Source organism: Patagioenas fasciata, chromosome 6 (genome assembly GCF_037038585.1).
Source record: "Patagioenas fasciata isolate bPatFas1 chromosome 6, bPatFas1.hap1, whole genome shotgun sequence".
Classification (NCBI taxonomy): domain Eukaryota; kingdom Metazoa; phylum Chordata; class Aves; order Columbiformes; family Columbidae; genus Patagioenas; species Patagioenas fasciata.
Window position 1 is genome coordinate 26,609,566 of NC_092525.1, and position 247,904 is coordinate 26,857,469.

General features: G+C 39.3%; 1 protein-coding gene and 7 long non-coding RNA genes across 11 annotated transcripts; 1 reads left to right on the forward strand and 7 right to left on the reverse strand.

Annotated features, from left to right (window-relative positions):
• Positions 1–4,894: 4,894 nt before the first annotated feature.
• LOC139828298 (uncharacterized) lies at positions 4,895–14,697 on the reverse strand. Its single transcript, XR_011739764.1, has 4 exons — positions 14,345–14,697; positions 10,718–10,789; positions 10,122–10,213; positions 4,895–5,358 (listed from the first exon to the last, which is right to left on the reverse strand). It is a non-coding gene; the product is annotated as an uncharacterized lncRNA (long non-coding RNA).
• A 32,010-nt stretch (positions 14,698–46,707) lies between these two features.
• On the reverse strand, positions 46,708–52,261 carry LOC139828217 (uncharacterized). Its single transcript, XR_011739592.1, has 3 exons — positions 52,135–52,261; positions 47,276–47,403; positions 46,708–46,866 (listed from the first exon to the last, which is right to left on the reverse strand). It is a non-coding gene; the product is annotated as an uncharacterized lncRNA (long non-coding RNA).
• Positions 52,262–103,672: 51,411 nt separating this feature from the next.
• NR5A2 (nuclear receptor subfamily 5 group A member 2) lies at positions 103,673–197,594 on the forward strand. Of its 3 annotated transcripts, none has more exons than XM_065842605.2 (8): positions 103,673–103,956; positions 114,389–114,526; positions 116,889–117,007; positions 118,295–118,436; positions 121,107–121,753; positions 156,779–156,898; positions 170,202–170,349; positions 194,306–197,594. In XM_065842605.2, the coding sequence occupies exons 1-8, from the start codon at positions 103,893–103,895 to the stop codon at positions 194,551–194,553; spliced, it is 1,626 nt and encodes a 541-aa protein (XP_065698677.1). In that variant the 5' UTR covers positions 103,673–103,892; the 3' UTR covers positions 194,554–197,594. The 3 variants fall into 3 exon arrangements, with proteins under 3 accessions (XP_065698677.1, XP_071666424.1, XP_065698679.1); XM_071810323.1 differs by lacking the exon at positions 103,673–103,956 and adding an exon at positions 113,376–113,395; XM_065842607.2 differs by lacking the exon at positions 103,673–103,956 and adding an exon at positions 114,109–114,282.
• LOC139828218 (uncharacterized) lies at positions 143,880–148,000 on the reverse strand. Its single transcript, XR_011739593.1, has 3 exons — positions 147,941–148,000; positions 145,957–146,272; positions 143,880–143,925 (listed from the first exon to the last, which is right to left on the reverse strand). It is a non-coding gene; the product is annotated as an uncharacterized lncRNA (long non-coding RNA).
• LOC139828300 (uncharacterized) lies at positions 161,314–164,801 on the reverse strand. The gene is made up of 4 exons (XR_011739767.1): positions 164,273–164,801; positions 163,618–163,673; positions 162,843–162,936; positions 161,314–162,528 (listed from the first exon to the last, which is right to left on the reverse strand). It is a non-coding gene; the product is annotated as an uncharacterized lncRNA (long non-coding RNA).
• LOC139828299 (uncharacterized) lies at positions 165,845–180,547 on the reverse strand. 2 transcript variants are annotated; one of them, XR_011739766.1, is made up of 6 exons: positions 179,462–180,547; positions 173,717–173,851; positions 169,685–169,836; positions 169,109–169,213; positions 168,676–168,765; positions 165,845–166,414 (listed from the first exon to the last, which is right to left on the reverse strand). It is a non-coding gene; the product is annotated as an uncharacterized lncRNA (long non-coding RNA). The 2 variants fall into 2 exon arrangements; XR_011739765.1 differs by having other exon boundaries at positions 165,845–168,765.
• A 4,392-nt stretch (positions 197,595–201,986) lies between the features above and the next one.
• LOC139828219 (uncharacterized) lies at positions 201,987–209,916 on the reverse strand. The gene is made up of 4 exons (XR_011739594.1): positions 209,725–209,916; positions 208,645–208,724; positions 206,781–206,897; positions 201,987–202,171 (listed from the first exon to the last, which is right to left on the reverse strand). It is a non-coding gene; the product is annotated as an uncharacterized lncRNA (long non-coding RNA).
• Positions 209,917–222,106: 12,190 nt separating this feature from the next.
• On the reverse strand, positions 222,107–225,528 carry LOC139828220 (uncharacterized). The gene is made up of 3 exons (XR_011739595.1): positions 225,433–225,528; positions 222,408–222,489; positions 222,107–222,170 (listed from the first exon to the last, which is right to left on the reverse strand). It is a non-coding gene; the product is annotated as an uncharacterized lncRNA (long non-coding RNA).
• Between the last annotated feature and the right edge of the window lie 22,376 nt (positions 225,529–247,904).

Here is a 247,904-nt window from a genome sequence, read left to right on the forward strand (position 1 = left end):
GCTAGCTAAGTCCTCATGGAGTCTGCTTAAAGGCACAATAAAGGTTTAGTGTAAATGTATATCATTAAATAGCCTCTTTAAATATGAAAAGCAGTTATGTCAAAAGGGCAGAGAACATGGTTATCAGGAGTAAAAAGCCACCCTTCAAAAAGTCAGTCAGTTCTAATGGAGAAAATAAACAAAAGAATAAACTTGGAGATGTTCATGAAAACCACGAAAAATAGGTCACCATCATTTTGAAGAGTGACTTACTAAACATTCAAACCTAATTAAACTGTCTTTGGTTACCTCAGACTCTAGAAGGCTGCTGGTGAACTGGTGCTTCCAGCACATGATAGAGGTGCAGAAGGAGCAGTTTTGGAAGAGAAAGCAGGAAACACAGATGTGTTATTTGCACCAGTAATCAGCAAAAGAAGACTGGGAGGTTCCCATACTAGACCAAAAGCGTCTCCAGGACTGCATCAGATTTAAGTGTCAAACAAGTACGACACTTGGAGCAGAGGGTATTCACTCAAAATTTCCAAACAAACTCAGATAAGAAATTGCCAGTAATGACTCTTCGTAATCATATATTTGCACTGAGCTCAGAACCACAGGTAGGGAAAAGGAAGATTAAAACCTGTGAGAAAGGCTCCAGAGGAACTCTGAGAACTAGAAACTGGTGAAGCTGACCTCTGCAGCAAACTGGTACAAGTTGTAAAGAAAAATCAAATTCGCCAACATAGGGAAAAATACATCCCTCAGAGAGGGGTCCACCTGATTTTTGTAGAAGCCAGACATGCCTCCCAAACCTACTAGAGCTCTGTAGAGAAATCGGCATGTTGTGCTTTATGAAGAAAACCCAGCAGCCCAGTTAAATGTGCACACTCTGCAACACAACTGTGTACTCGCTACCTTACCAAGAGAACTAGCTGTGTTAGAGTCAAAAAAATCTATTGCAATTATAGCTAATATTACAGGGCTTGCTTTTCTTGCTGGATGGAGCAGAATTCTCTATACTTCTGGCTTTTTCTGAAAGCTGCAAGCCAAATCTCATATGCATCAATTAGACTGTGAAAATGTACTGCTGGAGCTGCCTGTGGAATGTAACTTAATGATAAATCGCATGCATGCTGTAGAGAGACATAATAGAATGTTATTGCTGTTGTTCATCTTTTGGTATTTTGTCTGCAGAATCTGAGCTTGTTAATCAGCATTTCGTCCTGCTTTTACTCGAGTGCGTTCAACGCCAAGAGTGAATTTCCTCTCTGTGCTTTTCCACAGTAAGCTTTGCCAAAGCTCTTTTGTTCGGTATGTCAGTCAGCTGTGCTCTTGCTTTAATTGTGCCGGTAACTCATGTCTGGAGATTATTCATTCTGGTCTGGTGCAACTAGCACTGTGTCAGTCTGAAGCTGATGGAGACATCGCTCAGGTCTGGGGGCAGCAAGTGTGATTCTGGACCCTTCTTCAGGTGCCCTGCAGCCCTGAAAAAGGCAATTTTGAAAGTGTGCTGGGTAAAAGACCAAAAATACTAATTTCTGTCTTGTGTACAGGGAATAGAGAGTACAACAGTTTATGTAGTCCAAGTGCTCCTTTTGGGAAAGATTTGATTTCACTGTTTGTGAGATCTGTTCCAAGAGATTTGTTTGAAGTCGTTACCAAGAAAATAAGTAAAATTACTTCAGGAAAAATATTTTGAGTAATATCTATCACAAAGCACTAGCTACAGCAATACTAATGCTGGTTCTAACACTAGTATTCTTTCCCTCTCTCTGTTTCTGGCAGGGTATATTATGGCTGTACGTAACTTTGCAAAATCAGTTGTATATCACAGGCTGAATCTTTTAAAGAAAAGATCAGCTGAAAGAGATCAGCCAGAGAGAATATATTGATTATTTGATAAAAGATTTAAAATTGATTCATACATTATTGTCTACAACTTTGAATTTCACTAAGCACTGATCAGGAGAGATGGTAGGTCCATCCTCTCCAGTGAACTGAGTCAGTAATCTTCACATGTTTAGAGATGAACCATTAAAAAAAACACAGATTGACTCTCTTGGTTTACTCCCTTTCTCAGACAGAAAATAGAAAAAGCATGAAAGAAAACTCATGAAGACACAATTCCTACAATTTAGGAAAAAAATTCAAATCATAGAATCATGGAATAGTTCAGGTTGGAAGGGACCTTTGAAGGTCACCTAGTCCAACGCCCCCTGCAATGAGCAGGGACATCTTCAACTAGATAAATTGCTCAGAGCCCTGTCCAGCCTGGCCTTGGTGAATCCAGATCTCCAGGTATGTGTTTGAAATATTGTTCACCCTTCCCTTGTCTGCCCAGCTCACTACAAAGTCCTGCAAAAGAAAAGATCACTCAGTGGAGATCCCCAGTAAAAATATATCCACACTGAGGTTCTTCATCTCCTAAAGTATTGTTGTGTCATGTCACAACAAAAGTTTAAAGCAAGATAAGGTTATTTTCATTATCTTTTGAAATTTAGGATGAAAACATGTTTCTTTGTGGCACTCTCCCCTCTTTTCTCTCTTTTCCTTTCTAATATTTTTCTTTTTTTTTTTTTAAGCTACTTTTGAAATAGTCTCCTGTTGGCATATACACTGTTCCAACTCTCATCTTTGATAAAAACTTCAATAACTAGAGGGAAAACCTTACAAAGTAGCTCGTGAGTAAATGGAATTTAGTGGGGTCAATTATCCCCACATGCTGTGTGCAGGTTTCATTAATATTAATAGGTTGTAGACATGTGTATTGAGTTGAAGAGCAGGCTATTACTGGCCTCTACATTCTGGTTTTGTGTGTGCGCTGATTTAAAATTATTCAAGAGAACATGTTAATTTTCAAACACCTTGCATGTTAGTGGCAGAAAAAAAACACATTTGTCTATTACACCTGCCAGCTACAGAAAGCTTAAAAAAAATAGATTAAACATGACTGAAACAGTGCAGATTCTGTTTGTGCCTTTTCCATAATTTAGAATCACATTACATGTATGTCTCTCCATAAATATTTAATGAAATGGAAATGAATATGTAGCAGGCTCAGTTCTTCCCTCTAAGGGTTAAGTTCCATTTCTGAAAATTGGTTTGTGCCCTAGTTCTGTTCCTGTGTCTCTGTGCATCTAGACATTTTCTTGGCATCTCTAACTCTTCTGAGGTTTCAGGAGATCTTCGGAGATTTGCTGGTAATTGACCTGTTTGGATTGCACATGACTGGCATTTGCTGAAAGACAATACAGTCCTGCATTTTGTTGTTAAGTGCTGCTTGTGTTATTAACTTGTGGCCAAACCAGAATAAAGGCTCAGGAGACAACATTTTCCCTTAGACAACTTCATTTGGTTCTTACCGTAATCTCCATTATGAATGAAGCACTTTGGTCTTAGCTTAAGAGAGTCACATATTCTTTAACTTGTCAGCTGCGTTTGTCCAGTAATGAATACACCCACTCTGCTTCAGTTTTTTAAGATGTTACTGTATGCTAAGGGTAAACAATGAACTTAACATTGAAGTCAGATGATTTAACCTTCTGCCACTTCTCTAACCACTAAACAGTTCTTGCCACTGCTAAATGAGCATTGGAACTTGTGTAAATGTTTTCTGAGAAAACAGAATAATCAAATGAAGGAAACCTGATGTTTGCTCCTTAGAAAACAGGAATAATTAATAAGCTTAGGTTTGCCCTATCCCAAAGGAGTCTGAATAAGCCCTATTTGTTTTAGGTTTATCATGTAACAGAAACAAATCTTGCCCCCAGCTACGATACCATAATTCTGAGGAAGCTTCAGGTTTAGTTGTGTTGTCATTTAAACTGGTACTATCTCAGTGTAACATATCTGATTTCAGCAAAGTTTCTCATGTTTAGCACCATCTTGAATAGTCAAGAAAATAAAAAATGAAATTAGAGCCTAGAAACAATGAATTAACAGTGTCCACATAAGCAAATGCAATCTACTTTGTGTAACACAAGAATTAAATACTGCTGATCTTTGCAAGTAGCAATGACAACACAAATACAGTGCCTTGGGGCCTGCAATAACCTGGAGGCTAATTAACTGCAGAAAGGGCTTTTTATATGATACTTTGTGTTAAATAAAGTCAGCACAAATCCATAGAGACCAATAAGCATTTTTAGGTGGTCTTGCTAAATTTTACCCCAAAAGTGACCAAGTTACGTAGGAACCTGGCTTGTGAGATGTCTGATGAATACATTGTCCTCCAATAATGCAGTTGCTTAAGATTAAAATAAGAGCAAATAAGAGATGGAGTACAAGTTTCATGAGTTTGTGTCTTTCTTTGGACATAGTACAAGTAGAAATACGTTTTACCTCAGCATTTTGTAATGCTGCCCTAAAATACATCATCATTTTAAAACCAGCAGCTGATGTGATCCAGTAAAAAAGCTAAAGAAAGAAGGCCTGGTGCTCTACATCTTCAAAACTTACCCAAGTATCCCCCTATCTCATAATCTCTCGGTGACACCCAAAGATATACACTAACAGTATGCAAGCAAAATGCTGCATGGCCAAAAGTGCTGAGTGTGGTAGGGATATTAGCAAGGAATCTCGAGGGGAGAATGGAGGTGCAAGTAAAATAAAATCCTGTTTGGTTCATAGAAGGTCTGATCACAGTCAACAATAGGGGTGCACACAGATCTGTGGCCAAAAAAAGACAGCAGTCACCAAAAAAGGTCTATGCCTTGGCTGATAAGGCAGATGAAATTGCATATAGTAAATTCTCGGTGATCCTACTATCACAATACTGCAGAATATAGAACATATTTCAATAGATTTCTTTTTAATCAAATAATACACTGTGAACAAGCAATACGCTAGGAATTAAACATCTCTTTAAGGCAAAATAATTCTGTATATTATAACTCTTAAAATATTATAATTCTGGTGTGATGATTCAGCTGATGGGGCATTCAGCCTTCCCAGGACAAGTCTAATGGGTTCTTTGTTGCTATTCTCTGGAGATGGGAAATTGCTTGGTAACTTACAGTACTACAGGGCATCTGACTCTTTTCCTGCTTCAGCAGGAATCTGAAGTCTTTGTAACTGAACTGGATACAAAAACATTATTCTTCACTTGAAAAAGCTATGTCCCTTTATGTATACAAAACTCAGTAATATGTAAGTAAGTTTGGGTTTACTTCTGTTACATGAAGTTCTATAAGAACTTGTTAAAAGATCCTTTACCTGGACTCCTGCTGGTCGTTTTTAGAACCACCAACTTGTTTTTCTTGGACAGTATCTTCCCCTTGGCCCGGTTGTGAGAATGGCACAGCTTACCGCAAAGGTTGATGAGAAAGGGCAAACGCACGTGCAAACCTTGCAAGTCCACAGTAGAAGCTTTTCTGTGTACTAGTGGAGAATAGAAGAGGATATCTGTAATAACGTCTCTCTGTTCTTGGAAATCTAAAAACTTGGAAAAGTGAGGAATGACAGCATCAAGTAAGCGACTGGAAAATGCACACTTAGAGTATATCATCTCTGTTCTGGTCACAAAGAGATATTCCACTCCTCTTTGTAGATGTCTTTAGGTTGTGCTGACCACTGACAGCATCCTACACATCACCACTGGCAAGTTTTTGTCAGAGTCGACTGTACAAAAATCAACAGATTAAACCAGTATTTCAAATATTTTAAAAATTTTAAATATTACAAAGTATTTTTCAAAATAAGAGCTGAATCTCGTTAATAAATGAATGGTTTTCCAGACAAAGAAGAGAGAGTAGTCAAGGAACTTCATTAATGAGATCCAGACAGATTCACATTTTTAAAAAGCAAAAGATTTTGGGGCTTTGCCATTTAAATCATCAACTACTATATAAATTACATTCATAAGACGCATTGGCTCCATCCAAAGGGTATTTAAGACTCCGTCTTACTGTCTGAGTTATAAAAGGACCAGGTAAGAGGAAGTGGAAAAAAGGACAAGCTATAGAATATCCATCAAGTAAGATGACTAATATTACTACAAACCTGAGTTCCCCTTTCTTTGGCTTCTTGCATGGAGATTTAAAGATAATTGTAGCAAAGGTTCAGGAAAAAAAAACTAAAAGAGAGACAAATCCTGCAATGGGAGGTCATATTTACAAATGTTCGATATCCCTTCAGGTTTATTGTAAATGATTTATGAGGTGCTTTTAATATTAAAGTTCTTCATGAGTTCATTGGAGAGATGGTTAACATCAGTAATGAACTAATTGTCATAGAAAAAAAATTATTGCTAGCAGTCTCCAAAAATCTAGCAGTTTGGCTTCTGTGAGTAAAAATGAGGTAATGTACCAAAGCCTTGACCATGAGGAAATTTATACAGTTTTTCAGATTCTAGACAAAGAAGATTAATGTTGTATCCCACACTATGCTGAAAAGGATATCTTGCCTGGTTAAAAAAAAAAAAAAATGTTTTTAAAACCTTCTCATTTCCTTGGTTTTTCCTATGTTTTACATTTTTTTATAGAAATGTTTCCTGTTCCCATAATATAACTTTACCCTGTCACATAGCATGCAGTCCCCTCAGCTTCAGTAGTGATAGTAAATTAGTTAACTAAACTTCCATTTAAAGCCAATTTCTCATTTTGATTTCCCTTCAGCATCAGATAATTATATTAGCACTGAACTTAGAGCTGGAAGTGAGGAGGTTGAGGACAAAATCAGATTTTTTTTTTTCCTCTGATTGATGGAAATATTTCTACTGCTTTTCTGCTTTTCAAAATCTTGGTAAATTTTGTCCTTGAATTGATCTAACAAATTGGTTTAAATTGAACTTATATCAAAAGGAAACATTCCATTTTACTATATTTTTCTCTCCATTTTGCTGGTTTGGACAAATATGCATTGATCTCTTAATCATCATCTGATATGGAGAGATCTGTGTAAAGCAAGAACCTTCATTCACTGCTTTCTCTCCCTTCCCCTCAGCTTTTGAAAAACTTTTACAACAAATTTCAGCCCAAAATCCAATTCCAAAGCATTACCAAAAGGTTTAATTAATCACTTAGGATGGTTTGTATGTGGATTCTTTTTAAGCTAGTTGTTTTTCATCTGGTCACAAACGCTAGTGTCTTTATTCATGTTTTAAACATGAGAAATTCAGCAGAAATTAGAATGCATATCCAGTTGGAAATTTTTATATTTGTCATCCATTATTTCAGACTCAGAAGACTTAAATAGCCTTATGAAAGCTTGATGGCCTCAACTTACTCCTGTGATTCACTCATTTTGGACATCAGAGAGCACCAAGTCAAGAGATTCAAATAGAAAATACTACTGGATAATCCGTTATAAATAAGACTTCCCAGTGACACAGAAGGATGATATATTGTAGACAGGGCAAGTAGGAGGGACTTTAGCACAAGTGAAAAATGAATCACTAAAAATGCATTCTGTGGAGGTACATACTTATGTAAAGAGAGCCTCCAAAACTTTCCATGTTAGTTTCAAATTATCTATAAATGCCATGAAACTCCAAGCAATCTAGAGTTACTATTTTTCAACCTATCTATGTCTGTTAAAAAAAAGAACGGGGGGCCATACAGTCTTCTCTGGTGGCCTACAGCATTGCAGTAAATATCTTTTTATATAGCAGTGTGATGTCTTTCATTAATAATTATTTCAATTTTAACAGATCAAGTTAGTTTTCAAAATAAAAGATTATGTTGGTTACCTCCTGCTAGAGCTTTGTGTTTTGTCTTCAGTGTGAAACAGTCACACTGTGACACCAGCCAAGCTGCACCCAAGCTGACCTACTTGCCTAAAAATGCACTTCTCTTCTGCTTGTTCCACGCATGTTTTCAGAGCAATTCTGTCTAATGCCACCAATTTTTGTAATCAGGACTGCTTTTTGTTAGCGAAAGGAGATTTTTATCCCTCAAGCCCCACACTAACGTTGTCTGTGATGTCACAGCTGTCGTGCCATTAACTCAGCTTCCAGGACACCGACTGCTGCTACAGTGAGAAGGCAATTGCTGCACTCCCTCAGAGCAACCAAGAGAATCAGAAAGGTCTGCTTCAATATATTGCCTTATGGCAAATTCAGAGGATCTGAATCTCTCTTATGTTCACAGGACCTAACTACTTCCCCATACTATAGCAACCTCTTTAGCATTTGGAGAAAATTAAACTAAACACATCTCGCCAACAGCAAATACTCAAGGGACAACTTTTATTTTAATTACTCTAGACATAGAAAAAGAAGTTCTCTAAGGAAGTCTGTCAAGTAGGAGCTATATATAACTCTTGAGGAATTCTTTAGTGATTTTCCTGGTTAAACAAATTTCCCTAAAAATACATTTGTTTGCTGCACAGGATGGAATTATTGTAAAATCAAATACTTGTTTTTCAAAAGTCTGATCTGACTTGTAATGCTAACACAGCAGATAGTGAACATACATCCATTGCACAATCTAGGTTTGTCGTATTGATCTTAAAAAAATGACTAGGCATTACAGAGCCAATGTTTGTATCTATTGAGAAAAGGGCCAGAGTGAAGTGTTAACTGTTGGATTTAAAGCTCTTTCTCTCATTGATTTCAGTAAGCATTTTTCCAGATCCAAAGCCTCTCTGTTAAGTTCAGTGCTCTTTCAGTCAGGGCTGTGATATCCACTGAAGCCAAAGAACAGCAAAGCTTGTCTGATCTTTTTTGAGACTCCAGTTTCACTTAAGCAACCCAGCGGACCATTCCCTGAGTTAGCGTTGCAGAAGGAACTACTAAGCTGCGAGCTCTCGGAGAGGACCTCCAGAACAAGGAAAGCAACAGACCATGAAAACTGCATAGGGTCCTAATTTGGTGTTATTATGAAGGAAAGCATCTTTTTAACCTTTTATTTCTTTCCAGACTTGGATAAATTTATGTTTTTCATAGCTTTACATTCTCTTTACTTATTTCTGAATTTCTATATTAAAATGAAAAAGCTTTAGCTATTTTATTACTAAATTTTGTAGAGCTGCCTAATATACTTTTATAATGGTGACATTACTTTAATTTAATGACACACTGCAAATCTGCACTGTTGTGAGGATTAGCAAAGGACCTGTCAATAGACATTCCTAGGGACGAATTCAGAAATGATGAGTAACATGAACTGAGGAAACAGAGCCACACAGAGTATGTGTTAAGGTAAATCATAAAAAAAGGGAACAGAAGAGGAAAAGCAGTTAAGTGAATGGTATGTAACACGTAATCTAAAGCACATTTATCTCTCCTTCAGCACACACAAAACTTTTACTTGTTTCTTTTTATGGTTAGTAAATACCCGCACTATCTGAAGCTAGAATTTACTGTGCTGGGCATTAAACCCTGACTAAAACCTTTAAAATAGGCTTCATAATAAAAATATTTATTAATCTGTAACCTACACCAAATTACACTCCAACTAAATTCATCCCATTGTCTCCCAAGCAGAATATCATGAATGTATGTCAGCCACAGAAATACATTTGATGCACTTAAACTGCTATAACGGTGTCTGACTATCTTCTATTTCTTAATATTTTGGCTCTATTTTAATACAGCTTCTGAAACACCCAAAAAAATAGATTTACTAATTTCTACAACTGTGAAAAGATTTCTGGAATATGGAAAAATCTCAACAGCTCGTTCATTCAATCACTTTCTTAATGAAAACAGCTCAGGATTAAGGAAATCCGTGAAAGAAGAAAAGATTAACCCAGAAAAGGCAAATAGGCAAGCCAAGTGAATAAAGCTGGGGTAGATTATTGCTTCCCACCTCAACAGAGGAGGCCTGCAAGAACAGGACCACAGCGCCACAGTTCTCACGCATGGCAAGGGTGGGCACAGCTCCCCTGCACACACCTCAGCTCATGTGACATTGATCAGGGCCACAGCGCCATTGTTTCAAGGAGGAGGAATATGCAGTCCCTGGCACAGAACTGCATTTTCTGTCTGGTTTCATGCAGTTAACGCACAGAGCGCCAGAGTCAGAGAGATGCTGTGCCACCATAATAGAAATAAATGACTTTGCAGACCCGTGAAGGGAGGTGGGAGTGAAAAAGCACCTCCAGCCCTCATGGCTCTGTAAATTTGTCCCCGCCAGGCAAGCTCCGGGAGGTGTTCAGCACCTGCCACCTCCCCGGGAGTCAGTGAGAGTTCAGGTGCTTACCGTGTCATCAGGCTTGACCTTCAGACGCAGCACCACCAGGACGTTTGTTTTCTCACAGCAGCGATTGCTTCAGTCAATTATTATTGCCCATCCTAGAGTGCAAACACATAAGGACTTGATTTACAGTACAACATATACATCTTGAATTTACTTCCTCTTTTGTTTTTGGGCTGTTGTAGCATCTCCAGCTTAAAGAGATGACAGCAAATTACTTCATAGGTAAATATATCTATGTGTAGGGAAGGATAAATATCAGTCATTCAGGTCATCCTGAGATGAACATTCAGTACAGCTTTGGATGTGTTGTGTCAGACATGACAATATATTTAAAGTTTTTTGCTTTTTGTTTTAGAAGTGGTATTTTTTTCTGCTCCTCGCTGAAAAAAAAAAAAAATCATTAGCAAATTTGTTGATTTGGCAGTCTAGCCATTAAATCCAGTTTAACGCAGATTTAAGATTGTACATTCAGTTCTTTAAGCAATGTTTAGGTATTACCAATATACTGAAAGATAGATGAGACAGCCTCATGGTAATACAGCTTTTAACCTTTCCTCTCCTCTACCATGACGGGGAGAATTACAGTAAATGATGGTTACCTTGTCTGCAGTATGGACAATTGATTTGACCTCACTGCATCTGATGCTCTAATGGACTTCGTGGCTGAATCCCTGGAGATATAAAATATGTCCAAGTGAATTGGGGCAGGTTAAAGAACGGACCCGCTTTTCATGGCTGACTCAAGCTATAATAGATCTCCCGGTTGTTCTGAGAAGAAGATTAAAAATGATCAATATCCAAATAATTAAAAAAAAGTGGTGGCTTCTGTAAATCTACCTTAGCTTTTTTTTTTTCCCCTGCTGAACACTGTGAGGGGAGTCTATGTCAATGACATGAGTTTCTATTACACGTTTGCTTCTGTTTACTCTCTTGTAATGTGTTCCCTTTTATATTAAGAATCAGACACTCAGGTGGCATGAATCAGCTTTGCTTTCTGAAAGTCATGCTTGTTACACCATAAGGAATGTAGCCTTAAGTTTATTTAATATAAATTTAAAAAACAATATTACAATGTTTTCTGGAGCAGAAAATAAAATCAAGGACAGATTTCAGAGAATGATGGCAACTATGATAACTGAATGTCCTTACAGCTCTGCTAGCCACAGTGCCTAAGACAAAAATAAAGGTCTAATTTAGTGAGGGGAAAACAAAAAGGTTTTCCTTGGCTGCTCTGAGCTCTTCGTTTGGCAAAAAGTGCAACTCAATACATTGTTCATCCTTGCCTGCCCTCTCACAAACATGCCTGTGCCCTTTTCCTACCAGCACACAACTGAACTCATGGTGAGACTCAGGCCCTTGATGCTGCCAGAAGAAAAGCTTGTCACAACCCCCAGCTCAGGCACCTTCCTCTCTACACAGAGCAGTAACAGGCCAGGTAACTTCCATGGGATTATATACATATGTTTACTTAATTTCCTGGAAAATCCAAGCCTTAAGAAGACAGCTGTACAACTGTTCCACAGGTGGTACATGTATATTAGATGCTTGTTTAGTAAACTTGAAATCTAGAGGAGCCCAAATATTTAACCTGCAAAGTCTGATATTGTTTGGATCTGAAATTTCCATTTGTTTAATGACAGAAAGTCCCAAAGCCTGTATTTGAAGATGCATGTACATTTTCCTAGTTTTGAGAGGTGTCAGGATATAGGAATTGGACTGCCCAACTCAACTCTATTAGATTGAGTGAATATGGAGAGGTTCTAAAAAGTCAGGACAATTCCACATAAAATTATGATTTGCATCTACATTAAGTGTTGTGTAAACAAATTAATGGAAATGTCCAACAAACTGAAAATATTTATTTTTAGCATTGTTTATTGAACAATATTTACCTTTTGTCTTTCACACATTGTTTAAAAATAAGGATCTGTAACAAACAGCCTCTGAAAGGAATATTTATTTATCCTAATGTCCTGTTTCTATATGTAGAAGAGTAAAGACATTTTACAAGCTCTTTGCTCAACTCTCTGGGACTGTCTATACTCCATGCTTGGGCTGAGCTGAATGCCTAGCATCCATGGGTGGAAGAGGGAACAACTGCTGACCCTCCAATCCAGCTATTCTTGTATCTGGAAACATTGTCAGGTGCTGCAAGCATCACGCCATCTGAAAGGCCAAAGTTGAGCAGTCCATTATTGGAGGAGATGACACCTTATTCTTATTCTTCAACAATTCTAACAACTTCAAGTCCCTTGCCGTCCCTTTATGAACACAGATGTCATTTTGATGGGGGGGGGGGACAGCCAAAATGACAAGAAGGTGACCTATCGGTGAACTCAGGAGCAGGTGAGGCCTGTCAGCTTCTAATTTGAAACTGGTGTCAGTCCTGAGGAATGGCTGGTATAATCACATTTGTAACTGATATCCCATAAACACTGCAAACATTCACAGTGCGCCTGTTATGAGTGATATGAAATTAACAATTTGTGTTTATGACATGAGACACCAACTGAATCAAGACAGTTTCAGTAACTGGATCAGCTCCGTCTGTCTTCCAGAACAGAACATCAAACTGCCTCAATCAAAGCCAAATGACTGCGTGCTTATGTTACAGTAGGCATTGTATTTATTTTTAAGACAAACTTTTGTAACTAGGTGTAAAGTGAGGACCTAAGAATTAATTTTGAATTGAAATTATTCCTTTAAAATTTCTCTCATTTGAGCCCAGTCCTTAAGACATTTGTGATCTTTAAGTTGGAGGTTGAAACTTTACAAATCGCATACTGTATCTCAGATCTTCTGAATAACTGAAGGGAAGGCTCTGTGTAAATCTCTCTCAGATACATAAATTACCAGCTGCATGAATACTGCCATTAAGACATGCAGACAAGTGCAAGGGGTGGGGATAGGGCAGGATGCCCAAAAGAGGTGGAGTCACAGAGAAAACAAGACATATGCTCACTGAGTAATTTATCCCTAATCTGCCATCAAGAGTAGCTGAGCAATAATGAACACTGTGAGTTAACCTGTCAGGTTCCCTCACTTCTCTAGCATCAGGGCATTTTTTTTCTGCAAAGTAGGCCTTTTCTTCCTGTTTCTGTGTTGTTTTACCTCTATTTTTTTATTAGAAAAAGGCAAAATTGCAGTATGTGAAGCTAAGATTTTAATTAAATTCAGGTTCAAGTACAAATTTAGGCTAAACTGCATTTCTAATCTGAAGACGGTAACAAATCTCACAATCTCTTCCACACATATTTCAGCCCAAATTGGCAGAAATTAGTCCCTATCCTGATGGAAGTGCTGCCAAGCTTGGAACATATATAAGAAGAAAGTTCCTTTCCACAGATTTGCCAAGTTAAAGAAGGACCTGAAAAAAAGGTTCTGTTGCAGTTGTTGAAGTGGAATTTAATTAGTGGCAATAGATAAACTTAGGTCCAAAAACCATTTAGGTAGTGGAGCCTGCTGAGAAGTTTAGTACCTTTTGACACATACAATCCACTTGAGCTACTAGCCTATTGTAATACTGCTCTGTGGTAGGAAACAACACTTATTCCCATTTTCCACAAGAGAAATGTCCCTTTGTCCCACAGAGCTTCAGTAATGTAATCAAGGCCAGGTACAGCACTATAGCTGTGAGCCCAACACAGGCATCCTTCACACTCTGGCCCGGCACAAGCACACCACACTTCTCATGCTGCTTAGGACACGTCTCTAGCTGTGATGGCCAGCTAATTAACAGAAGACAGGTACAACTGCAAACAGTCATTTTGGGAGAATGTCAGCCCAAATTCCATCACCAAGACCAGCTTGCAAACTCACATTAACCTCAGCACTGCTACCCAAATCTCAAGAGCTTATCCTGAGAAGCTTTAAAACTCACTAGAAATAGTCCATCATACCTCTGAAAAAATCAAATGTTCAGGTCTAATCTTAGCAATCCTTCTCCCCGACCCAAAAATTCATCTCTGAGCATCAGCCTTGAATCCTAAGACAGTGGCTACAGACTGTAAGGTTTCCATTGAGGTAGTCACCTCTAGACATGTAATATAACAGCTCACTTTAAATCTGACAGAGCAGCACAATTGTTTGGTGTTTGGATAGGGCACATAAAACTTTGATAAAATGACATCCATTCAGAGATTTTCTAGAACCCAGTGAATTACGTTTTAGTCTTCTTCCTACTTACACAGTTATAATTCAACATATGGTTTAAACAGAATGCCTACCTGTGTGGAGCACAGCCCAGCAGAATAGCATGTGGTCCTGCTGCTTCGAGTCAATGCAGAAGAATGGCTGCACCGTCTCTGGTCACAGCGAGTTAGGCAGGGCACAACATTCTTATGAAAAGAAGGCCTTGAGCACAAGGGCTGGAGGCAGGACAGGCTAACCTGTCGGATTCTTCTGAAGCTCAATTGTATAGTACTTCTCTATCAACAGATAAATCAGTTACATTTTTTATTACCAGTTATGAACATGCATTATCTTCTGTTTTCCTAGTCAATCAAGTTTATGTATACACCCTCTGCAATGTTCATTAGCGTAATGCTAAGCTCTGGCACAAGCCCAGAACAGCATAACTTAAAATTACTGCTAAAAACTGATCTTAACTCCCCCTTCCTCACTGAGCCACCCACAGAGTCCAGCAGATGAACTACAGCTAGCAGGAGCCTGGGAGGTGCCTCCATCCGTAGTGCTCCTGAGGCTGAAGGAAAACTGCCACCTTTTAGCTCAGGCTGTCACCTGAAAGGCTGACATCGAACATGTCACAGTGCCCCTCAGGAAGTGCTGATGGCAGCTGTGTGACAGGCAATACCGAGCTGCTTGTCTCAGCGTTGTTCCCTCCTGTGTGGGAGCTGCTCTCAACAGTCCCACGGCACAGGGCAGAGCCAGCCGCTGCTCTCTGCCCCAAGCCAAAGCTTCATGCCACGTACCACAGGCTGCGCTGGCTGCTGTGGCACAGTAAGGCACTCACCACAGGCTCACCTGGGGCCTCCAGCAGTTTAGGATGAGGTTGTCCTTTTTTTTTTTTCCCCCTTTCTTTCTTTTTCTTTTTTTTTCAAGCCAGGAAGCATTTCTGTAGAATAATTTCTGCAGGTTTTTTGCAGTGACAATAAAACCAAGGCGGGGGGGGGGAGGGAGAATAAAAGTTAGGATCCCTTCTGAAAAGGGATAAAAACCTTTGTCATGCTGTTCAGTGTAAACCCAATCTTGAGACTATTCCCCATATGCAGAAAGGAGTAACAGAGCACATCTGGTTTTATGACGTAGCTGATGGTATTTTGAGCGCTCAGGTCCTGCACTTCCCCTTGACCTCGCATCACCACCTTCTGTTAATACAATTACTTTTGGGGCATCCTCAGTTCCCACCAGCTTTAGTTTTGAAGATAAACAAAATTAGTCCTTTCAGGGCACTTCTGAAACTGCCAGAAATGCACAGTGGAGCATTTTAAAGCAAGAGAGATGTAGGAGGAAAAGATGAGACTATAAATAGACATCTGAATTCTTAACTCTACTTCCCTCTATTCCATTAGGGTAGGTAGAAACAAGAAAGTCTGCATCACAAAAAAAGAGTTGAGGCATTTGGGTTTGCCTTCATGTCATGCTGAACAGAGAGTAATATCACCCCTAAGCTCATTGCATGGGAGATACCTGTGGACAAATCTTTCCCTGATCAGCTTGAATCAAGGGTTTAAGTTAGGCTGGTCCCAGCTGCAGTAACTGTTGGCTTAGGGGCATTTTCTCCCTGACTTACTGAATTTTTAATTAGCTCTACAAGGTGGGTTGGCACTAGCAAGATATACTGAGACCATGAACCCCTGATCAGGAAACTAGTCTGCAAAGTAGGTTCAAATCCTTGCCCTGCTCAATGCCGTCTCAGGCTCAGCGACTATTATTTCACAACTCACTGCGCTTTGCTGACTACAGGGCTCTCAGATGCGAGTCCTCTAATCACTGAAGAATTCTTTTTTTTTTTTTTCAATATACACAGAAAGTCCACCCTGTTTGGAAAACTTTCCCCTCAAAATCAACACATTTACAAGGTAACTTTAAGTTTTGGTGACTCAGTGTTAAGAAAAGAAAGCAAAGCAAAGCACCAAAAAAACCCCACAAACTAAAAAACAAACAAACAAATGTGTTTCATCAAAACCTGCAATCAGCTTAAACTGAAAGGGCATGGTTTTCCCTGCCCTTGGCTGCATGGTAATGTGTGTGTGCAGCCCCAGGGAAAGCTCCAACACCAATGCAGTGACCCAGTGAAAATCCTAGAAGCAGGAAGATGGCATTAAAGACATCCATTAAGTAGTGTTTACACACACCACTGAGGTGAATTACTAAATTCCCCAGAAGCATTTGCAGTGTTCCCACCTGGGAATTGTACCTCAGATACAAGATGTTACACAAGTAACAAAACTCTCTTAACCCCTGGAGCTCATCTTCTCTTCATAAATGCCCAGGAACCAGTGCTGCAGGGGTGGAGGGGGGTGGCGGTGGGGCACATCCTTTCCCATTTCCTCTCATTGGTACAAGTCTGCAGAATGACGACATCAATTTATTCAAAGGAGACAACATGGAAGCAGACCTGGATGCGTGTGACAGAGCGGGAGGCATCTCACTGTAATTAATGAGTAGTGAAACAAGAAGTTATTTATGTTGCACATGTCTAATGAATAGGAATTAGTCATATCTCTGATTCTTGGGCAACTATTTATGCTGCTTATCTGATATTTTTAAGGAAACTGCACTGGCTATTTTCTAGTCCAAAGAGGGATGGGTGGGTAAAACAAGAGCTGACTTATGCCTTTCACTAAATATTAGGAAACTAATTTCAAAGCTTGGAAGTGTCTGGATGTATTTTTCCATATTTTTTTTTCTTTCTTTGAGCTTTCCTGCCTTCAGTCAGGAGACGAAATGCCAGAAATACCCAGAGACAACCTGTCTACCCAGACAGCTCCCCCACGGGCATTGCAGCCCGACGGGTGTTTTTCCAAACCACCACTGAACTCTGAACCTTCAAATCATTTGCAGATCTCTTCCGCTCAGAGGCAAAACCACATCCCTGCATGACTTCTGAGAACAAGAGTGTAGTGGAGGGCCTGGCTTGGCAAAGCTCCTGTGCATGGTCCAGCTGCTTTGCAAAGGCAGCTGGAGTGCCTGTGAAGGCTGCTGCGGCCTCAGTTGCCTTCCAGGGCTGGGAACAGAGGAGCAGTGGATGTGATCACTGCATCTGACTCTGTGCTGGATGCTGGTTATGTCTGGGGGGCAAAGCACAAGCTGGGTACCCATTAGCTCTGTAATCACCCAAAGTAAACCTTCACCTCTCTGCTCAGGCTGGATTCTGAACAGAACTTAACAAGCCAAAGGCAACTAGGAGACCCTAAATTTCCAGTTACAAGCACTGTCTGATCTGGTGGTATTTTTTGGAAGAAACTAAAGCCTCCTGTCCCTGGTGATAAGCTGGTTTTTATTATGAAATATAACAGTTCTATCGTACATGACTGTTCCATACAATGCAATTTACAGAGTTGCTCTGGTGACTGCTGTCATTGACAGGGTGCCCTTTACAACAGGACTTGTATCTCATCAAAATTTTCATGATTCTTAGGGAGAGGAAAAAGAAATAATTCCATGGTTGAAAACTCCTGTTAGGTAACTATTACTGAAGAGTGTACAAGATTGCACGTCAAAACATTTCTATTGTTAGCTGGTGGGAATTACATTGACTGACAGCAGCAGTTTAACAACTGAGACCCAGTGTAGTTTTTTTATTTTACTTAGTTTTTCATAGATCAGCTCTGTATTTTAGGACACTATCATTTTAAAGTTATGAAGCCTGTCTTTAGAAATGCATAGTCCATTCCTCCCATTTTCAATATGTTTATCAAGTTAGTACAAGACAATTGAGTAGTGAAAGAGATTTTAAGATAATGTTTTAATTTTTTTCTTTCTGTATGGTGTCAGAGTGTCATGGCCTCTCAATAACACAACCAATGTGACTACAGGAAATACAGTTGGAATGAAAAGGAGCAACAGTTGGGGATGTAACTTAGGGCCCAATTCTGATTCTTTAATTATGCAGTTAACCAAGATACTTCAAACTTGGTAGAAACCAAATTAAGTTTTACATCAAACAGATATTAAAGGAAAAGTCAGTTGACAAAAGCAAGGTAACAGGCAGTAGTGGGTTTTTCCAGTAAAAAGTCACTCTTAAAAGCCACCTGGCATTACTTGTGTGCACTACTTATGCCATACTCTAAACCCTCTTCCCTCGCCTATGTACAAACAAATTCCCAGCCCATGGAGCGCGGCCCAGCTCTCACCCGGGGATCCCAGCTCTCACCTGGGGATCCCAGCTCTCACCTGGGGATCCCAGCTCTCACCCGGGAGTCCCGGCTCTCTCCCACTCGGGGGTCTCAGCGCGGCCGCGCCGCGGTCGGGCCGCTAGGTGGCGGTGGAGGCGCTGCCATGGCGCGCGGCCACGCGCCCCCCGCCGCAGCTCCCGGCGCCGCAGCCGCTGCCCGGGGTTCGGGGAACCGGGGCTTTGTCGCTACCAAACCCGACAAATGCCAACAATTACCTGTCCCTTTTCCCCGCTGCTGTGAGTTCCCATTGCTTGGATTTGAGAGGCTACAGCAACATAGCCTGTTCTTTGGAACTTTTGCTCTACTAGAGGAGGAAAACCGTTCCCTCAGAACTTACTATCGTTATCGCCACTTCAAAGTATTACTTATTGTCACACAATCATCCTGAAAAATCCCCAGGTCTTTTTACTCGAGCCTTTGCCAGCCACGTGTATGGCTACTTACCAAAAAGTCTTTCATATCACCATATTCAGAAGAAATCCGCTGCACCAGGCTGTGATGACATCTTCTTCCACGCCTCGGTTTTCCACCTTTATTTTACCTCTCTTCTCTATTTTAATCCCAGGAAACTATTTCTTCAATGTTTTTGCAGCTTGCCTTAGCATAAAGACCACAACCGTAAAAAAGCATGTTTGAAAGCTGCAGAAATGTTTGGGACAGGAATCTTCTAACAAGATTGATGTGTTTGTCAGTGTACACAGTGTTATATCAAGGATGTTAACGACATTGCCAACATCACATTAATGTTTCTTGCTTCCTGTCTGTTCACATTACTAGCCTAAGTAGCTGTGTAATGCTTGTGTGACAACGTCACAAAAACTGACTTAAATGCATGTCAGAGATGCTGAGGTAGTCGAGCTCATCTGAATTTGTGTTTCTGCTCTCATGAGACTCCCACACTTCAGTACAAAAATCATACTTTTTACCTGACCTCCCACATCTGACACGTTCTTAATATTCTTCCAGAGTATGTCTCAGTTGCCATATACAGAATAAATGATAATAACAGCCTAACTTTGGACCTAATTGGGCCAAAATGACTTAAACGTAATGGAGTTTGCAGGCTTGTGCCGTTGTCTCCAACACCACAAAAAGCAGTGCTAGTGCTCGGTGTCAGGAGGTACTGGAAATGAAAGCAGTTTGGGATGGCAGTTAACCGTGGATTCACAATATCAGGGCAATTAGCACTATGAAATGCTAGCAGAGAAGGCATACATATAAAGGAAAGGGAAAAGGAAGAAAGGAAGATAAGAAGAAACAACTATTTGAGAGTAACATATAGGGGAGTTATAACGTACTGGTCTTCATTTTTTGAGCCTATTCATGTGTGCGCGTTAGCACACACATGTGCATGTTACCCCAGCACATGACCGTAGTAGCTGCTGCTGGAGATGGTGAAAAGGAAATGTGGAAAGAGATGTTGAATAGAAAAGGAAAGTGATCTAGAATAAGGAAGCCTGTGATTTTTTATTTGCCTTTGAAGACTGATGGACTTACATAAACTTGCTTAGCTTCCCCATGGAAGAACGGATTGTTCTGAAAAAAAATGCAAAAATTCACTCCCGGGTAGAGCTATTTCGAAGCAGTAACACAGCTGGCTCTTTAAAACGCTTTTGAACAGTAACACTGGAAAATTCTTAATGGTAGCAGCACGAAAAAGGCAGCATTAATTAATTCGGTCCTTGCTGGTAAAACACTGCCGTGCTTTTGAACTAAAAATTTCAAACTGCTTTTGTTTGTTTGCTAGGAGTTCAGTTCCCTTCTTCACTTTCTTTTAATCAAATGGGATCTTGGTTCTGTCTGCCAGTTTGAAGTAAACTGGAGAGAAAGGCCCCTGTGAGAAATGAATTTAACAACCAAACACTGTCCCAGAGAAACCAGAGTGGTTCCTCTGTGTTGGGGGGCACCAGCACAGAACAGGGGGGCTATACGCTGCTCACAGACTCAGTGTTGCCCAGGTCCCATTTGGACTTCAAAGACCATTGGCAAAATCTTTTAAAATGTTCTGAAATCGTAGAGATTTGAAAGTCTATCCACAAACATCATGAGGAGCTCTGAGTAGTGGAGCTATAAGCTGTCCCTTATTTCATTTAGGTGCCTAAGGAAAAGTTAGCAGTCAGTACAAATCTTGCATCAGTGCCATGTTGTCAAGTTCTGGTTGATTTCCTAAGTTCTGTTGATCCCTTAGAATAACTGAAACTAAATCCTGTACTTTGAGTATTGTCAACACACATAAGTCTCAGTTTTAACTCAATCAAGATCATTAAGATCTTTTTAACATTAGTTTGGCTCTGGCTCTGCCTGAGTTGCCGGGATGCCTTCTTTTATATGGAGACAAAGTTTGGGGTTTGGTTTTTTTCATGGTCGATCATGGTTTCTTTGGTAAAAAAAGCTGTCCCCAAGGGCCACTACCCAGGATTGCAAAGGTCACCCTGCTTGCTCCCAAGGGCAAATCATAGAGAAATACACCACTCACTCAGACATTTGTTATCTCCACATCCAGCATATTGTTTCCTTATCAGGAGACACCAGTTTTGGAAGAACTTGATTTCTGAGCATGAAACAGTTCCACAAACCACTTGGGCTTGACCTTCAAATAAATGCCTTAGATAGATACAAGCCTTGAAAATGACCCTCTGTGCTCAGGGAACTTTTGTGGGGGGAAAAAAAATAAGTGCCCTGGGGGTATTTTCTCGACTGCGCTGCTGAGTCAATGATTTGCAGTGCTCTAAATCCACTGAAGATTACGTTAACTGTGAATAGGTTTTCTTAATCTAGGAAGAGAATAATAGTACTAAGGCTGATAGTTTGTGAATGTGGAGGTTAAATATATGCATGCCCCTATATGACAGGAAGTGAAAAGGAGTCTAGAGCTGGAAGAGCAATTTTGTATTCCAGTGTTTGTTATCTGGGAAGAGTGACGAGCTAAGAACATACCCAGGAGCAGACCCATGGCTAGTCCAGTGTTGCACAGAGTCCCAGCAGTACAAGGGGCCCATTGCCACACAGACAATCCAGTGCAGCCTGAGAGGCTGCAAGGAACCTGGCAGGGGAAGCAGCTGGAGCAGCTAGAAAGCCCATCAGCTCTCAGCAGCAGCATTTGCAGTATTGCAAACACTTGTCTACCTGAACTTGCACGATCGATACTTCAGTGTGACACACTCAGAAACAAGGAGAGGTTTTGCCAGACCTTCCAAGCAGCACAGAAGTGGGATATGGGAGAAGTGTGATTTTTGAGCTGATCTCAACTCTATGCAGGCAAATACCCTTTACAAGAGATGAGGACAATACATTCCGTGGTTTTGTTTAGGCATTGACATTTGGGTATTTGGAGCCACATGTTTCACAGAAGCGAATTTATCTTTTCCTACATCTTTATATTTTTATTTCAAAACATGGCTTTTCCATGAACTATCTATGATACTCATTGCAAACCTGAACAGTTCTTGTAGTTCAGCTATTGTACATGTGTTTGCAGATCACACTGTTGTGTGATCTGCTTTTGCAGCATTTAGAATGTGCAGCTGCAAATGAGAATGTAGGAGGGGTCAGCATTGAGGGGTTTGCATATAGCATCGCCTACTGGAATCCCAGAACTCAAAACGAGCCAGAGGAAAACAACAGTGTTCTGCTTTGCATGCACATATGGCCAATGAGCTACTCCAAGGATCCAGGTCTGATATCACAATTCTGCACATGCACCCCTGCAAAACTTTTCAAAATCTGCAGCCATAAATGTGTAGGCATCTGAGAGTTGGATTCAGATCTGAAATTAATGTTTACTGCTATCAATTAGGAGTAGACAAATGCTTTATGATCACTACCCTAACAAAAACAAAACTTTAGCTGTGGATTTGAAGAGAACAATCACAAGATCTGTAAGTATATTTAAGTTCCTCTAAATCCCACTGATTTCAGTACAGGCACCTAAATTGAAGTTAAATATGTAAATACTTGTCACTATTGTATTGGGTCAGACAGAATTTTGTTCCTGTTAAAATAATTGCTACTGTGGCATTAAACTATATGACATGAAACCGTGTGACATAAAGTAAATTAGTATAGCAAGGAAGTCAAAATGTCCATGAAAAATACATTCACATACCTGCTCTATCTTCATAGGCTCTTCTTTCTTTCCTGATTTGTTGTGCTTCTTCCTATTATCTGGCTTGGTCACTCTCAACAGGAAAACTTCATTGCAGTAGCTTTTCTTCTAATTGATGCTAGCTTTGAATCTTGTTAGGACTGGCTAGTTCTTGCAGCTTTTCTGATCTGAGCTCCAGACACTAATATGAGGGAAATATTTAACAGTACTTGGTAAATTGACTTAGTAGTGGGAACATGAATTTGAGACCAACACAATAAACTTATGTAAAGCCTACAGCAACTTCATGATCATGAGTATTTACACAGTTAGCTAATCCAGAGAGTTTTCATCAGTCAGCGAGGCACAGAGACAGGTCACCCAGCTGCTGTGGACAGTTCACTCAGAGTTTATCTTGAGAACGTGGAATACTTGCCACAACACTCCAGTAATCACCTTAGCAATAATTCCTTGGACAAATTGTTCATGAGACGATAGCCTCAAACCACAAAAGAAGCTTCAATCTTTTAGTCAAAAAGCACTAACTTTCTTTTTTTCTAAGGGCTAAGTACTCTGTGCAAGTTCTTGACTACGAATAGCTCACCGTGCCTCCTAACCCACGGGCTGCGGCAGAGCCTTGAGCCGGCCCCACAAAACCGTCCCCACCCAGCTCTACCACTTCCTCACCTGCCCCAGGCACTCCCTGCTCTTCCACCCATGTGCCACTGTTATCCCAGCCCTACTCACATATTAGGCAAATTCTTTTTTATTTTTATATATATATATTTTTTTTTTTTTTCCCTGTCACAGTTATAGTCTCTTTTATTTAGGTGGTGAATAGCAGACACGTTTACAGGCACATAACTGTCTGTAAAATTTCTGAACACCTCAGCACCCCTCAGGATCATACTTATGCCACTTTGTCAAAATTTGTGGAAAATCTCTCAGCATCATTTCACTGCCACTGTCCGATCTTTATGTTTGTTTTCTTTTGTAGGTGCAACTGAGCCATGGTGAAGTCCTGTTGCATTCAGAAGAGCCAGATTGGAATGGGTGTAATCCAGCATCAATTCACAGAAAGGTGAGCAGGTTAGACTGTAGGTTAAGTGTGATGCCGCTTTCCGTACACCCCACACAATGTGTCCATCTGCACAGAAGTCACCCAAATTGTTCAGAGCTGCTCATGCCAGCTTTATTTTGGGATCCAGCTGAGAAGACTGGATGTAGCTCCTCTTAGGAACTGGATCCAAACTTGCATTTTATATCGAAGTATGTGACCCTATAGCACTTCTGCCATTCATGCAGGTCGTGTGAATTTCTATTTGCCCAGAACAAATAAATGTAGTCATATAAGTATGAAAAGACATACACAAACCCAAACAAACAAAACACCACCACCATAACTAGACTTCTGTTTCACCTTCACTGGAAAAGCTAATCTTATGACTGTGCTCGTAAATGTTCTTGATCATTTTACAAGGCTGTAGTGTAGAATATGGGGTTTAGAATTCCAGTCACAGGGTTCATTCACAATTTAACATTTAACAATAAAATGGCATTTGTCAGTCACATCTATTGTAAGTTTACACAGCCATATTTCCCCCAGCTATCTACGTGAAGTAGACAGATACTGTATTAACAGCTCAACATGTCTCGATGTATTTTTAATTCCTTTCCTCCCATTCTGTTCTTCTATCAGGCAATCAGCTTAGGTCAGACTCACCTCAGCAGCCCAGCACAGCAGTCTGCATTTAGAGGCAGAAAATCTGAATCTTCGCACTGCTGACCTTATTGTTTTACAGACTATTGATTGCAAGTCATGAGGTTTCATCAGTTCAGAGGGATCAATCTCTGGAAAAGAAAAACAGAAAGAAAGAATGAACCCATATACAGAATGAGGGCACTATTGCAACTGAACTGACAAGCAGCATTAGACTGATTTCAAGTAATGTGGATAAATAGTAATTAAAAGAGGTTCTCTTATCTCCTCTCTGCAGCATGGGAATGCAGCCAGCCAGAAGTTTGTGGAACACCAGTGTGCCCACATAGCCTGCAGAGACAGAAGTGCTGATGAGGACCATAGTGAGGGCTGGCTGAGACAGGTGTCCCCTTTCTAGGGACTCCAAATGGAGCAAAAGCTGCATGTTTCTCTCCATGGGCCCATGCCCAGCTTGTTCTTTGATCCAGACAGGGCAAAATGCACCACCTAAACCAGAGACGACATGGGATGGGTAACAGGGTTAGTAACGAGCCCCTAGCCCTGTTCAGGCAGTTCCAGGCAGGGAAAACAGTGGCAGCAGCTGGCAGTGCCCAGGTGAGGGCTGGGGGCTGTGAGCAGGTGCTGTTTGCCTGTTGAAAGGCAGTGGGACAGGAAGGGCAACAGGAATTGCTGGATCAGAGAGTCTGAGCAGGCTGGAGGCAGGGTGAAGCCACCCCTGACAGACTCTGTCCAAATCTCCCACCCCTAAATGCCCCTAAGTGCCCATCACTCCATCTCTGGTGCTGGACAGAGGGAGCTGTTCTAAACATCTAAAACAAAAGTGGAAAAATCACGTTTGCCTGGAACAAGGATCTTGCAAAACTTCATAAACTCATCATAAGGATTTATTTAAATACTAGGTTTCAAACCTTGCATAACAAACAGATGCAGATAATTTTTATGCATCTCACCAACACTACAAAAAAGACCCATTTTTCTGACACTCAATCATAATATTGAAAATATGCTTCCTCCCTTGAGATACTGATAGCTAAGATTGTCAAAAGGGGAGTTGTTTTAAATTCCTCCAACTGGGAATATTTAAAACAGCTTTGAGAAGATCTTTGTCTACATTTTGGTTTCCTACGTCTCCTTTCATAAATATACTTAGTGCAATTCATGCAAGACAAATCAGACTGCTTGTTTCCCAGCCATAGTCACCTACTGCAATGAGCGTACACTCTGCATTGCTCAGTATAATAGTCAGTATAACTGTATTAGTAAATGGGTCTATGTAGACTATTTAGGTCTGCTGAGAAGCAGCATATATTAATCAGATGGTCAGCTGAGCTATAGCTTTGTGGTAACAAACTTTTGCTATATAATCACATCCACAGCCATGTCCATAATAGTCTCGTGCAATAACTCAGAAATATGGCAAATTTTATACTCTCTTAAGAGCATTGCAGGCTTTGTTTGCCCTTTGTTCCCTTTATTGTATTGTATTTATAAAAGCCATGGCATCGAATATCTGAATTATTACAGCCTGAAAGAGATTAAAGGTAACAACCATAAACACAAATGTGCAAAAATTCCAGTTTTGAGTCCTGTTATACTTGAACCTGCTGTTCGTCTCTGCCTGGAAAACTTTTTCAAAAGGAAGCAGCATAATCTCAGCCAAAACCAGGAAAATCGCTGTGATAACCAGCAGAGAGTGTGTGATCACATACTCCAGGTTCCTCATTCAGAGCTGTCACTTTTCTCATCTCACAAACAGAAAAGCCCCTTGGAAGATACCTAGCAAGGAGTTCTCTCCACCTCACCAGAAGCCGTCTGCTCTCCACATGAGCCACTGTTTAATGCAGTTGCATTTCTACCTTTCTACCAGCTTTTCTTTAAATTATCTGTTTTTCACTGGCTTGTCTTCTTTTTGATGTTGCTATACTTACAGAATGAAATGAACCTGGAGATCCTACCTTTCATTCAAACAGAGATGGAATTTCCCTAGAAAATGGTTTCACTTTCCATAGAAATGTTTTCATTTTCACAAAAGAGTCAATGAAGCTGATTTCTAAAGTGACATACAATTTACTGAAGTTCAGACTAACAACAGAAATAGTTTGTAAAAGTATACCTTTGTAGCTTTATTAACAACTGCTTTTCTTCTACTATTCTTAATATTTTGTGATATTGCATGCAGTAAGAAGAACTTTAAGGCATCAGCATTACAACCTGGCATTAATTCAGGATGCACCATTTGATATTAGACTCATCAGGCCTTTAGGACACAAGTTAGGCTGCAAATTTCAAGTGTATTTTTGGATAAACTATTTGCAAATGAGATGTATTTAAAATATTTGCTCATTTAATTAGAACATAAAAGGTTTTTCTCTTTGACTGGACCTTGCTTCTGACCCTTCTTGCCTGTGTGTGGTGCGTATTGTTCTTGGCTAATGAGATATAGAATATGTACTAAACATTTACACATTAAAGCCGTCCTTCATTCAGCATGAAGGTGTTGATACATCAAGGATACTTCAAACATGCTGAGATTCCAACAACTTGTCAGACAAATTAGCACCTTACCAATCAGGGGTAAAATTGAGTTTTACATTTCTCCCTGGTGGGAAGAAAAAAAAATCAAAAATCACTGTTGTTTAATGGTTTCTTTGTAAATATGAGCACAAAAAGCTTTATCACCTCTGTAGTGTAAATTATAGCCCTCACTGACTATCTGATTTTTAATTCATTGGTTTTAAATAACCCCAGACAGCTCAGAGCAAATCCATTGTATCATGCCTCTCTTAGGGCAGAGATGTCCCCTCTTCTAAGCTTATTTATTTCACAATTATTTAAAATCTACACCTATATATTAAAATGGAAGAAAAACAAATCTCAGATCTGTATGTTCCACTCGCATATAACTACCAGGGCTTTTTAACCCAAATTCTTCGTATAGAAATCTGGAGAAGATAAAAGATTTGTATTTTTCATAGTACATGTTTGTATGGAACTTCAGAGCAACACTCCTGCTCAGTAACATATATTACATATATAAAAACACTCGTGCACGTTTTTGCCTTGAGGGAAAAAAAATCCCAAAGAAAAAGACATAGAAAGTTTAAACCCTTAAAAGAGAAATTTTGGTTCCCATACATATAGTGGCATGATTTATAAATATGTAATTAAAAGGAACAGATTTACTGACAGGATCATAAATCTGTAGGTAAGTGTTGGTATTTGACTAAAACAATAATGGCAAGCATTAATTGTATGTAGTCTGTTGTATGGCTACTGGAATCAAGTAGTGAAGAGGATCACAGTTCCTTATTAGTTAGGACCACCTAGAGTGATGGCAAGCTTGAATGATCAAAGAGAAGACAGTTTTATGCTGCAGATGTTGATATACTCTTGAGCTTTCTAGCACAATTTCAGAGCCAGTATGAACACTTGACATACTAACTACTGAAGAGGGAAACAAATGTAGTATCAGACTACAAAAGTTTTGTTTGCATCAAAGATAAACAAATATTGTTCAGTGTTTCTATTCCCTATTGGATAGTTTTGTATTAGTGCCAGAACTCAACAACTTACTTTTGCCTACCTTAATCAAGAATAAATTAACCTTACTTCCTGATACCAAAGCATGAGAGATCCTATCCTGCCTTCTCTGAATATCCACAGTAATCACCCTTAAATTATGACTCAGTAAGAATAGCGATCGCCTCTGGGAAGGCTTTTGTTTACCATAACTGAGTGACATAAGCAGGAGAAAAATACAATCAAATAACAATTTGATGTTTCCAGTAAGGGTGAGCTTTACTAAACAGTTTTACTCTCCATACACATCGGTTTAACATTTCTTTTTGAAAGCTCTTCACAACTCTTGGCCAGACTACCTCTAATTTCTCTAATATCACTAGAATCTTAAGGGGTTAAATACTTTGTTATAGCGGGTGTAATTGCTATATTTAATATATTGTTGTTTATATTTATACTATTATATACACAGGGAACATATTAAATGTTTCCTCACTAAATAAGCAACGTACACTTGTTGTAAAAATATTCATGGGTATTACATTTCAGTCCTTTGAAGTCTTGAATCAAGGAAATAAATCTTAATATAAAACAGACAACTGCCTAACTAGAAAAGTTACCACCACCTCCTTGCCAGTAGCTAAAATCCACTTTCTCAGCCCTAAAATGTCAGGATGCATTTTGTTGCAGCAGTTTGACAAAAGCTCAAGAGAAGAATAAACCAGTGCACATGATCATGTGCTCCACTACAAAGTCAGCATCCACTCACAGAGACCTCCAGCTTGATATAGAGATGCCCAATCTCACTTGAGTTTGCTTTCTCAGACCATTGTGCAACATTACTACAGAATCAGGAATGAGCCTAACTACTAGATTCTGCCTATTTGAATGCATCATGACAACCCTGGTTTAGAGTTCAAATAGAAAACAAAATATCCATGTTCAGACTTGGAGAATCCATTTAAACTTTTAGAAGAAATGAGAGGCTGGGGCTGTCAACTTTGAACCATCCCCATGTTTAAGGTTCAGACTTCATTAGTTTTGGCTAGGAATACTCTCTAATTCCTAACAGAGTTTCCTCAAGTTGCACTTGAGAAATTCGTCTTTTTTTTGTACACTGTAAAGTATTCATAAAAAGCTAAAAACTGTGGGAAAATTAGCATTGATGGATGTTTTCTTATCCTCCATCAGGAAATTATGTACTTGAAACTCATTACAGATCTTCGTAGAAACTCTGCTGAATGTGCCTTGGGCTTTGTGCTGATCAGCACACAGAGTTTACTGCATAATTCATCTCTCTTGTGTCACATTTAATGTATAACATGTATTTCCTGTTAATTATGAAAATGAAAATGTGTCCTTTCTTTTAGAAACATAATCATGAAATTACTACAGATATTAAAAAACATGGAGTTGTATTTTACCCATTTTAGACAAAACTTCAGATTTAAGTCAGTATTTCCTCCTCCACAGAAATAAGAGGAAAGCATCACATTGAGAACTCACCAAACATGCTTTGCTTCTCCTTTGTGCACCAGACACAGCCTCTCCCCTGTGGCCACACAAGGAGAGGTGCATGGGATCCCTGCTGTCCCACTGACTGCCAGGGTCATCCTCCTCATTGGAGCCATGGGTTGGTGGTCCCCTTAGCTTTCTACCTCAGAGAGAGGTTTGGATGCTTTCATGTCTCTTTTCACAGATGTCAACAAAACACTGGCATCCTGTATCTCATTTTCTTCATTCAAGGTTGAAGATTATTCAGTAATATTCTACTTCACTTCGCACATCCATCTGTATGAGTCTGTTCAGCTTCCCTTATCAAAAGAACGAAGAAAAAAAAATCCATCATATCCACACCAATGTATCTTATGAGGTTATATTGTCTACCACCCTGAAAGAGGGAAAGATTAAAGTGATGGAGCAAGAAAAGGAAAAGAGCAACACCATAAATCTGAAAATATGCCATTCTTACTGGGAATAAGAAGGAGAAAGAGGGAGTTTATCAATACACAATGGTACATTTGGTCCCCATATTCTTATTAATACACTGACTATTCCCCTTTGGAGAAACAATCCTGTACTGGGATTATTTGCTCTGTGGTTGGTGAGGCAACTGGGTTAGTATTTCTTTCATTGTTCACATCAGCATCATGTCAGTATCAGGTTTTAGAGGGCTTTACTAACTACCAGATCAAAGTTGATAGTCCAATAGATGTTGTAGACCTATTCTAACCATTCTTATTGCTTGCCTGGAGTACATTCAAGCGTACAGTGTCCAGTTCCCAGAGGAAATCATCTCTATTTTGTGATCATAGGTATGTGCATCACATTCGGAAATGCAACCACATGTAGCTTGAAGCCTACCTCAGATGCTACAGCTCTGTACCAGCTGTGAGACACAGGGGAGCCACAGGGTAATCTGAACAGGAGGAAGCAACGCAGCTGCCCTTGGATCCAGCCAAACCTTGTTGCTCAGGAAAGTGTGATGGGGCCCTTGCAGACAGAGTATTATCTCTCACTTATGAGGCAGGGCCCCATAGTTCTCTCTTTTCACAAACTTTCAGGAGATATTCCCTTTTAACTCTTGCCCTCATGAAAATTTCATTCATAATGGCTAAGGTCAGTATAGTTGATTAGCTGCCTAGAGCAACATGAGGTTGTGTATCGGCAAATATTGGTGGTGGCCTCTGGAAAATCAGGTGAGTCTGGATAAAAAGCCTTATTTATCAGTAGTGGTGTCCAGGAACAAGGATAAATTTCCATTTCCCCAGCTGTGGAAAGACCTGAGCAGAACCCCACCAAAACATCTCTGATGGATGAGAGCACAATTTTGGTGGCTTCTCTGGGAGGTTTCAACTCCACTATTCCTTCTAGAGATGGGAAAAATAAATTTAACTGCCACAGCTGATGGTTACAGGGATAAGGGTGTAAAAAAAAAAATAAATGAATGAATAAATAAAACTGGGGGAAGATTTCATTTTTACTCAGCTGATCTCTGTGAGAAACAAAAGCAGCCTTGGCAGAAAGAATGTAGGCATTTTTAACCTCTTCTTCCAGGTTAGCAAACAGTACACCACCACCAGTTACTGTAGCATCTGAATTTCTTATGCCATACTTAAGCATCAACTTCTGGAGTCGCATGCCTGAGTAAAATCACCCAGTGCTCTTTTTTTCTCTTAAACCCTCTATTCATGATTGTACAGAAAAGTTTGGAAGTGACTTCTAAAACCACAAGGCCTGGAAGGCTAGACATGTCAAATATATTCACTTAACTTCAAACTCATGGCTTTGAAGACAATCTCATGATTTCTAGATGCTTAGGTCATATTTTATTGAAGCATGGGATAACAATGCTGCAAGTGTTGGAACACAACTTTTATCACTCTGAAACCAAAAATACCTCTTAAAAATCACTGGTATAAGCAGTCACTCCTGCCGTTACGGATAACTGAACAACGCTGCTTCAGCTTATTTAGAAGGTGAAGAAGTAGAACATTTCTGAATAATGTAAGCGAACATGAAAAAACCTGTAAAGAAAAAGGATAATGAAATATTCTTTTATGAAATGCAGGTATTTTACATAGTCATCTTACAATAAAAGCTTTTCCTATAACATTAGCATTTCACCTCAGGGCAAATTCGTACTTTTTTTCAAGGTATTGATTCTTTTCTATATCCTAAATGAGATTTAAGTAATAATTCTATTTATTTTTGTTTTCGTCTCTAGCTCTCAGTTTTGGAGTGCCTTGCCTTGGAACAGACTATTTCATCATTACACACTGCACCTATTTTACACTTCTTGCAAAGTTACGGGTATTTTGCCATTAAAAGGTTTTTTGGCACTTTTTATCAGTTGAAAGTTGGTTTAAAACATTACCAAAAAAATGATTAAGATGCATTCCATGCTAGAAGTCCAACACCTCCAAATGTTCTTCATTTTTCCTTCCAAGCCCACATATTTCATGAAACCTTGTATTGTTTTATTTTTCACCCTCAGGTTTCTTTCACTCTTCACTGGCACAAACAGAGAGACTGATATTCTTTGAAAATATATCTGTGCAGATCACTTGTCCTTGAAGTACAATATCTTATTTACAAGAATATTTTATTTGAGAGCTGAATTATTGATAGCCTTGACATAATGTTTGGGACAACATATTGTTGCTATGTTAAACTATATTGTATTACTTTCAGCTCAACAGATGGAATAGTTTGATTTTTGTAGTTTTGATCACAGAAATTCAGAAATTTGACAAAGTGCATTTAATCTGGCAGATCAAAACATACTCCTTAGTTTTACTGAAGAAAGGCTTCACCAATATCTAAATTTAAGAGGGAAAAAAGTCTATTCTCTCTGTAGAAATAGGCAGCTCTTCACACTCCAGTCTTGAAGCTAAGAATTCCTGGCCAACATAATTACCTTTTTCTAAAAGTAATTTGTCTGTTGTAAAGCTCCTACATAATGTAAGCATGAGGGAATTTAAAATACAATATTGCATGAATGCTTCTCAAAACAACAATTTTTCAACATTCTCTGAAATTTTTGTCAGCACACTTAGCAGTGTGACTGAATCACACAGCCAGAAGACACCCAAACCCCAAACAGTACCTTACTAATAGCACTTCACAAACCTGCTGTCTCAGGTCTCTAAAGCCCCCACGTGCTCTTCTAGCTCTAATTTAGATTTTCCATTGATAATCATTGTTGAGAAAACAAAAAAACCCATCTTGTTCTGAAGCCATGCAAGGTTTAACTCCTACCTTTTCACTGGAACAAAAGTCCGTAGGCATAATGCTGCAGGGTCAGACGAGAGGGGTAGCTAGCTCAGTGTCCTGGATCCAGCTGTGGTCAACAGTTTAGCACTATGGAAATACCTATGAAAAGACCATTTTTTTGGTCAGTTGATAAGAGTCAAAATTATCCCTAGCACCAAAGACAGTAATTTGCCTTACCCACCCTTAAAGCCTTGCTAAGATTAGTCACACAAATGTTTTCTTCTCAAGTTGTCTTATAGACTACTCAAAACCAATCTTTTCTCTGCCACTATTATGAACAGAATTTTGCCAAATTTTATTGACTTATCAAAGGGCACTTCTCCTGAATATGCTTCGGGGCTTTTATATAACACTGTCAGGTTTTGGTGCAACTGCTTCATAGAACATACAGTAAAGCAAATCTTCTCCTACGTTCTTAGAACCTCACCTCGAATCTAGAGACTCCTCAAACCAAAGCTCCTCCAAAGTCAATTTAGTCATTTTGCCTCTGTGTTACAGTTACATTGTCTATACATTTCTCTTTGAAGAATAAGAAAACAATGTGGAGGAAGCCAACCACTGATACCTGAAAAGGCTGCCTCAGCAGGGATGGGAGTTATTTCCTCAGCAAACAGTTTGGCAGTCATAGGACCATTAAGCAACTCTTTCAGTCCTTTACTCAGTGGAGGAGTATCACCAGAGGGTGATTAAGGAGAGTTGGATTAGAGGAATCCCAGTTTCAGTATGGTAATATATAACCAGAAACTAATGTCTCTTGTGCCAGACTTGTTCTTCCTCTTAGAATAGCACGTCACTCTGCATCATGGAAATGAAACAGCAGATGTTTCCAAATATAGAGCAAGATTCACTGTGCTCGTCAGCTGTCTTCCTGGACTGCAAACGCGCATTATAACTATAGTGGCAGAAAGCCACTTCTACAATACCTTACAAAATTGGGAAGACATCAACAGTTTGAAATAAAGAGCATATCCATAATGGTTCTGCCGCTATTTGAAAGCTGCAGAGTGGAGGAGGTGGAACTGTTAGTAACATCATTCCTCCAGCAAGCCTTTACAGCTAAATCCCTGTAGAGAGTCCAGCTGGACGTCTGCAGGAGAATTTGACACTAACATCTACAGTAGCCATTCAGTGGGTGCTAGCTGATGAAAGATATGGAGCTCTTAGAATAAGAATCCTGTTGAAAACCTGTGGCAGCTTTAAAAACAAAAGCAGGTACTGGTTTCCAAAAAGGAACAAAGTATATTGTGAACTTGATACTCCTCTCAATTTACAGTTGATCTTTAATCTGTGAACCCACCCACAAAACAAGTGCTAGTTGTTTTTGATTTTACATCTTGTTGAAACAGAGAAGGCAATTGGTGATATGACGCAGTTTCACGGTGTTAGAAATAGCTGTGCAATTTGGAAGTGGTAGAGGGCAGGTATGAGCTGGTCGTTTGGCGTCTTCTGTCTTCAACATCCATCATATAAGATTATTTTTTATTTAGTTAGGAAGATTTTTTAATCAAAGGTAGGTATACGTCATGTATATCTGTATTGTCGGGAGATACATGGAAGATAATAACTGATTTAAGATTCATGGTGGCAGTAACTACAGTGAGAAAGAAAAAATGGAATTACAAACTGACCCAACCTCAGAATTTGCATGGATATAAAATTCAGTATTCCTAGGATTCCCAAAACATATAGATCTCTGTGGCTGATTGAGCTGTTATTTTCACCAGCTTTGAAGTCAGATGAAAGTCTCATTATTCCAATCCAATGAATGTAATCTCCTCACTTTTTTCAGTAGGACAAGAGCCACTAGCAGATACCTTTTACTGAATGACAGAGCATATTGAGAAACAGTCAAATATTGGGAATAAACTCCAGGGTGGTCTTGTATAGGACATGAAAAGACAAGATAAGTCCAGAGCAATTCTAACTGCAAAACTGGAATGTCTTAATAGCGTTTGGTCATTTCTAAGACATAGTATGCTGGGGAAAAAAAAAAAAAATAGGTCTGTGGAATGCTCAGGATTACAAAATTTCACTTAAATGAGAAGACAACACTCGCTACGGTGTGAAGGACCATAATCTCTTGCATTTATGTCTACACCTGCTCAAGCAGTCCTCTTTTACAAAAATTAGATCTATTTCTTTTGTAACTGTATTTGTTGATTTTAACTGAAATTTCAGAAACAGGAAAGCCTTTCGCCATTCTTGTTTTTCTTGTTTTAGTTGTGCTCATTCCACAACAAAGATTTAGCTTTTCTTCAAACTGGATGACCCGATATATTCAGTTCAGCTGCTAGATTGACTGTCACTGAGTTGTCAAATGCCTGTTATGAATAGTATACAGAAGGAGAACAAGTTGACCTTGAACTTGCTAAATGTTTTATGAATACTATCCATTTCCAGAAAAATATGAATATGTTTTCCAGATTTGCTCTTTTTGCTTTCCTTAAGCTGTTCTCGGTAACAAATGCCTTTCATCTTACTGAGATGCTTGTTACATGGAAGGTTTGGGAGGGGGCAAACATTTTAATGATGAATTTAATGCTTGTGGATTGTAGAGGATTGATTGTATTGTAGGCTGGACTTCACTAAAGGCTATGACTAATACTGTTGCTATAATGTTAACTTTGCTTCCTAGGACCTGTCGAATCCTGTTTTATTATTTTCCATTACTGGGATGATTTGGTCTTGGTGACTATTCTTTCCTCTTAACGGGCATTTTTAGGCAAAATTAGAGTAGAGGACACTGTTTAAATAGAAGAAATAATGCAATCATAGTTTGGATCTCCCCAGCTCATACAAGCCCGTGCATTATTTCCAAACATAAGACTGCAACCTCAGCACCTCCAGATGGTGTTGGAAATGTGTAATTCTCATGCATATGCCAGAGACCTCAGCAGGAAAGGGGGGCAGTTAGTACTACAGGATCCAGGTCATAGGATCCTGGTTGTAACCAATGGAGAAGTATGCTAAATAGAATTTAAGACACTTGTGCTCAGCACTGGATTTTGATCAAACACTTCAAAAGTAAAAAATAGCAGCTAATTTACTCTGCCATGAAATATATTGGTTCCTTTTCAAATACATTGGTTCCTTTTCAAAAGCCACTTTCAGCTCTTTCAGAATTTGTGGACAAAGTGGTTTCTAGCTAGTATATAATTTTAAATGCTTTTCGAAAGCTTCTTGCATGATAGAGTTCATAGCAACAGCTTCTGCTACTGCCTTAAGAGCACAATAAGGTTTAATAAGAAGGATGCACTTCAGTTCATAGATCGCTTGTTTTCTGCTTTACTTTATTCATCATAATCCTTACCTCTTCTTAGAGGAAAAAAAAAAAAAAAAAAAGGCAGCCAGGGACCAGTATTGATCTTCTCTATCCCAAAGCAGGTTCCCTTGATCTGGATCGAACCTGTCTCTGTCAGTAACAGCTTTTCCAGGAGACAGTTCTATTTAAAATGTTTCACAGGGCATCTAGTTATTTGTTCATTTGTCAGGAATGGTGGGAGAGACTATAATAGACAAGCAGCCTCAGCTGGCTGCTGGATGTAAGACTAGATCCAGTCATATCACAAAGACAGAATAAGAATATATTTTCCGCGCACTGTGGAAAATAGTTTTATGATACATCTTGACCCAAGACTTATTAAAAAAACCATTATCAATATTAATTGAAATTTAAAATGCGCTTAGGAATTTCACTGCAAAATTTTTACTCTAATATTGGGTTTGATGTCACAAATGAGAGGTGAGTGGCAGGAGCTGCCATCTGGTACACATGGCAGCTATCAATTCCACACTGCAAGATCTATTTTCAAGTTGAACGTACAAGGAAATATGTTTTCCCGCAGAGCACATTCCCCATCGTCTGTACCATATACTCATATAAATGTGGGGAGAGGACAGAGACTCTCATTATAATCTTGTTTATCTAATTGAAACTAATCTCAGTCTTGTGGTTTTTAAAGAGCTTCATCTGAAGAATACCTTCAAATGAACACTGATGTGCACAAATAGTAGAAATGAATGGGAGGTGCAAGCATGGCCCAAACTGTCCTGTGTCACTTGTAATATCAAAGACCACTAATGTCACTTAGAGAGGCAGTTGGAGTGACCATTCTACATTAGAAATGGTGACAAGAAACCCGAGACCCGTTCCTTTTCTTCTGACACACTTACAAGACAAACACATGCTCCATTAAAAATAACACAGCCCTGCTCTGGTATATTTCCCTCCCATGTGTCTGACTTAAAAATATGCCTTAGTTCACAGTGTTATGCTTATTAAGATATAATATTACTGTTCTGCAATGAGCCACTTCAGAGAATGCAGCAGGGAAGCTGGCTCCCATTGTGCTAAAGAGAGCAGCCCCTTCCAACTCAGCACTGGAGCAAAACATTCTCCTCTTGCAACACACTCTTCCTGCACCCAGAGTTTATTTTTTTTAATTTTTTGTTCTCTTTTTCTTGTTTTGTTATTTTCTCAGGCCATACAGGTTCCACTTCTGAAAAGCTTTAGTGACATAATTGACACTACAGCAGCTAGGGCTGGGAGCACTGAAAAGCAGCTAACTGCATTTTATTTTCTTTGCACAGGTCACTGAGCTTCCAGTAGATTTTACCACATCTTGTTGTGGAGAGCTTTTAATGCTAATTTGTTACTATTATTTAAGAACAGTTTGCTGATAGGGAGACTACTAGCATGCTGTCTAAACATCAGATATTATATTTTGACCTTGCTTTATTCCTGCAATAAAATCTGGTCGCAGGTTGCAAATGCATGCTGTTATTCATACATTTACCAACAATAGGGGTAGCCTACATCATAACTGTAAGTGTATGGAAATGATGTAGGGTTTTGTTTTCTTCTTCTTCTTTGGTTCACCTATATAAAGGAATTCGTGTGTGTCACTGATATTTTGCATTAAAAACGCTCCATAAAAATGTTAGGTATAAATAATGCAGAATACCAGTGCACATGTGAGGCTCTATGCAAAGCTTGCAGTTGAAATGATAAAAAGATCGAAGGGATTAGAAATATGATTCCAAAAGAAGCAGATTAGAAAAGTATTCTGCTCTGTATCTTAGTAGTAAAGACAAGTTTAGCTGCGTTTGTTGCACAGATTTTTTGAATGAGCATGTACACGAGCACAGTGTATCCTGGTTTAGGAATGAAGGGGCACCAGATTTTCCCCAGCAGGTTCACTAGCCCAGAGATTCCTCACATTGAAATTACCAGTGAACAGCCTGACCCCAGGGACAGGTTCACTGTCATGTGGCAGCGGCTGTGAATGTTTCAAATACTTAGTACTTATGCAGACACTAGCTCTTCTTAATTGTTTTTCCTTCAAAATATCTGCGGAAAAGCAATTCAGTGAGTCTGGTTAAAGTGTTACAGGGTTTTGTGACTTTTTTTAAAAGACACTGTGCTTCTGCAAATTTAAGTATCAGTATAAACTTCATTTTTCAGAGCAGAAAGTTTGTCACAAATTGAGAACATTTATAAGCTTTCTCTTTTTTAGTATAATTTGATCAGCATCACTCTTCCTGCTCCAAGTCTAAATTATTGAGAACCTCTGTTTATGAAGAAGGAATCTTCCATTATGAGTTAGAGCAGCTGAGGATTGGCATGGGTATTTACTCACTCCTTCCCAGATTCAACTTCCCATCTCAGCTGAGCAGGGGCTTCAGTTTCAGCCTCTGCTTGAGCCACATTTTTGAACGGAAGTTTTTTCAAAAACTGTTGTCCACTCCATTTAGCTCTCCATAACCACTAGTAACATGATGCAGTTCTCAAGTATCCATTTCTCTCTCTCACCCAGAAAAAAAAAAAAAAAAAAAAAGCAGCTGTCTAACCCAATATCGACATATTGATGCTTCATGTCATATATTTCAAACCTTTACTACAAATTTTCATATCTTCATCAAGTCCTTTAGTCTTGGACATACAAATAAGGGGGGCTTGAGGCTGCTGTAGTAAGAATTCACACAAGGAAACTTTACATGAACTCACGTGCTGAGGCTGGTAAATAGGTTCACAAGCTGGGGTTGGACATCCCAAGGAACTTCATATCTGAGGATAAATTAGGAATGGTTCGACTCTGCCAAGAAAATATTAATTCTTGAGACCAGACCATAGTAGGCAAGCAAAAAGGTAAGTCTTTCCCCAGGATAACGAGGGAATCACTTAAGCAAGTCCAAAACAGAAGACATCCTTCATCCGCACAGAGCTGGGACTACAGCACTACATAGTAGTGCTGCTCTGGGGCCTGTCACCATGTGACTGTCTCTACAAAATAAAGTGCTAGTGTCATATGACACAAAATGTTGACCCTGTGAGCCAAGAGGAAAAGGAACGCTTCCACACAAGACTTAAGGACAAATTAAAAGAGTCAGAGCCCTCTTGGAATAACAAGAGAAAACGATGTGATGTGGATGGTACAGACATGCAAGCAGACAGAAGAGCTGGAAAACTGTGATGAACCTGAAAAGGTGTCTCAGTGCCTTTAAAAAAAAAAATAAGCTGGAAGTTCTATTAAAAATACAACAAAAGAGAAGAGATGCATAATAAGTAGCTCAGACTCAGAGAAAATAGCTGGAACTCTGTAGGCTGACATGTAGAAAAAAAGACGTTTAGGAAATCCAAGGGGGTGAAATTATGTCTGTCATGAAAGGAAGCAGTAAGGATAGTAAGGATATGACTGAAAATTTGAAGAAAGGCAAGGGCTAAGTGTGAGAGACATGTATCAGCAATACCTGGGAGATCCTGCTCTGCAGGTGTTCAGGCAAGAAAGGAGCAAAAGCAAACATGAAGACTACTGCAAGGTGGCTAGTCTGACAAGGCATTTCAGATTATCTTTATGAATATCATAATGGCTAAATAAGACTCGAGGAGGAGCTCTTCAGTATTCTCTCAGTAATCACAAGGACCATACTGCTTTATAATTATTTTAAAATTCGGTATTTCAGATTAATTTATTAAGGGAAAGGTAAAGTAATTTTTTACTGGATATTTGTACATCTAGGTAAATCTTTTCTCTGGGAAGGCTGCAAGTCCCACAAAATACCTTAAACATTTCTCTGCCTGCAAATCCTCTCAAATATTCAATCAGTAGGTTGATCAATAAGTAACTTTCCTAAAGCTCTTCAAATACTGGAATAGTCTTTGCCCAACACTCTACTTTTTTTTAGCCTAGAAATATATGTAGATGATCGGCTCAAATTAAATCTCATTATTTGGGATCTATTATCGAAACCAGACATTTAATTTTGTGTTTAAATACACGTAACATTTGTTTTATTAAAATCTTGTTTTATAAAGGATTACAATGTCCCCAGTATGTATGCAGACACATTAGCATATACACATTCCTTAATTTTTTTCAGAGTGATAAAATAGCTATATAGCAGATACCAATCATACAAGCATATACAGACCCAAGACTGTGGAACTGCTCTTCCCACTTACGTTAATAATTCCAACAGTTCTTAATTGTTCTTCATTTAAATGTGCCTAGAAAATCTTAAAATTAGAAAATACATAAAGATTGAGCATAGCCTAAAGAATTAGAGGGATAATGGAGGGCATAGGGTAACAAAAAATGTTATTTTCTATTTCTCAGTGATAGAAGTCCTGATAAGGCAGATGTTTGTTTACATTCCTCAAACATGCCCTCCACCTAACATTGTGAGTCTTCAGCAAACATAAGCATTGATATGACAGGCATCTATTCAGCTTTCAAATTATGTAAGTACAAATATCTACAATTTGGATTTTAGCAATTTCAAACAGTAGAAACGAATCTGACAAGAAAGGGAAAAGGTGAATTTTTATATTGTAATTCTCTCAGGAGACAGGGAAGGAGAATTAAGTAGAAGTATTTGTGACCTTAAATCCACATTGGATGACATTTTGAACGATATCTATAAAAGCAAGATAGTGATTAATAGAGATGGCAGTGAATTTTTCCTCAGAATAATTAAAGTTTCTGTTTTTCTTTTTTGTTTTTCACTCATCTGTCATTCAAATCATTCACAGACAGTAAGAAAAACTTCATGTTAAAGATTCTGCTTTCATATCATTGAAATGAATGTCTGAGACAACTACTAGGGGAGATCCAGGGGAGCATGAAGAGCATTTTCCAGCCAAAAATAAGGCAAAATGAAACCAGGATCTTGGCATGTTGTCTTCCCTCTCACGTTGATGGTTACTTGGCACACTGATATACGTGCACCCACAGCTGCCCAACCTAGTTCGCCCACAATGGCTGCCTTGACACAAAGATTCACTTGGCAGATGTTTACTCGCCTCACCTCCAGGACCCCAGTAAGTTACCTTGACTGAAAGTCAAGCCAAAAAGATTCAGTGTTTGCCCCCTTCAGGTCCTGTTCTGTCTCCTCAGCAGCAAACTACTCCACTCAGATCAAAAATCAATTTAGTTGCAAGGTCATATGGAAATACCTCACAGCATGAAAAACTTGACTCTGTCTAAGAAGATGCCTTTGGATTAACCAGGCAATTGACCAGCTAAAAGCTTTGGCCATACTTCACATGCAAAGAACTTTGTGTCCATCTCCTATACAGCCAGAGCATAAAACTTCAAAAACTCTGTCGTAAACAATCAAACTCAGCAGAACACGTCCAGTGTTGGAACTCTAGCTGGTTTCACTCTATTTGCATTTGCTGCAGATCACTAGTAAAATATGGTGGTTTATATGGAAAAATTGCTGAATGAAAAACTGTCTTTGCATATGCACAAAATAGTCCAGATGATGCCATGAGTAAAGGAAAAATAAAAGGAGGGTTTTTATCATTTGTATTACTTGCATTTGTTGGAAAGTTGATTTGAGAGTTTGTTTCCTGCCCTACCCCCCCAAATGGTCAGTTGTTTTGTTTCTTGTTTATTACTTGTGTTTTCCAAGTAATTTATGAATAATTGTGGGGCCTTGTGAAGCTGATCTGTTGTGATGATTTGTCAAAACATAATCACATAATGCAACACAGGCCAAGTTTTAATTGTGCTCTAATTGGAGCCCTTATAGCCTTAAAAAAAATAAAGCAGAGGGGATTGTTTCACTTGCAACCATGGGCTGCAGACACAAGTGGCCCTGTGATGACCCATCATTGGGGAAGGCCTACCACATGGGAGGCATGAAACAAAAATGTTGTTTATTTCTGCAATCAAGCCAAAGTGAGCTGAAAATTCTAGATGAAAAACTTTCTACAGAACTTTTGTGCAAAGATCAGAGACTTTTTCTTGGGACGTACCACTTGGGAATTTGTGATCCTCATTCCTACCACAGTTGTATAATTTTAACATCCCACAGAGCTGACAGACTTTGACACTAACAACTGTGCAGGGAGTAAAACAGATTTACAAGTGGCAGTGACCTTTTCATCAAGGGAAGTAAAGTAGACTTGAATCCATCGTACCCCCGACTCACAATCCTGACAACATCATTCAACATACAGTAGGAAAAGCACTTCAGCAAAAGTTTATGAAAGTGACATTGACACAGCACAGTACATTAAATTGATCCCACCAATATGCCATGAGTCTTAAGTAGCATCTCTCTTTTTTTTTTTTTCAGTGAGACTTGAAGTGTTTGCTGTTTAAATAATTTAGTATCATCTGTTACTCAGAGAAGATAATTAAAACATTGTGGTACCAGCGCCTTTGTAATTATGAGCATATATCTATTTTGATCATATTTCTTGTGGTAAAAGATACATTTAAAATAAATAAATAAAAACAATCTATAATTGAATGCTCCTGCCAGCATTTCTTTCTTATCTTAGACCCCTGTAACATTGTGCTGCCTGGAGAGGTCCTATTCACTATCTCGGATCTTGTTACCTTAGCAACTAATAACCAAGTTGGCTTCAAAAAAACATAATAGAGGTGGTCTTTCTGATTTTTTAAAAGAAGTTGGCTACTTTAAATCTGCGAACGCCTGTTTTAATGGCACTGTTCATGGTTGAGAATCTCTCCCTTAGCACTTTTTTCGCAGCTAATAACAGTTTTATTCATCTATGCGGTTTGCTGTGCAGAAGCAATAAAGCAAAACTTCTCCTGCCAGAACATTCAAGCATAGTTGATTAATTTTTAGGGACCTAAAAGCCAAAAATTAGGTCCACGTATGCTTACGTAGAATCTTCAGAATTTCATTATGATTCAAAATAAGGCTATTACATGAAGAGTAAGAATAGTTAATAAGAAGCATTATACAAGTACACTTAATAAAGAGACTCCATCTTCAGAATAAATAAAATTGTTGGATGAATTTATGGTAAATTTTCCCTATCGATCAAGCCCTAGATGGGCATTAACAACACTTAAAGGAACAAACTGCAGAAGACGGTATAACTGACACACAGAAAAGTCAGCAAGAGAGCTGAGCAGAGCAGGGAGGAAATGGAACACTTTAACATTACATCCCAGTCATACCAAGGTCCATTGACCCTGTAGTCATTCCAGATAATTAATTTACAACACATTAAACCTCTGTGTGAAGAACGATGTTATGCATCAATTGCATAGGAATAAAAAGTGTTATTGATTTAAGATTTCTACTGCATCATGCACTGACAGAAAGAAACAATCTAGTGGTGTTTTAAAGCCAAAAAAACCCTTTTCTGAAGGACAAGTGTGCTAAATAAGTGCACTTTACACTACATTTAACTGAAGTACTGTTGACACCCTAAAATAAATGCTGTTAGGAAAGAAACCCTCAGCATAATTAGGAGAATATGGCGTGACTGGATAGTATTGGCAGTCACTCTAGAAACCAAATGCTTTGGGGTGATGATGCTCTCTTTTACAGTAAGAGTTTAAAATAGAAAAACACATTGACAAATATTATTAAATGAATAAAATATGAGTGATCCAGTGGCATTAGTACAGTACAACATCTAATGAGAGTCAAACCCATTTTTCTCATGGAAGCATCATGCACTTAACACATAAAAGAAGAAAATCATCGTAGACTGGCAAAGTTTTAAGATTCATAAACATCAGAACCAGCTTCATTTACAGAGTCTTTTTTCTTTACTTAAATTTCAATTTTCAGATCACAGTTCTGAAAATTCAGATCAAGTCCTTAGCAGCTTAGCATTTCTCACTGCAGTTTACCTTCCTAAGAACACAGGATGCTAAAGAAATTCTGCCATGTATCACTCACAACTTTCAGCAAATACCTAAACTTCATTTAAGACTTGCAGTGGTTAGAAAGTGATTTGAATTAGTCTGTGTGCAATATGCTCCTCATGTCAAAAGATCCAAGGAATTCAGTTTCAAGCAAGCAGCACAAGAGGAGAGAGAAAACACCAGAGGTGTCTCTAGTTGATCTCAGGCTAAACTACAATTGATCTCACAATATAGAGGAAAGGGTCAACGTCCTGGTAGAAAGCCAGATGGCGTTTGGGATTGCATATAAAACACTCAGAAAGAGTGTATGGAAGATCTAAAATGGCACTTGGAATTTTGCAAGCAAGGGAAGCTAAATTGAAACCAATATCAGAGTATCCCAAACGTAACAGAGAAGTCAGAGCATTACAGGAGTCAAATAGAGAAGCGTGAAGAATCTGAGCTATAAAAGCAGGAAAGCACACAAATATCTCCAGATGAACTCACACACAGTGGCAGATAGTGTGAATGAAGACAGTCCCTAGTGTTTAGAAGATTTAAGAACAATTCACATTTCTCTGCAAGAGTTTGCGAGCACCCACAAATACATACAGTATAAGCAAAGTGGATGACAGCAGCGATATTAGATCCAGGACTCCTTTGTAAAAGCGTACCACATAACCCCAGGACATAAAGAAATGATAGTTTGAAAGCCAACCATGAGCTCACAAACAGTATAAGGGCAGCAACAGGGACACCAGTGCTCCAGGAAAGGCTGCACACATCAGGAGGTAAGCAACTTAAACTCAGCAAAGAAGCAATTAATTTAAAAGAAAAATAAACTTTACTTCAGCATTAAAGTTGGCTATTTATGGACATCGCCAAGAAAGACGTGGTAGTTTCTCTCAATAGCACAGTCAAAACAGAAGTGCATTATTCATCATCAGTACTAATAAAAAAACTTAATGTCAGTGCTCTCAAAGAGGGAAGGGAGCCTTCAGCCTTAGTCTACATGTGTAAAAAGTTATGTATCTTATTTATGGAAAGCTTATGTTAACTGAGACTGGCTATAAACTACTTTCTGCCATCCCCAAAAGGAATCTGATAAGCACCTTTATCTCACCCACTCCTGAAACCGCATAGATTATTTCTCAACTACAAATGGTTGATTTACAAACCAAATATAAATCTAAGTGAGATCTGTTGCCTACCGATGTGTATACTGGAGCCTTTGATACAATCACAATGGAGCAATGTACTACCCCTCAAATGACATGGATATCCATCTGATATTTATATGCCCTCTTTAACCATTTCTGGTCTCAGACAAGGGACTGCAAATAGCAGAGAAAAATCACAGTATTTTCTTATGTTGCTGTGCTCCTCATTTTCCTGAGATGCTCATCCTCCAATTAGGCTGCAGGGCACTTGTCAGTCCCTTTTCATTAAGGACAATTGCCACAGCTCTGCAATACCTCATATGTGTGAGTGGTTTGCCACAGGTTTTGCCTGCTCTGCCAGAGACTTTACACAATAAACTGTAATTTTCCCCAGTCTTAATCCCATACCATCAATCAAAACAACGACAGCAACCACAAACCAGCCGTGGCAGTTCCCTGATGGGGAAAATCATATTCTAGTACCAGCATTATGATCAGCTGTACACACAGTAGTAAAATGGAAACTCTGACAGTCATAGGAATAGATGAGGGTGCCCCTCTATAACATCCCTGCATTTTCTTAAAATTTGTATTTGTCTGTGAAACTGATACAGGCTAAAGGGGAGAAAAGCTCTTGCTTTACAACAACCACTGTTCTAGTCTTGATTCTAACTCAGCAACACAGAAACATCCTCTCCCAAAAGTCTCGCTGACCTGTCATAGTAGTTTCTCAAGTAGGTGCAGTCATCACATTTTCCCTTCCATGTACACTGAGACATCCCAGCATTTCTATCCTCTAAAAACCAAATTACTATCCACCCAGAGCAAACAAATTACTATCCACCCAAAGCGTGGGAGACAATACATTTTTAATGGATTTTTATTTCAGTTAGATATTTTACTGAAATCACTGATTTTTCATTTAAAAATTGAATTCTTTGGTGTTAGAGTTTGAAATGTAACAGCCAAATATAGTTATCATCTAGTAAAGTAATTCAAACACAATTTAAAATATCTCACATCCCTCCTTAAAATTGTAATGAAATGATGGCCACACCTATGTTTGGTACTGAATCAGAATTAAAAAAAAAAAAAATTAATCTTTTGAGGTCTCATCAGTTCATGTAACTACACTACAATATTATGGACTTCAGTATGTAACATAGTTCTGATACAGACTGAGGAAACAGTATTGTAACCAAAAAAAAAAAAACCAAACAAACAAAAAAAGCCACAAAAATAAAAACAAAACAAACAAACAAAAACCAACCAAACACACACAAACACATAAAATCCCACCTTAACTATCTGCAGCTGAAATTGACAAACTGGATGAAAGACACTAAGGAAAAGCAAATTAAACTGATTTCCTGGGGGTACGTGATAGTGCTACCATTAGGGAGTGTAAGTGAAGAGTGCAGGTTCCCTTACAATTTACCTTTTTCCTCAATCTGTATCAGAGCTGTATGTTACTTAATAGCCTGTTCAACTACGAGATAGTGTTAATAAGTAACCTCGATGTCTTCATCCTTCGCTAAATTATAATCAACAGTTAATTCTGTGTTTTACGTTTGTTTTTCTCTCCTTACGTGACAAAGATAAGGATTTCACATGAGTACACTTGTATGGATAACCCCACTACTATGTTACTCCTATTACCACAACTAGGGCACAGTTCTTTTCTGCATGACCTATAATGCAGGACATGGTCTCATGCAGTATTATTTCATTATTTTAAAAACTTTTATCAAATAATGTGATACTGTCAGTCTAATAAGAATGTTGAGATTTCCTTCGGTAAGCACGACAACGTGTTGAGGAACGCTACTGAACAGGTCGCCTACCTGCTGTTGGGGGCCTGTGCTCTCTCCTGTTTGCGCTCCTTTGTTCACTGTTTGCCATGGTGACCATGGCACATCCCATAATATACACTTCCACCACATTCAGCTGTCTCACAGCAGTTAGATGACTGCACATGCCTCACACAAAAAGAAGTCCAGCTGAGAATCCTAGTCCAGTGGAACAAACAGAGGCTCAAGTTGTTAATCAGGTGAGACAGCGCAACCATGGAAAAAATAAGCAGTAATAATGATGGCTAAAAACAGTCTGAAAAGGAAACTTTTTAGTTAAATATACCAATGTTTCATTTTTGCTTATTCCTTAAGTTACTTTTTTTTCACTTTTAATTCAGAACAAAAAATATCTGTGTTACAATATTAGTATTTCTTATGGGATCAAATGTCAGCTTTGCCATCCTTGATTGTTTCATGCCATGCACATTACCGTGGATTGTGAGCACCTAACTGATCAGACTAGTGCCCTGCATATTAGCAGTGTACAGCTGATGTGAAAATTGGCACATTTGCTATAACGGGTTTAAAGGAACACCCAGTTATGAATCCATAATATACTACTCACTGATTCCTTGAGATCCGGCTGGTGGCAAAATTCCATGTAGAGTATAGTGTTTATCCTGGAATTGTTGAGGTAGCACAGGGGTTTGGGCTGCTTTTTGGTTCCAGTGATCATTATGAGCAAATGATTTCCTGCACAACAGAGGGTTTCTCTACTTAGATTTATTTATTAATTGCAAAGTGATTATTTGCAATTGCAAAGAGATAAACCAGATCCCCATTAGGTGCACACTGCTAGAATTATTTTATCCTACGGATGCATGTTTTGTACATGAACTTTGTACCTTTGAAAGACGGTTACATGAATCAGCGTATCACACGCATACATCTAGGGCAATATTATTTTTATATTGTGTTAATTTCATAGAAATCAACGTCTTGCTGCCCCTTCAAAAAACACATTCTTAATGGAGTATCACGTGTAATAACTGCAGCATCAGATCAAGGAAGTCAAACTTTCAAACTAGATGAAAGAATGCAAAGTGCAGGTAGATAATAGGGTTTTTTTAATTATTCACCCACACTCACTGTGTCCCTTTCTAGAATTCATGGGTCATTATTCTTTGTAACTCTTTTTTCTTCAGTATAAAATTGTGGGATGAAGTCCACATTCTGAAATTACACACAAATATGTTAGAAAAATGGAGTGTTTGAAATCAATTCTAATGTTAAATGCAAAGGACATTCTGGGCTCATTAAGTAAAAATATCTCATTTAATGAGCAGGAAAGCACTGGAGCACACTGAACCCTGACACAAAGCAAATTATTTAAGTGATAAATTATATTTTATGGGGAATGTAAAAGTTAATAATACTCAGGGGTAAGGTAATAAATGCAGAGGTGTAACTAACTTCATTGACTGCTTTACTTACAAACATGCCATATGTACCTGGTTACTTGAAATAGTAATAAAAAGAATTCACAGAAACTCCTAGAACCAAAGATTCACAGAGACCTTTGTAGCATTCTTTTCCACTAAACAATCTGTGTTTTACTCTCTTCAAACTCATTATTCTCCTCCCTCTTTCACTTTACGGTATATACCTCCGGTCTTTGCTTTTCACTTTCTGTCAAATATTTGATCTTGCATTCATTAAAACTGAAACCTTCTTATCTAGCAGAGAGGCTAATAAAATCAGTGCTCATTTACCTGTGATGATGCCCCAGAAATGACCTGAAACTTTACTTGAAGAGAATCAATCTAGACTGAAGAAAAAACAGTGGATCAACTTTTAACCTACTGCTCTCCTAGTGCATGCAAGTTCAGTGGCACTGAATCTCCTCCTGTTGTTGTCCTCGGGGATCAATGCTCACACCAGCTGAGGAGGCAGCTCACAATTACACCTCTGCACCTCAGAGTAAGGGTTGTTACCATCACTTTAGCTGCGTTAAAACCCTTTCTCTATATTTCAGTGGTGTAAAAGAAACAATTAAGATATGTATCAAATAGAAATCAACAGAGAAAGAGTTTTCTCAACCACAACTATTTCCTGTGACTATTTCCTTAATCTTAAAATGGAATTTGCACTACTGACATGGTCCTTTCTTTCCAGTTTTCTTTCGTATTTACCTTTCCAGGTCAACAGCCAGTGCTGTATTCCCAACTCATACATCTGGGAAGTAAATATGAAGCCATTGCACCAGGTGTTACACCCTAAATTGGTACAGTTTGTACATGGACTGGACAGTCTTTCACACATGAGTATCACATTCGTCAAAATCCTTCAGCAGCATTGTTGTACCAAAACAATCACTGCATCAAAAATTATCTACATGTGTGCAATTGTTTTCTAGAACTAAGAGCTGACATTCAATTCTGAATTAAGTCAAGTTAACCTTAGTTTGCTTTTTAGTTTTCATCTTTAAATAGTCTTATAATGGTGGTCAATGGTCTTATGACACCATCTAAGTGAGTTTGGAAAGTGAAAATACATAAAATCAGGAAAGTATTTCTAACCAGACCCAGGACAAAACAAACCTGTTGGAAAAAAAGTCTCATTCAAAAACAATAAACTCATCCAAATTCTTCACTTATGGTTTGACTCAATCTTAAATGTCTTCCCCAAACTAAATGAATTTATGATTCTAGTAAGCATCAATAAAGCTAATACATAAGATACCATTTTCTAGCAGAAGATACATGCCTTTGATAGGTAATGTAACTAGAAACACAGTCTTTGGAGACTTACAATGATTACGCAGCACTATTTGTCAAATGGCCAGTCTGTATGCTTGCAAAAAATAGTAGTAGAAGACTCATGCAGCCAGATTATAAGCCTTCAAGTAAGTGTTTATCCAGTTTATTCTCTCCCTTAAAATACAAAGAAAACTTATTAAGTACTGTTTGTATCTGGACTGGCAGATTCAGATTTACCAGGTATTTTGGGGAATCCAGGAAGCCTGTGTTTTGACCAGAAGCCAGAATTTAGAACTAATCCAATAATCCCAGGAGCAAGGATTTTCAAGAAAAACTTTGCTAATTATAATCATTGTGAGTTGGAAGTACCAAGAATTTCAGATGACATATATACATCTGCTCGTGTGTGCACATATGTATCTGTATACATCAGCACCAAAAAATTGTAGATTCATGGCATTAGAACAGTAATAAAAGCAACGTATTCAACCATTTCAAAAATATTTTAAATTTTAATTCAGTGAAAAGTGAACCTAAAGATTGAAAAATAAATATTGAACAAAAACATGTATGTTTTCATCATTATTGTATTTTTATGGATATATTAAGTAGGTTAAACTACAAATGTCTGGCATCACAATCCAGTGCTCTAAGACATCAGCGATAGTGAGTAAATAAGACATGTACAGCACATAAGACTTGTATTACAGCTCAAGATGAGGTCACTATTGGAGGTCAGACTACTGAAATAGGCAAATATGTCAGTTCTTGTATTCCCTTCAATATAAAGATACAAAAATGTATAAGGGGCCAATATCCAGAATCCTCTGAAATCTTGTAGTAAAAGCCTTTTCACTGATTTAACTGTCTTTTTCATGGTTAATAGCCTTTGTATCTGGGAAATACTTATCCACTAATACTTATCCTCTCTGTTCTTTTGTGTTTCAAACCCCCAGGATACCATATGTCCAATAAAGAGGATATTAAAAACATATATATATAGAATAAATTCATCCCTTAAAAATGTGTTCCTGTTATTTACTTAGCAAATATTTTAGGTTTTTCCAAAGACATTTTTAGAACCAGAGAAGGTTTGGGTCATATGTCATCAAAACAAAAAAAAAAAACCAAAAAAACAAAAAAACCACAAAACAACAAACAACTGCAAAACAAAATACTCAACAAAAACAACACCTTTTTTTTCGCCCCTTGCAAACTGCACATTTTAGGTAGTTAAGGCATGAAAAATCCTCACATTGATTTGTATTATATCTGTCTTCTGATCTGTATCTATCCAGAAGACAGATACAATATTCTGATTCAGAACCAGCTCCCTGATATCTTACATGAGCAGCAAGTAGATTTAAAAAGAGACAGAGTAACTCCCCTTTTCAAAGCATGACTATGCTGCCTATATAAATATTCTTGTGAAGTTCCTAGACCAGATTGTGTTAGGAGACAGATGAACGTTAAGCCTTCCTTTATAAAGTAGATAATACAGCAGTTTTATCTGAAATTTCTTATAACAAAAAAAAAAATGACATTGCAGTTCTTTTTGGTGAACTTCAAAACGGCACAGGGAGTGAGGGGCTACGTAATGCTGGGAAGCTGAGGGACAGAAGGGCTCAGCATGTTCTCCACTGAACTTCCCCATGAACTTGGAACACACTTGATAACAAAAAACATGTTGTCTGCGTCTTTCTAACCAGTAGATGCTGCTATCTCTACTTCTCCAAACATTGGATTTATGTTTTCAGTTATATGTAGAATAACTAATGTACTGGTGCCAGACAGACAATTTATATCACCGAACCCCCACAAGCAAATTTGTTTTACACAGCAGCTGAATAAAAAACATCCTGTAGAGAGTGCAAACGCTAGGGAATGAAAAGAGAAAACAGCATTAGCAACATGATTTAAATTAATTAAGTGAACATTAATACCTCTAAGACACTTCATTATTGCTTCATACATTTAGTGGGAAAAGTTGTAATTCACATGTACAATATTTTTAACATCATCTGTTAATTGGATATCTATGGTTACTCCGTTTAATTAATACTGTAAACAAAAGACTCATTTGAAAATGTATGCTGCGATAATTAAAATGCTATTATGCTGACAATGTCTTTCTTTGAGGAACTTGTAACATCTGTATTAACTGTGATAAGCATTGATTATCTGGAGTGATATAAATATTTGGGGAGCTAATAACAATCAGGTAGGATTTCAGTGCATGCTATAGACAGCAGAGATAAATCACAGGAAACCTAGATCAAAGTTGGTTTGTGAATAAGTTTGTTTTTGTACTTAATGACTCAATATAAAACACACACAGAGAAAACTCTTCAGAGATTTAAAGCACACGGAAATGCCATAAAGAAACATCCCATCCTGTGCAGCATTTCTGTACATCTGTAGAATCTCCCTATGCAGTGAGTAGGATGTCAGCACACAAAGAGGGGAATGAATTCAATCCATCAAGTTCTTACCATGCACATTTACCAACATTAGACATTTCTCTGAATTACTAAAACTTCTTTTAAAGTAGAAAAAAGTATGTAATTCTCATCCTTTCCCCTTGAGGAGGTTAATTTAGTGATGCAATAGGTCAGCTGCAATTTAGTTCCCATTCAGACTAGGTCAACTGTATCTTAGTTCTGAGTCAGATATTTATTTATTCTTTCATTAAATAACCATAAACTGCAGTAAGAGTTTACATCACCTGTTGTGGTCCTTTCTAGGTTCATTTTCTCTTCACACTCTGATGGCCCACTACATAAACCTCCACTTTCTTGGTCCTGCAGTTAACCTCCCAAAGGCTCTCTGGGTTCCTGGAGGTGATGCAGGCTCGAGAGGGTCCTGGTAAAAAAAACAGTGACCTTGAGTTCAGTGGAGCTGAAAGAGCATGACTCAAAGCAGGTTCTGCCCTGTATGTTCATTCATGATGATTTTTATTGCTCCTGTTTCCTCCTCTGTGCATAAGAAAAAAGTACATTCCTATGAGTAAGTGAAAGCACCAAAAAACAGTTTTTTAGGCAAGGAGCGACAGATCCTGACTGCCGTTCCTGTTGAAGCCAAGTGTTGGCAACAGAGCTGGAGCCTGCTGCATTGGTGGGATTCTGGCCTCAGTGATAAAATGGGAGCTTTTTGCTGACAATTATGGGGCCAAGTTTTTACCCTGAATGACTGAATCCAAACATGTGCCTGATTTCAAGTGACTGAGAAGCCCTTTTGAGTACCCATCCCCATAGGACTTCCCACATACTTGTGACCAAGAACGAAGCCCAGTTCATGTAAACCTTTCCCCATGAGTCAGGGTTGAGTAAACAAAGATTTTCCATATTTTCTGCAATCATTCCATTGTTAATACACAGCATGCAACATTTGTTTCTTATTAACTTGTATTTTCATTTCTTTGCTCTTGTAATTCAGGTCTTTTTGACGCTTTTTTTTAAGCATTGCATTAACATGCCATCCTATAACCTCTGTACAGCTTTCTCTGTGATTGTTGTAACAATTTGTACTATTCCAAAGCACAGGGATTAATTGTGTCTCTAGTTATTATCTTGTCCTTGTTTCTTTCAGACTAGTGGCCTCTGAATTTTTTTTTTCAAAACAGCTAGAAGGCTAAAAAGACATCACCTTCACAGTAGCATAAAGTAATGTTCTGTAGACATAACAATGGCTCTTTATTGCACCTGGCATAAACTACTTTAATTACCTTCATATTACTGGTGTTATTCAAAAACATTCATTTACGGTTGAGAGTGTCCATGGACATTTACTGAAAGTCTTTACAACACATAGCATTTTGTCCTAGTTTGCAGTGAAGTGTATAATAGCCTTTGTCTATTCAAAAATAGATTGATTTACACAAAGGAAGCTTCAGATATTCATATAGTTTTGATTATCTTAATGTTATGATTGCTTTTGTTAGTCTAAATTGAATAAAAATTTACCAGTGTAACTCAGTAGTGCAATAGCAGTGTCACCATGAACATAATGCTACATCTAAATCTACGGTGTGGGGAGTGGGGCAGTGCATTTTTGCTCAAAATACGTGAAAAACCACACAGATATATATTATATCATGTCGGCCACATAGTGTATTTTGCTTGAAAGCCAAAAGGATTTTTTTTATTTTCTGCAGGCCTGCTAGCTACAGTGGGGCTATGGCAGCATGGGAATACACATCAGATGGGAGGACAGGAAGCCCAGGAATATGTTTCAAATGACTGGTTTCTTTTTTCTTTTCTCCCCTCTGTCTGTCTCAAGTGCTTCTGAAACAATAATATTAATAGACTCGCACGGGGTACAAGAGAAACTGAAAAGATGATCAATTATCTGTTGCAGAATACTACACAGAGATAGAGCTGAGCTGGGACCTTACTGGAGGTGATGCTGGGAGGGAAGAAAGCATCCTGGTTAGTACAGTCTCTGGTCAATTAAAAGACATCAACTGAGAAGACAGAAAGCAGTAGTAAAATGTGGAAAGCTGATACATTCTGACTTTTTGTGTAATTCACAGTAGAACTACAAAATGAATTTCTGTAATGATACTAGTGCAGTTAATTACTATATCCTCTACTAAGTTAGTTCTTTGGCACATTGTATTTTATAGGAGGCTTCTATTTATTGCTCTATTACCATAAATAGTGCAGGATTGGCTAATTCTACATTTCAATTATGATAATCATATTTTAAATACATCATTCTTTCCACATCTCATTTAGCTCCCCACTACAAAACAAGGTGGTTCTCACTTTTAAGATTTCAAATCTATATAATGAATCTTCACAACAACGTGGAAAGTAATTCAATTAGTACATTATGGGGAGATGGAAATTCATATGTAAGTAGATATTCGCCTTTCATTTCTGTCTCATACAGTTAAAGGGTACATTGAAAGCTTCACAGGTTTTTCAATATGTTGGATAACTCTTATGTGCTACTGTTATGGTAATAACTGCTGTAATCTGAGACTATGCTTTTGTAAGTACTGAAGAAATGTGAATGCATTTGTTTCTAAACGAGAGAGAGTCTGTGACAAACACACACTGAATAGGAAAAGGAGGTAGAGAGACTAGGGGACTGGAAGAAAATATGCACAACAGTTTACCTGAATGACCTTGATATATCATCTTCTCTTTAACTGTATGTAGAGCTTTGGCCATTCATTCTGTTTTAGTTCTTGCTGATAATGCTACCTCAAAGAAAAAAGTTTGGGCAGAAATAACTAAATTTTGTCTGAAATAAAAAACAATTAAAAAGCGACTTAAGAGTTACATTATAAAATCTCATGTGTCTCCTCTGCAAAGGAAAAAATTTGTACACCATTATGAATTTTTTATGTTTCTATCAAACATTGATAATAAAGGTTTTAATATTTATTATTACCCTTGGCCAAACTCAGAGAGTTCCCCCTCCAGTAGGGTACACTCACAGAGGTACACATTGCCTTTGGGTACTGCTGATTGGGACAGTAAGCACATTATGGATTTCCCTTCGGAATGTAGCACTCATACCCAGCTCTTCTTAATCTTCTTAATATTCAATTTTACACATTCCTCTGTAACCAGCTTTATCCTGAATTCTAATGATTTCTGGCTTTACACTGGGAGCTGTGTCTTTTAACAATCAATGTTATTAAAATGACCCTTGATAGCAAATGATGCTACAATGGGGATTTTCAAAGCTATGTACAAAAATGCAGTTCATTACCACTTTAATGTGGAAGTTTAATATCAGAACTTCTCTCTGCCTTGTTCAAAGCAATTTCTCTAGCTTTGAACAGCTACTTGGCAGACCACAGTGAGTATTGCAAGATTTCTGGTCTCTCTCCATGCTAGTCCAACAACTTGGAGCAAAAGAGGAAATATGGTGCTGGGGAATGGATAGCTGGTAGATTTGTGGTCACCAGTCTGAACACAGCTCAGGAAAAGACTGATTAAAGGGCTCCGTGATGCAAGGTGCTCTGTATTGGTTAGATTTTTTTTTTTTTCATTGCATTGTTATAACTTCATGGGAGTTATTTAATGATCTTTTAACTAGTTTTATTGCCTACTGCATAAAAGAACCAGCTAACTGCTGGCAAAGATAAAATATGTTAGGAAATTCGTTTCACCTCACTTGCCCTTCTTTTGAACAAGTGAGTCTCTCCCAAGTTTCTATCATACAGCAAATATGCCCAATACTATAGCCAGTAGATGATACATCACCTTGCCACCAGCATTTGAACAGAGCACTGGTTTCTAGAAGAAGCCTGGCTGGGACTCGGGGAAGGCACCAGGCTGCAGTGCCAGCACTGCATGCATCCCACTGACCAAAAGTGTGAGAGGCAGGTCTATGGTTCACCCGCTTCTCACTAAGGAAGGGAAAACATGTTGGTTTGAGGGTTTTCTTTAATTTATTTTTAAAGCTGAAATCAAATTGCAGAAAGAAAAAGGTGTTTTGAGATAGGAAGAGGAAATAAACAAAATGAAAGTGCACAAGGAAAGTTTTCGTGTGTCTGTCTGTGCTGGTTTTGGCAGGGATAAAGTTAATTTTCTTCACCGTAGCTGGTACAGGACTGTGTTTCAGACTTGTGCTGGAAACAGGATTGATAGCACACGGATGTTTTAGTTACTGCTGAGCAGCATTTACACCACCACACCAGTGAGCAGGCTCGGGGTGCACAAGAAGCTGGGAGGGAACACAGCTGGGGCAGGTGACCCCAACTGACCAAAGGGATGTTCCAGACCTTATGACGTCCTGCTCAGTATGTAAAGCTGGGGAAGAAGGAAGGGAGGACATTTGGAGGGATGGTATTTGTCTCCTGAAGTAACCATTACACGTGATGGAGCCCTGCTGTACTGGAGATAGCTGAAGATCTGCCTGCCCATGCGAAATGGTGCATTAATCCCTCAATTTGCTTTGTTTGTGCTTTTGCTTCACCTGTTAAACTACCTTTATCTCAACCCTATGAGTTTTCTCACTCTTATTCTTCTGATTCTCTCCCCTATCCTGCCATGGGGAGAATAAGTGAGTGGCTGTGTGGGGCTTAATTGCCAGCTGGAGTTAAACCATGACACTGTCAGACTACTTTTTTTTTTGTGGGTTGTTTTAAAAGAGAAAAAAAGGTGTAACGGAAAAGATTAGCAGCTGCTGTGCAGGTAACTATTATTTAGAAGCCTGATACCAATAAAAACACTGTTCAGAATAAGCAGAAAGGGTACTTCGCAATATAAAATGGAGTAGGGTAAATATAAACCTCTGAAAATCAAATAAGGAAACCCTGAAACTCCTTACCCTCCCTTCAGTTTCAGCTCTAATTTGTTCCATCCTGAAACAAAGTTCAAATATTTAAAAAGTATAATATAAAACAGAAATCCCAGGCATCCCGTATTCAACAGCAGTTTCCTTTTCTCCTAAATGTCATGAAAGGAAAGCCTAAGAAATCAAAAGATTGTTTCAAAAACAAAGGAAAAGAATTCTCATACCAGAAGAACATGGTGCCTGCTCAGTGTGAAAAACATTTCCCCTTTGACTTGTTTCCATTATTGAGAGTAAATAACCAAATTAATCCTGGTGGTAGATTTAAAATAAGGCAACACTTCAACTGAGGTAAAAAAAAAAAGGCAACACTTCACTCAAAAAGAGGACAAATATCACAATACTTAACAGGACTAAACAATCCCCAAGTAGAATTTGTGAGCTTGCAGTAGCATTTAGGTAGAAACAGATGTAACTGGGTGATGGCACGAATATCCTTAACATGGAATTGTATCACAAAGGCATGCTTTGAAAGAAACGTGAACTCTACAAATAAAACTTCCAGCATAAAGCAGTAAGAGAAGTTTTCCTACACAATTTAACTATACTTCTCCTTTTGTGCTTATGCAGCTGGATGCTGCTAGCAATGTTGTGATCTTCTGCAGGTTTTTTTCTTCTTTGTCTCAATGACCAGGCAGGACACTGCTCTGGAGATGGACAAGGTTTCTGTGACAGAGGAGAGGACTGTTATCATCATCTCTTTATGTCAGAAAGACAGGCCACAACAGAAGGCAAAATGATGATGTCGTATTTAAAGTAACTTGATGGTGTTGCACTATCCTAAAGTAACATAATTACATCATAGATCAATGCCATTATATTCTACCCCACCTCCCAAGCAGGTTTCCACTCTGCAAACAGCCAGCTTATTTAAGCAAACACACAGGTTTGATCATCACATGTTCCCACCTTTGCCTGTGCCCATGTTTCTGAATGCTCAGCCTCAGGGGTCCAGGGTCTGCTTTGAAGAAAAGCAGCGTGTGCACTCCCAAGAGGGGGCTAGAAGTTCTCTGGACGTGAACTGGAAGATGAGGGGCTAACCTGCCTAGGGCAGCAGCAGCCTGAGCTTCTCAGCTTCTCCCAGCCCCTGTGGTGATGACTGAAGTTGGAGGAGTTTTTAGGACATTTGTCTTTCAGCAGATGTTCAACATATCACAAAATGGAAATCTTGGTCTCATCAGTTAAAGGGCTACATCCTAAAAGATAGATTTGAGGTCATGTCCTGAACAATGAGAAGGGCCTGTAAGCCATTTTAAAATTAAATTCACTGTAGTGGCTTAATGATCTGTAAAGCAAGTCTGGAGGACATTAATACTTCCCCATAACACTCAAAACAGCATAACTTCATGGATGTAAAACTCATTTATACCAGTGTGACATTTCTCAGTCACTCAGCTCTTCACCTAAGAATATTTGCAGTTTAAGAACTCCCTACCAACTTTTTCTCTAATTATAGTTTTACTTAAACAGGGACGAGTTTTCCTTCAGATACACGTTCTGGAAAAAAATGTGACAATTAAGCTAAAATGTCATTGTTGAATAAAACCTGACATTCCTGATCATTTGGAGCTCTCTGTAGAGAACGAGCATTGCTCAGTATAAAAGACAGTATTCTCACGTTTCTTCAGGCTCACCTGGAATAATCCCTCATCATTCCTTTTGCAATCCCTCTCTGAAAAGGAAAAACTGACTGGCAAGTGTCTTAAATACTAGGATGCTTACCAGTCCAGGGCTTCATTAATCAAATTCAAGCTTCAGTATACCCTCTAGACATTAGCTCCCTGGTTGAAGAAATTGATATCATTTTTAATGTTCAGAAAATTATAAAGAGGGGTGTGTTTACTGCCACTTCATATGACTGCAGCATGGTTGATTTACAGCCATTATAAAAATTTAAAAATACCTGTCATTGCCTCATTGATCAGTATTGAAATCCATGGAAATAAGACAGAATGTGGACATCAGCATTTATTATCCTATAAAAACAGGTTTGTTCATCTGTTCATTCTTAGGGAAAATGTCAGGGCACATAAGATTGTGCTCTAGTAGGGACTACTAATGAAAAATATTCAATAATCAGCAATGACTTATGGAGCAGAAAAAACTGAGTGAACTTCACATCTCTAAACCGGTAAGGAAGAACTCATCATATATATTGATTGTCCTTTTTTTTAAAAAAAAAAAAAAAAATCTAACCTCATTTACGCAGTTTAATCTAGAAAATATGTGTAGAAAGTATGTGTAAAATAAAAAAAGATATGAAAAATTATCTTCTTGGAAATCTGGATGCAAGCCCACAATTCAGCAGTTAATAACACTGATGAAATAATTTTGTGTAAAGAATGACGTAAAGATCATGAAAAAAAAAAATCTACATTTCATCTAAGATTACTTAAAGGTTTACTTGAGGCCATATTGCATTTCTTGTTGTCCTGATTAACAAATCATCACTGCACAAGGCAACACAGGTGGTCAGTCCCCTTGGGCTCACATCAAAGGGGCCACCATGAAGCTTTAGATGTTATACAAAAGCAACCTGAAACTTGTCTCTCACTGTTTGTCCCAGCTATTGTATTGCACAGGGTCATCTTTAAAGGACTGTCTAGTTTACAAAAAAAACTTCTTGCAAAAGATGGTTTTAAAAAACCGTTTCATAATTGTTGACTATTTCCTGAATGGTCTATTTTCAGAATACTGACATCATGAATTATGCCATTCTAGAACTCTACTTTTACCTGAAGCAATGTTTACTGACCCTAAACACAAGGAGAAATGGGGCTTTGCTAAGCGATAGCTGTATGTCTGTAGCCATCTCTGTAACAGACATCAGCCACTGTGTTTCTAAAAATTTTTAAAAATAGTAACAATGAGAAAAGTTAAAAAAAAGTGGATTTCAGAACAACCCACCTTTCTCATAGCTCTTACGAGAAATTCCAGAATATATTATTGTAAAGCAGAAAAAAAAGAAAAAAGAAAAAAAAATCAGTTGTATTCTTTAGATAAAGGAAGTTTTATTAAATTTAGTTTTGAGTTTTATTCTGGAATTTAAAAATACGTCAGTGTTTTTTAGAAGAGGCGTTCTCAGAAACACTGCACATGAAATAATGTGTCAGTGTATATCCTACACTCATTAAGGTTTTTTTCTGTGTGGGGTTTTTTTTCTGTTAGCACTTTGAAGACTCTACAACATTGGTCCTTAGTATATGCGAGTTGCTTGAAAACATCAAAGTCTTATGAAGTCTCCAGTTATTCCGTCAGTACCAACAGGATGTTTATAAACCATGATTCATTTTGGGTATACCAAGAAGAGAACACAGACTCACAGTTCTCAGTAATAAACAAAGCCAACAACACTTTTTAGCTATGGAAAACTGATTAAAGAGTTATGGGCAAGCTGTCATAGGAAGGAAAACCCAACAGGGCTTCCCACTTTCAACAGACAGGCAGGAAGCTGACAGCAGAACACTTTCTGAGTTTCTAACTTTATTTTATGCGTGATAAAATGGTCTGATAAACTCTCTAGAGGGAATTTACTAAAACCCATAACTATTCATACAGCATTGAGGAATTTTTTCAGCAAATATGCATTCATGAAATGTGGGTGTCAGCAAAAACTTATTCAATATTTCCAAAGTTACAAATAGTTTAATCTTAAAATAACTGAGGGCTAAAACACTAAAACTGAAAAGGCAGCAGTTCCTGTCTGGATGGTAGAAGCCCAAAGGTGAGGGCATATCTCCGCAGCAAGCAGTGGGTTTGAGCTCCTCTGCTGCTCAAGGTGCCCTCGATCCACATGTCCCGTCTACTCAGAATGTATTTAAGACAGGAAGCTAAAGGAAAGCTTCACCGTCTCTTGAAACGTGCAAAACATTGAAATGTTTAGTGGTCCTACAGTTCACGTTATCTCTTGGGAAGTAAACTCCAACTGAGCTGAGACATTTTAGATAAGGGGAGAATCTGACCACTGTTTTTAATTTCCTGATGACATGCTAACGTTACAAATTGTAGACTTTAAGATCGATGGTTAAACATCAGTGCAATGCAGCCCAACACACATCCTTTCATTTTCAGGTCACTTAAGCTTACTGGGGTTTTATATGTGTGTGTTTAATTATTTATTTATTTATATTTAGGAAAATGTTTGGTGAGGGAAAATTGACAAAGAAATAAACAAACAAAAAACTTTCCTTATGAAAGACCAAAATGAAATTTCCCAGTTTCCAAGTTTGTTTCTAAGGGACTGTGTATGGGAGAAAGTTTGCAACTCTGGGAGAAGGGCACTGCAACACTAGTCCAAAGTCTACTAATGAAGTCATTGATTTCTGACAAAATTCTGCCCTATGTAAGCATGAACAGCTTACAAATATGTTTTCCCTGTAGCTTTAAGAATTGACATCTGTAACTTACACAACAGATGCGGCACATTCCTGCGGAAAAACCCCATGTATAAATGTGAACTGCAGCTTCTGACTCCCTAACTAATATTACATCACCCCTACACTGCAAAATACAGTAAATATATAAGTAGGGTTGTGGAAAATATATGTAATTTATATTATTGAGCTTGTGTTTTGTAGTAAAAAATCATTTCATACTGCACATTGCAAGATTTTATAATTTCAGTACTCTGAAATCTCTTATTTGATCAAAGAGCTTCCGCTTTATGAAAAGTCCATCTACTTCCATTCAAATCAATAGACTTTTTTAATATATTGCTGCTAGGGAAGTGACCATCTCTAGACAGAAAATGACTAATTTAAGAATCATGTTGGAATCAAGGGTAAATCAAGGTAGAGCAGTAAAAAAGCCTGAAAGAATTTTACTCAACCAAATGTCTGTGTGCGGTCAATGCTTACAAATGAAACAGCAGAAAAGTTCTTACATTTACTGTATTTCCTGGAGCACTTAAATTGACCTCTTAGGAGGGTAAACATTGTGTCTATCCAGTTGACTATGTAGTCAATACCAACCGGAGCAAAGGGGTTTTTTCCAACCTAGGAAAGTAACCCCTCAGTGAGACTAATTAATTTACCCGAAAACATCCAGGATATTGATCTGAGATTTGAAAACACTGTTGATGTACAGTAGTCAGCTACATATGAATGGGAACCATTTTTAAGGGAACTTTAAAGAAGTGGGGCAAATAGTACTTTACAGTCTTTCACTGTTATGCAAGGTAGTTCAACTAAAAGTGGAGAATCTAAGAATTTTTCAAACAATTTCAGCTTTACGATTCCTCAGAAAAAAAAATAGGTTTTTCTACAAATCTTAATTAAATTGATTTTTAAGACATTTACTGAAGATTTTGTTATATAGTAAGGAAACATAAAACCTTCTGAACTATCTTGTTTCTCACTCGGATCAGCACAGTGTGTCAGTGTTAAGTGCAGAAGTTCGGTGTGTTATATCCTAGAGGTGCGATGGCCCTACACTGAATGAATATGCTTAAAGCATCAATGTGTGACAGTTCCAACAGCCAAAGTCATCTTTCCTAATTAAGTCTTTCCAAATGCTCGAGTTATGTTCTGCCCTTAGACACATAAGCAACAAGCATCTGTTTAAATCACTAGCGATAAAACATTTCTTGCCACATCAAAAAGTATTGATGTCATTAAGACACAGAATTCAGCTTTTTGCAGAGGATGTGATTAATCCTGGGAGCAAACTCCTTAAGGAAGAGACTGTGAAGCATCTGCAAACACACTGATGTCTCTCCACATTAGCGTAGTTGCTGAGTTTAGTGTAGGATTTGGGATGAGGTTCAGCCCCAGGGCCTGTGCAACAGGGACATCAGGCTGGGCCAGCCCAGCACCCCTTTGGGCATAAGCTCAGTGGATCTGTGCATCACCCTCAGCTCCCTGGCCTGGGACAGAACTAGGTCCTCATCCAACGCGGACATTGCAGCTGCTCTAGAATTCTTCACTGGAAGCTGCAGGGCTTCCGGCCAACATGTGATCTTTGCATGTAAAGTCTGCCCCATGACATAGACAGTCCCAAATCTCCATGAAAGATTCTTCAAGGCAAAAATCACAACAGCCCCACAAAGGTAAATAATGGAGAGAATTCAAAGATGACATGGCAACTGGAAGCCAGACAGACATTATGGACTTTGTCCTTATGATGGTGGTTGGGCAGAGGGGGTCAGCCAGGAAAGCGAGAGATAAAGAGCACTGGGTTTGCAGTTGCTGACACTGGCAGTACTTTGCAGTGGATGTGAAATCATATGCACTTCTAAGGACATGACAGTTCACTTTTTTCAAGCAATAAAACATCTAAACAGAATTAATTTTGAGAATATGGTTAAGGAAGCCCTTTTGTCAAATGCAGCCTGAATGCATTTGTATTTGTGTTGGAATTTCCTGTTAAATCATAGGGGTTTTTAATGGAAATGCTGACAGAACCTAAACCATTGCAGTGTGGAGAAACGAATAACAATATATGTATTCTTCTTGCTAATAAAGTTTTATAGCCCTGAAATTCAGTGTAGGAATAGTGTATTGATTCTAGAGAGAATTTTTGAAAGAAAGGCTTCATGGTGCTTTTCTCATTCCATGATGCGAAAAACAAATTGTTCCAGGATTTGAATTTATTAGCAGGCTTTTAAAGATACCTTTAGATTTTTTCCCCTAAGTTTGTTGTTGTTGTTGTTGTTCTTTCTGCTTATGACAGTACTAAATACATAAGCACAATTTCAAAAGGATTTAATGTCTTTTTCTGACTTGAGAAGGAACAAAATATCCAATTTTTTATTCATTTAACTAGAATCATTGCTCACATCTCAAGTTCATCTTTTTCTTTGATTTTACACCACATTTCCCAAAAGGTTTTCCCATTAATATTAACAGATTTATGAATCTCATTAGTCTGATTTATGTATTTTCAATATATTTAAGGCTATGTCAATATTAAGTTATTTGTCCCTTGTGAGCACCTTCTACAGAGTTTGGATTAGAAATATTTTTAAACATACACTGAGAAGGAGCACTTCAGGCCCAGAGGTAACAGACTTATATAACTAAACTGCTTCTCTAATTGTTTTCTTGAATTAATCTGCTTAAACAACAACAACAAAAATATTCTCCAGCAATGGGACAAAAACTTTTAAGATAATCAAATCATTGTGAGAGAATATCATAACCATTTCTTTTAAGGACATACATGATGCTGTAAAGACACCACACTAAAGGACATACTGTGTCCATTACTTCCACAGAGTTTGAAGTCGCTCTCCAGTTTTCAGAAGGCCATGATAGCCTTGCCTGAACCCTTACGCTGGGCTGGTCAGCTTGACCCCACATGGCCCCACAGCTCTCCTGCTGCCAGTTTAATTCCCAGTCTTGAAGAAACAAAAGTAACCTGCACAGGCTGGAGGAGACAGCTAAACCTGTAGCGTAATGCTTCCCCTCTATGTATTCAGGCACGAGAATACAATTTTGTAAATCTGATTTTTTTTTAAATAGGCCTCATTCTCATCATGAATTTCAGATACACATTCCAGTAGAGTAAGTTAGAACTTGGCCTGTCTTTATGAATATTGGTCAGAACTTGTTTACATAAAACAAGTGCTGTATATTGATACATTATTGATTTTCATATAGTCATATTGCAAAGTTAGCATGAATTCCCAGATAAACTTTCTTAAATGGGTCCTAATGACTAGGCTACACAAGGAAACATAAAAGCTTATTTCTCAGGCAAAGGAATCCATGGTATATAAATGGAACAGTTTATTTTTCTTTGCAGAAGATCTGCATAACACTGGAACTGATTGTTTTGCTAATTACTGTGTTTGCCTCTTCTCTATTACTGTGTCAATAATAAAGACTGAGTTGGTGTCGAAGCATTTCGATATATTTGACATTTTTAACAAAATCTGGATCTACAATATTATTCTTGTAAACCTTTCTATGTATGTACTGAAAATTATCAGAAAATATGTTCAAAGTAACTCCCATGTACAGTGCCAATCAATGCTTGCGAAAGAAAATCCCTCCATGGACACACGCTAGTGAGTCTAACAGTGATTAATGCAAATTGTTTATTAGAGCAATGCATGGACATCATTTAATCTCTTGTTAGCTGAGTTGCAGCTTTGTACTTCTGCTTTCCACTCCAAACTCTCACTGACTGGCCTCTCCAATTTCCAGGGATTAACAAAGAGAATTTCTTCCAGAAGTACCTGTTTGTTCTTGGATGTTGAAACAAAGACAGTACCAAAATTTGTCCCAGTACTGATTTTTTCTTAACGTTTTTGTTTAGCTTTTTGTGATAGAAAATATGATTTCATCTGTTCCTCTGGCTCCATCATCATACACCAGACTTGCAGATTTTAATCACAGAGGAGATCTGTTTTCTACTGTCTGGACTCCAAACATGTCAAGAGAAAATAGTTCCTTTGCCTGCACTTCACATTTATTCTGATAAACTTAGAGACATTTCCAAAATTCATTATAAAACAAAATTATGAGAATCCATGAATTATAAATTCCATATTGCTATTAGGCAGAGCTAGAAAAGACCTTACCCATTCCTTGAATGACAAAATTTATTTTTAAAATAGAGTATAAATATATCTTATTAGAATAATTAAAGAAAAAAAAAAAACACAACACACAGAACAACAAAAAAACATCAGTCAGGAAAAGTACCCGCTAATTTTTGAAAGTTCAAATAGAAACCAATTGCATCAGGAAGTTTCTAGGGAAGATTGCAAGCAGACTTTTTAACTCCATGATTTCCATTGCTTTAAGAGATTTGAGATGTACTGGTCTGTGTTGTTTTTTCCCTCTCTTTCTAGGTTGCATGTCTCTAAGACAAATATCAACAGGCCACAGAGCTCCCTTTTAAAAATAAATTTACCAAGTCATAATCCAAAATATATATCTTTTCTGTACTTTCTAATTATCGATAAAGGCTTGAGAACATATTTTTCATATACATTCTTCTAAATACACCATTTCTATATTTGGAAGCAATAAGCATTGAGCTCCTTAAAGAGGAAGTATCTTTTCCACAATAAAAACTTTATTGTGAAAAAATTTGGCCACAACTAGCATTTCCTATCATTCTGTGGTAATGGTGACACATTTGCTTTATTAAAAGGAAATATATTGGGCAACGCAGCAAGATCTACAAAAAGACGCAAACAGCAGTACACCTTACAATGCACACACTTATAATAAGCAATACCAATCATAACACATTTGCCACTGTTCTGTTTGACAGCTGTTGGCTGTGGAGCCTAAGCTTTCAAATGACCCACATGCACAGATCCTGGGACAGACATATTTAGCTGTCAGGGGACTAACTGGAATGAAGGAATAAAGTAGAGGTTAGCACTACCTTCCCCCACCCCCCCATCCCTCTCCTTATATCATGTGGGCTACAATCCAACTTCCAGTTTGCATCCTGTCTTTTCAAAAGACATCATCTGTCTAGAGAGATCCTTTGGTCATCTCTCAGGGTAAAACCAATCTTACCCTTTGCTGTGAACACTTCTACTGGGTAGAACTCACTTCTCCTGAATGTAACTCCTGTCCTTTCTCATGATATTAGAAAATGACTCACGTGACTTCAAAGAATGATCCCTGCCAGTCTCTTTAGAACCACTCTCTTCTTCACTGCTTATATTTTTAATGCACGGTTTCTGAAACATAAAAGCTAGAAGAAAGCACGATGAACATCTAGTCTGCATTTCCCCACACACAGCACTCAACATAATATAACATCCAGCAACTCCCACACCTTGTTGAACTACAGCAACAGCTCTCTGTGTTAATGTATAGTTATTCTAAAGATCCAATAGGGAAAAAATTACTCTCTGCATCAATTGTATTATTAATGTCAGTTTGAAAGTGGCACTTTTTATAAAGATACTGTAGCAAGCTGAAATCTATTTAGTTCACTAAATTGTGGAGATTTCTCTCAGAATGAGCAGAACTATAACCTGGTCCCCAGAATTAGCTGAAGTGTTGCTCCTGAGGGCCAGGTGGGAGTCTCTGCTACCAAGACCTTGGTGCAGACTGGAGGAAGCAGCACGTGCGACTCCTCACCTCTGCAGCACCGCAGGGAGGTGGAGGAAAAGGAGAAGTCCCAAGACTGGGCTGTGGCAGCACCAAGCCTATGTATGGGCTACCACCACACAGAGAAAAGAAGTGGCAGTGGTAGTTTGAGCTTCCTGAGACAAAGCTGTTCCTTAAGACATTCTCTGGCAGTGCCCAGGTTTTAGCACGGTCTGTGGTGCAGGGAAGGGGAACCAAGCAGAGGAACCTCAGCCCCATAAATGTTATACTGCAAACTGTTGCATTTCTTCAGCCCTCCACCTCCAGCTCTGGTGCTGCTGCAGCAAGGGAGAGGACAGTCCTGCCAGTGAGCCCAAACCAGCATGCTGATGGCTGCAGGAAAAATAAGTTAAATTAAAAGGCAGTAACCATGAAGGAAGCACAGACTTCCAAAGTCTACCTGATCTGTGCAAAACTAATTACATCTACTGAAAGAACTTGTCAGATTCCTTCATAAAGGTTATGGTGGTTGAAATTCTGCTTTCAGGCTATGTAGAAAGTTGTTCTGCATAGTTTAAAACAGTGCTCTGGATAAGCACCAAACTCTGCCTTGAATAATCTCTCATCAAAAGCTTTAGTTCAACAGCAAGATGGAAACATTCAGTCACTGAAACTCAGTCTTAACCCAGCCTATTATCTGAACATGAGCATTTCCATTGGAAAAAGGGGCAGCGTTCTGCTGCTCCAGAAACGTAAGACTGAATTTTATGTTACATAGGCTGAACCCAGGCTACAAAAAGAGATCTATTAAGTCATATACATGATCTATGAAGAATCATTATAAAAAGCCAGATTGACTGAGTGGTCACTCTCATATCTGTAGCTTTATTACTCATTTTTCATTTCCTCTCCAAAACATTTATTAGATTATTTGTACATGGAAATGGTGGCACAGGATACCAACAAACGGAAATTAGTTTGGAGAACTAGACAAATATTTGGAATTATATGAAAACAGACTGCTAAAATCCAGATTCACTTCAGCAATCTAAGATAGCTTGGGTGAAATGCCTGATATCAACCAAACTATTTCAGTAGTCACTAGAGAGACAGAAATCCTGTGTCTCGGTGATTCAGCCCACCTATCTTAGTGAATGACTGAGTTACCATAGCTCATTTACTAAAGGTGCCTCGTGTTTTCCCTTGACGATAGAGAGGGAGTGTAGCTGCTGAGAACAGACCACATGCCCAACTTGAAACTGCTCAAGTTAGGCAAAAACTAATCTGTCTTTTAACCTACTGAATTATCTGTAGGGTAAGCAATAAGAGGTTCGCCAGAGCTGAAGTTCCCTGCTACAGGGAAAGCCAACACCATTTTTCAGATGTATTGCCATTTTGATCTTAACAAGGGTGTGAAGTAGTTGTACTTAGCCTGACAAGCATTAAATAGTAGCACAGACAGTTTAGAACATGCAAAATTTGTCATTGACAGCAGCGAACACATCTTAACAAGTAACTCATAATGGTTGCAGTTTCAACCATAGTAGCAAATATCTAGTAAAACAAAATGAATCCCACCAAAAAGTTTGCCTCATAGTCAGACAGAGTAACTCATGCTACTGTTTCTATCTCATCTTCTCCCTTGCTGTGCTGGAGAGTAATATTTACGTTTTCATAAGTCTAGTGACAAAAAAAAAAAAAAATACAAGGAAAAAAAAAGGAAAAAGTTTGTTTTCAACTTTCTGGTATCAGCAGGGACACAAAGGCTCGATAAAAAGGACAAACAGGAACCCCACACCTGACAACAATAAAGAATCTTGCTTTCAAACATCACACAATTGGCTGACACTATTTTTTTTTTTTTTTTTTTTTATGGGCTAGCAGCTGCGTGACTCATTTATGTATGTTTTGCCTGCCTTAGCACTAAGTGGACTGATGTAAATAGGAAGTGATGAGGAAAATCAATTCAGGGCAAACACATTTTTTTCAAGGCTGTAACAGGAAGAGATAGGAAGCCCAGGAAGATACTTGATAGATATTCAACTCTGTAGAAAAGAGGAAGCAGCATGTTGAAGCACTAAGCTGGTTATTTTGAGTTGTTGAACGGAAACGGGATACAGTGCAGAAAGGATGCAGATAGGATGCATTTTGTTGCGTAGCAACCCAGGGAATAGAAGCTCCTGCATATAACTGGAGACCATCTGCTAGTATGAGAGGGAAAGAAAAAACACATGTTTAAAAGGGAAAAGGAAAAAAAAAAGAGTGCAACACTGAAGAAGGAAGTTTAACTACACTATATGAGTCCTGGCCAAGTCACCCCTGGTAAAAGTTTAAGGGATAGAAGAACTTAAGTAGAAGTCATTGTGTGCACCAAATTTTAATGTCAGCATTTTTTACAATGCTGTAGTATACTGCCTATCCTCAGAGCACCACCCAGTCATCAGCTCGCATGGGAATATTATTCAGTATAACAACTTTGACTCTCCGCACACCACGAATATTTTGCTCATGTGAATAAATGTGATGTATAAATAAAATATTTATATATTCAAATAAAAAAATTCTAGATTGATTTCTTCAGTTTCCTGAGTCAAATTTGATTTAGGATTTCCTCTGATGCATTAAATTGGATGAAAATTTTATAGCAAATGATTTAAGAAAAGGAATTAAAAACAGAAACACATTCTGAAGAAGAGGTCTCTGTTAGTAGATGAGGTTACAAAAGAACACAGAGCAGGACAGAAAAGTGAGGTTCCATTGCAGGAGCATGCCAGTCACCAAAATGCCTTGGTGCACATGCTTAAGAAGTAAGAGTCTCCATGTACTTGGGCAGTCTGGAACACCTCAGTGTCCAGACTTTGCTGCTATATTATGCTCCTCTTTGCACAGACCACAAGCAGAAGGGCTGGTCTCTGCCTTTGTGTGTGGCTGTGGCCATGGGCAATACAAGTCTCACTTCTCCCATCATTGTCTCTCATACGAGTTCATGGTACGCCCTCACATGAGGCTCTCTGATACGCCAGGAGAAGGTGAAATACAAGTAGTCCTCCTTGTTTCCCTCATTCCAATTTCCTTTTTTCTAATATTTTATTATAAAGATATCTTGGATGAGTTCACTGTCATTTTCAGAGTCATACGGTGTGTAATTGTTGAGGAGAAAACTGTTGTAACTTTCATATTAAATTTATGGTCATGTACTGTGCTGCACTGAATAGCTTCTAGTAATACTATAGCGTTCCTTGGATTGTGTTTTTACTTATCTAGTAATCACTCATACTGGACTAGCCGTGGTCATTCATGAAACATGGGCTCTTTCCTGCCTCTCACACACACCATCCCGACCTACTAGAGACTTCCTGTTCTTCAGCTGAGGCAGATTTCCCTGTCCTAGAGGAAAACACCCCCTTCTTGCTGCCAGGCGACTGTAAAGCACAAGGGATCTAGGCAGGAACCTAACCCCGCAGTGAAGAGATGGCAGAGGACCTTAAGTGGCACTAGGCTGGTGTCAGACATTACAAATGGGGAGCATTGCCTCTATTTCCCACCTCACTCTTGGCCTGACTTTCTAACCCATGAGCTCTCTCAAGCAGGGGTGATTTCCCACTACAGTTTTGTCGAGCAGCCCGTGCTTTATATGTTCCTTAATACCTGTGTGTCAGATCTACTTATATCAAGGCATATGAGATTATGCTTCAGCATATGTCCTGGTTTAAATACTGCTGCTCATGTCATCAGCAGAGTTCATCCCTGGGGCTGCACAAGCTGATTATTGTATGCAGGTGGCAGCATAAGCATCTACTTTTAACACACATCAGCACATATAAAAATTGTAAAACAAAAATGATCACGTAAGAGCAATTATGAGAAGTCAGAACAAAAGCAAGTCCTCATTAAATTGGGCATAAAAACTCACACTGATTTAACTTAAAAAATTCTCTATCCATTGCATAAGCATCAGAAAACACAAAACATTTTAAAATGGGTTTATCAGTTTATTTTAGGTAAGAAAATCCTGAAAGTGTCCCAGAGCTGCTTGACATGAAGGACATACAAGCTCTCATCAGATTATTAGATTCCCCTCGAGCCTGTAACTTGAATTGCTTTACTTCACAAAGAGTTTCTCCAATACAGATAAAACAGTAGAAATCTTCTGATGCTTGCAGAGGCAGGAAGATTTCACATCTCCCACCACCTCTGAAATGCCATATGACTCCCAGGTAAGCCAAACCAAACCTACAGTAAGGCTTGCCACAGATGTACAGCCTAGCTGTGTGCAAGCTGATCCCCAGACATACAGCTGCTAGCAAAGAAAGGTAGAAAAGCTGTGATGTGTTTCTATACCATTGGCACATTTGAGCTCCTATTTCCATGAAAAAGTTCACTCCTGAACTCATTCTTTCACTTATTTTTATTATTGCTTTTGCATTGCTGATCAGTTTGTAAAATACTTTTGTCCTTCCCAGTGCTGTCAAACACAGCCACACAGTTGTGAAGCTGAGCTAGCAAGGAAGAAAGTTATACCAAAACACTTGCATTGAAAAAAAAACAAGAGTAATAAACAGATTTATAAACTTGTCCGAAGAAGCATAGGAAAGAGTTGGCAATAGTTCAATGTTTAAAATATCTGGGACTTGTCCACCTACAAATGTTTTTGTCAGGCAGCATTACATGAGAGCATTCACAGAAACCAGCTGGCAGGGCCACAAGCAAGAGACACCTACACAGAGCAAGCCTGGGCACTGTTCTACCAAGTGCTTTCCTCCCTCTTTTCCCTGCTTCACTATACCTCCACTGTGTGCCCGCCCCCCTCCCCGACCCCAATGGAAAAAAAAAATAAATAATTGCATAGCTAGAGGAAATTGTTATAATCCTGATGATGCCCCCAGGGTTCACATTCAGTTGAGAATACCTTTTGGTAGAGTTCAGTAATGACTCTGTAATGCTCAACTGCCCTTGGGCAGTAAAACACTTCCTAAGTAACTTCTGCTGTATGCTAGTTATGTAACACCAGTATATCTTTTTCTTCTCTAGCACACCATTAGACTGCAGATTATTCTAACATGATAGATGGTAGGAGTCACCCTCCTAGCCAACAGCATATGCAAATCCCTAATGGTCCTCAGGAAAAACCTTTACCTTAAGGAGCAGAAACCCATAACTGGCCAGCATAGATTTTCCTGCACTCCTTTGGGAAGCAGTAGGTGTTGGCCACAGGCTGATAGAGGGCTACTGGTCCAGACTGAAAACCAATGAAGTACAACAGCTCCTGGATCAGCTACTCGTTCTCAAAAAACAAAAAAACAACAGCCACCACCAAAAAAAAACCACCAAACAAACAAAAACAAAACAAAACAAAACAAACAAACAAACAAAACAAAAAAAAAAACACACCACAAAACCACACCAACACCACAAACTACCAGCAACAGTGAAGAAAAGACACTGGTCTGTCGTCTGGCATCGAAAACACACAGGATGTAGAACATACACCCGATCAAGCAATGACACAGTCTATCCACGCACACACTCCTGACACTGGGCAGATTACAGAGGTAAGGAAGCCGATCTGGAACAGAAGAATTCATCAGTCCTGGGGCATCACACTGATCCTACAGAAAAATAGCTAGCTTGGCTTGTAAAGAAAATGGTTTTTTCCTCCTTCAGAGCTCACATAAGGATACACAGCATGTTTAGAGAAGCCATTTTTCATCATATGCCACTGTGAGGTAGTCCCTATACTACCAGTACCTATGGCTGTATTGTTGGTCAACAGTGGAGGCACTCAGCTCTTCCACAGACAATGATGAGAACCCTTGCTGTTTGATGTATCAGAATTAATTTTTTACCTGAATAAAGACAATAATGCAAGAAAACACTTACTGAAACTGAAGTCATGTCAAAGCAAGAGTGCTAGGCCATTACCATGGCATGGTGTTTTGATCAGTTTTAATGGTTTTTAATTTAAAGTGTAGGCTCCTTGTACATACGATATCTTGTGATTTTTAATGTTCAGCACAGCCTTTGATATTTTGCTGTATCAGTCATTAAGGAGAATAAAGATAACCTTTTCTATTAGAAACCATATCACAACATGACTAAAGTAGCCACGGGAAAAAGAGTGCCCTAAAGCTATACATTCTTGTTAAGTATTACACCAAACCAGTGCCAGGACAGTCCAAGTAGAACACATTTCTAAATGGAAGAGGATGTTTAAGTGATGAAAAACTATGGGATTAAGTGAAGTTGAAGAGAGAAAAAAAATTCCACGTGAATAGATACAAAGTCTTTTAGCTGATGTGAAAAGGACTGCATTAAAATGACAGCAACGTAGCGCACTAGTGTAGACAGCATGTAAAACACATTTTGAAGAGCTGGCAGAGTTTAAACAAGGTTGAATTCTCATCTCCAATGATCTCAAAGCAAGTCAGTGTAACAAGAACATGCAATTGTTTTTGTAATATAAACATAATAAACTTTGCATGTTTCCAAAATAAGAATCACTTGGAAGTTTTGTGATCATTAGCAAACCCTTTTATAATACCAGCAAAACGAAGCCTTAGCAGAACCTAAGTTATGCCATCAGCTCTGGTCTATCTTGTATCAGGTCTAATTAATCCTTAATAATGTCACAGACTAATGACATCAGGACAAATTTTTGAGAGTGTACATACTTCATTTTGTCCCTCATGGGCAATGATTTGACATTTAACCAGATTTGGGCAAGCCTCCTAGTCCTCTGATATATTTATCTACTAAAAGAATATGCCTTTTTATGTCACAGATGTTCATTACATTTTTCAAAATGTAGTAGAATACCCCATACATTAAGAGAATGCAACTGCAAAATTATTCCTACATTTGGCTTAATGAGAAAATGCATTAAATACTATGATCTACTCAAAGTGCAGTTGCATGGAAAATCTAAAGTAGCATTCACAGAAGAAATGGGGCCTATTGGATGATTGATGTTCCACAGATTATATTACTTTTCCGTGTGTGTAGAATAAATAGGAAAAAACGTAACCAGCAATAGGGTGGTTTGAAATATTTTCTTGCTAGTATAAATCAGTCTTAACTACACTCAAGGTATTTGAATTTCCAGTTGTTTTTTCCTAACTGCTCTCTTGTAAAGAATGTCTGTGAAAAGTTGCATCAGTTGCTCCATGACGGAGCATTGGGTCACATAACAAACAGAGCAAAGTACACATTGCAGGTTTTGGTTGTTTTTAACCAAAAACTGAAGCTCTGCTAATAAAATAGAATTAATTACATCACAGAATAGAAACTTTGGCATCCTGTTGCATGCTTCTAAGGCAAAGCCTGAGCTAATTGTCATGTACATCCATTTGATATCTGAGAACGACATTGCATGGATGCCAGTGAGAATGTTCCAGGATTTTTTTCGTTAGCTTGATATTTTTCCATAGTATTATACTTCATCTGACCGGAAAAATCTACATTGTATATTTCTCCAACAAAATTGAAACATAATGGGAGAGACCACTTCAAACATGTGAATATTAATTAAAGCACACACACACAAAAAATCGGCCATGATTTTTTATGCATCTTGATTCATTACAACAAATTGGTTTTCTGTGTTCCACATAAAACTGCAATTTTCAGACACTGCTTTCTGTAGTCAAGCATATCTTTTCTCCTATGCTATTTCTTGTCCACCCAACTAAAAGAAGGAAGTCAGTTTTATTGGATGGATAAAAATGTGTTTTCTCCCAAAAGACCACTAACAAGAATAAGTGGCTAGACTGTTTGTACATTTTATATACATATAAGTATATAAAAACATATGCATGCTTGTATACATACGTGTTTGCACACATCAGTATTGAACTTCATATGTATTAAATGCATTTTAATAAATACACACACACAGAATGAATATTGTTAGACATTTGGATTTAGTGTCTGTATTTAGCAAAAAATCTTATTAACAAGTTATCTTTCCTGAGTTTCACAGCTACAGAGACTAGGAAAATGAAACAAATAAACTGTTTAATAACAAACAAAAAATCCTGAAAGTTAAAAGTCTACTTAAAACACATTTCAAAGATTCACCCAGTGAGCTAAAAAGAAAGTAGGAGCAGGCCATAAACTTCTTTAGAGACTGTTTTTTTTACAGCTAAAGATATTGCATATTTATCAACTACACTAAGCCTTACCAAGCTATAGCAAGATGAGAACTACTGTTTTTTTCTGTTATCCTGGGGAGATAAATCACATACCTTCATCTTATGAAAACTTCTCAAATATCTAAGAACAAATTCAGCTCCTTTATTAAAACTGCCAACACTGGCCATATCCCCTTTAAAATAACATGTGGCAGAGTTTGTTAGCTGAAATAATTTCTCTTGTACAGGTTTACTTGCATGTTTGGTTTTTTTATTTGGTCTTGAAAATGAGTATTTTGTGTGAATGGTTCTCTTTGGAATTGCCCAGCTTCCTTCCACCTTCTTAATGGCCCCTCCTGCAGCAGGACATCCTGCATTTTAAGAATTTCAGTTTGTTATCTCAGTAGCTTTAAAAGCATTGTCTGAGTCAGGAGTTTTCTTTTTTGTCTTAAGTGTCTGGTATGCAGCTGGCATCCAAGCTCACACCAGTGCGTACTCTCAGATCTGTCTCTTTCAAGCTGACGTTCAACATGGACATAGTGTGCACGAAAGAGCCAAACAGGGCACTGCTCCATGACAAGCGGAACTTCTAGGATGCTTTGTGGATCACTTCTTTTTTTCCTAGCAGTACCATTACAGAGACTTTTCTCCCCTTTCTTGAAGTCCTCTAATGTAGACCCTCATGACGCTAAAAAAGAAACAAACTTGTTTCAAGTATTCTGGGCATTAATAAACATGTGTAATAAAAAGGTTTATACACAAGAACTTAATTTCACACTTTTCCTCATACTTAGCAGCTTCTGTCACCCACAGTTAGCTTTATTAATCAACAGTAACTCTATCTGCTTGATTGCCTCTAAAAAGATCTGTTATCTTAAAAACTGGAGCAGCTCTCCAAATCTGTGACAGAGCTCAGAGATCGCACACAGGGGTTAGTCAACCAAGCACTATTATTTGCATTTTGCCTCAAAGGTATGCGTCACAGATTGCCTGCTGGGGATGTCATGTAATACATCACTTTCATCCCAGTCAGCATTCACTCTCTGCAGTAAATTGTTTTGGATACAGAAGAGTGTCCCTATCTGAAAAATTCTTCCACAAATATCCAAAGCGGGCTAACTGTTGTCACAAGTCATGAAAACAGACGTGTCAAAATGGACTTAAAGCTGGGACTGAAAAGGGAAATGGGAGACACTCTGCCCAGCAATGCCACTTATTTATCTTTAAATATATTGTCAAAAGTTTGTACATATTCCATGTTTCATAAATGTGTGCTATCAAGACTACAGCAGCAGTATTCCAGGAATAGGTCACTGGATCAGGAACAGGTCACTGGATTAGGAACCAGTTTTTGAGTTTTATTTTTGGCTCTGTCATAGGGTCACTGTACTATCTTAGGCAAGTCACTGAAACCCTTTACACCCCATTACACCAGCATGTGACGACCTAGAAACCACAGTAACTTGGGGACTCAGTATGGTAACTGATCCTATTTTACTTGACTGAGAATAAGCATCAAAGTTGTTTTTCTATGTCTTGATTCAGCCACAATAAATATTTTCACCCAATTTGGAATAAATGGTGATTCTTAAAAGCAGTGTAGGTTTACAAGTTGAAATTTCCAGCTATTCATTAATGAGTCTTGACCCTACCTATGTAATATATTTACAGTATTTGGCATGATGACTTAAACTTCTAAGGCTGAAAAAAAAATCTATTAACAGAGTCCATTTTACCTGTTACAGCTACACTTAGAGTAGTAATCAAGCATTTAAGAGCAATTTCATCTTCTCAGATACTAGAAGAGTTGCACATATTTTCTTTTAAAAGTAATATAGCAAATGCTTTAAAATTAACCCCCTTTCACATTACTGCTTACTACTGTCTGTGATTAATATATTGTCCATATCACCACTTTCCAACAGTCAGAGAGTGACATCTTTCTTGCTCATTGAAAGGCACTATGCCTAGGTCACTTCTCCACACCTGTTTAGATTTCATTCCGCATTTCTTGCTGTACAAACTCATGGTTTTGCATTTGCTTTGTGCATGTATTTTGGTTGTAATGCTATAGCTTATATCAAAACCTAGTAATTCTATCAATTGAGTCTTCTGTGTAACAAACTATGGCACCTAAAGATATTCAAATCCTTGTCACTCCAGTAGTGAGGTTCTCAGCACCCACAGGACTGTAAAAAAGTATAACAGAACATTCAGCAGCAGTTGTACTGCACTTCACTTCTCTTCAGAGAATGTAAGAGACAAAGACAATGTCATCACACCAACACCAGTAGCACTCCGCTAGAAAAATGGCATTGGAAGTTTTGCAGTAGTCAGGTTTAGTGTTCTTTCCACTTGAGGAATAGTTGCTCCCTAAGTACACATAATGCTATTAAATTGTAAATTATTCTAGGTAGATAGTTTAGTTGAATGTTTATTAAGATGAGTTAGACTTGAAAAAATTGGTTCTGATCCCTTCCACAGGTCTGCTGAAAAGTGTTTTCTGCAAATTATAACAGCAGTACAGCAAACTATTTGCTATATAAACTGATATTTTTATTCATGAAGTTCTAAGATAACTTTAGACCACAATCACAGCATCCACTGTTGCGTTCAGAGATGTACATGATATTGCACCACTGGCAAATGACTTCTGAAGTCTAGCTACTACTATGTAAGTTGGCACCTTACCCAACTGCTCATAAACATCTCTGTTGAGACAAAAAACTAGGAGATGTTATAGGGATGCTATTTGTATACACTAACGCACACATCAGTTAAAACGGAGATTATTTAAACACAAAAATGCACACTTTATAGGAGACCAAAAGCAGAAGTATTTGGCAATTTGAGAGGTCCTATGATATTATCTGGCTCACTGTTGTACCAACCAACACAAAGGCAAGTTGACAAAGTACATGATTTCAAAGGTTCACAGCAAAAACTAGGTGAAAAATATGTTTTAGGATACCAAGAAATTCCTGTTGATTTTATTTTTTTAAAATGACAAGCCCTGCTTGAGCTCAATGGGTGCTTATGAGTCCACATACGTTTGCTGTTCATTTGGTTTGCCCCAGCCATCATCTGTATACGCTTTACACGACAAGGTCCAAAATTAATGCAAAGCTGGGAAACACTAGATGAACACCCAGACACTTCTTCTTGTATCCTCTCAAACCAGATATGCCATGATGTGTGGCAGCCAAAATAATCCAGAAGCTATAGACTCACTTTTTTGTGTGTGTTTGTTTGTGTTTGTAGTGTGGTTGGTTTGGTTTGGTTTCCACAGGCAGGGGCTGAGGTGCGTTAGGTTTTTTCCTCTCTTTACAGGCTGCCTCATTTGAGTAATAGTAGAATAGTAGTTCTAGTTATTAGATTTCCTCTCTAGTTCCCCATACTATTCTAGTTAAAATTTTGCTGCCATCCTAAATAAGCACTTCTCATCATATGATGACCCATACAGCAAATCTCTCCATACCCTTGTGATCATTATACCTGGGTCACATTTAAGTGCAGAGCTGCTGAGACCCAGCTAATAGAGGTAGGATTGTCAGCACTGTTCTTTGCTACATTCAATACTGTTTCTTTGCAGTCCTTTATTTCTGAGTAAGTATTAAATTTCTTTCCATAGCCTCAAAATAAGACTCCTCTAGCTACTTCCTGTATAACCTCCCTTCCATGTAGCATAACAAGCAAGTGAGGGGAAAAGAAAAAATTAAAGCAAGCATTTTGGCAATACAAGACTACTTTATTTAGAAAGCTCTATCCCAATCCATATTGGACTTTAGAGTCCTGAGCACAGGGATATGCACTTTGAGATAGCAAGAGGAAATACTAATTCATGTGTTAAAATGCAAAAGTTTTGAAAAGGAGGTATGCAGCATTACTGATAGACTCTTCTTTGGAGAATCAGAATGCTACTACTCTCCACTACCCTGACCAGCCATATTCTGCTGCAAATGTTTTGTAATCAGAGCCACATAAAACCAGAGACTGTAAGGCTGCATTCTTTTTTGTTGAACATTATCAGTTTTTCTTAACAAAATACCAGAATTATGGTGGTTGTTAATAAACATGTCTTGGTTCAGAAGGATGCTTTGGAGCTGAATCAAGCACTAGTACATGAGGACCAGAGTGACCCAAGGAAATAACAGAAGGGCATCAGAATAGTTTGTCCACTGGTAGATTCAAGACAAAACACTAGTTTACAAATAGTTAGATAAGATTTTTCATTGCAATGCCTCCCCTGCATAGCATTGAGGAACATACGGTTCTCTTCACTTAACACTGTAGTTTTCCTCAAGGATACAGTTAAAATGGCATTTAATTTTGACTGTAAACTACAGGCTATGAAGCATCCATTACTTCAGTTGTAATGCCTTGGGATTATCTTATCAGTGTAGTTAAGCCTCATCAGTCTAAAGTGTAGTTACAGGTATTTCAATCATATTTTCCTCATGCCCACATCCTGCCCTGATTGCTTACCCGGAAGTGTGATTTTTCTACAGATTTTGAAGGCTTTCACTGCAATTGCCTCACTGGTGACTTTATGTTCTACACTGCCATCAAATGGTAGAGTACCTGGCTCTGGGTATATTTTAATGCATTTACTAGAATCACTAAAGCCCTTCGGATAAATGAGGCTAGAGGTAAGAATGGATTTCCAAGGGCATAACCCTTGGTACCCATTTGCCTCTGAAAGACAGCCCAGTTAGGCTCCAAACCCTTTTCCATGTATCTGAAAAGTCCTCTGGAGGATCTGGATCCCCTGGACAGTTAAAAAAAAAAAAAAAATCTCAGCATCTAATCCTGTCAGGAAAAAATAAAGTCACAGAAACATTCCAGTTGGCATAGATATCAGACCATCTCTGTCCAGGCTCCCACTCGAAGCAGCTTCAGCACTGAACCCAGACCAGGTTTCTCAGGGCTTTTTCAGCTCCAGAAAACCTCCAAGACTGATTGCACAGCTTCCTCCAAATATCTGTTCTGCCACTTCATTATGCTCATAGTGACTTTTTTTCTTTTTATCCACACCAAACCTCCTAATTCAATTTATGACCAGTCTTTAGCTTTCCTGCCATGCACTCCAGTGAGAGCCTGACCCCACCTCCTGCTGGTAGGTCTCTCCAGCATCCTCCCTTCCCTGCAGGCTGAGCAAGCCCTGAATCCTCAGCCTCTCTTCACTGGGCCTCTGCTCCAACCCCAAGGGGCTTGATGGCCTCTGCTGAACTCACTCCAGTTTAATCCATTCTTTCCAGTACTGGGGGACCCAAAACTAGGTGAAGTAATCAGTTGCTCATCAGCATAGAAATATCTGCGATTATACTCAAACATAGCATGCACCGTAATTGCTTACAAGCAAGAACACCATACAAAGATAGCCATGTATCAATATACCATCTGTGGATGAGCATTTATTGCATTCTCGCGACATTTTTTAAACCTTTTCATCTCATTTCAACTGAGTTATAGTAAAGATTTAAAATGCTTCAGAACAAATGAAGCAGGTTAAAACTTAAAATATCTTAGGTGAATATTTCTTGATGCCTAATGGACAATGGCCTAAGTCTCCACTGCACTCAAGTTTATGTGGACTTTTAGATCAGCAGAAAGGGAGAATAGGGTGTCTGTTAAATATTGCCAGTTAGACTTAGTTGTATTTTTACATCCCCCTATTGCAAATGAATCTACAAGGCGACAGTCAATAGCAATTCAGGTTCAGTAACACTATTGTTTTAGAAGCATCTTCAGTTCATTGCATCTGTTCATGTCATCCAGTCTGAATGTTCTCAAAATACACACAGATTTAATCAAACTGCTGATCAGCAGGGTTTGGGGTTTTTTTTTGTTTGTTTTGTTTTTATTTAAAAAAAAATAAAAAATAAAAACAAACATAAAAACAACTGTGTGGTTTGGTCATAAAAACATTATTCAGTGCCCAATATTCTAAAAGTCCCATTAAAAAAGAATTCCTTAGTATAAACCTTGCAAAGCAATATCACTGATATCTATTATCCAGATTTGATTGATTAGCTGCTTACCCCAGCCTCATCTAAGTGCCAATCTATGATGCACAATAGAAGTACATTTGTTTCTAAAAACAGCAATAAAATGAGTTCGCCAGAAAAAACCTGTCACCTTTGTCCTAATAATACCTGACAGCTGAATCAGGAGGTTCTTAAAAAAATAATATGGTAAAAAGCAACTGATTAGTAACATCTATGGCTCCTACCAGCACAAAAAGATGCAAGGAAAACGCATTGCAATTTAGAATTTGAGTAAGTATGAACAAAACAACAATGGTGTTGTTGCAGACATCATCACATGGTTTGTCTACTAATGAGACATTGAGAAATCAGAACTCTCAACTTTTTATCTAGTGTCTGATTAGTAGTTGTATAAATGTTTAATAGTATTTACTTGCACAAATATTGGGAAGGAAGGATTATCCACACATTTGATAATACATTAAGGTCCAAATAGTGCTAAGCCTGGATCATACAAAGTTACGCATGCACTCTCCTTTCATAAATACTGTATTTTATACCTTCTCAATCTCAGCTATAATTCTCAGGGATGAACAGACCAAAATGTGCATTATTCTCTGTTAACTGAAAAGAGACTTCCACCTCAAGCTCTATACTCTTACAAAAAGTAGAAATGTTGTAAGTTTCGATGTGTAAAGATACATCTCTTTCAGTTGCTGCCTACAACTTGCTATAATCTCATGGCGAATTCAGTATCTTGCCACTTTCTAAAATGTAAACTTCATTCTTAAGGGAATACTTGAAGCAGACAAAAGTACAATAGATCTTCAACGAAATTAATACAAACTGCACTTCACGGACAGAACAATATTAGCATCGCTCAGAGGGTCTCAAGTAACATTTCCAGACAAACCTTCTTCAAATCCATTCCCAAAGTTTCAGAAAATAGCCATATTTATGGTGAAATACCTTATAAACACAGAAGGATTTTCACGTGTTTCCTTTCAATTCATACATTATTTCACTGCTGTAGTTTGGAATTTTGCCACATATAATTTTTTGTGATTAAAATAAAATATTAAGGTATTAGGAGGATAAACCATTGTTTCAGAACAGGAATAGCTATATGTCATAGTTCTAGATCTGCTGCCTCGGGGTATTTTTTTCTGTCTTTTAGTTGATCTTCCTACAATAAACTTTTATTTTGAAATACAAGTTAGCTTCAATCAAATTTGAAAGTGTGATGAAAATCTGAAAGATAATGAAGTCCGTATCAAAGGAGCAAAGAAAACAGGCACTACTAGTCAACCTGAGGGGCAAGGAAATAATCAAATTATTGTTGCCAAGGGGAGTAAAACAACAAAAGAAACACTTTTACAGGACTCCATGCTTCAGTTCTTTCATCAAACAGTTTAATTTTTGTTCTAGAGCAAATTTTTTACTTTTGGCTTCTTGCTTCCATAGTCTCACAAGTAGCAATTTTCATTGCTAAGTTACTGCACTGTGTGGTTTCTGTATGGTTAAAGCAAAGTGTGAGCTGTGAGAGGTGAGAGTCTCCCCTTGGTTTTGCTGGGGGGTGGACCAGACCCTTCACTCCCAGGAACCTGGTCCCAAACCTCAAGGGAAAACTTAGCAACCTAGTTCAAACACACGCAAAAGCTATACTCACACTTTTGGGGGATGATATTATGTCTGAAGATAACAAAAACACACCAGAGTAAGTCCATATTTTTATGCTGTTACCTTTACACAAGAAACCTAACCTACACATTCAGCTCTTTACTGATCCGTAACCACATGCCGAATCAGATACAGACAGAAGGACCAGATTTAGATAAGGGCTTTCACGTATCTCCTGCCTATTAAATTTCAGCCAGGATTTTCCATAATTTATTTGGACAAGATTTTGTGCATTCAAAATTCAGAATTTGCAACAAAAATGTTGGAAGACACCTTAAAACACTTACATATTTGATATCGGTTTGAATGAAAGTAAAACAAACAGAACGCATAATACAGCAATTGAAAATAATAGATCATAGAATCAGAATAGTTTGGGTTGGAAAGGACCTTCAAAGCTCATCCAGTCCAACCCCCTACAATGAGCAGGGACATGTTCAACTAGATCAGGTTGCTAGAAGAGCAAGTATTGGGTGGTACCTTTGGGTAGGATGGTTCATCCCACCGGGGAGTTGGTGATGAAAGCTTTTCTTCAAATCTGACCTCAGTTAATAACTTATGACTAGCACATACTCTTTTTCTGAGGCTGAGAGAGATGGAACAGAGTTAGTTCAATTTTTCACTGAATGTAAAACTGACATGGAGTAAAACTGACATCTAGTTTATTTTATAGGTATGTATCAAATATCATAAAAGACCAGTCCTGAGCACAAGGGCCAAAGCACACACTCACAAAATTGGTATTAAATCTTAAAGCCAGAATTAAACAACATTCTAAGGAAGGAGTGAAACTAAAATTTTGCTAACTAATGACAAGTTTAGGATATTTTTTTCCAGGCTAACTTTGTAGAATACCTCAAATTGGAGAAATTGCTGAAAAAAGCCTAATCTTTCTAGAGCATGAGTCATGAAACACCAGTTAAGTGTTTTCAGTCCAGTCTGGTCCTCTGCAGTGGTTAAGATTTGACAATGTGCTTTGGTACAGAATTACAGGAGGTTTTGGCGCCGCCATATACTCAAGTCTGAATAAATCGATGCAATTTATAATTATGCCTAAAATTATGCTAAAGTGATTTCCTTAATAAAGTCACAATGAACAGAATATAATCTATGTGCATTTAAAAGACAGTTCATATTATAAAGTACTATTTTACCTTGTACATAATTCTAATGTTAATATCTTTATGATGTATCGGAAGTATACAATACTTTACCAGCCTTGGTATATCAAAATGCTTTTATAAATTGTAGTAAAATAGCTTTGTTAGGCATTCCTAATATAGTACAATACTGGTAATGCCTAACGATAGTTGATAGCCTGAATCATAAATGCTTTTCTAAACATGTTAGAAATGGTTTTTAGCATTGGATGTTCTGGTCTGACAAGACACTCCTGCACTAGGGTAATCAGAGGAAATTAGCAATTGGCATGAAAATTACTGCACAAGAAAGTCGCTTACGTTTCCTCCCACCTCCTTATCCACATTCTCATTATGCCTTTGTAAACTCTATAAAAACAGATTAAAGTGAAAATTCACAAATATGAGAGACTGAACAGCAGGAAAACATTTTCTAGAGTTAAAGTACTTTTAATTCTGAGAGAGATTTGACACTTCAGAATAATGACATAAAAAAACCTCATCTTTTCAATCTTATTTCCAAACATGTTCAGTTGATATTCCATGCAAGTCACACTTGAACTCACTGAACATACCGTTTGCAACAGATGCAATCTCCGCCAACATCACTTGTGGCACTGAACTTGTTCTGCTATTCCTTTTTTTACAAGATACATGTAAAACTATTTACATATAGGGAAATGTGGAATAAATAATGGTGGGATAAGAAAGAAACCTGGCGGGGGGGTGTTTCTTTTTTAATGAAAGCCAGTTTGGGACTGTTACTTTCAAACAAAGAAACCACATATCCCAAGTAAGTTCTGAGACATTCTACATGTGTCACATGCAGTACCAGAAAGTAATGTTAACACCACCTTGAAGAGATTTATGTTGTTGCTTATTTATTGTTTTCAGCCTTTTGAGGAGTTTGGTTTAATATCCATTTTCTGTTCCACTGTACAAGGTATACAGTCATCTGTACTAAGATGCAGTTTTGAATTAAACTATTTATGCCAAATCTAAAATTTATTTCATTTTTAATTGCCCAATTAAACCCATTGTCCTTTGGGTTTTTTTCTTAGAACAGATGCACAGTGCACTTACTCTGCATGCTGAGAGTTTTTTGGTTGCTTGTAAATTGTGAAAATATTGATCAGTTAAAAATATTCGGATGCTTGCATCCCTCAATTCTGCTTAGCACAGCCTTTCTTCCTGGTCAACTAGGATAGCACCAGCAATTTTGTTATAATGATAAATGACCCTCAAAGACAGGTCACTCTTTTTTACCTAAAGCCACAATTTGCTCCTTCCTTTAGGGTCACAACCTGATTTTTCAGGATGACAGATTTACTACTTTCTTTGTGTGCTAAAAAACAAATCATCAACAATTGCTCAAAATACAGTCCTGTCACAATAACTCTGAGCACTTTCTAGCCAGAATGATGCAATACAAGAGGGTTTTTTTCCTGTTTTCAAAGCAGCAAAACCATTTGTACATTTACCACAGCTGTTGTGAAGAGCCACTTGGCTCACTTCATTATATACAACATGTCCAGGTTACTCCCCAAAGAATAAAATATTTTTAGTATTATTAAAAACACCACTAAGTTTTGCTTAATAAGGGATGCCACTTTTTTTGAGTGTCATGAAAGTGTAACTTCAGTCTGGCCTGACTGGTCATGAAGAGCATACTTTCGGGTAGAAGTAGTAAAAATAATGTTTGCCAGAAAACAAGTGAGCTTTGTGAGCACTTCTATCACATCCCCAATGTATGGATCACTAGTGAAACTCAGTATTATTCTCCAGTATTTTTAGTTTCCTCTCATATCTTCAGGAAGACTTTTTTTCTGAAGGCTCTAGATAACACAATGGTCTCAGGATGCTGGTCCCATGTGATGCTATAGAAACTAAGACCTCTTTTGGACTTCAGTAAAACCCAAATCCTCGGTCCTCAAGACCCTGGGCTGCAGTTCCCCAAATGGGAAACTCATTATGACTAGAACAGGGCAGAAGTACTCAAGCAGAGGAGTTACACAAAGCTTGGTACCTACCTCCCACATCACAGGCTGAGGGATACTGCACTGACTTTCCATGAGCATGGTTGGAAGGCAGGTACCACAGCTGGCAACTCAAGGAACAAAGTCACAAGTGACCGGACCCAGAGCCTCACCAGGGCCTGTCAATATAATCAGCCCATACATAAGATCAAGACATTCAGGATCTCCACTACTCTAGTGCAGAATTGACCAGTGTTCCCACTGTCCACAACGTATCCATCACACTAACAGCATTTAATTTCTTCTCTTCACCCTCAAAATATTAACTCTTGGAATGTTACATATTATGTCGGGGGGAGGAAGGTTTGGTGCAGCACAGAGGCAGGAGGGCATTTTATGTATTTTGTGGGAATTCAGGAATGGCCAGTAAGTAAGCCAGTGGCTGGCCAGGACCAGAAACTTGGCACCAAATACCCCAAGTAGACCAGCTGTGACAAAAAATAATGCTTGTGACAAAAATTGCACCTTTTGTGAGAATCTTGTTTAAAAGCAGTGTGCCACTTACTATGAAAATAGTTATTTTCTGAAGAAAAAGTTCACTTGGAGTTTCACATTTGTAATGGTCTTCCAGATAAAGACATTAGGGTGTAATCAAAATAACTAAGCTTCCTATCTCATTCTCACTTGAGCTTGGTAAAGTACTTAACCACTCTGCACTTAGCCCTATCAAAAAACTAAAGCAATATAACACTTGCTTTTACCTTCACACGCTCAAATCATAAAAACTTCTGAGCAAATACTAATATTCACTGTACAAACTAATAGATCACAGAACAGGGACACAGGTTGGCTTGGATGCCTGGATACTAGTACTGTACAACCAAAACCAAACAATAGGACAGAAGAGGAAGGCACATCTCTATTTTCTGATACAGTTTGCAAATAAATTGTTTCTTCTCTTATTAACCTCTTCATGAATCTGCTACCAATAACAGTTTAATCATATTTCTCAGTGGTCTGCAACCTTTGGTCATAGAAGATTCATCATATGCTTTCAGCACTCCTTTAATGTGATGCTGATAAAGGTGACTGCTTTGTGAAGAGAAGCACTAAAACATTCCTCACATATCAGCAGTTATAAAAATGCTCAAATCGTTCCAAAATACATAATTTTTAACATCTGAAGTTCTATAGTGCTGCAACTAAGCTCCAGCCCTGTAGCCCTCACACAAGCAGAACTCCCACTGAGTCCAAGGTGTTTTCCCATATAAATACTGGGAAGGTAATCTGCACAAGGCTCGTCTATCCAAACTTCTCATTTTACATGGAGTTCCAAATCCTGATTAGTTCAGTTTTTTTTAGTTCATAACAATATACTTTTTACTGAGCTATTGTCCTTATACTATGTGATGTTTGTAATATTATGCCATTAAACACGCACACTGCCGGTTAATGTGTAATTTAATAGAATTGCTTTTGATAACCTGTGAATAGTACTGTAGAATTCATAAGGTGGAAGATACAAGCACAAGGAAACAAATGAAGCAGAACTATTTCATTTAGACACTGGTGTGCATCCTTTGGAATGACTGCCACATAGGATCACTGGAGTGGATAGCACAGCTGAAACTTATGTAAAAAGAGATTCTGCAGGGGCAAGTGATAAGAGTGGGAACATGAGCTTTGAGAAGTGCAGAGACAATTCAGCTGAGGCTGAACTTTACTTGCACATAGTTGGTAATAAATACAAGCAACACCTAGTTGCTTTTAAGGAATTTAAATTGCCCTCCCAGCTGTAATCTTGTACATACTAATACATACGGCTGACTCCAGCTGGCAATCCTCCATTTCAGAAGAGACACATAAAGAACACAAGTTTTTCCATTTCTCCGTGATGGTTCTAATGAGTTTGTCTTCTCTGAGATGCGTTCAATAAAAAAATAAAATCATGCTATCCTAAGACATGCAAGACTTTCACTAACTTCCATAGGAGGTCTGCATAAGAAGAGCATGGGATTGAGACATAAATGCTCAGAAACAGATCCCTCTGTCAAGCTAGCTACACACACCATACATATGCTCTCTATATGAGTATACTAGTGATAAACAGCCTAAAAAAAAATGCTTCTTATCTTTACTGATATGTAGTGAAGAGTATTTTCTCTAAGATGCTTTTTGTATTGTTGAAAGAAATTACTGCCTTCTTAAACCTATCCCCTGAAAGAAAAGAATATAAAGTTGGTGATCATTAGCCAGCTTTATTCTATTTACTGAGATAAGGTTTATGGCTCTGATATGAGACAAAATTCTCTCAAGAAGCCCACACTAAGCGTTTAGCACAGAAAGTATTGAGATACTAAAATATGCTATCCTCTCACAACAGCTGCTGCAGGATAGACTGACTAAACAAGCAAAAAGTAACTGGATTGTGCTCTGTTGTGTCAGTTTATTGTCACCAGACCACAGAATACTTGTCTTGGCAGACAACTGTTTTGCAAGTTGTGAAGTTAAGTACGCTGCTTTAATTTAAATTGTATTGCCTGTATGTGTACAGGTCACGTCCTGTGACTAAATTTCTTTGATTTCTCACATATTTTAAAAATGCTAAAGAAAAGGAAAAAGAAAAAGTTAGTTTATTAAACTTCAGATTTTTTTCTTTCCTTCCTACCAGGCTAACATGTGAACACCTAAGCAAGGTGCTTTAAACTAGTAAGTAAACAAGCCTTCCCATATAGAGTCACCAGAAAGAGAAAAATCTAAGGACTTGCAAGCTAGTTTGAAGAAAAAACTGTAGGGAGCTGCTCACCAGAGGTGTGGACAAGCACCTCAAAAGCTCATCTGCCAGGCCATCTCATTATTACAAGCCAGAACATGCTCATTAGGCTCAGAGCAAACTAAAAAAATCATACTTTTGTACCAATACAGTGTGACATGCTGAATTTTTTTGCATGGGTGCCAACCAGCACAGCTGCTAGAACAAAAGTTAATGTTCAGAACAAAATCACCATGCTGTGATCTCATTCTGAACATAGCCGTTTCCAAGTTGAAGGGATAGACAGAAAAGAGAACAGCCATGGAGGCCTGCCCTGCTTCCACCTTTGCTCCTGGGAAGCAAAACTGTGCCTGCTAATCCAGATTAAAGAAATTAATGCTGCTGCATGTATGGACAAACTTTGAAACAGAATTCCCTCAGCTAAACTTGCTTCTGTAGAATTTCAGGAATAACAAATTAATGTAAGCAGAAATAAGCCTTAGGAATCACCTGTCCACAGGCTTTTCCCACTTTAACTTGCTTAAATGGAAACCTTAGGCATCACTGGCATCAGAAGAGAGAAAAGTGCAACTACAGAAACCCAAAGGCAAGAACAATTCTGTTGGCACAGTTGCATATTTGTTTGCTCCCAATAAGCCTTCCCCGGTGTTTGTGTTTTTTCCTGTTGACTCTAATTGCATTCACTTCCTCCTAAGGGTGACTTTGTGCCTCTTTATGAATCCAAGATAGACAAGGAAGTCGCTGGTTAGAGAAGTCTGGTAGCCAGGATCATGGGCTTCCCTCCCTGACTTGGCTTATACATCATTAAATCGTCAGTAGTCTTGCTCACTGCTTCCCTTCCTATTACAAAGCTCAGTGTGGTTTAATTAAACGTTTAAACTGTTTGCAATCTTCAAATCAAGGCCTAAAGAGCATTACTTAGTTAACAACTCTTGAGACTGGAGATGATAAGGACTTGTCTCAGTTTACCCATTTCAGCCTAAAATCTATATTAGTGAGAAGACAGAAAATTCTACTCACTTCAGTTTAACTACATCAGAATAAGGACCAACACACAAATACCACACATTTCAACAGCATGTTTTCTGACTGCATGTTTTGCTGCACTTAAGTAAAATAGGAAAGTCTGTGTTTGTGCAACAGCCTCTCCAACAAATGTGAGAGATTTTCACCCAGATTCATTATATGCACTGGGCTACCTAATACTTAATTCACAGTTGTAACAATGTCTCCAGACAGCTCAGCTACAGAGAATGAGCCAGAGACATTTGTACCTATGAATATCAGCTGCTACTTGTAGCTAAATCACACATTTCTGGCACTGTCAATCACCAGGAACCAGCAGGACACACACTATTTGATTGCACAAGACACCTACATACGTGGAGCCAGAATGGCGAAATCCTAGAAGGGAGATAACCACCAAATGAAAACAGTAGCAGATTTAAACGTCTTCATGCATAAGATGAAGCAGCTTTATCAGGGAAGACAGAGGTTTTAGCAGGACATTCAAGAGCATACCACTCCCCCTCACTCTTATTTAACTTTTGCATTCCCACCCTTTAAGGGTCTCAGTCAAAAATCACTGATGTCAATAAACTTAGAGACACAGAATCATTTTGCATGAAGGATCAAATCATACCACATCTTGAACCGCCACACATTTGCTGTTGGCTTTGTGCACACATGGTGCAGTTATTACAGATCAGCAGTCACAGTAGCTTATTCCTGAGATGATATAGTCACATATATCAGAAATGAGAGGTTTGCCTTTTACTAAATGGCCTAAAATTTGAGTTCTGTGCACAAAACTTAAGTTTATGTGATGTAGCACAACTAAATCAAGCGAAATATACCTAAGGCACTAGTCTGACACGGGCTCCTTTCACTTGCACTCTTACTAGCTTTCACTGTCTCCCTATGGGTTACTGAAAACGAGCATCCTTTTTCCCAGGCAGCAGTAGTAGGAAATATTTGCCCACCGTGTGCCACCGTTTCAACCTGTTCTTGCTACAGAGTATGTGTCGGTACAGATAATACAGCCAGCCAGCCTCATTGGAATTACCAAACAGATAAAATGCACGTTATTTGACAAAAAAAAAAAAAAAAAAAAAAAAAACATCTAGGATAGCACTTTTCCATACCTTGAATGGCACTAGTTGTTCAGACCATAGTAATACGACATTAGGCTTTATTCTTGGGTCTTTGAACTCCTTCCCACTCTCCACATTGGATCAGTAAGCACTGGAAAACTTCACACTGGGTAGCCCTCTTTTTAATTTTTACCTCCTTAAATCTTCAGTTCTCATCTCTTGGCAAAATCCATTTAAACAGAGCTCACAAGTTAATGGTTAAACTTGTTGTTTGTAGTACCATTAATATAGGTCAAGCAGCACAATAGTTACAACTGCTGAGAGGGAAGGTACATAAAGACACAGTAAGCAGTTCAGGACCTTATTACAACATGTCTATCAAACGCAGGGGTACAAACAATGTGCCTGATTCATCAAAAAGATAACTTCTGCTGACAGTACACACTGTTCCCTAGAGCCTCTTACACATGGCTCAAAATCTAGAATTGGAAATGTAAACTAAACAGACACATTCTTGCAAATGAGACTGTTTCAGCACAGTGAGCATTTCTATGCAAAATACCAGATATAGACAGTGGGATGAATTCAGCTCTTGTTTGCGTCACTGAGCACTGAAGAAATCAGCAACAGCTATGACTTTACTCTGCATTTTCTCTCCTGTAACCAAGGAAAGGATTTCTCTCACCCAGCACAGGGACACGCATTTTTCACTGTGGGATGCTCACACATAACACCTACAAGAGGGATTACCTTATGCTTTATTTAAGAATATTCAAAAGGACAGACCTCTACATCTCAAAACATTAGCATTTGGGGCATACTGACTTCAAGCATTTTTTCAAAACTAATGGCACCTTAAAGCTTCACAACATGGATTACTTATGCTCAGTTCCAGTCATTCACTGTCTGCTAGTTCAAATAGACATCATTCCTGGTTTGACTCCCAAGCTTGCTGGCCAAGGTTCCCAAACTAAAGTAAATTCCCAGATACTCTGCTGGAGTGAAAGCAGAAAGAATAGCCAGGCCCCAAGATTGACAGAGCCTACCGCATGTGTCACCAACACAACACCCTCCTCACACTGATTTGTATCATGATAGCATGTAGAAGCATCAATCAAGTTTGCAATGCGAAGGGCACTTCCCACCCCCACCAAACACAATAAAGTTGGCTTTTCTGATCAAGCATTTTGAAAGTACAAATAGCATTTCAAACAGATTACCCGTTTTAAACTGAAACACATTTAAAATCCTTTTGCCTCAATCTACTCATTAGACAACTCTATTCATGCTCAAGATCTAGCAACTGTAATTCCAAAATGACCACTGTGACTATTGTTAATCTGGAGCAGAGGGATGAAGTTGAATTAAGCAGAATGTTCTACTCTGTATAACAAAATACAGAATTGATACCAGAAAAACAGAAGTCATTGCAGATTAAAGCTACACTGTGCCTAAGAGTGTCTTTCAAACATTTGTGTTTTTCATTTGTAAAAACTGAAGACAGTTTTCTTCCTTTTATCTCAGTGATGTAATATTTTGTATTTCTTATTTCGATGTGCTTTATGAAGCTCAGACTAGATCTTCAGCAGCTGTGAATCAGCATAGCTGATTCAGCATACCCACTTCAGCAAAACTCTTTCGAACCACATTACCTGAAGAGTGATTAACTGACATTGCAGACAGATAAGCAACATGTAACAATAACATGACATTAAAACACAATAGATTTCAGGTGTAATGCTACTAATATTCTATGAGGTGTAGAATCATGATTCTGAACACTGCTTAAAGCTCACCAAAAGCATTCTAAGCCCTTTGTGCATGTTGTACACCGTTACACATGTCTCACGTGGAGTGTTTTCCAGTAAAACAAATCACGTCACACAATTAAAAATGTGCTTTTGACACTTTTCAAATTAACTCCAGTGCATGTTGTATATACTACGTAATAAAAACAGATTGACAGTCTAGTCTGCCTTCTCATTGTACTCATCCTGGTAGAGCAGCCCTTCATGACAGCTTGGGTTATAAAATAGTTTGCTTCAGCACAAATACCAGCATGATGAAGGGGTTTTTTTATGCATTCATCTGGACATTTTTTCTTCTCCGTATTATATGTCCTCTCTAACAGCTTCATATATTGCATTTCCCTCACTAGGATGAGATGTGCTCCACTTCAGCACAGGTGCACAGGAAAACCCACTACAGAATAGTTCCTCCCCATTAACAGAGCTGAAACCTTTTTGTACAGAAGCAGCGTATATTAATGAGAACAGTATTGTCTCACCTCACACTATTGTTTTTCCTGAATATCAACAATTATTTAATTAATTTGATAGCTACAAAGAAGGAGAAACAAAGTAACACAAAACCAAAAAAAAAAAAAAAAAAGAAAGGCCACAGAAAATTCTGAATAAGAAATACAAGAGTCTAGAGAACATTATGTAGTTACCTGTAAAAACACATGACATGGTGGGATAACAGCTGATCTTCAGGTACTAAGGGATCTCTCTGCCCAGCCATCCGGGAAACATGAGGTGGAGGTGTGCCCTGCTGATGTTCATGTTTCTAAGAGAAGAAGGAAAGGGCTTTGTCTTCTCCCACCCATTAGCACTGTTTCACCCTAAGAAGATGGCTACTGAATTTCAACTAACACCACTTCATCCCATCTAAAAATAAGGAGATAACAAGACCAGTTCTATTAGCTTCTAAAAATGTTGTTCTGATTCCAAAGATACTTGTTATTTTTCATTTAATTCCTCCCTCTGTTATTATGGCTGTCCTGTATAAACACAGTTTTAGGATGGATACAACTAAAGTTGTGATGTTGCTAAAGCACTTGTTAAACACTGATCAATCAATACAATTCTGCATCCAGATGTACTTCCTTTGAGTTAGCCAGAGTGACAATAATTCACTATGTTTCTACTAAACTGGAGAAACACATCTGCCAATAGTGTAGCCCTAATTTATTATCATACCTTTGTAAAAATGGTGGAAATTTCTGTGAAGACCATTAGGCCATAATAAAACCATTAATATATCTAACAGGATCTAGTTCCTTATTTGTGAATCTGTATATCCACTTAGGACGCAAGTGGATGGTCCTAGAAATACGACACTTGCTGTGATGAAACATAGACTGTATTAGTGGTGCCTTATCTAAAGGCATGTTCACACTGTGTGGGAAGGGTACCAAGTAGGCTTCGTCTCTCAATTATGTACTTTATTAAGTATTGTCCTCTTGTGTGGCATACTTGAAACATGACAAATCATTAAAACTACAAGTAGCAAACTCTGCTTTACAACACTTCAGTAACCTGGTAGGACAATAGGGCCTTTGTGCTTTAGAGTGACTCTAGGACTGGATCATATCATCACAGTGATTCAAAATTCTCTAAAGGGCTTCTCAGAACAATGGTATAAAAACAATAGAGGATTAAGGAGAAGTACAAAGTACCATACATTGCAGACAGCTTTCACCATTGTGGTTAATGAAATCAAATAAGATAAAGGGGGATCACCTTATTCACTATCCAGTCTATCTGCTTGGAAGATGGCTCTCTTTATCTTCCATAAGCAGAAAGCTGCAGGCTTACAAGTCCAACCTGTGAAACTCTGCCAGGTCTCAGAGTTCCCCTGTGCACACAGAGTTCTTACATGGAAGGCTCAGGTTTCTTGCTGATTTCATTTTAAAATGTTTAACTGTATGTTCTAGTCAGATCATCTCAAAGACAGTTTGGCAGAATCAAAAATATAGCTGTGGAAATTCTTGAATGCTTAAGTTTTGGGTAGGTGGTCAAACTGTAATATCCTGAAGTGGGATCATAGTTGTTTTCATAGCAATCAAAACAGAGAAGATGCTTCACAGATAAGATACGGTAATTTCTCATGAAGATTGTCTAGACCTCAGCTCAACAGGCCACTTCCAGATATGACAAATGTATATTCACTTTTGATGTTATAAGCACAGTTACCTTCCATGTGTGAGGCCGTTAGACATATTGACATGGCTGTCTGAGCTGAAGCTTCTCTCAACAAACAGCCTTTTGCAATAGGATCCGGATTAGCTTGAAATCCCATAATATAAAGCTCCAGATCTAAAGCTTTTCAGCATTTGCTGTGGTGGGTTTGTTGTTTTGGTTTGTTTTTTGCTGTTGTGTTGTTTGTTGGTTGTTTTTTTGTTGTGTTTGTTTGTTGTGGGGGGGAGGGTTGGTGTTTGTGGTGGTTTGGTGGTGGGTGTTTTTTCCCCTGATTTTTGTTTGTTTTAACAGAACAGGGCATTTTCTTATTGCAGAACCACTGAGGCTGTAGCTTCACAAAGTGTTCTGCTCCAAGAAAGTTCCCTGCAAGACACATTTTCTCTGTTCAGCTGCTTTGAGATGGACCAGATCAGGAATGGGGTCCCAACAGCTCCCAGTACCCAATGTAGTCAGAGGGACCTGGGAACTGACACAGCACTGTGGATTGCAGTTTCCCAGCAGAACAAAACCATGGGGATTCAGATGTCATGCTACGATTGAGGTAAACACTATCAAAGGATGTGAAGAAATACAGTACAAGTTCAAAGGTTAGAATCAATCCTTATCCCTCCAAAAACTGTAGTGCAAGAGCACAGCCTCAGGCTATTAGCATTGTCTGCTAGTTTAGTGTTTTATATATCAAATATTTACTGTACCTCTTTTTTATAAAAAGGAATAATTTCTAGTAACAGCAGCAGTGCCATTATTGCAAACAGTATAAAAGCCCAACTTGGGATCATCCTCAAGATGTGCATTTTGGAAGATAGATTCTCAGTACAGGTGCTAAGATTTCAGACATATATGGAAGCAGCAGCCAGCAAAAAGCAATCCATAACAGAAGACGGTGAAGGGCCAGGCAAAGAAAGCAAAATGAGACCTAAAGTCAAAATGGAGGGGGAATAAGATCAGGCAGTAACAGAATGAAGCAGTGAGAGATAAAAATATTTGTGTTTGAAGTAACAAAATGTGCTTTTATTCATGTTGTGGAAACATTTTAAGCTACAACAATTTCACTTGAATTCTACTAGTTTCTTAAGTCCACTGATACTATAGCAGAAATGATACAGAATTGCTTGACTTCCTGCCAAAATCCTAGAGTCTGTTGCAAAATTACAGAATATCTTCCAAACTTTTGAAACTTCAAAACAATAATGTCTCAGCTCTTATCCCTTCCCAACATTTTATACAACTACAGTATCAGTGATTTTACTAAAGCAGCTCTCACCAGGGTAAGTTAGGAAACTATTCTAGTTCATTATTTCTTTTACTAAAGAAAATTATAGAGCTGTTGGGATCTCTACCAGCTCAAGCGTCTCTCTACATTTGCCCAGGTGCTGATCTTGAATAAGAAAGAACTTTTACCCCCATTCCACCCTTCTTCTGTCATTTATCTCAGTATGCTTTGCGTAAATAATTTATTCAGTATGTTTAATTATTTTAAGCTAAATGGATGTTTGCTCTAAGACTGAAAATCATTACAAAATTATGTATATTTTATAGTTTGTAAAACTTTAATACCTTAATGAGAGAATTCCATACAACTTCCTGAGATACAAAGGAAGGATGTAGGGAAGGTAAGAAGAAACTTCTTTTACAGGCAAATAGGAATATCTACACTGGCATCCTACCCTCACTACTGAATTCAGAATTTGCCATCCATTAACATGAAATAGAAAAAATCAATAGCTCTCATTCAGTCTTTACCTCCCATCAACTGACGCATGACTGTCAAACACAGCAGCAAGTTAATGGTAACACGAGGCACAGAGGTTATTTTTCAGAAAAAGGCTTGAGCTGCACATTGTACATGTCCTGGCCTTAACTTCTCACCTGCTCCTAATTTCTCACCTGGACAAGCACCCTGTCCATTCTCAAGGCAATAGTGAACAGATGGGAGGGTCTATGTGCCCACACAGCAACCACCTGATTTGGAGTTGGTGCAAGATTTTCACAAGCAAGACCTTGTGAAGGTCAGTGGTGCCCTGCCCAAACACTGCCAAAGGGAAAGAGCATGTTCTTCTCAGCTTCCCTTTGTTGTCAAAAAAAAAAAAAAAAGAAAAATCTAAAGTTTTATATCTACAGGGAGAATCCCAAGACAATCAGACTATTTGAAAAACCTTCACATTCTGACTGAAAAGCACACACAAGTACCCAGTAAGTTCATGTGCTTCCTTACAGAAGTAATTACTGCCCATTCTTAGGAAAAGGTGAGTAAAGTGCCTACAAAAGCTGTTAGGGAGCAGCGAGTACCAGCTGCACCCTAAGAGGAGGCAAACCAGGAGCTAAGGGCAGCAACAACACAGTCTGGGTAGGGAACTCACCAACAATGCAGTTCCACTGCGCTGGAGCTGATCAAACAGAGCAATAGCACATCCTACAGATCTCCAGTAGTCATTGGTTCAAAAGCAATAAAATCAGCCAGGTCTAAGGTCAAGCTGGGAAATCCAAAAATAATCCAGAAACAAGCCAACATCCAGCACAGCTCGAGAAAGGAGCTAAGTCCCCCATTGGAGCTCAAATGAGCCCCTGGCCCTGTAGGCAGGGAGCCTGGGAGTGGGGGCCCAGGTGAAGCTGATCAGAGTCATTAAGGCCTATGAGTGACATTGGGGCCCTGACAGAAGCTACCTTTCTTATCATCTTTCCACTATTGCTCTATTAAATATCTCTTACTGTATATATATATATATATGTATATATATACACATATATACATATTTGTGATATAGTACTCTCCAGAGGTCATGACCAAGTCTCCATCTTGATTGTACACAGTTGTCCAGGTGGCTGAAAAGCATTTCAGTCTAATAGGAGGGTAGGTATTGTTGGCCAGAGGAAAGAAAGCGCAACAGTTTTAGGATGAGAATAATGTGAGTTTACAGTATCTGAACATCTGTTCGTATTTCCTGATGTGGCTTAAGTACCCAGAAGCCCTAGTCTGAGCTGAAGAAGTTGGTCTAGGCATTATACAAACAGAATGGCTGAAGAGGAGCTAAAGATTTGCATGCCACTGCAGATGCATTAACAGTCTGATTTAAAGCAGTTTCCTGAAAGTCAGGGCTCCTCAGAAAGCCCAGGTGTCCCTGCTTTTCCCAGAAATATAGGCACCCAAATTCCAGGGTCACCTGCATTTTTCACTCTGGTCTAAGCATATAAAATAAAATGAATTTGCTGTCTAACAAACTGTGGACACATTGTATAAAAAGATATAAAAACCTTAATTAACATGTTATACTAATCTATTATTCATGTAACTGCACTAGGGAGACTGTTCTTGAAGGAACGAACCATTTCTCAGATCTTGAGTCTACTTGTTCTGTTTTTTAGAACTGCAGTATTTACCAAGAGGGGTGCCTAGATGACTTGGAAGACAATGAAAAAAAAAAAAAATTCTTCGGTGCTATATAGGCTTATGGAATATATCCATTGGACAGAAAATATATAGTATTTTATTATTAAGCTTACATCTAAAGTAGTTACTGATGTCAGATTTCAGCATATGCCTCCAGAAAACAACCACCTTAAATTTTAAATTGCCGAGAGAAAGACTAGGGTTCTGTTTAATTATTAGTGCCATAAACCAGAGCAATATTTACCTGCCTATAACAGAGCTTAGGAAAATCCACTTATCTCTCCTACCAGGTGCTACATTTCTCACAGTTATTAATAAAATAACCAGGAATCTCTATTTCTGAATGGCCTTTACCCCACTTTTCTCTCCTGTCCCGTGTCCTTCCCAATGAAAGTCGGCTTTGAAATTGGAACAAATTCTGCACTTGCTCATTAGGAAGACAGAAAGAAGTGGAAGCGCTCCTCTGCACCAGATCTGCCCCACTGCTTGAGCACTAGGCCTTGATTCCTCCTCCCTCCAGCTGGAACATGGTCCATCAAGTGTGTTACATGCTGTTCCACAGTTCATCTGTCTCCAATTCCCGATTCAATAAATAAGTTTCAGTAAGAAGACCCCTCTCTGCTTAGACATGAAATGCCACTCTGAACCACTTTCTTTTGCCAGTCTTTCACCTTCCAGAAGCATTCAGCTCGCATTTACCCCATGGTCTCAATCAAAGCCATGTGTGTGCAGCATAGCACAGGGGGCAGCTTCCTTCAGCCGCAGAAATTAGTCAGAAACTCATCAAACCACTCAGAGTCTTTCAGGATTTAGTTTCCTGAAGTAACAGTTGGTATTTCCACCCTGCCTCAAGCTAAGGTGTTGGGTTTTTTGGGGGTTGGAGAGACAGGGATGGTAACTGTGTCATCCCTGCACATATGTATGTATCTTGAAAAAAAACCAAAGAATTTGCTACCACATTCAAAAGATTTTAAGTTCCACTTAAGATCCAGTTTAAGATTCTTTCTCCTATCTTTCTCCTCTCCTCCTTCCAAAGTAATATATTCCTGACATTTTATTAATAGTGCTCTAGGAAGAAACTGTTTTCTGCTCCTGAGTGCTGTGAGATGATAGATGAGTTCACAACACCTGTTACTGTAAGTAGTTTCCCTCTGCCTGTTTCACAGAAATCTGTTCTTTTCTCACAAAACCAAACACTCTGCTCCTATTTCTAGGAAATATCTCCTAGATAAGCTTTGAAAAGGTTCCATGAGTAACTAATTAATATAATTTCTCTTTGTATGCCAATAAGTTAGATCATTGAAGAACAGGAGGTGTGCAAGAAATTAAAATTTAAGCTGCTTACATAGATAGACAGACAGATGAAACTTGCCTATAGATCTGTTCACAGACCAAGAAAAGGTTTTATTTCTCCAGTGCAGAGAGCTAGTGCTAAAGCTGTGTCCCACCAAAACCCATGCTACTCCTTCAGCGGAGGCCAAAGAGGACTGCTGTGACCCACACTGTGTGCTTCCTTCCATGCAGAACTGAGTTTTCCTCCTAAGCAGTCTTAAAGGCTTCCTGATTGCTCCTTTAACCTAAGAAAGTATTTACAAATGTCTGCATTTACCACCTGTCCTACATATTAATGTATTAGCAGAAATATTCACTGAATAACTTCTAGGGAAAAGTCACAGAAGCAATTTGATAATTCCTACAATTCATTATTCATGTCCAATATGGTTTCTATTACATTGTGTTCATCCAAATAGAGAACAGAAACATATAAGAGACTAAAATATTCTAATTAATGTAACCAGGAAAAAAAAGTTTGTATTTTGAACACGCACAAAGAACTTACCATGCTTCTGCTCACCAAAGTTGCATTTGAATATGCTGAAAATCACCAGTAAGGAGTAGCATATGCAGAAATGTATTTTAATGCCATTACATTCTATTGTTGAGGTGATAAACACAGGGTAATCTACATGTATATGTAAGAAAACAAAACTAACATGACACATAATAGTGCAGTCATACTGTAAGATCAAACAGGATCTGAGACTCAACTGATGGAAATAACTTAATAAATTAGACATTTACATTTCAGTACTGTAATTACTTCACTGAAAAACCCCAAAGTTGAAGATCACCAGATACATCAGATTCTCTTAATTTCTTTTACAGAACTGCTAGGGAAAAGGCATGAAACTGTATTTTTAATGCCTTGGTTTTGCACATATAAAATAATATAAAATTCATGAAGGTAGAGAAAACTGAAGCTTCCAAAAGAATTTTAAATGTCTGTGATAGATCAGGAGGAATATTGGAATGGCTGAAATGAAGAAAAGTTTTAAAAGAGTGATTTCCAGATCAAATAACAGAGTTTGTGTATCTCTTTCCACCTAAGCAAACCTCCAGCTGAAACCAACTGGACTACTCTCAGGAGCAGACAACTCATGCCACGTAGGCACCATGCCAGCATCAACACCACATGTGCTCTGGACTTCCAGTAGAAGGGGGCTGATGTTCCTCATTTGATGTGTGCTGTGCTGAACACTTACCTTTTCTGAGATGCATTGATAATAAAGGCGACAATACCTTGAGATGGCATAGAAAGACAATGAGGAGCTTACTGGATTCAGAAGAGCAACATCCAAAATATTACAGGAAAATTGCAAACTCCTAACTGAGCTCTCTAAATTTACACCAACCTATGCAAGTCAGGGATTAAAACTCTGTGAGAAGGTCACTCCTCATTCATCAATCCATTTCCAGAGCTTTTTTCTTAACATCCTTACATGACCAAATGAAATGCCACTGTGAAAACGCCCACAAAAGGAGAAACTCCTTACGACTCCATTTCTGTAGTAAATGGTTGCAAAATAATTTGATGTGCAAGAGTCAGAGGAGGGATTGTTGCCAAGCTTTTGAAATCAGGTACACTTTCTTTGAGGGACATTTGTCTGAGGGACAAACAAGGGACAATTTCGTCATACAAGAACTCGAAAGAAAAAAAAACCACACACACACTAAATGTTTTTCAATTCATTATCTTCCTGAAAGACCTAAGACAAAAAAGCATGTGTGAAAAAAACAAAATTACCTTTCAAAAGTCCTGTCTCCCATCTCAGGATGAAAATAAGGAAAGAGAAAAAAAAAAAAATAATACAGCAGGGATGCAGGTGCAGTCCTGGAAAACACTGAGATACAAAATGAGTTCATGATGCTTCAATCACAGTTAAGAAAAGCTGTTCCCAGTATGGTCAGTGGCTGCTAAACCATATGAAAATGTACAGCTCAAAATTCCTGATCAAGCAAATTATTCAACCATAAACCCAGGTACTTAGCTTCACTGGTATGACTTGTATGCCTCATTATGCACAGCTTTATGTACTTCTAACATATCACTGCTGAACATATAGAGCTGCTGGATCATATGCTGATAGAGATTGTCCTGGAGTTTCCCTACGAGTTTCTTTCCCCCCCCGGACTAGGTATAAAGAAAGGCAAAGTCCGTCTGGTGGTGCACCTGGCATACATTCCTCTATCCATGGAGACAGAGTATCAGAAAGGAAAAAAATAACATTTTTCAGTGACCCTGACATTTGATACTGATGCAAAAAAGGAAAGGAATGACAGCGTTTGAAGCCGAAAGCATGAAGTTTCTTTATATTTCCTATGATTTAGTATCTCTCTCCCCCACATGCAGCAGATTCCTTTATAGAGACTCTTGTATATGGGCCAACAGTGCCCCAGCAATGCCTCTGATGACACAGTGGAAAGTTTCTAACGGCAGTATCATTTCCAGCATTTCTCGTTTATTTTATCCCCAGTCCCCAAAGACATGTTTTTTCTGGTGGAATAAGTAAGGTTTTCATTTTTCATGAATAGAATTGAAAATCTATTTGATGACCAAATGAATTAGAGTAGACAGAGAATCTAATTCTTTAGGTTTGTATGAAATCTGTTATAAAAGCTGGCTTCTAGCTTTCACTCAATCTGAACACAAAAAACAGCAGTGACCCTGAGAAAAACCACTCATGGTATCTGTTTAACCAGACTTGTAAATTATTTTTGCTCCTGTAATAAATAGGAAGATACAGTCACATAGTATGTTTTGCTTTCAAAGCATTTCATACACATTGCAAGCCAGTAATATTCATAGCATTGCTGTGAGATAGCTTGGTACAGTTTCCTCACTTTACAACTATAATTACAAGTAGAAAAAAAAAGAGGAAGAGAAACCTGATTTCTGAAAGTTTTTGGTGCACAATTGTATATGATTTTTCTTGCTACATGTACGATAGACAAAATGAGTATTTATGACTGTGACTTCTTAATTGGGTGAACAAGCGTCTGATTTATACAGTCCAGCATGGTAAATAAAGCATACAAAATATACATGCAGTTTTCTAATAAGAATTTGGAAAATCAAGCCTCCCCTCTACAGCCTGCCATCCTTGCAACAAGGGGCTGTAGAGGGGAGTAGTACTGCACAGACCAAGTGATCACTCAGGGTTCCTGGCTGTAAGGCCTGAGTCACTGCACAGTTTGCCACATCAACCCCATTTTCATACCTGCTCTTTAGCTCTCATCTTGGCTGGGAGAAGCCTGAAAAGCAGCTCAGCTTGAGCACGAACTAACCTGTCTGCCACTTTATCACTGAAGTCTAACCACCATGACAAAGTATATAAAAAAGCATATGCTACTTTACAGCTCTCTGCAAATTTAAAGAGAAAAAACTCCCGCTGACTTCAAGAGGCTTCAGATCTAGCCCACAGTGGAATAACTTCTCTCTCTTTTTCAAGAGACTTGAAATATCAAATATCATCTGATTATTCAGGCTTGAGTCTGATTTCACAAAGTGTATGCAGACTTAATCTATTGGGCTACGGCTGCTGAGGCTGCCGGTGGCACTGCAGGTGAGGAGGATCCACACTGCGCTCTGGCTGCTGTGAAGGCAGCACGGTGACAGCATGATGTCACCTGGGAACCAGCAGCTCCCTGTGTTTCCCCTGGCGGGTCTGAAAGCAGAACCTGACCCATTCATGGCTGAGTTGAAAAATCACTCAGTCATCTGCATAGCTGCCCGCCTTTATCACAACTATTTACAGCAAAAAACCTGACAGCCATTTGACATGCTGTGAATAGGTATTGTACCCCGCAGCCTTAGAGGTGAGTGCAATACTGTCTATGTATCATAATCCTGGGATATCAATGTTTAACCATGCTGTGAAGATCTTTACTGAGAAAATAGTGTATGCTTTCAATGAAACAGCTACAACCTGGGGCTAGTCTCCTGCCTGAGGACTGGGGTAATAAAATGGTTTTGTCTGTCAAACCACCAGCAGAGATTTGCTGGTGCTGTGAGTCAGAGTTTAGAATCCCAAGCGTGTTCAGAAGCCTCCTTTAAGGAATTAATGCTTGCTTGTTTTGCCAGCCAAAGAGCGTTTACAGAAGCCAAAACAACCATGCTTGCTGTTCACTGTGCAAAGAGGTGATGACACCAAGAAGACAGGTCACAAGTCTGAGTTTATAGTCATTACACTTAGGCTGGTATGGCTTTTCATCCACTCAGTATGATCTTACGACCCCACCACTTTACAACCTTCCACTCTCTGGGCTTCATAGCACTTCTCCACTCTAGGTTAATCATTTCTCTGCCATTATCTGCCAAGAGTTCTTATCTCTTTTGCTGTCACTTTATAACAGGGTCCTCTTATCAAGCTGTACAAAATCACGTGACAGTGCCAAACCTATCACAAGTTCCAATTCTTCTGATTAGAGACTATCATGAAATGGGATACATGGTTTACAGCAGGTCACTAGTGGTAGAAAAGGTACAGAGTCCACTCAAAGACATGCCTGTTACTTTCTGAATTCTTGGATAATTTTTTTGTTGTTGTTCATCACACCGACTTTCACTGAAGGCTATTATAGTCTGGGTCTCAAGGCCAGAAAAGTTTACAGGCTGCAACTCTTCTATACTCAATGCTGCACACCTTGCACCCAAGGGTACTGTATATTTACACCTAATAATGTCTTCTGGTTCCCACACAGCCATCATACAGGATTCTATAAAACATGGACCTACATCAGTCGGTAAGTAACAGTTTTCTAACTGTTCTGAACACTCTGCATAAATATATTAGACTTAGTGCTCTTCAAACTGTAAAAATTGTTACAACTGGGTGAGCCAAAAAACTTATTAATTTGTACATGCATTTAGGCAAAAATAGAATTTTATGATACAATATAAAAATGTAAGAAAACAGCTGACGATTCAGTGCATAACACTTTTCTTCAGAGATAATGTGATTATCAAATATATAATCAGATAACTAATGGTATCTTTATCTATTACAATTGCTAATAACTGTGAAATTTTGTGTGTGTGCATGTATAAATATTTGCAAAAAATAGATTTAAATTGCTTCTGGCCTGACTATTATTGTTGAAGAAAACCTCAGGAATGTTGTCAGGTCTTTTCTGTATTGTCATTCCATGGGGTGGGCTGGATAAGAAAAGTCAGTTAAGACTTCAGAGCAGTGAAGAAGTGAACATTTTCAGTAGCATATGGAAATAGCACTCTCTCCTCACCAGAAAGCCGGCAGGCAGGGGTGTCTCTGGCTTGCAGGCATAAGGGACATTGCACAGCCAGCTGCCCCAGCTGCCAGGGCTGCAGTGGTTGTGGCCGAGCCCCAATGGGTGCCTGTCCCCGTCCTTCTCCTTGCACATCCTATCTTGGGTCATTCTGTCTCTCACCAGACACTGGGAGTGAGGTGCCTTTCCCTTGGCAGAGTGATAGTATCCCCCGCCCCATCAGCCTGTGCCAGGGACGAGAGGGACTGCAGAAGGCTTGCCAAAGGAAACCTTTTCTTCATGGAGCAGAAAGCTCTTCTCAAGCTGGCCCAGAAGTGCTGCAGGTTCCATAGCCCAGGGCTTTGCAAGGCTGCACTTTAGCATAGCAGTTTATTGCAAGGATCAAAGAAGAGAGCTTTGGCCCACGTGTGGGAAGCAGGGCTCATTCGCCTCCTCTTGCCCCCAAAGTGCGTCATCACATGGCAGGTAAGGTGCTTGACATGATGCTGGGTGTGATATGGGCACCTTGCCATCAAGGGAGTCTCTGGAACTGTGTAGATGGAGGGTGCAGCAACAGCTGCAGGAAATAGTCTCAAACCTAGCTGAAACCTGATCTTGATCTCCTGGGTGGAGTTGCTGCTTCTGCCAGGGATGTGTGCCCACGGCAAGGGCTCCCACCTCGGACCTAGCTGTCTCCCAGGCAACTGACCCCCAGGGCCTCCCTTCTCAACCTTTTTACCTGCCCTACACCTTCCACACAAGAACCATGTCCAACACCACAGTGAGGTTTACGGGGCTGCAAACGGGTGGCTGGAGGAATAATGCCCTGTGGATCACACCACCAGGCCTGCAACTGCCCGCCTCCTGGCTGGCTGTGCCTGGTGCCAGCCCCACTCCAGGATGGGCTCCTGGTGCCTCTCCTCGGACGGAGCCATGTGGACCCTCCAGCAATACCATCAGGGTATCCTATCCTCAACAGCCAGAGGACAAAGTGTGGTCTCAGGCTGTTGGACATGGTTCTGGTGAGGGTATGTTCACACCAGGCCAGGAGGGCTCATCCCAGCAAAACCACAAAGAAGTCAAAGCCAGGGAGCCTCTGGCACTTTTCTGCAGGTCTGGGGAGCTCGTTCACACAGCTGTGCCCCCAGGAATACAGGGAAAAGAAGAGTGAGTCCAGCCTCCCAGCTGGGACTCACTTTCTTGGGCCTTGCTCTGAATTCTGCTCTTTTTGCCTGCCAGGGAGGGAAAGGTGCTAGGGAAGCCTCGGGTCCTCTCTCTTCAGCCTTCATCACGCAGTAGCAAAATAACAGTATATCTCATGTGTCTGTAGAGTGGTCACTCAGATAAGATTTCTCAAGGTGAAGTGATACAACCCAAGGAGAAGGGAAAACAAGGCACTCCTATCTGTCATGTTTAGACCAACTAAGTGCCATTTTCATGGCTTTCAAAAAAAACTGCCAGGTCTGGGGTTGCTAAATCATGTGGATATGAGGAACAGATTGGTGGGAGACATAAGTTAGCAGAGTTCTGTTGTCATCATACCTCCAAAATGCACCCAAATATGTGTTGTATCACAGACATACCGGGACAGATTTGCATAGCATGTCCCAGAAAAAGTAGGCCTAAATCCTGCAAAACTTTCTGAAATCCTGTGTGCTCTGGGTCAGGAGAGTATTCTGCCCTTGCACAGCACCGCACAGTCAGAGCCCACAGTGGCATCCCTGAAAAGCACATCTAACTCAGCATCATTAGCTGATCGCTGCATACCTGTAAGGTTTAAATATAACTGGCACCACCCTGTGGGCCTCTGCTTGGAGGTGGGGGAACCAAATAGGAAAGAGCTAGATTCTGTTCTAATTTTCTCTTGGAGAGCAGTTCTTCAGAAGAGAAAGCTGCCCTCCCAGGGTATAAGTACAACCAACGGCAGGGCCAGGTCCTCTTAAGAGTAAATCCCATGCCTAGACTTTTACTTCTGTGCAGTCCATCGCAGCGCCTTCTTCACTTTTTCTTGGCTAACCCATGGCAGAGCAGTGGGTGGGTTTGTGAGGGTGTCCCTGCCACCGCCTCCACAGCCCCCCCCGCTGCCAGCCCCTAGGCCATGGGCACTTGCTGCTTCCCACTGCAGAGGTTGAAAGATGCCCTTGTTAGGGAGCTTTGCACCCAATACATTCCTTCAGCCAGCAAGAAGTTAGTTTTTGGTATAAATCAGTGACGTGCCACAGCAAGAATGACCTAGCTCTCTCCCATCCAGCTCCCAGGAAGGCAAATCAGACTCCACCGATTTAAATGGGACTGGATCTGCCCCTCAGAGAGCAAACACAACCAGCCTGGAGCTGCAGTATGAGTTGTTGATACCTGCTTTTAGCTTCACAGTCATATAGTCAAAGAGGTAGCTGGAACTCACAAAATCTTAACAGTACATCCTATCTCGCAGATGAAGAACATCACACACGTCATACGGACTTATGAAAAATGTTATGGAAATTTTTTTTTTTCCCTCCTATCAGATTCCAGGGCAATACAAAGCGACTCAACTAGTTTTATTTGTCCTCCAATCAGACTCTTGCCGAAGTGTCCTCAGGGACACTATGCAATTTTTATAAGCATTAGCTATGATTATTTAACAGAAATAACTGTTTCATTAACTTGAAAAAATGGTTATGTAAGAGGAAAAAATAATCAAGTTGTAGTTTCTTACTGTGATTTTTTTTAGCTTGTATAATACCTTCTTAATTTTAATGTATGTCCTCCAGTAGTTTACAGCATTACAATTAGTGCTCCTGAGTTTGGGAGGGTTTATTTTTCTGTATTATTTTTATTATTAGAATGCATATATAATGACATTTCATATGATTAAGAAAGGCAGAAAATATCTGTAAAAGTTTGGATTAGGATTTTGGCCAGCAACAATACAGGCAAAGCTTCCACAAGACTGAGCAGTTTGGGCTGTGTGAGGACTGCAAGACATGAGTAGTAGGTGATTTTTTTATAACAGTGAACTTTTGCTGTTATTCTTTACTGTTATAAATTTTTCTTCCCATTAAATACTTTTCATGTCATTATACTGCAAATGAGCTTCCTACGAAAGGGGCAGTATTTACATTCACACTAAATTTTTTCCAGTTAGTCTGATTTTAAATACCCAAATACATGAGGCAAAGTAACCCTGATGATGCCTGTGGTCTCCAGAGGGAAACCTCCAATGCTGACAAAACGTCTCCAGCCACTCGTCCATGCGGGTAATTTAAAGGTCAGCTCTCAAACTTGTCTTTATATAGAGTAAAAGGGAAGAATTATCTGCAGCAGGAGTTGTGTTTTGCTGCACTGTGGAGAAAACACTTGTAGGTTCTCGTGCCAGATTATTATTAATGTATAGAATTTACTCACATATTAAGTGAGTACATTTTATATTTTATATAGATATGCAACCTTATATACTAATACCTTGTTATATACAATGAAAAGACATGCATCTGTACACAATCCTTATCCAGATTTCTCAGTATGAACTATGCCTAGTTTATTTTCTCATGGTTTGTTTTACGGTTTTATGCTTACATGTGGAGAAATCTTATATGAGATATAGATATAGATATAGATGATATAGATAGACGAGCTTGAACATTTTTCATTATAGAGACCAGCTATTAAATTATTTTTAAATAAAGTTTTCCAAGCTTCAAAACATAATTGCTGAAGGGGGAAGAAGCAGACCTAAAATATCTTTCTTTTTCCACCAGCAGATCAAGGTCAGTTACCCCAGCGAAAGAAATTTCATTTTTAAGCCTGTCTGTGCAGGATAGAAATCAATTATCTCTTATGATACAGAGACCGGAGCTCAGCCCTGACAGGAGCCTTGCTCTATATACAAATGTATTTGGAGTTCTATTTCCAGACCAAGCTCTAGCTTTTTTAACTAGATGTTCCACTCTCGGCTCCAAAAGGTACAGCGCAGGCAGAAAACAAAAGAGCCTCATGAGAAAAGTAAATAACTGTCAGTGTTGGGAAAGGGGCGGTGGGGTCGCGGCGGACAGGGGCAGTGCCGGGACCGTCCGCATGTCCCTTCGGCCTGGCCCCGCGGCAGCTCCCGCCGGCAGCGCTGCCGCGCGCGCAGCACCGCACAGCACCGCGCCGGCCAGCGGTTCCGCTTCTGGGAGGGCCGGCGCCAAGAGGGGCCCTGCTTTTGGATTCACCTCCTCGCCTCCCGTTCGGGAGGTAGAGCCGCCACCCCCGCAGCACGCAGGAGCGATCAGAGTGCGCACGCTTTCCCGTCGCACCGTTAGCGGCAACAGGTCCATGCAGTGCGGGACTACAACACGTATTCCCTACGAAAGGCATGTAATTTATCGAAGAAAAAAAGAACAAACCGAGCAGAGTTCCTGCTTGCAAAACAGGATCTGTAAGTGTCCTAATGATAAAGGCTGCCGTGTGGACAAGGCTGCGGCTTGCTGCTGCTGCTGGTGTTGATGCAGGGAACCCCTCCTGCGAGCTCTGGGCAGGGCTCGCTGCCTCCCGAAAGGCCCCCAGGGGTGCCTCAGCTTTGCACAGACGCCCCAGAGGCTCAGCCCTTCCACGCCTTCCAGTTTGTTCGGCAAAATCTCCGTCGGAAAGCTGCCCTGCAAGGAGCAGTGACCAACCGTCACCGTGCGCGCCCCGACGCGGGCGATGCGCACCGGGGAGAGCGGGCGGGCAGGAGCAGCGAGCAGCAGGACGAGGTGCAGCCTTACGACACTTCGCTGATGACTCACTTGGCAATAAAAGAAAGGCAATCACAGCCATGCTTTACCACCCGCCTGGCCCAGCTCACTCCTTGCTCCGAAGTCTCCTGTAGTTTTGCATCCCGCCACTGCCAGGTGTTTGTAAGGCAACAGTGCGTTCCAGCGTGCAGCAGTGAGCTCGGTCGGGCTTTAAAAATAGCTTCTCAGTCAATAATTGACTGTTTGGAAATGGTGCTCTATGTCGGATCAGAGAGGATCGACATCTCCGTAAGGCAAGAGTGAATGATTCACAGCAGAGAAAAAGCAGTAGGCTTTGGAAAGCGCTCCTGCATGCTGTTTTTACTACAGAAAGTATTTCAGCCTGAAGCACACACTCCTCTGTTTCGCTGACAGTGGATAAAAAAAAAAAAAAAAAAAAAAAAAAAAAAAAAAAGTATATATTTGTGTTTGGGTTTCTTTTTCAGTTCTCTAGAGGGGGCAGTTTACTACCTAAAGCCTGAGTTGAAGATACTAGCGACTCTGCTTAAATGAATCCCTATTAATTAAAAGCAATATTTCCTCGAGAAAGTGAAGAGAGGAGCCCGTTGTCTGCGGGATTTGGAAGGTCCCTCTCATACTGAAAGGGTGATCTGGTTAAGGGAAATAAAATAAAATAAAATAAAATAAAATAAAATTTTAAAAAAAGAGAGAGATAAAATACTAGTGGAGAGAGAGGGGGAAGAGGGAGAAAGAGGAGAGAGGAGAGAGGAGAGAGGAGAGAGGAGAGAGGAGAGAGGAGAGAGGAGAGAGGAGAGAGGAGAGAGGAGAGGAGAGGAGAGGAGAGGAGAGGAGAGGAGAGGAGAGGAGAGGAGAGGAGAGGAGAGGAGAGGAGAGGAGAGGAGAGGAGAGGAGAGGAGAGGAGAGGAGAGGAGAGGAGAGGAGAGGAGAGGAGAGGAGAGGAGAGGAGAGGAAGAGAAGAGAGAGAAGAGAAGAGAAGAGAAGAGAAGAGAAGAGAAGAGAAGAGAAGAGAAGAGAAGAGAAGAGAAGAGAAGAGAAGAGAAGAGAAGAGAAGAGAAGAGAAGAGAAGAGAAGAGAAGAGAAGAGAAGAGAAGAGAAGAGGAAATAGACCAGAGCCTTTATTGGGTACACTTTCCTGGTGCAAACAGTCTCGTAAAACTGGGCGTGAGAGGTGTGTGAGGTGAAGCAGCAAACTCGCTTTATAAACTTTCCCAGGTGCGGAAGGGTCCTGCGTCTACCGCACTGCCACACGCTGCCTTTTCCGGGGCTTTTCCTGTGGTCGCACCCCTGTGAGCCCGGGGCTGTGCCAGCCTGTGCCCGTGGTTCTGCTGCTCTGTGCCCGAGGCTCTGCCGTTGTCGCTGCGCCCTAGAGCGGCTGCGTGGCGGTGATTCGCCCCGCGCCTCTCTGAAGGCACCGGTTTCCGTGAGGGATTGCTCGGAGCGGCTCTGGGCCGGCGGCAAACGGGAATGCTCAGCGGGAGAGGAAGGAGGGACAGGATGCGGATTTCTCGCCTGAAATACTTCCTTCTAAGGTTTTCTGTTCGGCTTTGGATTCAGATTTCCCAGCAGAAAAGTTTCAGTCCTTCATTTATTTATTTCTTATATTACTTCAGCGAAGTTTGTCTTGAACATTCCCTCAGAAAAGAACTCTTTCGCTAGTTCGCTGGGAAAATAAATTAAACTTTCTCGGGGACACTTTCCGACACAAAGCTAGAAGGGAGCGTGCTATTTGATGCCCATCGAGCAGACCCCCAACATGGGAAATGTCCCTGCTTAGAGAAAAAGGCTTTCAAATTTGTCCAGGTTCCGTGGCCTCTTTGAAGCTCCAAGAAACCGAAGCTTTCCTTTAAATATCATCACACAGAACCTTCTACCTTGAAAACAAAGAAGTGTAAGAAGCTTCCGATTATTTAAAATTAGACCGTGTTTTTTTAATGTATATGTACATACATTTAAACAGGAAAGTATAAAATATTCCAGGTCTTGCTTCTCGTACTAATCAAGGCTGCTGGAGTCTCCCCGAGCCATCATCTTTTATAATTATAATTACACGCGTCAATCAAGACCTTCAGGCAAAGTCAGAACAAGGCAGGTAAACTCAGGAGAGAAATCACATTTTAAAAAGTTTGGAGAACTTAGTAAGGAATGTAGAAGAGATTAGAAGAAAGGGTAATTAAGGTTGCTCAAGGCAATCGTGAGAGCTAGAACTCCATGTTAAATTAAATGTAGGCACAAGGGACCAGGTATCATCTATAATATGCACTGCCCTAAACTGTTACTTCGGAGAAATGTGGATGTGTAATAACCACTCCAAAGTATTTTCACCCAGAGCGATAGTTCGTGGAGTGGCTTTGCGAAGTACAGTGTGAACTCGCTCCAAACGCTTCCCCGGCGTAATGACATTAAGCCCACAAGCAACAACAAAGACCACAGGGACCGGTGCTAGGGCCGTGCCCGAGGGGGAGTGCTGGCCAGGGAGAGCCGGCCCAGGCCAGCTCAGCCGCCGGAGGGGACAGACGGCCGTCCCGGCCGGGCTGCCCGCAGGGGCCGCAGCCCACCTGCCTCGGCTGAGTTCGGGCAGGTTTCGCCTGCCCGATTCGGACGCGGGGTATCTTTCCCTGGCTTACAACTAAAATGCGAGCGCCTTTCCCGAAGCAGCAGTAACGAGAGCAGCGGCACGGGGCGGGAGGGAAGGGATCGGCTCTTTCCCCGACGGAGCCGCGCGGGCTGTAGGAGCCAGATCCGGCCGTGTCCTGCCGTTGTGCTAAACTTCCCACGGTTGCTCTAACTGCAGCCGGACCTTTCTTCTGCGGGAAGGGCTGCGAGGAGGCCGAACTCCTCTGCGAGTCGCCCCCGGAGTCCTTTGACCACCCGTCGGGCCAGCAGCAGGCTGAAGAGGCCCGGCTGCAGGCTTACGAGGACGAAGGACCGAGGCCCCACGGAGACTCCCGGCTCGCATCCCCGAGCCTCTCCCGGCGGGCGCCTGGAGGAGAGGAGCGGAGCCGCCGCTGCGCTTGCGGACGCCATCAGTGCGGAGCCGCCCGGGCTCAGCGAAGGACGATGGCACAAGGCGACGCATGCGAGAGGGGTTCCTTGTAATTCACGTATCTGGGAACAACTTCCCAAGAGCCAAGACGGGGTGTCAGCCCGAGCGACTTCTGCCTAGAAACAAGAACGCTCCTCCGGGATGGTTTTCAGCCGTCCCGCCTTGGCCATCTAGCCACTCCCGCAGCTCGTCGTTTTGCTGTGCTAAAACTTAGTCGCAGGCGAGCTGCTAAACTGTGAAATTATAACTGGAGAAAGAACGTGCTGATATAGCTCAAGAGTTCGCGTGCTTCGCCCTCCCGCCCGAAGGGGAATGGGGAAAAGTTGAGAATGGAAGGAGCCCCAGAGGTCCGAGCTTCTCTGCGCGTCGGGTTTATTCCCAAAAAGTTAAACCCTGCATAGAGAAGGAAAAAGACATTTTCTACTCCAGTGGTGCTAGTGTTTGGCTTGAGATCTTCGCTGAATTTAGCAAAGGTCTCATCTTCCAGTTAGTGGATGCAAAAAGTTTAAACTAAGAAAGTACATTTGAGTCCTTTGTCAGCACGTGGAGGGCTTGCCCCATCGCTACGCACCTTGTGATCATCACAAATATTTAGTAAGTTACAAGAAGGGTCAGTTTTCACAAACTCTCTCCCAACCAATGGGAAACGCTACACTCTGCGCTGGAGACAGTTCCGCGCCTCACTTTCAATCGGAAGCAATTTTCACGGCAAATATTTTCAGCTCTGAATATACACAACGGAGATGAAAGTGTGAGGGTAGTACCGGCAGCCGAGCGCTCGGGCGGCGAGCTCGGATGCTTTCAAAGGTGCAAATATCGCTCGTTCCACTTCGCCAAACCTTCGCGCCGCAGTGGGAGCGGCGCGGAGCCCCCCGAACGCTCCCGGCGTGGAAGGGGCGGGGAAGGCAGCGGGGGCGGGCAGACCCCCGGCCCGGGTCGCGGCGGGGGTCGGCACCCCGCCGTCCCCGGGCCACTCGCCGCGCCGCGGGGCCGCCGGGCTGGGGCATCCTCTTGGGACAAACGAGTTCTTTGGGACAACCTGGAACTGAGTGCACTCGTTGCACCGTGAGACAGAGAAGGGCAGCTCTTGCTCAAGCGGTGGCTCTGCCAGGGTATTGGCTTTTGTGCAAACGACGCAACTGGCACCGATAGATTTCGCAAGAACTTTAAGGGAAGGAGACCCAAAAAAGCAGAATAGGTACAGTGAGCTCTAGCGCGGCTCCCTCCCGCTTTTCTCAGGTTCCAGGGCTGTGCGGCGGCAACGTGACCGCAAGGGCTGGGGTTCTCCAAACGCAGGGGTTACCGCTACCTACCCCCGCCCGCCCGGAGGGAAGGCGAGGGCCGAGCGTCCCGCAGCCCCCGCCGGCCCCAAGGGAACTGGAGCGGGGCTGCCCACCGGCAAGGAGGCACACCACGGGAGAGAGAGTAGGCGCAGCCCTGCTTGGGGGTGCTGGCAGCCCGTCGGGCTCCGCTGGGGCCGGGAGGGTGGCTGCAGCCCAGGCACCCGCCCTACAGCCTGGTTTAACAACCGGGCAGCGGGTGAGCACGCTGGGCAAGTGTGTGCTCTCCTGTTCGTATATGTGTGCGCGGTGGGTGTTGCTCATCCCGCCTCTGCCTTATTGGCTGCAAGGGTGGTGTCGGGGCCCCCTTTGCCGGAGCTCCCTGCACCCTGCAGCCCCCGGGCTCCGGGAGCGCCTCCCCGCGGGCCCGGGGTTAGAGGTCCCGACTCGGCACCTCCGCACTTGTGGCGGGGGAGAGGGAGGAGAAGGAGGAGGAGGGAGGAAGGGAGGAGGGGGACGGGGGTGGGAACCCTGTCCAGCAGCACCAGCAGCGGCAGAGCGTTCCTCGCCACTGTGCCGCTCCGCATGGATCGGGGCGCCGGGCTGCCGCCGCGCTGAGCCCCAGGCGGAGCTGCGGGCTCCGGGGTTCCTCCTTCCTCCCCGGCACCCCCGGTCTTCCTCCTCCTCCTCTCCTCTCCGCCCCCGCCGCTTGCAGCTCGACTACCGCTCCGCGGCTCAGCCAGCCGCGGGCACCCGGCGGTGCTTGCCGGCGGCTGGGGCCACTCGTTGCTCCCGCTGCAGCAGAGTAAGGGCTGGCGTGGAGCAGAGGGAGGGAGGAGGAGGAGGAGGAAGAAGAGGCAGCGGCCGCCGAGCGCCCCTTGCTCCAGCTAAATCTGTGCTGCCGTGTCCAGGTGCCGGTGTCGCGGACGGACACGGAACCCCCAGCCCGGCCCGCAGCCGTCTTGTCATGCTGCCCAAAGTGGAGACGGAAGCCCTGGGACTCGCCCGGTCGAATGGGGAACAGGGACAGATGCCGGAAAACATGCAAGGTAAGGGGGAAAATGTACGGCGCTCCCCCTCCGCGCACGCTCGGGCCCCCTCGGCAAACCGCCCCTTCGCCTTGCCAAAAAAAAAGTTTACGACTGCTGCCTGCGAGCTCCCCCGCCGTCGCTCGCTCCGCGCCCCGCCGAGCCCCTGCTACCGTGGGCCAACTTCTACTGTGACTCGGGGACCGGGGCCACGGCACGGCCCCCGGCAGGAGGTGCAACCGCTGCCGTGGAACTGTCAAGCATCTGGCCGGCCGGAGTCTTTCCCGGGGTGTAGACGCCCCACCGGTCACTGCCAGAAGACACTGGCCCCGCTGCAGATCCGGGGGCTCTCGGTCTCGTCCCTGGTTCGCGCAAAACCGACTCGAAGTCTGTGGCTGGGGAGTTACCCGGGGAAGCCCGGCCGAGCACCCCGTGTGCCACACACCGTCCTGAAACGGGGCCCTGAGGGCTTTGTCCCGTGAGTACGGCTCCCGCAGGCACAGCGCAGGTGGCAGCGGCGCGAAACTTTGCCGCGGAGAGCCCCGACGCCGCGGCAGATTTGCGCCCTTGCGGGGTACCCGGAAAGGCAACGGGATTCCCGAGCTGGAGTGGCGCTGAAAATGCCTCTCTGGAGCGGGACGAAGCCGTTCTCGGTGTCCTGCTCCGGGCTGCAGCGTTGCCGGGAGGGACGCGGCGGAGATCCCGTTTTAGGGCCGCCGCCGGGTGTCTGCTCCCTGCCTCGCCCCACCCTGCCCTCCGCTCTTCTCCCAAGACAGAAATTCCCTTCCCGGCTGCTCTTTCGAAATTATCCCCTCTCCTCCCAGGAGCCTGCAGGGAAGCAGGGGCGAGGTGGCCCAGGGGTCTCGGAGGTGCTGAGGGGGGCTCACCCGCCCCTTTTCTCGCCCGCGAAGGAGGCTCCGTGCCAGGACACAGCGCTCGGAAAACCCCTGCTTTCCCACTTGGCTTTTCCTGCGAGGAGAAGAAACTTCGTCTCAGAGCCGGGCAGAGCCGCGGTCGAGGGAGGAGAGGGGACGGCCTGGCCCTCCTCCTCCCCTGTCTGCGGCCGCCCCGTGTCTGCCCCAGGTCGTGTCGAGGTCGCTCTGGAAACGTTTTCCCGGCTGTGTGCTGGCGGGTTCATGCTGCCCGCGCTCTCCGGCAGCTCTCCCGAGCGCCGGGGCGCAGCCTCCTTGCCGTGGCGCAGGGCGCGCAGCTCCCGCACTCCCAGCAGGGCGTCCGGTCCGCCGGCTTCAGGCGGACTCTGACCACGCTGGTGCCCCAAACTGTCGCAGCGCGGAGTTACCGGCCAAGATGCGACATCCCAAGCGGTGCCGCTGCGATGCCCGGCGTCCCTCGCCTTGCTCAGATGCCCTCTGCCGAACTGATCGGAGTTTTAGCAGCAGGGAAGGAGAAAGAAACCGGCCTCGCGGCGACGTTTCTTTTTGGGAATAACCAGTGAGGCTGACTGGGCTTTTTGTGGGGGGAGCCCGGCTCGAGCGGCGGCACGCTGTGCCTTCCTTCAGCTTGTTGTAACCCGCCTCTCCCCCTCCCGACGGCCGGCTCCTCCCCGCCTTTTCCCCGAGTGACAGAAACTTCGGGTGGCCCCGGCGCGCAGGTTTCCCGCCAGACCCGGTACCCGGGATGCTGGCTGGGCAGACCCCGACTGCATCCCCTGCGAAAAGCGGTCCCGGCCCGCTGTCCCTCTGCCGACCCGCGCCGCCGGGGGCTACGAGCGGCTTCCGCGTCGCCGAGGGACCTGGCTGCGACCCCCGGAGCCCTGGACACTGCGCTCACCCTATCGGCGGGAGCAGGGGGAGGCGAGCTGGCTCGAATGGGTGGCGGTCACCCCGAGACAACTCGGTTGGGAGGGCGCGGAGGGCGTTGTTTTAAGCTAGTTTTGCTATAATAGTAAGTTACTTTTATTTAACGCGGCGCAAAAGTGCTGTGTCTGTAAAAGACAAGTTTAGGCTAAGTAAATATTTGCAGACTGATGTTGAAAGAAAACTTTAAAGAAAACGAACTGAGTTGTTTAAAATACACTAGTGACAATCTTTTCACTCTGTTTTTTAAAGCTTGCCCCTTAACTTTTTCGGATTTAAATGAATTCATTTAGTTTGATTCCACATAAGGACTAGGTTAAGGGCACTCTGTAAATATAAATATTTACAACATGAAACTAAGGAGCTGATAGCTTGTGTTCCAGTTGCTAATATGCAGATTTGCTGTTGATGAAAAGTTGCATTTCTCAATGCAAGCTGCGTTTTGATTTTTTTCCCCCCAGTTTGCAGTGGTGTGTGTGAGCTTTCTCTCTAAATGAGAACAGTTGCAGAAAAATCGAGTTATTAATGTAAATTCTAATTGGATGTGCTATTTGTCCTTTCCACAGTGTCTCAGTTTAAAATGGTGAATTACTCTTATGATGAAGATCTTGAAGAACTGTGTCCAGTCTGTGGAGATAAAGTGTCTGGGTACCATTATGGACTTCTCACCTGTGAAAGCTGCAAGGTTCTGTACTAATTACTTCATACAAACACAAGAACAGCAAAAAAGTTTCAAATATTATCAGAAAAAAAAGATAGTTAAATAAAAGTTGTGTAATAATTTGACTCCGTTCTGATATGTTTCCTGTTACATTCACACGAAAAATTAACCACAAAAAAGCTTTAGGATTTAGAAGTCTCTTGGAGAGATCTCATCTGCACAAATTGAAACAACTTGGACTGTTTTGAATTGTAGTTTTAACATTGCTTTTAAGTATTTTGCTGTTGTGAAGTGATGTAATTCTAAAACAATTGTCATTCCTAACTGTCCTAAATATTGATTTTAGTTGATTTGTATACATTCAGAGTATTTCTGTTGCTGAAGGATAAAGTAGGAAAAGTATCCTCAAAACAGATCAGCTTTGCAAAATCTAATGCAGCTTCCTTAAGATTCTTTTCATCCTTCAGTATTACGATGTAAACTTCTGTGACTATAATGGCCTTTTTCATACAATCTATAACTGTCAGAGTCCACCTGACATACAAAATCAAGTAACTAGTGTATGATTTGTTTTAGATTATTAATTTTGAGAATAAAATATTTGTAAATACAACTTATCATATTGGAAGATAAATATATCTGCATGTTTCTATTATACCAAAGGGTTTAAATACTTAAGAATTTGTGACATATAAAATTTGTCTTGTAATTTTTTAAGTTCTTTACAGTTATTTAAGTAATGCACTGTAAAGGAAACTCCTTTACCAGAACAATGCTATTTAAAATATTTAGCTGTATGGAAAAATTAACTTAGCACATTATATTTTCATTAAAAAATAATCAATGAGAAGTGAACAACAAGCACTTATTATGCCTCTAACATGCACCAGTGGGATGTACAGTAGCCAGAGGTACTCTGTATTTCTGCTATCTCTGCAACAGAGTCCCTGCTTATTTCATGTAAAACTACTTTAAAAGGAAGACTTTAATAATCTTGCTTTCGTTAAAGAATACAAAATAAACTAGTCAGTCTCACTATTTCTGTTACCACTGTTTGGGGCACAGGAGGCTATACCCAGTCTTACCAAGCTTTGACATAAGCCTATAAAACGTAGCTCTAACACAAGAAAAGCTCCTCTGGAGTATGGTGGTTTTCTCCTGGGTACATCTCACTGCAATTTAAAGTAAACTGTGTAACTTCATAAATGCTCAGGTGGTGTCTGAAATGTATGGTACAATGATTTCCATAAAATAAAATGCTGAAACACACTATTCAAGTAAAACAGGCTAACTTTTGTATCTGTCATACAGGGATTCTTTAAGCGAACAGTCCAGAATAACAAAAGGTACACATGTATAGAAAATCAGAATTGCCAGATTGACAAAACACAGAGAAAACGATGCCCTTACTGTCGATTTCAAAAATGTCTAAGCGTTGGAATGAAATTGGAAGGTAAGAGCCATAGTCTTGCTGATATTGTCAACTATGTTACAGATTGATTTTGAAAATGATAGGGTTACATATGTTATTATGGGCTATTTTATTTTTTAAATGCTCCGATTTATCATGTTTTTGAAGTTATAGTGGAAGGTGACTTTGTGTGCTAACTGAAATTGTTGCTTTATAGAAAAATCTAATGAGTAAATGGTAAATCACTAACAACTAGTCAAAATCATAACCCATTTTTTCATATATATATGTGCAATTTGATATTTCAGTATGTTAGAGTTTGTGAATGAATGGATCTAGACAGAATAGTTTTGCAGCTTTGAAAAAAAGACTAAATTTATATTAAACATAAAATATGTAAGAAGTGTCCAGATTAGAAAAAAATGGCTATGGGGAGTGATCTGATTTTATTTATATTTTATCTAGGGTTTTTGCTGTTGTTGTGTGTGTTGTTTTGGTTTGGTTTTTAATATATATTCTTCTGACAATAAAGCAGAAAACAGAGAAACAGATAAAATAAGGGGTTTTAGGACACCAACTTGCTTTTGAGATTAAGGAACCAAATAACCTCTAAAGTTGTGTCCTATATTTTTGTGATGCTAAACCTGAGACACTATTGCAAATGAAAGAGAATAAGGCATTTTGAAGTATACTTTTTGACTGCATTTCACTTTCTCATGTACAGAGAACAATACCCTTTGAGATTACTGAATGCAAAATCACCAGACTTGAATTTGAGAATCATACACAGTTCATTCTAACTTTGATATATAAAACACTAAAATCCAGATCTCACAGCAAATGACATTTCTGCATGACCAAGGACAAGTTCCTAAATTCCTTATTCTTAAAATTGTACTGAAATGGCATTCACCCTAAAAACTTAACCAGGAAAAATCAGGCCAAGGTGAGCAACCATAAAGGATAAGACCCAATCACCTGAGTCTGGCAAAGGAAAGCTGTTGGTATAACTGAAGATAAACAGAAAAATCAGTTTCATGGGTTCAGTACTATTGTGTTTGTCCACAAGACTAGGACTGACACACTGCACTAAACATCCTGAATCACTACATGATCTTCCAAATTCCAGTGGTACAATAAAAGAACATTTGGAATCCTTTTCTCATTGTTGACCTTAAGAATAAGGATAAAATACATTTATCTACTGCTTTTAACTCTTCTCAATTGCTGACAATGACACAGGACCAAATTTTCTTTACTGTGATTACATGTAGTTCACCTTATAGGAGTTACGCAAAAGTATTTGCTAATCAAATTTGGCTCACAGTTTTTAATTGGAGAGTAACTGGGAGGATACTATATGTACAGATTTCAAGTGAATTACATTTAACTTTGTAGTGATTTAATTATTTCAATTTTCTGCATTTTGGTCAAAATCAATATTCAACAGCAATATTAGTAGCAGCATTTTTACTACAAAATTAAGCAAAGTGCCTGTAGTTTTGAAGGTACTCTAGAAAATATACATTAGCTTCCTTATCCACACATCCATACAACTTTTCCTTTGTTTAAAAAATTGGAAAAACAGGTACTTCTATAATTCTAAATACTTGTGACATTTATACGTGTATTTCCCTGATAGCAATATATATAGCCTTAAAGTCGAGTTCATAAACTACCATGGACAAAAAAAAAATCATTAAACGTTAAAGTCCTTATGATAATGTACAGTATTATGCGTATCTAGCATTCATAATAAATTTTTAATGTTCTACTAATCCCTAAGATAAAAAGCTCAAGAACTTAACCTCCAGCAATCTCAGCAGTCTCAACATGTCACCAGGCTGTCAAAGGTTCCTCTTTCAATCTAATTGCTGTTGGGCAAGGTGGGCTTGGTGAGAGCTCCTTGCTAGTCCATTACATATATACCATGGTGACAGACACTGCTGTGACAGAGACCACCAGCATGACTCCCAAGGCAGCTGTTGAGGTGGATTTGTTTTAATTATTTCTAATTCCAGAGATATTACAAGCCAGAACAGCATCAATAGTTTCTGTTTCACTTCTACCTTCTGTGTGGAAGGCAGCAAGCTGACAGCTTTCTCTCTGCACATTCCAACTGCAGCTAAACATTTCTGTAAAGCTGTTAGCTAACTAGAAATCACTTAAAGTTTTACTCCAACCTGAACAGAATCATCAAAAGGAAATATTTACCTTTTGCCAAGAAAAACATATTCCCCTTTGTGACTACTGAACATTTCACAATTTACGTTTCAGATGTTTTGCCGCGGTGGAAGGCAGTAATGGAATGATTATAATGAGACAATGTGGTCAGTTGGATCCGTCTCAGACAAATTCTGGACGTCAGCCCTTGTTTCTTAGTGACACAGTAGCTTGACATAAAACCAAATATACATTGAGATCTCCACATGATCCCATAGCAGGTGTGAAATTCCTGTGGCCAACCATTGTGTTTGTCCCTGTGTCCTAATCAATGTAAAGAGAAGTCCTTCTATGTTAGTAATATATGCATGTGATATTTAAATTACCAGAAAAAAAGTTACATTTGTTAAGTCAAAATTAACCTTTTCCTTTAGGGCTAAAAGTGCTACTTTGAATTTTTACATTTCTGCTCTGTGCTAATGTACGTTTCATTAAAGAACACTGATTCCAAGTTTTAATTATTATTTACTTCCTCCGCTCCCCCAACAGCTGTGCGAGCGGACCGAATGCGTGGTGGTCGAAACAAGTTTGGACCAATGTACAAGAGAGACAGGGCATTGAAGCAGCAGAAGAAAGCTCTTATCCGAGCAAACGGACTTAAACTGGAAGCCATGACTCAGGTGATTCAAGCAATGCCAACTGACCTGACAATATCCTCTGCAATCCAGAACATCCATTCTGCCTCCAAAGGCCTACCTCTGAACCACACTGCCTTGCCTCCTACGGACTATGACAGAAGTCCCTTTGTAACCTCTCCAATTAGTATGACAATGCCACCCCATGGCAGTTTGCAAGGCTACCAAACCTATGGCCATTTTCCAAGCCGTGCTATCAAGTCCGAGTACCCTGACCCTTACACCAGCTCACCAGAGTCAATAATGGGCTACTCATACATGGATAGTTATCAAACAAGCTCACCAGCAAGTATTCCACATCTGATATTGGAACTCCTGAAATGTGAGCCAGACGAGCCACAGGTTCAAGCCAAGATCATGGCATATCTGCAGCAAGAGCAAGCCAACAGAAGCAAACATGAGAAGCTCAACACATTTGGGCTTATGTGTAAAATGGCTGACCAAACCCTCTTCTCCATTGTTGAGTGGGCCAGGAGTAGCATCTTTTTTAGAGAGCTTAAGGTAGGTAACAATCTTACATTATATTATCATCCAATCAAGGAAAAACAAAACAAAACAAAACAAAACAACCTTTTGTTACAATGTTGTATTTCAAACAAGAAAGTATGGGTTTTCTTTTTTTTTGCACACCCCCCCTCCCCCAAGCATCTCATTCTTAATTTATTCATCTTGAAGTAGGCAGACTATTATGAAGAGAAACTTGTAGTTGTATTCCACCTGAGCCTGTAATTAGCTGTAGCAAAGAGATTCAAGTTTCAGTTCTGCTCTTCTGTACTTCGCTATTTATCACAACTGTTATTAACCTGTATAGGGCCTCACATAAGTTTCATTCCTTCCCTGTCAGTATTGCTCACTGTCTGGCTTGTATTCAGAGTTGTAAGGGTGCCTGTTACACCACTCTACATTCATTTCTGTACACTTCTTGTCCATCTCTGTACACTTCTTATATAAGCCCATTTTTTGAATATTCACTTTCCAATTGGGATATTATTTTGTGCATTCTCATGTGTGGAGTTAAGCATGAAGGCTGAATCCTAAGTAGGGTATACACAGAACAGAACAGAAAACAAGGAGGAAGAAAATACTTTCAGGACTCCTTTTGGTTCTCATCACCACTGATACATGGGGGTTTCCTTTAATCTAGGCTGGCTACAATAACCTTTGGGCTCTTAATTTTCTTGGAGCACCCAATAAATCCTTATGCACAGCTCTGGTTGCTGGAAATTCTCCCACTGATATTACTAGGACTTTTTGCTAAGGCACTCTTGTAGTTTGTTGTGGTCAGGTCTGAATTTGTAAGGCAGAAATTTGAGATCAGACAACAGAGATAAACTGCAGTTTTTAACACTCTCTTGATACAGAAATTAGCTCTAGAAAGAATAAAATATCTTCTGTATCAGGAAAACCTCCAGATGATGAACTCAAATCACATCTGAATTTCTCTATTATGTTGCTAGTTACTGAATCTCTGTCTGATACACAGAGATGTTTTTGCCATAACTATTTGCTCCTCAAATCTGTTCTGCAACCATCCATAATTTCTTGCTGACTACCGTCAAGCTGAGGGAAAATAATATGAAATCCAAATACAACAATTACAGTAGAAGTTCAGTGAGAATTGAATCTACATGAACCAAGAGCACAGAAGGAAGATCCCCTCGAAAAGCAGCAGGCAGGATGCTTGCCACAACAATATTTCTGTCATAGCCATCATGATGCAGACAAATTAAAAAGCTGATTACAAGAAAAGCAAGGTGTGTATGTTGCATACGCAACTCCAGCTTCTCTCCAGTTTTTCAAGAGAATGGTTGCAGGAACCATTAGAAACTCTGTCTATATAAAGTGAAAGAAGGGGGAAAGTTTACTCAGAGGGGAAAAAGAAAATGGATTAAAGAGAGGAAAAGACTGCCGCATCTTTGATTGCTAAGTTGTTTACAATTTTATACTATAAAATATATAAGCCATGCTGCCCATTCTAAATAATTTAAAAATTAAAATTGCAAACACGTTACAATAGAATATGGCCTAAATATCAGGGACCAGATCTTTCCACGCATACACTGGGGAGCACTTTAGTCTGCAGTAACCATGTTAAAGACCACTGAGACTTGGGGAACTAGATAGTCCTCAGTGTAAGAATTTTTAAGTTACGATCTGCCTTAAAATTCCAGTTATTATTAAAATGAGAATATTCAAAGATGTTCAAGCAACGTTTACTTTTTATGGTTCGGTGGCTAAATCTATAGGTAGATTTTATAAGCATTCAACATGCTATACTGGGAATAGTTTTAGAAATGTCCTTCACCTCCAACCTCAGCCTGGATAATATTCTTCAACCAACATATATTTACTAGCATGGACCCAAAAGATGCATACATTTGTTTCACGAAAATGCTGACCAACTTCTCCTGGCTCTGGATGTATATAGACACTACAATGTACATACAGACTTCTGGAAAGATATATATTCTAGAAATTCACTACATATAGCCTTGGGCTAGTGAACTGACTTGGCACATTTTTAGAAGGCATTGGTTTCATCTTAGTACTTGTACCTTTTACATCTTAGAAACTGAGAGTTCAGACAGTTTCATACCATCTGGTACATCCAGATTTATTTTATTTTTTTTTTTATCAGACAAGATCAACTAAACTGCACAGCATTCCAGAACAGTAACAACACACTTGGAAATCCATCCGTCCATCCTTCCACACCCAATATTTAGGGACCAGATTACATAAAATGCTAAGAACTTTAAGCTTCTCAACTTCAAAAAAGTGAGGTGCTCAAAACATGTTTAGATCAGACTCTGTTAACAGCAGCAGGTTAACACCATCTCTCTTTGTAGCTGAGATGAGAGGATCAGAATTAAACAAAGGGTTTCCAAACCTGAATGCAGCTCTCTTCTATCCACCCACGGTTTCAGTTTCTTCCAACCAAGCTAGCAAAAGCAGCTATTTCACGTTGCTCCACAGAACACGAATCCCTGTGGGAGAGGGAAAAACTCCTAAGGATATGACAGAGAGATTCTAAGTGCAGAGGGAAGGGTAAGGCAATTGTTATAAAGATGCAACTAAATTTTCAGGGAATTTTTGTTCCCTACCTATACGCAGCTGAGAAGTACATATTTGCTTGAGAAGATATTTTTGTGTTATTCCTACATGTCTGAACTTAACAACTGAGATGTCTTTCAGGTAAGACAGGTGCATTAGCAGAACTCTGGGACTAAAATTTGTAAAGACTCAAATAATTAAACAGTAAAAAGGTACAGATGTGTTTTTTATGAAATTTGTCTTTTGAAGTCAGAATATTTTGTAATTAGTAATTACATCATAGATTCTGGGGTTTGACATCACATGTTACTTGCTTATTCATAATGAGAAATGTTTCTGTATAATTATTTATACACAGATGAAATAAGAATACAGAGACAACCTCCCAGTACACTCATGATGATACTAATAGTAATAGTAAAGAAGGCTTTTGTTTGCTATTCTGGAGTTGCTGAAAGCTCAGTAAATATCAAAGTAAGATATATCCATCTTATCCTCAGCTAAGAAAACTCAGGAATGCCCTGGGGATGCTAGATTTGTAGCCGGCTGTCTTAGTCAGGTGAAAGGTCTTTGTACAAAGCTAAAAAGAAAATATTGCAGGAGTTTCTAGAGTCCAAAGGTTACCTGGCCCCAAGGAAGGATGCAGACAGTTGCACTGGACTGTTCTTTCCTCATCAGCACACACCAGGGAAAATTCAACAACTACTTCCAAAGCTCCTGAACCCATTAAAAAAAAAAAAACAGTCTTTGCTCGGGGCAGGAAAAAAACAGGACCTGCACTGTAGGACAGCCCTCAGGATACTTTCTCCTGGCTGAGGATCAGAAAATTATGTTGATAGTTACAAAAAAGGCACTAAAGCACTTGTGACTCACAAAAAAATATTACCTTGACTTATTTTGCTATTTTAGTGAGGATGTCATAGGTCAAAGTACTATGTGAGCACAAACCCATTTAGTGAATGATTGCAGGAAGGGCCAGTACACTTCATGTTAAAGCAGCTCATCCTAGAGCTATTCACTGACTTTGCAAATTTAGACTTTCATTGATGTCAGACTGCATCAGTTCTGTGACAGGTTTCTTGCTGTAAAGACAAATTTGTCCATGTTTACACTAGCCACAAATATGGCTTTCAAAGAAACAATGGTTTAACCACGTATCTCAAAAGGACCCTATCTATAGAAGTTCTCCTGTACATGGTAACACAGATGTTTTGACAGCTAATAAGTGAACAGAGGCCCCATTTGGTATTACATGTTCCCCATAAGCACAACTACTATAATAGCAGCGTTCCAAATTGTTTCTTAAAGCAGTGCAAACTTAGTGTGAATAGGATTAACAGAAGCCCTGGAGTCACTTAAATTTTTTCTGTAAAATATATTTACATAGATATAGTAATATAACACTGAATACATCAGCTTTTATCGCAAATTTCAGTTTTCATGTAATTATCAAGAAATGTGTAGAAAATAAGGATTTACAGCACAGAGATCAAATTATTAAACTGAATTAACACAAAATAGAAAAAATAGGCTGGGTTTGTTTGGTTGGTTGTTTTGTTGAGTTTTTGGTTTGGCGTTGGGTTTGTTCTTCTTGTTGTTTTGGTTGGGGTTTGTTTGTTTTGTTGTTGGTTGTGGTGGTTTTGTATTTTAGAAGAAATATCAGCAGTGTAATACCTTAAAAGTTCTTCTTCAGGGTGATGAAAGTTTGATATATTATTTAGACTTAAGTGATCAAAGGCAATTTGATAACGCAGAGTGCTTCTGCACTTTGTAGTATGTGTTTATCAGGACAGCAAATGTAACTAACAAAGCTGATGAAATAAAACTTCTGCAGTGTTCTTTCAATCAGGGAAGCTGCCAGAAACTGAGATCCAGGATTTCCCTTAATATCAGTAATCAGATGAGTTAATATGTTGTCATGAGTAGCTGTTGATTTTTAGTCTGGTTTACATGTATCTGAATCTGAAAAGATATTTCTAAAATATTTTTTAAAAATTGGGGAAAGGGAAAAGTATTTATCTTACACAGCCAAATAATTCTTTGCTTTAGAATCATTAATTTAATTTCACAAATAGTAGAATCGTTGCTATAGAAAGAAGCCTCAGCAGGGAAGCCAGTGTTCAAGGAAGCATGGTATTGTACCTGCCACCCAGCTGAACCACGTAAGGGAACACTCTGTTAGAAGATAACTTCATGATCTTCTGGCTCTCTTCTGAACAAAGGATGTGACTAAGTTCTGTATTTCTGTGTGTGGGCATGTAGTTTTACAGCCTTTCTAAACAGTTTGTTCAGCGCTAAGCTTCTGGATTTTTTTCTAGGGGTAAAGAGAAATATGACATTCTCCTATGCCCATTCAGTCAGAGCTGGGTACTTCAGTTTCACTCTGCCATGTGGTGTTACAGGAGACTGAGTTCAGTCACTTTGGATTTAATAATTTTTCCACCTAATACCCAACATTCAGCAGCCTGCTGAGCCTAAGAGCCACGCTCTGGGCAGGGTTTTTTTGAAAGGCTGCTACTTGGACACTAGACTGGATCTGAAGTCTCCAGTTCACAGGAACAAACTTACCAGGTTCCCTTGAACAGCCATATTGCAATAACAATGTTTTGTCACTTATTATTGGAGAAAATTTGGGCAAGTAGCAATTTCAAAAGCTGTCCAGCCCATCCTAATGCTGGTGACAAGCAGAGATATAATAGGCTGCAGTATGGACACATGGAATTACAGCCATGGTAGTAACTTATTTTATTTCCAGACCACTATTTTAAACTATTGTTTTCCGATGTGAGGATTTGATCTTTTTGCCAAAAGATGGGAAGAGCTTTGCACATTAAAATTAAATAATTCCAGTCCCTTGGAAAATCACAGATATATTTCCTGATTTTGCTTAGGAAGGTCAGAGTTTTATGGGCAGAATGACAGATCTTCACTTGCTAAAAAGTCCATTTTTTTGCAAGTTTCTACCATAAAAAAAAAAAAGAAGCGGCAAGTCATTTTTCCCCTGAAATTATGACATTTCTTACAACTAGGCAGTAAATCTTACTACAGGAAGAGAACTTGTTTCATTCAGATCCAGAGTTTTTGTACAATAACTGTATCATTCAGATCCAGCACTTGTGTACAATACTTGTATGATGTTTCTGTTGTATGGAATGGTTCCCAGTTACAGTGAAAGTTTGCCTCTATAAATCTATCAAGGCTGTTGAGAATTAAAGATCTTCTTCTGTTAACTTGTAGCCATTAAGATCACATACAGTAAGGGTGAAATCCTAGCCATATTGAAGTCACATACTTCCTATTAGCCCTGCTGCAGCCATTAATGTAAATGGATATTATTCTATACTTTCATATGTAGAGGTAAACTGCTCCAGATCAAGGGATGATCATCTTTGTATATACAGCACTGTGTAGTCAATAACTCACATAATCCACTCAGCTCTAGAGCTGAAAAATGCTAACAAATGACACAAAAAGCAGAGGAAAGTGTGATTTATGAATAAAGATTAAGAGATCTGCATATTCATAGCTCGATGAAGCAACAAATACAACCATATGGCATCCATGTAGAAGCACAACATCTGAACAAAACAAAGACATTGGAGAGTGAGGAACTGTGTTCTTCCTGTATTAGCATCAATAAGAGTTTCCACAACGCTGGGTCCTCAAACTCATTATTGGAGAAAAGGCCTAAAGTGGAGAGCTTTCAAATTGTGCAATAAATTGTTAGATCACTCAGAACAGGTTGGATGCACTATATAGCTATCTAGGTGCAGGAACATACCACAGGACTTAAGTCTTTTCCATTTCCAATTTTAAAATTACTATACAACAGAGTTTCAAATAGAAGCAATAAAGTTGAGAGGCAGACTGCACTTAAATACCTATCTGGTATCTTTCTACTTCCAAACTTTGGCCAATGTGAATTAACAAGTAGATTTTCAGACTTGTAAAACAGAGTAACCCAACTATTGCCAGGGAAGCATGTTATTTTATGCTAGCCAGAAGCTTAGCCATAAATTGTTTGTTTGGGGTTTTTTGGTCATGCATCAAAGCTACCATGGTTTGCTCTATTTCATAGCCTTAAGTTACAAGACTATTATAAAAGGAACCAAAGTATAATTTCATCTGCTGGAAACAAAATTCAGTTGCTTATTGCCCTATCCCCCATAAGCCAAGGTACAAAAATAGCAACCTCAAGAAACGTGAGTTTTAGTACAAGACGAAATAATATTTCAGAAAATGAGTGCAATTCAAGAATGGTAAACATTCAGTTTGAACAGCCAATGTAAAGAAAGCAGCAATGTCCAAAATGTGGTACTTTGTTAAATGAGCGCAGTACAGGTATTTTAGTAAACTGAAATATGAAATAGCTATTTAATCCCTCCCGCTTTTACCACACCTGACTAGTAAGAGCAATCAAAAGCAAGCTGAAATGTAACCACTATCTTTAGGACAGCCTTTAACTGTTTTCTGATTTTTTTCCCCTCATAAGAAATCTCTTAATTATCAAGTTTGCAACCATTTCAAGTCTGAATAAAAAGCACAGTTTTATTCAAAGTTAATGTTAGCTGTGTCACGGCATGCTGTCTTAGCACATGACAAAATTGATTTGAAACATTGCTCTCCACACAACACAGAAACCAACAAGTTGCCACTGCCCCCGCCCCAGCCTTGCCGAGGGGCTCAGCTCTGTCACCCTGTGCTCAGGGATACCAGCTGAGATGGCCCACCCCAGCACCCTCAGACAGGGCCTCACAAGCTCAGGGACAAGGTACAAGTTGAAGGGACAAAGCATGATCTGAAGGGACAAAGCAAGGTCACATACAGGTAACAAGAGAGCCTTACCTGTGAGGCAGGCCCAGGCCGTGGCTGGAGCTCAAAATGACGCTGCCGGTGAGGGCAGGTGAGGCCGTTAGGGCTGTGAGGGGCTGCAGGTGTGTCAGGGAGAGCAGCTGCGTCCTTTGAAGGACGTAGGCAAATAACTCCAGGAGTAAACCATAAAAAAGCAACTAACTCAAGGGCTATGTCTTTGCCTCTCTCACATATGCCTTTTCTCTGACCTGAGGCTGACTCTTTGCTGTGTAAAAGAGGCAGTGGCGGGCAGTCTGAGGTGGCGGTGCGGCTGGATGCCATCCCCCGGCCAGGCTCTCCACTGCCCACGTTTCTGCACCCTGTAGTGCTCAGACCCCATTGTGGGGCACGGTGAGGTGTGTGTTGGGATCGGTGCCCAACGTTGGGCTCCAGACGTGTGTAACCCAGGTGACAGTGTGGCTGAGAGGCTCCCGCAGCCCACCGGGAATAAGCTGCTCCCTTTCCCATGTCGCCATTAGGAGTGGGCTGCAACGGGCCCCTTTGCCCTTCCCTGGTGCTGCCAGGCAGCATGGCTTATGTGTAAAGTGGAGACATGTCCCGGCACTGGCCATGGCTGCCCAGGTTTGCCCTCCGCAGAGGAGCAGCACCCCCGCTTCAGCCTGCACGGGTCTGGGTAGGGGGCAGCTACCAGAGCAGGAGAAAGGGTTAGTGTCACGCTTTGCTTTAATGGTTCCCCAGATCCACTGCTTCCAGTAGAACTGAGAGATGTGCCAAATTTTTCCCTAAAATGTTCTTTATTTGCTATTTTGAAATAGGGACTGAAAGTTATTGCTATTGTTGTCACCACAGGCATATTCATAGTGTAACTACGGAAGAAATAAAAGGGCAGATTTAAGTAGGTATTAAGGAAAACTAAGAATGAGATAGAATATGGTGCAAGTGGGAAAGTGAAGCTATAATTTTAGGTGGACATCCGCAGTGGTTTTTTTCCACTTCTATAACTGGTAGAAGTTCATTTATAGGTGGTTAGGTCAATATCAGGGCAGTCTGGGCAAAGAAATATTTAACACTGTGTCTTGGAAACATCCCAGTTATTAAGGCAACTACCACAGACAAAAAAAAAAAAAAAAAAAAAAACACCCAACCAACTAACCAACCAACCAACACCCCGACAAATAATCATATTGCGGTGAAAAACGAAATCTCATCTTGTCTAATTCTGGAATCATCTGTCATACCCATCACTTGGGAAAGAAACTAAAATCTGTTTTCAGACATTCAGAAATAGAAAAATGCTTTTTACATCTAAATACAGCTCTTGCATTTGTTGAAAGAAAAGTTACTTTGATGTTTGTTGCTAAATAAAATCTTGGATCGAGTAAATTTAATTTCAAAAATTAGTTAAGGCAACAATAAAGACAGGAAATATACATGAATAAAGTGTTCTAAAAGTCATGCAACTCTTTTAAGACTATAAATATCACCTAAGCAAGGCCACTATAATTAGCAAAGGGTGAACAAAAGAAGACATCCAGAAATAGATGGGGAGGGGGGAGGTTGGGAGGGTGAAATGTCTTGGTTAACCTTATTCAAGTGTTCTTTCCATAGCATAGGAAACGGTTCCAGCTAGCTCATGAGTTCTGCTGGTATTAACTGATTTTTAAAAGGACATTTCCATGTTGTCTGTATGCCAAGAAACTTCTTTTACTGGCATGTTTGCTGAATACAGGAAGCATCACCCTGACTAAGTGACACTGGATGTGACAAAGAATTGTATATTTATTCTGGTGTTACAGTCGGCACCGTCTGTTTGTTTCATCTGGATATCTTTTGGTATTTATTGGGAGATACTTACTGCAGTCTCGCAATTTGTCCTGAGTAATGAGCGAACACAGTACTGCTGGTGCTGAGTCATGATCCCTCACAGTCCCTCACCACTCCAGAAGCAGTTTGTGGCAGCCCCTGTGAGGGCTGAGGAGTCTGAGGGCTGATCCAGCGCTTTAGGGGAGGTAGGGACAGGGCTGTCTAGTGATCCCCTAATCTATTTCATCCCTCTTAGAGATATGCAGAGGAAAGACTAACAGAGGGCTGGAAACCATCCTCATCCACATGTTATGGCCAGAATTCCCTGTAAAAGGAAATAAACCTGTATTTACCACTGCTTACTTGCCTAAATAGAGAGCTGAACTAGTCAGTCTTGCATATAGTCATTTTCAGTGTAAGTCAGGTTGTAATTATGGGCCTAGTCTTTCACTGCTTATCAGAAGAAAACTTTACTGAAGCCGATGAGAGTTCTGTCCAATTAAGAAGTGCAAGTTAAGATCTTGGATACTGCATTTCCAGTTTCACTCACAGCATCTGCCAGTTTCCTGTTTTCTTCTGTAAAGCTGCTTGTGTCAAGTGTTTAAGTTTCATTTGCTACATGTTATTTTTAAATGTCCTTTTGTTATTTATTTCTTCTTTTCCTTTCTCTTTCTTGGGAATTGTGTTGGTACCACAGCCACTACATAGGAGGCAGTAACTTACTTGTGGCTCTGGGCTCCAGACCTATCTCACAGAGATCTTCAACAACAGTCTGTGTGTTTCAGTGACAACCCCTTAAACTCATCATGCTCCCTGTTGGGAAAGGTGGAAATCTTTGAGAAAAAGGTTCAGAGTGGGTAGGTTAGGCAGGCCAGCAGTCTCCTTTCTATCTTCCTACTCCTGGAGCTCAATAAAAATCACAATAGAACCAAAAATATAGTTAGTCCAAGCTATTAACTTTCCTTCAGGTAACAGCAAAGCCATGTAGGGAGAATAACAGGTGAAAATTGCCCAAAGTCTCTGGTTCTACTCCCATTTGTCTGTGCAGTAGTTTTAGAGCATAACAATCCCAGTGTTGGAAAGAATTGCAGAAGACGGAAAGGATATAGGGGACAGGCTGCTGGGAGGCATGAGGCCAAATTAGGTGGTGGTGCAAATCATCTAGTGTGCAAATAGAAGGTAAGACTAATGTGTAGCTCATACCCAGGTCACTACAGTATAAAATGGTTTCAGCTTCTCTTATAACCACTCCACAGTCACTGATGTTCTTTCTGTCTACGTGTGGAGAGAAGAGAGGGAGATAGAAATCAAGCTACTCACAAGCAAGTACTATTGGAGTATTGTTTGAGTTAGTACATATGTAAGTACATATTACACTCATAAAAAGCAAGATCAGGCAATTTGCTGCACGTGAGGCTGAGACCTGGAATCTCATAACAGCATTTTGAATATTGGCCATATTGCTAAGATTCTACCCAGACTTTCTAGTCTTTGAGAAATCCGAACTTGCTATAAGAAATAGCATCAAAAAGCTGTATTTCTGATGCAGGACTTGGAAAACAATAGTCCTTGTTTATAATACAGTGAATAAACAACAAGAATATTAACAACAATAATAACAGCTTTAAGTAGAAATAAATACATGGCAATTACTTTGTTTTGGATCTGTCATTCACAAGATAAGGTTCTCATTCTGCAAGAGTGGTCAAAGACAATGCTCTCTCCTGACTTTGAATGAACTTGTAGGGAGTGTTCCCAGCAGGAAGGGTTAGACCTCCAAGTCAGTGTTTGCATGACTAGCTCATTTGGTAACACTGCACAGCATTTATTTCTAATTTGCATGCCTCTCCTTTAAGGCATGCTCTTCTCCTCTGGACTTCAGTGGGAGCTGCACGTTTTACCTTTGATTCCCCTGCATGCTGGCAACTCTAATTACTGTTAAGAGGAGTTTCAGTGGAGTTTCTCTCTCTCCCTCTTTCTCTGTAGAAGAGGGTAGTTTTCAGTGGTTTATCCCAGCACTGGCTGGTGTATTTACAAATCAGAGGTTGGAGCTTTACCAAACTGGCACATGGTGCTTATCAGGAATGTATCTTAATTTCTTCTCTGTCCCCGCCAAAGCAGAACTTTACCTTTTTCTCTAGGCTGAATAACAAATGGTGGCATTACTAAGACAAAAGTTACATCGACCATTGTAACAAACTCCCCATAATTATAAAAAGATTGCTTAGTATTTTGTGGGGTTTTTTGTTTGTTTGTTTGGGGTTTTTTTCAAGTAATAATTTTAGCTAGGTAAGACAGCCTTTCTCTATAAGTTGCTATCATAGTAACTTGATACAATAAATATGAGTTAGAAAAGATCCGTTCTTTCTTTTGAGACTGCATTCTCCAGGGCTAGATCCTGCAACCCATACTAAACCTCAGCCTGCTCCGCCCTGTAGAAACTGTTTTGGGTTTCGAAGATATTTTGTATAGGGACACAATACTACATATTGAGCAAAACTGGGAGAATCTGATCCTTTTTTGCAGTGCCACTGGTTTTATTAAAAATACACACACACATCCCCCACACCCTTTCTTAAACCCTCACCATCGAACCTCGCACCTTGAAAGCAGAAATGCTGTTCTGTTTTGACATTTTCATGTCAGACTTGCATACCCGCATGTACTGACAGACACAATGAACAGGAGCCGCTTTTCTCCTTCTTTATAAGAAAGATCCCATGTGGCTCTCTGTGCTAACGTAACCCTCTTTCCAATATTTCAAAAGAAACAGAACTTCCCAGCATGAGGATAAAGTTTTCCTGTGTTCCAATAATAAAAGTTGAACGTACCAGTAATTTCCAGTTCCTCTGTGGCCGGGCAGCCTGTGAAGACTAAATCAGAAGTGCCCAACCTGCGATGTCAGTGTGGGAGTCGGAAACAGATGTTCGCCGGACAATACAATTTTTTGTCACTGTCGATATTATATGGCACTTTTCCCAACAGAAATTGTCTGTAGCTGGAAAAGAATGTAAGGAATGATTCATGTCCCAAATTATTATTATTACTTTTAAATGTTAAATACTTGTTTTCTTGTGTTTTAAATGACTAAATCAGGGAAGCACAAGCACTCAAAAATATGATTAACTGGACATGTAGTGTCTGTGTAGAATGTCAACCAACTAATTTTAAGGCTTTTTCCTCAAGACAAGACACTATGTTATACTAAAACCAACGAGAGTCAAATTCTCTTCTTTAGAATCAAGGTGCTGTAACCTTTAATCTTGTAAAATATTTGATGCTTAGTAACTATTTATACAAAAAAATACATGGTGTAGGGTAAACAGCACAAATAATTTCATGTGTATCTGACTGTGTATTTATAAAGATCTAAATTTATTATATTTAAATATATTTAAATTTATTACATTACTATGTATTTTTATACATATAATAACATTTAAAAGTAGTTTCTCTATGTCTTGGAAATTCTAATAGGTCATTTGGGTATTCAAAACTTATCAAACACTCAGATGAGAAAAATTCTCTAGTAGAGTAGTATATGATACCTAGCCTTGATTTCCAAATTTCATGAATATTACAAAAGCAGATGCACTAGATCATACTTATTCTACAAGGCAATGGATTGGGCTAGGTGCTCTTTAAATTAAATATTAACTTTTTCAGGGATACATATCAAATGTATTTTTTTAAAAAAAGGGCAGCGGGATACAGAAAGCCTAAGTGAAATCAGACCTAAATACAAATTAATATATTCAGTAGGAGTGTCAAAGAAAGCTAAAGATCTGACTGCCAGAACTCTTGGATATGTCACCTATATTTTACATCAAAAACTACCACTCTAGGTATTTTCAAAATGAAGACATCCAGGATCTGAATTGGAGTTCACTGAAACCAGTGACAAAAATCTCATGTAGTTGCTGACTGTAGTGTCTCTGGCAGGCTTTCTTTAGAGATATTAAAAAGAGGAAAAGGTGTATGTAATCACAAAACCCAAACAAGAACAAAAGATTTTAGCACTGTAAAATCAAAGAGCAGTCCTATTTTTACAAATGCTTGTGATAACACTTCACAGTAATATTTTCATAATATTCATTTTGCATTTACTGTCTTTCCTGTTACAGTGTTCTGCAACAGAGTTGTTTAATGCTCTATGTCAGGCTTTATTCAATAGGAAATATGAAATGACTTTCAGCCGTGCATTTCTTTATAAGTACTACATGATTTAACCTCAAGTCCTATCCATAGTTCAACTTTTTTAATCCATTTAGATTTAGTGACTTTAGATCTATTTCCATAGTGGAACACTACCCTTTTAGATTATTTTGGGTAAGAGCTTGAACTCTGTGCAAAATTTTCCAAGTCAGCGTGTGATAAGACACAATTAAATATCTGATGAGATAATGTTTAGCACACTTGTAAGCAATGTGCTGAGTTCTGTGTGTGTCTGTATGTATGTATTTTTATATACATTTGTGGGTTAAACTGAGTTTTTCATCAGCTAGGCGTTGGCAAGTGCCAAAGTGATTTAGGATTAGAATGGGATTTAGGCTGATCTAGCTACAGTTGTATTTCTCATTTCATCATCATGCCAGGGATACTGTGACAGTTGTGGGGTTTTTTAATTTATGAAATAGACAAAATTAAATGTCCATACCAGACATACCATTAGGTTACAGGGAGCAAAAGAGAAACATTGCATTAGGCCTTATTCTTTTGTCTGCACCCAGCAGAGAAGTCCTGAATGTACAAAACAGCTGGGAAACTTCCTCTGTAGCACACAGCTTGACAAATGAATTCAAGATTTTTTTAAAAAAATTTGATCTGATTAGGCTTCATTTCAAATGACTGTTTTTCTGGTTCTGTAGTATATATCTTTGCAAAATACTAATCATCACAGACGTGTGTTATTTGGGTGCATTACATCATTTTTTAATACTAACTCTACTCTCATTTTAAGTGTCATGACACCTGAATCCCAATAAATGTTTTAGATTTCTAAGACTTCTCATTGTGATACCAGACACAGCATGTGCTCTTGCAAAGTTTTAGTATTACTTAGCATTTCAAAAATTACTGGATTAAAATAGACCCATTTGCAAAAGTGACTCTTCCACCATTTTCAAGAATACTGCTTTTTACGTGTTAATTTCTATCTCCTGAATGACGTTTTGCTGTATCTCCTTGTCAATTTAATTACCTTTTTTGAAAAAGAGAGGCTTCAGGAGGAGGAGGCAAGTTTTGTTGTTCAGATTACCAGAAAGATTTCCGAAGAGACAAGAGAAAAGGCGCTCACTGAAATGAGCAGGAGCGTGGTCCGCGATGTTCAGAAGGGAGGAAGCCCTCGGCTGGCACCTCGCACAGCAATGCACACCAGAGTTAGTTAGAGTGCTCTGAATCTCATCTTTTGATCTCGGGCAATATTTTTCTCTGTTATGTCACAGAGGTCACCTGGCTCATGTGTGACAAACTGCCTGCATAAGTCACAGTGCCAGTGGCAGAGATTTGTAACCATGTCCCTGGTCCATTGCCTTTGAATTATTTCGCAGGCCCTCTGCTTTACATTTACACTCTGTCGGAAGATGAACAGGGGAAGGGAGTAAAATCAAGGGCAGGGTCTCATCCTGAAGGACAAGGGGAAACAGGTGGAAGGTTAATGGCCCTGGAGCGTATCCACAAGCCTCTCAGGCTTGATATATGGGCCTCAGGCCTAAAACGGGCATTGGCTTTCAAAGATATATTATTTCATTTGAGGAGAGACATTCTGGAGTTCCTGCATTTGTCTGCTGATAGATGATCCTCTGTCCACAATTGGTTATGGCGTGTGAGTTTTCCTTGGGCCTGCTCCCGTACATAAAAATTTTGCTGAGCTCTCCAACCTTTCGCATGCCTGTGAGAATGGGACGTGTGCGGGGCCTTTTGGCAGGCGGCTGGATTTTTGTTGCTGCTATTTTCGTAGTTCCTTTTGAAGCGCCAGGCAAGTGGGGGATGAAAGACTCTTCTGTTCATTCATACGTGGCTGGGCAGGGGTGGCCTCGCAGGGACAAAAATGGGGGAGAAGAAGATGTCAGGGATCCATTATGCATACACATGTCCGCAGCTCAGGCAGGAGTTGCTCTGGCTAATCCTGTATTTTATACCTGCACAAACCTGCAGCAGAATAAAAACTGGGAAATAGATCATTTACATAATTTTTACGACCCCTCTTATTGTATTTCAGCTTTGTTAGGGTTTGCACAAGTGCTCCAGCTCATGGGAAAAAAAAAAAAAGTGACTCTGTATCTTAAGATCATGTTTATTGGGGCCCTATCCAGAGCAGTTAACTCAGGCACCTCGTAAAAACGTGACACTACTGCCCACGTCTTAGCAAAGCGCCAGAGGACTCAGAGCAAACCATGATTTTGCATGCATTAAAAATCTCTAGCGGGCTTAAATGAGTCGGGTTAGACACAGAGGACTAATTCTGCTAGGTGCGGTAGGACTGCGCAGCGGACAGGGCCAGGCGCTGGCAGCATCGGTGCTGCCCGGCTGGGGGAGGCACCCGGGCAGGCACAAGGAGCCTGCTGGCAAAGCAGTCCTGGATTCACTGCCACGCTGGCATTCCCACAGCATCTCCTGTCATCACACAACTGTCGTAAATCATGGGAAAATGTGTTTAAAAGCCAAAGAGATTAAAAACCAATTAAAACCCCTTACCATATATTATGGTTTAGTGTAGCCTATGTAACAGCTTGTTAATTTGTTCTCTTGATTTTAAAATACGCTTGTCGTAACTGTTATAGGATTGTGCTTTTAAGACCCATTACTCTTGATTTAAGGAGAGTGGGGTGTATATTTTCACTATATAAAGCATATTCACTTAGATTTGTTTTAATAACAAATCATTGTTCAGTTTCGGTGAATAGACTTCACTTGAAAAAATTCACATTACTTATTCTTAAATATCTCCCAGGTCTACCCTTTTAAAATTTTTCCTATACTACTAAAAAAGCAGAGTAAGCACTGTATTTATGCCATAAGTTTCAGTGTAGTTTATTTGTTTTGCCTTTGTTACAGTAAAATTTATACTTATAAAAATAAATAGATTAGTAGGTTAGATTATATTTAAACCTACCTCATGTCTCAGTCAAATGTGTTAAATCGCTACTGTGTTGTTTGAGTAATTAGGATCTGATTTTGCTGTCATGGAACTTAATTGCTTAACTATCAGCACTCTAGTGTGAGCAAGACCAGGCTCATTCTGCATTTCAGTCAGTTCCTGTAGAAAATGTCTTGTTGTAATGCAATTATTCTCTCTTCTTTTAGTGTCCTGCAGAGTTTAAGTTAGACAAGTGAGCTAAAGACTTGAGAGACATATTTAGCATCTCCTGCAGCAGTAGGAAGGAAATCTGAGGACTTGTTAAAAGGAAAGATTTAGAGGCAGAAATTCTACAGAGAGAACTGAACAGAGTTTAGCAGGCAGGAGGATCTGCTTTTCCACTTGTTGCTTTGATAGCAGATAAAAGGCTGTCATGAACTGCAGGCTACCAGCTGGGAGCAGAGAGAGTAATCCTGGCAGAGGGCCGGCCCCAAACTACACAGGCATTCTTTTAAATCTTCGAGACCATAGGAAAGTTGTTTTTTCCCTACTATCATCATTGTTATTCATAACGATGTTTTCCACCCCAGCTTAACATGTTGGTCTACTAAATCTACTTTACAATACTTTTCTGTTTGAAATGTAAGCAAATGTAACAAAGATATTTCAGCTATTTTGTTCAACTGTCTAAAGATTCCCAAAGTAAATTCCAGAGAACTGGATCAGGCATAAAATACCACCGCCATAAGAAATCTCTTTTGTTTGACTGTAAAGGTATATTGTGCCCAACGTGCAGATAAACATAGGGACAATTTGTAATGTATGTCTCTCTTGTAATCAACACACTTGATACATGAAATCTAGAGGATGTTACTTGTAAGAGAATAGCAACAGAATGTCATTTGTTAGCAAACCAGCCGAAGCGACCCCTGCGTGGTACAGCCACATGCAAACGCAATGACAGAGCCCAGCAAACCCGTGCACGCCCGGCCTGACCAGTGCGCGTTGTGCCACCAAGGTCATGTTGCCAAGACACTTAGACACACGCTGGACTGGGCCAATGGCATTTGTTAGTGTTTGTACAGACGTTTGACAAGCTGTGTTGTTTCAACCTGCGTTATTGCAGAGAAAGGAAAAAAAAAAAGCACTTAAAGCTCTGATTGTCATTCTATACTTTTCATTTTAATGATATATTTAGGGGGCCTAGCTTACTTTGTATTCTTATGTGTAATTACCCATATAAAAAACCACTGCTCATTAGTGTTCTGTTCCACTGACTTAATTATACCCCTTAATTAAATCTTGACTAACTGGGGGTCACTGCAGTGTCAGTGGGATTTGTCACCGTTTGTCAGCAGGTGTCTGGTCACATCTATTTCTGGTTTCCCTGTTGCTGTATTCTGTTTAAGAGTACAGTCTTTTCTAAATGCAAGGGACAATTATGCATTACCTTACTGTGTTTTGTGCCTCGCAAATTAAATGAAACACCAGTGAATCCATTCTGTCATACTAGCACTCTCCCAGTCTTTACACACAGGAGGTGGGGGATGAAGCAAATATAAACCTTTTCAAAACACAGTTCGTTACCTCACTTGTACTCCTTTTCAAAGGCTTATTCTTCCTGCATTCAAAAGCTGTAGTCTTATTAATTTATCAGATAATCTTGTGTTCAACAGGCGTAAAAATATATTGCAATTATCAATCCAGGGATAATTCTCCTTTCCCATACCTCCTAAACATAAAATGAATTTGAAACATGACCAGCAAGAACAAGCTAAATCAATATTACATGCAGAATAAATACAACACAGCATGTGCTGCTATTGCTATGTTGCTCAGAGTCAGAAGACCGAGGTTCCCGATTCAGTGTTCCCTGAATAATTCAGTGGGAGTTCTGCATGTGCAATAAGTGCATAATAGTGCCATTTCTTTCTATTTCAAATTTGCATGTTTTGGGTTTGTTATTGTAGAAAGTTACTTAGGGGAAATATGATTCCCATGTTTACGCATATAATAGGCACCTAATGTTCATCTGAATAATTGATTAGTCAAGTCAGGCCTTCATAATTAGCTGTTGGCTTTCCAGTATAAGCCCACAAAACACTTGTCAACCTACAGACATTTTTAATTTATTAATATATATGTTATCAAAAGGGCTGCAGTAGTTACCTAGAAAGCATTTATTATTTATTCTGTCGAGGCTGAGGAAGCATTTCAATTCTAGACATGTATTTTCAATCTATTGTAACTTTCCCAGAAGATTATCTTTTTATTCTGAAAGTTTTCATGAACATTCTCTGCCTGCAAGCACTTGCTTAGAGCAGAAATTGGAAAGAGAGTTGTTGGGGTTTTTTTAAATCCATTCAGCCATTCCTGTGTTACATAGAAGCTAGTGACATGTTTCATTGATTATAAAATAATGTGTATCACTTATTTGTACTCAGATACCTAACAAGCATCTAAATAGATGCCACAAACCGAAATCCCTAATGCAGCCATAGATTCTGTGACTACACAGATGCATCTATTGCTAGCACGTGACAGTGACATTGCAGTTATGAGTTGTGGAGCTATGTAGTAAACTGCAGAATAATTGTATTTTTCATGAACTTCATGACCTCATTTGGATTCTACCACTAATCCCGTTGTGCTCCCTGACCAATTTTCAAGTAGTTTTTGTTAATGGGAAAAACATCCTCCTTACTGTAGAATCTGTGCACTTTGAGCCCATGATATGAGATTCGTAAAACAAAACATTTGATTGTGAAATCCAGAATGAAAAATGTTCAGTTTGCACTAGGAAGTTAAAGGCCAAACTTCTGATAAAACAACAGGACTGGAAATGTTGTGGTTTATTTTATTGGGAAACAAACTTCACATTTCCATTGGGAGGCAGCATTTACTTGTAGCACTTGTTGAGTATGAAGCACTGAATTTAGAAAATATATTATTATTATTATTATTCTTAATGGAAAAGGTATTTTAGTTCTGTATACACTATAAGTTTAATTTTCCTTGCCTCTGTTCAGAAGAATCATCTTCATTTTAGTGAAAACATATAAGCGTCTGCTTCCCATCAGTGAGATCAGGATGAAAGCTTCAATAAATGTGTAAAGTGCTTTCCTGAATCAAAGTCCTTCTGAGGCCAGTACTACTGGAAGCAGACGACGTTCCTTGCTTTATAAGTGGAAAGATACTAATATAATATCAGAATTATAAAACCTTTTTAAATCTAAACCCCTTCTATTCTAGAATAGCTTTTTAGTTTGTTTGGGAAGAACATGATGTAAAAACTACATCATAGTGGTAGAAAAAATGTATGCCCATTTTGGTGGTGTGATTTAAATAAATTGTGGTTCACCACTAGGAATTATGTGGTCTCATAAAATTCACTCAAGTCCTTGAGCAATACTACAGCATCTTGTGTATCATACACATGTATGTATTATGTACACACTCTCAGTTTTGACTTAAAGACAGAAGAAATATTAGAATCCTTCTCTTTAAAAGAATGTTGATAACATACCTCCATTTGAAAAATGCAAATACATTTCTAAGGGTGTCAATTTTAAGTCCCTCCTCAAAAATACATATTTATTGTGTTAATATAAAACTTCATTATCTATTTTTATATCCATTGCAAAATAACAGAAAAATGTTACGTTGCAAAGAACAAAAAATCTGTGTAGGATTCAGAGCCAAGTTTTCAACTGCTGTTTCAATTTTCTATATAACATTTTATGCAGTGTTAAAACTTCAGTCAGTGTTATACTAATATAAGGATTTTCTATTGGGATATTTTTAAGCACAGCAGTTTCTACTTGTAAAGTCTTCAGTATTTAGGCTGGTGGACTATTACTGATCAGAGTTGTGCAAGCATTGAAACGTCTGCATTCTCACTATTAACATTAAAAGTTTTCATCAGTTCTCCTGTCTATTAGCCTAGGAGTTCAGAAACATTTCCCAGTGGTATTGTAAGGCTCTTTCAGTTCTTCCATTTAGACTTTTAAAGCACCTTGTTTTCAAAAAGTGTTTTAGAACTGGAAATAGACGTATCTGCTAAACGGATTAATAGTTTCATGATTAGATAGGTGATCTGATCACAAGGCGGAAGAGAGATCATACGCATAAACAACGAATTAAAACCCTGAATAGGATTGCTAAGGTTTTCTAGGTTAGAGCTAAATGAGAGCCATTATGTGGGCTTTCAGATAAACTCACAAAGCTGTTATCTGTGTAAACCTGATAGACTTACCATTACTCTTAGTGACTAACAAAAGTTATATCACTCAGTTTCATTAAAAATGCATTAATCCTTTTTTAGTAACCTTCTTCTAATTCATTGATTCAATTATACAATGAACAATAAAAATGTTTGGTATAATAAAAATACAGTATTAAAATGAGCTATATGCATAAATATTTCATTGAAATGAGATTATTCAGGGTTTTAAAAATATTAACAATATTAGTATCATGCTTTGAAATAATGTGTATGTTTTTTCAGCATCTCTGAAACTATATATCAAAAAGATTAGTCTTTAAAATGGGAGGCCTGAAACAGTTGCTTTTGGTATTACTTGCAGTTCCTTCATGTACGGACTTCCTGTAAAGTTCATGACACTCACCACCACAGGCTGATTAAGGAACAGGAAAGTGTTATAGGATGTTCCTAAATATTGTGAAGCTTCTCTGATCAGATCAATTCCCCTGAAGTGACAGGCTTTGGGCCTCAACAAGAACACACCAAGGCTGGCCCTTGAGCTGATGCAGGCACTGGGAGGAGGCTGCCCAGGGCAGGGCAGCATCACGAGCAACTTCCACAGCAGTGGCAGTGACTCCCATCCCACTAACACCAGCTAAATAATTCAGACCAGCAGGACTCCAGTATAGCTCTCACTCTGGCAGTTCACGTAAACCAATTGGAATAATTCACCTAAGACTTTAATGGATTTTGACATAGCTAGTTCTTTTATTGTTTTGTATTTGGTTTATTTAATTAATTTTTGTGCCAGGAGAGCAAAATATAACTGATTGTATTACATGTGTCATCTCAAATGCCAATAGCCAGGCATGGCTGAGCAGGTATCTGTGCAAGACAGCCAATATTGTTGGTTGCTGTGAAAAGCTGGTATGATTTCTGCAAGCGTTTCAAGACTAGAGGAGAAGAAAGCACTTCATATTTTCATTATTCATCCCTTTACAGATTTACTTTTAATTTTTTCAGCAAAGCAGATTATTAAAAGCAATGACCTGAGGTCTTCATTCAGATATCAGACTTGCAATCCTGTATAATGTGCGCTGCAGGGCAGAGGTCACACTGACGAGTCTGTTAATGCAGTCGCTCTGGGATAAGATCAATCTCCATACTTCACCATATTGATCTAATAGCTCATTGGCACTTCCCTCTTTGAATTGATTAGCTCATGTGTGAAAAGAGATTGATGGGTTTCTGACCCTGAGGAGTCTGTCAGGGCACACCCATGGCAGGGGAAGTGGATGTTTTCGCTGCTTCATTTGGGTGGCTCGTTATGTGGATTCCTCACAGGGAATAAGGGTCATAACATCGCTTTATGAATTATTTACAACAAAATATCAGGGTTTTGCTTCGTTTGATGTTCTTCCCATACTGAATCTACTCTAAGCAGAGCATGAATAAATACACATGAACAGGCAATGTACCAAATATTTGTGTAAAGGCAACCACCACATAAGTGACCTTAAAAAGCAATTTTACTAATATAAGGTAATTGTAATAGATATGAGGGTAGAAATAGACTTCATGGGTCATCTAGTCCATTCCCCTTATCCAATGACAGAATATTGATGATATCTAGAAATGAATTACATTTTAATTGCATATTCTGGATAAGTACTCACGGTGAATCTAGTTCAGACATCTCAGGGAACTTCATAGCACATTGCACTGTGGAAAGAGGCAATTTGCAAGCAACATGTGAGCTAAAAAATAAACTATACACATTTCTCAGTTGTTAAAAGTAACCTAAAAACCCCAGATTTGACTCCATTTATCACATAGTCATATATTTGCAAAATGCATATATTTGACACAGTAGATTGCATTTTGGTGCTGTGTGTGCTCATGCAGGAGAAAATATAAAAGGACCTGTCGCCAGAAGCTGAATTTAGAAGTTGGCTTATGTTAGGTTGTACTTAAAAAACGTGTGCATTATCAGAGCCTTCACAGATACAAAGCAATAAAGCTAAGGGCTGGCTCCTTGAAGTCTTCTGTTGAAGCCCAAGCACTTTTGTATTGTTGTCTGTATATGTACTGTAGAATCAGTCTCAAAACCACTTTAAATAATAATTAAATAATGTCTACCATCCAAGCTCAGGATACTGTACTACACCATAGCTAGGATGCTGTTACATAAGTTGTTGGGTTATACAGTTATGCCACAGTACAAAAAATATTGAGCAAAATATTCTCATAGTGTTGGTAAGCTGATGCCTATATTTATGCAAGGAGACAGTGTGCTTCACATATAACATCTTGTTGCATTATTTAACTGGACATTCTCGGTTTCTTTTGGGGGCTGGCAGTTTAAATTGAAAGACAATTTTTTTTACAGAGAAGTGTCCATGTATGCTACATGCAGTCAGGCAACCATTTTCTATTAGATTTTTGGTAACATAAACAGGTACTGCACAAACACATAGTAATAGGCAGTCCCTTCCCTAAAGACCTTGTATTCTAAAAGAAACAGACCCTCAGGCAGATTAGTTAGAAAAAAAAGAAGACAACCAAAGAGAGAATTCAATCCATTAACCTTCAGTGAAATTATGCTGGAGATTTGTATAATCTTGCATTCATTTATGCTTCCAAATCACTCAGGCTATTTTTTGTACCAGGAAAATTGCCCTGGTATAGACTACTGCAGCCATATTAAAAAAAAAAAAAATCTAATACACATCAGAAAAACTTAAAGGCACAGTCGCAATACACTTTACTCTGATAAACCTGGGATAAATTTTGGATTAATCAATACATCTTCTTATATTTGGGTATAAAATTAGTATTTTAGTCACAGTAAATCTTAAAAAATAAAACTCACATTAAACCAAAGTAACTGGTTCTCAGACCAAATGAGTAGTAGATTGCCAGACACTTGAACACAAACTATGCAAAAAATAATCTTTTGAAGAAAATGTGACCATTTTATTACAAGCTCTTGCCCATTGGCTGAGTTTGTGCCATTCTGGTTAAAACGTGGCTCACACGGTTGTGGGGTGTGTGGTGCACTCATGGGCGAACAGGAGGTAACCAGAGAAACCTCATTCTGTTGTTCATCAGCCCTGCTCTCATTCAGAAATGAGCTAAGAAAGACCTAATAAATTAGATGCACAAACTGTCTCCATTTTTTTTCAAACACACAACTAATCTTCTATTGCATACAGGAACTCAATTTAGAGACTCAGAATTCTGATACCTGTTTCCAGCTGTGACACCAGAGAGAGCCAGTGCCTGGCTGATCTGTGTTGTGATCCAGTCATTTTTACTTCTAAGGTTCGTGCTCATTCTGTGTTTTGTACTGCAAAAGTTCCTCTCACCAATATAACAAGCAGTCTAAATAAAAAGTGTTTCTTCAAGGATATTTTTAAACATTAACATTAATCCTAACTGCAGTACTAATGTCTGCACGGGACGTGGGTGGCATTGTGACAACCTTATTTTAATGATACTTCAGAGATTTCCAAATTAAAATACGGGAAACAGGAAGTGAGAATAAATGAAACAAAGCCAAATTAAAGGATAAATGGAAAAAACATTTTAGTACACACTTGCCTATTCCTTAAACATTCACTCAATCAGCACTTCCTGTGGTTTTTAATAGCATGGCTCTCTCTGCTCTTTTACACTTGACTTTGTTGGGAAAGGAGCTGTTTTTTTGAAGGTGATGTTCATAGCTGTAAGGATTTAACTAGATGGTAGTACCTGCATGCCAAGAGCCTCCTGCAGTGCTTTTAAGATGTAAAGAGAAGTACTAAGCCTTTTGGATCATTCCCATGTACAGGAACTCATTGGATCGTGCACGACTTGTTCTTGCTGCTTCTTCACAACTTTCTTGTATGACTTCAGCTTCCTTTGGCGGTGATTTTAAGGAACTTTTTCTGCCATGTCAGATGGATACTGGTTTAATACATGACAAGCCCCCTTCATAATGCTGAATTTTCTTTCACTTTCCTCCTTATCATTAGGTCATCTTTCTCTTTATTTCTTACTGCTTTTGCTGTGGCTTTTTGTGGCTGTTCTGTTACAAAATAGAACAAAACATAGTAGAGTCCATATGCATCGCACATGCAGTATTTTATTATAACACCAGCCTCTATTGTCAAAGGTATATTACAGGTGACTTTCTGTCCTGTTTAGCACACTATAGCTCCCAGTCTTGAGACTTCAAATCCATATGTTTCCATTATTCAGTTATGGGCAGAAGGAAATATCTGCCCTTACACAGTTACATATTTGTCAAACGTATTAAGGGGACTATGAAAAGTAAAACATAAACCAACATATTTTAATTCCTGAAAAAGACTGAAATGCTGTGCCATCCAAAGATAAAGAACATTTAAAACATAAAACTGCTGATTTGATGATAACTAGAAATGGTATGGAACATCCAATGTATTATATGCTTTGTGTGGTTTATCCGTGGCCAACCCTGGATATCACTAACACTTACCTGGAAAATTGATTTTCTCTCATTTACACTGCTGTTATGTTAAAATAACCCCTTTTTAGTCATGACATCAGAAGATTATTTGCTTATTCCCATTGCTATAACTGTGAATACAGTCCAACGCTGCGTACACAAACCAACCTTTATAGGTGTCACCCGTTAAAAGAGTAAAGTTATACTACTCCTATGGCTTGCCCTTTTCCCATACTCCACACCCCTTTGAACAGCTGTACTGGAAATAAACATCAAGCTTGTTAAAATTATAACTTAAACAAGAGCCAATTTAAGTAACTCTTGTGTTAATGCATGCAAAAACCAGTGTTAGGGGCACACAGCACTTGAAAGAACGAGACCCTAAGTGTGTTGAGAGATTGCCCGCATGTTACCACATTAAAGAGTCTTTCTGAAATTAGCATGTCTCTTGTGTCACAAGTTAAAAATATTTTCCATATTATACTTAGTTGATTCGGTTTTAATAGAATATTTATTTTGTGGAAAATAAATTTAGTTCTTGCTAGGACTTTGTCTTTAATATTGACAATCCACCCCTCTGTGTTGTACTGATCTCTGTCAAAATTCGATGTTGCTGTTTTCTAAGAAATTTTACAAATGAGAGCTAATGTAGGAGGTGAAGTTTGCCTATAGACTCTTATTCTAAGTGTCAGCTGGAAAAATGGGGTGGCTGTAAGGAAAATGAAATCATAATTTATCCAATAAATCACCAAACAGGAAAGGAGCATTACATATTAGAAATCCTTTCAGATAACACTAAAATATGTGTGACTTGGAGAAGACCACAAAGACTTTAATCAAAGGCCACTGCACAATAGAGTGAAACTGCTGATTCAATGTATTAGGAACAAATTCACCAGCAGTACCATAAAATTTAGTAGAGTCAGTCTTCTGATTCTCCAGAAGACATAATTGTGCATCCTAAAAAGCAGATCAGACCCGCAAGGCTAATGATGAATCAAGTGGGCCTAATTCTGTTTTTGTTTATGTGGAAGTCGAAGGACTTATGTTCATGCAAGTGAAGAATATGGCCCAGCACATTTTTGCAGTTAATTTGTTGACATCAGAAGAAAACAGGTGTATTTCCAGAGTAATTCAGGGGAACAAAACAGCTTTAGTACCAAAATTGCTACCTAAGCTATATAGTATTATCTAATTTTTTAAAAAAAATTCTAGACCCAACTATGCATAAACTTAGGCTGTACTAACATCAGTAGAGATACTCACAGGAGTAGGATTTTGAAAGTCAGTTCTATGGGTCCGGTGTTGAGGAAAGCACCTCCTTCTTCACCCTGTGAAACAGATACTGAGAAGAAGAATTTATATTCCTCTTTCCTTATCTTTGCATTTGCTTTGACAGGGAAGAAACACTGCATTGTAAGCAAAATATTCAGTTAGAACTAAAAAGAAATCAATTTCTTGTTTTCAGTTAAAAAAAAAAAAAACACACAAAACACAACACACCCAAAAAAGAACCCAAGAAAAACACATTTATAATTCATCAGAAATAATGCTGACTGTGAAATACTAAATCATTTTCATACAGTTTTTGCAAAGATAATTATCAGGAAAGGAGGGAAAAAATAGGAGCATTATATGTTGCATCTGATGCACTCTATAATATATATATATGCACACACAAAGTTTATCGTAACAGCCCTTTCATCTAATATTTGAAGAACTGAAATTTGTTGTTTACCTTCTCCTTAATAGAGGGGAATACTCTCTAAATGAAGTCCAAAGATCCATAAGAGAAGGTCTGCCGCTTGCCCGTACTCCCTTCAGCAATCTGAGGCCGCTAGACTCACGCACCTCCAGTTATATTCCTGTAAGAGAACGGGAAGAGTTTGAACAGATGGTCAAGGCTGCTTTTTATTTAGGTATTTTGACTCAATGGAAGGTTAGCACAGAAACTGGGAAAGGGCTGGTCACTGCTGCTTTGATCCCCTCTCACGGTGATCTCGCACACAGCTGTCCAGTGGCAGATGAGGGCAGAAGTGCTTACAAAGCCATCGCTTTCCACATGTGCATTGGCTAAGCAGGAGACACCATGTGCCATTCGGAGCATCGGCACCACATACCACTTCACATTTTGCAATGGTAAAAACATGGGGATTTTCAAAAGTGTAATGTTGCTTTGTGCTATAAATTCCTTGTCTGTTTTCTCTAAAAAAACTGGAAAGTGGCTCAATATTCTAAATACTAATAGCTTTGTGAGCAGGGAAATAATGAAACATTTTAGTCCTTCTCTCTTGCCTGCTGTTGAATAAAGGGTGAGCATACTGGCCTGTCTTTCAGTGTGCACACACACACCCCACACTGCACACGCCAAGTTTATTTGCACCTTTATGGTGGTCTCTTTACATGCTGTAAAGGAGCAGGAAAAGGCATACACTGAAGTGTTTCTATATTGTATTTCATCTTTAAATAATGAAAAAATGTAAAATGTTACCAGACTTGGACTGATTTTATACTCACTTCACTCTAGAGCTAGATGGCAACAGGACAGTCTTCTAACCCTACATGGGCTTGTAAAGATCGCTCCCTGCTTTTACTTCGAAATTTTATATAACACGCAGGTTTCTAGCAGAGAGCTGGAACAATCATAGTTAATATTAAATCATTCTTTCTTGAACTTTGTAGCATTTTATTACTGAGGTTATAGGTAGTAATCAGATTTTATTAGGGCATTCACTGATTCTGAAAGTTATGTGCATTTCCTTTTAAAACCACATTGGCTGTTATGTGCTGCCTTGTGACAGCAACCTTGCACAGGAGGTTTCCCACTGTTAGCAGCAACCCATCTGGAGAGTCCAAATCCTGTTCTACATACGTAACGATTTGGAAACCATGCATGCATTCAGGAGTGAAAATTAGCCTCTGGAGTGCACTTGTCTTATAAAACTTTGATTTGGGGTGATTTGCTTCACTATAGCATAAGAAAATGGAGTAACAACTCCAGCTATATGTCTGCAATGACTTGTGAGTGATCTCCTAACTACAGCTGAAAGAAAGTTCAACCATCCCTTGAACCTGTGTGCTTCAGGCTGAAAAATTCAGACAGATGTTTAATCACTTCATATTCACAAAGAAATGGTTATTCAATGGCCGTAGAATTTAGAAGTGGCGCTATCAGATGAATACTTCATGTTATTTCTATATCAGCCTTCCCTTTTAAAAACATAAGTAAAAACAATTCAGTTGAGTCCAACACAGTTTTATCACATAAATTTGAATCATAGCGGGTTTTTTTTTAGTCATTAGACACCCTTTTAGATTTTTAGTAGCAGAAAAGCCTAAAGCTATAGTGCAAGTTGATGCAAATGAAAAGAGATGAAAAAAGATTCTCCAACTTCTCAGAAAGGGAGCTGCAGACTGGGTAAAAGGTGAGTGCACTCTTTAACTGAATCTGCAGCAATAATTATAAGGAAAATATTTAACTCAGAGCAACACAAAAAACGCATGACCCCAAAATTTTTAACAAGTAATTCATCAAGTGCTAGGCTGAAAACACCTCTTCAGAAGAAATTTCTTAATAAATCTGCAGTTGTTGGTTACAGTATGCTAAATATTGTGAAACACTTTCCTAAGAGAAAGACACAGTGTGGTTTTTGATAAGATTAAGGTGCATTTCAGCAAAACATACACATTATTCTTCATTTTACTGTTTGACAATTTCAATGTTCTTCAGAGAAAACAAAAGTTTATAATGATTAACATTCTGTGCTGTGGGAAGCATACACTCTACAACAATACTACTCTTGTGTCGCACTAGCCTTCCTCATCTAAAACATCAGCATAAATAGTTTTTCAGATGAGTAACCAGCATTTCTGAGATAAGTCCTTCCTTTAACTACAATTGATAACAGCGATTGTGTATTGCAGTGTCAACAGAGGTTTCAATGAGCCTGACAAACTTCCACCAAGTCCCACACCAAAAGCTCAGGGCCCAGCTGAGCGAGAGTCCAGGGTTTAGCAGACAAATGTGATGCCCCCAGCTCCAGCCCATCTCTTTCTCCCACCAAGAGCCTGTGTATTCACCACAGTGCTCACAATTAGAACTTCACACTTCAAATTCAGAGCCTGCTTCTTCCACTCTTGGAAATATCCTATGTGGCTTGCATTATATTCTATTAGATGAACCATGCAAACTAATAGTTATGTCTAAACGTATGCCCATGCATGCTTGTTTTCTAATCCTTGTTAGCGGAGAATTCAGTAAAGTGATTTAAAGTTACCTTATGATTCCAGGTGGCAGTGGAGGAACTCAGGCGTGCCACCAGTGAATTCTGTGTTCAAACTTGTATTCAGATATTTAACGGAATAAAGTTCACTGTGCAGATGAGCAATATGCAGATGTGAATATTTCACAGTGGACACAAAGAAGTGTCACAGCTCCAACAGGCTCCATGGTCACCCTCAGGAAAAAGGCTGAATGGACTTCAGGTGGGGGGCCAAGTCTCTGTATCTCTCTTTTCACAAACCTGATTTTTTAATTTGTCTAAATGAGGAACACTATTTTCTAGTGAAACTGAAGAGTAAACTAATGTAGGGAGCACAGGGACCCTTCCACGCTTGGGGCATAGACTCTCCTACTGCACTGTGAGTCACCTTCATCCATTCCTATCCTGAGACACATTAATTCCTCCTGACCCAGCCATACACCAGTTCAGCTCTGGTGCTTTGCTGGGAAGAACTGGGGTGGCCCATGGCTGGGACAGCAAGGGGAGTGCACAGGCTGCAGCCAGCCCTTCCCTAGTGCTGTGGCAAATAGGCTCTGCAAGTAGTGATTCCCTCCTGGGGTGGGGGACAGGGAGACGGCACGCTAAAGGTTTCTTTCAGAGAGATCACGATACTGAAATATTGTCAATACTGATACTGTGTACATTTCTACCATGAGGTCACTGAAGATACGTTTCTATGTATGAGAAAGGCAAAATCTTAAAACCTTATGAGAATATAGCGTATTGCATTCTGGCCATCTAACTGCACAAAAAATACGCCAGTGAATATTACATGGGCAAACTCACTGCACAGTGTCTCATTCACCATGTCTGCCTCTTCACCTACCAGCCCCCCAAGATGCTGGGAAACCCTTTTTGCATAGCAAGTTATGCTCTTACATTAGTTTATTGTGGCTAACACAGTACTTAGTACGCAGCACAGTGGGACAGTTCTGGGTGGTTGTGGCAGCAAACATTTGTTTTCCAGCTTATGATTTGGAGAATATGCTACAAGTAGTCCAGCCAGCATGAGATACAAAGTTATGGATGACTGCAAATTTTGACATGCTTCCTTGTCCTGACTGTAAGCACAGTTAAATTGGATTTTGGTACAGGAAATAGAATTTACCTGTTTCCATGTATTAATGCTATCAGAAAACTATCCCTGTATCCCAGCTGTTCGAGAGCAGACAATGCACATGCCCAGTTCCACCTCCTGTCTATGCTGGCAACGATCACCATCTCTGACGTAAAGTACTTGCTCCTTCTCTGCCCCAGCAGCGACACTTACTTTGACACAAACACTTTAATCCAATCTCATAATCCTCACCTTCAAGGTTTTCTCTGAAATCCAGCTTCCTATGTCTTCTCTCATCACACTGCCTCCCCATTCCTCTCCTTCAAAGCCTCCTCCTAAGCTCTCTCTTTGCTTCCCTTGTCACTTGGCAGCAGTTTTACCAGTATGATGTTTTACTCCTTTCATACTCGTAATGTTATTACTCTTTCGTGCCACCCCGTGTGCTGGAAATGATCTATTTCTTTTGCATCAAATGCCTCCCTTAGCTTCCTCCACATCTTTTCATCAGCAACAATTCCCAGTTATGCTCTCCCTACTGCTGTGTCTCCATCTGAATGCCACTGGCCAGAGAGGACCTAAATTTAACCATTTGGGCACAGTACTCACTCACATTTTTGCTCAAGGCTAGATAGCTGTCAAATGGGTATCTCATTTGACAACCTGCTTAGGTAAGACATGGGTTATGTCATCCTTGTGTCAATGTGCTGTTATGGCAGGAAGCAGCAGCAAATTTGGGGAGTGTTCTTCAGCAGCCAGTTGTTGGCTGTACGATGTTCAATTTTTATTTATAGGCATTCCAAGTGGCTGGGACAAAGTACACGTTTTTTCTGTTGTTGTTAAAACATTGATTTTACTCTTAAAGATCTCAACAAACTGAAAAACCTCAAAGTTTAGCCAGTAGTAAAAGTTTATTAGCTTGTTTCTAGTTCAACATATACCATGATTGAAAATGATGTTGATTATAGGAAAGTCCCAGTCTGAAGCTAAGTTATCTTGGTGGAAGAACCTTATCTTTTCTCCTGCTCACCCTGTTAGTGGTGGACTAGCATGCTTTGGCTTTAGACTGATAAGACTGAAGTCCACAAGGTACTTTTTCCGCAGAGGGCCTTCTTCAGAACTCACTCTCACCTTCAGCCACTAAAACTTAAGCCTCTCTGCCTTCGTGATCAGGTTCAGGCACGTACTTGTTTTGGCAAATGGCTGATTTTTTTTATTTTGCTAGATAATATGCTTCTGCAACTCATTTACTGATGTGCCACGGAAACACAAAGGTGTTTGTGTTCTGGCTGAAGCTACACACATCATAAAATTTACCAGCTCATTCTAACGTAAGAAGTGATGTGTTACTGCTTTTGTTCAATGAGATCTATACTGTTTTCTATTTCTCCTTTCATATCCATCAACAGAGACAAAGTATGTGGTTTTCCTCATCTAGGTGCCTTTCAGAAGTAGACTGGGATTGATCACTTGCCCTGCATTTCAGTAATCCATGACCCTCCTTAAAGTCATCTCTGTTTCCTCCTAGTGCAAACTGGGAGACATTCTGCTGCCCTGCCACCTTTCGTAAAATTGCAAAAACAGCTGCATCTAACAGTCTTCTGAAGCCAATACTCTGTTTTGGATATGTGTTGTGCTTTTTATGCTATCCATTTTATAGGCTTTCACTGGTTAAATTACGGGGAATAAGGAGGAGCAGATTTTGTGAACCACTAGCAGATGTTCATTGTTGCTAGTTTTATGAGTCTTGTTGAACAGCAGGAACAGACTACGTGCAAAACATTTTTGTGTGTGTGATTTTGCCATCTCATACTGTTCTCACAGCACTGGCTCGGTAATGATATGATACAGCTTGGGAGGTAAGCTTTGATTGCAGGCTAGCTGCTGTTGGGACCTTCAGAAAGCCAGACCTGTAAAGTGTAGTTTGTTTTCAAAAGCCTGTGGCTGAGACAGATGGGTTAGCTGGAAATATGTCATTTATAATGTAATCAAATGCTTGACCTCTTATTCAGCTATTAGTTGTTATGACACGGATGCTGAATTTTAAACTGTCTCACAGTTTAATTCAGATGTAAGCTGTGATAGCTCTGTGTGAAATGCTAATTTTGGATGAAATTATCATGTTAGCATGATTTATCTGATTTTTGTAACACCTTGTTGTACAGAGGAGAAAATGATCACAAAATAGTTTCATATAAAAAGCAAGAGTACTAGAATCTGTAATTTTCAAACATTTTCTTCAAATCATGCCTCATTCTAAACCTGGCCCAAGTTTTGGTAGGCAGTGTATCAATGTGGTAATTTACTGTCCTCTCTTGAGCTAACAAGTCACTTGGCTGAAATAGCTTTGTTGTCAAATACGTGTTGTGAGCAGAGGAAGAGAACTTTAATACAGAGTCAGCCTTGCTCTGTGATCTGAACAGAAATGAATTATCCTGGGCACAGACAGCATAGGGACAGAGCAAGGCTGAGTTTGTGATAGCACTAGCTTTACTTTGACTCAGCAATATATCTATCTACAGAGTCCACACCTCTTTCTTTCCTCTACACTGCCAATGGATATGCAGCTCACAGGGGTTACCTGAGCATACACGTCTTAACTGTGACTGTAGGCAGAACAGCAACTGTGATAAAGGTTTATTCTTGATACTGGAAAGCTAAAGCATGCAAAACATCAGAAATATCAGAACTGAGAGTGTTTGCAAAATACTAATTCAGCCCTTTGTGTCTATGCATTAATATCTGTTACAACGCAAATGAGATTGAAGATAAAATAAGAATAGGAAAGACAGTCTTAATACAAGCATTAACTAATTCTGCAGTGGTTGATTTTGCAACCTTGAGATATTATTTTGGCGCAAATATTTGGACATAGTTTTCCTTGTTCTTTTTTCTTCTTCTTTTTTTTTTTTTAAGAGCAAAGAGAAGGGGATAAAAATAATAACACACACCCCCTCCCTCAAAAAAAAAAAAAAAAACCATATATATGTATATAATCCTCTAGGAAAAGCAGTAGCGGAGGGAACGAGCTGTGCAGTGTCCCAGCACAGATGCCTGCTGCAGCCACAGAGCAGGCAAAAGCAAGAACCAAGGGTCCCAGTGCAGGCTGTGTGAGAGAACAGGATCTGCTGCACACAGGTTCTTCAGCCCTTTTCTCCCCGGTGGCTTTGTGCTAATCTGCTCCCTTTCTCTCTCCTGATTTCATTTGCTTGCACAGTCAAGCAAGAGGGGATAATTTGAGACAGCTACCTGAGGGGAAGGAACTGGGACAAGCACAGCTGGGAGAAGACTGTGACTGGGGAGATGGGAAGGAGGCAAACAGAGACTTTGATGTTTAAGGTGTTGAAGTCTGAGCTATATGGCAAGTGGCTGGAAAGAGGGAGACAATACTAGGTAACTCTCACAAGTGACACTACAAAAATCTATTAGTAACAAACATTTTTTCCTTCTCTACCACACAACCAACAACAAGCTTGAAAGAATAAAGTTCAAAAATTCATCAGGTCATAGCTGATAAAACTTGAGAACATCTATTGCATTACCCAATTCAGCTCATGCAAGATTGCTCCTTATAATGCAGTTTCCCGTGCATTATGAAATCTAGTTCTAAAGTAATTTAAATTAGAACCCCTGAAAAACAATTTTACAGTTCCACGCCTCAGAAATTCTAGGCATTTATCCACTTTAAAGATTCTCTTTGCTAATTTCTTTTTTACTTCTCCTAATTTATAGCATTTTTAATTCGTTCAGCAATTGCTAACTGTGCAGGTTCTTAGATATTTTCTAACTATTTACGGGCTATTACCACATCTGCACCAGACAATTGTAGCAAAGCTAATGTATGCATCTCTTAACTCTTTCAGGACACACCTGAAGTCAAAGACTTTGTTTGATTTTAAGAATAAATCAAAAGGTTCAGTAGAGCACAGGTCCAGAGGATACTGATGCTGAACTTTTTTCCATTTCCATGGAAGCCTTAATTATTTGACAGTCTTTACATTGAATAAAACTGAATGCAACCCAGTTGCCACGGGAGTCTCTTGAGTGATATACTTTGTTGTCCTATAATATGTACATCCCAGATCACATGGCACAAAAATTTAATGTAGTTTGCTTGTGCTGAGTGCCTCCTATGTTCCTTTTATTTCCAAATGCAGCAGTGATGTGTCTCGTTGCTCACTCCTGCCTTGTGCCCAGCCCTTGCTTACCCTACCAGTGACAGATGAAGCTGCTCAGCTTCTGTTTCTGAAGAAGTTTTCTTCTTTTTTCATAGTACCACAACCATTCTTAGAGGGCGTGGTTACTTCTTTCTTCACTTTTTCCTTTGCAAAGACCTATCTCAAACTTGGTGCAGCAATACCACTCTTGAATTTGCAGATTACTTACTATTTCCCAAAGCTGAGGTTCGAGGATGGGGAGTATGAGAAAGTTCACATTAGCACTATTTGTGCTATTCTTTTTTCAGGTAAAAATACTGTTCTATTTCCCTGAGCATTTTCTAAATATACTATTCATTACTTTGCATAACAATGGCATAATTCTGCTTTCCTAGAATGTAATCAGTAGTAAATATTTTACACATTTTACAGATAAAGGTTTCAGCAGTGCCCTATTTTTTTAGCTGAGAATAGCAATTTTTTTGAGGAATAATTTTTTACAGCGTTTCTGTTCTCATGACTCTAACCAGATACTTGAAGAAGGACTGACTCCATAGTGTGATGTAAGACTCCCAGAGTGATGCCACCAACATTTGTGTTTGCTTTACAGGTTGATGACCAAATGAAGTTGCTTCAGAACTGCTGGAGTGAACTCTTAATTCTAGATCACATTTACCGGCAAGTGGTACACGGTAAAGAAGGCTCCATCCTTCTGGTTACCGGGCAACAAGTGAGTATGTGGGCTCAGAGAGGTATTGATGGCTTTTTAATAATTGTTTTCAAAATAGCAGGAGTTTAACTAGGTCAGAAGCACTCCTGTGTTCTCAGAGATTCTCCACAAATAATGTAGATAAAATGACTTGTGCACTCTGTTCCTACTCTGCTGATTACAGTTAAACTTATAAAAGCAGATATAATCATAAGCATTTTGCTTCTCAAATATACTTGTATACTTCAGTGATTGAGAAATAACAAATGAGAAGTGTTTCTAAAGAAATTGTGTTTCCTTGGAGCTAAAACGGTTCCTGACAGCAATACCACTCCCAAACCTGATGCTTTAGGTCTAAGCAATTATAGCTTATGCTCCCCTCAGAATCATGGTTTATTCCAAAGAATCACTAGCTGGATCAGAAACCTAGAGAACCTGTAGCTACTACCTCAGAAATGTCTTGCTTTTAGAGAAGTATGCACATGTGTGCCCTAACTGGGCAGCTGAGACATCTAACCCTGGGAAAATTATTCATCCCATAGGCTATAAATGCAAGTGTTGTCTCAGGAGTTGTCTCAGGGTATGAACCCCGCAGTTTCTGCACAGCTTTCCACGGGTTAATTTTCCTCAGGTGTCAGATGCACAGATCTCTCAAAACGTAAGAGCAATAATGTAGCAAATATTAGGGAAACTGTAATAAAATCCAAAGGAAATATAAATTTTTGTCTCCCGCATACTTCCCAAAGCATGAAGAACTTGACAGTAAAACAAGAACCTTATTCCTAAGATTCTGTCTTGGTTTCAGCTGGGATAGAGCTTATTTTCTTTCTAGTAGCTGGCAGAGTGCTGTGGTTTGGATTTAGAATGAGAATAATGTTGATAATACATTGATGTTTCAGTTGTTGCTAAGTACTCAAGGACTTTTCAGCTTCTCATACTGTGCCAGGTGCACAAGAAGCTGGGAGGAGGCACAGCCAGGACAGCTGACCCAGGCTGCCCAAAGGGATATTCCATACCATATGGCATCATACTCAGTATATATTTTGGGAGAAGCTGGCTGGGGAAACTGCTGCTCGGGGACGGGTTGAGAATTGACCACTGGGTGGTAAGCAACTGCATTGCGCATCACTTGTTCTAGATATTCTTTTATCATTATTATTATAATTATTAATTCCCTTTCTGTCCTGTTAAGCTCTCTTTATCTTAACCTACAAGGTTATTTTTTTCCCCCCAATTCTCTCACCCATCCCACTGGGGAGGGGAATAAGCAAATGGCTGTATGTGGCATTTAGCTGTTTGCCGAGTTAAACCACAACAAATTCTTATTCTGGTTTTAACAGGGGGAAAAAAGATAATAATCACAGTATCAAAGAGAAGAGAGGTGTGCCTGGTACCTATGTTCCTAATTTAAAATGAAAAAAAAAACCGCCCATAGGTATTTAAGTATCTGCAAACTGAACTGTCTCAGTATATAAACACATGGGGAAGAGCTTCTTTTTCTGAGATACATCATTTGTGCCTGCACGTTGTGGAATCTGCTTACAGCTTTAGTCATATTTTTAAAACTGTACCATTTCTTAACACTAAGAACAAATGTTTATGAGAATCTGAAGGAGAAATAACTCTTTGCATTTATGAGTAAAAGGTGTACAGTAACAGGGACAAATGATCCACTTGTCCAAGAAAAGAAGTGGGAAAATTCAAATTCTCGCTGTGGAACTGACTCCCACACCTTTGTGGAAAGTAACCAACCTATCTGAGATAAAGTTGTACTCCCTAATTACATGAGCAAAAATCAGTTGCGTGGCTCTCGATTTATATTGGTACTATTGAGAAAATGACAGATCCCCTTTCCATTTAATCATCTGCAAAACATGGACAATTGTACTAGTAATTATTTTATTTACCACACGGCGTGCTTGTGTATTCTTTTGTTTATAAAGCTATAAGTATATTGACATTTTCTGTTCCTGAGAGAATTGCTAAATTAGTGTCTCATTTGTTATGTGATTAGCTAGTTTTTAAAGGTACAGAGTGCATAAGTTCCACTGAAATCATTAGAGACATCTAAATATCCTTAAATTCTAGCTATTGTCTCCATTTTCCACAGGAATAATTCTTACCTCATTAGCCACCATATCTTTTCTTGCAAAAATACCCTAGCTGTACATGATCTCAAGGCAAAGCTGAGCATTTCATCAATGTTGGACAACAGGTAGCAGGATGCTTATTAAATGTACTGCTTTGCAAATCATCAGCTGGTTTTGGAAGTTGTATATTTTCAGGCAGAACTATAGTCTCCAACTAAATTAAAACATGGCTAAATTAGATTGATTGTATCCCATTTTGCCCCAGGTTTGTCAAATAGGTTGAATACATCCTCCTTTCAATTCAATTTCACTTTTGTATGCCAAAGTTTGTCACTTTGAGGTTGGTGCAAGCACCCCCAGAGTTTCCCATAATCTTCTGTACATTCTTCTTTGCACCTAATTAGGCTGCTTGGAGAGCAAGGAGCCATATTACAAGAATACCAAACAAGAACATTACAGTCAGTCCATTTCACATTGCTAACAGCTGGAGAATATCTATGTATGCACCACAGATTCTCCTTGAGAAATGGGGAGACACCAGACCTGAAGTAAATACACAGTCTCTGGCTGCTGTTTTTGAAACTAGAAAGAGTCTGAAATCTACATGTAATGCCACTGGATTGTGCTGTTTTCATTCAGCACTGGTCACCGTCATCCTAGATTAAAAGCCAGATTGCTTATGGGAGTGGGCACAACTGCAAGGGCTGCACTGCTCTTGCTGGGCTGTGTGTGGCATGTGTGCTTATGGAAAGACCACTGGTAGTTGAGGTATTGCAGAAATGCCACTATTGTGCCAGTATGCAAGTTGTATGCAATTTGTCATTCAAAAGCATTTACTTGAAAACATCATCTGTTTAAATGACTTAATGATTAAACCTCCCTGCACATCCAGCACCATTACCTGACCATCTTCATGGACTGAAAATTTTTTCTTAGTTCTGGTCCAAATCTCTTTATTTATTTTTTTTCAACTTATACTTGACGCTGGTTCCTTTCCTCCTCCTCGAGCCCTGCTGCAAAGCACAAAGCCTGGGAGACTGTGTTAGTGAAGACTGAGGCAAAGGTGGCACCGAGTACCTCAGCCTGGTCTGTGTTTGCTGCCAACAAATCACCAGCTAAATCCAGCTACAGTCCCACATTTCCCTGATCATCCACTATCAGTTTGACATCCCTTGCAAGTCTCAACTTTAGCTGAACACTGGCTCTTCTAACTTCATCCCCACATGCCTGGACAGTGCTTCTAAATAACCTGTTCGGAGCCATTCCTGGCTTCAGCTGTTGTATACTGCCTTTTTGCATTGTAGCTCAGTTGCGAATCACTTTTTTAGACAACCTGTTCCAACACAAGCGCTTTTCCTCCTAAGTGCCAAGACTGACCATCTTGGCAGCATCGACTCAGTCAGAAAGTTAGTTCAAGTGTATTTATGAAAGGACAATTATAACTGTCTGTCTCCTGTGTATTAACTGTAAAATAATTCTGGAAAGCCATACTACTAGACCCAGGCATTATGAGTCTTTGCTATTGCACTAAATGCTACATACTTTCTGGTTGCTGCGCTGATCCTTTCAGTTCCTCCAGCAGAGAAAGGGAAATAACCATGCCACCATCTCATAAACATTAATTGATTAAGGTGTGGAAAGCACTCTGACACTTCTAATGGAAAGTGCTGTATATGTTTTTATTCACTGCTACTAGCAAAGCACTATGAGCAAAATTACAGTCAATCATCTGGCTTTCAAAGATATTAACTTTAAACTGAGGACCTGAGCTAGATAGCCTACTTTATTACCTGAGAGATCTTGATTATTGTCACAAGTTAGCAAATTTAAGACCTCAGAAGCCTCACTCCTTGCTTTCCTTAATATATCCCACCATAAAAGCTATCCATAAACACAGTCCTTTCTACAATCACAATCAAGGGGGAAGTTGCAAGGGGGGAGCTTATTACCACTTAATTAGAACATACCTGCTTTCTCCACTTAAACTGCACAGCCTCTGTTCCTCAGACACAAAAGCCAAACTTCATCCAGCTCCCCAGGGCTGTACCACTGTCAGTTCTACACTAGGTATCTAAAATGGGCTAGCAAAGCAGTTAGAAGCATACTCGATAATTTTCAAATGCATTGGCCTCTTACCTTAGGGCATTCCTATCACATTTCCATACATCTGCATTTCCCTCAAGCCATTGGCTTATGAGTTTTACCCAGTGTCAATCCACTGTTCCCACTTTGACAGGGAAAAAGTGCAGTCAGCAACAAAGCAGTAAGAACTGGCCCTTGCACAAAAAAAGAAAAAAGAAAAAGAGGCTGTGTTTTATTTTATTTTGTTATTTATTTGGTTGGAATTCCATAAATGAAGCTCTTTTGTGTGTGCATGTTTCAAGAAGACACTTTTTTCAGATCATTACAATTCCTCAGCAGTTCTTCAGAAACAAGTTCCTCCCTATGCTGCACACTTCATTTTCTGCACTAAGTATTGCCCCTCAGCAGTAGCAATTACCATTTCAAAAGGAAATAAAGTAGCACAAATGCATTTTACAGCTCTCCAAATTTCATAATAGAAAACAGCTAAGGAGTGATTTGCAATGTGGTGGTTAATTGTAAATCATTGCAAATATGCTCTCCACACACCAAGTTTCGTAGGCTTGCCATGTGGCATGTAATTTTAAGAGATTATTTCTAATTGTAGAACTTTAATTCCTCCAACTTCAGCACTTTCCTTTTGTATCTTCTACACCAAATACAATACCAGCTTCCAAGATCCAGCACACATGGAGTAGATACCAAAGCTCTGTATAGAATATCATTTTTCATGCATTACCATGCAGCAGTCAACGCACAACACATGAATTGTAGCCTCAGCTGTCCAGACACAAGTTTTGTTCATACCTACACACTACTCACTGTTGCAAAATCTTGCCTCTGCTGAATTTGGTCAAAGCCTATCAGACCAAAAAGCCCATCCTAAAACCTGCCTAAATCTCAGATTTTTTTTTTGAGATAGTTGAAGCTACTGATTCGGTTAAACTCATAAAACAAATACATCCTTCCACCTGGATTTGTGTTCTAAAGCGTAACACCAGAGAAGGGTGTGAGAGAGAACCAGGATCTTCACAGTGTTGTGTTTTAAAGCAAATAAAAATTTAACTTCAGTTTAGGTCAGAATTTTGTGGCTTGCACCTCTCCCTGGATGGGATACTTTGTAGATCTTTCAGCTGTACCTTATTGGAAGGTGGTGATGCATACACCCTGGGGATTTCTCCATGGAAGTGTAACCTCTGGTAGACTTATCACTTGCAGAGAAGGCTTCTGCTATCCCAAATGTAGCTGTATTTGCTTAGGCCTTTGGAGGATGTGTTTGTCTAGGGAACAGACTTTCAAGTTCAAGGATGGATCACCTTGCCACTGAAAAGGTTCTCAAGAGGCAGCTGGACTTTCAAACTTTGGGTTGCATATGACTGTACCACAAAGAATGATCACTCTTGCAGAAGTATCTCTGTTGCACAAAAAGTTACAAGAGTGCTGGAGGAAGGAGTGTCTTTGAAGGACAAGAGAAAGTAGCTGGCAGAAGCAGTAGATAAGGAAACAGGCTTTCTTATTCATTCTAAGAAATGACTAAAAATACATACACTAGTCATAGGTTTAGAAAACTAATGGATATCTAATAGAAAGTTATTACTTCTTACATTCTTGGAAATCAGTAATTTTTATATTTATATATCTGTGTGTATCTTTTTCCCCAATTAGATTTGTGATTGCAGTCAATGAGACTTCATAGTCATAGCTGGCAGAAAAGAGGCATATTGGCATTTGGGGGCAAATCTAGAAGACATTACATAGACAAACAAACACAGGATTTGATTCAAGGTGGATACAAATGAGATCAAGCAATGATTACTTCGCTGTTCAGTGTAGTACTTGTTCTCTTGTATCCAGGCTTGTACAGTTCCTCACTCTAGTGGTTTCTGCCTAAAGGAAAAGAAAACACGGTTTGCTAGTTGTTAAAAGTGCCTCATGCCTTATGAAGATATTATGCTAGCTGCTTTTTGGGGCTGAACTAGATGTTCTCAGTAAAACTGTTCAAAATTCAGCTATAATCATGAAGTGCCCAATTCAGGTTTGTCCAAATAGTGATGAAATATTTTTAGCCTTCCAAGTAGCTATGGCCACACCTGTGAGCAAACTGATCCTATCGTAGCACTATGGTTTTAAGTCTAAAATTCTGGTTCCAGTAAAATGTCATGAAGAGAGCATTCAACACAAATCCTCACATGCCAGAACTGTTCCATTTCCCTCATGTTAACCCTGTTGTATTCACAGGAAACACGTTTCTTTTGTGTTTTGTACAAGTTGCTCCCATAAAGATAACAAAAACTATTTGCCTGGAGTCTGGCAGCATTTCTTCAAGGCTGCTAGTCCTCCATACAAGTTCCATACTAGTGAACTGATTTCTCCATATAAATCATGTGAAGTCCCATATTTGATTTTAAGTTTGCCCAACATGAGACACAAGTTGTTCAGAGACCCAACTCAAGGAAGAACTGATGGGATTCAAAGCAAGCATATCAAGTCTTCCACTGACGGGAAAGGGTTTAAAATAGAGCAGAAATTTGTTTAAGACAAGAGAGTAATAAGGGAAAGCAAGCTCACATGGTTAAAAGCTCCTGAAGAAACAGCGTGAATTGGCACAGCCCTTGTGAGGTTACCTAAACAGTCACAAAAATTTTCAGTGATGGTCTGTCTTCTAGTGAGGTTTATGGATATTCAAACTCAGCAGTGATTCCATATAATTTCATCCCTATGTAATAAACACAAAGTGCCTTGCAACGCTTTGGTAAAGAAATGGATTCTACCGTACTCTAGGTTAGCTGTGTTCTGTACATTACTTTAATACCTTCATACTAATAATTTGAAGAACCCAATAGCCGCAATTACTAGAGGGGAAAATTTAATGGTACTGATTAAAATAGCCATCTGCATGAAACAATAATATTTTAATTATTATGTGTTTTCTAACATAAATATATCTACTATAATTAAATCTATACATGATCAACTAGAGGGTATAGGATTTTTCCAGTCTTGATGTAATATTTTTACTGAAACAAAGTTAGACAAAGTAAATGCAGTACTTTGGAGTGTTACTATTTGCATATGTTAGCTAATTAGCAAGCACAATAAGATCATCCTAGGGGAAAGGTCCACTGGCAACTTAATTCATTATCTTTTATTATTGTTTATCATGTTAAAATGACACGTATCTTATGCTGTATAAGTCATCAAAATTTAATTAATACATCCAAACCTGATATAAGCATATCTGCTGGTTTTGTCCATGCTGAGTCCTCCTCAATTTTGTTCATAGGTGCCTCTTCAAAGTGTTTTTCCATGTTCACTTGCTTAGAAACATAACACCAATACTTCTTTAAATGTTTTTAATGAAAGTATTAATTATACTAAAAGCTCAAAATGAGTTTAATAACCACTGTAGTTCCCACTGACATATATATTTCAGGAAGCAAGAGTAATTACGGTTGTGACAGTAAATTAACTTGCTTGCTATATGCTATGCTGAATGCACCCTTCTGAGAGAGGCTCATCCATCCACACAGCCACACACCAGCATCAGCTCAGGCTCAGGACTTCAGAACCCAGGGCAGACCGTCATGGGCCACTCTCTGTCCTTTTGGTGCAGTTTGGAAGGGAGGAGGGAGTGGTGGGGGAGCAGCGTCCCCCCAGCAGCAGGCAGGGTGCTGCCAGGGCTGCACAGAGCAGGGCAGGAGCAGCGGGATAGACCTTTTGCTGCACACAGGCACCCGCTGCCTCCTTCGCCTTTGTGCCCCGAACACATAGTGATCAAATTTACTAGAACATTTGCTCATTATACAGATACTGTATACAGCCACAGCAGGGGCTTCATTCCTAATTTGCACAGCTCCTGTCCTGGCTGAAAGGAATGTCATTCAGTGATGGTTGGTACTTGGTAAGAGCCATCAACAAGTTAAATCACTCTAATCCAGTGTTCTGGAGACTGTTGCAAGCTTGCTGAAGCATTGAAGGTGGATGGTACAGTTCCACACAGCATTTCCACACGTCAGATGACTCCATTGTCATATCCTAGAAATCAAACTCAATTTAATTTTAGAAGAAGGAAGGAACCTGATTCCATCATCAAATGCTAGACCCTGTTTTGTGGGCAAAGAGGCTTGATACCAGAGGCCACCACCTGCCTCCACCAGAAGTTTCCATCTGAGCTCAGTGAAACCAGAGATTTGAACTCAAGAATCATTCATTACCATGCTAAAACATTTGCCAAACAAAAAAGTACAAGTGCTCCCTGCGTTTCTGGCTTACAGCCTCAGCATTTGTTTAGCCCAGGGTGTAGTTTCACGTTGTAAAAAAAGTTTGTCTGCTGTTCTGTCTTGAACAATATCTCACTGTGTTAAATGAAACCTTTGAAAAAACCTGCAGAATTAGTCACTTCTGTCTCTTACCTCTCTATCAGATAAGAGATTATTTGATAGCTGAATATCTAAATGCTGCTGAACTCCAAGTATTTTACTATTATGTATTGTTTTAAGGCAGAATTTTCATAAACATTCAGCACTGGCCTAACTTGCTTTCACTGACACTGAATGAAGGGATTTTGACTTTTAAGTAACTTTCAGCCATGTCAAGAGAAGGATTTAGAAAAAATACTCAGTATTGCCATGTCTTTCTGCAGTCCCATTTAAGTTATGACTCTCTTACAAATACTATCAGGTTTTTGATTTCTTTTCCTTTGCTGGTAGTGCCCCTGCACTGCCCTGCCCCCTCGCAGAGCCTGCAGCTGCAGCCACCCAGCCCTTGCCCCTGCAACACCGGGAGCAGAGGCAGCCAGCAGCAAGCTGGGTGCTGCTGTAGGAGGCAGCCTTGAGAAACACTGAGGAGAGAGGTATGACCACAAATGCTCCCTGTCCAAGGGACTTACATCGTTTTTTCTAGTTGGGATTCCCAGCTGGAAGTTCGCTCGTAGAGTTAAGCACTAAGCAAATCTGTTCTCTCCAAACCAAGCTAAGGTCCACCCTCCTTCTGCCCAATACTCATGATCAGAAGATATCCACAAAATGTGCCAGATTTACCCAAAGAAACTTGATATTTTTCACTTCAGAAAGATGCCTCAATTGTCAGACCATAGCCTTATTTATTTTGTGTACTCTTTGGACTGAAAATTTTACCCCAGATTTCCCATTTGTTAGTTGCTCCAGCCACTGGCCTGCTACCGAATCCCACCTTTGGTATTTTTTGCTGTATTAGGTAGATGAAAGCCACATAGTCCTTATATCTGAGAAGAGCTGTAGCATGAGCTGGACACCGTTACTTACCACTGTCATGACTTGGGTAGTCCCAGCCATGCCCAGAGGCAGTTTGGCACCCAAAGGGCTGGTAGAAGATGGAGCTGTGAGGACTTTAAGCATAAAGTTAGGTGGCAGCAGAGATTTCAAGTATCTAACTTTACATTTCGGCACTGCCTGCAGTGTAACATACATAGCGATGTCTGTACTAACCTTAAACAAGCCAGGTTAAGCACCAGAATGGCAAGAACAGGCAGCAGTGTAAACTATTCAGTATTGTTCTATCTGCATTACTTTGGCACCAAGCTAACCCAGCTCAGCTTCTACCATTATTTCTTCATTATTACCGTATTCATCATGCAAGGTAACACTGTGTACCAGTACATGAGGAATTCACATAGCCATTTGTCCGTGCAGCTGCAACCTTATACCAACCATTTTACTTCTGAATTAGGTAACATTGAAGCAACACCAAAGCTGCTGTTTTCGAAAATGTCAGTCAACCTTCCACCTTCAACATCAAAATCAACTGTGAAATGTAATATTATTAATCTGGAAGCAAGAATAATTTATTTCAATTGTGGATCTTATTTTACCAAATGAAATTAACAGTACAATATAAAGTAAATGCTAAGGCTTCCATATGCAATCAAGCATTTTGCTCAAGGTTCAGGCTGTTCCAATCTTTGTCTTTCAAAAGCATTTTTAATAATGAATTAGAAGGTAAAAGAATTAATACACCTTTCAGTATCAATTTCTGCATACGGAACCAAGCAAGCAGGACAGCATACTCTTTAACATGGCCATTTTTTCAGAACAGACATTAACAGAGGCTTTTTCATGCACAGTTGATTTTGTATAAACTGATTGACACCTTTGGGGGTCGTCTTTCCACTGACTCATAATTTTGCTCACTCTTGAAAAAAGCCTTCTGCACACCCAGTATTCTCTAGTTAAAGCTGAAAATTCAACTCATCATATTTACACAATAAAAAAAAGATCCATTCTGCGTTGTTTTTAATTGCAAATCCTACTCAAGGGACCAATTCTCCTGCTTAGAAGGCAGCCCTGTGCCTTCTACTACAGAACCAACTGCAGTCAATTATGGTAATGAAATGTCAATAAATATAAAAATTTAATACAGCCTGCTTTTGGTGAGTGGCAGATGAGGACTTGCCTCCCAGACAAATTTGCTGGTGCTGCAAATATTAAATGCACCTGAAAGCATAGCAGGTTGCCCAAGAGCTCTCCAGTAGAGGGATGGTGGGAGATCCAGGCACCTACTGGGTTTTTCCATTATGGCATAATCGCTGCACTAAGGCCACTGATATTCTTGACATCCAGATATCTTAACTTCTTATTATGAAATGAATAACATTTTCCTCACAAACTGGAATCTCAGTAAGGGATTTTGAGCTTTTTTTCTCTCCTTAACAATTAGAAAAGGGAAATTAAGTTGTGAAAGTTGGTGGTTTTATGTGATCAGTTTCTCAATATGAAGTAGTGGAATCATGTCACTATATTAAACTGCTCTTCGAGCAAAACATATTTGAGGTATATTACCATTTTTTCTCATTGTTTATATAAGTATCTATACTTACACATAAAGAAATATGTATATATATTGAGAGAAATAGAACTAACTAGAAACTAGTTTGTGGAAAGTGGCTTAGATGGGATTTCCGAAGACTGGATCCTGGTTTGTCAGAGATTTATTTGGCCCTGAGTAAGCAATTTAATATCACTACTTCAGTTTTCACGGATGTAAAAGAGAGCAATAAAACCTACTTCAAAAGACACTTGAGCATAATCCATTAACTTAATTGAAACATAAGCACAACTTTAAATGCTTTATGGAGTTGGAGCAGTGTTATTCTTAACATCCACACAAAAAGTGTAACTTCATTTTTCTTGTACAGTTGCTTTCAATCAACGTCTCGGGAGCACTCAGAGAACATATGAATAAAATGCTTTATTAAAAGTCAGTAACCTATTGTTTATATTAAGGTCATCATGAGGAGAAGTTATTTTTAGTTCCTTTCAATTGTCTGTCTATCTTTCCCAGCTGAAATTTTGTCAGGTATAAAATCTTTCCTATTTTTTTTCCTTTACTGCTGTTTACACTTGAACAAAACCAATTCAATAGTTTTAAAATCAAAAAACATATTTCAAAATACATGTTCTTTAACAGTTACTAAAAAACCCCAGATTTTAAGGGATCCGTAGTGGAAAAACAAAATTTCGCAGTATTGGTCTCTTTCCTCTGAGGATACCTGGCCATTCTTTATTAACTGCTTCATTATGGGACACCTTAAGGATGGGGTCAGAGCACCAACAGCTTTAAACACATCATTAACCCAAAGTGTGCACTTACCCTTGTGCTTAGTTTAGTCCTGAGCCAGACTTCACTTCTTCATGCTTACATGAAGTGTGGTCACTAATTTCCCTGTTGTTATGGAGGGTCCTAGAAGAGAAAGGTGTTGGTAATATTAGAGCAGCCAGGCAAGAAAAGGCATTTTGAAATGTGTCAATAAGCCATTGAGGTCTCAGCCAGCTGCCCAGGAGTGGTTCATCACAGGGGCAAGCACCACACCTGGCCATTTCCATGGGACGGTGGCACTTGTAGGGGACATCTAACAGGAGGAAAACAGGGCTGAGCTGAAGACAATTTCAGCTGAAGCAGTTGCTCAGATCACCCCAGTTCCCCCCCACTCCACAGTGCTGTTGCTGCGCTGGAGCTGCCCGGGCTCACACCCCCAGCCTGGTTTTGGAGACAGCTCACCCCAATGCCAGCCCCTGTGCCTCACCTTCCATCATGGTGTTCCCACAGGATGCAGAGTCACCATCCCATGACAAAGCGTGCAAAAGTCACTAGTGCACATATTCAGAGGGGCAGAAGTTGGTACAACCACCTGCATGGAAACATCCCCTTAGTGGCACTGGCATTAGTCAGAAGAGTTTCAGCCTGCAAGCAGTGGGGAGGCTGCCTGACATTCAAGGACCTCTCAGGGTTGCATATCACATTAGGTATACTTTGCTTGTGAATATTGCCTTTTTTTTAACAAGGTGTATTCATCCCAGCTTTCTGTTGGATCTCTATATACAAGTTTCACCTTGGAAAGACGGGACAGCCTGCCCCAAGAACAAGCAGGCAGCATGACTAGGGCAGCAGACCCCCAAAGCACTCCTGAATTTTTCTGTGCCTGACAGAAAGTGTGGCTGCCGCTGGGGACACCGCATGTGCAGCTGGCTGGTGTCACACACCTGCCTGCTCCTCCTTCCCTTGGAGGGGAGGACTCGCCAGAACAAGCCAACTGGAACCAGCTCTAACAAATACCAGGATTTTGTGTAGCTAAGGAGAACAGAAACCACCCACACAATACCTCTGTTTCCCGCGGGAATACACCGACATTGCTGGGCTTGAATAGAGGTTTCTGGCCAAGTTATGGACACTGGACTGTTTCCCATGAATACAGTTATGTCTCTCTGGAATAATACAGCCAGTGTAGGCGTACAGCTCACTTCATCAGTTTTTCTTCTCAGGATCAGACAATTACAAGAACAAGAGACACCAAGTGAATAAAACAAACTAATATGGGACACAGCTACCAGTGTCATAAGCAGTTCTCATATATAAAGCTTATAAAGAAGGTAATACAGACAAACCAGCACTCACACTGATGTGACAGACCATTGAGATATATGATTTAATAATATTTTCAATATATACTGTTGTGCTAAAATAGGTTTATATATAAAATCATTTTTACTTCATAACATCATTAAATTGAGAGTGATTCTTTTATCTAGGAGTATCCCGGTTGTATGTGATTGCTTGAAACGTCCTGAAGTGGTTGTGCAGGCGTGACAACCAGACAGAAATACAATTCTCTTTTACAGGTGGATTATTCCATAATAGCATCCCAAGCTGGAGCCACCCTCAACAACCTTATGAGCCATGCACAAGAACTAGTAGCAAAGCTTCGTTCCCTGCAGTTTGATCTACGAGAATTCGTATGTCTCAAATTCCTAGTGCTGTTTAGTTTAGGTATGTACACTCTATTCTTCGTATCTTACTTTAACAGTGTTGTTATTATTTTTTTTCTAAAAACAGTGAAAGTATTTTGCTTTTTTTTTTCCTGAAAAACAGGGTTTTGAAATATACTTAATTAGGTTCACAGTAATCTGATAATTATAATTATTGCAGGAAAATTATATATAAGGATTAAAAGTGGGTTTCTATGGCAATTACTCCTAAAATCTCTGGAATTTCATGGAGTATTACAAGCTTGGTCTATTTCTGTATGTGATTTCTGAATATTCCAGAACAAGGATAAAATTCTATTAGAAATCCTAAAGAGCAGTGGAAAACACAGATTGCCATTTTTTTGATGATATGGAATAAAGTTATGTAAAGCAGAGGGAGTGGGGATATGGTTGAAATATCCCTGTTTTTCAAAGGCATTTGTGGTAAGTATAAACAATCTATTTTGCATATGATGGCTGTTACATTGTAACCCATAAATCAGGAATGTATCTCATAGGTTTTAAAAACTGAAAGGAACTCTTAAAGTGCAAGTTAATGACAATAGCTTTATGACAGATCTGGCTAGGAAATAACCTTTAAAGGCAAGATTGTTTTGTACTTCTGAATAGGACACAGAATGGGAAAGACACTTACACAAGACAAATAAGTTAAACCTGTGCCCTCCAATGAATCAGTCAAGAAAAATCACTGGTGCCAGGAATAAAAAAAAAAAAAAAAAGCCTTAGGGAGATGGATTCCTATTGACTTCATAGGTACAGATTTTTCAGATTTGCACTTTGTTGACTTAATAAATCCAGTCTAAATAAACTTCAGTCAAGTGAATTTTTATTTATTGGCAGACAGTTGAAAGGAGAGACTTAAAAACACAAATAAAGGTCAGATCCAGCCATACCTCCATAGCCAAAACTCCTGTTTTACTCAAACGGTATTCTGTCTACAAAAAGAGTGAACAGTTGAGCCAAGCACAACAATGAAAGAAATTTCAGCACTGGTGACATTTAGTAATGTTTTTCTTTAATTTTCAAGTTAAAAAAAATCTTCTGTAAAGGAATAAAATTCTACAAGTAAATTATTCTAACACAATTGCAATTGGACTGAAAGGAACAGCTTTGGTTACACTCTAAAGCATCAATTACTGTCTTAAATATGTCCTTCCATGTGATGTTTATAGAATTTAAACCTGCTTTGGAAAATTTTAGGTGAAGCTCTCTTTAAAAACAGGGAGCATGCAAGATCAGTACTTCAGAGGCATAGAACACATAACATGTAGAAAAAAACATTCAATGATGCTAACAGAATCTACTCTTATGAATTACGTACATCCTGAATCCTAAGAAGAGATGATGATGATGATGATTTCCCTGGTAACACTATACAACATTTTGTATTCAGGGCTTTGTTGCTTTCCATGTCTTAGATTCAGAGAAGGAAAAGCAAGCCATCTGCTGCAGAAATTATCTTTTATGAATTAACCTGACGAATAACAAGAATTCAGCTTTCCTAATTCCTAATAAGTAGGTTCTTCAGTCATTAGACAGTGGCACAGAAATGTTTAAAAAGCCTGTGGCTTTCCTCTGATAAAATATTTGGAGAATTCCTCTCAGTTCAATGATACTTTTAATTGGCTGAAAAAGTAAAGTGCATTTGTAAAATTCTCACATTGAGGTAGCCTTTTTGTCTGATTGCTTTCACTGACTTCTTGTACTTGGCATTGATTTAGGAATCATTAGGAACCTTTAGCTCTTTTAATTCTGCCAGGTAGTGTGCTCAGCCTCTGAAGCGGTTGGGCAGGAATTCCTTGCAAGCTCATACTGAGCCAAGTTATCCACTTTTTCTCTCATTTATGTTCCTATAAAAAGAGCTTATTCTGCTGCTAATAGAAGGCTTGCAGTCATACCAGTTGCATATAAAAATGATGTAGCTAAGAAAGGTTCCACACCTTTGAAACCAATTAGTTAATTATTTAGCAGACTGCATAATTCAATTTACTAATCGTCAAAGCTAGATATTATTCTGCAAAGTGTAAAATGTAAAGACACTACCACCTGACCCACAGGACTGAAGCAAATATTTAATGAGAATGATGACAAAACTAAAGTGAAAAACATATCCTTTCCAGTTAAATACTCAAGTTTGTGCCCAAAAGTATAAATGAATTGTCTAGCTGAAGTTAGACACCTCATCATATCGTAAAAGTGAGTCAGGTTTTTGAAGACACTGAAGTGCCTAACAACACTGGTAGGCATTTCGTAGGGCTGTCATAACCAGCTAAGCATCAATTTCTGCCTAAGTAAGTGGGAGAAATTATTGTACCTAAGTATCTAGGTGCACTTGATACATACCTACATCCCTGAGGCATCTCAACAGAAAACTGGTCTTTTGTGCCAAAATCATATAACTTAATCAAAAAAATATTTCAAAAAATTCAGCTGGCTCTTGTTGAAAATCTGGCCCTGTAATGTTTAATGGAATATAAAGTGCTTCAAGACACAGCAACCTTTTTATATTTCTAAGGATGTTCACACCATGGTGTTAACCAAGCCAATAAAACCTAATGCTATTGTTCTTTAGCATAGTGCTTGGTTGAAAAGTAAATGTCTAATATAAAGCCTCTCAAAGGCAACACAAAGTCAATAATCCACAGAATTAATTTATTCAGAAGAAGCTGTTTGTTTTTTATAACCATACAGATACGAGGCTGCCTTGTAAAGCTGTTTGTTATTCATGGCTGTACTTGTCTGGCTCTTCACAAGATGACAATGTCCTTCAGGGCAAAGAACTTAGTCTCTGCCTGTTTTCCTCACATTTCAGAAGTTATCTTGGTAAACTTACAGTAAAATAATGTTTAAAAACAAAAGCACTTAAAATAATTTTTCAAAACACAATTAAATCACATCAGTTTTGTTTGCTAGACTTTAAATGAGACAGGTAATTGTTCATTACCTACTTGTCAAAGGTTCCAAAGGGTTTACACAGGAAAACGCATTTGATCAATGGTAGCATTAAAGATGCTGTTGAAGCTTAGACAGATGCATATTTATTGCACCTATGTGGCTAGCAGCACACAGCTCTTCCTGCACTCGTACTGCCAGTCGCCCCACAGTGAGCGACAGCCCCGGGCCCAGGAGCGCAGCTCCGCTCTCCAGTGTGGGATCTGCTCCGTCTGGCCAGCACTGCCAAGTACAGAATGCTACAGCTGACTCAGCAGTTATTCAATAAGCCACAGTAGTTTGGTAACTAGGTTGTTAAGTGTGACATCTCTTTAATTTAGTTCTATATAGTATTAATATATGTAGAGTTATGTAACTTCTAAATTCCCTCCATCAGTTATAAAAAGCAAATCTCTTTACAACTAGGTAGTTCTTACCTCTCTGGACATAAAGGTCTCTTTTTACGTCCATGGATCTTCATACTTCAGTGACTGTCTGCCCTCAGTGGTTCCTCATGACCATCCCTCAGTCCAGTCACTGCCAGTCTCTGGAGACGAACGAGCCCATCACACCTGGCAGATTAAAAAAAAAAAAAAAATCAATAACTCGACAGATATGCAAACCTGGATTTTCTTGACTACACAGGTTTCTTTCAAGCAAAAAGAACAAAAACAGAGTCATGACAATTCAGCAACTGTAATCCCACAGTTGACGGAAAGTTAGTGGCCAGGCATGTGTTGCAAAACTAGGAAAGAGGAAAGAAATCTTCGACAGACTGGAGTGTTAAACCTACTTTTAACACTATTTCTGCAGGTCTTACCTTTATGAACTCATGTCTGAAACATGGAAAGAGCACATCAGAGAAAGATGCTGATCACATAGTTGTGTAACTATTTACCACTAAATGAGAATAAACATATCTGGCTTTCTCCAAGCTCGCCAAAATGAGGACAATGCAATTTCTTTACCATAATCCCAGTAACAATATACCTAATTCTTGTATAGCATATAAACTGCATAGTCCACGGTACACATTATCAAATAATGGGTCCAAAAATAAATATAAATCATTTCTTTGTCTTTAATAATTACTGGCTTGAATCAAGACACACTACAGACAGAAAATGCAAATGCATCAAGCCTCTTTGAATTTTCTTTACTAAATTTGACATTAGTTTGGAAACTCCTCTCTTTCTTTGTCATAAATCATAAATTAAAAAAAAAAAACCTGCCCCCACATATGCTGTTTAATTCTAGGGCTGAAATAGATTGGCATGCTCCACTGGGGTGCAATCTTGGCCTCACTAAAGCCAATGAAAATTTCACCCTTTTTACTGGACCCAAAATCTGCCTCAGTGTTTCTTTGCTTCCTATCACAGAATAAATTTCAGACAAATTTTTCAGTAATTAAATATTCTAACTGACTAAATTTAAATGATATTTGAAGAACCAAACAAATGCCTTACAAGGAACACTTTATATCATCTCTGACACAACAGATCTCTTCATTTTACCATCCGGAAGCTTTGCACACTGGTCACTAACCTGAAATCAGCCATTGTTTTTTCTTTACCAAAACTTCCCATTTGTCCTGCTAGTTTTTATTATCTGAACTCAGCAAGAATGATTTGTCAAACCTCCCATCAGAGCAGTTTGTAAAGTGAAATGCCAATAGGAAGAAAGTTAGACATCATTTGACCCGTGGCCAGGCACTTGTCTGCCTGAGGAGCTAAACGCTAGACTAGGCAGTGGCTGACCAGTACTGCTGCCTTATCATTGTCAGGACACAGAGAAATGTACTTCATTTAAGAAATGAAGGTTTTATCAATGGACAAATAATTGCCGAGCCACTATTGATCTCACATCTCACTTCACATGTGACAAGAGGGTCCTATAGAAACTATAAACATTTGATCTGCCTTTTACACTCCCTGTTTAGTAAGGCTGTGTTAGTTCTTCAAAGCACAGTCCATGAAACGTGGGAACTAAGAAAAAAAATAGCCAAAAAGTTTCTTTCTCTCATCATTCCAGTATTTTAATATCAGAACTAAATTAACTAAGCTAGCAGGTGACTGGCTCAAAATGCAAGAGTTCATTCTTCAACGCATCTTATTATCCAGTTCTGGCACTCCTTGCTCCAAGATGCAGAGGATACTGAAAGTTTTTATGGTTACCAAAGTCACCTGAAGAAAAATCCATTGAAAGCTATAAAACACAAACCCCACCCCACTTCTGGCTGTTGCAAACCTCCAGCTGCGGGGGCCCGAATAACTGTTCCTGGGAGGTATTGCTCTGTGCTTTTCTTGTTCTTACATTGTTCCCTAGGGCACCTGCTCCTGGTCACTGTCAAAGATGGGACAGTGGCCTAGATGATCCGGAGTGCTAGCACGGCCATCCTCACACTCTCAGCAGGGAGCTGTGAGCCATTTGCAGTTCTCAGGGGCTATTCTCTTTCTTGCAAAATGAGCCTGGTTGTTCTTTGGCAGGATACAAAGCAGCTTACAGATAACACTACTTTGCTTTCACAAAGCACCTTCAGTCCTAGGATCTGAAGTAGGTGCTGTGAATTTGAAGCCAAAAGTATCAAAACAGTTTTCCTTGGCAAGCCAATGCAAGTCAGTAATGGAGCACTTATCCAGGGATGGACTTGTCATCACAAATGTGTTCAGTTCTTACTTGTAGTAACAAACGGCACTTAGGGTTTAACACAGTCATCTTACTCACAACTACTTTTACACTTGTTTTTTACAAGTATGTAATTTATAATACACATGTATAACTGGGCTGTTATTATGAGGTGGTTTTAATGAATATAATTTGCTGTTTTCTGGTATTCATCCATTCTGTTACCCAAGTGTACTCATAAGATTGCACCTGGTGAACACCAGTAAGTGAGCAGTTGAGGGGTTCTCTATGATTAGTATTCAGCCAGGGCTTTCAGGCTTTTGAATTTAGAAAAATACTTACTGCCCACTTGTCAAATCCAGGCTCATATCTCAACCCTAATGTCTAATACAGTAAAGCACTGGAGGATAATACTGGCAAAGAAACATTTCCTAAACTTCAAGTAATCATTTGGAATTCAGGAAGGATCGATTACTATTCAGGACATGTGACTGCTCGATATTTATACCATAGAGATTTGGCAGAAGCAAATAATGGTACATAAAGCTGATGCTTGTCTTAATTAAATGCAGTGTAATAGGTGTTGGGGATTTTTTTTTTCTTAGAGAAAAGAGCAGTTTAGCAATGACTAGATATAACTCATTCTGAAGTTCGGAGTTCAAAACTAATCAATATGTATTTATAACAAGGGAGGGACTGAGTATAATTTATTGTTAGCTGACAGTTGACTAATAGATAAAAACAAGATTTATTTAGGTATGTTTTCCCACATACTAATTTCTGATAAAATATTTGCCCTCTTCGATTCTTGATCATTTTTTGCTGTACTAACAGTATTTCAAATAGACTTTTTGTAATTAACATCTCATCTGCAGATAGGCTGGAAATGAAACCAATGAATGTAGAATGAGACATCTGGCTAGGACGATACCTTCACTATGTCAAACTTATTAATAGTAACAATTCTTAATTTTATGAGTAGGAATCCTTAATGGCAGGTGATATTTTAAAGAGCTGCTTTACAGTATACAATCTACATACATGCTGATGAACAGGTGTTGACTGGCAGACAATGCATTGGGTGACAGGCACAATTGCAGCACACCTACAAGCCCACGTTTGTCTCAAATTTCACAGCAAAAAGTTTTGAGAGGGAATATGAAGAAGCTCGATAAAGAGCTCTGGCATTTTAAGAGGAGAATTCTGGCATATTTCAGAGCAGAAAAGTACTTGGTCCGGAAAGGTGGCAAGTGGGAAATAGAGATGGCCTTGTGGGCAAGTCAGAAGCAGGAGATGACCTTGTGACACTGAATGACTGATGACAGGTAAGGAAGTAACAGCTACAAGACCTTGAAAGCGAACACCATTTCTGTCTGATGTAGCAGGGAAAAGGGAAGATGCAAAAAGGCAGAGAAGCAATGAGCTCAGAAGGGTGTCTGGGCAGCATCATTTGCCAAAGCGGAAGGAAGAAATGCTGGGGTGATTGAGATGATGAAGCGACACGGTATTTGTTACAAGTTTAATCTAGTAAACAATGGCTCCTGTGCACATTCCATGAAGTCAATGAGAATAACTTTGCAGGATCAGCTATCTTTTATTAGTTTGAAATTACATTAGAAATAGACAAATTTAAAGGTGAAGATCACTGTCTTTTGGAAGACCTCATCTCCGGGTGTAACAAAGGCTCTGTTTCTTGAAATCTGAAGTCAAGATGACTGCTTCTTTAAATTATTGTTATAAAGTTAGAAGTTATAGACTTGACCAACTGCCAGACAGAGATCTATGGCTTGCACTGGGCAGAAGGCTGAAGGAGGTAAGAGTGGTGATTACATGGGTCCTTTCTTGTCCTCAAATCAGTGAAAGTAAATTTAATAGGCAAGAAGTTTAAATTTAGTATGAGTCTCCTAATTTCACACTTTTTACAAACTTTCCTCCATTTCTCGGGTTTGAAATTGATAACTTGTAATGTGAGCAGTTGTCAGAAATCTTATATAGTCCTACATTGCCTTGTAAACTATGGCTAAATCTCATATTAGAGATGATGAGGGCCAGGAGAACAGTCAAATAGCCAGTCTGCTCCTGGAGCATGTAACTTCTCTGGGCCTCAAGCAAAGCAGCCAGATGACCCCACTCTGCCACTAGAAGAGCTTTTCCACTTTTCTACTTTAATCCTCTGGGAATGTAAAGCAAATGAATACAGACAAAACCTTATTTCAGAATTGTCTCATGAGGGCCGTTCTCCTTTCATGGAGCCAGCATTGCCCAACAGAGAAATCAGCGGTCTTGTCTCTAATTCTGCTTCTGACTCCATTACTGACTATGGAGCTTTGAAGTCTCTTAAATGATATCTCAACTACCCTATCTGGTAAAAGAAAACAATAGCTATCTGTCTTTGTATGCAGTGGTGAAATCCAGAGTATTAAAGATACTATGTAAGGTAAAACCAAACCATAACAACACTGTTTCAAATATCTTCAGATACCATAAGAAAGGCCATTGTGAAAAGGAATCTGCTTAAAGTATCTTGAAGAGATTTTGTGAGAATTGGATCCTTTCCTTTATAAATTACTCAACATGAAAGTAGTTCCTTGCTGTATTTTCATATAAGGGTCTAAAACTTTGCAAAAAATTTGAAAACTCTTTTGAGAGACTATATTTAGAAGCTCATTTTAGCACATGCATGACAAAGTGAATTTTCTTTTGCCCTGTTCTTTCATTTCTCTGTTTTTTCTAATGTCTTTATAGAGAAACAAAAGCAAAGACATATTCCCTTCACTTGATCTGTCAAAGACCATACCAAAGCCAAACAATTAAAAATCAGTCCTGGAATTTCTTATAGATGCTAAAGGATGATGTATTGAGTGGCTCCTGAAAACACATTTTCAGTGAGCTGACATGTTTTAGTCCAGCTTCCCATGCAGGTGCCACACATCATGCAAGGCAGTATCAAAGAATCTAGGACAGTGTCTATGTTACAAGTATCTCAATTAAATGTCCAATCAATTATTTTTGTGAAAAAAACACTAACACAAAAGGAATACAATACAAATGCTGGGGTTATACGGTATCGTTAGGAATTAAACCAGTATTTTTAATAAATAAGTCTTTAATAATGCATCTCAGTCCTGCATGTAGGAGTTGTGAATTATGAACTGCCTGCAGGAGTTCCAGAGAGAGCCACCTGCTTCATGGCTGATTGAGTTTACTGAATAAACTACACTAAACTATAGAGGAAATTTAATAATTACTGTTGATTTGCCCTGATTTTATTTCATAAAATGCAATGAAATTTGCAAATTCATCTCTCACGTAACTCTTGAGTACAATGGCATTATTTAAGGCATGAATTTGATCCAATCTGATCATTACTGGTGTATGTTGTCTGCTTGTCTGGCAGCCTCAAGCTGAATGAGGAACACACTAGAGGAATATAACAGTTAAATTCACTTTGCAGTTGTAACAGGCAACTTACTATATACTCATAATACCAGAATGCATAGACTAAAAACTGTTCCTCACGTATTTTAGTTAAAAACAAAAATTGCAGAGGGTCTTACCTGAAAGTTTACATATAGGTGACTGTTGGCCATTTATTTGAGACACACTGTAGACTTTGCCAAATTCCACGCTTTCTCTTATCCCTTTGCTCTTTGTGCAAGATTGGCCACTGGAAAAGGAATGAAGCAACGGCTGTCTCTGAGGGAGTAAAATAGAGAGGTGAAATCCCATAAAGAAACAATGAAGAGTAGCAGGAGAATTAAACAGGAGGCTAAGGGAGAGAAAGGATCTGCAAGAGTGACGGGAGAAGAGTGTCAGGGAGGATACCCAAGCAGAGCAAGAGCCTGGAGTGGTTGATGAAAACTAGGGACAGCAGTGATGTGGATCAGAGGAAGAGAGAGAAACCGGGGGCTTGAGATAGGAAAGGAGTCAAGAAAACAGAGGGAAAAGACCATGAAGGAAAGAGAAACCACGGAACTCTGATCAAAGCCAAGCCAGAGGTGGAGAGGGAGGTAATAGAAGCAAACAGGAAAGAAACAATAAAGGAAAATTCAGAAACAAACTTTATGGTCGAGCCTTGAATGCAGCTGTGATCATGAATTGGGAGGCAGAAGGGGACTGTGCAGAAACACTTTCCCAAGCTTGGAGTGTGTCCCAATAACTTCTGCTGGCAGGAAAGGGCACAGGGTGAAGGCTGCAACTCTTTAGGCTCTGGCAAAGCTGCTGCCAAGATTAGATGAACCTCTCAGAGTAGTAGCGCTCTAGTCCTGTGCAGAGCCATCAAGCGTGGGCCAAGCTAAAACAGTAAACCCCAAAACAGTCCACGTGGCTTGCAAAAGTTTAATCTGCATGTGGCCATCCTCCTAAGGATATTTTCAGAATTGTTCTTTATAAGACTGTTCAAAGATTAATATGGAAAATCCTACCTCCAGCACCATCTCCAGTACTGGGAGGGTTTGATGTGTATTATAAACTTATTGCACTACATCTCTGCTTGCCAGGTGAAGGAAAGTGTCAAGAAAGAGAAAGATTTCAACATCAGAATGGGGCATGACATTACAACAGCGTCTTTCCTCTCTCCCAACACTAAAAATTGTAATAGAGATCAGTAAACCACTCAGGACAAGACAGACGGTTCTATTCAGTTTCTCACTGGAAGAAAACCCATAGCCTGAGCAGGATAAATAAGATTGTTCTTCAAGGCCAGTCTGAGGCATGCTGGATGGGTGGCAACTTAAGGAAGTCCTTACCCCTAAGTTCATCTCTTCTGGGAGACATTTGGCTTTAGAGAATGGAATCACCAGCACGGTTGAAAAGGACAGGTATCAGACTCTCATTCCCTGAAGTAGTGCTGGAAAAACAACATTGCACACTGAAAGTATTCTTTCAAAGAGGACCATTGCTCAGAGTTTACTGTAGGAGCGGCATCACCTAGACTGCATGCCATGTTCCAGCTAGCCAGCTCTTACCTGTGTTTCTTCCTCCCTTTCTGTTTTGAGACAGAGAAAAAAGACCTTCACAATTAATTAAAACCATAGATAAAACTACCAGAGATTAACCAGGGAGTAAAGAGGGAACAAGGAAATTAAGAACATTCCTGCTAAAACTTCACTAGGTATACTGTAAAATTCAGAGATCGTTGTGCCCCTCAAAAATGCAGTAAAGAGAAGCAGCTTAAAAGAGCTTTCAATTACTTACATGCCTTTGGCTTCCTTTCAGGATGCTGTGGAACTGGAAACAGCCATAGTAAACGTATTTTCTCTGCATTTGCCTTTCTTGACAAAAAGTTCCAAGATTTTGATCTCAAGAAAAATCAGCTCTTTTGTGTTTCTTTTTCAACTAACTGCAGACTTTTGCAAGTTAAAAATTAATGACAACCTTCTTATTAAAAAAAAATAAAATAAAAAAAAAAAAAGGCACAAAATCTTCTGTGCTCTTTTAGTCTAAATGGCATTCAAACCACTCTTGCTCCCTCCTTCTGCAGTAACACACAAAAATTCCACCACAACAGAACAACCTGGCTTATGGAAACCATTATTTTGACGATGAAACATTGTGTTGTGTCCTTTACCACTATTACAGGCAGTCAGTCTGTTAGAACGTATTGGGCGATTATAGGCTAGTCTTTTCAGAGAAAGCCATGGGTTTCAAGTTAGCAGTAACCATCTATCAATTCTTGAGATTATGCCATGATTTACTGCCACAGCATCATGTATTCTCTGATTTTCTGCCTCCTGTGAAACATTGTGCTTTCCTTTTCTATTGATGTATCAAGTATAATAGTTACAAGCAGCTACAGAAAAATCAATAGCGAACTTTCATTACTGTGCACATAAAGAGTACCACGCTGTGAGAGCACCTAGCTGTTAAATAGTCACCAGCAGTAAGGTCCACTATAAATGTCTGTTATTTTGTTCTAAATGAAGAATGTCTGAATTTGAAACATCAGATATCTAGGATTTTTGACACCACTGGATTCTATGTCAAGTTTTGCCAGTATGTGATTTTTTTTCCAGGTGTCAGGCTTGATTTGTCTTTTCTGTCCCAAGATTTGTGTATTTCTTTAAACCTGAAGCTGACACAGGAAATTAATATCAAAATAGAGTATTTCTGGGCTGTGCTTAACTGTAAGCTAATTAGGTTTGGTTGGACAGAAGTGGTAAGAATTGTGTTAATCTTTGTTGAACTGGTCTGTATCTCACTACTCAAAGTAAGCTCACTTCAATTAAAGTGAACAGATGTGTTAAACACACAGATAGAATAGATATGATAGAGGTTCTACAGTGTTACCGCAGACTCAAAAATGCTCCTAGAACTGTACACTAGGAAAAGCACCCAGTTGTTTTTCAATACACAGTTTGGAAAAAACAGTGTAATTTTTGGTTTAAATTTATTTATTTGTCTCTGGGAACACATTAACTTCCAATTAGTACACATAAACAAGAATGGCAAGAACAACAGTGAGTGGGCATCGCCTTGAACACGTCCAGGGCAACCGGCATTTCAGGCCATTTCTCCAGCAGTCAGGCAGGAGTTCCTGCAGGTTGGGTCGGCAATTCTGATGCAGGAGTTGATGGTTGCTTTGGCGTTTTGAGACTGTGTTGATTTACAGTTATAAATGCACAGTTTGTCACTGAATACCCTAGATTTGAAAGCCTGTGCATTTCCATGAGATTAAAGCATGACTATGAACATGTGTACTTACATGAATCGTATGCTGCCAATTGCACTGTCTGCTGGGGCTGCAAGAACTGTTTCTTGACCTGGACATAACTTTCAGGAAAATTAACCTTTAAAGAAATCCAAATTGCTTTTACAATTTTCATAGTACTAACTCGTATAACTTCTACCAGAAACTTCATTCCTGATGTCAATCCATAGTCCTCTCTGTAAAAAAGAAAAACATCTACAGGTGGGGAAAAATCCCTGCTTTGAAGACAACACTGAGATCTAGCTAGAACTGACATTGATCCAACGAGCGTTGATTTAGGTGAAGGTGGATCTAGAATTAAAAATCCTTCCAGACCCTAAGCAATAAAGGCAAAATCCACAGTTTAATTCACTAAGGCATGTAGGGACCCAGCAGAGTGTCACCAGGGCCCTGAGGACATGTATGTCAGTCTTAGGGTGAACTTGGCCAGACCAGAAGTGCAAACCTCAGTTTGCAGGAGGCTGAGCTCCCTCATGTCCCCAAGCCCTGTGCAGACCATCGCAGCAGGCACTGTGCAGTGCCCAAGGTGCGCTCGCGTCCTCCATCTGCCATCAGGAGACCAAAGAGTACCTCTGCCCTCGTGCAGGGCACATGAGTTTTTTGGCACCATGTTAGGGGTGGCTCCAACCAAAGACTAATGGGGATATGGGGTCCCCTGATTCATGCTCCTCATGTTAAACTATGACTATGTTGTCTATGGAAATATCGTATCCATATCTGACTAAACACTGAAGTCTGAGATGAGCAGTGAGCACAAATCTGGAGTTCACCCAATTTATTTCTGCTTTTTCTTACTTAGCAATTGAAACACTAAAAATGTGCAGAGGCACTAACTTATCTGAGACCCTACAGTCCTTTCTGACCAGGGCTTTTTGTCAGGAAGTCAGGGTTAGTTGTAAGAGTATTTGAAATGCAGTTTAAGAGTATTTCCTCTGTTCCACATTTCTCTACCCTCTTTGTTTCACTGATGAGTAACCATGTTGCCAGAGGGACTTTCAGGTGGGCTTTTCTTTAGCATTCATATTTATATGTTTAAAAGTGTAACCAACAAGGATGAAGAACAGTGGTATACGCATCAAAGTCTTTGGGGATAAGAGACCCCAGGCTGACACAGATTTCCTGTGTGCCAGCACTGACACTTGCAGAGTGCCAGTGTAGTTGCAGATGTCCCCATTTGGTCTTCTGTCACTCTTGTTTGCCAAACAGCTTCCACAACCCAGCACAGACATATGTCACAGTAAAAACTGAAATTTGCAACTTCCACTTAGACCAATAGGCAACATCAGAAACAATACACTTCGAAATACTGCAGCAGAAATATGCTTACCTTAGTTGTGCTTACTGGCCAGGAAAGCAAGGCTGGGAGCACAGGAGAACAACATGCCAGGAGGCCCAGCAGCCTGGGTCAGCCAGGGGGACAGGGCAGGAGCCCTGTCCCAGGGCCACCGCTCTGCTGGCCCCCAGTGTGCACCAGGGCATGGCCCATTGTGTTTAAGCGAATCCACAGGCTGCTGCCATCAGGTGTGATGAGGGTCTGATGACTGGTACATGCACGTATATGATGGGACCAAATTCATTGGCTCTTTTCATCTAAGCACATTTTTTGTCAGTGCTAATTTGATAGGGAGTTGAAAAAGCATCTCAGAGACAGTGGCTTCAATGGGCCATCAGTGATCTCGTCAGCTTCTGCAGATATATTTACATAGAAAATAATTCTAACTGCCCAAAATAGAGTCTAGCTCTTCTAAATAAGAAGAGTAAAATTCAAATGTTGGCTAATAGGAGTCACATATGTGTTTCCACTGTAGTTCTACTGTAGTGCATTCAGCAGTGAGCAATTAAATGAATGCTTTATATTATTTCAACACAATTATGTAAGAAAATAGTTCTCTTACTGATTTCCACTTCCCATATCTTACACAGGCAGAGGTGATTATCTTTTTCATGTTCTTTCTAAACTAGAAATGGCTTCCACTGATACGACTTAATTCCGTGAAAAAAAGCCCGTTAGTGCAATATTGTCACATAAAACTAGTAAAATAATGTCTTCAAAAGTCTCTAAAAAGAGGAAAAATACAGGATTTCGAAATCAGTATGTCTGAAAGACGACTGGTAGATTGTCTCACACTAAGCCTTATCTGAAAATAGTGCAAAAGACTTGAAACTGAATTATTTGTCAATTACATTGACAGAGTCACAGTATTGTACCTCTTAGATCAGCACACAACTAAAACACCTTTGCTTAACTACATTTCCTTCTTTTAAAGAGAATATATTGTAATCATTTTTGCTCCTGTGGGACTTTGGTTCTAAACAAGAGGATAAAGCTGAACAAAATTCGTCAAGTAATAAAAAACTGGTATAAATTTCTCCCCTTATCTGGAAACCACTATAATGATATAACTGGCTGGTCTAATATTTTTAACCAAGTTCAAAAAAGTTAGAAATATAATAATTAAATGCAAATACAGTCCTGATCCCAAAGACCAGAAGAATGCCTTTAAGCTAGTATTTATAACAAGAGCTGTTCGACTGAGCTCTCTTGTAAATTTTATCATACCTGAGGCAGTTTTCCTCAGTCGATTAGCTGGAAAGCTGAATATATCCTGAGGCAAACCAGACATCTAGTACAGGCTAAATTCAACTACTGGAGCTTAAATTTGGCTTAATATATCCCCACTTGGATCTGCCTGTTTAATTCTCTTTCATATGATAACGTTGGTTTATTCATAGTCTGGACTTGCCACCTGAACAAACTGTACCTCATATCTTATTCTAATGGAATAAGAAAACTTTGCAAAAACCACAAAAGTTCCTGACTGAAAATCAAATGCAAATTTGGGATTAAAAACTGTTTTGTAAAGTGACTACAAGATTAGTACAGAGAGATTTTTTTCCCCTAAGGAGTACTGCTTTTTATGATCATGCATTTTTTATACTCTGCAGAGACAGATGTGCTTTATAAAAGGATACAGCCTGCTACTCAAAAGAGTTTCAGTGGCAGCTGCACTTCTGTGTCTTAACCTCAGTAGAAATTTATATTCGATATTTTTCCAGAAAATATTTATATTTCTTCTTCTAGGACTATTTCACCCCTTGGTATAATTCCAGTGGTGGCAGTAGAAATACCTCTGAGATTAATCTGGTCCATTATTCCTATTTTAAACAGCACTTGGGTAGTAGGAGAGGGATAGAAACAGAACGGATAAATAATGTGCAAGCTTCTCTTGAGTGCAATAAATCCAATCATTCAGAAAAGTTGCGAATGTCTAAGCAAAAGCAGAGTAAATATTTTCTAGATAAAAGCAAATCCTTCTAAAATTGTAATTCCTTTTTTTCTAAACATTCAGCTTCTTGTCAGCTAAATAATAGATCGCTTCTTGCTCCTCTCTACATAATACCATACTGTCTATTATTGCAAGTTGCTTCTAACACCCTTTCTGCCTCAGTTCATAATTTCAAGGATTTTGTATGATGTCCCTATCACCATTCCCAGGAACTTCATAAATATTTATGACATCTTAAACTATTCACACCCTACAAATTGTAGACATTGACAGCCTGTTCCCTTAAAACACCAACAGTCCTGTATTGTTTGTCTGCTGTTGAAGACTAAAATGATGTTTCAGAAATTAACTGGGAAGACCATTTTGTTCAATAAATTTAATATTTATTCCAATGTTTTTCCTAAACTCTTATCAGAAGCCTAGCTTCTGCTTTTAACAAACATGATACTTTTTTTCTCATAGCTATAAAAGTGATATAAACTTGTGTTATGGCCATAGAATTGTCCGCATTTAAGCATATATATTTTTTGAAGCCTGCTGATAGCATGATAATTAACATACTAGTTTTCTTATGTATGCTTATTCCAACTGAGCGTTCAGAAGACGAACATTTATAGCTCTGACATATAATATGAACCTGGGATTAGGTGAGGAGTTAGGAAAAATTAGTTTTGACTCACGTTCTCTCTCAGTTTATTTGTGAGACCTTCACTGAATCACTTCTGGCCCACCTGATCAACGTGTGCCTGCATACAAATATGACCACGTGGTTGCACAATTTTTCCCTGGAAAACAGAGACTTGGATTGAGACTTTTTTCCAGAATTGATCCGTCATTTACCTTAAGTGGTCACTGGGTCAAAAATACAAAGAAACCTGGAAGGAGGAACCAGAAACCCATGTCAGTGCAGGCGGGTTCCCTCACCACCAGCCTACAAAGCCAAGCTATAAATTTGGGCTTAACCCACCTAGGGTTGTTTTTTTCAGGGCAGTGGCAGAGTTTCAACCCAAAGACTGGAGCACTGAGAACAGCTTGTAACTTGCAATAGACAAGACCACCCGCTGGCATGGTGGGAAACAGACTCCACTTGTTTGGCACAGTTCTTTGAAGACACAATAGAGCAAGTGCTGTTCAAATTCCTGTTCCTCTGCCATGTCTTCAAAGAAAGCAGTGGCAGCTACTCTCTTATGTGGAACTTAATCCTATCATTGAGCACTACGCATGGATTAAAATACCTACGGAATAAGCCTTCAGGCAATAGCCAGGCTGCCCTCGGTCCCAGATGAGCAAGAGACAAGCAACACATTGCATTGCTCACCCAAAGCAGGAGCAAGTCTGGGACATCAGCAGAGGCAGAACTCCAGACATGGAGGAAGCTTGAGAAAGCGAGAAAAAGAGAGGTGGTACTGGGGTGTAGGCATGGCTAAGGTCAAGTGCTGGAGTGGAACCACTGCTTGGGACTTAGTGCCTGTGGTCTGTTCCAGCACCTTCTGGGCTGGGCTGTAGTTTCAACCAGCTATCCCAGCTGGCTGGCCACAGCCCTGGCTGCATGGCTGTACCTGGCCATGCCTTTCCCTCACGAGCCTCAGTTAGAAACACGGGACTTTATTTAAGGGTGCAGCTGGCTGTGGACTTTGGGCCAGGACTTGTGAGCAGCACTTCCTCTAAAGAGGCCTGGCAGCATCTTGTTTTATTGTGTTTCAGTGACACTATATCACGTATGTCTCATTTGCAAGTAATAAGGATGTTGGTTCCTGGGGTGTCAGGATGAGAGGCAGGTGGAGATTTTGATTATTTGTTTAACTTTCAGGTCAGTAAATTGAGCCCGAGCTCTTGAAAGTCAAGCAGTTATATTTTCCCGAGTGATGACTCAGTAATTACACCAGTCAAAGATTGGAGCGATCAAATCAGGCTTTGACTTTGTCTTTACTTGGACTGTGAGAAAAGAAACAACTGAAATTTAGGAAAATATATTCGAAGTTGCACAAGGAGGAATCCAGATTGTTTCCCCATGTCTCCATTTCCATTGCTTAAAGTAGAAAAAGCAATTAGCAAATTCTTCACTAAAGTCAATAATCGCGGTTCTTACTAGACATTAGGAGATTATGTTCTCAGGAAGAATCTGTCATTTTACAATCTTTTTGGAATAGAAAAATATGCTTCAATATTTTAAATAACTCTAGAAAGAAGCCTACCAATATACAACAACACCAAATATGTTTTAGTTGAGTCTGAGTTGTTCTGAAACAAAGGTCCATCAAGATTGAATACTGAGGGGATGAAACAGGATTCAGACTAAAAACTACAGCTTCTTCTCTCATAAGCATTTTATTCTTGCTTTAAAAATGTGTATAATTTTGCCCAGTACTTAGGTGTGAGTGAAATACATTGCTATAGAAGAATTTAATCAAGACTTTCAAAATTATGTGCCCATTATCTGATGTTATGTTCAACCGAAAATGAAAATTGCTTTATGACCCTAATAAGAAGCCAGAGATTGATTGTTGCAGTGTTACAGGTAGCTAAACCACTACCAAAAAGAATCCTTATTAAGACAGAACAGCTTTCTCCACATTCAGCTTGGACTTGGGAGTCTTAAGAAAACAAAAGAGGGTTCTGTTCTTATAATAGAAAGGTTTTTCAAGGTTTGGAAAGTGCTAAATATAGCACCTTATCACTGATTAACAAACACATCTATCAAAAATTGTATCCCAGGACTTCTAAGTAAATAATATTCATCACAACCCTGCTGTAATAAAACTGAGGGGAATTTTGCAGTAAGGAGCTTAACTTTACCATAAATCTTCCTTCATTATAGCATTTTGTCTGTCAAGAAGGCTTAGCTATAGAATGGCATACATCTGCCTTCATGACAGATGTGTTAGATGGAACCGCTGTTGTTGCCATTAGTTTCAATGAAGGAGAATTGTGGGTAATTTTCAGAGATTGGCACTTTATCAACCATTACTACTCTTGCTCTCAAAAAATTTTTTATCACATGTCAAAAATCTACCTGTGTTTTAAGTCCCATAACCCAGAGGGTTTGCAAGGTTAGTGCAAAGTGGGCAAAGAAACTAGGAAAAAGCTGTGTTTGAACAGAGGAAGGTTTGGTAACATCACCTCCATCCCAAGCAGTTCCCTTTCTTTGACCTATTCTTTAGGAAAGACCTTCATCAGGATTAATATATTCCATCTTCAAGGTCAAAGAGGCACTGACCTCACACCAAAGCCCCAAACAGGATCCCCGAGTTCAGGCCGAGGAGGCTTGTTTTACCTTTCCCTGATAAAACAGTGTGTTTCTAAGCGGAGGCAATGCTGCTCATTCGGCCGTGCGGTCTGGCTGGAAAGAACAGACAAACCTCACAGAGGATGAGCCTGAAGGCCGTCCTGGCCAAAAATGCCATCACTAGAGCTTGGAAACACCATATTTTACCAACACATTTAATAGTCATTCCAAAGATCTAACACCGGCAATCAGTTGGGTTTTAATAAAATCCTTAAACGATGGGGCTTGTCAGCCTCTTTAGGGTGAGGAAGCTCAAGCCTAGGCTGGTATTGAGTTCTGCTGCCTGGAGTATCTGTAAGACTGTTTCCAGCCTTATGAAAGTGAGAAATGTCTCCCATTGGAGAAGCCTAAACACAACCTTATTTCATGCTTGCAATAGTGCAAAACGCAGAGAAGCTGATGTGCTGTGTGTGCACGCACCTCTTCGTTGCTTCATGTAGGAAGAGTATCTGATAAAAGACGTGAGCAGCAAGATTTAACCAGCTTTCTTTAGGAAATATTTACGCTGCTCTTAAGGAGTTACTATTTTTCAAATTTTAAATCTCTCATTCTGTTTCATTTTTCTTTTCAAAATTCCCAGACCTAGGGAACATCTCTACAGATTAGTAGACCGCTAAATCTTCAGTATTTCATGTTTTGAATATGAGAAGGAGCAAATCTCTCTGAAAGCTAAATATTTTCCCCCTCTAAAGACCAGACCCATTTTTGGGGAAAATATGCAAAAGTGTTCTCATCAGGCTGAATGTTGCATGCAGTTTCAGCTTAATGTACAGCTTTATAGAAGATGTAGAAAATCATCTAAACAGAGAGATTTCTGGGAATACTGGCAGATCTTTACTGTGCAGAGCAGATCCTGACACACTATAATACTGTTTTTGTCTTAATCGTCAAAAGTAAGCTATAGAGAACAAAAATTCTTTGTTTGACAGAAAAGCAATTGCTATTTCTTTTAAAACATATAATATATTCCAGAAGACCTAAGGGTTTACTTTCCAATAAGGCTAGAAAAAGATGTGCGCCCCACTGTGAGCTCACAGTAAGGCTGTTTCATGTAAAAAGTTGGTAATTAGTCCCTGAGTGAATAAAGTAGAAGAGATAAGAGACTGATACTTACTGTAGCAACACAAAACACTTTTCCTAGCTGCTAAAGGGTGTGTGGGTTGGAGGGGGAGACCTACTCCTACTCATTTAATTTACAAGTGTCTAAACCTCGGAAAATTATTTCTTGCATTAAGCTTAAACATGTGTACTTTAAATTGTTACTAACCGATGTGAAGATTGATAAGAGACATTCCCATTTGAAAAAGCAGACAGGAATGAAGAATTATACAAAAGCGTAAAAGACCGCCGTGTTGTACGCATCAGCAGCAGATTTCATGCCCATTGTACACCATTGCCTTCAGCAGACTTACCCCAGCACCGTTTGATGTTTCACCAAGTTAACTCATTAGCATTCAAAGGATCTTTATCAAAAAGGAAATACTTGGAAAACTAAATCATTTACCTTTAGTCAGAATTGTACAATAAATACCAAGAACACAAACCAACCCAAAGCACAGGAAAACCATCTACTTACAACCAAAGTTACTATTTAATACCATTTGTATTACTATCAGCTAAATACTAAGTATCAGAAGTGAAAACTGTGTATCATTTTTTGTTCTACCTGCAGAACTTGAAGCTACTGGAAGTAATATTCACATGTTTTCCTCTGTTATTATTCATCTTTGTTAGACTTTGCGATTCTCTCTCAAAAAGAACTACATAATTTACATTTCAACTGTGTGTTCAGCAAACCTCTTTTTTAACAATACATAAAAAATCCTGTAAGCTGGAGACAGGACAGTGGAGCTTTACCCAGTGGTCTCAGCACATATCCTTTGGCTTGTCTGTCCAATTTGTCTCCTTTGCTTTACTGCAGCATTTATTGTTAATCTACATGAGATGAGAGCACTTATCAAAAGTCATATCCAGAAATCCTGGTTACTTCATGAAGACTCATTCCAAAACACATCATCAGGCCATCAGGTTGCCTCTACATCCCCTCCATTGTGATTGCAGTCCTGGAGAGATCTACACAAATGAATTGTGTAGTGATGTCCTAAAATGTAATCATCTGGACTATGATTATCTGGTTCAGTATAGAAACAGTCAGGAAAATTCTACTTATTTTCACAGGTGAACTAATAACATCTTGTTTACAAGCACTGAGCCTCATCACAAATATCAATAATTTGTACAGAGGAAATACATTAAAAGTATTTTCTCAGGCTGGATGTGGTAGAGAAGCCCCACGACTACTGTTTGGTTAATCTTAGTGTTAATTTGACTTGTTTTTACATCTGACTTCAGTGCTTTGGTTGTCACATGAGTATTTAAAGTACTGTCCAGTCACATTAGGAGAAGAAAACAACAATGGCAACAACAATCCCCACAACAACAAAAAAATGAACACAGACCTTATTCCCCCATAGTTCTGCAACTTCCATACAATTCAGCTAAGCCACGTAGTGAGGAGCTTATAGGAAGATCCGTACAACACACAGGTGTGCCTGCTGCCAGAAACCACTGCTTCTGTATATGGAGGTAATAGAGAAAATATTATGCCTCCTTTTGACTTGGAGTATGATACCAATACAGCTGAAGACAGAATGCATCTCTATAAAACATACACTGAATTCACCACTTTTGCAAGAGAACATGAAAATCTGTAAATTCTCAGGTTTTCTTACTGATCTTGTTAAAAATTGATTTTATGATGTTGCAAATATATTCCATGCAGTAACATTTAGACAGAGATCAAAAATGAGGATGAACCCCATTTTCCAAGAAGTCAACAGACTTTAATTTCACAGTATGATTCAAAACAGACAGCAACAGAAAGATGCCCTTTGAATTTAAAAAGGGTTGAACCAGCTAGCAGTTTTTAAAACTTCCTGAAAAAGTTCAAAATACTGACTCTGAAATCCTTATACATTTTATCTTGCTGTTTAACAGTTTAATCTCCAGCACAGTCTTTATTTCTGTGAGAATTTATGTTCTAACAATTCATTCATTATTGCATTTTGCATCTGAAAGCAATCTATTTAAAATAATCATGATAGCTGATACCATTCCTTTCTTAACTTTACAAAAAATATGCTTAGAACACACAATTTTTAAACCAGGTTAGACTCACTACAAAATACCTTGAGAGTTTTATGTAGGTAAATAAACCAAAAGCCAGCTATATGTTGTGTGAGAAAATGTCCAGTGTAATCCACAAAAACATGATTATCCAAAGATCTCCAGAAAAATAGCAAAAAGACTTTGGATAAATGAGTTTGATCAGTTAAGGAACCAGGGGTAGCAGCTTTGAAGCTTCCAGTTCCCCTCACTCTGGATAACACAAAGTTCAGGCAATTCTTGTTGTACAGCCGTCACGATTCCAGTATTGCTAGCCAGTATTCACTATTAAGCCAGCTAGCAAAATTCTGGTGGAAGTTGTGTGCCCAGTTCCCAAGCAAGCAGCACAAATGCAGAGCCCTTTGCGGGGCCAGGATGGAGGCGGGAAGGACACTGGCAGGGAATGTGTCCCAGCTCCCGCAGCGGGCACACACAGGGCCTCCCGCTCCCACCTGCAACGCCGGCCCCGGGCCTGTGCCTGCCGCCCTGGGCTGCCATCAGCAGCCTTGGCACCTTCCTGTCCTCTTGTCCTGAGGAAAATGTTTGCCCCTCCAACCATTTCCCTCACGTTCCAGCACGCAGTTATGTGCAGGAACCAATATTTGCTGTATTTAAAGCACTTCTAGGAAAAGGTGCAGTGAGACCCAATGTACACAGCCTCCCAGGCTGGTGATGGATTGGGAGACCAACGGGTGTTCCTGTTTTGCAAAGGAAAACACTCATTTCCCCTTCAATCAAAGGCTGGCATTTACAATGAACCAAATTCCGCCAAATTCCCCATCTCCTATGCTCCAAGAACATTCACAGAAGAGCAAATTTGTCTTTATTCAAAGCGAACTAGCAGCATAGTTATACTCAGTATCACTGTGCTTGAGGATTACAAGAAACTGTGTTTCAGTACTCTACTGATAGTATAAACGATCGAACACCAGCCAAAACAAGTTTTCCCAGCAAAAGCACTTTGATCACTTCAGTCTTTCTGCATTATACCAGCATTCTAATTTGCAAGCTTTAGAATAACTTCTGCATTCTCCAGACATGTCAAAAGACAATGCCATCAGAGTAAATTTTACATGGGGAAGCAAATAACGAGGAGGTAATTTACTGGCATTTATCTCTGACCAGCATTTCCAGAGCTTTAACTTGCTGTATAGGAACAGAAGATAATCAGAGGCAGAGAGAACAAACTGTACCTGCCTCACTCATGTAAATGCCCCTGTTGTCCAATACAAAAAGGAAGAAAGAAAATTTGTATTGGATTTCAGAAACCATATTCAGGTTAGAGGGCACCATTCTTATCTGGTATTCCACCCAAAGGACAATGATTTCATTTTATAAAGATCATTAGTCAGTGAAATATATATTTTAGAGTGTTTCTAGTAGGGAAGATTATTTTGGCAGTCACTGGAGTGTACCAGATGGTTCATTAACATAGGCTAGACAAGTCAAAGGCTTTCAGAATCATTTAGAAAATGTCAAACAGAAACAAGAACCCTGTCACTTTTTATTAGAATTAACTACATCATACCCTGGACACAGATTTCACCTTGGGTCAGAAAAATTAATACAGAATTATATGAATTGTGTAACATACTAGGTTAAAGATAGGGCTTCCTCTTGGGACTCATTTGCTAGCAATATATTATGGTCTTCTACTTTAGGAATCCTCAACCTTTCTTTTTGTAAGCTATGAAAAGAGCTGACCTTGCTCAGACTCCATTGGTGTCTAATTGATTTGAGGTATATGCAGAATTTCAACAAGACACTCCGCTAAAGTTCTTTTGTGATCATTTTCCCAGGAAAGTTAGCAAAAGGGTTCACTGAATATTCAGCAGCTTGTAAAGTATGCTTTTGTCAGGAGGAAAAAAAAAACAACATCCATTTAGTGAAACACTGCCTTCATAAACAGGAATTAACTGAACTGTTTTTTTTTTTTTTTATTATTATCATTCAGATGTCAAAAATCTTGAGAACTTCCAGCTTGTGGAAGGTGTTCAGGAACAAGTGAATGCTGCTCTGCTGGACTACACAATGTGTAATTACCCACAGCAAACAGACAAATTTGGGCAGCTTCTCCTGCGGCTACCAGAAATCCGGGCCATCAGTATGCAGGCCGAAGAATACCTCTACTACAAACACCTGAACGGGGATGTGCCGTGTAATAACCTTCTCATTGAAATGCTGCATGCAAAGAGAGCATAAATTATACTCACCATTAGAGATTCTGCTTTCAAGGAAAAAAAAAAATATTCTGAACTGCTCCAAGCAACACTAATTAAAATGTGGTTTTAAGACTTTGCAAAATGGTATAATAATCAAATACTAATAGTAAATAAGTGATGTATCAGGGTATTTGTATTGCAAACTGTGAATCATATGCTACACATCCCCAAAGGAATCTATATAGGACTTTATACTGGAGTGAACTTACCAAGTGGATACTATCACCAACGTCAACATGAAAAAGGACAGAATGATACTTGTATATTTAACTCTGCTGATTGCCATTATGAAGAAACATAAGAGGAAAAAAAAAAAAAAAAACAAACCTGATCTGTATTATCAAGCTAAGATAGTGGGGAATTTGAGTGCACTAAATTCCTTCACTGTATAGCAGGACTTCTAAACAGTTATAATAGATGCAAAACTGCGTCTATAACATCTTCTGTCATCTTTCCAAGGACCCAACATTTCTGTGATAAATGATGTGGCATCCACGCAACAACCTGTGAGAGAGAGCCAGCGTGAGCCCCGTGCCATGCAGCGCGGCCATCGCACCCCCGGAGGCTGGCATTGCCTGTCAGCCTCTCAGGCCTGCAAGTCGCTAATACGAAGAGTCTGTTATCCCGTTCGCTTGGCATCCTTACCGTGTTCTGAAGTTTGTTTTGTCACGTGTTCATGTTGCTCTATCAGGCAGTATCGCTCTTCTACTACTGCTATCAGATGCTTATTAAATAGCAAAGATCAATATTCCAAAACAAATTAGCCAATTCATCTATCTACTTAACTAGTGCAGTGGCTAAAATATGGCTTTGCTATATATTCGTGGCCATTTCCAAACAAAGGAAATGGAGATATTTTAGATATCATGGCAAACAGCTTCTTTGACACACACAGAAATTTTTCTAGGACAGCTAATACTAATGTTAAAAAAATAAAACTAAAACTTAAATTTTAAAAATGCACTTAGTGATGCAAGAACAGACAAATGAATTGTATGAGCTGATGATGCCATGGGGATTATTAAGAAATTATTTTTTAAATTGACAGTAATTAAGAAACTAAATTACAACTCAGACATCCAACAGCTGATGAAACTTTTTCAAGTTAGGTAATACACATATTTTATGCAAAGAAAGAAGAGTGATACTGCTATGTCTACGTAGGCCAAAGTCTGCTGCAGAACAAATATTAGAGGAGAACAAACAATTCTCTCTCTGTCCAAATGAAGGTATCAGTATTAACATGTAGTGCCATCATTATAAGTCTTGCCTTATTTCATTATCCTTAAAGGTAACTGTGCAGGTGTGGATCAACATACGCTTAAAATAAAGTATTAATCTCTAACATTAACAAAAACATAGTGTTTACATTCTTTAGGTCCTGTGGGGAAAAAAACTGTGATAAAATTGCAGAGCAGTGCTTTCCTTATTATTTCTTTTAAATTGGTAATTATTTTACCAGTACTTAATTACTGTACGTCGTGAGACACTAAAATCAATAGAGGTATTTCATTCTGACTTTAATTTTTGAGATTATTGGCTGCACAATCACTTGTAGAAACTGTATAAAATCCTAATCCTTTAATTTTTTTCATGAAGATTGCTGGCTTTTGAATAGTTTATTTATATTGTATATGATAGTTTCCACTGTAGACAATTATGATGCTAATTTATTGTTCTTCGGTTTCATCTTTATATAAGATATAGCCAGAATGAAGAAGCCAAATATATGTGTTTACTGTAGCATGTCTTCAAGTTAGTGGAACATAGTTCAGGGACACACAAGGGTCTTTACAAATTAAAATCATTCACTTGATTAAATGTCTGTAAATCTTCATAATCCTAAATGTAGTTTATTTAAATCTATTGTAAATTATTTGAGTTATAGCTTTTTCTGTTTCATGTGAACTTGAAAAGGTGCATTTCTCATATTTTTTTCCAACCATTCGTACGTTGTATACCAAAGACATCAGTTATTACATCCTGCATTAGTACACAGCACGCTATTTTAATCACCTGTATTAATCAGCTCTAATATTCTCTCCATGCATAGGGTACAAACACAGCAAAGCCTCATGTCTGCATCTCCTAGATGCCCGTCCTATATCACAGAACACACGTACTGTCGTACGGACCAAAAGCAAAGCAAGCACAGCTCCCGTAGTCATCCCACACAGCAGACACACAAGCGTTATTTAAATGATAGCGTTCTTCCTCAAGCAATCTAAATTGACAGAAAGGAAGATGCGGGTGGCAACAGACAGTGGCTGTGAAATACATATATCATGTGTAAAAGACAAGTATGGTCATTCCTTCCTTCTTAAACGGAAAACAAAGCACATTTCAAGTGTTTACGTTCTGAATTTCTTTTCCCGCCCCCGGATGAAATGCTTCAGTGAATCTCATCGAATATTCAAAGTTTTTAAAATGTTGCTAACTGTATTCACAGCACTATTACATAAATACAGGACAAAAGCATTAAAATAAGGTCATAGAAGAAAATAAGACTTTTTCATACAGTTTCATGGAAACAATTTCAGATAAACTAACATATATTTGCCCACATCTGTGGTTCCAAGAATCCCACCAGACTGCCCAAAGTACACAGGAAAAAAAAAAAAAAAATCACTAAAAAACTCCCATCATGTTAATTGTTAACATCTTGGTAACCAGACATTTACTTCTGACTGCCTTATTGATCACAGGACATATTAGTAAAAGCAGATTAAAATTCAAAGGGTTTGGCTTTGGCTGGTTTATTATAGATGTTCTATGTTTGTAAACAGACAATCTGTAAAGTCTGACTATTTGTATTACAGGTGTTCTGCAGCTGCCTTGGATTTAAATCCATGCAACTCTTAGAATGTGCAGTGAGTTACTTGTTGGAGTTGAAGTTCTCTTACTGTATCGGTGAAATACATATTGTCATGTCAGTCCTTGCCAGGAGTTTCTCATCACCAATGGAATTTTTTTTTCACTATTTCAATAAATATTGATATGCCTGTGCTGATTACTTTATAATTGTCTTTATGATAACATCATTCCACTGAAATGAAGCACCAGTCAGAAATCAGTTATTCACAAGAAGAGAGTAAAACGCAAGAAAAATAAGAGCCCCAAAGAGAATGTGATGCAGAGCTTAGGACACAAACATGGAGAGTGGCAATGTCAAAAGCTCAGGCAGCAATGGTGAAATTGCCTAGGCTGGAGCAAAATGGATACAGTTAAACAGTTCAGAAAAGCTGGATCTCTAATCAAAAAGGAATTTGCCAGTTAATACTTACAAATCAATGTGTTTCATCTTATACTGCACACTGAATTTTTGCTTTACATGTTACCCACAAAGAGTTAAGCAGCCAAAGCATTAGAGGGGGAAAATGACAGAACAAAAGCAAATCAGGTAACAGGATCCAGCAGAGCTCAGGATAACCTCTCAGCAATGTAAATATGTGGCAGGGCCAGGGGCAAACGCACAGCTTCCAAGACAACTGCCAGTGGAGGCTGCCAAGAAGGCAGATGTTACTGCTACCAGAGAAAAATATTTTCCTAAAGTTGCCCTCTGGCTCCTCTGACTGCCACGGTGAGAGCAGGAGGTGAAGTGGTCCAAGAGAGCTTGTCACCAGCACCCTCCTGCTTTGAGACCAAGTCCACCGCCTCCCTGCGCCGTCTGGCAGTGGAAAAGAGGCTGTTCTCTGAGGTGCCAAATGTTAATGCTTCAAGAGGAAAAAACAGGGCTATAATTAGTTATTTACAAATCCTGCACTTGAATGAAACAAAGCTGGTTCAGTGTTGCAATAAAAACAGGGTAAAACAAGTAGGATTAGGTGGCTTACAAGTGAGGACAGATTATTTTAACTTTAAGGAATCATAAATGAAAACCATGGTTGTGCATAAGACCCAGGGGAGATTTCAGGGTTGATATATTTTAGATAGTTTTCTTTATGAGATATATATTTTTGGGTAATATATTTAGGTTATACACTACACATTTAAATTATGAAGGGATTTATTTTTAACTGAGTTTGACACTGGTTATGGAACAATCTACTGTATGTTTTTATTGGAAACACGGAAAGAGTGAGTTCAATGTAACATAGGTCAAGTCAGTACAACACTTAGTGATCTTGACAATTTCCTGGAATACTGAATAACACTTTTTATTAACCCCTAATGTGAAGCCTGTAGTCTAGACACATCATAAAATTCCAAGAATATTTCTACCATCTCCATTACAGTTGCTATTGTTTTCCAGGGAAATTCTATATGGGTGCTTTTGCTGTACTGTTGAATTTGGAATGGTAGACGAAAAGCACTAAATTAATGACAAGTCAAGAAAATTACAGATACATTTTTAGTGGCATCAGATCCTAGAGCTAGGTAACCCTGTGACACTGGCATGAGCCCAAATACTTCTGGGCCAGTCCAGCAATTTCAGTTGCATGTAAGCCTGTAGAGAAAAGATTCATTTTCTAGCCAATGATATGAAAAACCTTTGCTAAAAGATAAAGGCAGAAGATAGTGCACAGACATGCCTACCCTGACATTATTGGACCTAAGCAAAGGAGAGCAACACCAGAAGCTACTTGATAGATGCAGCACACATCAGTGGGACAAGACAAAGCTTCCTTTCAGCAAGCACGCTTTCCAAACCCCTTATTTTTGCTCCTCTGCAGAACAAAACCCAATTTATTGACAGTCTTGAAGTCTGGCATGCAAGCTTGGGCTTGTAAGACTAGGTGAGTTTTCACCATTGCCCCAAGAAGGTCCTGACTGTTCCTTCCTATTCAGTGTAATGTCCTTTAGTCCTAGATTAACTATCAGGTTTGTGGCAGTTTCTACTACCTACATCCTACGCACACTCAAATGGATAGTTCAGATGCAAGGTAAAGCAAGATGTTGGTGGAATGCAGACTCCTGATGCTGTCTCTGTTAATGGTGGCTCAGCTGCAGCGACCTGCTCATGCCACCAGTGTCCTGCCTTGGTAAGAACTGCAGGTTTAACATTAGTTCATAATAAGACATCGGGTGAAATGAACAACAGAAAAATCTAGTGTTGGAGTCACAACTTTGTTTACTCACATGTTGCTCTTCCTACGTTTCAGGATCAGTGAATTCCCTGCAAAAAGGGGAAATTACTCTGTTTGAGATGCAGGATGTTAGGATGCTTCCAGTAACAACAATTGTTTATCGTGCTGCTGCAAACCAAAACCTCCACAGAGCAAGAGCCTCCCTGCGTGGCATTCACATCAATCACTCTGCAACTGCTGCTGCTGAATGTTGGCTGGATACTACCAATCCAGGCTGTCAGTTGCAATTAGATAGTAAAGCAGGGACACTGTACCAGAGGGAATAGAGTGTGTTTGAGGGAAGGACCCCAAACAAGTCGCTGTTTGTACAACAGAAACTGCTGACAGCCATGCAGTAGCTGCTGGCATGCCTACAGACATGCACACACACACCGTGTGCCACCTATGGGAATTCCTAACGCACATCCAAACGTCAGCACTTCTTATACCAAAGATTTCACAAGGCACCGCTCCTTAGGCACACTGAGCTTCAGTCATCTACATGGTTTGATTGCTGTTTCACTGGGGTGTCCTTTTACTCATGTAAGCACAGAGTGTTGGTGCAGAAAACCAGACAAGTGACACAGGCCTTTCTCATCAATACTGTGCCATTTCTATCTTGCATCACCTCGCTGTATTTGTCCTACTCATTACACTTTGATCTCAACCTACAGGTATATTAAAAGAAGTTGTTCTGAGTGCTCCGCTTCCTACAGCAAAGCAGCACGTTACAGCTGTATGTTAAGAGGAGGTCTGTAGGACTGCCTGTGTTTTAATTCCACAGCAAGAAATACGGAGCACTGTAAATGTCTATTATGATCAGTCCATAAACCACAGTAGAAAGCAAAACAGATAACGGGAGGAATAGCTCCAAAAGAAAATATAATAAAAAGGAAGCACATGGACGTGGAAGAGACATAAGGATATTTATCTTTCATAAATATTTAATCTTGATTAGCTTTTAATCTAAAGGAAAAAACTAAATAAAATATGCCAGATTATTATCATTGCTTTGAAGTATTAACAAGGCCTGAATAAATTATAATTTATGTATTTTAGGGACCTGCCACAGTAAGTGATATTGGTTTTAATTTCAATTAAGAAACATAGTTTTATTTTACAATGTTTATAATTCCAGATAAAAAGTACAGCATGGAATAATTGATTGAATATGCTTAATCAATTCATTCAACTCATGCTGTGAAAATGGGAGCTTATTATTGGAGTATGGTTTTATTTAAAATCCAACACTATAGTAACTCACAAACTCCGTAAAATTGTTTTTTCACTTTGCAAATTCATTTGAAATGTTCTGCAGCAGTGTCCTGCTTTTCCTATAGAAGACCTTCCTATGAGTCCCACAAAGCTTGGATTTGCAGTTCAGCCTCCCCCCAAGTCCTGCATATGTCTTTGGATACAGAACTCAGACACTGAAGCTGAGAGAGGCACTGGCCTAGAGAAGGTGGGCCTGGGGTGCACCTCAGGATTTCTGTTTCTTTCTTTACGTGAACCTCCCTCTCTGTTCACATCACTGATCCTCCCAGCGACAGCTCTCACTCTTCCCAAGAGCTTCTTGCTGGCTTTCCATTCCTTTTGTACCACTCAGATTCCCACACCCCAATTCAGGCTGCATATTTCTGCTTCCATTTTACTTTCTTCGTATCACAAACGAAACTCACAATTCAATTTTACCCAGTGCATCACAATATTGTCTGAATGTTTCAAAGCAGCAAAGTGATCACAAATGTCAAAACAGGAAAGCGACACTGGGCCTGGTCAGACCAGGCTGAAGAAACCCCAGCCAAAAGCAAGACAAGGTCACCAGTGAGCTCCCTATGTCTTGGCTTACAATGGTCAGCTATACAGACCCAACTAATCAACAATTCCTACCAAACATTGTTTTCAGGAGGAAAATAGGAAACATCTAAGAATTTTAGTTCAAGAACAGCGCGTAAATATTAACAGTAGAATCTAAACAGAGGAGTGGCATCAGGGTTAGGATTAAATTATTTTAAGACAGACTTTTTTACTCCAACAACACACTTACAAATTTTCAACATAACCAGGAAAACAACACTTGCTAGAAAAAAGTAAAGGGAACAAAAATTTTCTTTTTTTTTTTTTCCTTCCCCTATGTTGTTTTTTGTTGGGTTTTTTTTTTGTCTGCATGGTTTTGATTTTTTGTTGATTTTTGGGTTTTATATATCAAACTTTGACTAAAGTTTACCCCTTGGGCATCCTGCAAGGAAAAAAGAAAAACTAAGAAGAAAACCCACTGCACTTTCTAAGGTGACAGATTTAAGACATCTTTCCTTGTCAGGAAAACTGGCCGGTACCTCACCTGGTGTGTCAAGGTCCTGGAGAAGTCTGGCGGAGAAGCAACTACAGTGTCTCCGTAACATTTTGTTCAGGATGGAGCAATGACTCCAAGCAGACAACAGGGGCTCTGGTGGAGATGCTGCAGGCGAGTGTTGCAAAGCCCAGCTGCTCCGTGAGTGATGGTGCAGGACACTGGTGTCAGGGCCTGCCAGCCTGGGAACAGATAGAGGAGGTGGATTGGGTGAAATTATCTGCTGCTCTAGAATTGTGTTCCCCCATTTATACACTTGAAAGTAACTAATAATGCAGAATCATCGTTCATTTATTCAGTGTGGGAATTGCAAAGAAAATAGTAGAATTTTAGTAACAGATATTTTCAAATATTTAGACTATAATTGATTTATTAAAGGATCACTGTACTGATGCTACAAGCTTCACCCCAATTTACCTCTCACCCGACTTGTTAAATTCACATTTTGGCACTGTTTGGAGGTTGATTTCATGTGAACAACTACACACAGAACTAATATACACAAAACAAGAAAAAAGGTCCAGAAAGGAAGTGATCACTTCAGAATGATAAAATCGAGGCCAAGGACACTAGAAAAAGCCTGTTTTCTTCCTGGTAGTTACTTTGTAGTTGTTCTGCTTTATTTTAAGGCTTTCTCATGAAAGCCGTAAGTAAGACAATACAAACTAATGTAGTCAGGAATAAAATGATAATTTGTTTGTAGTTTAAAGAATTATTTTCGAAAAAAGTTTACGTACAGACATACTTGATGTGTTCCAGAAGACAGATGAAAGAGCATGAAGTCTCATCCCATATTTTCTTTTAAAAAAAGAAATTTAAAAAATCATCTGTTCTATTTCAATAGGTCTGCTAGTCATGGGATATTTGAGGCTCAGGTCTGTAGTGCAGCCTGTATAAGAGATGCCTCCTTGGAGACCCAGAGCAGATAACCCAGGAATCCCTAATTCCCTTCAAGTAACAAACTCCCCTGTGATCCTGGAAAATCCCCAGGATGTGCTGCCTCTGTCTCCCCACCTGTAACACACAGCCAAGACCCTCCTACATCCCGCACTGTTCCAGCAACAGGATTAATTGTCACAATAACATTTAAAACCCGTAAGAAACATGAGAAATAGTTGATGAGCGCCATCAGGATGTGAGGCGTTCCTGGTGCCTCCACCCCGCAGGGAGACGGGCTGCCCGGAGAGCACCCGGCCTCCTCTGGTGGACAGCCTTCCGATGGGATTTGCCAGGCAGCTTGTGTGCACATCTCCGGGCGCTCGCAAATAGAGTCTGGCTTTGGGGAGGGTATTTTATTGACAGACTCCCTCATCCCAAGGTACTAAAGAAGGAAAGAGAAAGAACCAAAGAATGAGGCAAGCTCTCCTGGGAAGAAACACAAATGAAGACAAATTCCCTCTTTTCGTTTCAAAGGACTTTTCTTCAAGATATTTTATATAATTTCAATCAAATGTAAGCAGAGATTTCAGCATATTTTTTCTGAGAGTATTGGTCTAACAACCCTCTCGGTCTCTCTCCCCTCTCTCATTTCCCCAAACACATGATGTGCAGTCGTCGGCGTGCTAAGTTAAGTGTTCCTCCCTTAGGTCATTATTTCCACGCTTTAATTGTTCTTTCAGCCTTCTGTAGTATTATTGTTATCCAGATTGTGTTGGTGTTGCTTTCCAAACACAGATGAGTAACAGTTCCTGCCCTTAAGAGTGTATTTTCTTGAAATAAACCTTTCAAATTCTCCACTCAAGACAAAACACACCAATTATGGCTGTAACAGTCTTCAAAGCTTTTTCAAACTCTCTGAATTCTTGTTTCTGACACAAAGCCAAATACACATCTTTTATTAACATAAAACTAAGTGAGGCTTTTTCCAAGAAGCCGAGCTTGCATTATGAAGCTGATCTTAAGGATCTGAACTTTCACAGAAATAAAATATTGAGGTTTAGACCTTTGTCATGCCTCATTCCCGTAGGTACCACATACCTCAGAAATTAAAAAGGATCTCTGTGCCCAGCCCAGACTGGTTGATGAGCAGCACTTATATAGCACATGTATGATGGGTACAACCAGCAAGACATTGCTGATGGAAATCTCCCTCCTTTTACAGGCTGAGCTATTAAAAGGTAGTTACCAGATCTATTATACAGATAAGTTAGAATGGAAAAATTAAAAGGCAAGGCTTTATGAGAAGCCACACAAAGCCACAAGAGAAATGCAAACAAAGTAATTCATTCCAAATAGAGCAAAGAGAGTAGCTGAAAATGACTCAGGGTAGTCAATTCACTTTGTTATACAGCAGTTTATTTCTATAGCACATTCACCTAACATGGTTTATTTGGTTTCTGATCACTCTAATGCACTGTAAACTCCACCAGCTAATAAAGTCAAGAGAGCACTTTTCTGCAAGAGCTAGGAGGGAGAAAGACTGCATGGAGTTATTAAAAAGAAAAAAAAAATGGCATCCCAGCTAGAACTGTACTTAGGAGAATGATCACCTGCAAATATAGAACTTAGTTTAGGAATGGGTCTCATTCTATATGTGCTGCTGAGGATCTGAGCACAGAGATGTGCTTGGTGATATCAACACACTGTAAAATGTCTCTCTTGAGCACACTGATCTTTGATTATTACATGTAGGTTTGTGGTCACTGATGATCCTGTTTTGTTTTGCTACTGTGTAATTTCTTCTAAGCTACACTAAAAAAAAAAAGCCTACTTGTGTCATGGGAGAACGTTTTCACAGCACTTGATGTTCAGAAAGTTTTACTGCTGAGCTTTCGGAGGCACTTAGCTCACCATGCGGATACTCAGTGTATTGGGTCGCTGAACTGTAATAAAATACATCATTAAGCGAAACATTTGATGGAGGCACTTGGCTCATTGGGTCAGTGGTTATAGTTATAAGGAACTCCTTGTGAAGCTAATAGATAAAAAAATGAGCTCTTTTGATTTCTGAGACCAGCCTCTCTTTTTAAAGAGGAATACATGGCAGTTTCTAGTAATACACATAGTAACTTAATATATTTTCAGAAAGACCACACACTGCCACTAACAAAGCTGCAACAATACTGAGATCATTGATATGTACAACTAGCACTGACATCAACCAATTTAACTTATAAAACTTGCTGGGTGACCACATTGTATTATTATAATGAAAGTGCTGAGAGTTTCACTAACTGTTACAAATTCACTCTCCAAATCCACTGCAATGTTGAAGTGGAGCCAAACAAATACATTGAAACATACCAGTTACACAATTTATTTCCAAAAGTGAGACAATATCCCCTATAAAGTTAACAGAAGTTTGTGGATCTCTCTCTTCCCATAACCTTTGTCCTATTCACTCATCACCTATCTGCACCACAAACCCTCAAACCTAGCTCAGGTCTAACTCAGTGGAAAACATCATCACTTTGGTTTGATTTTCATGCTTAGAATTTGGTAATAACTGGCCAATGAGCAAGCCCAGTGCAGCTGGTGCCTAGCTATTTCACTACTGCCAGTATATCCAAGTAAGTCAGAGAGGCCATCAGCCTCTTCAACCTGGCCGACCTTCTCTCTTGAAAACCACACAGGAAACATTTCAGCTGGCTCTTTAGAAATGTGAAGCTGGGAAACCAGAGTGAAAGGCGATGGATTGTTTTGCAATATTAAAGCAAATGTGTTGACAATATAGTAAGTAAATCCAGCCATAGGAGAAGATACAGGGTCCTGGAACACAACTTTCCTCGGAGAAAGGAGACTAATCTGGAAATATATCCCTAAGAAAATTCTGCATTGGATCTCCTAGTTCAACTACAGATAAGACTGAGCCACCTTTTTTGTTTGACATTATCAGGGGTTTCCCGATGATCTGAGCTGTGAGTGACAGAGCAAACTATAGAACTCCCAGGGAGGGTCCCCACCTGCTTCACATCCATGGCTTCTTCAGAGAGGAATCTCAGTTTCAGAGGGACAATTGACATTTTCAAATACACAAGTAAGGACTGGATTGACCTGCTATTGGTAGCATATAATTTAGTAAAGGGTAAAAATCACAACATAGTTCTTACAGCTCTTTCCTTTTTTTCTTCAAAATAGTCAACGTCAAACAGTAAGAACAAGTACACTCGCACTCCAGTTCTGGATGATGCAGCTCATAGTACATTATGGGTGAAGCAGCAACATGTAATGTCAAACCATTTCCAAGAGTTTTTTTCTATCATCTTTCCTTTAAGAAAAAACTATCGTTTGTTTATCATTATAAAAAACTATCAAAATTTCATCCATTTTGCAGGAAGCTGTATGTTTATCACTAGCATGACAAAGCCCTGACCTGGCTGAGTACCTACCTGCTACCACAACAGGCGTTTGAAAAAAGTTTAATGTTTCATAAAATAATAGCAAGCAAGAGATGGCACTACTCTCGCACTTCTCTGCTACTATCCATATGAAACAATTCAGTTGCTTTGTTACCTCTCAGATTTTCAGGTTCTGCTACTTTCATTCTTATGCCACCTTCTGCCTCAGTTTTAATCAGAAAAAAAAATATAATAATCACCAAACAAAACCCACAGTTTTCTGAGAATCCATTCACCCATCTGCCTGAAGTTTGGTGTCATGTCACTAAACTGTCATTAAAATTATTGCCTCTAATAGCAGGTTATAAATGACTCTCCAGTCAGAGACTACAGCTCCTTGCATAGATTACACTGTTATCTTCGAGGAACACAAGCATTGTTTCTTAAACAATTCATTTGCTACTTATGATATCTAAATTCCACAAATAATGCAAATTAAAAGGGGGAAACCCACCTAGGATCTTTAATCAGCACATTTCTGGAAGAAGGGGATTGAGGTTCTACTACTGGTCTCATCCTGCTGTATCACCAATCACAAATGGCTTTCACAGCCCTTTTGTATACAGCCACCCTGAAAGAAACAGGATCAATCAGTCAAAGCAAGCTTTCTGGATCAGAAGGGACATTTAAAGAAGGTCTAGGGCACCACTGAGAGGACGCCAAGTTCTCACATCATACAGGCTGCTGTCTCAGTCCCAGAAGCAGTTGCTTGATATCAGTCAACATCAAGCTCTGAAGCAGGAACGAGACATGCAGCAGTAGACCCTCTAGGGCATGCAGAGACTAGCAAGGCAACATCTGCTAACTCTAGGAACTGTTTCTTGTCACAAAATATGCTAAACTGTTGAATTGCCAGTGACCTATCACAGCTATTGCTGCTACACTACTTGAAATGCTTTCAAAAGCCATCACCAGACACAGAAGCCACCATGAGTGAAGATGATGTTGGAAAAGGTTTGAGGTTTGCTTGTATTTTTGATCTCACTTCTGTACCAGTAACAGTGTGACAAACTTAGCAGCAAAAACCTTTCCTAGGACTTTCACCCAATGAAACGTTCCTCCAGCATTGCACAGCTTAGCAGAAAACACCTATAGTTTCCCAAACTAAATACAAACAAGCCTGTGTCTCTGCTACTAGGAAACCTACAGATAAATTCCCTTTCTGCCCAAGGGAGAAGGGCGTGAGGTCCATGTGCTGGCCAGAGCCCAGTCCTATTCCTGAGGCTGGAGCACATCACTGGAATCCCAATGTCAGAAATATCAAGAGAGTCACAGATGAAAAATATTAAAAGTAGATCTTAAATACAACTTCGTTCATATTTTTTCTAGAGGTACTACTTCTCACAACCAGCTTCCCTAGATTTTCTTCAAGTTCTCCATCTAGGCTTTCATAAGTAAGGTTAAAATGTTACACTAAATCAAGGTCATACCAGCACTATTAAAGGTCAGCAATACGACTTTCTAATATCAGCTTTCATGCTGCGAAACACTGTTGTGTGGGCCTGAAAAGCATCTAAACCTATATATTATACACAGATCTGTTTTAACATCCTTGGTTGATAATGCAAACTATAACTGCTGCTTATTATGAGAGATGCCTGGAATACCCACTAACATCAATTTCCAGTAATTATAAGCAAGAGTGGTGACAGGATGAGGACTGGCAATAACTATTACAGAGATTATCAGAATACCACCCCACCCCCAAATCAAACAAACAAACAAACCACAAACACAAAAAAAACCCAAACAAAAAAACCCACAAAACCACCAAGACACCAAGTCTGCTAAGCATTGTGAATGCATGATAACATCATAACATAGTAGCTGCCAAGTCCACGTACCAGCGTCTTCCATGGATTCTGTTTGAGGGTTGCTGCAGGTGCCATCTCGGCTGTTGGACTTTGCGCAGTCAATTGAAAACTGTCCAGTAATAAGAATCTGTCAGGTAGGCTGGGTCAGCATTTCTGCAGTCACTGTGCACTAATTAGTGAAGACCTCCTGAAAATCCAATACTTGATATGGTCTTAACTCTGGGTATTTGAGGATTTTGTCATCTGTTTGTGCTTTCCAAATGGCAGGGAGGAAGATGGGGGCCATTGAGGGGAGGTTTGAGCACCCTCCATTTCCTCCCCACTTCTAACAATGTCAATGCCATCTAGTGGTCAAGATACCGTGATGTAAAAAAGTGGGTAAAGTTACACAAATATTGCTTGGGTTGGAACCTGAGAAATGCAACTTTTTACACTGGATGCTTTATGCCTCTTATCATAAAGAGCAAAAGAGCAAATTATACTTGAAAAGTTGTTTTTCAATACCTGGAAATGTTCCTGAACTTTCCTCCCAATGGATTCAGCAAAGAACGGCATCTTACATCTGCCTCTTCATTCTTCTGTTTCTGAACATGGCAGAGGAAAAAAAAAAAAAAGAATTAATAATCTAATAATCGGGAAACCTTACACCCAGATCTATCAATGGCAAAAAAGTCTAACTAGATTAAACACCAATATTTAAATTTAGCAAATATGTACCATTGCAAGACAAAAGCATTTCTGAGTTGGATTTTCAACAAAGCCAGGCAATAAATAATACAGTCCATTCAAGAACATACATGCAGTCAACAACATCCATAACATCCACTACATTACAGTGCATTTAAAGACGGCAAGAAATAGAAAGCTCATAAACTCATACTTAACACCTAAAGCCTTTTTGTTATTAATAGAAAACAAGGAGATGAGTAATTAACAGCATTGTCATCAGTATTTATCATTATTAGTATTTAACGTTCCAGTATAAGTTGGGGAATGACCCATTAGAGAGCACTGTAGGGGAAAGGGACCTGGGGGTCCTGGTGCACAGCAGGATGACCATGAGCCAGCACTGTGCCCTTGTGGCCAGGAAGGCCAATGGCATCCCCGGGGTGTATTAGAAGGGGGGTGCTTAGTAGGTCGAGAGAGGTTCTCCTTCCCCTCTACTCTGCCCTGGTGAGACCCCATCTGGAATATTGTGTCCAGTTCTGGGCCCCTCAGTTCAAGAAGGACAGGGAGCTGCTGGAGAGAGTCTAGTGCAGGGCAGCCAAGATGATCAAGGGAGTGGAGCATCTCCCTTATGAGGAAAGGCTGAGGGAGCTGGGTCTCTTTAGCTTGGAGAAGAGGAGACTGAGGGGTGACCTAATTAATGTTTATAAATATGTAAAGGATGGGTGTCACGAGGATGGAGCCAGGCTCTTCTTGGTGACAACCAATGGTAAGACAAGGGGTAATGGGCATAAACTGGAACACAAAAGGTTCCACTTAAATTTGAGAAGAAACTTCTCAGTAAGGGTAACAGAGCACTGGAACAGGCTGTCCAGGGAGGTTGTGGAGTCTCCTTCTCTGCAGATATTCAAAATCCACCTGGACACATTCCTGTGTAGCCTCATCTAGGTGTTCCTGCTCTGGCAGAGGGATTGGACTAGATGATCTTTCGAGGTCCCTTCCAATCCATAACATTCTGTGATTCTGTAACATGTTTTGTAACACCTTTTGTTACCCTCATCCAGTTCTGGGTGAGGGTGATTTTTCAGTTTGCTTCCAAATGTTTTTCCAAAGCATGTTCGAAACTGGATACATCTGGAAATGTGGTAAAAACAAACCTTGTTGAAAGACAGTCACACTTAGCAGAACCTATCCTGCTTTGCTTTCTGAAACCAGAAATGGCTAACATACCTGCACAACAAAAAAAAAAAAAAAAAAATTAACAAATGAAAGCCAAGGCAAAAGAGCTTTTATGTCTGCATGAAATCTGTTCAATCTAATTTTCCCAAAAAATATGACAGCAAATTGCAAGGTGAAAGGCAAATTGCAAAAAGTACTCTGGAAAAAAAAATCACGTCAAGACATTTTGGAAAAATGCTGAATTTGTTCATGTATTATAGCACATATCAGTTATTCTTTGAAATGGAATGAAAATTTGCCATTGTCTCCAACAAAGGCAGTTTCTCCTCCCCTCCCCACATTTTCTGTAAACTCAGACAGATTTTACAAGCCCATAGCTCCAACTTCAGTTTTAGTCACACCTCACTCAGCTGTCCCTTTAGAAGCCCCTGGTTTTCAGATCTTCCTAACTTGTTCTTGCACATGCAAGATTTTTTTAAAATTTCACTGCAGTTTTAGTTATAGAAACACTACTTCATATACGCAGATGCTTGTGTGTTAACCCAACCCGTTGGCAATGTTTTGAGTTATGCATCATAAGAGCAATGGCACCTTAACGATGTATTACATTAATACATCATCAAAGCTATGACACTCTTCTGATATATTAGTTTAATACATCATAGCAGTGCGGTATCTTGGACAATGCATTACTCCAGAACACAGCAACAGCCAGAAAGCTCTGAGTTCAAGTTTTGTAGTTTTTTCAACTTACCTATCTTATATGAGTTTGGGTTGTTTGGTTTGGGGGTTTTGGTTGGTTGTTTGGTTTTTAATTTCTCAGAAATAACAGTGTTGACTTGGGACAGAAAGGTGTAGTTATCTACTGGTAAATATCAATATTCCCAAGGAGCTATTTCACAGTCCACTACCTAATACACCCTAATCATCAGTGCGGATGCTTGTGTCAAGGTACACAGAGGGGAGTGTTGATGCCTCCCTGCCTTCTGCCCTGCGCTCAGTGCCAGGGAGGTGAACTCATCATCCGCTCTGCAGTCACAACCAAACCTCCACACAACCAGCTCTTCCTCAAAATAGCCAGCAGAGACTCAGTAATAACAAAGGGTTCTTAAAGACAACCTTCCTCAAAAAGAGTTGCTGGGGAAGATACTGAAATTATTTCAAAAAAAATCCCTAATTTTAAACACTCTGCTCATGTGTGCAGTGACGTACCAAGAAACCCACCAAAACAGTGAGCTGCATACTCATCATATTACTCATGCACCCAGCACTGCCCAGCAGCCTCTCTCCTCATCTGGCAATCTATGGAGAACCTTAATGAAATGAAAATTTCATCTTTTTAGTTACCCATTTCACAACACAGACCATACTAGTGAGTTATATGTTAAATTACTAACAGATTATTTGCAGAAAGCCAAGGGGGAAAAAAATGTCTTATAATGAAAGGTCTTCCACCCTGTTTCAATTCCTTTAAGAAAAACTTAAACAGATTATCTTCATCACATGACTTGCCACAATATTATGAGATTTTAGTCATTGCAGGCAGTAACACCAATTACCTGGTAATACAGGCAATGTTTGTACAAATAAATCACTCTAATTTCTCTGATATAAAAGAATTGCGTTCCACTGTCCCCACAGAATACATAGATGTTTCCTTGCATGATTACCAAAAGCACGCCCAAGACAGTCTGACCAGTGAGTGTGTATGTCTACAAAGTAAATCAGATTATATATACATGCGTATTTCGGAAAGAGTATTTTGCAAACGTGCAAAGGTCAAAACCAGAATAACAAGCTGGAACATAACAGAAGAGAAAGTACAAAAGTTAAAATTAAGTACCTGCAGCAAAATACAGAAGGGAGAAAACAAAATTATCACCTGGAAACAAACAGAAAACAAATTTAAAAAAAAAAAATCCTCACCAATAAAAACAAACTGATGGAAAATTAGAATAAAGTGCCTTCCTCAAAAATCTTTCAGAAAAACTACACCCAGGTAACAACAACGGAAAATTTCAGACCCACGATTCTCTGTTGTGGTTACTCGTCCAGCATAAACAAAAACAGAAAGTAGAGCATGGACAGGGAGCTCTTAGAAGCATCAGTAATCGTGAACATTCTATCTGAAACTCCTTCTTTCAGATAAGGTCTTATGACCTTTCAGGTATTTTGATATTTGCTTGCCTCTATTTTGAGGGACAAACAAATGCCTTTTTAATCTTTCTCCTAACGGACCTTGAGAGGCACCAAGGCTGTCACAGGAGGCAGTGCAGCAGAAGTCCATGAGCTCTTCTCTCCCAGGCTCAAAGACTGCTGGCAAAACAGAAGCACAAGGGTTGAACAAGTAAAGGTGCCCATCACTCCATGAACTAGAGCCCCACACCCTGACAAGCAACCAACTGTGCAAATTACATGGTAAAAGGGAAATCCAAATTAATGAAAGCCACTTGGTTGTCCTTTGTGACTACAGAGCTGAAATATTAAAAGCTTGATCCAAAATTATTTTTATGGTCACAATGTAAATCTTTCCTCCTATTATTTATTCATAAACTATTCATTAATTTCACTTAAAGCACTTCAAACACAATTATGCAGGTGCTTCAATTATTGCAGAAAACAATAGCAACATATACAAAGCCTTCAGCTGCATTCCTTTTCCTCAGCCCCACGCTTGCTGGGCTCCTTTTCTGGCACCAGCAAAGTTAGCTTAGACACAAGCTCTCCATATTCAAAGGTTTGCCCATTTCCCAGTGGCACAGCTCTTCCCAGAGAGAAAACAAGAACACATTTAATTTTAAAGCACTTGGCTGAAGTTCCAACAAGAATCCCCAGGGTTGAGCCAAACTCTCTCCCTCAGGGACCTTTCCCCAAACCTACTCAACACTGTGTTGTGTCTGAGGGAACAGGTTACTTTCACTGCAGAAGACAGAGCCTATTTCTATGTATGCACCTCACCGCTGCCCCATAAACTCCAGGGTCTTTTTGCTCTCCTTCTCTGTGCTCCTGCAGTGCCTGCTGCTGAGAAGCGTCTGCATTTGGTGCACAGGTCACTGCCACTCGACAGCTCTCCCTGGTCCTTCCCACCACCTGTGTGGAGTGTGCTGATGGTGCTGGGATCTTTTGCAGCCTCTACGGGTGTCCTTCATCCTTGCTCAGGGAAGTGGAAGTTACGCTGGGCTACGAAGCCACTGTGAAAATGGTAAGAGCCTGACATTGTTAGTGTTGACAGTCCTCAACTCGATGGTTCCTGAAGTGTTTCTGCCTTCAGACTGCCTTGTGGAATTTGGTGCCGTGTGCTGGCATTAGCGTCCACCTCCATGGGCAGGTGAGCAGACCTGAGACAACGCAAGGGGAACAAGAATTGTTGAGGAGGGAAGGGGAAAGCAAGAGGGACGAGGCAGGGAGGGCAGGGAAGACGAGCAGGAGACAAGGATATAATGCAGAGACCTCAGACAAAATGCAGTGCTTAGAGTTTCCTGAGTGCTTGGAGTTCACTTTGCCTCCCTTGGATGAGTCTGGTTGAAGACAAAAACACTCAACCCCTATAAAGAAATTCATTTATACATAAATTAGCTGATTTTGTAACTTGTTTTTTCTGTTCTTAATTCTAAGATTCCCTACATTAATATTTTTCAATGGTCTACTGTAACCTGTAAGAGACACTATTTTCTCTGACTAAAAACCCCTCACTTCCTATTGTTTGCATGCAGGAAAAAGTATGCAATTACTAAGCTACAGTTAAGTTACTCTCTATTAAATTATACTTGTACACATTATAATAATTTACTGGCAAATGCAAGTCTGGATTCAATTTTTATTTCCCTTCATTTGAAGGCATTAATATTCTTCTGTTTGTTAGGTACACAGCATTCTGTCTTTTCCCACAGCACTGAATTGTTCAGAAGCACAAAACTTAAGTAGTCATAGCATTACTGGGTAGGGGGGGATAAATACTACTCGGACACTTGTGAAAATCACAAGTCTTTGTAGAGAAAGAAAAAAACAATACACATCAGAAGAGTAAGAGATTAATGAGAAAACAGAGCCAAGAAAACAGAAATGGATGCCCCATTTTCAAAGGGAAGGAATGGCCTCATAAAAATATCTTTGCTGATGTGTAAAATCAATGGTCATATAACAGTCCTGGGAAGAGAAAAAAAAAAAAAAAAAGCTATTCTATATAGTCCCTTTCTCCTGCAGGTCTGAAAAATATTTCACCTAGGTGAATCTCCACTTTACAGATATGGGGAGGCAAAGGGGACAAGACCTATTCAACCTGAGTGACTTTGGGGTTAGCCACAGAGTAAGTTTGGATGTGCAGAATAGAAATGGAAAATAAACTACTATGTTGTCCAGTAGCTTACTGGTCTGCATTTCACATACATCGCAGTGCTAGGTGACCCACAGGACCCTGCCCTTCCAAGTGAGAGCAGAGTTGGAGCAAAGGCAGGAGGCAGCAGCCCAGACATGTGCTGTGCACCCACCAGTGGGCAACAGAGTCTCGTCCTCCATACCCCTTTCCTGGGTCCATCTGCAGCTCAGAAGATGCTTTTTGCTTGGTGAGCCACCTGGGCTTGCTGACGTAGCTAAAATATCAGGGTGATGACTTATGTCACCTGCTAATCAGCTCCAGGCCCTACTCCTTACACAAATAAACTCTACCAGAATAAATATTAATGGAAAAATCAAGACATACATGTGTGAAGGGAATGAGGAAATGTGGAACAGATCAGATGCTGAAGTACTGACAAGTTACAGTGTCCTAGTAGCAACAGGTATTGCCCAAAGATCTAGAGCCTGAAATACATTCTGGATAAATAAAAATTATATTTAAACATTTTTATTATAAGATACTAATTATAAAATACCAGCACATAACCCATTGCTGGACTGATTTTCAGAAGGTACTGACAGCAAAGATTACAGAAAGAATAACCATTTCATTTGAAAAACTATAATTCAAAACATTATTGCCCCCTTAAAAAAATATATTGTACAATATGCAGAACCCACAAATTCAACAGGTGAATGGAACAATTTCAATTTAGTTTTTAGAGTAAAAGATGACCTACAAATAAAACCTAAACATTAACCCAAGCACAGAAATAAGTTTTCCACACCAAGGATGAGACCAGAAATAACCTCTGGCAAAGGGGGAATTTATAGCTCCTGCAGAATCCTCTCACAGTTTTGGGTCCATAGTTGACAGTTTGAGTGCACCACTCTGGGACACAGCTGTTGCATTGAGGCAGTGCATAAAGCAAATGGAGAATTGCCTGCTTTTTCATTCATAGGACAGCAGTGAAGATGATAAGAGAAGAACCTTTAAAAACTGTGTGCCGTACCAGAAAATGCACAATTCTTACTGGTGACCCTCTGGGACACTTCAGCACATTAAGGAATATTCAGGTGTCTTTGGTGTCAACAGCAAACATTGAACTAGCTAGAGGACTTTATTGGAGCTATAAAGAATGTTTTCCAGAGGGTTTTAGATTTATGCACTGAATTCTCCTCTCTCACACTGTCCAGCTACAAGGGAGTACGAAGCTCATTTTTCAGTGTTAGACCTGTATGGAAGTTGGCCAAAACTTATCAATGTTCTCAGTAAACTATGTTTTGTGATTTTGAATTAGAAAGAAAATTCTACACCTTTTCATTAAGTCAACTACATAGTACACATGACAAAAATATTAGCTATATTAATGATAAGAAGACTTTTGCTGTATCCTATGTCTAAGACATCATTTGATAATGCTAACGTGAGGATTAAAGACAGCACCTTGCTTGAACTAAATTCTGTTCTTAGTGCATCTGGGAGGAACATCACACACACCTTCCTGAAAAGCTGTATGGAAACACTATCACGCTACAGGCAAGGCTGCAATTCAGTGAAATCACAGAATCACAAAATCCTCACGTTAACTCAAGGCACTCCTAGGTCAAAGCCTACCAAAAGCAGAAGAGTCTTTAAAGGTGAGAGTGATTATGTTCTGGGGTGGCTTTTTTTTTTTTTTCTTTTTTTACCAAAGGAGATAATCAAGCTAAAAAGAGGCAAAGGAAATGAAGCGGTCTCAGGGTGCTTCAGTGGCATGGTGAGGGACAAAACATGGATTTTGAATCCTTGTGCTGCTCCCTCCATCTGGGCAGAGCCGCACTGAGTTCTGGAGTTCAGTATGGAGAGCAAAACCAGGCAACATGCCTGCCAAGCACTGGGAAGAGGCAAGTGCTAAGCACAGAAGGAAAGAAGAATCTTCCTCCTGCTGCTGAAAAGGGAGATAAAGACACACAGGCAGACTCCCCACGCGCAGCCCCTATTGCTACTGAAGGTCCTCAGGACCTACTCCTACATGGCACGGTGTCAAGGTAGGGTTGTGCAGTCCCCAGAAGGGAGCTGTGCCACCCTGGACGCAGGCCCTCCTTGGTAGGAACGGTCACCATACAAACAAAACACTTCCTGTTCCTCTGCAGTCTGCAATCTCAGGGAACAAGTAAAGCTGTGAAAAGGTTTTGCTGCTAATAAGAAATTCCTGTCCTGAGGGTCAATGCCTCAGACCAACCCAGCCAGTCTTCAGCCCACAACTCTGGCCTGCAGCCACGAGCACAGCAGCAGCTGTGTGCAGCACCGCGTGCCCGAGGCTTCCCCCGCCGGTGGCCAGACTGGCACAGCAGAGGGGACAGGGCCTGGGGACAACCTCCAAACTCTTGGAGGAGCTACTGAGGCTTTCTGCAGAAATGTTTCCTGTATTGTAAGCCCAGAGGACATCTGTAACTGATTTACCACTGATTCTGCATTTTGGCAAGCCAATTTTTAAATGCCATCTAACTCATACTGTAATCAGCTCAGGGAACTTATTAGACAGTTGTGCCCTGGACTTGGTTAAAAACTGTAGCACAGCTGGGGCCTCACCTGATTTGAATGGATTCATGCAATGCTAGTCACCTATTTCAGAGGAAAATAGGCAAAAGAATGATACAATTTACTTACATGTAAAGCTGATGTTTCCTTTTTCAGGGGACTGATTCAAGTATTTTTCTGAGAGCTGCTGCCTACTAAAGCACTTGTTATGTGCAAGACACCTGTAAAAATTAGGCACACAAGGAAAAACAAAATATAAACAAGGAGAGTCATGCAATGCTGTAAATCTCATCATCTGAAATTCAAGGTTCAAAATGATTAACCAAAAAGTTTCAAGTCTTCGCTACCCACCATGTAATCCAACGTGTATTTAAATTCCTCTGGTGTCAGCTCTCCCCACTAAGTCTTGTTCGGATCACCACAGAAATTTATTGCAAATTTTGCAAAGCTTTTGACCTGTATCATCTTATTAAACTTTTATGAAAAATCAATAGAGTTCGATCATGTTATGAGCTGTTCTTCATACACGTGTCAGTGGCAAATGGAGAAGTCTATTTATCCCAAAGTCTAGAGTGAAGATGTTGAACTGGATACAAGTCTCCAATCGTATGTCCATGGTGCTGATAAACTTAGAATAAAGATGGAAGAAAATAAGATATGTAAGCTTTGGAGGAAAATATGAGACTGAGAACTTGAAACCAGTGTTTTTTGAAGGGAGGATGGGTTACAAGTTCCATTAAAATTTAGCAAATTGCATCAAAAAAATGTTTCAAATAGACATCCTAGGGATCTACATTTTGATCCAAGCGGAAATAGGCAAGTTGATCACAGTCATATCACCAGCATCACTAGGAGAAACAGAACTGAAGATAGAAGCATATTTTCCCCTTTTCTTTTTTACTAAAGTCATTTTTAACAGCAGGAGCAGGGTGACGAGTTGCCCAGGACAGTGCTCTTGAAAGGAAGAGCTCCCCCGGCACACACTGCAGGTCTGCTTGGGAGCAGGAGTGCAGGATAGCGCAAGCACCTCAAGAAAGACTTGACAGGAGAGTGAGAGACTCCTCATGTTGAGGGCATTGATGCACACGCGTCCAGGCAACCTGACATCACCTGTGTCTGCCCAGCAAGTCCCATAAACACCAGCATCTACAGGGGTATAAGAAAAACAAATTAATTAATAGACCACCTCTCCATATAGACTCTCATACCTTGAATATGGACTCTGGGCTGCAACGCTACTACTGTTTCTGGCTTATTGCTTTTTTACCCATTTTATGGGCACACAGACAGGACTGTATTTCAGTTGCAGACACTGAAATAACTAGGAGCCAAATTCTGCAGAAACACTCCCGGGGAAGTTTCAATACTTTAAGCTCCAGCCTGTTGAATAATGAACACATAACAAATTAAACTGTAACAGAAAAGAACAAACAAGAGGCACTCTCTATTTCTTTATTTTTCTTACCTATTGTTTTGGTTTTAGTTTCCGTGAGTAAGCAGTATTGGTATCCTGCTGGCTTCCTGCTAGCCACAGGAGAAGGAAGGAGAATTTTTGCAATAATTTAAAAATACACCAAAAGTATGGAAAGGTTAAGAATTCTGGAGAGAAAAAAAAATATAAATAAAAGAGAAAAGAAAAAAAATAAACTAAACAAAGGCAAAGCAACCTGACAAAACTAGCCTTTATCAAATAATTAAAGGAGATGAGAATTCTACAAAAAACAGGCTAGTAAATCTGTGTCCTTAGTAAAAATATGCCTGTGATACTTTAAAACAAAGCTGTGAACATGGCTTGTTTTGTTTGTTTACCTTGGTTTTGTTCGGTTCATTTTTAAAGTAAAATTTTAAGTGATCTCCAGCAAGCCACCTCAAGGTATAAAAAAGTGAGATTACTACTTACATTTCTCAACTAGAGCCATAATGTAATATTCCACTGCAAACAGAAGGCAAATCTTTTGAAACTAACTACAATCTTTTTGTTTATAATCTTGTCAAATCTACAAGCTATTTGCTTTTATGCCAGCCAGTTTTGTTTTGTTTTGTTTTGTTTTTTCCCCAGGAAAAGGCAGCCAATATGCTGCTTGTAGAGGAACGGGGTTTGTTATAAAGAAAAAAAAATAGTGAAAATTATAAATGAACACAAATATGTTTTAATACTTTCAAAGCCACAAATATTTCACACCAACTCCTTCACCTCCCAAATAAAGGAGGGCGTTAGGCTCAGAATGATATTAGTTACACTAACTAACACATCTGGAAAGGCTATTTACATGTGTTCTGCATTTGATTAGAGGCTGAGACGTTTGATGCTGCAAGCATACTTTAGCAAAGACCTGCAGGGTTACCCAGCTAGCATGGACAGGGGTCAATAGGCCAGCTCTGACCAACAACAAGTCTGAACGTAAAGAGGTTTATGCACAGCAATGCATTTTTGCTAAATAATATGCAGTCTTGTGTTTTTTACCTTGGCTGCCTTTGCTAAAGGAAACTGAAGTCACACTAGGATATACTGTAAAAAGGAACTAATACCAGGGCTTAGTCTTTAACAAATGCTGAGTTCATTTGGTTGCTGCATCCTGTGAAGGGAACCCTGTTTTGCTGTCTTCAGCCTTGATTACTGTGGGGAAAAGCCCTAAATGGGATATTCTTTTGGCCTAATAGCCAAAACGTGTGTTGATGCATCTCACAATGTGAACATGGTCATCAAGGGAATTAGTGCTTAACCATTCTAAAGACAACTTGGGTAGTGCAGAGTGTTTTCATCATCTTATGTGTACTGAAAAGACAATTGAGGAAAAAAGGTTAAAAATGCTTTTTTCTGCAATTCACATCAAGCACATCAATAATGTAAGAAACAAACAATAAATGACGATAAAAATAGAAAATTATAGTCTAACAATACTCACTTCACTGCAGATAAAAATACTCTCATCAGCTGTTATTTAACAAAATTTATCAAGACAACAGGGAATGTCTGGAAAGAGACTCTGACCACCCTTTTGACTTCAAATAACATAGGAAATAAACTTGATTGCATTTAATGATTAGTTTAACATCTATTAAAACCAAATTTCAAAACCTCAGCTCTACTCTGTCATTAAATATAATCATCCCTTGGGAGAAAAGGAATTCATTCTGTTGTGTATATGAATGATATTTTCTGTAATGACTTTTCCAAAGCTAACTTGTGGCTTGAGGTCATATGTTTAGGGTTTTTGTTTGGGTTTTCTTTTTGTTGGGGACAGAGAGAGCTGTGAATGAGGATAACATTCAGAACACAGGTTGCAGGTGTGAATCTTCGGTCCTTAAGTTTGTAGGACAAGTAGCTGAGCCCACCTTGGAGTTGAGACTGGGAAAACCAAGGACTTAAGGCATGTCTCAAACAGTCTTACGCTAAGCTACAGAAATCATGACATAAAGTTGCTCAGTTTCAGTCTGTAAAATGGAAGCAATGAGATTTTTATGCCTCATAAAGGTATTACTAAATTAAAACCCATTCATACCTGGCAAGTATTTAGGTATCATACCAAGATAAAACATATTAATAAGCAAAGATAGTGCTACCAAGTTTAAGGGCGTTATTCACAAACTAGGAATAAGCGCTCAAGTGGAGAACTTCTTCATTTTCATTATAGGTGCCTAGATATTTTTGACAATTTATTAGTATCTTACAGATTATATCATTTGATAGTGTAAAGGGCAAAACTGGGTCAATTGACTGCAGCAGAAGACCATGTCCAACGCTGTTCCTACTGAATACAGTGAAAATATTATTCTTCCTAATTCTGTCAAATTTACAGAAGAACTGCAAAATGGTGTCTTCCCCCCGCCACCTCCTTGCAATTATGCTGGTTCAACATAGTCTGAATTTTTATTTTACACTTACTCTGCTCATGCCATATATCTGTTCTTTTGTGGGAAAAACTACCATTAGATTAATAAAATCCCTTCCAAATTTAATTTGGTGCTTTTATGTAAATCAGTGTAGCATGTGTTAAAGACCTAATTTCTAATTACAGTAAAGCAACAAAAGAGGTGGAGGGAAGAATATGTAGTTCATTGTCAGTCATTTTAATCAAATACCATCCACATTTGTTTGGAAGTAAAGCTTATCTAGCAATCTCCTTCCTCTGTAACTACCCTCCTTTAGCTTTTAAGCCAGGCATGTAGGTAATTAACAGAAGTTCTTTGCTATCTATAAGAAGGCCCCTCAAATTTAGTAAAACTTTGGCTAAGTTATACTTTTCTTTCAAGCTAATGGAGAACTCTTCTGACAGAGTTCTGGTTATAATCAGAATTATTTCTCATTGTGTTCCAGTTTAAGGGGAAAGGACAAAGCACAGTGAACTGTCAGGTATGTTCAGTTTTCAGTTCACTTTATTAGATGTGGGGGCTGAAGAAAACAACAACAACAACAAATATACATATACATATATATATATACACACACTATATATACTATATACTATATATACCATATATACTAATACTATATATACTATATATATATCCTGCTGAATAACAAAAAAATCCCCAAGAACCTCTGTCCATGGAGGATCTTCATAAACACGTCAAACAAACTCCTCTGCTAAGAATGTCACTTTACAGTGCAAACTTGTTTAATTAATCTTATAACAGATGGAAAAAAGTAAATGTGTAATATACAAAAAGCTTATTTTTAAATTACTAGACCAGGTTTTAATTGCTGATAGCCTCAGGTCAGATATACAATAGGCCAGGCCTCTGTGAAGCAGTAAACTTGGCATCAATTCCCTACATTCAGGCATAGTCTGATCAGATTTTGTTTTGCAAAGGTCATTTAATTAGTAGTATCAGTAACTCTCAGTGCCTTAACATCATCTTCCTTTAGCTAATGATATAATTTTGCATGTGCTAAGTAAAACAGGAATTAACAAAATTCCAATGGCTTGCTTAAATGATAAATAACAAGCCATTTTAAGGAAGAAATCTCCTAGGGAGTGCGGAAAAACCTGCAGCTGAAGGCGAGTGGGTCAGGATGTGTAACTCTGCACAGGCATAAACAGGAAACAGAGCAGCTTGCGTTTGGATTGACAATCTGGCTCCAAACGGCTCATCTACAGTGGGCACAATGCTTGACCCCGTCAAACCTGAGAACTGTGGTTTCATAAGAGTTTTCTGTCCTGATACCTCTCACGGCTCCCTTATGTAAAGTAAAATCTTTCTTTGTCACTCTGTATGGTCAAGAAAAGTCTTGCTTAGTGAAATACTTACAACCAATGATGTCACCTTTGCTGTTAAACATTTCCTCATGCAATGACTTCCTAAAGTTTTGGCAACAAACTCCCTAGAATGGAAACATCAGAGATTAATCATTTTGTAATGCAGAATAATATTAATCTCTTTTATTGTCACATCCCAGCACAACATAAGAACTACCTTGACCTAGAAAAGAAGTCTCAAACACTACACCCACCAGTGTCACCAGAGTTTAACCCTACTTCTTCTAAATATTTCATATGCTTCTGACACACCGACCCCATAAGAATTACACATCGTGCAAGTTCATTGTGCAAAACCTTACCCTGGTGTTTCTAGAGCACGTGTCTTGCGAGTCAAGGTCACCACAATACCAAGAAATCTCCGTGCAGAGCAGTGCTGTATACCTGCTGGGTTCAAGCGTTCAGGGGACAGGAAAATGACAGAAAAACTCAGGACAATAAGGTGAATCACAGACCTTTCATGACAGCGAGATATCAGACCCCTTCCCATTACATACCACAGAAAAAGATGCCTATAAGGAGCCATTTCATCTCTGAAAACGATGTGGGTATTGCAGAACTCAAAGGAAATTACCAGCAGCAGCTTTATTCCTAAGGATGTTTGCCAAGTCAAAGATTTGGTCTTTGTACAACAGACACAGCACTAAGGAAAGGAGATTCAGCCATGCAACAAAAAACTAATAGTGACAAGAGCATGAAAAACCTGGGCGATTGTTCTGGTTCTCTGCAACATTTTAGGAAGAAAAAAAAAAAGTCCATAAACAAGATTTTTTTTTTTTTTTCAAATCAATAACCTAAAGTTAAATAATTTATTAAAGCTCAAAATGAAATGGAACAGATTTGAAAAAGTTATGCATACCAAATTTGGATCTGGGAAACCCATGTCCAAAGCTTCTGAAAACAGGAACTGGTCTTGTATTCAGCATAACGATTATCAGCCAAAATACACCAGGAAAAATGTGCTATTTGCCGTATCACCTTTGCAACTAATGCTGAAACCAGATATTAAAATTTAGTATTTTTATCTTACATTATGGTCACTTATTGTTGTCAAAAAGGAAAATGGCTCTGTAAAATGTCACATTTTATTACAAGTACTTCTGTTTTCAAAAATATCACACAAGATTGAGACAGTTTCAATTATTCTTTCATTATTATTCTTATTCATTATTTCATTATTATTATAATTATATATAGTAATATAATATATAATTATTCTTTCATACATTTACAACATTTTAAATATTAATAGCTTATTAAAGAAACATCCTGAATTCAGAATTATAATTTCCCTAACCACTTTGTTCAATGCACTAACTTCTAGAATTACAATACTTCTTAAAAAAAATCTTCTCCATGCTATAAACATCTTAGAAAGAATACTAGCATACTCCATACAGACCTTCAGAACATGTTCAGAGCAGCCCCGTTTCAATGTTGTAAAGTTCTACTTATTCAAAACCTATAAAGTGTGACAGGATTTCTCTCTCGGAAGAAATATGCATGGTTTTGTCCATTTAGTGAAGGTTAGTGCTATCACTAACAAGTAGCTGAATAACATATGCTGGGATAAATACGATCAGTGTTATAAAGAAATAGTGAACAACAGTATCAGATTCTTGTGGCTTAAAAATGTTTTTCAGATGCCTTTTTTTTTCCATTTTATTATTTGCACCATGGCAACAGTAACAGCTAGGTCTACAGGGCACAAACTACAGAAAAAAAAAATCCTTACCTGAAAAAGCTATTGGTCCAACTCTATCTTATTTAAGACCTTAACAATCTGATGTTTGTGGGGAAGGGGGAGGGCTGGTTATGTTTCATTTTAAAACAAATTGAAAAAAAAGCTGATTTGTATTTTGCAAACAAATACTCTGCAGATGGATCACAGCTTGCATGTGATCTTGTGCTCTTTTCACTGCATGTGATCTTGTCACTAATATTCAAAAGAATATTAGACCTCTTAATTTTTTAAATCAGTGCAATTAAGGGGTTTGTTTTAGTGCTTCAGGCACTTCTGGTCATTCTTTCAAGAACAGCACGCAACTAACCAAAACGCATTCTTGCAAAATACAGGGCTGTTTTGGAAAGATTTCCTCATTCACACTCTTCCTAAGAATTTCATTGCTGTTTCACAAAAAAACAACTAAGCTAAGCTTGTGTCCCACCGATTAATTTTTTAGTGAGTATAAGGCACAGATCTGGACTTTCAGCAGAGTCGACACCAGGAACAAGGCTCAGAGGAAGGAGATGTAAAATGTCCATTTGTCACTTGCACATCTTAGTCACTAATAGGACAGCAGTAGGTATCCCAGGGTCTTTCAGAGAAGAAAGCAAACTATGGCAGGCGCACACATCCCCGTGGCCGGCCCAGCACTGGCGGCAGCCTGTGCCAGGGAGCAAGGCGGCCCGGCCCGGTCCGGCAGTGGCACTGTACATGCTCAGTGCAGGTTTGGTGGGGGGGTGCTGGAAGGAGGCTACACTGGGGGAAAAGCAAGGGGAAATTAGACAGGACAATCAATTACAATATTTGAAAGCATGTGATTTGCATACAATGACCGATTTCCTATTAAAAAAAAAGTTCAGTGGCATGTATTTAAGGCATATTCAGAATGTTATTTTAACACATAAGCAACAATAGCTTAGAAATCCCTGATATGAACTGAGGATGGAGCTAAGCACCCCAGTAGTGACACAGTATAAACTTCAGCACATGAAATACTGGAAGTTGATGTAAACAGCTTTTAATAGCAGCGAACATTTGTTCACTTTGTTTAGACCATCTGGATGTTCCATTGTGTTCAGTTCAACACCGACTGCCGTCGGGTGACAGTTGATGTATGTTAAGTACAAGCAAAGTGCCTCAGCCCACTCCAGGGACCCTGAGGAGAACTTTTCAGTGTTTTGTGGAATATGCTGTCAGAGCGCAGCGCAGTTGCCTGCATCCTTAATGGCTCTGGGCCAAAGTCCTCCCGTTTGTTTTTTTTTTTTAGTCAAAGCAGAGTTTTGCTTTTACTGTTTGAAAGGTTAGGAAAACTACGCCAAAGTTCTTCCAGGCAGCTTGAAGAGCATCAGCTGACAGGAATTATTTTCAATATGTAGCAACGAATAAAGAAAACCACTAATCCTGAGAGTTTCCAGGTTTCACACATTTTATATGCAATATAGCTAACAGTCTTTTGAACGTAACAAAAGAAAAATGTTACTAATAAACACAAAGATGTAACTGTTCTGGGGGGGAAAAAAAGGATAGGAAATCAACAGTTAGAAGCAGAGAGATTTTTTTCTATATCTAACCAACAATATATTACATTATGTCCTGCTTACATTTTAGCTGGTGATGCATCCTCTGCAGGTGACCAAAGCTATTGTTCAGGCCTGTTGGCCATTTCATGATAATCACTGATTGTGAAATGCTTTGACTCCTGAAATTTAAGAGAATATGCAAAGGAGAATTGTTATTACCGGTACTATTTTGCATCTTCACATAACCACCGCTTCCGTTCAGCTTTGCACAATTAAGTAGAAGCTTTCAGAATGCAGAAAAGGCAAAAGTCTGAAAGCTTATTTGGATGCATTCACAGTATTTCCAATTTTAGGGTAGAAAATGGAAAAAATTTAGCTCAGCCTTCCCTTAGGAAGTTGATCATGTAGTACAAAACTGTTTTTCTACCTGTAGAAGTATTATTATTTAATAAATCATTTGATGCATCTGGAATGTCAGTGAAAATCTTCATATCATTCATATTTTTTTAAACTCTCAAATCAACAGGAAAAAAAAGTACTGAATAACAAGGAAAAATACACCCTAGATGATTACAGTATATGATCTTTTTTTCTCTTTCAGTTATACCTGTTAGATTATTTAATCTTTTTTGTTACTTGCTTCTTCAGGCAAAGTTTAGCTCTTGTAAGTTTGACTCTTACAAGCTGTTCCAGTAACCTATTTATCCATCAAAAAGTAGAATGTAAGCAGCAACTCCAAGGTTTCTCACGTTATACCTCAGCTCTGACAGAGGCTGAGAGTCCGTATTGGTTCCCATTCCACTTTGTTTAACAGCCTCTCACAAAGGCTGTTCCACAGAGTACCAGGCAATACTGGTTGTTACAGAAGTGTCCATGTTCAATCATCCTGTGAGAATCAATCTTCTTTCATCCACACTGAAGCCACCAAGTAAACATTATGTACCTGGCAATTTCAGTCACTGCTTGGAAATAGCCTCCTCTTTCCTTTTTTTCAGTTTAACCCAAAAGAAATTATAGCCCAAGAACAGACATACTTTCTTCTAAAAAGATTACAGAGAGCAGCTTCTGATTTTATGTTAAGTCTATGGAAAATTGTCCTGCAAATTATACACATTTGACTGAAAGTCATAGTTTTCAAAAGTAATGAAAATAAATTATGTCTCCTAGTAAAGTCAGCAGGAGTAAACTAATTATTTTAAATAATGCTTTACATAACTTCAAAATATCCACATCTTACAGCATCAGGTCAAAAATAAAGGCGATCAACGTATTCTGCATTCAAGCTCAAAAAACATGATCAAATTACCACATTCAAGCATAGATCACTATTACTGTAAAGGAGTCGCTGCTCCGGCTGGAGTTAATATCCAGCTCATTTATATTGCTTGTCTAAATCAATAGGACAACTCAAGTTATTTAACTGGATTTCTGCTGGAAGACAATAATATATCTACATTTACCAAAGTGTAGGTAACTTCTAAAGCTTCTCTTCCATTTTTGTGACGTGTTATCAATCCTAGCAGTTGACACAGGATTGCCTCTTTTCAACATTATTTTGATTTTGGAAAGCATGATGCAGTCAATTAAGCATTAAGAAGTGCACAGTAGATTTGGGATCTGAATTTACATTTATGCTAGGATTTGACACAGTTTTACAAACATTAAATAAATGCTGCAGTACCACTGCACTGCAAGTACTATATAGTATATTTTATCTAATTTCCAGAAAGGTAGACAGGCACAGAAAAAGGCAACTTCATCAAAGGGCACATGACATTTAGTTTTAGCTCCGCTAAAGCGAACACCTGTCTTAAGTGCTGCTGATGCTCAGGCACTACCTTTTTCAATTATTACTTGAAGTATTTATTTAAAAATAAGTCCCCTTTTTTAGTTTAAAACCATGGAGTCACAAACAGTCAGTTCAGTAAGACTTGGGCTGAGCTACAAACATATCACAAAAGCTTTCATTTAACTGTTGACTAGGACTCACCTGTGATGTTAATGGAAATTGAAGCTATTTATTTAGAGGCCAAACAATTTATGATCAAATATTTGGCACATTTTTCTCTGCTGTTCCAAACACACACCTCATCCTTAATCACATTACATCCTTAATTTTCTTAGTTGTTTTACCTCCCCTCCATTTTTTTCCTTATCCTGTTTAATCAGAGCTGCCCATCACACCAGGCTTCATAATCAATTGCGAACTCCATCCTCGTGTTGTACAACGCAAGCACAATAAATGCATTACAGAGTTATTGTCTCAGCATAATATTAAGGTGTGAAAAAATTATCAACTGATTAATATTGCATCAGACAAAAATCTATTGTAAATTAATAAATCATGAAATAATTTGCTCTTTCAAAACCAATACAATCAATACTTCTCATGCTATTTTATTCTGCCATGTAGTTTAAGCAAAAGAAAAATGCAGACTTTATTAACATGTCTTATCTGGGAAAAGGTCTAAGGTTTCTGCTTTGTCTCTAAAAGAATGCAGTGGTTATAATGAGTTTATGAGCATTCACACACTAACCAACCAAGTACTTAATTTTTTTCATTTGTGTAGTAATGTAATATTTCAAAAGAAACTGAATTTAATCAGATGCAGTGGAAGTTATTCAATAGCTGATAGATGAACGTACTGTAAAATGTAATGCTACCTAGTTACAAAAGAAAAGAGAGAGAAGATGCTAATTCTGCTGATGAAGATATTGTTTTCCCCCTCTTGTGCCCTATTCATTATGCAAGGCTGCAGAATATGAAGTGTAGTGTGTGATCCGGGCGATCTAATGATCTCCCACACCTGCTCATCTGGTACAATTTTAATTAACACTCCAAGGAGGTTTGTCAAGAGTAATCAAAAACATTGTCGCTTATAAAGCTGTGGCAAGAAATCAATAGTTTTCATCAGAAAAGGTAAGGTCTGGCATAACTGAACCATTTAATTGCTTCATTCCAATAAACAAAAACTGCACATTTTAATGACTTGATTTTGGAGATCAATATCTAACCACATATTGCATTAAACAGCAACATGTGGTGGGATATTCACAGTCATTTCAATTCAGAATGAAGCATTCCTCTTTTTTTATTTCATCTCAAATGGCAATAGGTTGCTGAGCCTATGCAGTGCTATGATTTATATCAAATGAGTGACCTCTAGGGCCGTAAGACTAGAACGGGTGACTAGTTCTCAATGGTAAGCTACTGGCACTTGACAAAGTGCCTGAAGCAGAATGAATTTACTTCTGTTTTCCTCAATCATCAACAGGCTCTGTCCTGACCCCCATACTGACTCCTATAACAAGATCTCCTGTCTCTGACTGAAAAATTTACTGTCATGTCTACTTTTCATTGAGCTCAAGTGAGTACTTCTGTCACCTTCAGTGAACTGAGTCTGTAAAAGATTTAACTAAACACCAGTCACAGTTTAAAAACTAAGCAAGAACATCTCTTATTAAAAATACTGCTTTTAAGCACTTCTGCTGCTTAAAAGTCTGGGACCTATGCCTTTTTATTATGGTTTGGCTTCTATAAGTGTTCATCATTAAGCTGTTAAAAGCTACTGCTCTGCAAAGAAATGAATGAAAGACTCATGGTATAATGCAGGTATCACAACATCAGTAAAATCTGGTGGTACCATAATAGAACACTCCACCTGGATACAAATGCAGCCAAAGTTTAAATGCTTGTGAACTAGGAAAGATTCAACAATGTGAGATTTTACATATCAAGAGATATCAACTACAAATCCCACAGGCATTTGAATTCATGATCTGATTTGTATACAATATAGAGTATCACCATGCTCAAAATATGTCTATATACACTAATGATATTAACAGATTTTTTTACTATTCAAAGATTTTTAATTTTAAAGCTATCCTTTAAAAACATTTTTCAACACTCTTCCAATAACAGCAGTTATCACAGAATATACGATACCTAGCTACACATAAAAGCATGCACAGTACACCTTCAAGATTTTAACTAGTATTTTACTAATATTTTAACTTTATAAAGTAATAAAAACTAATATTGCAAGAACCCTTCCTATCAACAATAAGGCAATTAAAAGACTGACACTTGATGGTTTATACCAACATCTCACTAAAGCCTTACGCAAAATTTTCACTCCCTCTTTAATTTTCAATTCTTCTACCCTCCCTGCTTCACAGCTTCTGGCTATTGGCTTTTACAATCTGTCCCCAGAGAGCCAGGAGTTATTGCTGCTGTCGATGGAAGAGAAAGGGATGTTATTCCCTTGTCACCCTCTCCAGCTCCAGCAGATTCCTAGCTCTGATCTATAGCCTTCATTGGAGAAAAGCGTCTGACATGCTGTTAGTTCTCAACCCTGTCAGATCCATCTACCCATGCTACTGGCATTACTTACTGGAGTCAGAGTCACAGGAGTCAGACCAAAAATTTGAGAAGCAAACACTATATCCACTTCTATTTCAGTAAATATAGGAGAGAAACATCTACTGCAAAGCGTGCAGGTTTTCAGGAGGTGCTGTGTGCCACATACTCTTTGAATCTGAGCTTCCAAACAGCTAAAGTAGTATCCCAAAATATTCATGTTTACAATAGAAATACCGCACAATCTAGGTAGCATCAGGTAAACAGAAAAGATTACAGAACAGTTAACAAAATGGACTTAAGCAAATTTAGCACTTCCTTTGATATTGTTTTAACAAACTACTCCTTGATGGTTTAGTGGTTGTTTTTAATAGACATTCGCATGGCTGCTACATAAAATGGGCACCTTCAATGGCAGGTGAGAGGCAGTAGGAGATGGCTATGACTCATTTACTTGTAGGCTGACTGTTCTCCCACAATATCAATCTCTCCATCAGCATTTTGCATGTATTATTTTAGAGGACTTTAACAGTAAATGAACCTTTAATTGTAAAGTATCAATAAGGGGACTGTGTAGATAGCTGGCTTAGTTCTTCTTATATTCCACACTCAGCAAAATGAACTGATCTCCCTGCCTCACACATGTGTGGCTCTGGATCTCCTCTACCTGCTCAGGTCAAATCCTACTCTCATGAGGCTAGAACCAAAACCTTTGTGCTTGGTGTGACTGCCAAGCAAGTGGTGATGATTCCTCTCAATACATGCAGTGGATCACTTTTGCTCACACTGTCAGTATCAGCAATACAGGTAAAGCCAAGAAAAAAGTGCAAGTCCAGTTACAGCAGCGCTTGACCCCTCTTGGAGCAAAGGGGTGCTATCATGTCCCTCTCTTCATCAAGCACCTGCAGGCAGAGCTTCTCATGTACCCTTTCGCTGTCTTCTGGCCTTTTTCCCCTCCTCTCCTTCCTTTCCTTCAGGCAAGGCTGTAGGAAAAACAGTTTTGCTTCCCTTTTATGAGTTTTACAGAGCAAGCTCCCCTTTTCCATTTTTCATCATAAGCAAGGAGGATGAATGGGGAAGGTGTTGCTGTTTCCACTTCCTTTCTCTCCGTCTGCTCAATGAGAAGCAGAAGCCAAGTGAGCTATTACTGGAGGACATAAGGGACTGGGGTCAAAGCAGTGACTGCAGATGGTGCAGGATGAGAGCTACTGGACATCTACTTTTCAAGGTCAGAATGGGTTTTGACCAGAGAAATCACCACATTATCCTTAGGAAATCAGGTAGTTTGGCAAATATTCTATAAATTTACAGATAACAGCTGGAACATAGAAGACTTCAAGACTTGTGGTAAGCAAGGGAGTGTTCCTGCAGAGGGGAATAGTAGGTAACAGAACAGGATTTTGATCTTGAATGAACTTCTGTTGGAATATAAATAATAAAAATTCTTAACTTCTGGTGTTGCTCAAAAGCCAAACACATACTGTCTAAAAGTTCTCATTCAGTATTAAGAAATCAGCCCTTAATTGTGCTAGATCAGCTCTCACCTGTATTTTAAAAGTTTCTACACTCATTCTGATCCCTACTCTCCAGCAAAGCCTACAGCTACACCTGACAGATTTCCTTACTGACAAGCAACAAGAACAGCCCAAACTCCCACAAGACAGACCAGTAAAGTTTTCCAGATAAGTAAAGTTTGAGGCATTCTTTGTACAACCATATGCACTTTCACTTTCCTGAGGTACAGAGCTATAACCGTAATTGGTTTTATCAGCCAAAGCCAGCAAACAACATCTTAAAATGACTTAAAGAGGCACAACAGAAGTTTTAAAATAGGAGTTAACAGGATCTTAACTGAGAAGGAAAGGAGAGCAGCCAACAACAGTTTTACTTAAGATATATATGAGGATATACTAGGTTATCCTTTTTAGCATGAGGAGAAATGAGAAACAATTTAGTGCATTTAACCAGGAAACTAACAGAAATTAGAAATTATGGAGGAGAAAAAAGCAAAGTACTCTACTTATACACAATGTTAGCTGCTCTTTTTCCTCAGAGGCACCGGGGCCTGTCAGAAAAGATACAGACTGCTTTTCTCATGGCAATTTCACTCAAATTAATGTATTTTATCCTCCTAAAAGTGAATAACTTTTTTCTCATTGTAGGAGATTATCATTAAATGCCTTCCTGAAGTGGCATGAACATAAGACAATTAACACCATGAATATATGGGTAGTTATGACTATAGATGTATATGTTTGCACATGCAAACATATTTTTGGCAGATTTTTTTACACTTCTTATCTGGAAAAAAAATCTGTATAGAAATCTGTATAGAAAGCTGCATGATACGAATACATGAGAGATACAGAAGTGAAAATAGCTAGCTTAGTTTTCCACAAGCATCCTAAACCAAGAGTTTTGGTCAGTTACTTTTAATGTATAATATTCTAGTGTTCAGACCTTCATAAGCTCATAAAATTTAACAGAAATGCAAAGTAAAAAGGCAGATCTAAAAATTCAGAGAAGCACAGGGTAGCCAGGCAATACAAATGTTAGTCTACACTTACATTATTTTCTCTGTTACTTCCTGAGTGTATATAAAACCATACATGATCTGAGATGAAAGCTATCTCATGTTGCCCAATTTAAGATTTTCGCTTTTAATTCATCAGAGCCTTGTGTTTCTTCTTAAACCCCAGCTCTTCAAACGAAGCAATACTAAGTGGTCTGGCATTTCTTAAGTGAAAGCTGATACACTACATTGCCACCCTTCACAGGAGTGCACCCACACTGGAATAAGGGGCTGTGGAGAGTGTCTAACTAAACTAAGATTCAAAAATAATTAACACATGGTGGAAACTCTCCTACGAACAAGAATCCACGTGGTTTTAACGTCCTTCAGCATCAACGTAAACTGTAGCAGGGATTCGGCTCACTGCAGGACTATAGTAGTAAGTATTGGTGAGGAAAATGTTCTACCATAAATATCAACCACAAAACTCATCCTACTTTGAATTCTAAACAAGCAAACACATACTGATACCATACCACTGAGGCATTTAGAACCAAAATATAAGTTTTGCTTTGGTTTTGTTTTTTAATTTATGTTCAGTCCAGATATAACATTATAACAGCTGCATTGTAACAGCAGTAGGGAGATGCCAAGTATGAGGAATAAACATTGAAAAGCCTCTTACTTTCATGTATACATGTCCCTAAACCTTGGAAAATCAACACAGAATGCATTACCTTCAGTAAGCTTATTAACATTCTCTGTTCTATCCATTGATTCTTTAATATCAATTCAAAGTTATCAATTAAAAAAGATGGAGTTTAAATTATTCCTAAATGTGAATTATTATTCATAAGAACCCTTCAGTGTCACTTTATCTTTTCCAAATAACAAGTTACAAATGTGGAAAGTTTCATGTTCAAGTTCCTGAATTGCACAGACAACCCACTACTTAGAACAACAAACCAGATTCTCCTCTTTTCAAGCAAGAATTTAATAGTAATTAAGTATAATAATTGTTCATTAATATAATTTTTTTTAATACTATATAGATCTTTTGGTCTAACCTCCATGCGCATGCAACAGCAGAAGAGAAGATGCCCCTGAGAGGACAAAGGAAATAAAATAACAGGAAATAAAACCAGCAGGAAGATGAAGAAAAAACAGAGGACTTTGGGACAACAGCAGACAAGGCAGAGGACAACAATCATGTCACTGATAAGGAAGTTGGAAAGAAAGCACTCAGTGGATCAGACAGGCTTTGCCGTATCCTGAGGTACAGAATAAGAAAGTAAGAATTTGCATAGGCTTGAGCAGGACTGCAGAGGAATGAAGGGAGACGAAAATGGAACAAATTGTATTAGTTAAGAAAACTAGTTACTAAAGCAAAGAAAGGCATTTTATTGCAGGAACTTAAACAAGCAGTATACACCAGAAGAACCAACAAGATTTGTCTACCAACATAAAGGAGAAAAGGCTCAAGAGTCCAGATCAATACTTTAGCAATCAGTACTGAGAATGGTGATGTTAACAAACAGTGACTGGGCCTGAGCTGGAGGTAAACAGATATTCAGAACAACAAATAAAAAAGACAGAGAGATGTGAAAAGATTTCAAATGGAATGTGGATGTCACTAACATGAAAATACTGCTTGAAGCTTTAAATGCAGAAGCTGGTCACAGAGAAAATACAGAAAGAAGGTATGAGAATCTGGAAGAGTTATTGCAGAGAACCAGTAACAGTGAAAATGAAGGAAAATGGGCAAAGTACAACAGAAAAGCATTGACTGAATCCTGGAAGCCCGAGAATGAAAGTTTAAAAAGAGGGAAAATGCTGCCTGTATGAAAAGAAGCAACACACCAGGCAGATTTTGCTTTGAAGAATCCATTAGTGACCTTGTTCAGGGAAAAATTGTTTGTGTTGAAGAGAACAAGAATCTGTTTATTCATCATGCAACAATTAGCAAAAAAAAAGAAGCAAAATCAGCTACAGAAGTGGCACATTTATGTTTGAAAGGTATAAGAAGGAAATGGGAAAAGTATCTGGAAGCATTCATGAGGTCAAGAGATTGTATTTATTCTTTCGGACAATACTGAGTATACTTGAAAGTGCATGGAAGTTCCTCTCCATGAATTTTATTCTCCCTGCACATTCCCTCCTACATTACTTCAGCATAACACTGGAAAGAACAAAATTCTCCAAAACAGCAAAATCTCCCTCCGAACACTAAAGTTCAGCCATTGCATGGCAGCACAGAAGGCAAAGTGAAACTACAATTTTGAAAAGGCTGTAGAGCTCTGAATTTCTTCCATCTGAGCTTAATTATCATAATCTCTAGGGCTTCCCTCCTCATTTTAGTTCTTAATCATGAGCTAAAACACCTTTTGCACATTCTATTTTATAAACACATTACATTTCCAAATGACAATTTGAGGCCTAATTGCTTAATTTGAACTACTCTAAACACCTAACAAATTATATTTGTCTCTATTCTGTAGTCACATGGTGGAGTGTCCTCGAGAAGATGGTCCTAACCAACACCAGCTGTGCCCAACTGCCATTACCATCACAGCTCCAGCAGATCACACAATCTGTTAAATAACTGACAATTTAAAGCTCCCTTTTAAGAGAATATCGAGGTCATAAAATTCAAATCCCATATTCCAATCCATTCCTCATCAGCCTTTGCAAGTCACAAAAAACAAACAAACAAAAAAATCACATGATCACAGCTGGAATTAAAATTGGGCCTTTTCCTTTAATCCAGCAATAACCACCATATGCTGCATTATCCTAGAAGCAAGAAAGAACGGATGCACCTCCAGATCAGCAGCACAAACTAACCCAAGTGTTTCTTTTCACTTATTTTTTTTATTTTAAGAAAAGTACACAAACCAAAAATGTCATTAATAGATATCACAATTTGTTTCTTTGATGTATATTTGCGGTGAGTCTTACTTGTCCCTCAGAGAGTACCAAATAAAACTCTTTCTATCCTTTCCAGGTGCATCAAAGAAGAGAAGTTGGTAACAAAAAACCCTCAGTTTATTCTGTGAGCATCACAAGAGACACTGGTTTCAAAAATATCCTCCTTGTTCAAGACCACAGGAAGAGCTTCTCCTTAATGCAGAACCACATACCATTGCAGAAACAGCTGAAGCAATTATTAGCATAGTGAGTGGATGAGAGATCACAGAAACAGGTGGCAGGGGTGGGAAGGTAGAATTTGGACTTAATGTATTATTTGATATTCAACAGAATATGCAGTGGAACTCAAGATTGATTACCGAGAAACTGGAAGAAGGAAGGAAGGAAAACCCTTTCTGGGGAAATAAACGTGCCAAATACCAACAGTCATGGGATGTCTCAAAACGCAGCTCAGCAGGCAGCGCAAGAGCTGAGACTGACTGCCCCTTCTGTCCCAACCAGTACTACAGTTCCAGTGAACATAAACCCTGCAGGGCTGTGCGTCACCCCTTCACCCCATGTGCCTTCCAACAGCTCCAGCCCGGAGCAGCGCTCTGCAGTCTGGAGGCACAAACCCCACTAGTGGTTTCACTCCATTTCAGCTCCTCAGTAACTATCAGAATAAGGTGGCTGATTTCACTTGAAACATGTAGCCCTTTAAAAGAAATGGGTCCTTTGTTCCTCTTGAGAAATGTTTATTACCCTCAGATTACAAGGTCTTTGTAATATCACTTCATAAAAGCATAAAATCTGGGCGATAACTATTCTAATCACAGTAAGCCTCTGTATGATGCTGCAACTTCTGTAGACAACACTACTTTAGAAGTACTCTTTATATTTCTTATTTTGGGGGACAGAAGATGGGAGGTTAATCCATTCCTTACATTATGGTTATTTTGAACAAATTATAAAATTGCCTACTATTTTTATTACTCCTTGACGAAGCAAATAATATTTAATACTTTAGTCATATTTTCCCAGCAAGAAAAAAAAATAGTATAGGGTGAAGGTCAAATTCAACTTTTATGTCCATGTGAAGAGATATTACTATTGTCTCATAAAGAAGATACATAATTAAGGCTGTGAACTGCATGATCAGTTCCATCGTTAGCAGAAGAGATTTCTGAAATCTATATTGATTTTTGCCTGTGAATCTGCATTAGCCTAATCCTCATATACAAGTACTATGAATCCACAGAGAATTTATCTTTTTCTCTTTCGTTCACAAAAATCTCACAGCTGAAATTTTTGCAAGAAAACTAATGACAGGCCAAGCTCTTTTCCAAAAATACGTGTGTAAAAAAAAAGTAGAAGTTGTAGAGGAGCTTTCTGCTGCAGAACACAATTCAAACATATTGACACCTCTTCCAGACAAATCACGTTTTGTTTTACACTACTTTAAAGGAGATCTGAACATCAGCCACTATAAATGTGGAGCAAACATTACATATGGCATGCTACCAAAGATATTGAAAAAAAAAAAAAAAGGAAGGGAGAAACATAAAATATTAATGGGTCAAGTTCTGCTCTTAAATATACGGATGTAAATACCTTGCAACTAGATTGGCCCAATCCAGAAACTCTTTTTATATCCTCAGATTGCCAGGTACAAGCAACAGTGCTCACAGATGTCTGCTACATATCAGTGCTGAATGCCATGTATCACAGAATCAAGTTTATTTCTGCCAAAACAAACAGCTGCATAACAAGGTTTAAAAAAAAAAAAAAAAACCACAAAAATTATGATCACTAGTCTACCTTGCCCAGCTTGCAGAAAACCAAATCTAAATTACACAGAATAAACACATCGCTGGATTTGGATGCAAAATTACCTGTGTCCCCAGAATGCCATTTTGGTAAGACAGGCCACTGTTCGAAGCTTCAAGGCTCAAGTGTCAGATAACTTAGCACTGAGTTCCAAATTTGCCAGAAGACCTTAGCTTCTACACAACCTTCTTGTAGGTCAAAACCCACAGTGTGACACAAAGCCCATTGAACTAAGGGGAGATATTTTTCTACTACCTCAAACGGACTCATGTTCTGGGCCCTGTCACCCCCTGGTGTGTGGCGGACAGAGCTGGTGGGTGGCACCTCGTCCTGCTCCTGCGCACTCCTCCCAGCCACAGCACAGCTCCAGCACCTCCACGCCCTGTGCTCATCAGTGAGATGACTCACTCATTTGCATCTACAGCCCACCACTAAAAGAAGTGTGAAACATCAAATGCACAAAATCAAATATTTTACAACCAGTATCTCTTCCAGAAATTAGGTTCTTTCTTGAAAAAATACTGGTAACCACAAAAGGGCAGTGAAAACTGCCCTTTGACTAATAAAGACATCCTAAGACATCACCATGCTGACTTCCTAACAGCAGCCTTCGTAGCATCTCAGAGTTTGAAATTGGCTTCTTAGAAGTTTGCATCTTAAACTTGAACAAATTGCGTTGGACACAACATTTTCAATTTAGATTTTGAATACCTGTATTGGTATATGTTCACTCCTTCCCCTGCCCCCAGTTTTGTTTTCTTCCTTTTGGTTTGTTTTGGTTTTGTTTTCAATAAACAGAAGCTGACCTGTAACTACAGAGAACCCAACACATCTGCTAAAACATTGACAAAGAAGGGAAGTCAGATGCTGTGATAGAAAAGCATTTTACAGTTCCTTTAGGAATTTAACTCAAAGAGCCAGCATGTGTTATTAAAAACAAACTACTTTCGGTAAAAATCTATTTCTGGAGATTGTTTACTGAAATGAAATGTTTATTCACTAGGGCAGTATTTAAAGCTCTACAGATCAGTGCAAACTGTTCCTGAAAAGATACAAGATATAATAAAATGCAAAAGGGAAATGGTGACAATATTAGCTTTGCACCAATTCATTTAGAGTAATTTCAGATTTCATGTATGTAAAGTGAAGGAAATTTCCAATAACAGGCTGCTTACTCAGTGAAAGGTTTGCTGTGTTTGCTGCAGTATCATTTTTAACACTTCCAACTTACTTCCTCACAGACAGTTCAAGATTATTTTCGGGATTATTTTATAATGGAGGCTGCATAGAGCAAAGCATGACATTGAAAAATAGACTTCATTATTCCTACAAAAAGATTCTTGGCATAGGTCCATTCCATATCAGCTTAAAATACCCTACACTGTTCTATTGGCAGGATCATATGTTTACAAGCACTGGATTACAGGAGTAACCACATCTCCAGGCTAATTTTAAAACAATTTCTGTTAAATAAAAACAGTAGGCCCTGGTTTCTTTAATTTGGAAGGGAAGGAGGGGAAGAAAGCGGCACAGGATGCAAGGGGAGATGTTCCTATTATAACTCTTAGTTCACCAGAATACTGCACAGGAAAGGGCAAAGGACCCATTTTGATCCTAGGTGATGCAGCGGGACATAGTACCAAGTAACAAAGCTTTTTTTTATGTTGACAAAGCATGTAAAAATAGACTTTGATTTGTTAGGGAAGAAAGTCTCGGCACACATACTCTTCCCAAAGTAATCACAGCAACCCCTGCATACTATTAATTTGTCACAGGGTATTTTCTTTCCCTGACTAGGTACACTCCAGCAGCAACAAAATATTCTTGGGATGGCTGCAAACCTTGTTCCAGAATGAATACATACTTATGTGACTTCGTAGTTCATAGCTCCTTTTGCAACTTTTCTCAAAAATACTCTTTTGGATGCATTTATACAGTATATCAGCAAGGAGGAACAATTAAAGATTAAAAAATCAGGAGGAATTCTTGGATTTTACTCCCTCAAACCAAACATAGTCCAGGCAAATCTTCACCAGCATCCAGCTTTGAATACAGATTTTCAGCTATATTTTAAAGTACAACCTGACACAAACATCAGAAGCAATATAGCCACCGGAGCTCACATAACCTGACCCCCAGCAAGGCAAAGATGCTGAACAAGTGCTGCTGTGCTGTGCAGTGGGACCATGCTCAGCACTCGGACACCTCGGGACATTTCCACATCACTGCCAGGAACACTGGAGCCTGAGAAGCACAAACTGCCAAGGTGCTCATCTGTAGTAGCTGAGGTGGGTATTTTTGCTTCCCTATGATGGGGTACCCTGAATAACAGGACACTGCACCTGACAGGCACAGTATACAGACAGCAGGCCTTCATATCCATATTTTTATTAGAAGATACAAATTTCAAAACATTGAGTTATTCCCTAGTGTGAAAGTCTAGAATAAAAATTTCCCTTTGTCTAGTGGGCTTTTTTCCTTCTCTCCCTCACTCTTTTTTTCTCCCTTTTTTTTTTTTTTTTTTATTCTTTTCTTAATAAACTCTATTGACCATTGCACCACTGACTAATATCTTCTGCATCAGAAGGAAAAATGCTCAGGATGTTTGTCAGCCATACTGCCATGAAAGTCAAAAGCAGACATGTAAGAGAAGAAAGATTATCACATTAGACATAGAAGAAGAAAGATTAACCTATGAGAGCTGCAGAAGCAGAATGATGAGCAAAAAGTGGGGGGCTCAATGGCTCCAAGGGATGGGTAATGGGTTAGACTGCCTTTCTCCTCTAGATCACTGGCTCACATCCAGCCCACATCAGTAGCAACCGAGTGTCATTACCACCTGATGGATTTTTGGTGACCTCTGCAAAAATGAATTGACGGTTTCAGTCCAGCTGAATAAATGTTCTCATCATAACAGGTACACCACTGTCTCAGCAGAAGGAAGTGAGCAGACATGGACAAGAAAATGTACTTCTATCCCTACAAACCAGTTTAATGCACAGGGAATTCCACTTACTAGAAATGGCAGAGAGATTTGTTTAATAATTTCATAGCAAGAAGATTGTGCTGCTTTTTTGAAGCCTCAGTGTTCCCATGTATTTGTCCTAGATTCTCACAGGCAAAAGGCTGCCCGCAACCAAGTGAGTGCAGTAGAAAGTCTCTTAAGGGACAATTTTCATTTGAAATTATATTACACACTGTTGCTAAAGTTCCTCCCATATGAAAGCACAGGAAGATAATATAGCTTTAAACATGCTTCTTTAAGAGCTCTGTTTAAAGGTTGTGTAATATTAACTTAACTGAACTAAGAATTAAAAACATATTTTCCCCGCAATTGCAAAAGACGACCCAAGTGAACATGCTCTCCAGTGTAAGTTTGAAGACTCATTCATTGTCCCAAAGCATTGCATGTGCATGCATAATGAAGAGATTCCCAGAGGATGTGGTTGGGATGACTGGAAAACAGCTGAAATTCCCTGCTCCCTTCAGGCACGGGTTTAGCAGATTCCTCCTCCCAAGCAAGCAGGAGCCCAAATGGTTCCCAGCATGGGATCTGGGATGCTGCAGCTGCTTCACGCTTATTCCTTCATTTCAGGGGAGCTCCCAAGATGGCCCAGGGAGAAGGAGCAGCTCTTGAGGAACAAAAAGCACAAGCAGCTGTTCAGCCCCTGGAGCTAAATGGCACCTTCTCCCCCAAATATAACAACAGGTCATCTCAAGTCTAGTATGGGTGGGGATGCAGGTTCAATGTGACCATCACATATGTCCATATATGAAAAGTAAAACACGCAAGAGAACTATAGCTGCCACCTCTACATGGCACACTGCCAGCAACTCAACTGCTGTGTTCTCAGGGGCTCTAATACCTCTCAATAGCACAGCATTTTTTAACAGGTGACCAGACTACAGTTCAATCCTAGCCATGAGTATGGAACTGTATTCCAGTCTCCCCAAATGCTCTAATACCTATAAGAAAATTCACTCAATCTAAAAAGTGAAATAACATATCAAATCAAACAAATACTAAACGAAGAGGTTTTCCAGCTTGCTAAAGTTATAGGAAAGTAACTAGAGCAAATTCAGTGACAAAGGACAGCTGATGTGGTAAGCAGAATGTCAAAGCATTTCTTTCAGAAACAGACCTATATTTACCTTCGTGTAGCACTGCTTTACGTGTCTCCTTAAGAAAAAGTAAAGTTCATATTAAATAGCTGTTACAATAGAAAAAGTGTCACTTTTATTTGTATTTTTCCCTTCACAATGGAAAAATTGTTTAAAGTTGACTCATTCTACAAAATAAGTATGCAGAGTTCGAGGGGGAAAGAAAGTCCTTTTTACCATGACAGTACAAAATATCCAAATGTCAGGTTCTTTCTTTCATGGATGGCTTTGGGTGAGCCAGACTAGAATAGGACCATGCCATCAAAACAAAAAGCACTGTTGCTCTGAGCTGCATTTCACTCAAAGAAAAATGAGAGAAATTTACACCACCCCAAAAATTGTGGATGTTATTTGGGTCTTGTGTGTTTTGTTTGATTGTTTTTTGTGGGGTTTCTTTGGTGGTTGTTTTGCTTTTAATAAAGTTTTTAGTTAGGTGTCTCTGAGCACCCTACAGCAAGAACTCTGAAGTTCGACATGTTGCCATTCCCCCACTAACTCTTACTCTTTCATAAACAAGAATACAAAACCAGGAGTTGAGAAAAAGTATTTCTGATCTATTAAACAGAAAAGCCCCCATTACTCATCATGAGATGAAGAGGCTTGACACTGAGTTTTCTTTGTCATTTATTCAAATGTTAATAGGAACTCTTGCAGCCTCAGTGACCCAGTTTCTCTAATTTAGTCTAATGCTACCCAGAGTGAATAAGCCCCTGAATTTTCCTATCTTAGGACTTCTTCATAGGCAGAAGTTTCTTCCTAGAGGCGATGGAAAAGAGTGTGTAAACTGGCTGAAGAAATTGAAACTGTGTTGTGAAAGAATGAACGTTTGACATTTACCATTCAGCTCCGGGGATTTTTGAATGTTTTAATATGAACTTGAATAGCATTCATTTGGTTTTTTTAACAACAATTAGCAAATAGCATATTACTGGCTGAAGTAATTACATGTAGAACTAAAACACCTTATTAAAGCGTTGGCAGATGACTAGCTGCCTACCATTCTTCATCACAAACAGCGCTGCATAGTGATTTGCCTTCTCTAAGAAAGTTATACGTATGATCACTTTTGAGTTGCTTCAGCAAGCAATCACAGTATATCTCGTAGAAACAACTTGCTTTTTCATTGTTGTTTTTTCCTTGGTGTTGGTGATGATGGTTGGGTTTGGGGTTTTTTTGGTTGTTGGTTAGTTTAGGTTTTTTACACTTATTTGATAGTTTCAAGAAAGATGGAGAGGAAGGAGTGACAGTAAAGACCCTGTTTGCTGATCTAAATAAATAGAACAAATATAGCTGAGAGGTGTGATAAAGGACTAGGACTACATCACAACATGTATGCTCAAGTATGGTCACTGCAAAACCTCCATGAAAAACCTTGACTTCACTGTTTCTTCAAAAGCATTTCATTCTAATATTCTATCAATATTTTATCCTTTAAATTTGTACTTGCTTCTTCCTATTTTTTTTTTCCCCAAAATGAGAAGTTTCAAGTGTCAGAAACTTCTCAGACAGGGAAGTTTTCTTCCTTAAAGGAGAACAGAGGGACAAATACATCCCTATTTTAACAAGCCTAGACAAACATTCTCATACAATGGGAATGCTATCCTAAGAACATTTTTCCTTTAACACGACAGAACCAAACAGAAGACACCAACATAGAAAAACCTTAAACTATCCATATACATCTGTGCTGATTGTTTATATGCAGCTAAGAGAAAATCACTAGCATATGTCCCAGCTCGTGCAAATTAAAGCTCACCCTTACTAAACCAAAGAGCAATTATTCCTGTAAAAAAGTACAATGGTTCTATTCATTCAGGTAAAGAGTGTTCCATGTAAGGATTGCAGAATGAGGACCTGCAAGAAAGCAACACGTTTTAGATTGCCTGATTGACCTCCATTTTCAAAGAGAAAATGAAGATCACTTGACCTGAGGCACAGAGTCGTTATTTGAAATCTAAATACATATACAGAGATTATTGCAACTGCATATTTTAAAATCATTTCCCACTAGCAAAAGAATATATTTGAACCTAAGAATATATTTGAACTTTCTATCTGATTTCCTTATTTGAAGCATAAGCACCCAACAAATGTGTAAGTGATACACCTTCAGACACAGCAAAATAAGTAATTACTCCTGGGGGCTATAAGCAGCTAAGTAATCTGGCTCAATTGTCTTGTCATCCTTATACCCTCCTCAACTCCTTTGTTCTGGTATCCACAAAGCTTTATTAAACTAGAGCTCAGTCATTTGCTCACTCCAATTGCAACAAACTGAGCCAAATGAAACGTGTTCAGCCATCTGGAACCCCTTCCTCCAGAGTTTGCTCCCTTTGGGCTGCAGAATCAGTCTATTACCCCGGCATGACATGATCCAGAAACTTGCTACTGCTACAGGACCTCAATTACAATTCCCAGTCCGGGTATTGCTGTCAGGGATTCTGCAATGCAACAGACACGGCATTTGTACCTCACGTTACTACAAAGCTATTAAAGCCTTTGCACTTGGAATTCATGGGCAACATTACAGGAGCTACAGAGCAGAGAAGTTTGAGCTGACTCAACCGAGCTGAAAGGTGGCCAGGAGCAGAGGGGAGGATCAGCGGCTTGCAGTCAGCTGCAGGCAGGGCAAACAGGCAGTCCTGCCCTCTGCCCTACAGCCACCTACCACAGCGAGGGCACCCAGCACTGTGCTGGAGAGGGCATCAAGGGCACAGATCAACACAAATCCTCCCAATAGCTCTAAGAAAAGGAGAGATTAATTTAAAAAAAAAAAAAAAAGAACTCACACTGGCAACCTGTCCCCTGTTTTTCCCCAACACACACAGGGGATTTTTAGTGCTGGCAAGTCAATATCTTTTAACCAATGCTGACACTTGATTCAGAGGAAGATGCGTGGCATTCATGGCTCTTCTCCTACTTGTCAGGCAGCCAGCAGGCTCTCAAGTGCACTCAACAGCAGAACGATGTTCCCAGACTGAGAACCTTTTGCATCAAGATGCACATCAGGGAACAAAAGGAGGATAAGTTCTGCAGCCAGGTAGCATAACCACAGCATAGATGAAACAACGGGAGTTAACCGAAATATTGAACACACTCACTCTTCTGTTACGAAATAAAAAAACCTGAATTTTGGCCCAAACAGCTACCACATCTCCAGTTGCACAAACTATCTCCACAATAGGGCTGTCCCACAACAGGGAGGAAAAGTAGGAACTGCAGTAACAGTGGTGTAGTTTGTCATTCTAAACCCACAGCACTGTATTCCCTCTTCCTGAAGCAGGGACTAGCAGGTACAAAGCAAGCCAGGATGCCCAGTTGCCCTTTACTTCAGCTGTACTTTAAAGAAGCTGCTTTTTAGCAATGCTGTGAAGAAGACTCTACATACCAATGTAAATACATTTCAATAGTGACATTAGGTATTTAAAAGATCCCTATTACCACACTGTGGAACTACCACTATCCTCTTCCTACTTCTGGCCTCAGCTACATCTTGGAAGAGTCTGTACAATACCTGTTTGAGGACAGGAAAATATTGTCCTTGCCATTTCCATTCTGCAGGTGACATGCTGAGGCACAGAAGAACTTCTGTCTTATTCAAGAAGTCCCTGGTAAACTGAGTACCTAACAGATGTCCAAAATCTTAGAAAACTGTTTTCATCACAAGGACCATTGCTTCTTCCTGCAGTGAAAGCCTTCATTCCACCTTCACCTATGAAAGAAACAGCAAAGTTGGATTCTACAAGCCCCCTAAAATATTTCATACTATATTGTTATCATTGCATTTACCTTGGAGCTAACAAGAAACTTGAGTAGTATCAATCACCAGTTCAATATGGAAACAAACAAGGAAGAGTGTTGGAGCACAAACTTACTGTCCTAAATCAAGGAAAGCAAAATACCCACTAAAGGCTGCAAAGGAGCCTCATGTTCTTATGAAAGCATTATACTAAAACATCACACTGCAATTTTTGAAGAGTGCTACAGTTTTGTACAAAAACCTGTTTGCTTGAAGAACAGCTCTTTTATCCATGCACAGATTGTGGTGCACATGATCTTGTTTGTGTGTTATTTCTTCAAATTGCTAATATCCACTGCTTGCACACAGCAGTGAAGATGCACATTTGGTTGCTTGGTTTTGGGTTTTTTTCAAATATAATCCTCTACCTCTGTTCTGTGTTGGGGAAGGTGGTTTATTGAACACGGATCTTGCAGTCAGAAACTCCAGGGCCAACCACCAATATCCCATGTGATGCTACAGAAGTCCCCAAGAACTCTGTACTTTGGCTGCCCTTCTATAGTATTTCCTACCTGTACAAAGCACTGTGAAAACAAAAACACATGAATGACTGACAGGTGCCTACATATTATGGGGTTGACGGCTGTATGAGGCAGAAAGAGAATTAACATATTCAAAGAGAGGATTACAACATGTTTCTCAGTTTTTCCAGCAGCTGGGATAATGCAGAAGTAACACACAGGGTCATGACTGCTCAAAGAAAAAGTGACATTCAAAATAGAAACAAGGAAAATACAGTCTTGCAGGCATATATCATTAGCCTTCATAAAATAATGTTTTGACTGAAATCTCTCTCATAATCGGTGAGATACAAGTCCCATGTAAATAGACACACCACAGAAACAACTATTCCTGCTGCATTTGTACATTAATCAGTTCCCCTGCTGACTGCTAACTGGTGGCATGAGAGAGAAGTTCTGTGCAAGGCTGACAATGGTGTCAGTGACAAAGCCATGCAATATCACAGCTCTTTAATCACTGAAAAATCCATCCCCTTCCTTTTTGAATTCTCCTCTGCATGATGCCACCATTTCAGGGTTACAGTCCTCATGGCAAGCACCACCAGATCCATAAACTAACTTCACAGAGTAGTGAATTGCTGTTGCTGTTTCTAGGTTAACGTTGACAGGAACTAACAGAGTCTTCAAAAACATCATAAACTTTGTTTTAGTGCTGACACACAATTGCTACACAGTACATTGCAGGAGCACAGAGCTGTACAAGCAGATCCAGCACCAGTCAGATAGATGGAGTTTGTCATCATCTAAACCCTACATCTAACAGGAAAGGGGTGGGGAGAAGAGGAGGAAGGGAGAGAGTGAGGAGATGAAAGGGCAAAAAAAACCCTACTAGCAACACCTTAGACTATAGCATTTCTTGTACAGACCTGACCTGTGTTATGTACAGCAATGTAACCTTGGGAGGGGAAAAAATAAAAAAAGAATCAGTAAATAACTTGGAGTACTTTATAAGCGAACAACACAACAGCACTGCTCTGCACTGTCATCGGGGATACTCAGCCTCATTCATCACTGTGGTCTCCCATCTCTCTCCTCAAGTCAATTGGGACTCAAACTGCAGCGGAGAACAGCTCATTCATCCATGGGGGAAAGCAGCATGCTCCACATTGCTAAGGAGTTTCCTGTGATTCTCAATGCCAAAGTATATTATCACTTTCTTGTGACTCTCAGAAAATAAGAGAGCATTTTTTAAGCCCCTTTCATGTTTGTTTGTATTGGAAACACAGTGGAAGAAGGACCCAGGCTGCTAACAGACCTCTAGCAGCACTAGCACATGCATTCTATTTGCAAACTTAATTCTGCAACAAATTCTGAAGCCTGCCAGAATGGAATTACACACACAATGAGGTGCATTTAATCTATCACAGATTACCAACAGAAAGGTGAAAACTAGTTGGTGAGGCCTTTGAAGGGAATAACTTCAAGGCCTCTTTCTCCCAAAAAAAAAAAACCCATGCAAGCAAGGTCAAGAAATAGCAAATGGGAAAGTACTTGCCAGAAACAGAAGAAAGAAAAAAATATGCAGCCTTCAAGCAGTAGCATTGACTTTATTCAATATGGGGGAAAAAAAAAGAAAGAAAAAAGAAAGAAAAAAAAAGAAACATCTATCCTGAAAAAGAAGAAAACCTCAGTACAACAAAAATAAGTTGTATTTCAGATGATTTTTCTGTGATCATAAAAGTGATATGTAGTAGTAATAGCTGCTAAAAAGGTTGTTCTCCAAAGCAATCTGGCTTGGTCAAAATGCAGAACATTTCTCTAGCACATCCTACTCACAAAAATAATTACCAGAATAACTGAAGACAAACCATCATTGTAAAGTCTTCTCTTCTTTTCCTTGGAAGTTATTAATCAAAACCCCCAGCAAATGGCAGGCAGCCAGCAAAGGTTTCTTTCTGCAGAGTCTGTCTGCCCCCAGTTCCCAGGAGCGGCAGCACGCAGCTTGCAGAGTGCAGCGGGGGTGATGCAGCTCATTCAGACCTGTGTTATCAACTGCCACTCCCTGATCTGGGAAGAGAATATTTGGTTTTACACAATCAGACATTTGCTCAGTCACTCAAGTTTTGTGTATAGAGCCTGCACGTGACACTCAAAATCATTAGCATGACTCCTATGTCTCTGTTTGCACAGAGTAAGCAGCAAAGCACAGCTCTTTGATAATACCATTATTATGTTAACAAACTATTTCTATTGTAATCGATAATGCAGTCTCCATTTTAACAAGTTCCACCCTTATTTTTTTTCCTACACACAAGAGACAAGGTATAAAAAGGCAGTGCAGGGACAGTGGAGATAGTGCTGCCACCTTTTGCTCACATATAAAAGTGCTAGAGAAAAACTGTCTCTTTGTCACGGTAAGACTAGGAGTATTGAAAACCTGATCATAAATTGCAAGCACAACAGGGACCACTTCTGACATTATGGTTTTGGACCCCAATTACTATGTATATTATATTATATACA

What these genes read in the sequence shown, in the direction of transcription:
- NR5A2 (XM_065842605.2), top strand. Translation starts at nt 103,893, where the DNA reads ATGTCTTCTGGTTCCCACACAGCCATCATACAGGATTCTATAAAACAT. An exon ending in CGTTGGAATGAAATTGGAAG is followed by an intron (nt 118,437 to 121,106) that starts GTAAGAGCCATA and finishes CTCCCCCAACAG; the next exon opens with CTGTGCGAGCGGACCGAATG. An exon ending in TTCTGGTTACCGGGCAACAA is followed by an intron (nt 156,899 to 170,201) that starts GTGAGTATGTGG and finishes TCTCTTTTACAG; the next exon opens with GTGGATTATTCCATAATAGC.